Raw genomic sequence first — 288,358 nt, 5'->3', positions numbered from 1 at the left:
TCGTAAAATGAGTTAGATTTCATTTTCTCTGTTTTTATTCTCTGGGTGAATTTATGCGTGCTGATTTTTTTCCTTCTTAAGTGTACAGTGAAATTCACCAGTGAAGGCACATTGGCCTAGAGTTTTCTCTGGAGAGAAGTCTTTAAATTATGGCTCAATTCCATATATAGAATTTTTTAATAATTTTATTTCTTTTGCCCATTTTGATAGATTATAGTTTTCCCAGCATTTGTCCATTTAATCTAACTTTGCAAATGTCTTGACATCAAATTGTTCACAATATCATTTTTCCATTTTAATGTCTATGAGGTGTTCCCTTTTTTATTCCGTACATTGCTTTCTTGATGCCTTCTCCTCTTTTTTCTTTTCATTAGTCTCACCAGGGATTTGTCAATTTCACTAGTCTTTTAAAAGTACCAAATTTTTGGCCTTATTGGTGGTCTCTATTTTTTATTTATTTTTTGTTTCATCAATTACTATTATATTTCGTATTTTCTTCTGTACTCTTTGGGTTAATTTGTTCTTTTCCTGACTTCTTGACATGGATAATTCTTAGAGTGTCAACCACTCTCTTTTCTTTTTACCGTTTAAGTTTTCCTCTAAGAATTGCTTTAGCTTCATCCCATAAATTTTTATTTGCAGTGTTTTTATTTTACTTAGTTCAAACTGTTTTCCAATTTTCACTGTGCTTTTTTTTTTTTTTTTTTGACTCATGAGTTATGTAGAAGTATAATTCCTTATTTCCAAACATTTGAGAATTTTGTATTTATCTTTAAATTTTTGATTTCTGATTATATTGTGTTGTGGACACAGAACATACTATGTATTTTTTTATTTTAGTTCTTTGAAATTTGTTTAGACTTGCTTTATGGCCCAGAATTTGGTCGATATCGTCAAATGTTTTCTGTACATTTGAAAAGAACACGTATTATGCATTGTTGAGAACAGCATTCTATGTACATCTATTTGTTAATTATTTTATTTAACTCTTCTATATTCCTACTGATACTCTGTTTTCATTTGATTGAATTTTAATAATGTAATTTTTTCGTTCTCACCCTCTGTCATTACCTTCGAAGTCATATACTCGTTGTCTATGTTTTTAGTAATTACTGTAAAGATTTCAACCTGCATCCTTGATTTAGCTATTAATTTTTATTTATGTTGAGCCTGCATCTAGAAATCTTCCTAAACTCTCTCATTAGATTAAGGAGTTATTCTACAGACTTACTTGCTACACTGACTTTCTACACTGGTTAGGCTCTGCGGTATATTGTTAAATGGAAGCAGTGAACAGATGGCATTTTTGTTTAATTCCAGGCTTTAAAGAAAATGCTGTCAATATTATGTCATTAATTATGGTGTTCTTGGTAGGTATTTTGGTAGATTCTCTTTGTTGAGTTAAGGAGGTTTCCTAGTGTTTGTTAATTTTTAAAGTCACAGGTGCAGGTGAATTTTAGTGAATGCTTTTTCCTGCATTATTGAGATAATTGTAAGATATGTCTTCTTTAATCAATGAATATGATAAATTACATTAATACAGATTTCTGATATAGGATGATTCTTGTATTCTTTTACTATTTGTTTTTTAACGGGCAAAGGACTTTTTTTTTTTTCTTTTTGAGCTTAGTTTTTTGGTACAATTTAACTTTTATTTTAGATTCGGAAGTACATATGCAGGTTTATTGGTAATATTGTGTGATGCTGAGGTTTGGGGTATGATTGATTGCATCATCCAGGTACTGAGCATAGGACCCAATAGTTTTTCAACCTGTGCCGTTTTCTGCTGAGCCCCCTCTAGAACTCCCCAGTGTCCATTATTGCCACCTTGATGTCCATGAGCACCCATTGTTTAGCTTTCACTTATGAGTGAGAACATATGGTATTTGGTTTTTTGTTCCTGCATTAATTTGCTCAGGATAATGACTTCCAGCTGCATCCATGATGCTGCAAAGGACATGATTTCTTTTCTTTCTTTCTTTCTTTCTTTTTTTTTTTTGAGATGGAGTTTCACTCTTGTTGCCCAGGCTGGAGTGGAATGGTGCGATCTTGGCTCACTGCAACCTCTGCCTCCCATGTTCAAGCGATTCTCCTGCCTCAGCCTCCCAAGTAGCTGGGATTACAAGTGCCCGCCATCATGCCTGGGTAATTTTTGTATTTTTAGTAGAGATGGGGTTTCACCATGTTGGCCAAGCTGCTCTCGAACTCCTGACCTCAGGTGATCCACCCGCCTCAGCCTCCCAAAGTGCTGGGATTACAGTCGTGAACCACTGAGCCCAGCCATTATTTTATTTTATTTTTTATGAATGTGTAGTATTCCATGGTGTATATGTACCACATTTTCTTTATCCAGTCCACCATTGATGGGCACCTCAGTTGATTCTGTCTTTCCTATTGTCAGTGGTGCTGAGATGAGCATACAGTGCATGTGTCCTTTAGGTAGAACTTATTTTCCTTTGGATGTATACCCAGTAATGGGATTGCAATGTCAAACGGTAGTTCTATGTTCTCATATGTTTGTTGGCCACTGGTATGTCTTCTTTTGAGAAGTGTATGTTTATATCTTTTACCCTTTTTTTTTTTTTTTTTTTTTTTTTGAGACGGAGTCTCGCTCTGTCGCCCAGGCTGGAGTGCAGTGGCAGGATCTCAGCTCACTGCAAGCTCCGCCTCCCGGGTTTATGCCATTCTCCTGCCTCAGCCTCCCGCGTGGCTGGGACCACAGGCGCCGCAACCTTGCCCGGCGAGGTGTTTTTGTATTTTTTAGTAGAGACGGGGTTTCACCGTGTTAGCCAGGATGGTCTCGATCTCCTGACCTCGTGATCCGCCCGTCTCGGCCTCCCAAAGTGCTGGGATTACAGGCTTGAGCCACCTCGCCTGGCTCTTACCCATTTTTAATGGGGTTGTTTTTTTGTTTTGAAAATACAATCAATTTACGATCCTGGGAGAGCAAGAAGCAAGGAGCCAGCAAGTCTGGACACATTCCAGAGGCCACTGAGGGGTTTTATGCCCTGAGTCCTGGATTCCATCCAAGCCACGAGGGGCTTTATGCCCTGGGCTTAGGCTGTAGTGCAGCCTTCCACTCTTAAGCACAGAGCCTGGTATTCCATAGGCCACAAGAGGTTTTAAACTCTGGACTCATAACTTGTTCCAAGGCTCTTTTCATATGATACCAGACTAGAAGTCTTGCCTCAGCTTTTCTCCCAGCAATTGGACTGATGGGATGTTCCACTGTGCACAAGCATCATGGGTTCTTAAAACAAGGCCCTGCACAAGCACTAAATATGTTCCTGTCACCGCAGTCCACTAGCCCTTCAACTATAAACATGCACAGGAGTCGCCTGGGGGCCTTGCTAAATAAAAATGCAGCTTCTGGTTCAATAGCCTCGAATGGGACCAGAGATTCTGCCTGTCTTGATGAGCTCCCGAGTGAGGCAGACAATGCCAGTTCACAGACTCACACTTTGAGATACGGCCACCTGGGCCATTGTGTTCAAATGTGCTTGATAATCTGGAGCACTTATTAAATATCCAAGTTGCCAGGATTTTCTTCTGGAAATCTTGATTCAGTATGTTTTGGTTGGAGCATTGGACGTTTGGGAAAACTAGAATTTCTTTCTCTCCCTTTAGACAAAAGTCAACTACTGCTGAGGCATGGGCTTAAGAAATGTTGACTAAAATATCCAACTCAGCAACCAATCCTGTGTAATTTTCAAACTGTCAGTAACTTGCTGGGGGCGACCTACACACCCTGGCCATGTGATGGATGAAGAAATGCACTCAGACAGAGGTATCCCATGAAAGAGCAGGCTAGGGGACTGGGCAGCTCCCAGACACCGAGGAGGGTGCTATAAAGAGTCAGCAGCCATGGCCCTGACAGGCTGGGGCTCCAAGCATTTATTCAGTACAGATTTAATGACAAAGGTCTCAAGTAGACACCACTAGAGGGTAATTAACATTGCTGACCTTCTGAGTAGAGAGCAGTCATGCGCCCACAAATGATCAAAGGTCAGTCTTAGGAGCACATGAGTAAATAAGCTATTTAAACTCCTCTACATTGCTATGTATCCATGCCCTAAGCTTTTAAGAGAATTCAGCTGCCTTCAGCCAAATCTTTTACTGAAGCTATGCAAACCTCCTGACCCTCCAAGAAGGTTTGCGTCTATTTCCTACAACTTAATTTTTATAATTTCTCCCACCACCGTGACAGATCCCCTACGTAAGACCATGTTTCTTCTCAGCTTGCTCAGTCCAGCTGAGCCAGCTTTCCACTGGACTCCTGAATGTGAGGACACAGGCTCCCAGGGCCATCCAGAAGCAAGCATCTCTCAGCACCTTAAAGCTCTGAAACACGAGCTGGGTGCAGAGGCTCATGCCTGTAATCCCAGCACATTCAGAGGCTGAGGCGGGAGGATCGCTTGAGGCCAGTAGTTCAAGACCAGCCTAGGCAGCATAGCAAGACCCCATCTCTACAAAAAGTACACCCCAAAATTAGCTGGGTGGGACTACATGCCTGTAGTCTCAATTAATTGGGAGGCTGAGGCGGGACTATCCCTTGAACCCATGAGTTTGAGGCTGCAGTGAGCTATGATCGCACCACTGCACTCCAGCCTGGGAGACAGATTGAGACCATCTCTAAAACAACAACAACAGGCTGGCACAGTGGCTCATGCCTGTAATCCCAGCACTTTGGGATGCCAAAGTGGGTGGATCACCTGAGGTCAGGAGTTCGAGACCAGCCTGGGCAACCCGGTGAAATCCTGTCTCTACTAAAAATACAAAAAATTAGCAGGGTGTGGTGGCAGGCGCCTATAATCCCAGCTACTGGGGAGGCTGAGGCAGGAGAATTGCTTGCACCCAGGAGGAGGAGATTGCAGTGAGCTGATATCACGCCATTGCACTCCAGTCTGGGCAACAAGAGCAAAACTTTGTCTCAAAAAAATAAAAAATATTAAAAAAATAACAAAAAACAAGGAGACACAGAAAACTGAAATATTTTAAGTTTTATTTTATTATTGCTTGTTAGTTGATTAAAGTAATTCTGCTTCCACTTTATTTTTAAAGACAGTAATTGCTACACTGAATAAAACTTTAATGAAGTTTCATTATAAGCATCTATTATCATTTTATTATTTTCTACATAGAAGCATGCAAAAAGTTTAAAATTCAGTTTCATTTGATTTAGCCTTGACTGTAATGAAGGACTCTATGAAGAGGGGACACGGTGTTTATGGGCTGGAGTCCCAGCAACTGCTTGGTGGCAGAGTCCCAGTCTTTCCCCAGTTCAAGCCGTGGGCAGATAGATGGGTACTGTCCCTCAGTTCTTCTTACCCATTCACTTGCTTTCTTTATAGCCTCAAAAGCCCAGGGAATATTCCTAGATGTAAAAAAAAAAAATGTTTCAGATTTCAGAATATAACAACATGTGAAATGTAATATGGTACTAAACCCATCACATTGTATCAGACAAAATGATTCTGCCAAAAATTAAGATATTTAATAAAAGCAGTTTTCCTTGACATCTTACGGGACTTCTTCTACCCGTCTGACCTTGAGCTTATGCACTGCATTGTCAAGTGTCCCGTGCCCACCACTTCCCGGCTTCCACGTGCCTCCAGGCATCCCTGCTGCCTACAGGACAGCTCGAGTTCCAGCTTCTCTACAGTTGTTTATGGTTGTCCCCTTTCCATGCATCTCAATCTAAATCCTATCCATTCTTCACACACAAACTCAAGTACTGTTTTACAAATGAGGCTGCTGTTTCTCTCTCCTTCCCACTGAACCAACTTGATTAGGTACCTTCAGAATATCTGAGAGTCCGCCATGAAACTGGCATCTATTCAGTTGTGTCACGTAAACCAGGAATAACTTGGTAGAATAAGCATATCGAGTCAAGTCTGTGTCCACTAAATGGTGTCAAATATTTGAGACTGTTGAATATTCAGGTCTATTCAACACTCAGAAAAATTCTGAGATTGTTAATTAATATTAATTAGCTACTTCCTCACTTGTTCTATCATCTGCTAGAACTTGTTAGTGAACAAGTGGCAACATACGCCAAAGTTCTTCAGAAAATTCTATGGGGGAAACTTAATATTTTGAAAATTCTCTCCCTGTTCCCGATTTTTCCCTGTGAACTGGGAAAGGGCCGTCAGTATAGCGTGGTGGTTAAGAGCTGGGTTTGAGTCCTGACTCTGCAATCACATGATATTGGTCATGTGATACTGTGTGGCTTTCATTCAACACTGGGAATCTCAGTTTCCTCTATTACGAGAATAACATGAGGTCCTATGGGTTTGTGGTGGAAATTAACAAAGCTTATAAACTTAACATGCTTACTAGTCCCTGGTCCACAGTAGGCACTCAATAAATGTTCACTGAATGTCATGACGGAATGAACATACTAAATAAGAAGCATGCCAAAGTGGGTAAAAGACCAATGTTTCCTGGTAAGTATTCATCTACTTATAGTTACTAACTGCTGAAAACAACAAAACTGGCTTTGAATATTTTCACTAATTCAGCTGGCCTCCTTCAGTCCAGTGGCCTCTACACTTTTTGGTTCACCATTCCACTAGTAAGAAAATCTTGTGCCTACACCCCCATGTAATGTGCTCCTACATCAATGTTACGTACATCTTGAAATAGAAAATATAGAAAAAGCTTCAAATATGCAATAAACAGGGAGTAAAAAAAATCTATTTATTTATTTTAGATGATGGAGTCTCACTGTGTCACCCGGCTAGAGTGCAGTGGCACGATCTCAGTTCACTGCAACCTCTGACTCCCTGGTTCAAGCGATTCTCCTGCCTCAGCCTCCTGAGTGGCTGGGATTACAGGCACGTGCCACCATGCCTAGCTAATTTTTATATTTTTAGTAGAGACAGCGTTTCACTGTGTTGGCCAGGATGGTCTCAATCTTTTGATCTCGTGATCTGCCCGCCTCAGCCTCCCAAAGTGCTGGCATTGCAGGTATGAGTCACCATGCCCAGTCTAAAATCATTTTGTCTTACGTACTAAAGTGCCAACAAACCATTTTGCTGGCACAATAGCAGTAATGTGGTAAGAGCAATATGCTGGAATATACTTGATCAATTTTGAAAATCTTGCTTTAATACTTTGTGATATTACAGTTCAAAAGCAGGTTCAAAGTTTATACTTGTTCTAACAGCTATAATATTAATAATTGGCAATGATCTAAATAGAGTAAGTGCCTCTTTGGATGTGCCTATTAAGTCAAATACTAATTTGTTAGTCCCTTCTCCTAGCTGTTCAAAGTGTTTTTTCTTTGATATTTATTTAATTAATTCTCTTGGCGAGTGGCACTGGTTTATTTTAAAATAAAATACAAAAATTAGGCTGATGCAGTGGCTCACTTCTGTAATCCCAGAACTTTGAGAGGCCAATGCAGGCAGATCACTTGAGGCCAGGAGTTCGAGACCAGCTGGCCAACATGGCCCGAAACCTCATCTCTACTACAAGTATAAAAATTAGCTTGGCATGGTGGTGCACACCTGTAGTCCCAGCTACTCGGGAGGCTGAGGCATGAGAATTGCTTGAACCTGGGAGGTGGAGGTTGCAGTGAGCCAAGATCATGCCACTGCATGCCAGCCTGGGCGACAGAACGAGACCTGGCCTCAAAAAATAAATAAAAACAAAAAAAAGAAAACCCCTAAAATAGAAAAAAAAATAAAATAAAATGTTATCTTTCTTGGCAAACTAATGAAAAGGTATTGCTTTTTTAAAAATGGAAGTGTACATTACATATAGTAAATTATGATTTTCCTTTTTTTTAGACAGGGTCTCACTTTGTCGCACAGGCTGGAGTGCAGTGGCAGGATCACAACTCAGTGCAGCCTCGACCTCCTGGGCTCAAGCAATCCCCCCACCTCAGCTTCCTGAGTAGTCACACACTACCACACTTGGCTAATTTTTAATTTTTTTGTGGAGACAGGGTCTTTCTATGTGGTCAAGGCTGGTTTTGAACTCTTTGAAGCAAGCAATCCTCCTGCCTTGGCCTCCTAAAGTGCTGGGATTACAGGTGTGAGCCACTGTGCCCAGCAATGCCTGGGTAATTTTAAAAAGGTTTTTGTAGAGATGGGGGTCTCATTGGTTACCTAGGCTGGTCTTAAACTCCTGGGCTTGATCTTGCTGGGCTCAAGTGATCTTCCCGTCTCAGCCTCCCAAAGTGCTTGGATTACAGGCATGAGCCAATTTGCCTAGCCCAGAACTTCCTGAACACCTGTTTTGTGTTTGAGAACTTTTTCTTAATCATGACACTTAAAAATTGTTTTAATTTTTAATTAAACAATTAAATTTTATTTAATTAAATTTAATTAAATTTTATTTAATTATTATAAATTAATTTAATTTAATTTAATTTAATTTTCCCTGTCTCATTTTTTTAAATGCAGTGGGTTTTGTTCATATCAGGATCTAAACAAGGTCTGCCCTTGCTTTTGGTTGATATGTCTCTAAAGGTTTATTTACAAGTTCTGATCCTCAACCTTTTTTTTCCTATTGCTATTTATTTTTCTCTTGCCATTTATTTCCCCACATTTCAGACTTTGCTGACTGCATTTTCATGGTGTCATGTAACATGTTCCTCTATTCTCTAATTCAAGAAATCAAGAGGTTTCGTTTATTTGATTTTATACATATTAGTTTCTAACAATATTAATATCTACCTTCCAAAATAACAAATCAAAAGTATTATTAACACCATGGCTACTCCCAGTGAGATTTCTTCGTAATATTTTTAAATCCTTAGGTACTATCCCACTAGGGAGATACAGTCAAATTATGTACTAAGTCACCTTAAATTAATACCCAGACTGGGCACGGTGGCTCACATCTGTAATCCTAGCACTTCAGGAGGGTGAGGTAGGAGGATTGCTTGAGCTCAGGAGTTCAAGACCAGCCTGGGTAACATGGTGAAGCCCAGTCTTTACAAAAATTACAAAAACTAGCAGGGTATGGTGGTGCACACCTGTAGTCCCAGTTACTCAGGAGGCTGAGGTGGGAGGATGGCTTGAGCCCAGGGGGCGGAGGTTGCAGTGAGCTGAGATTGCACCACGGCACTCCAGCCTGGGCGACAGAGCCAGATGATCTCAATAAATAAATAAATAAATATCAATCTTATCCATTATTATGTAAAATATTTACATAGTTCCAAAGTCAAAACTGCAAAACAAAGCACACTAGGAGAAACTTAGCTTCCATCCTTGTCCCCTCTACCAAACCCCCCTTGCAATAATATTTTTATTAGTTTGATTAGTTTCCCCTTATCTTGCCTTTAAAAGAACATAAGCCAATTACATGTGTATGTATGTATATGTGTATATGTGTATGTATGTGCATATGTGTATGTATACACTTATATATATGTATGTCAGAGGGATCCTGCTCTGGTCTTGCCCCTCTCGCCATGGGGTGGGGGTCTGCAGGGACAAGAGAATGTGCCCACCCCAGAGCCCATATCCTCCTGTTTAGACCCTGCAACTCCAGCATCCCTGACCACATGGCCCTGAGTCCACTTCCAGGGTCTTCCCTGGGTCTGTCACCCTGAGTTTGAACAGTGCTGCTATCTCATTGGTGCTGCAAGGTGGCTGGGGTGAGGGGGCACTGGCATGGGGTCTGGATGGCATTTTGATGGGTAGGGTGGGGTATTCATGTGTGCATGCAAGGCCTCTTCGGGTCCTAGGGGTCAGCCAACGGCTGAATTTGAACCTGGCCTTCCAGGTGGTTATGAAGTTGTATTTGCCAAGGTAGGAGATTAGAACACATTTAATCTAATAGTTTGCTAGTTTGATTTATAACTTTTAAATACTTAGACATATAGTATGTGGGTTTCCATTTGTATTCTTTTTTTTTTTTGAGACGGAGTCTTGCTCTGTAGCCCGGGCTGGAGTGCAGTGGCCAGATCTCAGCTCACTGCAAGCTCCGCCTCCCGGGTTTACGCCATTCTCCTGCCTCAGCCTCCGGAGTAGCTGGGACTACAGGCGCCCGCCACCTCGCCCGGCTAGTTTTTGTATTTTTAGTAGAGACGGGGTTTCACCGTTAGCCAGGATGGTCTCGATCTCCTGACCTCGTGATCCGCCCGTCTCGGCCTCCCAAAGTGCTGGGATTACAGGCTTGAGCCACCGCGCCCGGCCTCCATTTGTATTCTTGTCTCAGGCCCTGCCATTGTTGGGAACAGGGCTGGGCCCAACAGTCATATTGTGGGTCCTCTGGAGGCGCCCAGGATCAGCGCACTGCAGCGAAGGGTACCACATCCAGAGCCAGAAGTGCCGGCCTCCAGCGGGAGCTGCACTAAAACTCTCTGAGCCTGTTTCCTGTGCAGCCCAAGGTACAAATACCACATCAGCCCTGCCCGCCACAGGAGACTGTGGGCAAGCTGTCACCTGCAAACAAATTCTCTTCCTACATACTTATACAGTAGTCTACACATGAAAGATAATTCCCTATAGCTATTTGTAAGGTTTATTAAATAAGTTACATAATACTATAGTTAAAGCCACCTGGAAGTAGAAGCGTCATCCAGCTTCATCAGTGATTTGAACACTATTCCCTCTTTTTCCAACCTGGTGCGAATAAACTGTAGTACCAGCATTGTGGCAATTAGGTCCAGGAGACGTTCTCTTCCTTTTACACCTAAAAGGAAACAAACTCCATTAAGTCTGTTGGGAATTCTGCATCTCAAACTGTGCCTGTTTATAAAATTCCCATTAAATAATTATAATATGGTTAAATCACAGTACATGAGCAGATCATGAAACTCTCTAATACTCTTCAAGGTCCTTAATTAGCCTGCTATTTAAATAAAAAATGAGGACGGTTGGAACCACGTGCCTATCATATTATCCTGATGGTCGTCAGGAAACTGGACTGTACCCAGAGTGCCCCTTGCTTGCCATCTTCACACAGAGAGCCATGAAATTCAATGAAAGAAATCCAGTTTTCAGGCTCCTGTTACAAATAGCTTAGAAGAGTAAACTTAAATATTCAACAGATAAACAACACATATGACCAGTTACACTGGTGTATCAAATTATTTCTAGTGGTTAGTACCTATAGGTATCCAAGATATGTTAGTATATTACAAAATATCAAAATTGAAAAATGAATGTTTACATGTGTTGAACTCAGAATTAACAACCCATTTTTATTTAAAAAATGCAAGCAGCTTTTTTTGTTTTTTTTTTTTTTTTTTTCAGGTTTTTTTTTTTGAGAGACCCATCAAAATGCCATTTGTTTTTCTTTGGGCTCGCTCTGTCATGCTGGAGTGCAGTCTGTGTGATCAGAGCTCACTGTAGCCTCCAACTCCTGGACTCAAATGATCCTCTTACTTTGGCCTCCCAAAGTGTTGAGATTATAGGCATGAGCCACAGCACACAGCCAAAAAACAGTTTTAGGGAAGGAAAAAAAAAACCAAATCTCTGTCTTATAATTAAGAATATACAATTACTTTGAGAAAAGACAAAAGGACCTTGCAGAGTATGCACATATCTGCATATACACCATTAATTTTTACATCGTTGAGGTAGCCAAAACTGCTCATAAGAGGGCTTTTATTAAGTAATATAATGTTCTTAGTAGAGAAAAAAGGAATTGAATAAATTTTTAAAAACAAAATAACAAGACCAAGCCATTGTCCCACAAAAGAAAAATCAATGGAGACAAAGCAGTTTAATTTGCTGGATTCTTTTGTGGCTTATTTTTTGGGTATTATTTACAAAATGTTAGACTAATTTTTAAGCAATATTCATAATAAGCAGCATACAACTCCAAGAATAATATAATAAATAGTAAACTGATGAAATGCCTAATGTGTATCAGCGTCACTTAAAAAACAAATTCAGAAGGAGAAGGGATGATAAAAGAGAAACGAAGAAGAGGACACAAGACAAAGTTGGGTACAGATATAAAAACAAGTCAGAGAAAAAAATCAGACAGCTTGAGGCTATGTAGAGGAAGAAAGGCAGAAAAGCACATGCTTACAGAAAAATAACACAGACAATACACAGCAATACAGAGAAACACAGGAAAAGCCCATGGAAAAGTTACATCCATGAAATCCCATCCCCTTGCATCTGTGACTCAATTTTCTCCAGTTTTCCTCTTGTTTCTCCGCTCCTTCTCAGCGTCTTTGCTGTTTCTCGTCCAGTCTGAACACTAAACACTGTCGTGTGGCAGGCTGGTCCTAGCACCTGCTCTGCTTAGACTACCTTCTTTCTTTGGGTGACCTCATCCAGAACCAGGCTTTAAATACTACTCACATTGAGAATTCTCCGTCTTTTCCAATTTTGACCTCTTCCCTGAGCTCCAGCCTCACGTGACAATATATTTATCTTGAATTTTTATCTCACTCTGTCACCTGGGCTGGAGTGCAGTGGCACAATCATGGCTCACTGCAGCCTCAACATCCCAGGGCTCAGGTGATCCTCCCACCTCTGCCTTCCCAGTAGCTGGAACCACAGGTACACGCCACCATGCCTGGCTAATTTTTGTAGAGATGGGGTTTCACCATGTTGGCCAGGCTGATCTCAAAATCCTGAGCTCAAGTGATCTGCCCGCTTTGGCCTCCCAAAGTGCAGGCATTACAGGTGTGAGCCACCATGCCTGGCTTATCTTTGGTTTTCAACAGTTTGACTCTGGCCTATCTAAATGTGGTCATTTTTTTATTTATTGTGCTTGGAGTTCTGCTGAGTTTCTTGGATCTGGAAGGTGCTGTTTTTGATCAATTTTACAAAGGTGTTCAAATATTTTTCTGTCTACCCTTTCACTTTCCGAAACCCTAGTTACACAAATGTGAAATCTTTTGATATCATTCCACAGTCTTGGCTCCTCTGTTCATTTTTCATTCTATTTTTTTCTTTCTGTATTTCAGTTAAGTTTATTGAGTACATTGTCAATTGAATTAAATGATTTTTTTTCCTGTTCTGTCCATTCTGTTGTTAAGCTCATTCAATGACCTTTTCATTGCAGATACTATATTTTCCAGTTCCAGGATTTTCATTTGGTTCTTCCTTATAGTTTCCATCTATTTGCTGAGATTCTGCCATTTATTCACCCATTCCATCCTTTTCTGGTAAGTCAATCCTTCACTATATTTTAAAAAGCAGTTTTAAAGTCTGTGTCTGCTAATTCTACCATCTGGGTCATCTGTGGGTCAGCATTTATAGCCCATTTTCCCCTTGATCACAAGTCATGTTGTCCTGCTTCTTCGTATGTTATTAAATTTTCATTCCATACTGAACATTAAAAATGACACCTCGTAGAGACGCTCAGCTATGCTATCTTACTCTAAAGAGTGTTCAGTTTTGTTCTGGTGGATCCTGTGTAGGCTTTGTTTTAGGCTTTATTAGGATGGGTCTATTTTGGCTTATCCCTTTGTCCTGGGGTATACTCCTTGATCATGAGATATGATCCTCATGACCCTTTTACGGTTTCAATGGAAAGATATTCATAAAGTCTGATTTGGTGCAACTTGAACTCTAAACTCTGGCCAGTACTAGGCAGCAGCTGCAATCTCTGGTTAGCTCTGTAGCTTCCCAGCTGTTGCTTTTTTCTGGATTCCTTGAGGTTGCACCCTGTATAAGTATAGGTTAGGAGAGAGCCAAGGATCTGAGGGGCATTGGGATGCAGATTTCAGAGCTCCCTGCTCTGTGGTTCCCTCCTTTATAGGATTTTAATCCTTAACTTCCAGCCACTTTGGCAACCTCAAACTCCAACCCCATGTCCTCATCCCAGAAAGACTTTCTGTTTTAGTTCAAACCTCCCACTGTGTCTCATGAGCTGAGAAATGCCTTTAGGTGACAAGCTGGATACACGTAGAGCCCACCTAGTTGGCTTGCTTTCTTTCAAAGATTATGTTCACTCTAGTTTCTGCCTGTTTTTGATTATTCTCCTGGCCTTCAAAGAATGGTTTTGAACATTTTATTCAAAGTTAATAACTGTTATTGGCAGGAGAGTTAGTCAGATACAGGCTCTTCTATTATTCTAGGAACAAACATTCACTCCTCAAGTAAATTGTCATCACTCCTTTTCGGCCCAGTGCAGGTCAGGTCAAACAGGTTATGCATTTGCCCACCCACCCAGCCTGGAATATGAAAACTCTGGCATTTTAGAGGTGATGGTGGGCCAGTGAGACACTGCTGTTCTGTCTATCCATGCATATTGGCTAGTTGTTTAATAATGTGTATTTTATTAAAAAAAAAAAAAATCTCCAGGCTGAGCACAGTGGCTCATGCCTGTAATCCCAACACTTTCGGAGGCCAAGGTGGGCAGATTGCTTGAGCTCACAAGTTCAAGGCCACACTGGACAACATGGCAAAACCCCATCTCTACCAAAAAAAAATACAAAAATTAGTCAGGCATGGTGGCAGGTGCCTGTAGTCCCAGCTACTCAGGAGGCTTAGGTGGGAAGATCCCTTGAGCCTGGGAGGTGGAGGTTGCAGTGAGCCAAGATAGTACCACTGCACTCCAACCTGGGCAACGGAGCCAGACCTTGTCTCAAAACAAACAAACAAACAGCTCCTGTCTTAGGGCTAGCATTTGACCTTTAAACTACTTGCTGGGTCAAGGATGCTCAGGACTTCCTCACCTATCCCCTGTGTTGTCATGACAGGAAACAGATCCAGAGGTTGAACAACTGCCTCTGGCAGAGGCTGGCTAGGTGCTCATCAGAGCTGTTTTCTCCTCCTGGACACACAGCTTAACTGTACATTTCTCAGGCCTTCGTACATGGTTGGGGCTATGTGACTAGTGTTCTTCCTCTTGTCTAGCAGGGGGACGATGCCAGGGTAATATTTGTTCTTCTTTCTTACCAGCATAATTTTAAAGACATATATTGAAGATGGCAGAGTCACAATATGGAAGGAGTCAAGGTCTCTAAATGACCACATCAGTGGAACTTTCTTCCTGACTGATATTTTACTGTGATAGGGACAAGAAAGTAATCTTTGATTATGTTAAGCTTCTGAGATTTTTTTTATAGCAGTTGGTGCTATTTATGCTAATAAATTTGCTCAGATAATACCCTAATTAGTGGCAAAAATATGACTAGAAACCCATCTCCCATTTCCTTTAATGGTTAAATATAATTCCATTCAAATATAACTTTCATAATTATTACATTAGTACACTAGTTTACAAAATAGTTTACAACAATTAGGAGCATGCTTATGAATGAGTGAAAATAATGACTTAATAAATGGGAAGATAGTGACTTACCCAGAGATTGAATGCCTTTTTGTTTAAGAAAGCTGTGCAAAGCATTTGTATCAAGATTTAATATAAGTCCCAGTTCTGGTGTAAGTTTCCAGAAGCCATCCTACAAAATTAAGAAAACGAATGCAAGTTATATTATTCACATTTTATCACATAAGTTATGTAGTGGGGGAAGGAGAGAGGCAAGGGTTGAAAAACGTATGTTCACTACTTGGGCAACAAGATAATTAGAAGCCCAAACCTCAGCACCACACAGTATGCCCATGTAATAAACCTGTACATGTACCTCTGCATCTAAAATAAAATTTTAACAAATTAAATGAAAAAAGAAGTTATGTGATAAATATAAGTTTCCATTAATTTTTCAGGCCGGGCGCGGTGGCTCAAGCCTGTAATCCCAGCACTTTGGGAGGCCGAGACGGGCGGATCACAAGGTCAGGAGATCGAGACCATCCTGGCTAACACAGTGAAACCCCATCTCTACTAAAAAATACAAAAAAACTAGCCAGGCGAGGTGGCGGGCGCCTGTAGTCCCAGCTACTCGGGAGGCTGAGGCAGGAGAATGGCGTAAACCCGGGAGGCAGAGCTTGCAGTGAGCTGAGATCCGGCCACTGCACTCCAGCCTGGGCGACAGAGCGAGACTCCGTCTCCAAAAAAAAAAAAAAAAAAATTTAATTTCAGTTAAAGCGTTTCTGATATTTTTATTACTGTAAAATAAAGTTCTTCATACACTAGTGACATAGTATTGGTTGGCACCTCATAAATGCTATGAATACTACATATCTGCTGGCATTTATAAAAAGTGTGGGAAGAGGCTCATGTGTGGAGATTGTTTTAACTGGTACTTTTTTTTCTTCTAGCAATGCTTTATTTCATTTTTTATTGATACATAATACTTGTACGTATTTTGGGGTACACATGAAATTTTAATACATGCATAGAATGTGAAATAGTCAGGTCAGGGTATTTAGGATTTCATCGCCTTGAACATTTATGATGTCTTTGTGTTGGCAACATTTCAAATATTTTCTTCTAGCTATTTTGACGTATTCAATGTATTGTTAGCTATAGTCACCCTACTGCGTTGTCAACTAGCAATGAGCATTGAACCAGTATTTCTCAAACTTTTAAATAGCATGATTCCCTCTTTAAAAAAATCCCACTTTATTGAAATATGATTGACCTACAAAAAGTCACCAATATTTAATGTATACAACTTGATGTGTTTGGAGATAAGTACACACCCGCGAAACCATCAAACCATCACTTATCAATGCCATAAACTCAGCCACCACTTCCAGAACTTTTCTTTCACCCCTTTTGTTTTGTTTTGTTCCCTTTTGTGGAAAGAGTACTTAACATAAGATAGACCTCTTAGCAAATGTTTAAGTATACCATATCGGATTGTCAGTCATAGGCCCTGTATTGTACAGGCCTATGACCTCCAGCATGATTCCTTTTGTTTAACCTAAAAATGTACCCTGATGTAGTCTGAAATAAGAAAATGACAGTTTTTTTCTAAGTATAAAATTGTTACATTAAACATGTACTTTAAAACTACCTTCCCTGCACCCCCCATCATCTGCCTGCCCCATTACATGCAGAGGAGGGTGTGCTAAGCCTGAACTTGGGAATATTAACCTCAAAGGAAACAGAATCCAGGCCCTAGGGAAACTAACACAGGGAGCAGAAAGCAGGGTGTGGCCCTAGGCAGGTGCACAGGTTGAAGAATCTATGGCAATACCTTGAAAAATGACAGCAGTAATAGCATGTACCAACCCATAGAGAACTGGTACCAAGTGCTGTTCTTTTATATGTTTAGCCACTTCCTGCGGAGTACTATTGTTGGGAAAAAGCTGAGTACTGGGAGGGAAACTGAGGCAGGGCTTGCATAATGTCCTCTGGAATGTGTCTAGACTTGCTGGCTCCTTGCTTCTAGCCTTCCTAGGCTCCTATTCCCATTATCTCAAGTAGCAGAACATGTTCCATATAAATGCTAAACCATCACAGCTGTAAATCATGTGCTTAATGCAACGTGTCCTTTCAACCTCCACATTCCCACCGCCTGTTTCTTTGTTGGATTACCAATAAATACTGTGGGCTCCCAGAGCTCGAGGCCTTCGCCGCCTCCATGATAGCGATGGCCCACTGGTGTCCCACCTTTCTCTCTCAAACTTTTTCTCAATCCTTTGACTCCACCAGACTTTGTCACCCCCATGACCTGGTGTTGGGTCTGATCACCCCAACGACTATTATCACACCCACACTGGAGATGAGAACATGGTGGCACAGAAAGGTGAAGCAATTTGTCTAAAGTCACATAGCTAACCAGCAGCAGAGCCAGGAGTGGCCATGGGATCCGCACTCTTGACCACCGGCAGTATGCTCGTGGCAGGCTTGTGCGTGCACTGTCTCAAGTAGGGAAACTGGGCAGCTGTCATTATCCTGTTTAAACCTCAAACCCACTCTGTGAAGTAGACACTATCATTATCTCCACTATATGGATGAGGAAACTGAGGCTCAGACAGGTTACCTGACTTGCCCCAAATCACAAAGTGGGCTGGGACTCACACTTACTTTTATGCTACATCAAGGCCTTTCCATTTCACTAAATGACTTTACATCAAAACAAATAATCGCAGGTGCAAGATTGGGTCTTAGTACCAGTGCAGAAGCCAAATCTACAGGGTGTTTATTAGCATAACAAACGGAATGATAAGCTCTAACACAATATACATGCTGAACAATAGCTGTATTCCTATGACCTTATGTGAAAATATTTAGAGTATATGTACAAGTGCTTGTGCTGTACTTCATAGTGGGAAATTTGAATGGATTACAATTCCATTAGTTCTAGAATCTAGGAAATTAAGATTTCACCCCATCATCTGTTCGGGGATGTTCATTTTCATGTGAGGAATAGTAACATTCACCAGCATGAGGTTCTGGTCTAATGTTGGTAGAGAAACACCAGCCAGCATCAAGCACACTGTTTCGTTCAGCTGTCTGTTCTGTTTTGTAGCAAGAGTTCCTCAATGAAAGAAGCAGTATGACTTATACCCCAGTGCACAAGCCCCTTACTTCACTACAGACTGACGATAGACAGTTCCTTGACCCGCTGCTTTGAGTAGCACTGTTCTAAACTATGAAGCCAGCTAATCACAGATTTAAGGAGAAATAAGACACATACCTCTGTCTGTAGACTGAAGAATTCTGTCCAAGGCACAGCATCCTGCCAGTGTTGTGTGCACACTATTTCATCCTCCTCTATTACTTCCGGAAAGCATGGGATACTGTCATCTGCTGTATCACATTTTATTTGTAAAAAGCAGCTGTCTAGAAGCACTTCTGATAGTTCATGACTTTCTGTTTCATAACTTTGAAAACCAAAGCCAGGCAAGTGACTTCCTTCGAGACTGCCTACTGATTCTTCTAGAAGACAGAGATCTACTGGGGTAGTCCAGGACTGACTGCAAAGAGTCTTAGGTAAGGCAGGGGCTATTGGCACCCTAAGGTTGGCAGTCAAAGAGGCTGCGGAAGGTTGAAAATGAAAAGGAGAGGAAACAGAGGGATGATAAGACCCAAAACCTCTGATGGGATCAGGATCTGTAGGAAGAGAGAAATGAGGCTGGGGAGAATCTAGTTCAGGGAAGGTGCCAGCAGAAGGCCTGGGGGTATAGCCTCCAGGAAGTGGGGGTGGAGCAGGCTGTGTGGAGCTCAATGAGCCCTCTGAAAAAGGAAAGCCACAGAAGGGTACACAAGGTACTTTCTGGAGAGGCCCTGTGGGATGAGATGCCGACTGTGGGATCCAGTCAGCACAACTGCCAGGCACAGGGCCTTGGCTGAATAGAGATGCAGCCAACTGTCTGGGAGGAGGAGCAAAACCAAAACCAGCTCCCTGACCATGGGAGGCAAAAGGCATGGAAGCAGGACTGTAAGAGCGGGCAGCCAGGGGAAAAGAGGAACCAAAAGCTGGAGCAGAAACACGAAAAAAGCTAGAAGTAGATGTTTCCAGTGGACTGACTTTCCTAAATAGTGGTTCAGTTGCTGTTGGTTTACATGACTCTGTCTGACTTAAATCCAACAGCTTTTCCACACCTTCACATTTCAAACTTGATGTAAAAGCTGATAGTACATCTAAGCCATCCTCTTCAACATCTTCAAAAACTTTTGGCTGAGATAATTTCATTTTTCTTTTAGCCCGTTTGGATGAACGTACTTCTTGCCACTCAGAGGATGCTAAAAGAGACTGCCCAGAAGAGAGAATTATTAATGTAAGGAGAAAACACAGAATAAAAAGCACAATCAAGCAAACATTCTTCCTAGCACTTGACTTCCCACCCACCAGGCAGTTGCTCATCCAGAATCAGGATCATCGATATGAGCTGGGATGTTGAAAATAACACCAGTGCTGGGTGCGGCGGCTCACGCCTGTAATCTCAGCACTTTGGGAGGCCAAGGAGGAAGGATCGCTTGAGGCTAGGAGTTTGAGGACAGCTTAGGCGACATAGCGAGGCTCCATCTTTACAAAAAATAAAAAATTAGCCAGGTGTCGTGGCTCACGCCTATAGTCCCAGCCATCTGGGAGGCTGAGGCAGGAGGAGTGCTTGAGCCTGGGAAGCTGAGGCAGCTATGAGGGCAGATTTGTACCACTGCTCTCCAGCCTGGGTGAGAGGGCAGCACTCTGTCTCAAAAAAGAGAGAGAGAGAAAATAATGCCATCAGAGACATTCAAGATCATTTTAGTACAAAGCCCTCTTTTTCTAGACGTGGAAGCTGAGACCTGGAGAGAATATCAGCAATCAATATATTGAAAGACCTTCTCTCGCAGTTCTTAGAATTGTGGAATTTTAAACACCCCTCGTTTTACACAGGAGCAAACTGCGGAGCACAGAAGTGGCTTGCCCAAGATTTTACAATGAGCAGTATCACAGTGTGTAAGTTAGGCCTCAAACGAGACAGTCATTTGAAGTAAATTATTCCGGTCTTTTATACTGCTTTACAGTAATATTAAGAAAATGAGAAAATGGAAGAACGTTCTCAAAAGCTTTATTTAGTTTTGAGACAGAGTCTTGCTCTGTTGCCTGGGGCTGGAGTGCAATGACGCAATCACAATCACTATAGCCTCGAACTCCTGGGTTCAAGCGATCCTCTTGCCTCAGCCTCCCCAGTAGCTGGGACTATGAGCATATGCCACCACGCCCGGCTAATTTTTAAATTATTATGTGGTCTCATTATGTTGACCAGGCTGGTTTTGAACTCCTGGGCTCAAGTGATCGTCTCAGCCTGGCCCCTCAAAGTGCTAGGATTACAGGCATGAGACACTGTGTCCAGCCAAAAGCTTTAAAGTAATTAAATGAACATATAATTATACCAGAATATGAACAGTATGTATGTAAAACAAATTTTGAGGGATGCTGTATTACTATTATTGTTTCAATCTAAATGTAAAGAGTGTTCCTTTAAAAGTTGCATGTATAAAATCCAGCTTTTTTTTTTTTTTTTTTTTGAGACGGAGTCTCACTCTGTCGCTCAGGCTGGAGTGCAGTGACCGGATCTCAGCTCACTGCAAGCTCCACCCCCCAGGTTTACGCCATTCTTTTGCCTCAGCCTCCCGAGTAGCTGGGACTACAGGCGCCCGCCACCTTGTCCAGCTAGTTTTTTGTATTTTTTAGTAGAAACAGGGTTTCACCGTGTTAGCCAGGATGGTCTCAGTCTCCTGACCTCGTGATCTGCCCGTCTCGGCCTCCCAAAGTGCTGGGATTACAGGCTTGAGCCACAATGCCCGGTCTTAAAATCCAGTTTTCTATGGATGACAAGTCCTTGATATTTTTGAAATAATTAGCCTGTAATTTTACCTGTGAATATGAACTATTTAAAAAAGGAATAGTCCTTTCCCAACTCAAATTTCAAGTATACATCTGAATAATTAATATTATAGAACATATGAAAAGATGTATTTAAAAATAATGCTAACCAGAGGTTAAATTTTTAAAACTTAGAGAAGCAAACTGGAAAAGACCAATAGTGATAGACTAGAACTATCAGATATTAAAGTCTCTTATAAAATTACAATAATTATAGTAGATGAATCAAGGAACAGAGTAGGCAAGTCCAGCAATAGCCCCTAAAACTGAGAATTACTACATTATGAAGGTGGCATTTCAAGTCAACAGGAGGAAAAGGAGTAGCCATCTGGAAAAGAAAAACGTTGGTTCCATATCTCTTATCCTATGCCAGGATAAATTTCAATCGGATGAAAAATTAAATGTAAACATGAAAACATAAAACTATTTAAAGAAATAGTGGGAAAAAATTTTAAAGTATAATCTCTGACTAGGAAAGGTATTTCTAAGCATGATGAAAAGCAAAACAACACTAAACAAAAAGAAGAAACACAAAAGATTAAAAATTTGACAGCATTAAAAAATCTGCATGACAAAAAGATAATAAGCAACATCAAAATAACACGTGGAAAACTGGGAAACACATTTTCACAACTCATAGCACAAAGGGCTAATTTCCCTTAACAGAGAAAGCTTTCCTAAGATAAATAAGAAAATGACTAAAATCTCAATACAAAGATAAAAGACATGAACAGATAACACACAGGAAGGGACACATAGGGCTGTAAGAATATAAAACATGCTCCTCTTCATTCATAAAGAAACAAAAACTTACAAGTCACCAACCAACATGCTTCACCTGTAAGATTTGCAAAGATCAGAAATCTGATTAAGTCAGGTATTGTGGAGCATCCCAGCTACTCAGAAGGCTGAGGTGAGAGGATCGCTGGAGGCCAGGAGTTCAAAGCTGTAGTGCTCTGTGATAAAGCCTGTGAATAGTCATTGCACCCCAGCCTGCGTGACAGAGCAAGACTCCATCTCAAAAAAAAAAAAAAAAAAAAAAAAAAAAAAAAAAAAAAAAAAAAGAATCATACTGAGAAATATGGGTTATTTTTGTTTAATTTTATAAAATTGCTTCTTGGATAGTATTTTGTATTTTTCAGTAGAGACAGGGTTTCACCATGTTGGCCAGGCTGGTCTTGAACTCCTGACCTTGGGTGATCCACCCACCTTGGCCTCCCAAAGTATAGGGATTACAGGTGTGAGCCACCGTGCCTGGCCTCATTATGATTCTTCTATTGGCCAAAATCACTCACTTGCTTCCTCTTTCCCTTCCCCACCTTGATCACCTAAGGTGTGGCCCCCAATCTTTATGGCAGCAGGGACTGGTTTCATGGAAGGCAATTTTTCCATGGACAGGGGTGGGGCAGATGGTTTTAGGATGAAATGATTCCACCTCAGATCATCAGGCATTAGATTCTCAGAAGGAGCACCTAGACCCCTCCATGCGCAGTTCACAGCAGGGTTCGAGGCTCCCATGAGAATCTACTGCCACTGCTGATGTGACAGGAGGCGGAGCTCAGGCGGTAATTCTCGCTCACCGTCCCTCACCTCCTTCTGTGCAGCCCGGTTCCTAACAGGCCACGGACTAGGGGTTGGAGACCCCTGATTTAAGGAACAGCATGGGCTCTGGACCCTCAGCTTCAGTGCCTTCAATTTCTTGCTAAGAGTTATAGCACTGAATTTTACAAATGATTTACTTTAAAAACTTGGATTAGGAGCTAGGTTTTAAAAATCTCTGCCTCTTGCATCTTCTCAATGTGCTTTCATGAGCGGGAGGGAACAAAGTGGACTCGGGGTTGGTGCAGAAGACACTGAGCCTAAGCCCAGGGGTAGCTGCGGGAGGACACAAGCACCCAGCACAGAGTGCTGTTCTTGCTGAGCATGTCCCAGCAGAAAAGGTGTTGCACTCCCTGGAAGGTCTCATTTCACAATGAAGACGTATCAAATAAGGAAATACCCCAAGTTTCAGTGAGTCGGGAAGGACCAAACAGACCCGGTTGTCCCGGGCTCTATCGTGGCTGGCTTCTGTTAGTGAATTCGGTGGAATGACTCCATGCGGAATGCTGCAGGTGCCACATTTTAGCAAAACAGATACTGAGGGAGAGTAACAGAGGCTTGACATTTTTGCTAAATTAGATGGTCCATTCAAAAAAATTATTGCAGCTAATATAAATATAAATTTTCAAGTCATCAAGCTAATGGATAATATTTTTCATCTGATATGTTTGGATCTGGAAGTATTAAGATCCAAAGTATTTGCAAATATACTATGAAATAATTTATCACCACACTGTATTAAAACGTAAATTAATGTAGAACCAAATAACTTCAAAAATTTCTATAAACAGTCCAGGCATGGTGGCTCACTCCTGTAATCCCAGCTACTTGGGAGTCTGAGGTAGGAGGATCTCTAGAGCCCAGGAGGTCGAGGCTGCAGTGAACTATGATTGTGCCGCTGCACTCCAGCCTGGGCAACAGAGTGAGACCCTGTCTCAAAAAAATATATATATATAAACAACACATGTGCACTATGAGAAAATTAGAAAATACAGGCAGACACAGGTAGACAGACACAAAGAGGAAAATAAACACCATACAGAATGTTATATCTGATCTCTGGCATATATCCCTCCAGACCTTTTCTGTGAACAAAGTACTTATGTGTGTAGCAGAGCGTAGCGGCATATCTCTTATTTTGTTAATTTAATTTTTATTGTGGGAAAAATGTATATAACAACGTTTGCTATTTTAGTCATTTTAGAGTTTAGTGGGACGAAGCACATTCACACTATTGTGCAACCATGACCATCTCCATTTTCAGAGCTTCTTCTGGATGTGTGTTTTTGAAACACATATAAGGTAAGTATATATTTTCCAGGGCCCATTTTAATAGCGAGTCTCTCTTGTTTCAAGGACAAACAGTTGATTCTTAATTATACATCATCAAACTGATTCTTAATTATATATCAGGTTTTTTTTTCCCAAAACAATGCACTCCAAGGGCCCCTTGTGCCATCACAGAGAGGCCACAGGTCACAGCCCCTCAGCTTGGTCCCTCGCTTTCCTTCAAGCAGCCCTGAGCCCCGTTCTCTGGCTGACCTGGAAGTCTGAACCAGCGTGGGAGCCCACGATATTGCCAACATCTGCCCTGCCTGTGGGTGAGCCTGCAGGGCTGCCTAAGCCTGGCTGAATGTACCTCCAACTTCTCCTGATTCCCCAAACTCTTTGCTTGTGTTGGCTTAAAGTATTATTTTTCTTTCATGGGCAATCCGTGCCCATGGTTCGAAATTCAAAATATACAAAAGGGTGCACTGTAAGAAAGCAAGGCCGGGGGCGGTGGCTCAAGCCTGAAGTCCCAGCACTTTGGGAGGCCAAGGCAGGTGGATCAGGAGTTCGAGACTAGCCTGGCCAACATGGTGAAACCCCATCTCTACTAAAAATACAAAAATAAGGTGAGTGTGGTGGCACGCACCTGTAATCTCAGCAACTCAGGAGACTCAGGTACGAGAATTGCTTGAACCCAGGAGGCGGAGGTTGCAGTGAGCCGAGATCATGCCACTGCACTCAAGCCTGGGTGACAGAGCAACACTCCATCTCAAAAAAAAAAAAATTAAAATAAAAAAAAAAAAGAAAGCAAGTATCCCTGCAAACCCAAGGCCACTTGTCAGCTTTCTGCCCCATCTGTTTGGGCAACAGTGCCCATTTCAGACGCCTTGGTGAATAATAAGTACAGCTAATATTTATCGAATATCTGCCACAAGCTAGACGTGTGTTGTAATGGTCTTAGAACTCTTCATAACCACCTAAGGTGGATTTTATCGCCCTCCCCACTAGCGCATTAGGACTGGAGCGCAGGGAAGGTCAAGTCCCACAGAGTGAAGTGCGGGCTGGGGTTCAGACCTGAACAGTTGGCCATAGTGCCTGTGATCTTAACCACTATATTTTACTGCCTTTCAATCATCTACCTTTTGTGATCTTTGCCAACCTGACACAGTTAAAAAATAAAAAGGAATCTCATGGCAGTTTACATTTTAACTTCTTTTAGCAACGAGATTGCACATCTTTCATGTATTATTTTCTTATTTATGATCAAATCCTTGCTCTGTCACCCAGGCTGGAGTGTAGGGGTGTCATTTTGGCTCACTGCAACCTCTGCCTCCTGGGTTCAAGCATCCTCCCGCCACAGCCTCTTGAGTAGCTGGGGTTACAGGCATGCACTACCAAGCCCAGCTAATTTTTGTTATTTTTTTTGTAGCGACAGGGTTTCACCATGTTGCCCAGGCTGGTCTTGAACTTCTGGGCTCAAGATATCTGCTGCCTTGGCCTCCCAAAGTGCTAGAATTAAAAGTGTGAGCCACTGCGCTTGCCCTAAGAAACTTTTTGTAGAGATGAGGTCTCCCTTTGTTGCCCAGGCTGGTCTCAAACTCCTGGGCTGAAGTGATTTTTCCCACCTCAGCTTCCCAAAGTGCTGGGATTACAGGCATGAACCACGGTGCCTGACCAGATTTTAAATTTTTAAATTTTGGAAATTTTAGTTTTTTTAACCTAGAGACCTAAGAGTGTTGTCAGCACTGCTTTGTTCCTTTGCTTTTGAATTTGTCTTCCAATTTTTATTTAAGCTACATTTTTCAATTTCTATTATATTTCTGGTTATAAGGGCCACAGTATAAAGCACTATAAACTTTAAGAAATATTGGTGGTGAATTTAGATTATTAGATAGCACTTTATGGATAATTTCATGACAAACCTATTACACTACCTAAATGACTTTAGCTTCCTGGCTGACAATCTATTTGCCCATGATAGAAGCGTAGCCACAGGTGTTCTCTTTTGGTACTACACAGCTCCATTCATACATTGTGAAGTCTCTGTCTACACAGCTCCATTCATACATTGTGAAGTCTGTCTACACAGTTCCATTCATACATTGTGAAGTCTCTGTCTACACAGTTCCATTCATACATTGTGAAGTCTCTGTCTACACAGTTCCATTCATACATTGTGAAGTCTCTGTCTACACAGTTCCATTCATACATTGTGAAGTCTCTGTCTACACAGTTCCATTCATACATTGTGAAGTCTCTGTCTACACAGCTCCATTCATACATTGTGAAGTCTCTGTCTACACAGCTCCATTCATACATTGTGAAGTCTCTGTCTACACAGCTCCATTCATACATTGTGAAGTCTGTCTACACAGCTCCATTCATACGCCGTGAAGTCTGTCTACACAGTTCCATTCATACATTGTGAAGTCTGTCTACACAGTTCCATTCATACATTGTGAAGTCTGTCTACACAGCTCCATTCATACATTGTGAAGTCTCTGTCTACACAGCTCCATTCATACATTGTGAAGTCTCTGTCTACACAGCTCCATTCATACATTGTGAAGTCTCTGTCTACACAGCTCCATTCATACATTGTGAAGTCTCTGTCTACACAGCTCCATTCATACATTGTGAAGTCTCTGTCTACACGGCTCCATTCATACATTGTGAAGTCTCTGTCTACACGGCTCCATTCATACATTGTGAAGTCTCTGTCTACACAGCTCCATTCATACATTGTGAAGTCTCTGTCTACACGGCTCCATTCATACATTGTGAAGTCTGTCTACACAGCTCCATTCATACGCCGTGAAGTCTCTGTCTACACAGCTCCATTCATACATTGTGAAGTCTCTGTCTACACAGCTCCATTCATACATTGTGAAGTCTCTGTCTACACAGCTCCATTCATACATTGTGAAGTCTCTGTCTACACAGTTCCATTCATACATTGTGAAGTCTCTGTCTACACAGTTCCATTCATACATTGTGAAGTCTCTGTCTACACGGCTCCATTCATACATTGTGAAGTCTCTGTCTACACAGTTCCATTCATACATTGTGAAGTCTCTGTCTACACAGTTCCATTCATACATTGTGAAGTCTCTGTCTACACAGTTCCATTCATACATTGTGAAGTCTCTGTCTACACAGCTCCATTCATACATTGTGAAGTCTCTGTCTACACAGTTCCATTCATACATTGTGAAGTCTCTGTCTACACAGCTCCATTCATACATTGTGAAGTCTGTCTACACAGTTCCATTCATACATTGTGAAGTCTCTGTCTACACGGCTCCATTCATACATTGTGAAGTCTCTGTAATGCAACATGATGTCATTCAACATTTTATAAATGCGTGAATATTTTCCATCATCAGGGATACAACAACTTCTTCATGTATAGGTATTAAGGGAACCATTTTAGCAAAGGGTTCCCTTCATCTTCGTGAACAAACAAAAGCACAATATCAACTTATTTGGTGATCAGCGTTTACCTGGTTCGTGACGGCTTCTTGGGGCTCCCCCTGCCAGCTCATGTAGGGCAGGAAGTCTACATCTTCTTTGGCAATAAGTTCAGAAACTTTTGGAATATCAGGAAAAGGCGACTCATTCTCATCCTATATTGAATCACAAATAGATTAAATCAAACAGACGTTAACCAATTAAATGATGATGACACACTCTAAAGCCTGTGGGTGTTGGTGTGGGATACGCTGGTGTGTGGGACTGGGGCGTGTGCCATGCGCCACAAGCGTGAGGGAAAGTGGGGAGCTGGAGTGGCTTTCCTCTTCACGGAGCGCTGGCAGGTGCTGGCCACTATGCTGGGCACGTTAGGTGAATTTTTCCTGAAACTTATGAAGGGGGAAGGGGCTCTTATGGAACCCAGGCCTTTTCTATTTTTTGAGGGTCTTGGATTAATAAAAGACGATCAGTGCCAAAACTGTAACAAAATTATAGTATATCTGAAAAATACACATTAGCTAACTATTAATGATTGTAACATTAAAAATGATAACATACTCAAGTCATTTAGAAAGATCACCCTAAGTCCCAACACCGAAGCCCCCCATGACTAGGAGGCTGGGACTTGTGGGGTCTGCTGGCCTGTCTGCACCCCACGCTTCACAGGCCCAGGGCGTGGGGGTCGTCATTCACCATCAAAGCAAGGGTAACTCTCTTAATGTGAAAATATAAATAAAATAATTTAATCTCGAATTAACAATAATACATACCCTTTTCTCAACTGCCACAAAGCTTGTAAATTGTGTTATGAGAGAGTTTTCTTTACTGAGTTTAATAATCAGAGATTTCAAGGTTTGTTTCTTCATCTAGGATAGAATAAAACATGTCATGTCCTGTTTTGTTTTTATTTAGCTATGTCAATAAATCATCTTAAGATTCATATATTTCAGACTGAAATATTGAATTGCAGGTCCCATCTCAATCGGTGGCTCAATATTTCCTTTAAAATGAGATGCACCGACTTAGTCATAGAAACTGTCACTCTCCATTATTCAGCTCCCCGTAGTTCACAGAGAGCTCTCGCAGGCCGTGGCCTTCCTCATTCTTTCACCATCTGTGGCTCCCAATTTAAAGCTGAGGAATTGGAAAGACGCAATGACTTGTTCAGGACAAAGGGGCCTTAAACAAAACAGCACACAGAGGCTGCCAAGCCAGGGGCATCTGAGGGGAATAGGGAGACCACCAGGTGACTGTCTGTCACTAGAACTGACTGTGGGGGTCTCTAAGGCCTGCTGTCACGCTGGCACCTTCTTGTGGGGATGGCGTTGAGGACTAACGCGTGCAGCCTTGTTGAAGGTCTCATCCCTGAGAGAACAGCGGGCAGTCCCGGAGGCCTGGCTGAGGGCCCCTCTGCTGAGGCTCTGGTCTGCACAGCACGGGGGGGTCGGGTGGACTTTGGCAGGTCACTCAGCATTTCACACGCAGGCCTCTCCTCAGTAAGACGGGAACACTAACGCTACCACACGAGAGATCTGAGGTGACGTCCACTACAGGCGCTCAGCGAGTGTTCTCTGAGCCCTCCTCGGACTTTTTCTGATGAGTAAAACATGACAGAATTTTCCGGAAACCACTGCCATCCACTATTCTGTTAATTCATTCAACAAACATTTACCACACACCCCACATCCCGGGCACAGTGTCACAGATACGGTGATGAATGCCCTGACGCCACAGTCTGCACGCAGCTGACCTCACTTTCCATTTCCACAGATAAATCAGTGTAAGAACGCTCAAGAAGAATGTCTAATCGTTTTTACAATGGAGAGAACAAACCTCATGACTGGTTTCATTTTCGTGAAGAATGCCATCTTCGTAATCTCTGATTAGAGCTCGGGCTGCCAGCTTGTGGATCATCTGTGTTTAAGCAGCAAAGGCAAAAAAAAAAAAAGATTCATATGGCTTCTAATAAAAGACGTGCAAAGAACATCATTTTAAAAATTGAGGTATAACCTGCATACAGTAAAATGCACTCCTTTTAAATATACAGTTTGATGAGTCTTAGGGGATGTATACAGTTGTGTGACCACTGCTGGAGTGAAGGCCCAGAACATTCTCTTTACCCTGAAAAGTTCCTGTGTGCCCCTGTGTAGCTTCCTCTAGCCCTGGCAGCTCCGCATCTCTTTTCTGTCCCTAGAGTTTTGCTTTTTCTATAAAAGGCCATTTTGCTGATTCATTTTATTTAAAAAATTCAAAACTTCTTTTCTACCATAGGAAGAACTGCCTTGGTGCTGGGATGCCCATTCATGAACATGGCCTGCACTCTGCAGGGTGAGGACTGCCCCACCAGGTGCTTCCTCTCCAACAACTGAGAGACGGAACTTTCCTTAATTCCAACTCTTGTAATTTTGTCATTGATAAGGCTGCTTCTCACAGAGGAAGAACAACTTGCTGTGCCTTTATGGAAAACGACCTCTTCCCAGGTAAAATTATTTTACCTTCTTTCCCCCTTAGATCTAACTTCTAAAAATACTCTTTTAATTTATTCTCCCTTATCGTTACCCACAAAGATCTAATTTTTAAAGCAATACTGAGCTTAAGTTCTATACATAAGTCACTGGCAACTAATAAGTCAGTGATACCGATTTAATGCTGAAAAGTAAGCAATACATTTTTGACAAAAAACCCAGCAATGTCTGGGAAATTATTTATCTGGTTACATTAACACTCCTTTGAAGAAAAAACTACATAGATAGCATATATAGGCTAGGAACTTTCAAGGCCAAACTATAGTGGATTCAGTACCAGGGCAAACATCGCAAACTTCTTAGTAATAATTTGTGATATTGTGATATGCAAAAAAAGCTAAAATAGGCCACCCCAAAAAGATACTTTCTTTTTTTTTTTTTTTTTTTGAGACGGAGTCTCGCTCTGTCGCCCAGGCTGGAGTGCAGTGGCGCGATCTCGGCTCACTGCAAGCTCCGCCTCCCGGGTTCACGCCATTCTCCTGCCTCAGCCTCCCGAGTAGCTGGGACTACAGGCGCCCACAACCGCGCCCGGCTAATTTTTTGTATTTTTAGTAGAGACGGGGTTTCACCGTGGTCTCGATCTCCTGACCTTGTGATCCGCCCGCCTCGGCCTCCCAAAGTGCTGGGATTACAGGCGTGAGCCACCGCGCCCGGCTTAAAGATACTTTCTTTGGCATATTTTGAGATGTTATTCAGAGGGACAGCAGACACAGGAGTAGCTCTGGAAAGCAGTCCTTTTGTAGGGAATATTTGCATCTGCAGAGGAATCCTATGTTAGTGAAGTAAACAGCAGATGCAAACAGGCTTTCTCTGAGACCCCCTTATCTGCCTTATCCAGATTTAGGAAAGATGAACTCCCAGGAATAAGAGGCTAAAGTCTGATACTTTAAAGGGATCATAGAGAAACTGTTACCAGAGGTGCTTCTATTCTCTCTGAGAGCTGCTGCCTGCCAGACTTCATCTGCATCACAAGGAAGCCTTTGCTCACCATGTGTTTCCTCCCCTATTCCTCCTACAACCTGTCCCCACCTACCCGCCTCTGTACAGTATAAAACTTCACTCATCTGGCCCTTCTTTGAGTCTCATGTGGCTCTTGCACATATAACGAAATCTGCATGTCTTTTCCCCTGTTCATCTATTGTTGGATTATTTTATAGACCAAACATGGAAACTTCAGAGGGAAAGTTTGAACTTCCCTACAGACATAAGAAATATATATATTTGTTATTCCTAACAGGACCCTTCAACCACACCTGAGTTTATGTTAATGAGGTGACCTTTTGAAAGGCCCTAGGATGAGGGCTGGTTGCTGGGGAACTAACCATATGATTAGAGGACTGGAACTTTCAGCCCCACTCCCCAACCTCCAGAGAAGGCACAGTTAATTACCAATGGCCAATGATTTAATCAACCAGGTCTTTGTAATGAAACCTGCCTTAAAAATCCCACCTAAAGGGGTTCAGGGAGCTTCTGGGTCGGCACTCATGTGCCAGGAGGATGGTGCACCCCAACTGTATGTTAGACAGAAGCTCCTGTGCTTGGACTATTCTGGGCCTCACCCTATATACCTCTTCGTCTGGCTATTAATTTGTATCCTTTATAATATTCTTTGTAATACATGAGTAATACTAAGGTAAACATTTCCTGAGTTCTGTGAGCTGTTACACAAATTAGTGAACCTGAGAAAGGGTTGTGGAAACACTGACTTGGAGCTGACCAGAAATGTGGGTAACCTGGGGACCCGCTACTTGCTACTGGTGTCTGGAGTGGGGACCAGTCTTGTGGGACTGAGCCCTCACCCCGTGAGACCTGTGAGGTCTGTGCCAACCCCAGGTGGCTAGTGTCAGAATTGAATTAAATTGTAGGACATGCAACTGGTGTCAGAGAATTGGTTGAGAAAAACACATATCTGGAAACCAGAAATGGTGTGAGTATTGGGGAAACAGGAATTTTTTCTTTCATAATTCAGTTGCTTTAATCAAAAAAGGAAAATAACCCACATCCTCAATATACAATATGATCTACCCTTAGTCCATTTATATATATATTATAATTTCTATTATATTATAGAATTATATCTATTCTATAATATAATAGAAATATTATAACCAATATTTCTAAATAGCATCAGTAGGCCAGTGGCATGTAACTTTTATTGAGTCATGAACATCTTTGCGAACCTCTCTAGCAAAATTTCCATGCATAAATGGCATATTTTATTGCAGTTACTGCCACCCACTGATGCCCATATAGACACACCTAGACCCAACTACCCCAGATGAAGAAGGGCTGTGTTAGAAACTGAAGGAAAGTATACTCATTTGTACATACAGCCCATCTCCATGTTGTGTAATGAAATTTCAACACAGGAAAACAACACAGGAAGTACAGACAGCAGGGGTATCCAATCTTTTGGCTTCCCTGGGCCACAATGGAAGAAGAAGAATTGTCTTGTGTGACACATAAAATACAATAATGATAGCTGATGAGCTGGAAAAAAAAACTTGCAAAAAAATTTCATAAAGTTTTAAGAAAGTTTATGGCAAGATGGCTGAATAGGAACAGCTCCAACCTCCAGATCCCGGCGTGAGCCACACAGAAGACGGGTGATTTCGGCATTTTCAACTGAGGTACCGGGTTCATCTCACTGGGGCGTGTTGGACAGTTGGTGCTGGTCCGCGGGTGCCGCCCAACTAGTGAGAGGTGAAGCAGGGCGAGGTATCGCCTCACCTGGCAAGCACAAGGGGGAAGGGAATTCCTTTTCCTAGCCAAAGGAAATTGAGACACACAACACCTGGAAAATTGGATAACTCTCACCCTAATACTGCGCTTTACCAAAGGTCTTAGCAAACGGCACACCAGGAGATTATATCCCACACCTGGCCCGGAGGGTCTCATGCCCACAGAGCCTCCCTCATTGCTAGCACAGCAGTCTGAGATCTAACTGCAAGGCGGCAGCGAGGCTGGGGGAGAGGTGCCTGCCATTGCTGAGGCTTAAGTAGGTAAACAAAGCTGCCTGGAAGCTCGAACTGGGTGGAGCCCACCACAGCTCAAGAAGGCCCGTCTGCCTCTGTAGACTCCAGGTCTGGGGACAGGGCAGAGCTAAACAAAAAGCAGCAGAAACCTCAGCAGAGGTAAATGTCCCTGTCTGACAGCTTTGAAAGAGAGCAGTGGATCTCCCAGCACAGAGGTTTAGATCTGAGAACAGACAGACTGCCTGCTCAAGTGGGTCCCTGACCCCTGAGTAGCTTAACTGGGGGACATCCCCCAGACCGACACCCCACACTTCACATGGCTGGGTGCACCTCTGAGACGAAGCTTCCAGAGCAAGAATCAGACAGCAACACTCACTGTTCAGCAATATTTTATCTTCTGCAGCCTCCGCTGCTGATACCCCAGCAAACAGGGTCTAGAGTGGACCTCAAGCAAACTCCAACAGACCTGCAGCTGAGGGTCCTGACTGTTAGAAGGAAAACTATCAAACAGAAAGGACACCCACACCAAAACCCCATCAGTAAGTCACCATCATCAAAGACCAAAGGCAGAGAAAACCACAAAGATATGGAAAAAGCAGTGCAGAAAAGATGGAAATTCAAAAAATCAGAGCGCATCTCCCCCTCAAAGGAACACAGCTCATCACCAGCAACCGAACAAAGCTGGACGGGCAATGACTTTGACGAGCTGAGAGAAGACGGCTTCAGTCGATCAAACTTCTCAGAGCTAAAGGAGGAACTACGTAACCAGCGCAAAGAAAATAAAAACCTTGAAAAAAGATGTGACGAATGGCTAACTAGAATAACCAATGTAGAGAAGTCCTTAGAAGAACTGATAGAGATGAAAACCATAACACGAGAACTACATGACAAATGCACAAGCTTCAGTAACTGACTCGATCAACTGGAAGAAAGAGTATCAGCAATTGAAGATCAAATGAATGAAATGAAGCGAGAAGAGAAGTGTAGAGAAAAAAGAGTAAAAAGAAATGAACAAAGCCTCCAAGAAATATGGGACTATGTGAAAAAACCAAATCTACGTCTGATTGGTGTGCCTGAAAGTGAGGGGGAAAATGGAACCAAGTTGGAAAACACTCTGCAGGATATCATCCAGGAGAACTTCCCCAACCTAGCAAGGCAGGTCAACATTCAAATTCAGGAAATACAGAGAACACCACAAAGATAATCCTCGAGAAGAGCAACTCCAAGACACATAATTGGCAGATTCACCAAAGTTGAAATGAAGGAAAAAATGTTAAGGGCAGCCAGAGAGAAAGGCTGGGTTACCCACAAAGGGAAGCCTATCAGACTAACAGCAGACCTCCCGGCAGAAACTCTACAAGCCAGAAGAGAGTGGGGGCCAATATTCAACATTCTTAAAGAAAAGAATTTTCAACCCAGAATTTCCTATCCAGCCAAACTAAGTTTCATAAGTGAAGGAGAAATAAAATCCTTTACAGACAAGCAAATGCTTAGAGATTTTGTCACCACCAGGCCTGCCCTACAAGAGATCCTGAAGGAAGCACTAAACATAGAAAGGAACAACCTGTACCGGCCACTGCAAAAACATGCCAAAATGTAAAGACCATCAATGCTAGGAAGAAACTCCATCAACTAACGAGCAAAATAACCAGCTAATATCACAATGACAGGATCAAGTTCACACATAACAATATTAACCTTAAATGTAAATGGACGAAATGGTCCAATTAAAAGACACAGACTGGCAAATTTGATAAAGAGTCAAGACCCATCAGTTTGCTTTATTCACGAGACTCATCTCACTTGCAGAGACACACATAGGCTCAAAATAAACGGATGGAGGAAGATCTACCAAGAAAATGGAAAACAAAAAAAAGCAGGGGTTGCAGTTCTAGTCTCTGATAAAACAGACTTTAAACCATCAAAGATCAAAAGAGACAAAGAAGGCCATTACATAATGGTAAAAGGATCAATTCATCAGGAAGAGCTAACTATCCTAAATATATATGCACCCAATACATGAGCACCCAGATTCATAAAGCAAGTCCTTAGAGACTTACAAAGAGACTTAGACTCCCATACAATAATAATGGGAGACTTTAACACCCCACTGTCAACATTAGACAGATCAACGAGACAGAAAGTTAACAAGGATATCCAGGAAATGAACTCAACTCTGCACCAAGTGGACCTAATAGACATCTACAGAACTCTCCACCCCAAATCAACAGAATATACATTCTTCTCAGCACCACATTGCATTTATTCCAAAATTGACCACATAGTTGGAAGTAAAGCACTCCTCAGCAAATGTACAAGAACAGAAATTATAACAAACTGTCTCTCAGACCACAGTGCCATCAAACTAGAACTCAGGACTAAGAAACTCAATCAAAACCGCTCAACTACATGGAAACTGAATAACCTGCTCCTGAATGACTACTGGGTACATAACGAAATGAAGGCAGAAATAAAGATGTTCTTTGAAACCAATGAGAACAAAGATACAACATACCAGAATCTCTGGGACACATTTAAAGCAGTGTGTAGAGGGAAATTTATAGCACTAAATGCCCACAAGAGAAAGCAGGAAAGATCTAAAATTGACACCCTAACATCACAATTAAAAAAACTAGAGAAGCAAGAGCAAACACATTCAAAAGCTAGCAGAAGGCAAGAAATAACTAAGATCAAAGCAGAACTGAAGGAGATAGAGATACAAAAAACCCTCCAAAAAATCAATGAATCCAGGAGCTGGTTTTTTGAAAAGATCAACAAAATTGATAGACTGCTAGCAAGACTAATAAAGAAGAAAAGAGAGAAGAATCAAATCGACACAATAAAAAAATGATAAAGGGGATATCTCCACCGACCCCACAGAAATACAAACTACCATCAGAGAATACTATAAACACCTCTACGCTAATAAACTAGAAAACCTAGAAGAAATGGACAATTACCTGGACACTTACACTCTCCCAAGACTAAACCAGGAAGAAGTTGAATCCCTGAATAGACCAATAGCAGGCTCTGAAATTGAGGCAATAATTAATAGCCAACCAGCCAAAAAAAGTCCAGGACCAGACAGATTCACAGCCGAATTCTACCGGAGGTACAAGGAGGAGTTGGTACCATTCCTTCTGAATCTATTCCAATCAATAGAAAAAGAGGGAATCCTCCCTAACTCATTTTACGAGGCCAACATCATCCTGATACCAAAGCCTGGCACAGACACAACAAACAAAGAGAATTTTAGACCAATATCCCTGATGAACATTGATGCAAAAATCCTCAATAAAATACTGGCAAACCGAATCCAGCAGCACATCAAAAAGCTTATCCACCATGATCAAGTGGGCTTCATCCCTGGGATGCAAGGCTAGTTCAACATACGCAAATCAACAAACATAATCCAGCACATAAACAGAACCAAACACAAAAACCACATGATTATCTCAATAGATGAAGAAAAGGCCTTTGACAAAATTCAACAGCCTTCATGCTAAAAACTCAATAAACTCGGTATTGATGAAACGTATCTCAAAATAATAAGAGCTATTTATGACAAACCCACAGCCAATATCATACTGAATGGGCAAAAACTGGAAGCATTCCCTTTGAAAACTGGCACAAGACAGGGATGCCCTCTCTCACCACTCCTATTCAACATAGTGTTGGAAGTTCTGGCTAGGGCAATCAGGCAAGAGAAAGAAAGAAAGGGTACTCAGGAAAAGAAGAAGTCAAATTGTCCCTGTTTGCAGATGACATGATTGTATATTTAGAAAACCCCATTGTCTCAGCCCAAAATCTCCTTAAGCTGATAAGCAACTTCAGCAAAGTCTCAGGATACAAAATCAATGTGCAAAAATCACAAGCATTCTTATACACCAGTAAGAGACAAATAGAGAGTCAAATCACAAATGAACTCCCATTCACAATAGCTCCAAAGATAATAAAATACCTAGGAATCCAACTTACAAGGGATGTGAAGGACCTCTTCAAGGAGAACTACAAACCACTGCTCAGTGAAATAAAAGAGGACACAAACAAATGGAAGAACATACCATGCTCATGGATAGGAAGAATCAATATTGTGAAAATGGCCATACTGCCCAAGGTAATTTATAGATTCAATGCCATCCCCATTAAGCTACCAATGAGTTTCTTCACAGAATTGGAAAAAACTGCTTTAAAGTTCATATGGAACCAAAAAAGAGCCCGCATTGCCAAGACAATCCTAAGCCAAAAGAACAAAGCTGGAGGCATCACGCTACCTGACTTCAAACTGTACTACAAGGCTACAGTAACCAAAACAGCATGGTACTGGTACCAAAACAGAGATATAGACCAATGGAACAGAACAGAGCCCTCAGGAATAATACCATACATCTACAGCCATCTGATCTTTGACAAACCTGACAAAAACAAGAAATGGGGAAAGGATTCCCTATTTAATAAATGGTGCTGGTAAAATTGGCTAGCCATAAGTAGAAAGCTGAAACTGAATCCTTTCCTTACTCCTCATACAAAAATTAATTCAAGATGGTTTAAAGACTTAAATGTTAGACCTAAAACCATAAAAATCCTAGAAGAAAACCTAGGCAATACTATTCAGGACACAGGCATGGGCAAGGACTTCATGTCTAAAACACCAAAAGCAACAGCAACAAAAGCCAAAATTGACAAATGGGATTTAATTAAACTAAAGAGCTTCTGCACAGCAAAAGAAACTACCATCAGAGTGAACAGGCAACCTACAGAATGGGAGAAAATTTTTGCAATCTACTCATCTGACAAAGGGCTAATATCCAGAACCTACAAAGAACTCAAACAAATTTACAAGAAAAAAAGACACAACCTCATCAAAAAGTGGGCAAAGGATATGAACAGACACTTCTCAGAAGAAGACATTCATACAGCCAACAGACACATGAAAAAATGCTCATCATCACTCGCCATCAGAGAAATGCAAATCTAAACCACAATGAGATACCATCTCACACCAGTTAGAATGGCAATCATTAAAAAATCAGGAAACAACAGGTGCTGGAGAGGATGTGGAGAAATAGTAACACTTTTACACCGTTGGTGGGACTGTAAACTAGTTCAACCATTGTGGAAGACAGTGTGGTAATTCTTCAAGGACCTGGAACTAGAAATACCATTTGACCCAGCCATCGCATTACTGGGGATATACCCAAAGGATTAGAAGTCATGCTGCTCTAAAGACACATGCACACGTATGTTTATTGTGGCACTATTCACAATAGCAAAGACTTGGAATCAACCCAAATGTCCAACAGTGACAGACTGGATTAAGAAAATGTGGCACATATACACCATGGAATACTATGCAGCCATAAAAAAGGATGAGTTTGTGTCCTTTGTAGGGACATGGATGCAGCTGGAAACCATCATTCTCAGCAAACTATCGCAAGAACAGAAAACCAAACCCCGCATGTTCTCACTCACAGGTGGGAATTGAACAATGAGATCACTTGGATACAGGAAGGGGAACATCACACACTGGGGCCTATTGTGGGGAGGGGGTAGTGGGGAGGGATAGCATTAGGAGATATACCTAATGTAAATGACGAGTTAATGGGTGCAGCACACCAACATGGCACATGTATACATATGTAACAAACCTGCACGTTGTGCACGTGTACCCTAGAACTTAAAATATAATTAAAAAAAAAAGAAAGTTTACGAATTTGTGTTGGACTGCATTCAAAGCTGCCCTGGGCCGTGGGTTGGACAAGCTTGACATAGAGCATCATATATGGAAATATAACATCATAACTTTCAAACAATGGGTCGATAGTTTAGGTTTTGAATCTTACAGTTCCAGTTGTCTTCTGAAGCTCAGTAGTCGACACCATTGTACAAAATTCTTTCTCTTGAATTAGTGCGCACAGAGTTGCCTGAAATGGGAAAAAAAATAAATTCCTCATTAGCCTTTCCACTCTGCAGTGTCTTGGTTTAACAGAAATTCTTTTGGTGATTTCCTCTCCCCTTTCAATGAAAGTTAGAAGCCTCCCCAAAGCCCTGGCTAACCACCAGCTATGTTCCCAGAAGAAGAAAATCTGCTGGTGAGAAGGGGAGGGAAGAAGACAGAAAAAATATAGCAAAATACATTGGTCTTCCCATAGAATAACAAACTCTGCGCCTTCTTACCTGTGTGCAGTGAGGAATGAATCCGTAGACAAGGAGTCGATCATTGCGAAACAAGGACGGCACCTGGGCTGGGGCCTGCAGGGCCTCAGGCGCATCTGGGTTGAGTTGCTGCCATTTGACCGAGACAGAGTGGCAGCTTGGAGAACATAGCCTAGTCATTTGGTCTTCTATCTATTTATAAAAGAGGAATTATTTCTCTTTCAATGCTCCATCCAGCAAATAGTTACTTCACATTAAAAACAAAGTATACCTTCTATTCTTTGGGAATTGTATAACTCTTCAGTACTTTCTCTCCCTCCTGCTACAGGGCACTTTCCCGAAAAGATTTTAAACATTATTTTATTTTATTTTAATTATTTTATTTTGAGATGGAGTCTTGCTCTGTCACCTAGACTGGAGTGCAGTAGCACAATCTTGGCTCACTGCAACCTCTGCCTCCCAGGTTCAAGTGATTTTCCTGCCCCCAGCATTAGTCGGTGCCACCACACCCAACTAATTTTTGTATTTTTAGTAGAGATGGCGTTTCACCATGTTGCCCAGGTTGGTCTCGAATTCCTTACCTCAGGTGATCCACCTTAGCCTCCCAAAGTGCTGGGGTTATAGGCATGAGCCACCATGCCCAGCTAGAATTTTAAATAATAGCATGATCACAACCTTTACATTTACAAAGCATCCTGAAATTATTCCATTAGCTAATTACTAATATGCAACCTTGGTAAGAGTAGATTCCAGTACTGGAATAGCTATTTCTCCAAAGAAGATACACAAAAGCCAACAAGTGCATGAAAAGATGCTTGCATCACTAGTCATAAGGGAAGTGCAAATCAGAACCACAGTGAGATTCCATTTCACACCCAGTGGGATAGCTGTTATTAAAGTGCTGGCTGGGCAGAGTGGCTCATGCCTGTAATCTCAGCACTTTGGGAGGCCAAGGCACACAAAACTGCTTGAGCTTGGGATTCGAGACCAGCCTGGGCCCATGGCGAAACCCTGTCTCTACAAAAAATACAAAAAATTAGCCAGGTGTGGTGGTGTGGGCCTGTAGTCCCACCTACTTCGGGGGTGAGGGAAGAAGATGGCTTGACACCAGGATGTCAGGGCTGCAGTGAGCCAAGGTTGCACCACTGCATTCCAGCCTGAGTGACAAAGTGATACCCTGTCTCAAAAAACACCAACGAACAAAAAACAAACAAACAAATAAAAAGCAATAGAAAAAAAGTGGTGGCATATGTCTGTAGTCCCAGTTACTCTGAAGGCTGAGGTGGGAGGATCACTTGAGCTCAGGAAGTCAAGGCTGTGGCGAGCTAGGATTGTATCACTGCACTCCAGCCTAGATGACCGAGCAACACTGTGTCTCAAAAACCAAAACAAACCAAAGAAAAGCTGATTGATTTCAGTCAATATGGAAAAGAAAGGAATGATGAGTGTTGGTGAGGATGTGGAAGAACTGGAATCCTGGTGCACTGGTGGTGGGAATGTAAAATGATGCAGCTGCTATGGAAGATAGCATGGCAATTCCCCAAAAAACGAAACACAGAACGACCATAGGATCCAGCAATCCCACACTACGCACGTATCCAGAATCGAAAGCAGACTCACACAGACACTTGTATACCCATGGTCATAGCAGCATTATTCACAATAGCCAAAGGACAGACACAACCCCAGTGGCCACTGATAGGTGAACGGATAAGCAAAATGTGGTCTCTCCATACAATGGAATATTATTCAGCTTGAAAAAGAAGGGAAATTCTGACACATGCTACAACATAGACAGACGTTAAAAACATCATGCTAAGTGAAATAAGCCAGACATAAAAGAACAATGTCCTATGACTCCACTTATATGAGATACTCAGAATAGGCAAAGTCATAGAGACAGAACATTCAGTCGTGGTTAGCAGGCGCTGGGTGTAGGAGGGAATGTGGAGTTACTGTTTAATGAGTATGTAGTTTCTGTTTGGGCTGATGAAATAGTTCGAAGACAGTGATGGTTGCACAGCATTGTGAATGTAGCTAATACCACTAAATTGTACACTTAAAAATGGTTAAAATGACTGGGCACGGTGGCTCACGCCTATAATCCCAGCACTTTGGGAGGTCGAGGTGGGCAGATCACGAGGTCAGGAGATCGAGACCATCCTGGCTAACACGGTGAAACCCCTTCTCTACTAAAAATACAAAAAAATTAGCCGGGGTTGGTGGCGGGCACCTGTAGTCCCAACTAGTCGGGAGGCTGAGGCAGGAGAATGGCGCGAACCTGGGAAGCGGAGCTTGCAGTGAGCCGAGATGGCGCCACTGCACTGCAGCCTGGGTGACAGAGCGAGACTCTGTCTCAAAAAAAAAAAAAAAAAAGTTTAAAATGCTAAATTTTATCATAAGGAAAATTAATTTCAGCAAAACATATTTAATAATTCACTTTAAAAAATCAGTCCATCATTTTTAAGGCAGAAATCAAACTATGAGCTGGGAGAATGACCTGCTGAGGAACTCCTGAGTTCCCGCTAGTGCCGTCCTGAGGCAGGGCTCACACCTGCGGCAGCACTTGCCTCTTTATGGCTCCCTTCTCACTCAAGGAAACACAGATGTTCCTATTTCTCAGCCTTGGAAGAATGTGAGATTTCCAAATGTAAATATAACACCAGATGTTTAAAAAACATACCTGTTTTCTCCAACTGTGCTTGGATTTTGCATTAAAATATTCAAATACTCCGGCACCACACTGGGACAAAATCCTTAGGATGTGACGATTTGCTGTAGGACTGATTACATTTCACATGTTTTAATTTTTAAGACATTGGAGAAATATTTTTGAAGTACATGTTAACAGTGTTGAGAAAGCTCACAGCTCAATAGGAGAGACGTGACGTGGGGAAGAAATGTACTCGTGTGTAGCTGAGGTTAAACAGAGAAAGAGGTAATAGGAGGAAACATCTGAAAGTCTGGCTAATTTAAGCTCCCATCTATCAGAGGACTGACTTGTCCTTCAAACAGAAAAAAAGTTGAAATTCTTCACTTCCAATTCACTGAGGGAGGGAGCAGATGACTCTAAAAACAACCCTATAAGATATCAGAATGTTGACAAAGATATCAACTTAATTTCCATCAATAACAATATTGCCTGAATCTGATCCCAAAGGCCTAGAGCTGGCAAAGAGTGAATAAAGTCTACCTCTTAAAATCTGATACACATCAACATAGCAAAAGGCATAAAGAAGCAACTCGCACTCCAGCAAAGGGCATCTCTGCCATTTAAATGACAAGTGCCCGATTACTTTTCTCTCTACAACAGTTCTACAACTGGCTGGGCGCGGTGGCTCACGCCTGTAATCCCAGCACTTTGGGAGGCCGAGACGGGCGGATCACGAGGTCAGGAGATCGAGACCATCCTGGCTAGCACAGTGAAACCCCGTCTCTACTAAAAAATACAAAAAAACTAGCCGGGCGAGGTGGCGGGCGCCTGTAGTCCCAGCTACTCGGGAGGCTGAGGCAGGAGAATGGCGTGAACCTGGGAGGCAGAGCTTGCAGTGAGCTGAGATCCGGCCACTGTACTCCAGCCTGGGCGACAGAGCGAGACTCCGTCTCAAAAAAAAAAAACAGTTCTACAACTATCAAGAACTCCTTGCTTAGAGGAGTTCCTCCTGAAATATTAAAGAAAAGATCAATTATTTTTCAGAAAAAGAGCTTATGAAAATAATTTCCAAGATGTTTTTCAACCTATGGATAAAGACTGGATTTGTCTTTACCCCCCATATTAACTGGTGATGATCATAACATTGACTAGAAGATCCTTAACGTGGGTTACTGGTAGCTACAGCTTCCGTCCGTTAGCAGCCCGGTGAGGTCTGCCTGGAGGTCATGTGCTCTCAGCACGAGTCCAGCACAGCCAGTGAGGAGGTGCGCCCAGGCCAGTGGGACAAGCTAGAGATACGGATTCTTTTTTTTTGAGACGGAGTCGGGCTCTGTCGCCCAGGCTGGAGTGCAGTGGCCGGATCTCAGCTCACTGAGTTCACGCCATTCTCCTGCCTCAGCCTCCCGAGTAGCTGGGACCACAGGCGCCCACCACCTCGCCCGGCTAATTTTTTGTATTTTTTTTAGTAGAGATGGGGTTTCACTGTGTTAGCCAGGATGGTCTCGATCTCCTGACCTCGTGATCCGCCCGTCTCGGCCTCCCAAAGTGCTGGGATTACAGGCTTGAGCCACTGCGCCCGGCCTAGATATGGATTCTTATGCTAAATAATAACATCTAATATCGATTTGGTGCTTTTTGGGTCAGTTCTGTTCTGAGTGCTTTCTATGTATGAGTTCATTTATTCCTCAGCAACCCTAGGACGTAGGTATTTTCATGATCATCTTGGTTTTACAGATGAGAGGTTAAGGAACTTGCCCCAGGTCACACAGCTAATGAGTGGCCAGCCCAGGTTCTGAGACTCAGGCAGTCTGGCCGGGAGCCCAGAGCCCCATCCCTCTGTGCTGTAAGGCTTCCGTATTCTAGTGTCAACTTCCAAGCTTGCAAAAGTTCTGTGCAGGCCAACAAGAAGACCTCCCCGTGGGTCTGGACTGTGTGACCAGCTCTGAGACTCACCCGATACCGCAGGCGAATAACCTGGTGTGGGGGCGGCTCCTCTTCACCAGCTGCAACGTCAGGTTCTCGTCCTGGAGGTGCCCATCAGATACCAGGAGAATGTTCCGTGACCCTCGAGCAGGGTACAATAAGCTAAGATATCGGAGCGTTTTCCAGAAGTCTGTGTTCCCCATGGTAGGTGTGGCCGACTGGAGGAAATGAAGTGAAAGATTATGTTCTCCTTGTTGGATACAGTCACCATTTGCTGTCATCACTGACACATCTAAGGACAGTGTAGAGAGATAGTGACACTGAAAATATTTTCTTTCCCTAATTATACACTTGTGAAACAACTAAACTTATGTCCTTTTAGTTTATTTGATGTCACGCAGTAACTTTTTTTTTTTTTTTTTTTTTTTTTGAGACGGAGTCTCGCTCTGTCGCCCAGGCTGGAGTGCAGTGGCCGGATCTCGGCTCACTACAAGCTCCGCCTCCCGGGTTTACGCCATTCTCCTGCCTCAGCCTCCCGAGTAGCTGGGACTACAGGCGCCCACCACCTCGCCCGGCTAGTTTTTTGTATTTTTTAGTAGAGACGGGGTTTCACCGTGTTAGCCAGGATGGTCTCGATCTCCTGACCTCGTGATCCACCCGTCTCGGCCTCCCAACTATAATATTATCACCTCATGCTTATTTGATTTTTTACAGTTTCCAGAGGACTATGACGTCTACGGGAAGAAATGTCCCATCCAATCAGCCCTGGATTTGCCAGCCTGGCTGAGGCAGCTGGTCAGTCTCAGTTTGCTTGATTTTATTATTATTTTATTTTCTTCCTTTTTTTTTTTTCTTTGAGATGGAGTCTCACTCCGTCATTGCCCAGGCTGGAGTGCAGTGGCGCAATCTTGGCTCACTGCAACCTCCACTTCCTGGGTTCACATGATTCTCCTGCCTCAGCCTCCCAAGTAGCTGGGATTACAGGTGTCTGCCACCACATCTGGCTAATTTTTTGTATTGTAAGTAGAAATGAGGTTTCACCATGTTGCCCAGGTTGGTCTCGAATTCCTGACCTCAGGTGATCCACCCACCTTGGCCTCCCAAAGTGCTGAGATTACAGGTGTGAGCCAACACACCCAGCATTTCTTTTCTCTTTCTTTCTTTTTTTTTTTTTAAACCTTAACTCATTTAGATGAAGCTGGCTGCATTTCAAGAGGAAAAAAAACAAAGGACAGAAGAAAACTTCTCAAAGCTGTTAATGCTAGTTGCATTAGGGTGGTAGGGCATGGGTGGATTTTTTCTTTCTGTTCTTTTTAATTTCCAATTTTTCCTTAATGAGTTTATTATCATTTTAATTAATGAAATAAAGACCCCACCAATATACAAAAAGCACAGGACTAGGGGTGCTCTGATGGTGGTCTGAGGGGCCTAAACCCTGGAGGTCCCCCTAAAGCGTGGTAGGAAAAGACCCAAGAGACACAGGAAGCCTCTTGCACTCACCATGATGAACTCTGTTGCCACGATATTGCTTGTGATATGCTTAGGATACGAAAATAACTCCTTGTAACCTGTGTAATAAGATCAGCATGAGGTGCTGCTTCCACACGTTCACTTGCTTGACCACTAACAAACAATCATGTTACTTCATACCATCACGGCTGTCGTAAAGGATGTTATATATTTATGTGTGCATCTTCCTTTTTAGAAAACTGTTTGATAATTTTAACATACAAAAGATTCACCACAGGCCAGGCATGGTGGCTCATGCCTGCAATCCCAGCACTTTGGGAGGCCGACGTGGGTGGATCACCTGAGGTCAGGAGTTCAAGACCAGCCCTGGTCAACATGGTGAAACTCTGTGTCTGCTAAAAATACAAAAATTAGCTGGGTGTGGTGGTGGGCACCTGTAATCCCAGCCAGTGGGGAGGCTAAGGCCAGGAGGCAGAGGTTGCAGTGAGCTGAGATTGCACCACCGCATTCCAGCCTGGGCAACAAAGCAAGACTCTGTCTCAAAAAAAAAAAAAATCGCCACACTGTTTTTCTAAATAATACATCATAGAGCATTCAAACTGTGGTGCTTTACTATGCAAAATGTTGAGTCGAATTCCATGTGTACATGCAGATCGCTTGTGCAAAGGTGCAGGGCATTGCGATGGCCTGAGCAGCTTGGCCCCTGGAAGGCCACAGTCTCTGCTCATGCCCTTTGCACTCCCCATGCTTATCCGACCTCGGTCCCAGCAGCAGCAGAAGACCGCACCTCTGGGGAAAAGGGGCTGGGCCTTCTGCTGGATAGCGCAGAGGATGAGAATCAATAGGACAGGACTGTCCCCTCAGTCCACTCTACGCACCTCTCATCCCCGAGGTGCTGCCTTCTGGTGGCTGAGATGTCCCTGGGCCCCACCTGGAGGGTGGCACTACCTCCCTTCTAGCGGTGCTGGCTGGATGCTTCCTGAGACCATTCCTTACAGATTTTCTATGACTGTGTTGATGGCAAATGTTTTGTCCTTAGACGTGGGACCTCCTACTCAACAGACCAAGGGTTTTGCATTTGGTTCAGTTGCTAATGCAATAGTAGCATTTATATCTCACTTACTGTGGAACAGGCACAGTTTAAAAATCCTTTACATATATTAGCTCAGTCCTCCTCACAGCAACACTGTGAGTTAGGGACAATTATCCTCAGATGGCAGATGAGGAAACGGAGGCACCAGAAGTTCAAGTAGCACACCCAAGGTGACACACAGAGCCTGTGAGTGGAACAGCTGGAATCTGGACCTAGGGGGTCCAGCTCCAGAGCTCTTGTTCTTCAGTTTCATACTAGGCTGCTCCTCACTGCACAGGCGGGGTCAGGCACCCACAGCTGTCAGTTCTACAGAGTGTGATTCACATGTGGGGGAAGCACACGCAGGACCAGGGCCAAAGCGCACTCACCTGTGCCGAACTGGATAATGTTTACTTTGTGCTTCTCACCCACCAAGGACAGCGCATGCAAGGCAATTTGCTTGGCTTGCAAAAATGTCGCACCCTCCATGGAACTGGAGCAGTCGAGACAAATAATCACTTCGCTCTCATTGGCTAGGTCAGGGAGGTGGACATCAAGATCGGGTTGAAAGACAAGCATGCAAGCCTGAAAGGAGAAAGAAGGTGCTGGACTGGAGCTTCTTGTCACTTCAACTGGAAAAGGTCTACTTAGAAAACTCCAAAACTTTCTAATGAGGTAAACTAATGCTATAAAAACAGAAAGAATGAGATGTAATTAACAACAAGATGGCCTACTAGGAGTTCCAGGCAAAAGTAGAATGTTAGAACTGGGAGTTTCCAATGGAGAAGACATAAACTTCTGAGAGGTCAAGAGTTAACATCTGAAAAATCATATAGCATCAACATTATAAAACAAATATATATATATTTATGTATATATCATACACACTATTCTAAGAGGAATATACATGCCATTGTGATTACTAAAATACACACACATAACTTTTGTTCCATTAATTAACCAGTACTTAAGTACTATCACATAAGTTTCCTTTTTTTTTTTTTGAGACAGGGTCTCCCTCTCTTGTCCAGGCTGGTGTGCAGTGGCACGATCACAGTTCACTTTAACCTCAACCTCCTGGACTCAAGTGATCGCCCTGCCTCAGCCTCCTGAGAAGCTGAAACCACAGGTGTGTGTGACCACACCTGGCTAATTTTTTTTCTTAATTTTTTATAGAGACAAGGTCTCACTATGTTTCCCAGCCTGGCTTCAAACTCCTGGGCTCAAGTGATCCACCTGCCTTGGCCTCCCAAAGTGCTGGGATTACAGGTGTGAGCCACTGCACCTGGCCTAAGTTTCTATTTTCATCTTAACTTAGGAAGAGACTCTGTCACAGCCACACAAAATGATCTTATTACCAACCACAAGTAATTGCTTATTTGTTTTTCCAGTATCGGTATTTTAAAAGTATACAGAATACCCAACGTAATGTCTGATAGAACATGTTCTTTTGGTGGAGCTTAAGGTAAAAATGCCAATATGTACAGGCAAATCATCCACATAAGGGTTTTGGATGAAACGTCAGAAGTTTGGAATACTTGATATCATAAATATTTTTAGTTGTAGAATCTTGGGGTGTGAGAGTTCATTTTGTAATGCTAGTTTTTCAAGACAATAATTTGCAAGTTTAACCAACTTATTCTGAAACGTTTTTTCAATAGCGTCTCCTATTTCTAAGTAAAAAGGAGTATACCTCGCTTTCTTTTTCTGGATGTTTTTCAACCCACATTCTTGGGAGATAGGCATCAGACAAACCGATGTGGAGAGAAAATCCACTGCTGTCTAACGAGCTGCCTTCCATGGTGCTGATGACAGCTTTGCAGTCTGTGCGCTGCAAAACAAACACCACCACAACAAGGTGAGTAATGGAGTAACACCATATTAGCAGTCTGCACTTACCTGTCACGGAGCAAACCCTTGCATAGCTTACATAACTCTATTAAGAATCAACAAAGTAGTGGTAAATTCCAAAATAATGAAATGTAGGCTGGGTGCGGTGGCTCATGCCTGTAATCTCAGTGTTTTGGGAGGCCGAGGCGGGTGGATCACCTGAGGTCAGGAGTTTGAGGCCAGCCTGGCGAAACCCTGTCTCTACTAAAAATACAAAAAATTAGCCGGGCGTGGTGGCGGGAGCCTGTAATTCCAGCTACTCAGGAGGCTGAGGTAGGAGAATCACTTGAACCCAGGAGGTGGAGGTTGCAATGAGCCAAGATCGCACCACTGCACTCCAGCCTGGGTAACAAGAGCAAAACTCCATCTAAAAAAAAAAAAACACACACATACAAAACAAAACAAAGAAACCAAAATAACAAAATGCAGGTTTTAGAAGACCATGAGCATATTAGTCACCCTTCTGCAATCCTAAGGTTGATTCACATAGTCAAATTTAGGTACGTGTGAAACAGTCTCAAACCCCGGATCCAAAGATTATAGATCTGCCCATTCAGTTAGACTTATCTGGGTATAGCAGATGGCACATCAGATGAGGATCCCTTGAGCCCAGGAGTTTTGAGATAAGCCTGGGCAACATGGTGAGACCCTGTCTCTACAATCTTTTTTTTCTTTTTGTTAGCCAGGTGTGGTGGCACAGGCCTGTAGCCCTAGCTACTCAGGAGCCTGAAGCAGGAGGACTGTTTGAGCCAAGGAGGTCAAGGATGAAGTGAGCCATGACTGCACCATTGTACTCTAGTCTGGGTGACAGATACAAGACCCTGTCTCAAAAAACAAAACAAACAAGAAAACTCATCATAATATTATACGTTTCTTGGCTCAGTGGTTAACATCATTTACATAATAAACACTGACTATTGTGAAACAGGTCTTTTGGAATAAAGGGGAGAGGAAAAGTAGGGAGTGAGGTGGGTGGAGGGGGCAAGAGCTACACATCCAACTTCCATAACAGGAAGTCAAAAGATAATTTCTGAAACAGGTGAATCAAGAAAAATCATTTAAAAATAATATTTAAAAATTGGAGGCAAAATCAAAGAAACACCTCAAATATTCCAAGTGATTCACTGTCTCTGGAAACTGGTCTGGGGAGAATCAGGGGCAGGACTGCTGCTTCTTGTTAGAAGCTTTTGTTAGCATTATTTCACTTTGAAACCACATGCATGCATTGCTTTGATAAGATAAAAGTAGTGTTAAAATAAGAGCTCTTAACAAATCAAAGATGCACTAACCTTTTGTTTCAGTTCATGTGTATCACTGAAAATGAATTCAATCACATACGGCATCTCAATAGACATAGTCAAAGAGAAGCTACCAAAAATGAAGAGAAAGTTGTCTCAGTCTACGATCTTAAATTTCTATCTGAAATTATTTCAAACAATTCTAAATGGAAATTTAAACCAGAAAACTAATATACATTGAATGATTAATTGACAGGTTTTATATTTTAGGTACTAACCTTTGCTTTGTTCCTATTTCTTTTATACAAATCTTCTCTACTGTATCCTGTTAAAAGAAAAACATATTTGTATAACTAAGCATATATTAAGTTTCACAATGAGACTCTAAACTGAATGTAATCTTGGCAAGGCCACAACTGTCAGCAAGACAGCTGGTTTCACTTTCAAGTAGAGAAACACAGAAAGTTTGCTCATGGAATGACAGGAACTTCTAAAATACAACTGACCATTTTGACAGAGATTTTAAACTCTACATATGTCTGTGTGTATATACACACACACACATTTTATACATGTGCTGTGCATACAAAGTAGGAAGTTTGGAGGGATATACCAAAGCATTAACTAGTAGCTATCTCTGGGCGATGGGATAAAGGATGGTTTATAATTTTCTTATTTTGGCTTATTTGTATTCTCTGTGCTTACCTAGTTCTTCATGATGAACATGCACTACAGATATAACATGTCTTGAGTGATTAAGCAGAATAACAATATGCTTACTGATCATATCTGTATCTTTTATTCTTTTCATTTTATACACATAATGTATCTAAATGCATAAATGTCAGTAAAATTGACTTTATGCCTAAAAGATTATTTTACATGTTTTTCTCCCCATGCATAAATTCCTCCACAGCCCTCCACCACTCCCCCTCCACTGCCGCCAAAATGCTTCTTCAAATCTTATGCGTACAAACCTGAAGGTTTTCATTCAAAGCCTTGTCCTGTTGCCAGGGCGCTACGGTGGCGGGCATGAAAAAGACACCAACAGTGCCCAGGATGCTGAGTTCTGTGATGTAGGTAATTTTTATAAGAACCTTAGCCTTAGGGGGTAAGTTTCCAACACTTACAGTAAAAACGTCCTGAAACAGAAACATATGACTTAGCGTGCAACTTGAAAGCCTACCCATTATATGCCAGCTGACTCCATGTACTTCTTAAGGAACTTGAACGACAACCTGCCAAATTCTTCCTCAGAAAAACAGTAATAAAACCTAAAAGACACATTGATGAGGCTAGCGGAGAATCCTGGAGCCATTCACCAGTGATGGGAACAGGGTGATGTCCGCGGCAGGCAGACGGAGAGGGGCCCCCTTGGCAGCTGAACTGGGAAGAGGCACTCACGGACTCTGCCCCGGGGGCTCCGACGTGTGAGCTCCCTGCACGGGTGGGCCCTGCTGCACAGACAGCCTCCACAAAGCCCTTTCTCGAAGACCCTCCCTGATCTCCATGGCACCCAACACCACTTTCGCCAGCAGCTGTAGAACAGGGCAGTTTTTTCTAAGCTTGGCCCTCGCTTAATTATTTTACCCTGTGGTAATTTCTCATGTTATTTTTATTTTTATTTATTTATTTTTTAGAGACAGGATCTTGCTCTGTCATCCAGGCTGGAGGGCAGTGGTGCAGTCATAGCTTAATGTAGCCTTGAAACCCCAGGTCTAAGCCATCCTCCTAAGTAGCTGGGACTACAGACACGCACCACCATGCCTGGCTGATTTTTAAATAGTTTTGTACAGATGGGGTTGCCCAGGCTGGTCTCAAACTCCAGGCCTCAAGTGACCCACCTTGTGCTCCCAAAGTGCTGGGATTACAGGTGTGAGCTACCACACCCAGACTATCATGTTATTTTTAAATAAAAAGTCTTCAGCTTTCTTTTATTGGGATGTTGATAATCACTATACAAGGCGGCAACCCCATGACTAGCTAGTGCAGAAAAAAGAGGCTAGATACATTTTTTTCGGATAACTACGCAGAGATCCTCTCAACATCCCCAACTATGTTCACCATTCTAATTGACCACACTATCATGAAAATTTTCTTTATTTAGATTAGGATTAATTTAGGCTTAAAGGTTAAATTGTTACTTTTGACATCAAAGACATCCATTTACAGGATGGAATTAAATAATAAAGAGGTGATTATTAAATACTTAATAGTGCTAGCCCTTAAAAGAAATGTATGTATAAACACCTGGGGTTCATTTGAGAGACTGCCACTTTAAATAGAGTGGAATTGCAGTTCTGTTTCTGGGTAGGATATAGATGGATGCAGATAATGTTACTTCTGTTGTAACACACCAGGCAATCTACACAATCATAACTTGTCTTGAACTCATCAACCAAGAGAACTGAATTCCAAAGAGGGGACAGATGGGACACAGGAACTGTGTGAACTCCTCCCGGCTGAGGGTGGGTGAGCTTGCTGGTTTAGAATAATTGGGAGCTCCTGACCCAAGGGGAGTTTGCATTCTCTCACAGGCATTTCCCCACATCCCCACAGCCTTCCACTGGGCCCACTGGAAAGGCTGGGCAGGACAGGAGACCAAGGTGGAGCACCTCTCAGTGGAGCAGGTGTGTGGGAGGTACTGGGGCCACTTCCCTGGATCCCTACCCCACATGAAACAAAAGCCTCCAGCTGCTGGAGGAGGGGCAGCAAACTCTCACTTCCAGAGCTGCGGGGAAGGGGCAGAAATAAACCAGGGATCGATCAGAAGCCTTCCTTACTAGCCCCGTGCCCAGGTGCTTGAAGAGTTTTCTTTATTTTCTTTTTCTGTTCCACTGCTTCAGAGAGGAACAGCCACCTCCCCATGGGGCAGGGGATGACACCCTCCTAGGCCCAGGACCCTGCGCTAGTACAAAGCAGGGGTTGCTACAACTGGAGGAAAGGCAGGAAACTGTCCCCCAAACAACTCTTAACAGACACAAGGCAGAATTTGGCTGCCACTAAGGTAGGACAACGAACAGGAGTGCTAAGAAGTTCCCACCCTAAGGTCCAGGACTGCAGGCCCTGCCTAAGACTGAGGCTGAACCAGAAGAATGCCCCTGCTCCACCAGGAGCCTAGTACAGCACATCAAGCAATGGCAGCCTAGCACTGGGGGAGGGGAAGGTGGCTGTAACCACCTCTGTCGGACAGTGTGCAGGGTCTGCTGAAAGCTGGGGGCAGAGAATGAGCCTCAATGAGAATAGTTCTGGATCCAGGACCCAAGAGGCACAAGGTAGTGGCAGTCCACCACTAGAGGAATTTGAGACCGAGAGGAATAATAACAACAGAGAGTACTGATAACAGCAGAACTCAAACTCAGCTCTTCAACCCCTTCAGCTCTTCAACCCCTACACTAGTCTGAAAGAATAGGAGTTGCCATTTCTGGGCATAAATGCCATTTATTTCAGTCTCTCTTCTTCTTTTACGCACAATGTCCAACATTCAATCACAAATTCCAAAATACACACTTTTTAAAAAGCAAGGAAAAAATGACAGGCAGATCCAGAGATAACCGTGACACTGCCACAGACAGGACTATGATTAATATATGAAAAAACATACAGAAAACGTGAGGAATACATATGAACAGATGGAACCTTTCATTAGAGAGACTGAATTATATTTTTAAATGTCAAAAATGCTAGAAACAAATACACTATCAAAGTTGAAGGATTTGACAAGCCTATCAGCTGACTGACAATAGCTGAGAAAAGAATGAATGAACTTGAAGCTAGGTCAATAGAAATTATCCAAAATAAAATGCAACAAGAAATAAAAGTGAAAACACAGAGCTCCAAAAGCTGTGGTGCAATATCAAATATGGTCTAACATATATGTATTGAAGTCTCAGAAGGAGAAAGAGACAGACAGAATGAGGGAGAAGAAATATTTCAATAGATAAGGGTCAAGACTGTCCCAAAATGAATGTGAGACAATCCAAACTCAGAGAAATCCAAGCAAAATAAGCAATACATTTTAAAAATAACATAAACACATCATAGTCAAACTACTGAAAACCAAAGATAAAGAGAATATTGAAGATAGCTTGAGAAAAAAGATACCTTCACATATAGAAGAACAACACAAGAATTAGAGCTGACTTCTGGTTAGAAACCATATAAGCCAGAAGAAAATAAAGCAACATATTTAAAATGCTGAAAGGAAAACAAATAAACTGTCACCTAGAATCCCATACTCAGCAAAAAATATTTTTCAAAAATGAAGGTGAAAGATTTTGTGAGATAAAAGAGGAGCGCACTCCTCGCTAGCACACTTGCATTAGAAAAAGAAAATAAAGAAAACTCTTCAAACGGAAGGAATATTTCTTTGTATCTGTACAAAGAAATGAAGAGCACCAGAAACGGTAAAAATGAGAATAAACGTAGAGACATTTCCCCTTATTTTTAATTGCTTTAAAATATAGTTGATCATCACATAAACAGAACTAAAGACAAAAGCCACATGATTACCTCACTAGACACAGAAAAGGTCTTTGTACAATTCAACATCCCTTTATGTTAAAAACTCTCAGTTAACTAGGTATTCATGGAACATATCTCAAAATAATAAGAGCCATTAATGACAAACCCACAGCCAATATCATAGTGACTGGTCAAAAGCTGGAAGCATTCCCCTTGAAAACCAGCATAACACAAGGATGCCTTCTCTCACCACTCCTATTCAATATAGTATTCACAGTTCTGGCCAGGGCAATCAGCCAAGATAAAGAAAATAAAGATTATTCAAATAGGAAGAGAGGAAGTCAAACTACCTCTGTTTGCAGATGACAAGATCGCATATCTAGAAAACCCCATTGTCTGAGCCCAAAAGCTTCTTAAGCTGATAAGCAACTTCAGCAAAATCTCAGGATACAAAATCAATGTGCAAAAGTCACAAGCATTCCTATACACCAACAACAGACAAGCAGAGAAGCAAATCATGAATGAACTCCCATTCACAATTGCTACAAAGAGAATAAAACACATAGTAATACAGCTAACAAGGGAAGTGAAGGACCTCTTCAAGGAGAACTACAAACCACTGCTCAAGACAATCAGAGAGGACACAAACAAATGGAAAAACATCCATGCTCATGGATAGGAAGAATAAACATCATAAAAATGCCCGTACTGCCCAAAGTAATGTATAGCTTCAATGCTACTCCCATTAAACTACCATTGACATTCTTCACAGAATTAGAAAACACTAGGTTAAAATTCATACAGAACCAAAAAAGAGCCTGTATAGCCAAGACAATCCTAAGCAAAAAGAACAAAGCTGGAGGCATCACACTACCAGACTTCACACTATACTCTAAGCCTACAGTAAACAAAACAGCATGGTACAAGTACAAAAATAGACACATAGACCAACGGAACAGAATAGAAATCTCAGAAGTAACACCACACATCTACAACTGTCTGATCTTCAACAAACCTGACAAAAACAAGCAATGGGGAAAGGATTCCCTATTTAATGAATGGTGCTGGGAAAACTGGCTAGCCATATGCAGAAAATTAAAACTGGACCCCTTCCTTAAACTTACACAAAAAATAATTCAACATGGATTAAAGACTTAAATATAAACCAAAAACTCTAAAAATTCTAGAAGAAAATCTAGGCAATACCATTCAGGACATAGGCAGCACGGTCAAAGATTTTATGAGGAAAACATCAAAAGCAATTGCAGCAAAAGCAAAAAACTGACAAATGGGATCTAATTAAAGAGCTTCTGCACAGCAAAACAAACTATCATCAGAGTGACAAGACAACCTACAGAATGAGAGAAAATCTTTGCAATCTATCCATCTGACAAAAGTCTAATATCCAGAATCTACAGGGAACTTAAACAAATTTACAAGAAAAAAAACAACCCCATTAAAAAGTAGGCAAAGGACATGAACAGACACTTCTCAAAAGAACACGTTTATGTGGCCAAAAAAACATAAGAAAAAAAACTCAACATCACTAATCATTAGAGAAATGCAAATCAAAACCACAATGAGATACCATCTCATGCCAGTCAGAATGGCAATTGTTAAAAAATTAAGAAATAACAGATGCTGGCAAGGCTGTGGAGAAATAGGAATGCTTTTAGTCTGTTGGTGGGAATGTAAATTAGTTCAACCATTGTGGAAGACAGCGCGGTCTTCCTCAAAGACCTAGAACCAGAAATACCATTTGACCCACCAATCCCATTACTAATGGGTATATACCCAGAGGAATATAAATCATTCCATTATAAAGATACATGCACGTGTATATTCGTTGCAGCACTATTCACAAAAGCAAAGACATGGAATCAACCCAAATGCCCATCAATGATAGACTGGATAAAGAAAATGTGGTACCTATGTACCATGGAATACCATGCAGCCATAAAAAGGAATGAGACCATGTCCTCTGCAGGAACATGGATGAAACTGGAAGCCATTATCCTCACAAACTAACACAGGAACAGAAAACTAAACGCAGGATGTTCTTACTTATAAGCGGGAGCTGAACAATGAGAACACATGGACACAGGGAGGGGAACAATACACACTGGGGCTTGTTGGGGGGCTGGGGGAGGGAGAGCATCAGGATAAACAGCTAATGCATGTGGGGCTTAATACCTGGGTGAGGGGTTGACAGGTGCAGCAAACCTCCATGGCACACGTTTACCTATGTAACAAACCTGCATGTCCTGCACATGTATCCCACAACTTAAAAAAAAAAGAATAGTTCATCCTGGCTAACACGGTGAAACCCCGTCTCTACTAAAAAATACAAAAAACTAGCCAGGCAAGGTGGCGGGCGCCTGTAGTCCCAGCTACTGGGGGGCTGAGGCAGGAGAATGGCATAAACCCAGGAGGTGGAGCTTGCAGTGAGCCGAGATCCGGCCACTGCACTCCAGCCTTGCCGACAGAGCAAGACCCGTCTCAAAAAAAAAAAAAAAAAAGATAGTTGAATATTTACAATATATTTACAATATATGAAGAAATAAAATACATGACAACAATATCGCAAAGGATATGGGAAAAAAGAAATGAACGTATACTGGTTGTAATGTATTCTGGTTGTAAGGTTCTTATGTATATAGTAGTATAATATTGTAGGCTATATGTGGTAAGTTAAAGATGTATATAGTAGTAAACCCTAAAGCAGTGCTGACCAATGTAACTTTCTATGATGATAAAAATATTCTCTCTATGCACTAAGTAATAAGATAGCCACTGGCCACATGAAACATTTTATTTTATACTTAAATGTAAATATCCACATATAATAAGTGGCTACCATATTTAACATATATTTAACATATGGCTTTGGAGCAACAATCAAAACTTTAATTTTTTTATTTTTTGGGACAGGGTCTCACTTTGTTTTCCAGGCTGTGCAGTGGCACCATTATGGCTCATTGCGGCCTCGACTTCTCGGGCTCAAGTAATCCTCCCACCTCAGCCCCTTAAGTAGCTGGGACTACAGGCATGCATCACCACACCCAGCTAATTTTTGTATTTTTTGTAGATTTGGGGTTTCACCATGTCGCCCAAGCTGGTCTTGAACTCCTGGGCTCAAGTGATCCATCTATCTCAGCCTCCCAAAGTGTTGGAATTATAGGCATGAGCAACCACACCTGGCCAACAATCAAAACTTTTTAAGAGAGATATAACTGGCCGGGCATGGTGGCTCATGTCTGTAATCCCAGCACTTTGGGAGGCAGAGGCAGGAGGATCACTTGAGGTTAGGGTTTTGAGACCAGCCTGGCCAACATGGTAAAACCCTATCTCTACTAAAAATACAAAAATTAGCTGGGTGTCATGGTATGTGCCTGTAGTCCCAGCTACTTGGGAGGCTGGGGCAGGAGAATCTCTCAAATTGGGAGGCAGAGGTTGCAGTGAGCCAAAATCACGCCACTGCACTCCAGCCTGGGTGAGAGTGAGACTCTGTCTCAAAAATAAATAAATAAATAAATAAAAGATGGAATTAATAAGCCAATCATGGAGATACAATGGAATCATTTAAAAAACAATACAAGAGAAAGTAGGAAGAGAGAGGGAAAGGAACAAAGAACAAATGGTACAAATAGAAAACAACTAGCAAGATCGTAGATATAAATCTGACCAGATTAGTAATTGTATTAAATAAAAATGACCTAAACAATACAAAGTGCAGAAACTATCAGATTGGATAAAGCAGCAAAATTCAATAGTATGCTATCTAGATAGTATAGGGTTATGGTGACAAGTCAGTCTAGATGTTTTGAAAAGGAGAAAATCATCAAATAGTCACATAAATTGAAGTCTTGGACACATTGCCATTTAATCTGGCAATGAGGAGGACACAAGTCGTCCTAGGCGGGCACTGTCTTCATCCTTGGTTTCAGCACCACAATTTTCTCTTTATTTTACCATTAAGTATCCTTTTCTGTTACTTCCACACTTAAATATTGGGGATTACAAGCTAGACCTCTATCTTTACAAACAGTATATTAAGAGTTATAAGACAAATATGTCCAGGTGGCCATGGGAAAATGAAACCACGGGTCTTTCCTGGGGGAAGGCAGGAAAAGCTTAGATGGAGGGATTCCTAAGCTAAGATTTGTTTGTTTGTTTAGAGACAGGATCTTGCTCTGTTGCCCAGGTTGGTGTGTAGTGTTGTTAACACAGCTCACTGCAGCCTCAAACTCCTGGGTTCAAGTGATCCTCCCGCCTTGGCCTCCCAAAGTGCTGGGATTACAGGTATTTATATAACAACACATGGTATTGTTATACACCTGGCATATATGGTATTTATATAACAACACATGAATACCATATGATATGAGAACATTATAGTCACAAGATGTCAAACACATTCTGGGAGACCTGAAGGCTTGGGTTAGCAATAGTTCTGATCAGACTTTACCCACAGGTAATATCTCTTGTGAAGACTGTTTTCTTGTGGACTATATTCCTAGGGAAATATGTAAGTATTTAGGAGGAAACATTTACCAACTCACATAGGAAGACACCCTGATATTAAGTGGCAGCCTCTCAAATGAACCCCGGGCTTCTATACACACAGTTTGGCCATATATAGAGCTAGCATTGTTAACTGTTCAATAATCACCTCTTCATTGCCTATTCCCATCCTGCAAGTGGATATCTTAGATGTCAAGACCAATAATTTACCCCTTAGATCTATATTAATCTTGAATGTGCCCCTAGCCCCAGCAAATGTTAAATTTTCAAAACACCATGGCCATGTGTCACCCTCAGAGGCGATACTCAAACATATGGCCCCATCTGCAAAAACAACTAAAATACCTGCAATAGAGTTAGACACTGACTACACGCAATCTAGCACCTGCCAGAGGCCTCGTGAAACACCTGATATTTAAGGAAAGTAGTCCAGTGTACCTGCCAGCTGTTCTCACTTCCACGCTGTCCAGGTCACGTCCCTGCTAAAGCGAATCACCTAAAAGCACAGGAACTGGGCCCAAGTAGGACCCGGCAGAAATGCCTCCCTGCTTTATGATTGGACCATCTGCTGGGTGAGCTTACTTCCAGGAAAACTGTAAATACATCACACTCTTCGTTTTTTTTGAGGTGGAGTTTCGCTCTTGTCGCCCAGGCTGGAGTGCAATGGCACAATTTTGGCTCACTGCAACCTCCGCCCCGCGGGTTCAAGCAATTCTCCTGCTGCAGCCTCTCCAGTAGCTGGGACTACAGGTGCCTGCCACCACGCCCAGCTAATTTTTATATTTTTAGTAAGATGGGGTTTCACCAAGTTGGCCAGGGTGGTCTCGAATTCCTGCCCTCAGGTGATCCGCCCACCTCAGCCTCTCTAAGTGCTAGGATTAAGGCGTGAGCCATTGCGCCCAGCCAATGTATCACACTCTTATCAGCAGATGAAAGTTATATACCTCAAATGTTATCGTTTTCTCCGTCATTCCTTCTGGAAAACTCGGTTCCCAATGACAGGCCTAGCTCTTCCTGTTTGTCTGGAATTGCTGACGCCATTTCCTCCTTGGTTCAGATAAGTCAAATGGGTCTGACTGGTGTGGCTTCCCCTTACTTAGAGCAAGTGAAACTCTGGGGCCTACAACAGTGTAAATTATCTCAGCCTCTAGCATGGATTTCATAGTTCAAATCCTGTTCTAACTCTCCTTCCCTTTCCTGTATGCACATGGCGCGCACACCAAGCCATACCGGAGCATCCTGACTCATCAGGTAAGCGCCATGGCCCTGGGTCACGGCTTCTCGGTACTCTCGCTGGGCTGCTTCCTTCTCTTTAATCTGGAAAAGATGATTTTTAAATCATTCCTTCAGACTTTAATGAAGAAAACAACATCAATGTTTATTAGAACTCAGGCAAAAACTAAAAACCGAGTCTAAGGTGAATGGAAACGTAAATAAAGTGATCATCGAAATGTACTTATCTGATAAGAACTTGAACCAGGAAAGGTCAACTAAAGAGAAGTCTCTTTCAGTTGTGATCAGAATAGTTCAGAATCAATAGTGAAAACATTTGTTTTTGGTTGGGAGTTTATGTGGAACAAAACATAATTACTTTAAATTTGGGAAATTGTAGTTTATAAGTGTAACTGTGCACTAATCCTTACAATAAACAAAGAATTAATCAACTGTTGTTTATTTTATTTATTTATTTTTTTTTTTTTGAGACGGAGTCTCGCTCTGTCACCCGGGCTGGAGTGCAGTGGCCAGGTCTCAGCTCACTGCAAGCTCCGCCTCCCGGGTTCACGCCATTCTCCTGCCTCAGCCTCCCGAGTAGCTGGGACCACAGGCGTCCGCCACCTCGCCCGGCTAGTTTTTTGTATTTTTTAGTAGAGACGGGGTTTCACCGGGTTAGCCAGGATGGTCTCGATCTCCTGACCTCGTGATCCGCCCGTCTCGGCCTCCCAAAGTGCTGGGATTACAGGCTTGAGCCACCGCGCCCGGCCTGTTGTTTATATTTTTTAGAAAGTTATAATAGCTTTCATTTCAGCTCGAACCCCTGACCTCAAGTGATCCACCTGCCTCAGCCTCCCGAAGTGCTGGGATTACAAGTATGAGCCACCGCACCCAGCCCTCTTCAACTTTTCATGCTGAAATCACTCTTACAGTGCCAAGGCAAAGAATGTGCAAGACACTGACGATGAAGATTGGACAGATAAGGGTAGAAACCCTTCATCAGGGAGGGATGTTTCAGGGAGGCTCACTGTGCAAGAATTGGTTCTTCAAAGAATATTCTTGTTTTATGACAAGGCTGCTACTCAACCTTATAGCCATGGGGACTCCGAAAACAAAGGTTCTGGGAAATGGAAGCTGACTTTGAAAGCAGACAGCGGGCACAATGCATCTTCTCGCCTTACCTCTCCAACTATGTGCTTCCCATTGATGAAGGCTTCGAAGCCACACACAGCGGCCTTGTCATCCAAAGGAAAGATGTATTTTGCCTCAATGGGCACATGACTTTTATTTGTGTATGTCTGAAAAACAATGACCTGAAGAAGAAAAAAAAGCCATACATCTGATGAGACCACATGGACTACATGTGCAGGAACAAGGACGAATGAAAATGATTTTGCATATTTATTTGAATTTCCTTGAATTTGTATCACGTCCCAACCCTGGCTTCACTTCTGCAATGGAGAGCCAGTGTCATGTGATAAAAGGTACCAGTCCCACGGTTAGGTGGTTCATACATGTCCGACTGGAACAGAAGCCACTTGAAGTGTGTCTTACCAACACTGACTTAGCACAGGTGATAGAGCTCTTGTTAAGACAGCTGGAAAATTGCCCCTTTTGAGTTGTGGGCTTTGATACCTCCTTAGTGCCATGTTGGCTGGAAACGATTCCAGAATAGTCCTTCTATCCTATCGGCTCTCAGGACTTGGCATTTCCTCCTGGGGACCTCTCTGTGGCTTTCCCCCTCTCCACACAGCCCTCATCTAGCTCCTCATCTCTCTGTGCCTTGGTTCTTCCAGAATCAAGTCTTCTCTACTCCTCTCTGTTGTCTGTATTATCTAATTAATCTTTCCAACAGACTGTTTTCATCACTCCTTCATTCAGGAAAAGGCGGGAGGGCAGAGCCAGTCAGATTTGCTGATGGGGACGGGACATGAGAGAAAGCTCTACCACTGCATCTGGCCACCTGGCATCCCTGGCACTGCCTTCCATCCTGTGACTGTGGATGATGAACCTGCTGCGAGCTCCTGGCTGTGGCCCCAGCACCTGCATTAAATAACCCTCCTGCGATGCTTGTCTTTTTGCTTTGACCAGTTCTTACTCACTTGGTATTTAATGCTCTTTGTGAGCTTTAGTGCAGATAATTTAATAAGGTAGGGTTTGTTCCTTCTCTTTCAACAACCTGTTTTTTTTGGTTGGTTGGTTGTTTTGAGACAGGGTCTCCCTCAGGCCTTGGCAGACTCCATCACTTCCTACACCCCCACTGCACACATTATTCTCCACATCACCAGGTCCCTTAACTGAATTCTGTCAATCATCTCCTCTACGTGATGTGACGTTGCGCCCACTGTGTCTCCTTCAGGACTGAGACTGCTAGGAGTGTCACTTGTGGGGCGTCTCCCCAGGAACCATCCTCAGCCAAAGACAAACTGCCTTAGCCAAGGTTCTGACCCATCCCTGGAGCAGCCTATATCCCAGGACTGGCCCCAGTGGGGCTACAAAGCCCGGCCCCCTTGCCTTGATTCAGACCTTCTCTCAAGGACCACTCTGGCCCAGAGCTTCCCCCAAGATCATCTGAGGAGTCTGTCGTCTCCTTGGCCATGTCCTGCCTCCCTCCCCGCCTCACAGGTGCAGCTCCCGCAGGCACAGTCCCACAGGCTTCCTGAAAACAAATTCCATCCAGAGTCTGCTTTACAGGGAACATGACCTAATATTTCTCCCACTGGTCCTCTTCCTACTGTTCCTAACATGGTGGCCGGAGTGAGCCAGTTAAAACAGGTCTGTTCATGTCATTCCTCTGCCAAACATCTAGAAGCTTCCATTTCACTCACAGTCAAGGACAGCATGACCTGTGTGCTGATGTGAGAGCCCCTCACCTCTCTGACTCAGTCCTCATGCACTCTCCCCTTTCCACCCCACTGCAGCCACAGTGCGTCTCCTTGGCGTGCCTGGACCAGATCCTCCTCCTTCCCACCTCAGAGCCTTGGCATGTGATGTTGCCGCTGCCTGGAATAAGCATCCTCCGATGTCCACACGGTTTAGCCGCCACTTCCTTCAGGTCTGTATGCAGGTGTCACCTTCTCAGGGAGGCCTCCTCAGCCATTCTGTTTACAGGTTCAAAGGCCCCGTCTTTCACAGCTCCTATCCCCTCCTGCTTTCATTTTTCTCTTCAGCACCCGTCACCATCTAACGTGTCATGTGTTTCACTCTTTCATCATGGTGACTGCCTATTCCCCCAAACAGTGTGTGCTCCACAAGGGCGGAGCTTTGGTACTGTGCATTGCTGGATGCTCAGAGCCTAGCTAGTCCCTGGCATGGAGTGCTCAGTGAATAGCTTTTGAATAAATGAATTTTAGAAATGTATCTATTCCCTTTAGCTCATGCAACTGCTATCAAATTCGCATGTATGGTTTATATCCATGTAGTTTAAGTGTCATAAAGCCACAGAAAACATACCTGGGCTACAGTGTCTATGATTCTCCCCTTGATGTTGACATCCTCCAGAGGAACCAAGTTCCCAGAGGCGTCCTGGAGGCCGGCCTTGGTGCTGCTGGAAGTTTTGGCATCTGGTAACTGGTAATCTAAACGTTAAAAATGTTACCATTAGCTTTCAAAACCATCCCTGTCTATGTTTGTTGTCTTGATCTTTATTCCTTTTCCATGCCTTCATGCATTATATTTTAGGGAAATTGGACAAATAGGATTTTATGATTTTCAATAGCCAATTCTGAAAAGCAAGTGAACCCACATTAGAAAAATGGGAAGTGCCTTCTTTTTTTTTTTTTTGAGACAGCGTCTCACTCTGTTACCCAGGTGGGAGTGCAGTGGCACAATCTCTGCTCACAGCAGACTCATCCTCTCCGGCTCTGGTGATCCTCCCATCTCAGCCTCCTGAGTAGCTGGGACTACGGGCATGCACCACCATGCCCAGCTAAATTTTTGGTATGTTTTATAGAGATGAGGTTTAGCCATGTTGCCCAGGCTGGTCTCTAACTCCCGGACTTAAGGGATCTGCCTGCCTTGACCTCCCAAAGTGCTGGGACTGTGGGTGTGAGCCACCATACATGGCCTGCCTTTTTTTTTTTTTTTTAAAGACCCTTCTGCTTAAATTTTTTTTTCTTCTTTTTTTTTTTTTTTTTTTTTTGATAGAGATGGGAGTCTCACTATGGTGCCCAGGCTGGTTCTGAACCCTTATGCTCAAGTAATCCTCCTGCCTCCACCTCTCAAGTATCTGGGACTACAGGCATGTGCTCTTCTGCCTTTTGAATGTAGAGACTTTGGGGTGTCCTATTGAAAACACAGCATTACTTGACATACATTTAAACATACACACAAATACACAGAGGTCTTCAGACTGTCTCAAGTGTGGCTGAAGCCTGAATCCAGGTGTCTGCATTCCCTGGCTTGTAGTGTGGAAGGGCTCAGTCACTATTATTTATGGTGCCACACGAGCATTTTGGGATGGCATGAAACAACGTAGACTTTCAATCCAAGGAAGACTGAATCAACTCCTACGGCGCATATTGAAAAACGTTCACATCCTATTCTAAAGTGGTGCAAACACACAGATAAGGTTAGGAAATAAAAATACATAGTGTCTTGCCAGATGTTTCACTTAATGACTCCCAGAGAAAAAACTGGAGCCACCTCTGAACACACACGCGTTTCTGACAACAAATAATTTGAGCACGGTCAAAAATGTTAATGTGTTCTTACAGTCCTACTAATTAACACTGTAATTGTTTGGGCTCATGATACTCTGAGAAGTGAATATCCTGTTTATGCCGGCACTACTACGGCTAACACGTACACCACACATGACAATTTACTCAGTGCCTCCAGTTTCCCCTTCCGCCCTTACAGCAATTCTGTCATGCGGGTACTGCTCTCATTCCCATCGGAGAGAAGGTGGACCGCAAAAGGTCATGCAGTTTCAAGACTGCAGGGCGGCAGGGCCACACTGAAACCCCGGGCTTCCTGACTCCACAGCGGCTCTGCTGTGTGTTCTACCCACCCCATCACACTTTCTGCACCTTGACATCTTAGCAAGGTTCCGCAGGTTTTAGCCTTGGCTATTCCTGAAGGGAATAAGCTCAACTTCAGTGTGTTAATGAAGTCACATGGAATTTTGAGATCGCTTAACCTTTCTCAAGCATCCTGGTTTTCATGTATACAAGATAAAAAAGGAAATGAGGCTGGCCATGGTGACTGATATCTGTAATCCCAGCACTTTGCGATACCAAGGCAGGAGGATCGCTTGAGGCCAGGAATTTCAGGCCAGCCCAGGCAACACAGTGAGACCTTGTCTAGGTTGAGTCAGGAGGATCATTTGAACTCAGGAGTTTGAGGCTGCAGTGCGCTTTGATCACACACTGTACTCCAGCCTGGGGGACAGAGTGAGACTTTGTCTCAGAAAAAAAAAGAAAAGGAAAGAAAAAAAAGAAATACATATATTTTAAAATTAAGTGCTTTATTTTTATATTAGGCAGAGGAGTTTGACTGATGTTAACACTGAGAGAAATTTGTGGGAAACTTATTTTGAGACTGAAAGGAAATGAAATACTTATGGATGAGGTCATAGATATAACAAATGCAAATATACATTCCATTGAAAATATAACATTTGAGGTCTATAAACATAATAACATAAAACAGCATTCAAGAAAATTGTCCTACCTTCATCCTTTGAAAAATCTGAAAACTCAGGTCTGTATTCCTCTAATTCAGTATGATTAGTAGGATGAAAGTCCTTTATTTGATCTCCAGGCATGGAAAATTTAATAATATATTTCATTTTAACCTGATTGGTTTTATAGACAACAAATTCATCATCCTAGAGCAAACAGAAATCAGTAGGTGATTAACAACAATCGTGACAAAAAACCTGTATTGGCAGATGTTTTCATAAAAGCATGTTTGCTAATTTAGAAAATGTTGAATTCATACAGTAAATATTTAACAATTATTTAAACTTAAGCATATTTAATGAAAACAGGAGCAAAAAACTGAGGCTCTTCTTAGAGCATTCAAGACCCTCTTTGCTTGTTCCTTAATATAAAAATACCTCAAAGTCTGTGGTGACAGAGGCTGTTTGTGAAACTCCATGCACACTGTCGTAGCCTGGTGGTGCTTCAGTTAAGGAAAAGTCCTTCTTGTGTAAGTCCATACACTTTCCGAGGGCTACGTCACAAATGAGCAGGAGTCTGGTGCCATCTGTCTCTCCCGGGTGTGAGTACTTGATACTTGTACTGAATGCGAAAGGAAATAAACACATATTTATAGCTTACAGTGACTTGTTAATAACATATTATTGCATAAACAGGAAATATTATTGAAAAGACTTTCCTGGTAAACTGTTCTAAATTTTCCTGTTATTGAAATATCTCCAACGACTCAATTTAGAACTTTATTATGCACTTATTTATTTAATATTTCTTCTATTTTTAGACAGAATCTTGCTCTGTTACTCAGGCTAGAGTGCAGCGGCACGATCATAGCTCACTGCAGTCTCAAACTCCTGGGCTCAACTCACAGCTCACCTTCTCTCCCACCCAGAGGTCATTTGATCACTATCTTGATTTTTGTGTATATTATTTTCTCTTTTTTTCCCATGTGGAATTTATTCCATAAGGAGCCACAGAGGGGATCCTGGGTAGGTTGGAGAGGTTTTACTGTGTTCCTTTTTATAACAGTTTTCTCCTTTGTGTGTGTGTGTTTTGAGACAGGGTCTTGCACTCTTTCAGCCAAGCTGCAGTGGTGCAATCATAGAGTGCAGTGGCACAATCACAGCTCTCTGCGGCCTCAGGCAATCCTCCCACCTCAGTCTCCTGAGGGTGGGCCTACTGGTGTGCACCACTGTGCCTGGCTAATTTTTAAAAACATTTTTGTAGCTATGGGGTCTCACTGTGTTGCCCAGGCTGGTCTTGAACTCTTGGCCCCAAGCAATTCTTCCACCTTGGTCTCCCAAAGGGTTAGGATTACTGGCTGGAGGCACTGTGCCTGGCCTATTTTCTTTCATAGTATTAATGCAAAGATTTATGTCTCTCAACAATGTAATGTATACTTCTGCTTGTTTTCGAGCCTTGCACATACAGGCATACCTCGTTTTATTGCACTTTGCAGATATTCCTTTTTTTTTTTTTTTTTTTACAAATTGAAGATTTGTGGCAACTCCATGTTGAGCAGGTCTACTGGTGCCATTTTTTTTTTTTTTAACAGCATGTGCTTCCTTTGTGTCTCTGTGTCTCATTTTGGTAATTCTCCCAATGTTTCAAACCTTTTCATTTTTATTATAGTTGTAATGGCGATATGTGATCAATGATCTGTGATGCTACTATTGAAATTGTTTTGGGTACAACGAACTGTACCCACATAAGGTGGCGAGCTTGGTAAACGTTTTGTGTGTTCTGACTACTCCACTGACCACTGGTTTCCTCATCTCTCTCCTTCTTCTCTGGCCTCCCTATTCCCTGAGACACAACAATATTGAAATTAGGCCAATTAATAATAACCCTACAGTGGCCTCTAAGTGTTCAAGTGAAAGAAAGGGTTGTACATCTTTCACTGTAAATAGAAAGCTAGAAATGATTAAGCTTGGTGAGGAAGGCATGTTGAAAACCAAGACAGGCTGAAAGCTAGGCCTCTTGTGGCAAACAGTTATCCAAGCGGTGAATGTAAAGAAACAATTTTTGAAGGAAATTAAAAGTGCTGCTCCAGTGAACATAGGAATGATAAGAAAGCAAAACAGCCTTATTGCTGATGTGAAGAAAATTCTAATGGTCTGCATAGAAGATCACACCAGCCACAGCATTCTCCTAAGCCAAAGCCTAATCCAGAGCAAGGCCCCAACTCTGTTCAATTCTATGAAGGCTCAGAGAGGCGAGGAAACCACAGAAGGAAGGCTTGAAGCTAGCAGAGGTTGTCTGAGGTGTAAGGAAAGAAGCCATCTCCATAACATAACAATGCAAGGTGAACCAGCCAAAGCCAATGTAGAAGCTGTAGCAAGTTCTCCAGAAGATCTAGCTAAGATCACTGATGCAGGTGACTTCACTAAACAACAGATTTTCCATGTAGACAAAATAGCCTTCTATTGGAAGAAAATGCCATCTAGGACTTCCACAGCTAGAGAAGTCAATGGCTGGCTTCAAGGCTTCAGACGACAGGATAACTCTTGTCAGGGGCTAATGCAGCTGGTGACTGTAAGCTGAAGCCAGTGCTCACCTACCATTCCAAAAACCTCAGGGCCCTTAAGAATTGTGCTGAATCTACTCTTTCGGTGCTCTATGAATGGAACAACAAAATCTGGATGACAGCACATCTGTTTACAGAACGGCTTACTGAATTTTAAGCCCAATATAGAGATCTACTGCTCAACAAAAAAGGTTCTTTTCAAAATACAACTGCTCACTGGCAAAGCGCCCAGTCATCCAAGAGCTCTGAGGGAGAGGTACAAGGAGCGTGTTGTTTTCGTGCCTGCTAACACAATTTCCATTCTGCAGCCATGGATCAAGGAGTAATTTCACCTTTCAAGTCTTATTATTTAAGAAATACATTTTGGGCTGGGCAGAGTGGCTCACGCCTATAATCCCAGCACTTTGGGAGGCCAAGGCAGGCAGATCACCTGAGCTCAGGAGTTCGAGACCAGCCTGCCCAATATGAGGAAACCCCGTCTCTACTAAAAATACAAAAATTAGCCGGGCGTGGTGGCATGCACCTGTAATCCCAGCTACTCAGGAGGCTGAGACAGGAGAATCACTTGAACCCAGGAGGCAGAGGTTGCAGTGAGCCGAGATCATGCCATTGCACTCCAGCCTGAGCAACAAGAGCAAACTCCATCTCAAAAAAAAGAGAAAAGAAATACATGTTGGCCACGTATGCCTGTAATCCCAGGAGTCTGAGGTGGGATGATCACTTGAGTTCAGCAGTTTGAGGTTCCAGGGAGCTATGTTTACATCTTACTGTACTCTCACCTGGGCAATGATGGAGCAAGACCCCAACTCTAAAAAGAAAAGAATACATTTTGTAAGGCCACAGCTGCCATAGACAGTGATTCTTTCGATGGATCTGGACAAAGTAAATTGAAAACCTTCGGCCGGGCGCGGTGGCTCACGCCTGTAATCCCAGCACTTTGGGAGGCCGAGGCGGGCGGATCACGAGGTCAGGAGATCGAGACCATCCTGGCTAACACGGTGAAACCCCGTCTCTACTAAAAATGCAAAAAATTATCCGGGCGAGGTGGTGGGCGCCTGTAGTCCCAGCTACTCGGGAGGCTGAGGCAGGAGAATGGCGTGAACCCGGGAGGCGGAGCTTGCAGTGAGCCGAGATCGCGCCACTGCACTCCAGCCTGGGCGACTAAGCGAGACTCTGTCTCAAAAAAAAAAGAAAACCTTCTCAAAAAGACTCGCTATTCTCCTTGCCCTTAAGACCATTTGATGAGTTATGAGAGGAGGTCAGCATATCAGTGTTAACAGGGATTTGGAAGAAGTTTACTCTAACTACCTTGGGTGACTTTGAGGGGTTCAAACTTCAGTGGAGGAAGTCACTATAGATGTGGCAGAAGCAGCAGGAGAACGGAAATTAGAATTGGAGCCTGAAGATGGGACTGAATTGCTGCAATCTCATGATCAAACTTGAATGAATGTGGGGTTGCTTCTTATGAATGAGTGAAGAAAGTGGTTTCTTAAGATGGAATCCATTCCTGGTAAAGATGTTGTGAACATTGTTGAACTGACAACAAAGAATTCTGAATATTATATAAACTTAGTGGATAAAGCAGCAGCAGTGTTTGAGATAATTGACTCCAATTTTCAAGGAAGCTCTATGGTAGGTAAATGCTATCAAATAGCATCTCATACTACAGAGAAAGCTTTCATGAAAGGAAGAGTCGATTGCTGAGGCAAACTTCATTGTTGTCTTGTTTTAAGAAATTGCCACAGCCACCTCAACTTTCAGCAACCGCCACCCTCATCAGTCAGCAGTCATCGACACTGAGACAAGACCGTCCACCAGCAAAAAGACAATGGCTCACTGAAGGCTCAGATGATCATTAGCATTTTTAGTAATAAAGTATGTTAGGCCGGGCGCGGTGGCTCAAGCCTGTAATCCCAGCACTTTGGGAGGCCGAGACGGGCGGATCACGAGGTCAGGAGATCGAGACCATCCTGGCGAACACGGTGAAACCCCGTCTCTACTAAAAAATACAAAAAACTAGCCGGGAGAGGTGGCGGGCGCCTGTAGTCCCAGCTACTCGGGAGGCTGAGGCAGGAGAATGGCGTAAACCCGGGAGGCGGAGCTTGCAGTGAGCTGAGATCCGGCCACTGCACTCCAGCCTGGGCGACAAAGCAAGACTCCATCTCCAAAAAAATAAAAAATAAAAAAAAATAAAGTATGTTAAAATTAAGGTATGTACATTTGTTTTTTTAAAACACAATGCTATTGCACACTTAATAGACTAAAGTGTAAACCTTTTATACTCATTGGGAAACCAAAACTGTGTGACTCACTTTACTGCAATATTTGCTATATTGCAGTAGTGTGGAATCAAACCCTCAATATCTCCAAGGTATGCCTGTATATAGAATCATCTAGTAACGTTTGCTCCACTAAGGTCTTAAGGCTCATCCATTTGACATGTGTAGCCACAGTCCACTTGTTTAAACTGCAGGATAGGACTTCATGTGGGACTCCACCAAAACGTACAGCTCCATTCCACTGTCGATGGACATCTGCATGATTTCCAGTGTTCTGTTATTACCGTGCTCTTTTTCTTTTCCTTTTTTTTTTTGTCTTGAGAGACTGGGTCTCACTTTGTCTCCCAAGCTGGTGGTAGTGGTTCAGTCATATCTCACTGTGGCCCTGGACTGCTGGACTCAAGCAATCCTCCTGCCTCAGCCTCCTGAGTAGTTTGGACTACAGGTGCATGACACAATGCCTGGCTAATTTTAAAAAGTTTTTTTAGAGATGAGTTCTTGCTGTGTTGCCCAGGCTAATCTCAATCTCCTGGAGTTGAGCAATCTTTCTGCCTCAAACTCCTCAGTAGCTGGCACTACAGGTGTGTGTCACTGCACTCAGCTCGTTTTTTGAGACACAGTCTTGCTCTGTCACCCAGGCTGGAGTGCAGTGGTGTGATCTTGGCTCACTGCAATCGCTGCTTCCTGGGTTCAAGCGATTCTCCTGTCTCACCCTCTTGAGTAGCTGGGACTACAGGTGCACGCCACCACGCCCAGCTAATTTGTGTATTTTTAGTAGAGATGGGGTTTCGCCACATCGGCCAGGCTGGTCTCAAACTCCTGGCCTCAAGTGATCTACCTGCCTTGGCCTCCCAAAGTGCTGGGATTATAGGCATGAACCACTGTACCTGGCCCCAGCTCGTTTTCTTTGCTATTAAGTTTCTATTCAAGTCTTTTGCACATCTGCTTACAGGGCTGCTTATCTTTTCCTTATTGATTTGTAGGAACTCTTTTAAATATCTTGGATCATTATCCTTTGTCCTGGGCCTGAACTCAGTCTCCACCCTTTAATTAGCTCTGCAACCTTAGGCAAGTTCCCTGACCTCCCTGAGTCTGTTTCCTCGCATGAAATGATGTCACAATACCAATTATGAGGTTGGCAGATGATGTACCTGGAGTTCTTCTCACTGTGTTGCCCACGCTGGACTGCAGTGGCATAATCATAGCTCATTCCAGCCTTCAACTCCTGGACTCAAGTGATCCTCCTGCCTCAGCCCCCTCCAGTAGCTAGAACTATAGGTTCTATTAGCGCCACCACGCACAGCTAATTTTTTAAATTTTTTGTAGAGATTGGGTCTCGCTATGTTGCCTAGACTGGTTTTAAACTCCTGGCCTCAAGCGATCCTCCTGCCCTGGCCTCCCAAAGAGCTGGGATTATAGGCGTGAGCCACCATGTCTGACCCAAAGGCAGATTTAAACATTATCAAGGATGTTGAAGGTGAAATAGTATTCCAGGCATATTGAGGTCATATATAATAGATAAATCTGTGTTTTGTTGAGAAACTCCCTCACCAAGGAGAGACAAAAGAAAACACACAGCAAGTAGTAACAATTCTGTGATTAAGGATCGAACATACCTGAGCGAATCACTGAAATAAATCCCACTTCCAAGGTTTCCGACATCTGTTCTTTGCACACCATGATCTTCCACTACTTTGGGTAAAAGCAACCCTCTGAAAAGAGAAGGGCAGGATAAGGTGTAAGCCCAACGCTGCCTGCATCTCTGCCTCGCTCAGAACTTTGGCAGGTTCCTACTGAACTTCTGGCATTCAGATAACTCTGCAATCAGGGTGAAACCATAGTTGTTTCTAGGAACACAAGTAAAGGGAGATTTCTGCCTTTTATTATATAAACATCTATTGTTTGAATTTCTTTTTTTTTTTTTTTGAGACGGAGTCTCGCTGTGTCGTCCAGACAGGAGTGCAGTGATGCGACCTCAGCTCACTGCAAGCTCCACCTCCCGGGTTCACAACATTCTCCTGCCTCAGCCTCCCGAGTAGTTGGGACTACAAGCGCCCGCCACCACGCCCGGCTAATTTGTGGTATTTTTAGTAGAGACAGGGTTTCACCGTGTTAGCCAGGATAGTCTCGATCTCCCAACCTTGTGATCCGCCCCACTCAGTCTCCCAAAGTGCTGGGATTACAGGCGTGAGCCACCGCGCCTGGCTTGTTTGAATTTCATATTAGGAGATTGAATGAATTTCGTAAAACAGCTTTTGGGTTTTGGTCCTACTTAAAAAGTTCATACCTATGTAAAGATTATTTTTAAAAGATTCTCCCATTTTTCATTTAGTATACTTTTATGGTTTAATTTTAAATATTTAAATATATGCTCTATCTGGAGTTTAAGTATGAGAAATGAGGTAAGGGTCCAACTTTATATTTTTTCCTTGTGGTTACCCATTCATCTCTATAGATAGTATTGAAGAACTTGTCTTTCTTCCACAGAGATAAGATCTACTTGTATCATATCCTAAATCTTCTGTGTTTTTGAGTTCACTTGTGTTTAATATTAATGTCACCCTCATTATGCTTCTTTTCCAGAATTATTCTGGTAATTTCAAAATTTAAAAAAATGTGTTGTAGAATCAGCTTTTCACTTCTTTAAAAAAATCTTTTTGGTAATTTTATCATGATAGCACTAAATCTATAGATTAATCCAAGAAAAACTGGCATCCTTCTGATTAACGTAAGTTGTCTTCTGGGTCCCTCAGTAGCAGTTTAATGGGTTTTTGTTTTTTCTTTTTTTTCCCCAGGTAGATCTTGTATGTTTCTTTTTAAGTTTCTTCTGAGTAATTAATGGATCTACATTTAATTATATTTTCTCCTGCTCCTGTGACTTGTTTCAGCCCTAATATTAAGTACTAATTCAAAGCAAACAGAATCTTAGAGTTAAGTTTCAAATAAACAGCTCATGTTGTCTGGTGAGCACTCTAATTTCTGGACTCTTCTCTTTAAATATTGGGCTATCCCTAGATGAGATACACACGGAAGAGTCATGAATATAGAATCACTTTTCTTCTTATGATACAGTCTGCAAGAAGCAATTCATACCTATGTACTACATTTTAAAAATGATAAATACATAATTTTTCAAAATAGAGATGAGGTCTTGCTGGTTTTCCAGGCTGGTCTTGAACCCCTGGCCTCAAGTGATTCTTTTGCCTCAGCCTCCCAAAGTGCTAGGATTACAGGTGTGACCCACCATGCCCAGCCATAAATATGTAATTTACATCACACACTTCACTATAAACTGTGCAATTCTCTCCAGAATGCAGTAAGCTAGCTGATTTTAACTGAAAAGACCCATGTAATATAGAAAAAAAGTAGGAAAAAAAAAAAAAGTAAAACACTTTACGTTTGTGAGGCTGAAATTTTTGAAAAATAAAGATGGCTACTCTTACCGACACAAGATTCCTACGATGTTTCGGACAGGAGAACCATGCAACAAGGGCCTCACATTGCCAAGTTTGCTCAGAAACTCTGTGGTTTCGATCACTCTGCCAACTCTAAATATCTGCAAGATATCCACTGGACTCTTACTGTAAAAATTAGAAGAAAAGCCTTTAGATTACATAATTGGAAACAAAACAAAAAGTCATTATAGCAGAAGAAATCCCAAGAGTCCAAATGTCCATTATCAGGAAACCGATTCAATGAGTCACAACACAACATATCTTAGAAGTATTATGCAGGTATTAAAAAAATCAAATTCTTTAAACAAATAAGGATATGTAGTAAAGCATACAGTAAAATATAAAATTTAAAAGTAGATTACAAAACTTTATACATAGTATGATCCCAATTTTGTCAAATATATAATAGTATATGGAATGTATAATTCCTGTTCTGGGCAACAGAGCCACACCATGTCTCTTTTTTTTTTTTTTTTGAGACAGTCTCGCTCTGTCGCCCAGGCTGGAGTGCAGTGGCCGGATCTCAGCTCACTACAAGCTCTGCCTCCCAGGTTTACGCCATTCTCCTGCCTCAGCCTCCCAAATAGCTGGGACTACAGGCGCCCGCCACCTCGCCCGGCTAGTTTTTTGTATTTTTAGTAGAGACGGGGTTTCACCGTGTTAGCCAGGCTGGTCTCGATCTCCTGACCTCGTGATCCGCCCGTCTCGGCCTCCCAAAGTGCTGGGATTACAGGCTTGAGCCACCGTGCCCGGCCCACACCATGTCTCTTAACAAAAAAAAAAAAAAAAGAATGCAACTTCTGGCTGGGCGTGGTGGCTCAGGTCTATAATCCCAACACTTTGGGAGGCCAAGACAGTTGGATCACTTGAGCCCGGAAGTTTAAGACCAGCCTGGGCAACATGGTGAAACCCCATCTCTCCTGAAAATACAAAAATTAGCAGGGCATGGTGGTGCACACCTGTAGTCTCAGCTACTCAGGAGGCTGAGAAAGGAGAATCACTTGAACCCGGGGCAGGGGGTGGTGTAGAGGTTGCAGTGAGCCGAGATCATGCCACCACACTCCAGCCTGGGTGACAGAACGAGACTCTGTCTCAAAGAAAACAAAGTTATCGGCCGGGTATGGTGGCTCACGCCTATAACCCCAGCACTTTGGGAGGCCGAGGCAGGCAGATCACAAGGTCAGGAGATCGAGACCATCCTGGCCAACATGGTGAAACCCCATTTCTACTAAAAATACAAAAATTAGTGGGGCGTGGTGGTGCACACCTGTAGTCCCAGCTACTGAGGAGGCTGAGGCAGGAGAACTGCTTGAAGCTGGGAGGCGGAGGTTGCAGTGAGCCAAAATCGCGCCATTGCGCACTCCAGCCTGGCGACAAAGCAAGACTCCGTCTCAGAAAAAGAAAAAAAAAAAAAGTTATCAAAGACCTTATTTTTAAGTGCTGTTTAGAAAACCAACCAGGTTTGGAGAGAGGGCTGTCAAGAAAGGCCTCTCTTGGGAGGTGACATGTGTTGGAATGTGGCGCCATAAAATGTCTATTTGAAGCCCTCACTGGTTGTTACGGGGTGGACGGGGCAGGAGTGGAGAGAACATCCGGAAGGACGTTGTAGACGGGATAACGTGACCCGGATTAAAGATGGCGGCGAGGTGAACGGAAGTGACCCGACGGATGAAGGACACTTTGAAGGCAGAATTGACAGAACACGGGTATGTGGGGATGAGGGACAGAGAGACCCCACACTGGCTCTGAGTGGGTAGCTAAGATGGGGCAGTGGTGGGGGGAGACTGGGGTACGGCTGAGGGCAGCTGTGGTGGGAGGAAGGGCACATCTCCCAACCCCATGTCCAGTGGCCTCAGGTCAGTACCTTGACATTAGCTATGGTGGGAGTATTTGCTTCCCAGAACTCAGCAAATATTCCAGACCAGGGCTCTTCCTTCACAGAGCTGGCTCAGCACACCCCCGGGGTGAGCAGCATCGGGGTGATTCAGGCTGGGTTATGTTCTACACCCAAATGTTAACAGTGGTTGGCCGGGCGCGGTGGCTCAAGCCTGTAATCCCAGCACTTTGGGAGGCTGAGACGGGCGGATCATGAGATCAGGGGATCGAGACCATCCTGGCGAACACGGTGAAACCCCGTCTCTACTAAAAAAATACAAAAAACTAGCCGGGCGCGGTGGCGGCGCCTGTAGTCCCAGCTACTCGGGAGGCTGAGGCAGGAGAATGGCGTAAACCCGGGAGGCGGAGCTTGCAGTGAGCTGAGATCCGGCCACTGCACTCCAGCCTGGGCGACAGAGCAAGACTCCGTCTCAAAAAAAAAAAAAAAGAAAAAAGAAAAAGGAACATCATCAGACAAATTAAGTTATTGCTGGTTATCTGCTCTCTGCAAAAAATAAAAATAAAAATGGCCGGGCGCGGTGGCTCAAGCCTGTAATCCCAGCACTTTGGGAGGTGGAGGCGGGTGGATCACGAGGTCAGGAGATCGAGACCATCCTAGCTAACACGGTGAAACCCCGTCTCTACTAAAAAATACAAAAAAAAAAAAGAAAACTAGCCGGGCGAGGTGGTGGCGCCTGTGGTCCCAGCTACCCGGGAGGCTGAGGCAGGAGAATGGCGTGAACCCGGGAGGCGGAGCTTGCAGTGAGCTGAGAGCCGGCCACTGCACTCCAGCCTGGGCGACAGAGCAAGACTCCGTCTCAAAAAAAAAAAAAAAAAAAAAAAAAACAGTGGTTATATTATCTCTGGGTTGTCTCTGGGTGGTGAGATGTTGAGTGCTTTTTAATCGTCTTCATATTTTTAGATATTTTCTAAGCTTTTATCAAAGACCATGAGTTTTATAACTAGAAAAAAAGTAATATAAAGAAATCATGATTAGTGAAATGAAATGAAGAAAATCTAACTTTTCACAGCAGCAGGATCTTTCCCTAGGAAGAAGCCCACTTTAGTCGTGTGACTGCTTTTGTACTTAGGGGGTGGGGTGGCTGGCCACGGGCTTGCTCAGGTAGCCCTGGAGGGATGAACTGCAGCTGCCACTCCCGCGGCTTGACGTGGCTCTTCCTGTCTTCCTGGAGAAAGTTTATTGCCCTCCCGATTCTACCTTCCATGTCAGGGGATTCTTAATTAGTATAGATCTCAGCAGACACCTAGGGGAGGGTCAAAAGTCAAACCAAAAGAATTTGATTACGTATAAAAACAAAATCTGGAGAAGGTCTGTAGGAATGAATGTTTTTGAGACAGTCTTTTTCTGTCTCCCAGGCTGGAGTGCAATGGCGCAATCCTGGCTCACTGCAACCTCCACCTCCCGGGTTCAAGCGATTCTTGTGCCTCAGCCCCTGGAGTAACTGGGACCACAAACGGGTGCCACCACGCCTGGCTGATTTTTGTATTTTTAGTAGAGACAGGGTTTCACCATGTTGCCCAGGCTGGTCTCACACTCTTGACCTCAAGTGATTTGCCCACCTCGACCTCCCAAAGTGCTGGAATTACAGGCATGAGCCACCAAGCCCAGTCCAGATTTTTAAAAAATTAAAGTGAAATTTAAAAAAGATAAAATTAACTATTAAGTGTACAATTCGGTAGTATTTAGTACAGAACATTCAAAATGTCATGTAATCAACACCTTCAGTTCCAAAATTTTTATTTGCCCCAAAGAAAACCCGTACCTTTCGGCTGTCAGTCCCCATCCCTCCCTCTCATGGTACTATGCAATTTGCTATCTCCGTGGATTTATCTATTCTAAATATTTCATATAAACAGAATCGTACAATATGTGGCTTCTTTCACTCAGCATAATATTTTTGAGGTTCACTCATTTGTAGTATGTGTCAGTACTTCATTCCTTTTTCATGGCTGAATAATATTCTATTACATATCGTATTTTGTTTATCCACTTCCCTGTTGATGAACATTTGGGTTATTTCCACCTTTTGGCTGTTATGAATAGTGTTGCTATGAATATTCATGTACAAGTACCTATTTAAGTACTTGCTTTCAAGTCCTTTGAGTATAGAACTAGAAGTGGAATTGCTGGGACTTATCATAATCATATGTTTAATTTGTTGAGGAATCATCAAACAGAGGCTGCATTATTTTTCCCTCTCATCATCAATGTGTGAGGCTTTCAGTCTCTCTCTATCCTCACCAACACTTACAATTTTCCATTAAAAAGAAATCATAGCCATCTTAGTAGATGTGAAGTGGTTTGGGGAATGGATTTCGAGGACGATCAAGGAAAGTAGAACATAATTGTAGACGGGTCTGAGTCAGGCCATAAGGTAAGGGTGGCTGGGTGTGGTTTTAGTGGGGCTCTGGAAAACCAGCCCTCTAAACAGCAGCAGCAACGCCCCACACAGCCCTGATTTGCAGCATTTGCTGATTTCCATGGTGCAAATCCTCCCCGTGTCCAATTTCAAGCTACCCATGGTTTAACAACCAGCTCACCACATCTCTTAAATGTTGACAACTGGCTCTCATAAGCTGGTATATGCGGCTACAACTCACCGCCATGCGTTGTAAGGGCTGTGCCAAGCTGATGAAGAGGAGCTGTTGCAATGAAATGAACCACCAGGTCAACAAGAGTCAGTCCCATGCTCGAGAGTAAGCACACAATGGAGTTTCCGAACCGAGCAGCTGGGCACAGACTCAGCCACAGTGACCCTCGGGTGCTGATACCCAGTGAGGGCTCGTCTGAGCAGGTGGTCCATCATGTTTGTGTTACTGGAGAATGCCCATCAGCACAGGACCCCGGGCATGCACAGTGAGTGAGGGCGCAAGTGTAACTGGTATTTAGGAACGTGTTTTCCAGGTTTTCAGGTGCAGTTTTTCATGCCACAGAGAGGCCACGTTAGAAGACGCCATACCCATATTCCTGCGCATTTAAATCTTAGTGTAAGTGGCTTTTTCTCTGTAATAACCTACAACATACAAACTCAGACACCTTTCGATTTAAAATTTTTAAATTTAACCCTCAACAAGATTAGGTAACCTTGAAATCAGAGTGGAATACAGAGAGTATTTTCAAGCACAGAAGACTGCCCCAGGCACCATTACGAACAGAGAAAAAAGTAATTTGTCATCATACCACTGCTACTGTGGCTTGTTGCTGAAGATTAAATTATGTAGGTAATTACTGTAATCAGCTCTTAACAGAGTCTCAAAGAGCATTATATCATAACAGATCCTGAGATATTTCCTTTATGCTTACCTGTGATGATTCTGCAAAACCTCTTTTCTAACCCTGAGAAATTCTTCAGTATTCTGTTCAACATGCTCAATTTTGCATCTTAAAGCTCGGTACTTGGCCAGGGATGGTGGGTTGGGTTTGGACAAATTCGTTTCACAGACATTAACCATGTCTCTTATTAGCTGTAGGTGGAAATAATAGACAGATGTCAGAATCACCACATATCAAAATTAATATTTATATTACATTAACACTTTCTCAAAAAGATGGGAAAAGTGGGTCTTGCTCTCACCCACACTGGAGTGTAGTGGCATGACCATAGCTCACTGCAGCCTCAACCTCCTGGGTTCAAGCGATCCTCCTACCTTAGCCTCCTGAATTGCATTTGAATGGGCACCATACGTTCACTCTTAGCAACACTGATGATTGAGTTTTTTTTTTTAAAGATGGAGTTTTGCTCTTGTTGCCTAGGCTGGAGTGCAGTGGCACGATCTTGACTCACTGCAACCTCTGCCTCCTGGGTTCAAGCAATTCTCCTGCCTCAGCCTCCTGAGTAACTGGGATTACAGGTGCATGCCACCACATCCAGCTAATTTTTTGTATTTTTAATAGAGATAGGGTTTCACCATGTTGGCCAGGCTGGTCTCGAACTCCTGACTGGTGATCCATCTGCCTTGGCCTCCCAAAGTGCTGGGCTTACAGGCGTGAGCCACCACGACTGGCCAACTGAGATTCTTTATGTTTGATATTAGGTAAATCATAGATTTTTAAATTTGGAAGGGTCTTATATTTTCTCATTGATCGGTTCTTTCCGTATTTTGGATTACTGATTCCTCTGGGAATCTGTTGAAAGTGATTATTTCCCAAACATGCAAAATTTCACATCTATAAACTCCTCTGAAGTCTAGGACACGAATCTCTGATCTTGGCCCAATCCCTGCATGCCCAGATGAGGCAACGTGGACCAAGAGAGTGACTTCGGCCTTGTCTAGGGCAGGGTTGGCTGCTGTGGCTGCCTTCCCCTACTCACTGAGCCTGCTTTCTCTCCTGGCAGCTCAGAGGAGGTGGCCCATTTCTGAGCAGCCACAGTGGCTCCAATCTCCTCGTCAGTGACTGGCTTGAGATTGTGCACACGACTCCATTCTGACCAGAGAACTATAAGTCTGCCAGGGGCTTCCTCTACGTGACACAAAAAGAACTGTTACAGATGGGATACTACGAACTACAGCAGCCATATGTGGATCATGAGGGAGCTGGGCTGAGAGCAGAGCCGTCATTCTACAGGAAGTACAGAGGGATGGAAGGAGGCTGAGACCCTGATGATGACACTGACACACTGAGTCTCGGGGTGACCTGGGCCAGGAGGCAGCCCACAGCTGGACTTCTAATTGTCCGAGGTCGTAAATGTCCTCATTGTTTCAGTCAATTGCAGTTTCCCATTTCTTCTGCAGAGAGGATCCGAACTCATACCAAGGTCTGAAAAGTTAGTTTACAAGATAGCAATTCTAAACCTATTTCTGCATTTATGTCACTGTGCCAACATATTCACATTTGAAAATATGGTTTAAGTAACTTTCATGAGGATCCAGGGCTTTCTAAAATGGTTCAACAATTTATTTTCTAGCACAACTCTGGAGACAATTTTATGATTTTTAAAGACCCCCACCCTCAACATATTTTATAATAAACTGAATTCTATATTTCAGAGGTTTACCTGGCAGAGGTCTGCTTTCTTAGCCAATAGTCCCAGGTTCACTTCTTTGGGCGTTGTGCCTTTGTGAGGTATCAGTCTGTAAAACTCTGTCATCATCTTTTGCAATTGCTCTGCCGTTTCTCCATTTTTCAGTGCTGCCTTTACTAGAAGGAGAATCCCCTCTGCCTTGCTCACCTTTCAAAAGAAGATCATACGTGCTTAATGAAATGAAATCTTCATACAGAAATTAAGGAGCACGCACAAAACTATACGAATAATTGTTGGACATGTCAAGACTCTCCATTTTCTACTGGACAGCCATCACAAAGCAAATGCTCATCTTTATTGGAGACGCCTCTAGTTGTGGTAATGATGCCATGAGGATTATTGCAAAACTGGGCTCGGTTTTACTAGAGAAAAGAACCAGAGTCCTATATTTCTATACATATGTGGATACATCTACATACATATACACAGAGAGAGAAACACTAACGCAACTGTGATAGACTAGCTTTTCACATGAGACATTTAGAAAGCTGTCAGAATCAGACCAGGGATACAAACCTCCTGAACATGTTTCTAATTACACAAGTACTTCATGGGCTTTACCCCAGTTAGCCATTTTCTCCTTGAGATAAATTAGTTTAATTCCACAGAGGAAAACTGACCGTATTATTTCAATACAACAATGCAGTTGCACAAGTTGTACCATTGGGAATATCTTATTTTGTCTGCTCTTTCCACGCAGTTATGCTTAATGAAGAAGGGAAGAACATTTTCTGGTGATCTGGAGGCATGCCTGCCTTTCCTCAGATGGTCAGAAGGTGGGAGACTGTGGAGTCACTAGGAAATGGGTTGGGGTCTGGGCATCTGACTGGGGACCAAGACCACCCATATCCCTTCAGCTTCCTGCAAACCTCTTGGCACAGAGGATCAGTCCTCCTAATTGGCCAGCACCAGAAGCCTGCCTTCGATCAGCTCTTGAGGCTGACATTTTACAGACAGCGATGTCTAGGTTTCTCAGAAGGTTTTCTCCTTAGTGCTGTTAGTGGTCCCTTTCATCAGGGTACAAGGAAAGAACATTTAGGAATGAATGCCAGAGCAGTCAGACCAGCATGCAAACACACGTGTTATTGCTGAAACCAATCAACCAGGAGGCAGATTTCTCACATTCTGTTTCAGCGACACACCGACTTACATCGTTGAGGCTAATCCTGTTCACTGGCTTGAGAAGCATGTGTTCCAGGTGGCCCAGCGCCTCTGCCCAAATCATCTCTACTAAATCGCTCACCTCTTGGCTCAGAGTGCTTGAAGTCATGACTTCCTCCAAAAGCAACTGCAACAAGAAAATAGAAACGCCACCAAAAAGTCATCATGTGTGAGTTTGTGTAGAACTCACATGGGCCAACGGACAGAGGTGTGAGGAGACATAATTAATCACAGCCCAGGAGAGTCATCCCCAGCCAGGTAACTAAATCCTCTCTCTACTGGATCCACCCTCTGTCTCCCTCCATTCTCTCTTCTCTGATTCCTTCCTACCCCCTTTTCTTCCTGTTCTATTTTTTCCTTCACCCTGTAAGCTCTAGGCCCGTCAGTGGTATTCAACACATGCAGTCGGGGTTAAGGACCCTTGACTCATGGCCTAGGTTGTAAAGAAGTCTCGCAAAAGCTGGGAGCGTCTGCTGCTGAAATAGGCAATAAGTCTCGTGGCTTGTCCTAAAACGCATTCGCCACTCAACTTCCATGCCTTTCTATGAGATCACATTTCCTTTTCTGAACTCCTCCTCTTCCCTCCTGCCAGTTATTTATTTATTTGAGACAGGGTCGTCTTGTATCGCCCAGGTTGGGGTGCAGTGGCATGATCATAGCTCGCTGTAACCTCAAACTGCTGGATTCAAGTGATCCTCCTGCTTCAGCCTCATGAGTAGCTAAGACTATAGGCACACCCCCATTCCTGGCTAATGTTCTTCAGTTTATGTAGAAATGGGTCTCTCCATGTTACCAAGGCTGGTCTTGAACTCCTGGCCTCAAGTGATCCTCCTGCCTTGGCCTGCCAAAGTGCTGGGATACAAGCGTGAGCCTCCAAGCCTGGCCCAGTTTTTTATTTGTAATAGAGAAAACATTTCTATTAAAAATATAATAATAAAAAAACTATAAATCAATCTTACTGCTTGCAATTGTTCAGATGCTAATTGGGTTGCTTCAGGTGTGAAATGTTCTCTTAGTAGAAATCCTTGTTTCTTCAGTTCTTCGATGTAATTTTCATAGTATTCACTTGCATCTTCAGAGGTTTTCTTTATAGCAAACTGTCTTCTAGTCTGTAAATTATGGTGTATAGCAAAAGTACAGTAATTATTTACATATCTAGTTTTATTGAACATAAATAAAGCATTAGGTCCTTGACATGAAGAAGCTTAGAAATTAGTTTTTTTCAAAGAATTACTTAAATTTTAAATTCTTTTTCTTTTCTTTTTTGAGACAGGGTCTCGCTCTGTTGCCCAGACTGGAGTGCAGTGGCACGACCTTGACTCACTGCAACCTCCACCTCCTGGGTTCAAGCAATTCTTCTGCCTCAGCCTCCTGAGTAGCTGGGACCACAGGCAGGCACCATCACGCCTGGCTAATTTGTTTTGTGTTTTTTTGGTAGAGACGGAGTTTCAACCACGTGGGCCTGAATAACTCCTGACCTCAAGCAATCTGCCCGCCTTGGCCTCCCGAAGTGCTAGGATTACAGGCGTAAGCCACCGTGCCTGGCCAGAATTACCAAAATTTTAAACTCTTAATAGCCTAAAACCTGGAGGTAATGGCAAAAAGCTTGAGAACGCACAGCAGACAGAAAAGATCATTTGTTTCACTGGAAAGTCACTCAAAACTTCCTTCCAAGTCTATAGACTCTTTACAAACATTCTGATTAGCTTTGAAATCTGGCTTTCCAGTTTTTTGGAAATGAGAAAAAAAAATCAGGGGAGGAGAGGAAAAGAAAAATACTTCAGAAAGGAAGAACTGTTAGAGACAGGCAACCAGCGAAAATGAAATCACAGTCAGTGGACAGGCAGGAAAGTTATTAAGTCGCGCATGTGTTAAAGGCTCCAGCTCCTCCCTCATCCCAAACTGCCCATGGAGGCGGCACTTTCTGCTTTTCTGGGAAACTCCTGCTCCTGTAGTGGGCAGTGATGCTAACATTAATCCCAGGAGAATCTGGGAGAACTTGCCCCAGCTCAAAGCCCTGGTGTCCTTGTAGGTGTTGGCTGAGCCCCTGGCTTGGGGGTGTGGCCCCCTGGGAAGCCACACTACTCAGGATACCCATAAGCCACCCTCCCAGATGGGGGGCTGCAGGACGCCTCTGAAACCTGGAAAAAAGAAGGGCCTGTTGAAGTCACTCCATTGAAGAAGGTAGAGTTTAACGTAATTTTGGAAGCTTCCCATCAAAATGGTTTTATTAAGCAGAAGGGCAAGCTGGAAAATCCTCTTCAGCAGAACGGCAGGCTAAGGCACACTGTTACCAAGGTGGACAGGCTTCTGTGCTCAGCAAACCAGGCTCTCCCAAGGGGTGCTCTACACAGACGTGGGCTTGCTAAGGGAGGAAGGCACCCTGAGGGATGTCCTGGCCTATACAATGCTGCAGTTTTCTTCTCAATGAAGAAAACAGTAACGCATTCTATCATGTTTTTCACCTTCATTTTTACTTACTTCTTACCCAAACAACTGAATCCTTCGCAAAATACAGTATACATTTCAGGGTGCGAGGTTAACAAAACCCCTTCTCCTTCTTGGACATATTTGACCATAGATTCGCTTTCTAGCTCTGTTCCCGTGGAAATCTGATAAAGACGGCATGTCAGCTATAATAGTAGGCAAAATTGTGTATGGAATTGTGGCCTCTCATTGATAAATTGCATTGAGACTGCGGGTTCCATGGTGGGAAACCCAAGCTTTGGGCATGTCAGAGAGCAGTGACTCGTATAACTGGGTATGTCCCTCAAGGGCATATGGAACCTATGACAATGTTACAAGAGCTCTGGGCTCTTGTGGGGTGGGGCTTCCAAGCCAAGTGGATCTCACATCCACCTGATGCGAGTCTCTTTCTCTTGTACCTGAGCTGACACTCAGAGTGGGAACAAAGGGAAAAGCTCCTGGAGACTGTGTGGACCTCTGTGAGGGCCACTCCCACGGAGAAGTGACTGTTTCCTGGCCCAAGACAGATCTGTAGGCAGGATGCTGTGGCTCATGCCTGTAATCCCAGCACTTTGGGAGGCCAAGGCAGGCGGATTGTGAGGTCAGGAGTTTGAGAACAGCCTGGCCAACATGGTGAAACCCTGTCTTTACTAAAAACACAAAAGTTAGCCGGGCATGGTGGCGCATGCCTGTAATCCCAGCTAGTTGGGAGGCTGAGGCATGAGAATCGCTTAAACCTAGGAGGCGGAGGTTGCAGTGAGCCGACACCACTGCACTCCAGCATGGGCACCAGAGCTAGACTCTGTCTCAGGGAAAAAGAAAATAAAAAGATAGATCTGTAACTCTGAATGTCTACTTGAGAAGGCATCCTGGTGGGTGTTGCAGCATTTTATTTGAACTTCAGGCATTAATTCTAAATTTATTTTTGTTTCATGATTGCTTTAGATTGGAACTGTGCTCTTGACCTGATACTGACCTAGGGCAAAGGTTATGGCCTCTGCTGGGCCTCCCTTGTTTTTCCCAGGGCTCTGTGACCTGGAGCCCTCAATACCTCATATATATATACATATTCAGGACTGGAATTGTCACAGTGGATTGTAACGATGAGTGTTTTTCTTTCTAGGCAGTGATTTCTGAGGGCCAGGCTGTGAAGCTATTTTTATCTTTGAGTGTCAGCCCTAGTCGATTGCTTGGTACATAGCAGGTGCTTAATGAAGTGTATCAGTGGAATGCTTTCAGAGGTGTAAATATCAGGAAAATATCCCAGAAGTGATGTGGAACAAGAACAAAAATGCTATACACCCTGCACCCAGTAAACATTCCCTTCTAGTGGGACCCTGTGCTGATCTACTCAGGGGGTGAGGTCCTCCCCTCCCACACTCCAAAAGAGAACACATTTCCCCTTCGCAAAATTACTTACCAGGTGTTATGGCTGAACTGTACCCCTACAAAATGCATATCCCGAAGTCCTAACTCCCAGGACCTCAACAATGGGACTAACCCCAGAAGAAATCAACCCTGCCGCACTTTGACCTTGGACTTTCAGCCTTCACCACTGTGAGAAATAAATGTCTGTTGTTTAAGCTCCCTAGCCTGTTGCATTTATTAACAGCAGCCTGAGCTAAGACACCAGGTAAGAAGAAAAAGGTTGGGAGGCGGGCTGGTTCATTGAAATGAGTTATGAACAGAGGTCAATAAACACATAGGAATCAACATAAACAGCATTACCTGCATGCCATCAGCCAGGAGGAAGTGTGAGGATATCAGGAAAGGACAGTCCCTGGAGTCCCGCGAACTCTGCAGTTCCACAACCACAGATTCCTGGCCTCCCTCCATTCCCACCTGGAAAATAGGATGTGCTTTCAGAAGCTGCACTCGGGAAACATCAAACTACATGTGCCATTTGAAAATGTTGATTATAATTATAAAATATGCTCATTTAGAGATATAATTTAGAAAATACAGAAAAGTATCAAGAAGCAAATTAAAATCTCCTAAAATCCTATGACAGCAATACAATCAGTATTAATATTTTGTTATGTTTCCCTCCTGTGTTTTTACCATCCCATAAATAGATCTGTATATGTTTACACCATACCATTTTTCATGTTTTCTTTATCAAAGAGGGAAATGTTATTTTCAAGTTACATTTTATTAACATATCTCAAAATACAAATGGAACATCACTTTGAAGGGTAGTGTCGATTTATATCTATACGTATATTTTAGAAACAAAGGTCTTGCCATGTTGCCCAGGGTAGCCTCAAACTCCTGGGCTCAAGAGATCCACCTGCCTCAGCCCTCTAAGTAGCTGGGACTGTAGGCAAGTGATGCCACACCAGACACTAGTGTTGATTTTCATTTGCATGACTTTGTGGGGGGAAAAAAAAAAGATTTTGTTTTTGTAACACAAAAGGGATGGAAATGCAACATAGTGTAAATACTTAGTGTCAAACCTTCCCTTTCCAGATACAAGAAACTGTTAATAACAGGGAAGAGGACTTTTATTTTAATGCTGTATTGATATTTTATACTGTTTAAAATTTTTGCTATGAACATGCATTACTTTTATAATACTAAAAATTTAAACATTAATTTATAAACATAAACATTTTCTTGACTATTAAAAATCAGGTCCAGATGCAGTGGCTCATGCCTGTATTCCTAGCACTTTGGGAGGCAAAAGAGGGAGGATGGCTTGAGCCCAGGAGTTCGAGACCAGCAACATAGTGAGACTTTGTCTCCACAAAAATAAATAAATAAATATATAAATAAATAAAATCAACTCATATTTTAAGGAATATATGATATTCAGGATATGCCTAATTTTTCAAAACGGAGAAAATGATTGAATAGGAAAAACAATCAGAAGACATTCAAACAGGTTTTTTTTTTTTTTTTTTTTTTTTTTTTGCTAACTGGAAACCAGATTCTTACTTTCTCCAAGGTGTTATATTTTGCAACTTCAAAATCTTGAGGAAGATGAGGAATTTCAACATTCTCTGTACCAAACCTGAAATTTGCACAGCATATAATTAAAATTTTAACATTAAATGGATTTTAGGTTAAACAGAATTTCATAAAATTTTTCTTGTACATCTTTACAAAATATATGATAGATTCCTTACAAAATACATGGTAAGTCCCTAAGGCCTCCTTAGCTGTTCCAGAAATTGTTAAAAGATCATTTGAAATGAGCTGGATGCCTCCTCTGCATAATTCTCCAGCTCAGATACCCAGTACTGTAGCGACTGCACGGGAAGACGGTGTCCACGCAGCACAGGCAGAGGCAGAAAGAAGTGGGCCACACACTCTGGGAATGGGCTACTTGTGTCTGCTTTGGATCTGACCCTTAGAAGCTATGTCACTCCTCTCCAGACCACAGTCCATTCCTCTCTAAAATGAAGGAGTCAGAACTTCTCATAATTTGTACTTTTCATTTTGTATTTTCTTCTCTTTAAACACTATTAATAACAAATACAACAAGATTGAATGCGATGCCTAGTTAACCCAATGTTTTGCGTGTGCTTTAAGAAGCCATATAGAACTTTAGACTCCCGTACTCCATTTGAGGAAGGCTGTTGCTATTTCCATTTTTGAAAATATCAGGCAAAAGTAACAAACTGTCTTTACTCTAAAGGCTGCTCAGGAAAGTAATAGGATGAAAATAGTTTTTTTTTTTTAATCTAATAATTGCACCCAATCTCATTTAATACTGAGAATTTAAAATAATGATCACTATACTAGTTGAAGAAAAAGACTCAAATAAAAAATCACTGAAGAGTTATATACACAAAATAAAATATGAAAAAGTCTACAAACAGAATTTTAATACTGTGCTTGAGGTTTACACAAGACTTTGCAAACTCTGTAGAGTCCCAGGAATCAGAAAGAAGAAAATTACTCAGTGAGCTCCACAGTGTCTTCCTCCTCTGTAGCACTGTCCGGGCACAGACCTTCTGTTTTCACTTCTAGAATTAAAGCAAACAGCACACTTGTTTACTGCCCAAAGGCTTATTCTATTTCCTTAACCTAAGTGCTGGAATTGTTAAGATTCATAAATATATCCTTAAATTCGTTACAATTTTGGTGATCTAAGGATAACCCGGTGGGAAAAGAGGAAGGTATACTATTATAAGAGGAAGGTATACATTGTAAGAGGAAAGTATAACATTACAAGATAGTGAGAACATCCTCTAATTCTATCTTAACAGGCATATCAGGAGAATTCTCATCTGTTATTATTTGAAACTCACAGAGAGCCGTACAATTTTCAATGGGCACTTTCCTCTTGAAGAGTACAAAGTGCACAGGATCAGAATGAGTTCCCGAGAGTCGGCACATCACGAGCGAAGGAGCTGGAGATGTTCTAGCTTAGAAGAGGGAAAGTCAGGGGCTCTACATGAGCTTTTGCTTCATACTTTTTGTACAGAGAAACAGTAACACCATCTAGAGCACTGTGATATATAGGAATAACTCTTCATGTGAGGACTTCTTTCCAGTTTTATTTATACTGTCAAGATTCCAAAGATCATCAGTGTACTTGTAGTAATTTGGAATCTGAGTAAATTATGCTGGCTGTCATACAATATGTTTTCAATGTGAAAGGAGTTTAGTATTTTGTCTATTTCTATTGTAACTATCATTTGCTGGGACATGTGCTGGGACTGCAGCAGCCCTTCTGGACGATTGTCTAAGGAGGCTCTACCCTGCCAAGTCCTTACGGTATCTAACACATACCATGTGCTTACTGTAAGTTAGTATTTATCAGAACTGTTCGATTTTTGATGTGACTAGGAAGAGTGCATTTCTCATGTCCAAAGGCTTTCTTCTTGGCCAGTTTCCAAAATAAAATCTGGGTTTATAAAGAAAATATGTTTCTGTTGGGGAAACAATCTTTTGTTTGGAAAGAATTTCTTTAGCAAAATGCTGGTCCTCACATTTCCAGTCATTAGGTTGTAGTAACCACTGTTTAACACCAAGGCTTTTCCCTCCCCTAGTTAAAATCACAATCAGGTTTTCTGAGATGATCAGTGTTTTGTGGCCATTTTGAATCTGACCGTACTAGGCTGGATATCAAGAAATCTGTTTCCATTGCTAAAGTAGTCTTTTGTCCTTTGTTATTTTTCTGTCCATTTGCTGAGGTAAGAGAAGTCTGTTTTTGTAGTATTTCTGGTCAATTCTCTGTCTATGATATCTTTGACAAACCCAAATGTGTCCTATAGTACCTATGATACATTAAACGCTTGCTATGAGATACCTACCAGGACCGCTCGCCTTCTGATCAGGAGGTGGTGTGATGTCCAGGGGCTTATTAGGATCATAATTCTTTACATCCAAGAGTTTCTTTTCTCTGATAGATTCCCATATAAAATCTGGGTTTGCAATATGAACGTGGTTCTTTTGGATAGAATTCAGCTGGTACTGACTCAGAACGTCAGCATTGTCTAAGATTACATGTGTGCACTAAGGAAAAAAAGAGTCAATCCATTATGCATCAGGAAAAACAACACTTCAGTAAGTTTTTTGTATCTGTAATCTTCACCCTTAAAAAGTCTTGTTTTAAGGTAGTTTGTGATAATTTTTCTCAAATTTCTAAAAACCTCTATAAATAACAAAGTTTCTAGTTACACAAACATTTTAAAACTCAACTGTTTTTAAAGAATATGGATACAAATGTACCATAATTGATTAACCCTGGAGGTTATTTCTAAATTTTCATTATTGTAAACAATGCTGTGATGACTATCCTCATGTACACATCTTTGTGCACTTGGTCAATTATTTTCTTAGTAGTGGAAACGGAGGTTCAGAGGTTACTCATTATTTTAATTTGTAATTTTAAAAAATCTTCTTTTTTTGTAGAGATGGGGTCTTGCTATGTTGACCAGGCTGGTCTTGAACTCTCAGCCTCAAGTGATTCTCCCATCTCAGCTGGGTTTACAGGCATGAGCCACTATGCCCAGCTTATACTATTATTTATTTTTTAATAAACAGTAAATTCACATTGTAGAATATCTAAAAAATAAAATAAAAATGATGACATGTTAACTTCATCCTCACTGTTGTTCCCAGTTCCTCTCTGCAGAGGCACCTGCTGTCACTTGCTCCTCACAAATCCTGTGGAGCTACACTGTGCATAGACACATGGCAGCGTGCTACTCAGCCTCTTCCGTGCTGGCTTTTCCACTGAATTTATCTTGGCAGTTGTTCCTCATCATTACATATAGAGCTGCCTCCTTCTCTACAGGAGCTGGGATGCACATTTCACATGTTTATGTACATTGACTTCCACAAGGTTGCACTCACAGTATGTGAGTTTCTAAAGGGGAGAGACCAGGTTGGCAGTTCTCCACACAGAAGACAAACTGAGAAGGGAGAGCAGGCATGAATTATTCATCTGTCCACAGAGATGGTGAGACAGCTCGGTGTGGGAAGCCGTATAAGCGAAGTATATACAATTCTACCTGAATTGGAAGTAAACAGGGACACTGCATTTCTGGTATTCAGCTGGAGTTGAACACGCTTCACAGAACAGATGAGGCTCACTATGGCCAAGCCCCAGAGCTGAGGCCCAGGGAGGGGCAGGCTGAGTCAGCTCATCAATCCGTCAGCAGAGGGAACAGCAGAGGACAGGGACAGGCCAGTCTGGCACCTAGAGCCTTTGGATTTCTATTTTTACTTCTTACAGTGAGGTGGTTTAAAAAAGAGGAGGTTAGACTGAATTATTTCCAAGATTTCATCCAGCTGTAAAATCCTATTATTCTGAACTGCCAGGCTTACAAGTTCAAGAGGCAGAAAGTAGATTCCTGCAGCCTTTAAATGAACAGAACAAACAGCAGAAGCTACACTGCGAAGATGAGTCTGCACTGCATGTCTTTCCTTCTGCCCCCAGGAACCTGGCTCACCAGTGGATCACTCCAGCGTTGACAGACTGGTGAGTGACGACAGTGCACTTTTTGCAAATCCTGTGCACTATGACTTTTCTCCTTCAAGAATAGATATGGCTGGTCTGAAATTCTATTTTCATATTTGGCTGTGCTCTAGTAATATCCTATTTCATAGGACATGTGGGACTGTCCTGCAGTTCAAGGAAGAGAGAGAGGACAGGGCTGGGCCTCCTCTGCCTCTCTGGGCCCAGCCTCCCAATGGGCCATGTCACAGCCTCTCCTGATGAACTTCGAGTAGCTCACTGTGTCCTGCTGCTAATCTCTGCTTCCTCTTCTAACCAAGACCCCGATCCCCAAATGCGCGATATTTTATCACACTGTAGTTTATGACATTTGGAAATACCTGAGGATTTAATGAAAAGGAAAACTTTCCACCGTTTTCCTTAATGTCAGTTTGTAGCTTTTTCTTCTGCTGCCGAGGTAAGTACTTCACTTTCAGACAGAAGATACAATTTGCAAAGATTCCCATCATCATCCTGTAGGAAAAAAGTTTTTAAGGACTCTCTCTTAAGTAAATATAATTGACAGTGAATTTAGATTATACAAGCAAACTGTGGGAAAATTGGGCATTATCTTAAGAAAGATATTGTAATCATGTTATCAATTGAACATTGCAAAAGCTGAATAATATCCTAGCTTGCAACATGTGTGTTGGTTTAAGAATCACTTCTAGCTTTTATGATTGATATTACAACACCAAAAATCCCTTTGTACAGGCTCATAATATACATCTGAATAAAAACATGACAGATTTCAGTTACAGATCAAGTGTGTGACTCCAGAACACGGAACCATTTACTTCTAAATTAAAAATTAACATTATTTGATAGTGAAACCCTGAGTTTTTTATACTTAATTCTAGGCATTCAAAAAGACTCTTTATGTGGGTTTCTGTTAGGCCATTCTGGGGAAAAACTGAACAACTGGTAATAAAAATATACAACTATGTTTAAATGGAATATGTATGTGTACGTATACACACATATATATTCTGCATTTGGGTTAATTTTTTTTTTTTTGGAGACAGAATCTCACTCTGTCACCCAGGCTGGAGCGCAGTGGTGTGACCTCAGCTCACTGCAACCTCCGCCTCCCTGGTTCAAGTGATTCCCCTGCCTCAGCCTCCTCCTGCCTCAGCCTCCCAAGTAGCTGGGACTACATGTGCGCACCACCACACGTGGCTAATTTGTGTATTTTTAGTAGAGAGGAGGTTTCACCATGTTGACCAGGCTGGGCTCAAACCCAGCCTCCCAAAGTGCTGGGATTACAAATGTGAGGCACCACACCCAGCCTGGATTAATTTAATTCATTTACTATGCCATGCATTCTCAATTTTGTATTGAAATGTGTATTTAACAATAAATTAATACATGGTGAAAAATTGGGTTTAATTTCCACTATTTGTAAATTTTTTTTTTTTTTTTTTGAGACAGAATCTCACTCTGTCACCCAGGCTGGAGTGCACTGGTGCAATTTTGGCTCACTGCAACCTCCACCCCCTGGATTCAATCAATTCTCCTGCCTCAGTCTCCCAAGTAGCTGACATTACAGGTGTCCACCAAGACACCTGGCTAATTTTCGTATTTTTAGTAGAGTCGGGGGTTTCACCATGTTGGCCAGGCTGGTCTTGAACTTCTGACCTCAAGCGATCTGCCCACCTTGGCCTCCCAAAAATCTGGGATTACAGGTGTGAGCCACCGCGCCTGGCTCTTTTTTTTTTTTTTTTAAAGACAGGGTATCACTCTGTTGCCCAGGCTGGAGTACAGTGGCAGATCTCAGCTCACTGCAATCTCTGCCCACTGCAATCTCTGCCTTCCGGGAAGGAAAGGTGAGGGTTAAAGAAAGACAGACAGACAGACACACACACACACACACGCATACACAGAGGGGTGAGAGAGAGAGAGCGAGAGAGCAAGAGAGAGAGATTGAGAGATTGAGAGACTGAGATTGCAAATGCAGGCTTTATGTCCAGCATAAAACCTACAGAAGTAGGGGAGCAGCCTAATGCCAGAGCCCACTGCTGCCTACAGGCTGACAGTACGTATAGGTATGGGCGGGAAGAGTCTGGGTAGTATGGCTTGTTGCCCCGCAGGATATCAATAAGATGTTCGCATGATTTGTATTGATTTGTAACCCGGAATGAGGGTTCTGGCCCTTATTCAGGCGGGATGTTATCGTGGTGTTCCTTGGACCTTTGCCCAGCAAGAGATGAGAGGGATGTTTCTTTAGATGAGTCTTTGTTGGCCTTGTGGTCAGGTGGCTGGGAAGGATGTTTCTCACCACCCCAACCCGGGAGAACTGTTTCACCTTGACCAAGGTCTGCAAAACAGCGGGGAGCTTACAAAATGTTACAGTTTGTGCTAACGCCGGGTTCAAGCAATTCTCCTGCCTCAGCCTCCCGAGTAGCTGGGACTACAGGCGCCCGCCACCACCATGCCCGGCTAATTTTTTCTATTTTTAGTAGAGACGGGGTTTCACCACGTTGCCCAGACCAGTATTTGTCAATTTTTAAAAGCAAGGAGTCACGTCTAACAGGCTCCCCCAAAGTAAGCTGCAGTTTGGCAAAGCGGTTCCCAAGTCCTGTGCTAGTTTGAGGATCGCGGTTGCAGGTCCTGTGTTAGTTTGGGTAGGCAGGGCAGGCTCTCTGCTGCGGCCCCGCGCGTCTTGGGACTAAGCTGAGTCGCTGCAAGGCCACAGCCCTGCACCGCGGTTGGGCTCCGCATTTCTCCTTTACTCTGCCTGCCCTTTTACCTCCTGCTCCCACAGGCCGGAGGCCCCGCCCTACCTAGGCCCTTTGCCCTGTGTGTGTTGGAGCCCATTCCCTGGGCTCCCAATTGAGGACACAATGCCAGTGCCTCCGTGACACCTCACTTCTGGGTCTCCTTGGTACCACAGAGGCGCCACATCCCCAGCCCAGGCCTCCTCCTCCCCTCTTGGCTGGAGACAACTACTGGGTGCTATTCTTGACTCCTTGCAGCCCCATCTCCTTCTGCCAGTTGTACCTCTTCCATCACAGCCCCCGATACAGCCCCAATCTATAGAACTTGTCCCTCCTGCTGCCACCCTGGCCCACGCCCTCTCATCCTGACCGGCTCCCACTCCTGTTGCGCCTGCGGTTCAATCTCTTCTCCACGCTGCAGCTTGAGGAATCTTGGTTTTTGGTTTTAAATTACATTTCAGATAAAATACAAATTGTTTATCATGGTTCAAGGCCAGCAGCTATCTCATTCCCTCCTGGCCACACTGGCCTTTTCTTCAGGAGGAAGAAACCCACAGCTTGGTCCTCCAAGTCTTGACACATGCTGTTATATCTTATAGTTCTTCTCCCTGGGACCCCCAGCCCTTCCTCACCCCATGCTGTCTCCCCCATCCAGGACACAATGAATGAACATATTAAGGATTCATATTTTTAAATCTTTCTTTTGAGGTCCAGTTAAACTGAAGTCTCTTGATGTAATTCTGCCTTTCCATAACATTAGTATGTAAAAGTTTCATTTGCTGACTGCCTCTTACATTCAATAATTAGCATCTGTGCAGAGATAGGAGGGATGAAATGAGGGGTACCGTAAAAGAGATTACACCGGGCCAGGCACGGTGGCTCACGCCTGTAATCCCAGCACTTTGGGAGGCCGAGACGGGCAGATCACAAGGTCCGGAGATCGAGACTATCCTGGCTAACACGGTGAAACCCCGTCTCTACTGAAAAAAATACAAAAAACTAGCCGGGCGAGGTGGCGGCGCCTGTAGTCCCAGCTACTCGGGAGGCTGAGGCAGGAGAATGGCGTAAACCCGGGAGGCGGAGCTTGCAGTGAGCTGTGATCACGCCACTGCACTCCAGCCTGGGTGACAGAGACCCTATCTCAAAAAAAAAAAAAAAAAAAAATTATCAAAAAATTATTGAATTGTACAATTAAAATGAGTAAATTTAATGGTATGTAAATTGTACCCCAATACATTTTTAAATAGTACTTTTTGGATATATAATAGTTGTACATATCAATAAAGTTGTTTTTAAAAAAGCACCTGATCCCTCCATCCAGAAATAACCCCACTGTTGATTTTGTTTTTTGAGCCAGTCTCGCTCTGTCACCCAGGCTGGAGTGCAGTGGCACGATCTCAGCTCACTGCAACCTCTGCCTCCCAGGTTCAAGTAATTCTTGTGCCTCAGCCTCCAAGTAGCTGGGACTACAGGCACGCGCCACCATGCCCACCTAATTGTTGTATTTTTAGTAGAGATGGGAGTTTCACCACGTTGGCCAAGCTGGTCTCAAACTCCTGGCTCAAGTGATCCACCCACCTCTGCCTCCCAAAGTGCTAGGATTACAGTCATGAGCCGCCGCACCTGGCCCCCACTGTTGATATTTTAATATTTTTTCTGGTATTATTCTTTCTTGTATCATTGTATTTTCTAAATTATTAATATTCTATATCCAATGTTATAGCCAGTTGCTCTTATTTTACTTTTTAAATAGGACTTTCACCTTCACAGCTTATTTAGCTTTCAGTGATATTCTCCCTATGTCAGTAAATATTCTTTGAAGGTGTTTTTAGTGGTTACATAAGCTTTGCATTTATTTCATCCTTCCCCAAGTCATCAGATACTTGGTTACTTAAGTGTTCACTATTTGAAATACACTTTAATTAAAATGTTTGTACATATATTTTTTGGCCACATCTCTGTCATAGTTTCCCTAGAGTTGATGGCCAGAAGTGGAATTAGTGAATCAAGGAGTATAAACATTTTTTAGCCTTTTAAACATTGTGGTAAAACATGCAGAAGATAAAATTTACCATCTTAACCATTTTAAGTGTACAGTTCAGTGGCATTAAGTACATACACACAGTTGTGAAATCAAAGTATAAACATTTTATTTTACTGGAGGCAGGGTGTGGCTGTGTATCCCAGGCTGGAGTGCAGTGGTGCAGTCACTGTCACAGCTCACTGCAACCTCAACCTCCCTTCCCAGCAATCCTTTCACCCCGGGCTCCTTAGTAGCTGGGACCCCAGGCCTGCACCACCATGCCCAGCTTATTTTTGGAGTCAGGTCTTACTATGTTGCCCAGGCTGGTCACAGAGTCCTGGGCTCAGGCGATCCTCCTGCCTCAGCCTCCCAGAGTGCTGGGGTTATAGGTGTGAGCTGTCGTGCCCGGCCCAGAGTAAAAACATACTAAACATAAATCTGCAGTGTGCTCTTAGCACCTGTGGCTGCATGGAAGGTATGGAAAGGCACACTTTGGGTTTCGTGAAATCTCAAGTCAGGCCTTGACTTCTCTCTTTCCACAGATTCATCTCTAGTCTCTCTAAAAAGCCAGGCCTCTTCTGGGTTAACAGCTCCTAACCGACATGCGCCACCAGTTCTTCCTTGTTTCAAAATGTTCTCTAAACACAGAGTTAGTTCATGTTTTCATCAGCGCTGATTATGCAGACATGAGATGTGGCAGACACCGAGCTAGGGGCTGGTTATTCTCTAAGGCAAATCTGCAGTCACTCCAGCCTGTCCCTCTTCCCAGCTTCTTAAATATAGCATTCACAGAGTGTCTTCCGTCCAAAGACAGCAGGGCAAAGCCCCGGTTCCTAAGAAACCCTCAGCACGCCTCCTCACAAACTCCTGGCTGCTCTATCCACAAACCATTGGTGTAGGTGGAATCAAGGGGCTTCCTGCTTCACAGGTCTTTGTCTTTAGCACTGGCAAAACCGCAAGGAGTCCCTTTCTGGGTAGCCTTGATTCTAGAGCTTCCGCCTTCCAAAGTGTGTGAGTCACCGCACGCTAAGATCACTTTTGATATACAGTGGGCATTCAATAAAAGCTTGCTTACTAAAAACTCTCACACGCATCCATTAAAGCCCAGGATTACAGAAAAGCCTTCTGACACTTTTCGCATTTTGGACCCAAATGGCATCAGTAATGCACCTTCCTAATGGGATTATTAAACCCTTAAACAACAAACGTACTACTTTTATTTCCACTCCTATGACTTACAGTAGCTCTACGCACACAGACAGGACCTAATGTTTACTCAACAAATGATCAAGTCAGATGTAATGAAATAATCTGCAACACGCACATACTCAGAGCGAATTTCCCCTTTATCAAAGCACTATGCTTGGACATTGTCATATAATTGTTGTCATGCAGCAGTCCAGAATCGAAAGTGCTTGGGCTTGAATATTTAGCAGCGCCTTGGTTTTCTAGAAGCTGAGATCTACCAACTCGACCCCTGGGTGAATCATTTGGCCCTCCCACCAATTACTTGACTGAGTTAGAGGTTTTCAACTTTGGACCTCAACAAACACATTGTTTCTACCACGGTGTTCCCAATACGGGGTCAGATGGTACTTCCTGATTACTCACCAAACCCCCTTACTTTTGCACAATTTGAAACCTAACTTTAGGAAAGAAGGCCATTTGGCATAAAGGAAACAAGAAACAGCACATTCTACTGCGAACCACACCGCCCGGGGTCCGGAGACTTGGTGTGAGTGCCGGCTCCGGTGGGCGCCCCCCACCGCACCCAGTTTCTCGTCACCCGGGCTGCACTGCGGGGCTGAGCGGAACGACCGCAACATCCCTCCCGAGCGCGCTGGCTGCACTAGCTCGTCCGCCCCGGGCCTCACAGCGCCATCAGGCCCCCAGCGCCGACGCCGCGCAGGACAAGGGCGCAGCCACTGGCGGAGAAGGCGCCGCGCAGAGCACACGGGCCACTTCCTGGCCAGGACTGCAGGGACCTTGGGCAGCCCCCGACCCCGCCGCGCCCACGCACCTGCCAGAGGATCCCGCCGGCTCCCGGCGCTCCGATTCCGCTCCTGGCACTCCGTGCTTCCGGATTCTAGGCTCTCCCTGCCCCGGGGCTGGGCGGGCGCCACTGCGCCGGAACCCCGCCCCGCACCAGGCCAGCGCAGCGTCCCACGCAGGGACAGTCACCAGAACGCGCCTGGAATCGGGTCCGCCCGGTGGGGAGCGGGACCCGGCCTCTGGCGGGGTTTCTCTTCCAAAATCAGCCGCAGGGTTCAGGGCTTTGTTTCAGTTTCCTATTTCAGGAGGGATTTGGCCAATGAGGATTAATACAGAGCTCGGCTTTGGGAGAGGTGGGTGGATGGTGCTGTCCTTTAACTGAGAAATGGAAGGGATTCACAAGGGTAGGAAAGAAAAAAATTTCGGGAAAGTTTGGGCAAACAGGAGAATAAGATAATACATTTAGTTTAAGCCTTCCTGAGTTTGAAATTCGTGATAGTGTTTGTAAGCAGTTGGAAATATATTTATCCGCCATTCAAGAGAGGCGGAGGCTGGAGATACAGATCTGAGATTCACTGAAATGGGAATAAAGCAATGCGGAAGATTCAGATTTTTAGGATACTGAATAAAATGAGAATAGAAAGGATAGCGTAGAGAATAGAGTGGAAAGGGTATGGCGTTGAATCCTGACTCCACAATTTATTACGGAGGGGCTTGGGGACAAGGTAATTTACCAAGTTTCATCATTACAACCTACTCTATAGGGTTGTCCAAGAAACCAGAGATTCTAGGGGAGGAGAGAGACTGATTCCTAGAGTTACCACATCATAATGTTCACAATGTCCAATCTTCAACAAAAAACTATGAGGCATGCAAAAAAATAAAGTTAAAAAATGGCCAATTCAAAGGAAAAAAGAAATGAACAGAAATTGTCCCTGAGCCAAGGAAGCACAGACATAGGAATTATTAGACAAATACTTTAAACTGTCTTAAACATTGACAAAAAGTGAAGGGAAACATAGAAAAATAACTGAAAGAACCAGGAGAACAAGGTCTCAATAAATAGAGAATATGCAATAGAAGACATGCAAATGGTCAACAAACATGAAAAAAAGCTCAACATCACTAATCATCAGAGAAGTGAAAAAACTACAATGAGATCCCATCTTACACCTGTCAGAATGGTTATTATTAAAAAGTCAAGGAACAACAGATGCTGGCAAGGCTGTACTGAAAAGGAAATGCTTATACACTATCAGTGGGAATGTAAATTAGTTGAACCACTGTGGAAAGCAGTTTGGAGATTTCTCGAAGTGCTGAAAACAGAACTGCCATTCGACCCAGCTATCCCATTACTGGGTACACATCCAAAAGAAAACTCATTCTGCCAAAAAGACACATGCACTAGTATGTTCATCACAGCACTATTCACAATACCAAAGACACGGAATCAACTCAGGTGCCCATCGACAATGGACTGGATAAAGAAAATGTGGTACATATGCACCATGGGATACTATGAAGTCATAAAAAGAATGAAATCATGTCCTTTGCAGCAACATGGACGCAACTGGAGGCCACTATCCTAAGTGAATTAATAAAGGAACAGAAAAACCAAATACCGCATGTTCAAATTTGTAAATGGGAGCTAAACACTGGGTACCCATGGATATAAGGATGGCAACAATAGACACTGCGGACTACTAGATGAGGAGGGAGGGAAAGGGGCAAGGGTTGAAAGAACTATTGGGTACAATGCTCAGTATCTGGGTGAGGGGCTCAATCATACCCCAAACCTCAGCACCACAAATTATACCTAAGTAACAAACCTGCACATGCACCCTCTGAATCTAAAGTAAAAGTTGAAATTATTTTAAAGATAAAGATTAATAAAGAGATAGAAATTATAAAAGGAACCAAACAGAAATTTTGGAACTGAAAAGAACCAACAAAATTGTATAGTTAAAAAGTACAATAGGATGAGGCATGGTGGCTCATGCCTGTAAACCTACCATCTTGGGAGGCCAAGGCAGGAGGAGCACTTGAGGCTTAGCGTTTGCCTTGGCAACATAGCAAGACCCCATCTCTACAAAAAAATTAAATTAACTGGGCATGGTGGCACATGCCTGTGACCCTAGCTACCCAGGAGGCTAAGGCAGGAGGATCACTTGAGGCCAGGAGTCCATGGCTGCAGTGAGCTATGATCACACTCGTGCACTCCAGCCTGGGTGACAGAGCAACACCTTGTCTCTTAAAAAAAAAAAAAAAAGAAAAGTTTAAAAAGTACAATAACTTAAATGAAAAATTCACAAGTGATGCACAACAGATTTGAGCAGGTGAAAGAAGGAATGAGCCAACTTGAAAACAATGGAAATTGGCCGGGCGCGGTGGCTCAAGCCTGTAATCCCAGCACTTTGGGAGGCCGAGACGGGTGGATCACGAGGTCAGAAGATCGAGACCATCCTGGATAAAACGGTGAAACCCCGTCTCTACTAAGGAATACAAAAAATTAGCCAGGCGAGGCGGCGGGCGCCTGTAGTCCCAGCTACTCGGGAGGCTGAGGCCGGAGAATGGCGTGAACCCGGGAGGCGGAGCTTGCAGTGAGCTGAGATCCGGCCACTGCACTCCAGCCTGGGCTACAGAGCGAGACTCCGTCTCAAAAAAAAAAAAAAAAAAAAAAAAAAAAAAAAAAAAACAATGGAAATTATTAAGTCTAAGGAGTAGAAAGTAAAAGAATGAAGAACAAAGTCCAAAAGAGTTATAGACACCATCAAGTGTACCAGCACATGGATAATGGGAGTCCCAGAAATAAGAGGGTAAAAAGAACGCAGAGTGTTTGCAGAGTGTTCAGAGTGACTGAATAAACAGTGGCCCCAAAGTCCCAATTTGATAAAAGACATAATGTAACATTTCCAATAAGCTCAATGAACTTTAAGTATGATATACTCAAGGAGTTCACAATAGCATTATATTAATATTCAAACTGTTGAAAGCCAAAGACAGAGAAGCTTAAAAGCAGCTAGACAGAAATGATCACTACATACAAAGGACCTTCTGTAAGATTAACAGCCAATTTATTACCACGGAAGCCAGAAGGCAGTGGGATGATATAAAGTGCTGAAAGAAAACAAGAGAACTGGCAACCATGAATTCTATATCTGTCAAAACTATCCTGCAGAAATGATGGAGATGCCAGGCACAGTGACTCATGCCTGTAATCCCAGCATTTTGGAAGGCTGAGGCAGGTGGATTGCTTGAGCTCAGGAGTTCAACAACAGCCTGGGCAACATGGCAAAACCCCATCTCTACAAAAAAAAAAAAAAAAACAAAAATTAGCTGGGTGTGGTGGCACACACCTGTGGTCCCAGGTTCCTGGGAGGCTGAGGCAGGAGGAACACTTGAGCCCTGGAAGTTGAGGCTACAGTGAGTTGTGATTGTGCCACTGCCCTCCAGCCTGGGTGATAGAGTCATCATATCTTAAAAAAAAAAGTGTAATAAAAACCTATAGAACGCTTGAAAAACCATCAAACTACTATGTAATTATTGCTGTTTTTAAAGAAACCAAAAATGCAAGTGTGAAAACTATTATGGTATTACTCCGCTGTTATCGCATCAAAGATTCAAGCTAGAAATCCTTTACTATCTATTCAACATCATTGGTCAGGCATTCTAGAATGTAGAAGATATGATAATCTCTTTGTTGTATAGACCCATTAGGTTTCCAGGATCTTTTGTTGTAAGTTCAATGCACCAGCAATAGATTTACCTACATCAAAATGCCAAGATTTTTTTTAAAAGTCTCTTTGCACCCAACATTGTTGTTAGAAACTTCTTTACTGGCCAGGGGTGGTGGCTCATGCCTGTAATCCCAGCACTTTGGGAGGCCGAGGTGGGCAGATCACACAAGGTCAGGAATTCAAGACCAGCCTGACCAACATGGAGAAACCCTATCTCTACTAAAAATACAAAATTAGCTGGGCATGGTGGTGGGCGCCTGTAGTCCCAGCTACTCGGGAGGCTCAGGCAGGAGAATCACTTGAACTCGGGAAGTAAAGTTTGCAATGAGCTGAGATCGCACCACTGGACTCCAGCCTGGGCAACAAGAGCGAAACTCCGTCTCAAAAATAAGAAACTTCTTTACTGAAGTCATTCTAGAAATCTGTTTCTGGCCTTGGTGAAGAATTCCTTCACTCTTCCTGCAGGTAAGCAGGGTGTAGGTTTTCTTGGGTTTGCCTAGAAGCCAGACACATGCATCTCCCCAACCTGCTGGAGTTCCCCTTTCTAGCCCGGATCACCTGGGCTTGGGGATCTGCCGGGGCTGTCCTGCAGACTCTGGCTGAGCAACAGCTGAAAGGAGTACTCAGGTATGCAGTGTTTAAGAGCAGCTAGGGGACCGCTGGGCACTAGTGGCCAAAGAGTGCGTGGTCTCAAACAGCTGGTGCTGCTTGTTTTTATTCAGTACAGACATCATGCTGAAAGCCTGGAGGAAACACAATCTGCAGGTAATTAACATTGTTCCCCCTTCAGGGAAGGGTCACCTGCGTGAATGATCAACAGTCAGCTCCTGGTCAACATAAGTAAACAAACCTGTGGTTATTATTCAGTTTAAACTGCTGAGGTCTTACTGACTGGGATGTTAGTACATATCCAAGATATTTCCAAGGAGAGGACAGCTGTACCTTTTCAAGTGCTATGATTAAGCCTCTTAACTGTGTATTCTTTTTGACAGAGGAATATAAATTCAAAAGTATTGGCTCTGTCGGGGCTGCCAGTAAGCTGTCATCCACATAATGGATGATCTTGCAGTTAGGAAATTCTTTTCTACTGGGGAGCAAAGCCTGATTTACATGATACTGACACATGGTAGGACTGTTCAGTATTCCTTGAGGAAGTACTTTCCAGTGAAATTGGGGAGCTGGCCTTTCATTTTTGATAGCTGGTATTGTAAACGTAAATTTTTATCTGTCCTGTTTTGCGAGAATAGCATAAAAGCAGTCTTTTAAGTCAATAATGACTACAGGCCAAACTCGAGGAATCACTGCGGGGAAGGGCGCCCCTGTTGAAGGGGCCCCACAGGTTGCAAATTAGCATTGATAGCATGTAAGTCATGCAAAAGTCTCCCTTTACCAGACTTTTTGGGAATGACGAAAATGGGTGAATTCCAAGGGCTGTTTGCTGGTTCTATATGGTCAGCTTTTAATTGTTCCTCAATTAATACATGGGTTTGTTGTAATTTCTCTCCCTTTGAAAGGTCACTGTTCTACCTGAATAGGATCTTGAGACAGTCATGTCAGGGGTAGGGCAGGAATTACAACAGTGGCCACTATTAGAGAGGGCTCTGCATAGTGACCCCCACCCCCCCCCTCCGATTGGGCTAATAGCCATTCCCAAAGATGAACAGGGATGGGCATGATTAGAGGTTGTATAGTTGCTTTTCTTCCCTCCAAATTGCGACATGTTAGAGGGCGTGCACTCTGCTTGGCTAGGTGCACTTCTCCAGTGCCAACAATTTTGTTTGAGTGACCCATGTGTTTTGCCCAGCCAATTGATTCTGGTTGGCTTGTTGTTCACAAAACTCATCATATTCTGCCCTCCAGAGGAGGTACTGACTGGCCTCTGTAGTTGTTTGAGCGAGCACTGACCAGACCCATGGGGTCATATGGACGTTGTCTGCTATGGCCTCAATTAACCCTTTTGTAAATAGGCTAGCAGCTGTTTCCTCTAATGGTTTTTCTTATCTCTTTATAGGTGTTGAAAGTGATGGGCTCGCCGGGCACGGTGGCTCAAGCCTGTAATCCCAGCACTTTGGGAGGCCGAGACGGGTGGATCACGAGGTCAGGAGATCGAGACCATCCTGGTGAACACCGTGAAACCCCGTCTCTACTAAAAAATACAAAAAACTAGCCGGGCGAGGTGGCGGGCGCCTGTAGTCCCAGCTACTCGGGAGGCTGAGGCAGGAGAATGGCGTAAACCTGGGAGGCGGAGCTTGCAGTGAGCTGAGATCCGGCCACTGCACTCCAGCCCGGGCTACAGAGCGAGACTCCGTCTCAAAAAAAAAAAAAAAAAGAAAGTGATGGGCTCATATACCTGATTGCCTTGTGGATCTTGCATCACAAGGCAGGCCAAGAGCTCCCCTTCTAATGCCGCTTGCCTAAGACAGGGTCCCATAACTGCCGTGTATCCCTTGTCTTTTATTCCAATGTATTGGGGGAGGGGGCTCAGGGAACCTCTGTCTCCTCTGTGGCACCTTTACCCAGTGACAGTGGGGCTGAGGGAGGAGGAGGTGGGAAGGTAGGTGATGGTTCCTCTTCCCTTTCCTTTTTAGGCTCTTCTGTGTAGAGTGGGGCCAAAGCAGCCCTGACTAAGGCCCATAACGTTACAGATGTTACTGGGACCCGTTGCCCTTGTGCGTGATGTCGTTTAAGATTTCCCCCCACTTGCTCCCAGAGCTCTTGGTCTAACATGCCTTCTTCCAGGAACCATGGGTTATTGAAAACAAGTTTGTATTAGGCCCCTTAATTGAGCCTCCAAGACCGAGGCTCCGCTAGCTTTAAGCAGCTGTTTCAATACTTACATTTAGTGTTGCTGTTGAGCTGATAACTGTTGTCGCAAGATGAAAGCCTAGGTTGAAAATTCCCTCAAACTTGGAAATCCTGAGCGGGAACCAATTACCACGCTATCTCTTCACCGTCGTGATCCGTGGCAGCATTCCTCACACAGGGCACCGGCTACCGGGTCTGTCCCACAGACCCTGGCCGAGCGATGGATGAAACGAGTCCTCAGACGCAGGTATGCAGTATAACAGCAGCTAGGGGACTGCTCCGCACTAGTGGCCAGAGAGCGACCAGGGGAACAGCTGGAGCTGCTTGCTTTTATTCAGTACAGATACAATGCTGAAAGCCTGGAGCAAACACAATCTGCAGGAAATTAACGTTATTGTTCCCCTAGATGATCAAAGGTCAGCTGCTGGTCAATGTAAGTAAACAAGCCTGTTTAGGATAAATTCCCCCGTGCTTCCTCGTACCAACTCCTTGCCTCTGCCTCAGGGTGGGAGAACAGCTGCCTTCAGCTTATTCTCCTCCGAACCTATGCAGTGCCTTCCGACTTCTCAGAAGGCCTGCTCCTTTCCCTATAGTTTCTCCCACCACTCTGACCAATCTCCTACAGGGATCATCCCTTGGCGAGGCTAGCCCTGATGTCCTCTGTCACGCGTGTCCGTGTGAAGAGACCACCAAACAGGTTTTGTGTGAGCAACATGGCTGTTTATTTCACCTGGGTGCAGGCGGGCTGAGTCCAAAAAGAGTCAGAGATGGGAGATAAGGGTGGGGCCGTTTTATAGGATTTGGGTAGGTAAAGGAAAATTACAGTCAAGGGGGGTTGTTCTCTGGCGGGCAGGAGTGGGGGGTCACAAGGTGCTCAGTGGGGGAGCTTTTTGAGCCAGGATGAGCCAGGAAAAGGAATTTCACAAGATAATATCATCACGTAAGGCAAGGACCAGCCATTTTCACTTCTTTTGTGGTGGAATGTCATCGGTTAAGGCGGGGCAGGGCATTTGCACTTCTCTTGTGATTCTTCAGTTACTTCAGGCCATTTGGGCATACACGTGCAAGTCACAGGGGATGCGATGGCTGGGCTTGGGCTCAGAGGCCTGACATTCCTGCCTTATATTAATAAGAAAAATAAAACAAAATAGTGTGAAGTGTTGGGGGGGCGAACATTTTTTGGGGGGTAGTATGGAGAAAGAATGGGCGATGTTTCTCAGGGCTGCTTCAAGCGGGATTAGGGGTGGCGTAGGAACCTAGAGTGGGAGAGATTACGCTGAAGGAAGATTTTGTGGTAAGGGATGATACTGTGGGGTCGTTAGAAGAAACATTTGTATTGGTGATGGCCTGGGTACGGTTTTGTATGAATTGAAAAACTAAATGGAAGACACAAGGTAAGAGAATGAGAAAAAACTGGTATTGAAGGAATTGGGAGGACCTAGGACATCTAATTAGAGAGTGCCCAAGGACTAGGAGATATCAGCTGTGATGGCTTGGAGAAACAGTGTAAACACGAGCAGGGCATTTATGAGTAGTTGAGAATGTGGTGAATAGGAGTATGACTAGACAGAAGACAGTAGGGATGACAAGTCTTTTGGGGTGCAGTCCAAGTTGGTCTGGTGTCTGGAATGAGACTGGGACTTAATAAAAAGGAGTGTCCACACAGGAGCTCAAATGGGCTGTAACCTGTAGCATTCCGAGGACAGGCCTGAGTTCTGAGAAGGGAAAGTGGTAAAAGTATTGTCTAGTCCTTTTTAAGCTGGTGACTGAGCTTGGTGAGGTGTGTTTTTAAAAGACCATTAGTCTGTTCTGCCTTTCCTGAAGACTGAGCACGGTAAAAGATATAAAGGTTTCACTGAATACCAAGAGCCTGAGAAACTGCTTGGGTGATTTGACTAGTAAAGGCTGGTCCGTTATCAGACTGTATAGAGGTGTGAAGGCCAAACTGAGGAATTATGTCTGAAATGACCGCGGTGGCCTTCTCAGACCCTGTGGGAAAGGCCTCTACCCATCCAGTGAAAGTGTCTACCCAGACTAAGAGATATTTTAGTTTTCTGACTCGGGGCATGTGAGTAAAGTCAATTTGCCAGTCCTGGGCAGGGGCAAATCCTCGAGCTTGATGTGCAGGGAAGGGAGGGGGCCTGCACAGTCCCTGAGGGGCAGTAGAACAGCAGATGGAACACTGAGAAGGGATCTCCTTGAGGATAGATTTCCATGATGGAAAGGACATGAGAGGTTCTAAGAGACGGGCTAGCGGCTTGTAACTTACATGGAAGAGGTTATGAAATGACCACAGAATAGAATGGGCCTGTGAGGCTGGAAGGAGACATTTTCCTTGGTCTAAGAACCATTTGCCTTGTGTGGGAAGAGATTGACAGGTGGAAGTTTCAGAGGGGGAGTAGGTGGGAGTGGCCGATGTGAAGGAGGAAAACTGCCGTGAGGGATAGAAGTTTGAATGCTAGCTGCTTTTTTAGCTAATTTATCAGCATAAGCATTGTCCTGAGCGATGGTTGGGGGAAGAAAATACATTTTGTAAGTTATGAGAACTGTAGAGAGTTGAGCATAGTTTGTGATTTTTAGGGCGTCTAACAGTATTAAAGCGGTGGCAGCCGCTGCGCGCAGACATGAAGGCTAGGCTAAAACAGTAAGGTCAAGTTGTTTGAACAGAAAGGCTACAGGACACGGTCCCAGCTCTTGTGTAAGAATTCCGACCACACTAACCATGCCTAGGAAGGAAAGGAGTTGTTGTTTTGTAGAAGGGATTGGGGTTTGGGAGATTAGCCGGACACGAGCAGCAGGGAGAGCACGTGTGTTTTTATGATAATTATGCCGAGATACGTAACAGATGGGGAGGAAATTTGGGCTTAACTGAAGTGATGGGAGCTGTCTGTGAAGCCTTGCAGCAGTACAGCCCAGGTAATTTGCTGAACCTGATGGGTGTCAGGGTCAGTCCAAGTGAAAGCGAAGAGGCTGGGATGAAGGGTGTAAAGGAATAGTAAAGAAAGTATGTTTGAGATCCAGAACAGAATACTGGGTTGTGGAGGGAGGTATTGAGGATAGAGTATGTGGGTTTGGCACCACGGGGTGGGTAAGTAAGGCAATTTGGTTGATAAGGTGTGGATCTTGTAAGGCTGTAAGGCTTGTCTGGTTTTAGGACAGGTAAAATGGGAGAATTCTAAGGGGAGTTTACAGGCTTTAAAAGGCCATGCTGTAGCAAGCAGGTGATAACAGGCTTTAATCCTTTTAAAGCGTGCTGCGGGATGGGATATTGGCGTTGAGTGGGGTAAGGGTGATTGGGTTTAATGAGATGGTAAGGGGTGCACGATCAGTCACCAAGGAGGGAGTAGAGGTATCCTATGCTTGTGGGTTAAGGTGGGGGAGTACAAGAGGAGGATGTGAAGGAGGCTTTGAACTGGGGGAAAAGGTGGCAATGAGGTGTGGCTGTAGCCTAGGAATAGTCAGGGAAGCAGATAATTTAGTTAAAATGTCTCGACCTAATAAGGGAGCTGGGCAGGTGGGGATAACTAAAAAGCAGTGCATAAAAGAATGTTGTCCAAGTTGGCACCAGAGTTGGGGAGTTTTAAGAAGTTTAGAAGCCTGACCATCAATACCCACAACAGTTATGGAGGCAAGGGAAATGGGCCCTTGAAAAGAAGGTAATGTGGATTGGGTAGCCTCCGTATTGATTAAGAAGGGGAAGGACTTAAGAGTTACTCAAAGCATCTGTGATGATCCAGGAGGCTTCCAAGGCGATGGGGCAGCGTCAGTCTTCAGCTGCTAAGCCGAGAAGATCTGGGAAGGAGTCAGTCAGAGAGCCTTGGGCCAGAGCTCCGGGGCTCTGAGAGTGGCTGCTGGGCGAGTTGGACAGTCCGATTTCCAGTGGGGTCCCGCTCAGATGGGACACGCTCAGATGGGACACGCTCAGATGGGACACGGCTTAGGAGGAATCCCGGGCTGCGGGCATTCCTTGGCCCAGTGGTCAGCTTTCCGGCACTTGTAGCAAGCTCCTGGGGGAGGAGGTTCTGGAGGAACCCGTGGCAGCTGCGGTTCAGGCATTCGGAGTTGTGTGCTGGAGATGTGGCTGGGGTTTGTCTCACAGTGGAGGCAAGGAATTGCAACTCAGAAATAAGCTGCTACTTGGCTGCCTCTACTCTATTATTGTACACCTTGAAGGTAAGGTTCATTATGTCCTGTTGTGGGGTTTGAGGGCTGGAATTTAATTTGGGGGGTTTATTTAATGTCGGGAGCAGATTGGGTAATAAAATAAAATGCATATTGAGAATAAGACGGCCTTCTGACCTTTCAGGGTCTAGGGCTGAAAAGCATCTCAGGGTTGCTGCTAAACAGGTCACGAACTGGGCTAAGTTTTTCATATTTGATGAAAAAGAGCCTCAACACTAACTGATGTGGGAGAGGTCGGATAAAGAAAAAGTAACATTAACCTTGACTAGGCCTTTAGCTCTAGCCACTTTTTAAGAGGAAATTTCTGGGCGGGTGGGGGAGGGCTAGTCGAGGAATGAAACTGTAAGCCAGACCAGGTGTGAGGAGGGGAGGTGGTAGGAGGATTATAGAGTGGGGGAGCAGAGACAGGAAAAAATGGCGAGGAGGACAGAGGTCAGAGGGGTCTGTAGAAAAGGAAGACTGGAAAGATTCAGCGACGCTTGGCGTTGGGACTGAGGGGACAGGCGGGAGGGAAAGAAGGAAGATTTGGGACGAGTTGCATTGGGAACAGAGACTAGGGAGGGACCGATGTGTAAAAGAATGCCTGGACGTCAGGCACCTCAGACCAGTTGCCCATTTTACGACAATTATTTAGATCTGGTAGGATGGAAAAATTGAAAGTGCCGTTTTCTGACTATTTGGAACTACTGTCGCGTTTGTATTGGGGTCAAGCGGCATTGTAGAAGAAAATAAGGCATTTAGGTTTTCGATCAGGTGTGAGTTGAAGAGGTTTTAAGTTCTTGAGAACACAGGCTATGGAGAAGGAAGAATGGAGGGTGGAAGGTTGCCCATGGTGAATGAAGGAGGGAAGCCCGGAGAAGAGAGAGTAGAGACACAGAAAGAGTTCGTGGGTTTTTGCCCTCCAGAAAAGCAAGAAAGGGGTCGGGGAGCAGAAATAAGGTATTGGGGCACAAAAATAGGAGGTTGGGTCACAAAAATAAGGTCAGGGAGCAAAAATAAGAGGTTGGGTCGCAAAAATAAGAGGTCGGGGTACTTGCCCCTCCCCCAGAAAAGCAGAGAAGGGGTAGAGACAGGGGGGGTAGGGGTTGGGGTGCTTGCCCCTCCCCCAGAAAAGCGGGACTTGCCACTTAGGGTGAAGGACCAAGGCAGGCGTCCCCGCAGTGTGGTCAGACACCCCTGAAATGTGGGTGAGTAATCAGAGGCGTCCCTGCAATGATTAAACACCAAGGGAAGGCTGCCTTCCCCAGTCCATGACCGGCGCCGGCGTTTTGGGTCCACGGATAAAACGTGTCTCCTTTGTCTCTACCACAAAATGAAAGGAATTGAAATTAAGAGAAGGGAGAGACTGAAGGGTGGCGCCAAGGCTGAAAGGAGAAAGAGGTCGAGGGATAGTGAGAGAGGTTGGAGAAGAGAGTAAAAAGAGGCCTCTTACCCCATTTAAAATTGGTGAGATGTTCCTTGGGCTGGTTGGTTTGAGGACTAGAGGTCGTAGGTGGATCTTTCTCACGGAGCAAAGAGCAGGAGGACAGGGGATTGATCTCCCAAGGGAGGTCCCCTGATCCGAGTCACGGCACCAAAATGTCATGCGCGTCCATGTGGAGAGACCACCAAACAGGCTTTGGGTGAGCAACATGGCTGTTTATTTCACCTGGGTGCAGGTGGGCTGAGTCCAAAGAGAGTCTGCGAAGGGAGATAAGGATCAGGCCGTTTTATAGGATTTGGGTAGGTAAAGGAAAATTACAGTCAAAGGGGGGTTCTCTGGTGGGCAGGAGTGGGGGTCACAAGGTGCTCAGTGGGGTAGCTTTTTGAGCCAGGATGAGGCAGGAAAGGGAATTTCACAAGATAATATCATCCCTTAAGGCGAGGCAGGGCATTTGCACTTCTTTTGTGATTCTTCAGTTACTTCAGGCCATCTGGGCGTATTAAGTGCAAGTCACAGGGGATGTGATGGCTTGGCTTGGGCTCAAGGCCTGACATCCTCCCACACTCTTTTTCTTTTGAAGAGTTGGGGGTTTCACTCTGTTGCCCAGGTTGTAGTCTAGTGGTGTGATCATAACCTTAAACTCCTGGGCTCAAGTGATTCTCCTGCCTCAGCCTCCCAAGTAGCTAGGGCTATATGTGTATGCCATTATGCCTGGCTAATGTTCAAATATTGGCTCAAATGATCCGCTTCAGTCTCCCAAAGTTCTGGGATTACAGGTGTGAGCCACTGCACTTGACATGACCTCTCTGGATACAGTGGACACTTGCTACCATCAGACCAGCAATGAAAAGCTGTCAACTCTTTGTCATTCAGATCAGCTTTGATTAAAATAATTACCAGCCAGGACAGTGACTCTTGCCTGTAATTTTAGCACTTTCAGAGGCCAAGGTGGGAAGACTGCTTGACCCCAGGAGTTAGAGACCAACCTGGGCAACAGAGTGAGACCCTGTCTCCACAAAAATAAATAATTAAAAAGAATTATTTCCTAATAATTTGGGAATACCGTATTACTCTATCTTGCACAGCATTTGACACGACCCACAGAGCTAGGCTTTGGTAGTCAAGCGTTCACCAACAGTTAAATTCACGTTAAAGATGACACCTCCTGTTCATTGACTTTTTACTACGTGGAGGTTTTATACTACGTTTTCATATATTCTTTCTTTTCATGTAATCTTCTTGACAGTCCTATGAAGGTCTTATTATTATCCACCTCTGTTTTGTAGATGAGAAGACTGGTTTCAGAAAAGTTGAGTGCTGAAGACTACAAAGCTGTTTGTAAGTTATCAAGCTAGGATTTGATCCCAGGTCTGCCTGACTCCAAATCCTGGTCTCTTAACCATGACACAGGAGTGCTCGCTTGACTCCTGTGATGTCATAAAGAACTGTCAGAATGGGTCATCTGGCATGAAAACCCCTGTGCCGCAACTGTTGGTCTAATTTTTCTCTACAGCACCATCTGAAGATGCAACAAAGATAGGAACCACTGATAAGGCAGAACTTTTTCTTGTCCGGCAGAGTAGAAGCTGGAAGTTCCTCCCCACTAGCCTTTCCACCTTGTAAGGGATTTGGACCCTTCAAGCTTAGTGGGCAGTCTTGAGAATTACATGGGCTACAGGTGAAAACTTACATATCAGAACCTTAATTTAACAACCAGTTAAGACTTGAGTGTGGTAAAAGATTCATTTATTTATTCAGTCAACAAACCATGTGGCATTACATACTATATTAAAATAAAAACATAAGAATAAAATACAGGCACAAAGAAGGCTATTGTGACTATCCTTAAAGAAACACATTTAGGAAGAATGATGAGCCTTTTGGGTACGCTTTCAAGCCAAAGAGCTATCCTAAATGAAAAGGAAGATGGGGGCCTTGTCTGGTATCTTAAGTAGTTGTGTGATCTTGGAAGTCTCCGGCTTTAGCTTCCTCACCCGCAATGAAAATTAAAAAGAAAAAATGGAAAAAAAGAAGCAAAACCAAAATCTTGATTTAGAGAAGTAGACTCTTTTTCAAGTAGAAAGCATAACAAATTTTGAAGGGCCAAATTTCTGTGAAATATTGTCTTTAACTCGCGGTCTTTGTTTCAGTTGTAACGGTTATAAATGGCACTTCATTTGATTTCTTTTTTTTTTTTTTGATTTCTTTAAACATTTTACTGGGCCCTGCTGGTTAATCAGACACAGAAGCCAGGTATGTAGAACTGCGGTAACTCACCGTGCTGTAACTTCCTAGATGAAAGGGCCGTGGCAGTTACAACAAAACAAATTTCTTTAATTCTGCACTGTCAGTATTCAAACTAGTTTCCGAATCTAAGGGACACACTCTGCCAAAGCACCGGTCAGGCATTTGAGGAGCGATGCCTATTTTGGAGTGAATTCTCACAGGGTTATCTTCGTCTTATGAAATGGTGTAGTGACTGCCCCTTTTCTCCTTTACTAAGTCACACTCAGCCAAAGTGGAAAACAAAGAAAAAAACCAAACCAAAAAAAACGACAAAATAGACCATACGCAAATAGAAAAAAACAAAACAAAACCCCAAAACACCTCCTAAAGCGTCGGGCTCTAGGTTACCGTTGAGCCTCTGTGCTCCCTGCTTTGCTGGGAACAGGCAGACCCATCGCTCCCTTAGGCGCTCCCTTTAGTTTTCTAAGCGTCGGCGCCCGGAGCGACGTCCACCACGGAAGGTGTTTCCCGGAAACGGTTTTCCGTCCCGCCGCGCCGCCCGCCTACGCCACCACTGGCCCGCTGCTAGTCGGAAGCCGGCAAGCCGTCCGTCCCCCGCCGGGCAACGCCCATCGCTGTGGCGTCACTGGGAGTTGTAGTTTCCCTGGGCTCAGCGGTGCCTGCGCTTTAGCGCAGAGACGCGGGTGAGAGCCTCACTTCCCACAGGCCCTCGGCACGGGGGCGGGGCTCCGACGGAGGCGGTGATTGTGGCGGCTGATTTGTAAATGCTGCGGAGATTCAGGCGTCGGTTCTTGCTACTGAGCGGCCCGGCCTTCACGGAGCGGTAATTTGTGGGCGAAAGGAGCGGAGGAGCTCTTTGTCCGTGGCCCCGCGCCGGGGAGGGACGGCGGTGGGCTGGCAGGGCTCCGCTCGGCCCTCGGGGTTGGCTCGGCGGGGCGTGGAGGGAGGGGGGCGCTGGGGCGCACTGTGGTTCACGGCAGTTCAGTGGCTTCGCCCGTTTGCGCTGCTTTGTTCGCAGAGCGGGGGAAGCCGACCTCTCTGGGGTGTCTGTCTGTCTGTCCTGGCTGTGGCGGGGCTTGAGTTCCTGTGGGCAGCGCGGCCGCCGCAGTCCCGTGGAGCAGGGCGGTGAAGTAGCGTTGCTGGCTGTCCTCAGGGCCGGTCTGGCCCGGCTTTGTCAAGGGCTTCTTTCTTGAAGCTTCGTGTGGATTCGTGGCCTTCGAGGACGTGTTGTATTTTAGGGGACTGCTAAATCGCTTCCCAAACGAACTAGCCAACTTTTTACGGTCTAAGAGTGGCTTTGAATTTGCTGTTTGTATCCACTCTCCTCCCTCACCGTGCAAAGATTTTTTTTTTTTTTTTTGCTTTAAAGAATGTTTACATAGCGCTCTCTGGAGGTTTCAAGGCTGTCAATTTGTTATGTTTTTAAAAAGTTTTATTTAGGTATAATTGCTATACAACAAAAATGGCACATGTTTAAATGCATTCCATTTAATGAGTTTGACATACATGTGCACCCGTGTCCTTTAGATTTTGGTATCTGTGAAGACTGAATCCACATACTAATCCTATCTCGGCATATTATCAATGCTTCGTTTACCGAGACCTCACTATCAGTAATAGCAGGTTCTGGTTAAACTGTTTTTATACTTCATGCTGACATTAAATATGTTTTTAAGATCACGGTCATGAAATTGAAGTGGAGGTATAAAGGGTGTTTTTGGTCGGAGTTGGAGGGGGAGATGCAGATGTCTGGGTGCTGCATCTCAAGACTCCTTGCACTTGTCAGTCTAGTAGGGAATTTTTCTAGTTTTCCATATTATGAAATGACCTTGTAGTCTGTGTCTCTTCTGAATTTGGCTTTCAAAAGATTTGCTAAGTCATTGAAATTAAGCAAAGTTACGTGGTTGATTTTGAGGAAAAAAAAGTCATTTTTTTTTAGTTTGGTGTCCTACTGAAAAACAATCAATTTGCTTAGAAAAAGTTTTTACAAATTATTCAGGAATAACAGATATCCAGTAAAGTGCGCTAATCTTAAGTGTACAGCCCAAATGTATCCACCCCCTGTATTAACCTTCCCAGTTGTTGAAGTCAAAATAAAAATTTGGAGATGAATCTCTAAATTTGCCAATTTATTTGGGAAGAATGGCAGTTCCAGGCGTACAGACCAGGTGGCCTTCTGTATGTCCAAAGAACAAAGAGAAAGCTGGAGGTTTTATAAAAAAAGAGAATTGTTATATGTTTCGCTCTTTGAGAAAGTTCGTTGGTTCTCCTAAGGTTCTGGGGAGGCAGCAGGTCCTACCTAGTGGGCCATGGTGACGGGCAAAATTAATCCTAGAATTGCAACAAGTTACCCCAGCATCTGTGGATCAGACTGGTCTCAGGTTACCACCGGCAGTTTCAGCATACCGACTGGCAGAGAATTCCATTCTAGGAGCAAACTTTTGTGTCCTGAGTGCCTTTCCCTCTTCCCTTCTTGATTGTTTAGTTGGATATGACAAGAGTGACCCAATTCGTATGATCAGCTTTCACACAGTCAGGACAGCCTCCATTTTCCTGGATAACGGGCAGTATGCCCTTTATAACTATGGGTATATTTTGCCTGTTCTTCAGCTTCATATCTATGGAAACAGGGGCCAGGCGCGGTGGCTCATGCCTGTAATCCCAGCAAATTGGGAGGCCGAGCTAGGTGGATCACTTGAGGTCAGGAGTTTGAGAACCACCTGACTAACATGGTAAAACCCCATCTCTACTAAAATATTTTATATGTATATATATTTAAAGTAATATATATATATAAGGTTATATATATATATAAAATAGCATATATATATAGCCAGGTATGGTGGTGCATGCCTGTAGTCCCAGCTACTCTGGAGGCTGAAGCGGGTGAATCGCTTGAATCCGGCAGGCTGAGGTTGCAGTGAGCCAAGATCACACTACTGCACTCCAACCTGGGCAACAGAGTGAGACTCCATCTCAAAAAATAAAAAGGAAACATACACATTTGTCTGATGTTTACACATCATTATTTATTTTTGTTACTGGCTGTGGCAGCAATTTTTGTTTTTGTTTTTATAAATGCCTGAATAGCTGTGGTTCTCAAAGTGTGATACGGTGAAAAAATGTACATCACATTGGCATTTTTGTTTTTGGTTATTAAATGGTTGGCAGGCAATCATCTTGTTCCAAGAAAATCTTCAGTTGCAATTAATAGTACAGTAAGCCTTTATACAACTCTTCTACAACTCAACCAGGGAGCAGTGGCAAAAACACAGCATCATTACGTTCACTGTCTTTGTTTCTTTTAACAGTTCTGTAAACTGGCAGTTGATAGCATTTGTACATACTGAACAATTTTAACAATTATATTCATGATACTATTCATGGATTATGCTTCAGAAAACCGAACACAAGAATTTTCAATGTGTATTATACAGGGGAATGAATCAGTGAGGGAAATAGCAGTCTCTTGTTGTAAAATCCCATTACATTCAGATTTTTTGCCTTATAAAATGACACCATCTGTCATGATAGAAACTGATTTTTAGGCTGGGCACAGTGACTCACACCTGTAATACCAGCAGTTTGGGAGGCCGAAGCAGGAGGACGGCTTGAGCCTAGGAGTTCAAGATCAGCCTGGGCAACGTAGGGGCACCCCGTTACTACAAAAAAAAAAAATTAGCTGGGCGTGGTGACACACACCTGTAGTCCCAGCTGCTCTGGAGGCTGAGATGGAAGAATCACCTAAGCACGGGAGGTTGAAGCTGCAGTGAGCCATGATTGTGCCACTGCACTTCAGCCTGGGCAACATTGTGAGACCCTGTCTCGGGGGGGGGGAAAAAAAAAACTAATGTTTTCATATCTAGCTGAAATTCTTCTGTCAGACATAAAATACTGGGGCGCAGGGGCTCACACCTGTAATCCCAGCAGTTTGGGAAGCCAAGGTGGGAGAATGGCTTGAGCCCGGGAGTTCGAGATCAGCATGGGCAACATATGGGGACCACTCTTAACAAAAAATTAGATTAACTGGGTGTGGTGGCATATGCCTGTTGGTCCCAGCTACTCCGGAGGCTTGCGGTGGGAGGATCACTGGGGCCTGGGTGGTAGAGGCTGCACTGAGCCGTGATCATGCCACTGCACTCCAGCCTAGGTGACAGAGACCCTATCTCAAAAAAAAAAAATAGTTAAAAAACATCCATGCCACAGGTTCAGTTTTAAGGCTTTGAATTGATATCTCTTTGTAAATTCGGGTAATCTTTGAGATAAAACACACCTAAATTGGTGATTGGTCAGTCTCTCATTGCATTACACAGATAAAGCTAAAGACAAGTGCTTGTAATTTTTTACAGCTTTGAACCTGGATACTAGTAGAAGGGTCTGTGGACAATGGTTGGTCACTTAGTTGAAAATTTTTCACTTTTTGGAAAACATCTATAACCTTTTAATTAAAATATCTTTTTAAATCGCACAATATTCTTAACAATTTCCTCAACTCACATAACCTGTTTACCTTCTCTTCATCTGAAAATAATTTTCTTTTTTCTTTTCATTTCTCTCTTTCTCTCTCCTCAGCCTCTTTCTTTCCAGGCTTTTTTATAACTGGCCAACGCTAAAGCCCAGATTCTGTTCAAAATCATAAAACATTTTTTTGTTGGATATTTAGTCCTGATACAGGTGACTAATTACAGTTGACTCTCGAACAACGTGAGTTTCAACTTTGTGGGTTCGCTTATGCCTGGATTTTCTTCCACTTCTGTCACCCTTGAGACAGCGAAACCAGCCCTTTCTCCTCCTCGTCCTAGTCCAATGTGAGGGCTAGTGACACGAAGACCTTTACTTTCAAGTGGAAGCGGATCATCATGAAGGTCTCCCTGCGTATCTTTTATATGTTTATGTTTTTTAGACACCAAGTATGAAGTCAACACCTTTATGATGATTCATTTCCACTTAACCAATAAATATGTATTTTTTATTATTTTCTTATCATTTTTTCTCCAGCTTACACTATTGTAAAAATACCGTATATAATATACATAACATACAAAATACGTTTTACCTGTTGTCGATAAGGCCTCCAGTCAACAGTAGGCTGTTGGTGGTTAAGTTTTGGAGAAGTCAGAGTTACACTTAGAACTCCGCACGCAACTGAAAATCTAAGTGTACCTTTGTTTTAAATTTTAAAAATTGTTCATACTTACTTTTCAAACTAGAAAAATAATTATGCTGTAATTAAAATACTAAATATTTCAAGTTAATTACTGCTATGACTTGAATGTCTGCCCCAAAACTCATGTTGGAATGTTAATTCCCAGTGCAACAGTGTTGAGAGGTGGGAAATGTAAAAGGTTATTAGGTCATGAGGGCTCCACCCTAATGAGTGGATTAATGCTGTTATCTCAGAAGTAGGTTACTGATTTCAGGGGTAGCTTTGTTATAAAAGACAGCCTCTCCCTCACAGGCTGTTTTTTTGCCTCTCTACTCTTCCCCCATGGGGATAACCCTTGCCAGTTGCCAATGCCATGCTCTTGTTCTTCGCAGCCCCAGAACTGTGAGAAATAAATTTCTTTATATATTACCTAGTCTCTTCTCTGGTATTCTGTTACAGCAGCAGACAATGGACCAAGATAATTACCAATTACAATTTAAACAGATCACCGTAACTTGCACTGTTTTCAGAAACTATTCAAATAAACACTTAACAGTGTTATGGCCGTGTGTTGAAAACAAATTATTCAAACAGAATCAGTCCATTGACACTGATGAGATTGCAGACATGTTTCTTTGCAATCTGGGGGGGTAATGCACACTGACACGGGCTTCAGTACAGCAGCATCTTATACCATGCAGTGGTTAAAGTGAAATGTAGTCCTACCAAGAGAATAAAGTGTTTAAGAGAAAAATATTTTGTACTTCACTTTTAAATTTAATTAACTTTAATTAAAATGGAAAATTCAGTTCTTCGGTCACATTAGCCACATTTCAAATGCTCAGTAGCCACGTGACTAACTGTACTAGATGCATAGGTCCATGTAATTGTATTTTTTTGTCTTTATTTCTTATAATATGCACTGCTGTGCACTTTGTAACTAGCAACGTATCTTGGATATATTCATTACTTCTGTATCAGTGAAGAGCTTACTTGTTCTTTTTAACAGTTGTGTAATATGATTACCATGATTATTTGATCTCCTGTTAATGGACATTTACTTTCAGTTTATTGCAAATGTGAGTTTATGCCAGTATAACTGTGGGACAAAATGCCTAGATGTGAAGTTGCTGAGTCAAAGTTCCTCTGAATTTACAGTTGGCTAGATATTGTCGTATTGTTCTTCAAAATGTTGTCCCAGTTCATTCGCTCAGTGAATCCTCAGCGTTTCTTCGAGTTAAATGATGAGAATCGCTCAGAGTTTCTTCAAGTTAAATGATGAGAAACAAACAAAAGCCAAAAAGAGTTTCTGTTTCTCATACTGGTATTACCAGTTTTCAGTCTTTGCCCACCGAGGGCAAGAAAAAATGGTAATGTAGTTACTGTTTTCATTTCCATGTCTTCAGTGGAGTGACAATGTGCCATTTTAATGTTTCAGCATCGGTATTTTTCTGTTTATACTTTTCATATGTTTCTGTTTTTTAGACACCAAGTATGAAATGACATACATGTTTGTTTGCCTCCACATTGCCCTTTTTATAAAGTCTAGAATTGTGTCTGGAAAGTAGTGTGAGATGTCATTCCACTTTGGGACTAGACTCTTCCCATCTCCTCCAGAACATGACTGTAGCAATTCTCCCCTTTCTCCATCTTCATCAGCCTACGAACATGCTTTTATTTCTCCTATGTATTTCCTTCTTTTTATAACAGAACTCCTGGTGTTAGCTGTCTACTGTCTTCAATTTCTTATTCTGTCATGCATCCTCTCCACTCAAGCTTTTGCTCTCCCTGTCCCCAACTGCTCTCACTGAAGTTCTCATGACCTTTGCTTTGCCAAATTCAGAGTTCAGTTCTCAGTTCTCCTTACCCTTCATGTGTGCACAGCATTTAGCATAGCTCTTTCCTTCTCAAAACACTTTCATCACTTAGCCTCGAGGACGCTACACTTTTTGCTTCTTAACTGTTTTTTTGTTTTTTTTTTTTTTTTTTTTTTGAGATGGAGTCTTGCACTTGTCACCCAGGCTGGAGTGAAATAGCGCAATCTCGGCTTATTGCAACCTCCGCCTCCTGGGTTCAAGCAATTCTCCTGTCTCAGCCACCTGAGTAGCTGGGATTAGAGGCTCCCGTCACCACACCTAGCTAATTTTTTGTATTTTTAGTAGAGATGGGGTTTCACCATGTTGGCCAGGCTAGTCTTGAACTCCTGACCTTAGGTAATCCACCAACCTCAGCTTCCCAAAGTGCTGGGATTACAGGCGTGAACCACTGCACCTGGCCGCCGCCTCTCTTTTTGACTACCCCCAATCCCTCAGTGATCTCATCCAGTGTCAAGGCTTTAAATACCATCTTTATGCTGAGGATGTCCAAATCTATGCTTCACAGCCTTGGCCTCTTTGATGAGTTGCATTCTGGTGCATCCAGCTGCTGCTGACATGGTGTCTCTACTTGCATGTCTCATAGGCATCTTAAAATGTCCTAAATTCAACTCTTGGTCTCTGATTCCCCCAAACCTGTTTCGTCCTCCATCTTCCCCCTTTCAGTAAATGGCAAATCTATTCTTCAGGTGCTCAGCCAGGAAATGTTAGGAAATGAGGGAGAAGATGGCATTGATCTCTGGAGGTTGGTAGACAATAAAGGAGGGGTAGTAGATTGTGTAGTTTGGTCATATGAGAGTCAGAATTGCTTGTTAATTTATTATTTCTTTATTGTTTTTTGAGATAGGGTCTCACTCTGTTGCCTAGGCTGGAGTGCACTGGTGTGACCTTGGTTCACTGCAGCCTTTGCCTCCCAGGTTCAAGCGATTCTCCCACCTCCGCCTCCTGAGTAGCTGGGATTACAGACATGCGCCCTGACACCCGGCTAATTTTTTTGTATTTTTGTTAGAAACGGGGTTTCACCATGTTGGCCAGGCTGGTCTCAAACTCCTAACTTCACGTGATTCGGTTGCCTCGGCCTCCCAAAATGCTGGGATTACAGGCGTGAGCCACCGCGCCCAGCCTATTTATTTTTTGAGATAAGGTTTTGCTCTCTTGCCCAGGTTGGAGTCCTGCTTACAGCAGCCTCGACCTCCTAGGCTCAGGCGATCCTGCCACCTCAGAACTCCCAAGTAAAATTGCTTTTTATGGTCTAGAAAAGGAGTGTAGTCTGGAAGGAGAAGAGGAATAAGAATATATGTTTTGTCTCAAGGCTCAGTGGTACTGGAGTATGGACTCCATAGAAACAGCTGTTCTCAGGAAGGTGAGGGAGTGCTCAGACAAGAGGTTGAGGATAATGAGGATTTTGCTGATGACGGACTGTGGGTGTTTGGGGCTCGGATGTTTGCGAGATGGAGCAGAGTGAGGTGGGGATTAGTGTGTAAGAAGTGAAGCCTGGCTCTGGGTCTCAGGGCTTCCAGTGGTGAGTGATGTAATAGGTTTAAATAGGTAGGTAATGGTTATGGGGGTTTCTGGAGGAATAGGGTATCAGCGGGAATGTCCTGCAGGTGAAGGTTAGGAAGGCCGGGTGGCGGGGTCTTACCCTGCCCCTGATAGCTGCACAACTTGCACCTTCTCCTTCCCTTGGTCCCTAATTTTCCCTTCTAAATGAGGACCCTGTCCACCCTGTCTAAACTTACAACCTCCTTTTCCCACATGGCTTTTATTTTTCCCCTTTGCACTTATTTCTGTTTAACATACTGTATAGTATGTGTGAGTGTGTGTGTGTCTTCCCCACTAGACTTTGATTTATGAACTGCTGTGTACCCAGGGGCAAAAACAGTATCTGGCACAGAATAAGAACCCAGTAAATGTTAGCTGAGTAAAATCAGACACACACAGAGGCAAGGCTTGTCTTCTCTGATGTCCTGGTTAAGTATATCTATCACATGGTGACAAAGTTACACTAGCAATTTGGTTAATTTTAAAGTCTGGTAACTCATACAGAGTTCTAGCATGAGCCAATGTAATTTTTATTGGCTCATGCCATAAGAATTACGTTTCTCCTACCTGGCAGACATGGTGCTTGGCAGTAGTGAATATGTAGATACCTTCAAGGAACTTCACGGATTGGTAATGAATGTGAAAGCAAAACACCACTAATGAGATAAGTGCTAGAAGAGTGACGTCACTATTTTACCTCTAGGAATACAGATGAGGGGCTATCTGGTGGGTGAGGTGTTAGTAGGGAGATGAGAGAGGAAGGGACAGGTGTAACAGTGCCAGGTAAAGCCACAGGTGCTGGTGGTAACTTTTGTTCTAGAACTAGGGAGAAAACAGGTTCACTAGTTGGGCAAAGAAACAATGTTAAACAAGGGCCAGAAGCAAGAAAGTGCTTAGTGTGGGTAATATCTGATAATGGCTTTTTTTTTTTTTTTTCTTAAGTGAATAACTTAAGGTATTTTATCTTCCATAGTTTAGTTCAACTAATCTAGCACTTGTATAAAATCATTAGTAATTGAATATTTAGGTCAAAAAGGATCTTAGGTTTTTGATCTCAATTTGGTTATTTTTAAGACTTAAAAAAAAATGTAGCTCAATGCCCGGTTGCTTCGCTAGTTCAGGTCTTTTGTATATGAAATATTGAGGACATTTTTATGCTGGGTTGAGATTTGGGCTTATTTTGGGTAGGACATCTAATGGCTTTACCTAATACATTTTGTTGGCTATCTTTGTCTACAGGTATTGGAAATCAGTAGCTCTTCTAGCCTTTGCATTGTTTAAATCTAGTGTCATTGGACTAAGATGTTCCTGATGCCAACCTCTTCAGAGTTAAACAGTGGGCAGAACTTCCTAACCCAGTGGATGACCAATCCTTCTCGGGCCGGGGTCATATTAAATCGTGGATTTCCTGTTTTGGAAGCAGACAAAGAGAAGCAAGCAGCTGTGGACACTTCTACCAGCTTTCCTGTTAAAGGCACACATTGTTCTGACAGCTTCAGCTTTATAAATGAAGAAGATTCACTTCATGAAGAACAGAAGTTGGAGTCAAACAGCCCTTACAGACCACAGTCAGATAAATCCGAAACCCACACAGGCTTTCCTCGCATTACAAAGGGACCACAGATGGTTCCATGTCACGACGCTCCTGGACACCAGGAAGAGAACAAAAATGACTTCATCCCAGATCTTGCGAGTGAATTCAAAGAAGGGGCTTATAAAGACCCACTTTTTAAAAAACTTGAACAGGTACAATAGGGTTTGGGCTACTGTGGGTTTATGTCATTGCAGGTTTCTGTTTATGTAATAAAGTCATCTGTTCCAGGTCTTCTTGTTTTTCCCCTTCACTCTGAAATCCTCAGAATACCAGATTTGGCCCTTTGTCTAATGTGAAACGTTAAAGTGTGTTTAATATGTAAAATATAATTATAGCACTTACGATAACTTTAAGTTGTTACCTCATTTGGCAAAAAGTAAGAAATGGTTGTTCAAGTATTGGGGAAAAAAACAGTACATCATTGGGATGATGTACTGAAGCCCATCCTATTTTAACAATCAAAGGATTTATATGACTGTTTCGGTCTCTTAGTTGAGATAGTTGATGTGATTTCCTTCGTAAGGATTCGAGTTTTAGATTTTTGGTGGCTGATTTAGTTACCTAGGGATCCCTGTCTAAAGCTTCTTACCAGGAAAGATAGGAGGAGGGAGATGGGAGGAATTAAGGGAACAAGGGGTCCACGAAGAAATGTAAAGTTGATTTAATAAAATTAATTTTGTATGAAAAAAGCTGAAAGAAGTACAACAGAAGAAGCAGGAGCAATTGAAGAGGCAACAGTTGGAGCAACTCCAGAGACTCATGGAAGAACAAGAGAAGCTGCTCACCATGGTGTCCGGGCAGCGCACACTTCCAGGTATGCTTTGCCTACACAGAGCCTCCGTACAGCGCACATTTCTGACCTGTGGTGGTTTGACAGGTTATTTCTGTTGTTCCCGTATCACGTGTTGTCAACTCCAGTTTTTTTTTTTTTTTTTTTTTTTTTTTTTTGAGACAGAGTCTCGCTTTGTTGCCCAGGCTGGAGTGCAGTGGCCGGATCTCAGCTCACTGCAAGCTCCGCCTCCCGGGTTCACGCCATTCTCCTGCCTCAGCCTCCCGAGTAGCTGGGATTACAGGCGCCCGCCACGTCGCCCGGCTAGTTTTTTTTGTATTTTGTAGTAGAGACGGGGTTTCACCGTGTTAGCCAGGATGGTCTCGATCTCCTGACCTCGTGATCCGCCCGTCTCGGCCTCCCAAAGTGCTGGGATTACAGGCTTGAGCCACCGCGCCCGGCCAACTCCAGTTTCTTTAAGGGCCAAGCAGATAAATGTGAAATGGTAGAGTTGTAATATAACTGGAACAAGAAGGAGCTGCGGCATTCTGGTGTGTGCCTGCCCTGCTTTCAGGCATTCATGTTTATTCATTAAAAAAAAAAAAGAGCTGGGTGTGGTGGTCCATGCCTGCAGTCCTAGCTGCTCTGGAGACTGAGGTGGGAGGATTGCTTAAGCCCAGGAATTTGAGGCTGCAGCAGTGAGCTATAATGGCACCACTGCATTCCAGTTGGGCAACAGAGTGAGACCCTGTCCCCCCAAAAACGGTCCAATGTAAGAAAAGTCAGATTTGGCCTAGAGCTACTACTGGTATCCAACCCCTGCCTGATGAATGAAAGCTGTTGGGTGTCGTAAAGGTAAACATATGTAGAAGCCACTCTGTTCACCTGAAGAACCACACCAAAGATATTTTCTGGGGTAGAGATGACAGTATCCCGTTGTGTGACCTGTCAGTTAACGGAAAGCATCATGTGCCAATCAGGAAAGAAAACTGGAAATGTGACCTGGAGCAGTGGTTTTAAAGTGTCTTGACCACACTCTGTAGTGGTAAAAATGTTTAAAACCATGACTCATAATGACAGCAATTTCATGTCATCAGTCCTTATTGGTGTTCCTGGTATGTAGTGAGGACATTTTCTGTCTTGTTTATTCTAATTCTACATCATTTTTTAAAATGCTACATCTGATGACAGAATTATAGATTGTGTCCCACAGTTTGAAAAAAACTGAGGTTGGAGCCATGTGTTTGCTTTGCTTCTTGGTGCTACTTTTAAGAAATATACTTATGCCGGGCGCAGTGGCTCAAGCCTGTAATCCAGCACTTTGGGAGGCTGAGACAGGCGGATCATGAGGTCAGGAGATCGAGACCATCCTGGCTATCACAGTGAAACCCCGTATCTACTAAAAAATACAAAAAATAGCCGGACGAAGTGGCGGGCACCTGTAGTCCCAGCTACTTGGGAGGCTGAGGCAGGAGAATGGCGCAAACCCGGGAGGTGGAGCTTGCAGTGAGCTGAGATCCGGCCACTGCACTCCAGCCTGGGCGACAGTGCGAGACTCCGTCTCAAAAGAAAAAAAAAAAAAGAAATATACTTTACTGGCCCAGGAAAGCACCTGTTCTGCTCAGAGATTGTGCTGGGCATTGAGAATACAAGAAAAAGAAGACTTGGCAAGTGAGTGAGGTAGGGTGCAGGGGTCGGGTGGGGCGTGGTTGTGAGAATTGTAGCACATGAACAATGGTTTAGGGAATTTGGATGTTTATCTCAGAGAATATAGAAAACACTGCCTTAAAATAGTTGAATGGCTTAGGGTTTCTTTATGGAATATATGCAAAGAATAATCAAGATCACGTAAATAACAGCTGTGATACTTCTAAAGGTAGAACCAGCACTATGACAGAATGACAGGAAAGCTGATTTCAAAGTTACTTATGTAAGAACTAGCCTCATTCAGTCACGGAGCGGTTTGCTTTGGGGCAGTGGTTTTCAAATATTTTGGTCTTGGGACCCCTTAGGATTCTTAAATTTTTGAGAGCCCCAAATAACTTTTGTTATATGGGCTGTATTTATCAATAACTTTTACTGTATTAGAGATTAAAACAGGCTAGACATGGTGGCTCACGCCTGTAATCCCAGCACTTTGGGAGGCCAAGGTCAGCGGATCACCTGAGGTCTGGAGTTCAAGACCAGCCTGGCCAACATGGTGAAACCCCCTCTGTACTAAAAATATAAAAAATTAGCTGGGTGTGGTAGCGCACGCCTATAATCCCAGCTACTCAGAAGGCTGAGGTGCGAGAATCACTTGAACCCAAGAGGTGGAGGTTGCAGTGAGCTGAGATCGCACCACTGCACTTCAGCCTGGGTGACAGAGCGAGACTGTCTCAATCAATCAATGGTTTTGTTAATCACCATCTCCTAATAAAGGGAAAAGATACTTTTATCACTGCGGAGAAGCCTTTGTGGGTGGGGTCACTACTGGGGAGAAAAGAAAATGTTGAAGGAAGTCATCAGCTTTGTTGCTGTTCTTAATTGCAAGGTTTGAGTGTACTGCCTGATGATCAGAGCCAGAAGCACAGATCTCCAGGAAATGTCACCACTGGAGAGAGAGCCACACGCTGCTTCCCATCGTATGTCTACCCAGACCCAACCCAGGAAGAAACATGCGCTTCCAACATTTTATCCCATGAGCAAAGCAACTTCTGTAGAACTGCTCGTGGAGATTTTGTCTTAACTTCAAAACGTGCTTCTCCTTATTTATTTTCTGAGGCACAGTGTCAAGAAGCACCTGTGGAAAAAAGTAATTTAAAAGAAGAAAACCGTAACCATCCTACAGGTGAGCTACTTGTGTTTCCCTCTTCTGTACTTACAGTGTTACTAAGTTGTCCTAAGATCAAGCCTTTCCGTGGGTTTTCTTTAAAAATTATTTTTTCAAAGATGGAGTCTTGCCGTGTTGCTCAGGCTGGACTCAGACTCCTAGGAACAAGTAATCCTCCCCTATCAGCCCCTGAGATAGCTGGGACTATAGGCACATGCTACCCTGATAGCTCTGCGTGGTTATTTTTTTCTTGTCCCCTGTGGCGTGTTTTTTTTTTTTTTTTTTTTTTGGATTCAGAGTCTCGCTCTGTCACCCAGGCTGGAGTGCAGTGGCACAATCTCGGCTCACTGCAACCTCTGCCTCTAGGGTTCAAGTGATTCTCGTGTCTCAGCCTCCCAAGTAGCTGGGATTACAAGTATGCACCACCATGCCCAGATAATTTTGTGTGTTTTTAGTAGAGATGGGGTTTCACTGTGTTGGCCAGGCTAGTCTCAAACTCTTGGCCTCAAGTGATCTGCCTGCCTTGGCCTCCCAAAGTGCTGGGATTACAGATCTGAGCTACTGCACCCAGCCTTCATGCCTTGTTCCTAATTTAGAGTTAATTCATCAGTGTGGAAAGCTCACATATGTTTTTCTTCTTTTTTACACAACATGCTTCCCTAGCCTTTTGTTTTGGAAAATTTCAAACATCTAAAAAAGTTGAAAGACCACTGCAGTGATTACTGATATACCCACCACCTGGATACAGTGGTTAATATTTTGCTGTATTTACTCTATCAATGTATATATGTGTGTGTATATATCTTCTATATGTATATCCTTATCTTTACCTCTATTTGTGTATAATTTGCTGAACCATTTCAGTGAAAATAATATGCAGGTATCTTGTTACTTCATTCCAAATATTTCAGTATGCATCAAGTAAAAATTAGGACATCTGTTTAACCACAGTGCTATTATTATATCTAAAGAAATTAATGATAATTCCTTAATATTCAAGTTCGTTTTGGAATTCCCGCAGTTATCCCAAAATGCCTTTTAAAGGTGCTTTTTTTTTTTAAAGGATCCAATCAGATTCATGCATATCTAGTCAAGTTCATGTATTATGCTTGATTCTTATAACTCTTTAGTCTTTTTTTTTTTTTTTGAGATGGAGTTTCGCTCTGTCGCCCAGGCTGGAGTGCAGTGGCCGGATCTCAGCTCACTGCAAGCTCCGCCTCCCGGGTTTACGCCATTCTCCTGCCTCAGCCTCCCGAGTAGCTGGGACTACAGGTGCCCGCCACCTCGCCTGGCTAGTTTTTTGTATTTTTTAGTAGAGACGGGGTTTCACCGTGTCAGCCAGGATGGTCTCGATCTCCTGACCTCGTGATCCGCCTGTCTCGGCCTCCCGAAGTGCTGGGATTACAGGCTTGAGCCACCGCGCCCGGCCTAGTCTTTTTAATCTCTAGAAAAGCCCACACTTTTTTCCTCGTGACATTAACCTTTTGAAGAATGTCAAGTGTCTTTATTTTATTTCTGAGACAAGGTCTTGCTGTGTCACCTCGGTTGGAGTACAGTGGCACCATCTTGGCTTATTGCAACCTCTGCTTGCTCTCAGCCTCCCAAGTAGCTGGGATTACAGGCATTTGCCACCACACCTGGCTAATTTTTTTTTTTTTTTTTTTTTTTGTAGAGGTGGGGTTTTGCTGTGTTGACCAGGCTGGTCTCAAATTCCTGGCCTCAAGCTATTCTCCCGCCTTGGCCAAAGTGCTAGGATTACAGGTGTGATCCACCACACCCGACCTCAGGTGTCTTAATTGCAGTTTTGTAGTTTCTTTTAATTATATTAAAGAATTCCTTGAGTGTTGTAAAATCTTTGACATACATCACTTTTAATTAAAAAATTTTTTATCATAGTAACTTGTAAAATTTTCATGTTTTAAGACATTAATATGCTTTTCTTGAGCTAAATTGTTCCTAATTTTTATCTCAGGAGAAAGTATTTTATGTTGGGAGAAAATGACAGAACAAATTCAGGAAGCTAATGTTAAGAACTTAAAAAAACATGATGATTCCTCAGAAGTGGCTAATATTGAAGAAAGGTATTGTTCATGTGGAAAGTGAGAAATGTGACTATTTAGTAAACAGCCTTTGTTATTGAACACTTGTTTGAAAGATCTGTACTTTTCTTGTTTCTGCTTGACGATGCTTTAAAGTATCAGGTTAAAGATACAACCTCTTATGTACTGTCAACAGCAAAGGAGGTTGGGAGATATGTCAGTTAAAGCTGCTTTGACATTGTGTTGTCAAAGCTTTTTCACTTAAGAGAAACATCTGGATAAAATCAATTTTCTCTCAAATAGTTAAATCCTATTTTTGGAGAAGGGAAAAATTAAGTATTGGCATCTCCCATTTGGTGTCACTTATTCATTATAATTGCATAATCAGTTTAGTTACAGAATTTTAAAATATGGCAAAGATAAAGTATTTTATCATTTAAGTAAGTTATTTAAAAAATTTATTTCAACATTTTTGAATATAATGATATGGACAAAATGACTTTTCTGATTATTACTCTACTCACATTAAGGGCCTTTCTTAATTAAAAAAATGCATGTTTAGTGATGTATTTTTGAAATACATTTTAAAGTTATTTGCTGAATGTGTTACTCCATGTGTTAATCTGTAGTGGATAGATGGACTTCAGAAGGGTTCTTAGGACTCCAGAGTCATGTGAAGAGTGTTGTGTGTTTCTGTATTTTAAGGGGTGGAGAGGGATTGTGGCTTTTGTTAGCTTCTCAAAGGGAGGCGCTGATTTTGGGAAAAGTTAGTTCTCCGTGTTGTCAAGGGTTTCTATACCAGGCACACTAAGTGTAAAATATTCACACATTATGATTTGCATGTTAAATAACTTTGTGTTTCTAACTAGGCCCATTAAAGCTGCTATTAGAGAAAGGAAACAGACCTTTGAAGACTACTTAGAAGAACAAATTCGGTTGGAAGAGCAAGAACTGAAGCAAAAACAGCTGAGGGTGAGCAATTGTGCTCTTCTGATTAAATCGTTCTAAGGCTTTAGAGATTTATCTATAATTTGCCTTAAAAATAACTTTGAGATGACTTGGATATACAAAATTAATTCAAATATTATTATTTTATATTTTAGGAAGCAGAAGGACCACTGCCAATCAAAGCAAAACCAAAAAAACCATTTTTAAAACGAGGAGAAGGTTTAGCCAGATTTACTAATGCTAAATCTAAGTTTCAAAAAGGGAAAGAAAGTAAACTAGTGACTAACCAGAGCACTTCCGAGGACCAGCCACTATTTAAAATGGATAGACAGCAACTCCAGCGGAAAACCGCTCTCATAAATAAGGAGCCGTGTGCAGACAACCCTGCCCTTAAAAAGGAGAGTAAAGCTGGAACCAAGAGTGGTTCTGTCACCCTCAGTCAGAAGCCGAAAGTGCTGAAGTGTAGTGACAGGAAAAGTCTTTCTCCATCAGGACTGAAAATACACACAGGGAAGAAATGCGATGGGCAATGTAGAGACCAGATCAAATTTGATAAAAGAGTCGCATCTAATAATAAAGAAAATGTGCCTGAGAGTCGAAAACCTTGTGATACTGGCTGCACAGGGTGGAATAAGACACCAGGTAAAGACGGACCTCCTCTTTCAGCGGGGCCGGCCAGCCGCCTGGCTTCCAAGAGCCCCATGAGGGAGACCGTGAAAGAGTCTGAATCTTCTCTTGATGTTTCTCTTCAGAAGACGTTAGAGACTTGGGAACGAGAAAAGGAAAAGGAAAATTTGGAATTAGATGAATTTTTGTTTTTAGAACAAGCTGCTGATGAAATATCATTTTCTAGTAATTCCTCATTTGTACTGAAAATCTTAGAAAGGGATCAACAGATCTGCAAAGGTCACCGGATGTCTTCCACCCCTGTCAAAGCTGCGCCACAGAAGACAAATCCGGCAGATCCCGTTAGTCAGTGTAGCCGCGGTGAGGGTTTGGACCACACTGCACATGAGAAGGACGGTGAGTGTGAAGTCACACCCAAACAACTCCGTTCACTGTCCTCAGCTGATGATGAATCGAGGGAACAGCCTTGTAAAATCAGTAGGAAAGCCGTCCAAAAGAGCACTTCTGAAAATCAAACGGAATGGAATGCAGGTGACGATGAAGGTGTTCCGAACAGTGACAGTAGCAGTGACTCTGAGGAACAGCTTGATATTACCATGAAACCCTCATCTGAGGATAGAGGAAGGGGCTTCAGCAGCAGAGAGGACAGCCCACACAGCTGTGATGGTAAGGGGCCTTTTAAGGACACCGGGGCCCAAGAAGATAAAAGGAGAGACGTCGATCTGGATTTGTCTGATAAAGATGACAGTAGCGATGAGTCTGTCATAGAAAGCGTAAAACACAAAGCGTCTGAGCCTGCAAGACCCTCATCCCTAAGTATGAGTAAAATGGACTTTGATGATGAGAGAACTTGGACTGACCTTGAAGAGAACATGTGTAATCATGACGTTACTCTTGGGAATGAATCCACTTACGGGACGCCGCAGACATGCTACCCTAATAATGAAACAGGTGTCCTGGACAAAACAATAAAAAGGAAGATTGCACCAGTCAAGAGGGGAGAAGACTTGAGCAAGTCCAGGAGGAGCGGAAGTCCTCCTCCTACATCGGAGCTGATGATGAAATTCTTTCCTGCTTTGAAACCAAAACCGAAGTCAGATTCACACTTGGGAACCGAACCCAAGTTAAACATAAGTCAAGACCAACCACCTGGTGAGTCAGAGCATTATAAAATATGTATCGGAATGTTAGAAAGTTAACATTTATCGGTATGCTGTCAGAATACTTAAAATCCTAACTTTCCTTATTGCTCAATAGAAGTCAAATTAATGGGTGATTGTAAAAATTTGATTTATTTTGTGGGTCGATATAATGCCTTAAAATTAATTACTTTTTAATAAAGTGAGATAACATCAAAGCTTCTACGTTTCCATTCTTCCCCAGACCTGGTTCAAGTTCCCCTTCTAGAGGTACCAGTATTACCATTTCTTGTGTGTATTCTAAAGAGTCCATGCATAAAAAAGCATATGTGTCAGTTTGTGTATAATTACCTTTCTATACAAATGAAAATATGCTTTTTGCGTACTGTCCTGCACCTTGCTTATGATAAATTTTTAAGATTGTTCTAACGCATATACACATCTTCCTCATTCCATTTAATAGATGTGTAGTGTTTCTGTTGATGTAACAAACTTTTTAAACTCACGCTGAAAGATTCCTTTCCATTATATTGTATTATAAACTCTGACTGCCTAGCAGAGCATAGGTGCTTTAAAATAGAAATTATAACGTTATTTTTCAAAAACTCTGATTTTAAAAGTAATTTTTTTTGTACAAAGTTTGGAAGCTTAAAAAATATAGAAGCAAAAATATTTACAACTTAACTACCCAAAAGTGACTGCTATGCCATTTTGGGATATTTCCTTCCAGTCATTTTTTCTATGTAGTTTTAATATGACGGAGTTTATGACTTGCCTCATTCCTTTAGCCTTGTGGATCACATTTCTTTTCTAAAAAAGTACTAACTGATGAAATGCTTCTTTGAATTGAAGGACAGAAGCACTGGCTATTTTACATTTTAAATAGCAAATTTGATAAAGGGAAAAAATTTTAATTTGCATTTATTTGATTAGTAGTAGGGGGTAAACTGATTTTGGTGTTGATTAGCTCTTTAGATCTTTTGTTGATTACTTATTCATGTTCTTAAGCTATTTATATATATCGGTCTTTTAAAAATGGATTTGAATGATTTCTTTTTGTGTATCATGTTGATTCCTTATCAGGTCAATACTCTTTTCAGGTAGATTAATTCATAAATACACACTGATTTCCTCAGGAAAGTTAGGTTTAATATTTTTCCTTTTCATATTTGAAGCATTGTTTCTAATGCATTTTAATGGCACAGATGTTTGCCATATTCTTGGTTCTTAGTGTTACTAGCTAGTTGGTGTTTTTGCTGCAGTAAGGCCTTTTGTGAAGTTCAGTATTTATGGCCTATTTCATAGGTGACAATGCTCGATCCCAGGTTTTGAGAGAGAAAATTATTGAATTGGAAACAGAAATAGAAAAGTTTAAAGCCGAGAACGCATCTTTAGCTAAACTTCGCATTGAACGAGAAAGTGCCTTGGAAAAACTCAGGTACGTTTGGGTCTGTAAGTTGGGAAAAAATACTCAGTGATTCAGTTATACCTTTAAGACCATCTGTAAACAGTCTGAAACATTTTAAATCAATCCAGCAAATGTAACTGAAAAGGAGGCGAAATCTGTTATCATATACGTTTTTTTACTGAATAAAATGACCCAGTGTAGTCAATGATGTGTATGAAGGGGAATTTTCTTAGTGGAGAGAGCATATATTAAAATTTGAAAAGCAGTTTGGAGCTGTGGTACCTTCCCTAGTTAGTGTGTTGGTTTCTCTGGGCTGCTGTAACAAAGTACTCCCACCTAGGTGGTTTTAAACAACAGAAATGTATTTTCCTGTGGTTCTGGAGGCTGTAAGTCCAAAGTCCATGCACCAGCCAGGCGGGCCATGCTGGCTCGTCCAGCTTCTGGTGGTTTGGGGCACTCCTTGGTATTTCTTGGATTGCAGCTACATCACGCCAGTCTCCGCCTCTGTGGTCACACAGCCATCTTCCCTCTGTCCGTGTCTTCACATGGCATTCCCGTCTGTGTGTGTGTCTGTCTTGGTGCCTCTTTTAAGGATAGGGTCATACTGGATTAAGGGCCCACCCTACTCCAGTATAACCTCATCTTAACTGGCATCTTACTTATATCTCCAAAGGCCCTATTTCGGCCGGGCGTGGTGGCTCAAGCCTGTAATCCCAGCACTTTGGGAGGCCGAGACGGGCGGATCACGAGGTCAGGAGTTCGAGACCATCCTGGCTAACACGGTGAAACCCCGTCTCTACTAAAAAAACATGAAAAAAACTAGCCGGGCGAGGTGGCGGGCGCCTGTAGTCCCGGCTACTCGGGAGGCTGAGGCAGGAGAATGGCGTAAAAACCCGGGAGGCGGAGCTTGCAGTGAGCCGAGATCCGGCCACTGCACTCCAGCCAGGGCGACACAGCGAGACTCCGTCTCTCAAAAAAAAAAAAAAAAAAAAAAAAAAAAAAAAAAGGCCCTATTTCCAATAAGGTCACCTTCACAGGGATTAGGACTTCAACATATTATTTTCGAGGACACAGCTCCACCTACAGCAGTCAATAGTAGGACATATCGTTTCCTACCCTAGGTCATGATCTCACCCGACCTTATTGGTTAGCGAAACTTGAACTGAACTTACATGAGACTATTTATATATATTTATTATTTCTATTACATATATACATTTTATGTAGGCATTTTTAAATTGTACTTGTGAATAGTACTAAGTTCTATTGCAGAAACACCAATACTTTTTATTCCAGATGTTGCTCTGGGTTTTGTTGGGGATATTATATGTCACATGCACACTGTATTTCTTTGTTTTTTGTTTTTGTTACTTTAACGTTTGAGGAGAAATTCATTCAACTGTAGTTCCCATGGCTGCCTGCTGCGGGATTGGATCTAGGAGATGGTAGCTGCTATGCAAATGCTGACATTTGCCCAGATTTCCCAGCCTCTCTCTTCTTTAGCACTCGCCAGGTCGCTGCAAGGCTTTCGTTAGTGTCCAGAGTTCCCAAGTGGTTGGTTCTGACAGGTGCTGCTAGTTCAATAGCGGCTTTGGTGGAGGGAGTGATTCTTGGAGCTTCCTACTCCACCGTCTTCCTTGACATCTCTTCCGTGTTTCTTCTCTAAAAACCTGAAAAATAGGAATTCTAAAGCACACCTGGCCCATAAGTTCCAGATAAAGGGTTATAGAGAGCTATTAATCCACTTAAAAAGGAAATTCAGTTACTATACTGTATTCTGCACTATGCTTAAAAATCAAATTCTGAAAATTTATTATTTTTTAATTGAAACATCTTTGTTTTTCTGCTGATACATACTGTAAATATATACTTATTATAGTAGTGATGGGTAAAACGTGGAACTTATTCCAATCCCTTCTCCACCCAAGATGACTTTTAAATAAATGTCTCTTCTTTGGGAGGCCGAGACGGGCGGATCACGAGGTCAGGAGATCGAGACCATCCTGGCTGACACGGTGAAACCCCGTCTCTACTAAAAAAATACAAAAAACTAGCCGGGTGAGGTGGCAGGCGCCTGTAGTCCCAGCTACTCGGGAGGCTGAGGCAGGAGAATGGTGTGAACCTGGGAGGCGGAGCTTGCAGTGAGCTGAGATCCGGCCACTGCACTCCAGCCTGGGCGACGGAGCGAGACTCTGTCTCAAAAAAAACAAAAAAAAAAAGTCTCTACTTCATTATTTCAAAATGGACCTTTTTCTTTTAAAGAACATTTAAATCATAAGATAATGGCTGGGTTTTTTTGTTTTTGTGTGTGTGTTTTTTTAAGCATTTTGCCTATGTCAGTTTTGCTTTGTTCCAAGAAAAATTCAGTCCTCAAATTTAGACATTGTGTTATTCTTCCCAACTTACAGACGAGGAAACTGATGCACTGAGAAGAAAGTTTTTTAAGTTTACCTCCTTAGTGACAGAGCCTCAGTGGCAGCCTAGGCAGTGCGGTTCAGCAGAGCCCTGGACTCTGCTGTATGGGGTCTTTAATCTGCTTTTTATTTTATTTTTATTTTTTTGAGACAGCATCTGGCTTTGTCACCCAAATTGGAGTGCAGTGGTACAATCTTGGCTCACTGCAACCTCTGCCTCCTGGGCTCAACCCATCCTCCACCTCAGCCTCCTGACAGGCATGCGCCACCACGCCTGGATAATTTTTGTATTTTTGGTAGGTACGGAGTTTTGCCATGTTCCCCAGGCTGGTCTTGAACTCCTGGGCTCAAGTGATCCTCCCGCCTTGGGCTCCTAAATTTCTGAGATTACAGGCATGAGCCACCATGTCCAGCCCTGCTTTTTATTTTAACAACGTAATAGACATCTTACCCTATTAGCACACCCTAGTCTTCTGTATCCTTGAAATGACTGTATTGTATTAATGCTACTGTGACTAATCTGTTAGTGGAAATTTAGCTTGTTTAGAATTTTTCACTATTACAAATCATTCTGTGGGGAATATCATCGTATGTATGAGGCACTTTCTATTTAAAAATATACTTCCTTGTGATAAATTTTTAGAATGTCTGTTGCCCCAGTCAGCATCTGAGGCTTCTTTTCACCCCTTTCCCCATCACTGGAGTTGAGCGTTAGCAGTCTCTCACATCTTGCCAACCTGGTAATTATACCATCTTTCACCTGCTGAAGTTTGCATTTCTTTAATTATTGATAAAGTTGAGCATGCTTTAATATTTAGCGGTCATTTGTGTTTATTTCGTAACTTTCTTTGTGACCTTTGCTCATTTTTCAGGATACTAAACTTTCTCGAATGTGCCACAAGTATTCCTCCCCCGGTGTTTGCTTTGACTGTATGATTGTGCGCACACTGTCGACCTTTTGCATATTCAGTCAGTAGGAGTATCTTGTACCTTATCTATCTGCTGCCCCTCCAGTGAGCAGGGAGGGACTTGTCCAGTGTTGAGGCTTTAAATGCTGTTATGCCCCAGATCCAGACCTCTCACCCACATCCCCTATCCCACTGCCTCGTTGTTGTCTCTACCTGGAGAGCTGATGAATGTTTAAATTGATCATTTAGAAAAAGTGAGCTCCTGACGTTCCCTCCTGAACTTTTCTCTTCTTCTTCCCTGTCTCGGCATGAAGTCTGCTCTTCATTTGGCCAGTGGAAAATCTTGGAGTCGTGCTTGAGTCTTCTCTTGCTCTCTCAGTCCGTTTCTAACCCGACTGCTTCACTGCCTCAGAGCTGCCACTCTCGACCAGGGCCCCATTGGCTTTCCCTGGTTATTAAAATCGTTTCCTAGTAGGTCTCTCTGCTGCCCATGTCTGTGCTCTTCACACACATCCATAGCCATCCTGTGTTTGGGTAGTTCATCTGATCAAGGCCACCTCCTTTTTTTTTTGGAGATGTAGTTTCACTCTTGTTGCCCAGGCTGGAGTGCAGTGGCGTGAGCTCGGCTCACTGCAACCTCCACCTCCCAGGTTCAAGCGATTCTCCTGCCTCAGCCTCTTGAGTAGCTGGGATTACAGGCGCGCACCACCACGCCCGGCTAATCTTGTATTTTCCGGAGAGACGGGGGTTTCTCCATGTTGGTCAGGCTGGTCTCAAACTGACCTCAGGTCCAGCTGCTGACCTGATCTGCCCGCCTCGGCCTCCCAAAGTGCTGGGATTACAGGAGTGAGCCACCGTGCCTGGGCTGTCTCCTTTTTTGACACCTTCTCCTGCTACCCATCCTTTGCTCACTCTGTTTTAGCCACACTGGCCTCCTGGCTGTTCTTTGAACACCTCAGCCACATTCCTGCCTCAGGGCTTTGGCACTTGCCGCACCCTCTGCCTGCACTGCTGTGTGTGGACACCCTTGTGACCGCCTCTCTCATTCCGCGCCCTCTGCCTGCACTGCTGTGTGTGGACACCCTTGTGACCGCCTCTCTCATTCCGCGCCCTCTGCCTGCGTGGACACCCTTGTGGCCGCCTCTCTCATTCCACACCCTCTGCCTGCACTGCTGTGTGTGGACACCCTTGTGACCGCCTCTCTCATTCTCTTCAGGTTTCCCTCATGTTATCTCAGCAGGAGAACCCTCACATGCAGTTTCACCCTCCCATTCTGATATTTCCTAAACTTCTGCCTTGCTTTATTTCTCTTTAATGCTTCTAATATTCCATGTACTTATTTACCTTCTTTATTATCATCTGTCTTCCTTTAGAATGTAAGAAGCTGCATGGGAATAATTTTTTTTTTTTTTTTTTGAGACAGAGTCTCTCTCTGTTGCCCAGGCGATCACAGCTCACTGCAACCTTGAATTCCTGGACTCAGGCCTGCCTCAGCCTCCCAGTTTTGGGATTACAGGCATAAACCACTGTGCCAGCTAGAATGTTTGTTTTTTTCCCTGTGGTTTCCTCACCACCTTGTAGAATGCCTGATTCATCGTAGGCACCCAGTGAATGCTTGTTGGACGAATGCTTTGGTGAGTGGATTGGCTGTTATTTCAGGCCTCTGGATTGAAGATGAATTCACCGGGACTAGCAGTTACTAGCCTGTCAGCAGGTCCTGCACATCACCGCACCAAGATGGTCTCCTTAGGTGATAACATAATTTGGTCATTTTAGGAAAGAAATTGCAGACTTTGAACAACAGAAAGCAAAAGAATTAGCTCGAATAGAAGAGTTTAAAAAGGAGGAAATGAGGAAGCTACAAAAGGAACGTAAAGTTTTTGAAAAGTATTCTACAGCTGCAAGAACTTTTCCAGATAAAAAGGAACGTGAAGAAATACAGGTATGCTAGCTCTTTGTTACATTCATGTAAGTTAGTAAAGGTGACAATCTTGTAAGAATCTCAGTTATTTCTTATGTCATAGCAAAATGTATCAATCCATCATTCATTCATTCAGCAAATAATCTGTCTGAGACAGTGCATCAGGAATGTCTTCTGTAGTCTTGAGTTTTAAAGAGTAGAAGATAACAGTTCTTTTCTTACTAGTAAAGGCTTCCTAGAAAAGACCGTGATAATATCATAGATGAATTAACAAGCCTGGAGCTGGAAATTCACCGGCATAATGTTGTGTTAATCTTTTTGACCTACCACACACCACCAAATACTGTTAGTTCTGTTCATTTATCATAATTTACGACCGTAAATAACCAGGTCTTTAATTCTAAAACTTATAAACTGATAGGCCAGATTATCAGTCCTGTTCATTTCATAGTTAGAAATGGACATGTTAAAACTATAAACCTTCTAGAAAAAAATAGGTGAATCTACTTACAACATTGGCATATGCGAAGATTTCTAAGAGAAGACACAACTATAAAAGAAAAAATGAATATATTGGACTTCATCAAAGTTAAGACTTATCAAAAGAGAAATTTTAAATGGCTATCCATTGCTTCTAGCATAAAATGGAAACTCCACTGTCTGTATTTTAATTACTAGCATTTCTGAGTTCCTTCCTTTGCTTTCTTCCTGTCTCGTGTAGCCATCCTGGTCTGCACACCTACACCTTGAGTTATTGAACAGCACGGTGCTCAGGGTCTTTAATTCTCTCTTAATTTTTGTGGGAAGAAACGTACTATTATGTTTTGGTTAATACTTAGTTTATTAACTCTAATATGTTAGATGTTGGCAATATTAAAACTTTTGTTTCAAAAGGTAATATAAGTATATTATCATTCAAAAGTTACAAAAAGATGTGTGGAGAAATTTCTCCCTCACCCTTGCCCTGGCCACCTGTTCAGTTGTTTTTTGAAAACAATTTTTTATTATGGAAAATTTCAAAAATACATAAAGGTATCATTTTGTCTTTCTAATTTCATCTCTCTCGCCTCGTACTCTTTTTTTTGCTTTTTAATCTGGAATTTAAAAAGTGAAATCCCAGACATCTGCTCATTTCACCTATACATAGTCTAGTATGTTTCTCTGAGAAAGACACCTTTAAAAAAATAAGACTATTGACTGGGGGCGGTGGCTCACTCCTATAATCCCAGCACTTTGGGAGCCGAGGCAGGCAGATGACTTGAGGTCAGGAGTTTGAGACCAGCCTGGCCAGCATGGCAAATCTCCATCTCTACGAAAAATACAAAAAAATTAGGTGTGGTGGTGCGCCTGTAGTCCCAGGTACATGGGAGGCTGAGGCAGGAGAACCACTTGAACCCAGGAGGAGGAGGTTGCAGTGAGCCAAGATCATGCTCCTGCACTCCAGCCTGGGTGACAGAGTGAGACTCCCTCCACTGAGCGGGGTGGGAGGAATTATACCTTTGTCACACCTATAACAAAATTTATAGTATCAATGAATTCTTAGTCCATATTCAGATTTTCCAGTTGCTTGGTATCTTTACAGTTGGTTTGTTTGCATTGTAATTCACCTTTCTTGAGGCAGCCAGTGTTATCAATCTCATATCTTTCCAGAGAAATTCTTAGAAAGTACATACATATATTCGTGGTGTTTTTTTTTTTTTTTTTTTTTTTTTGAGACGGAGTCTCGCTCTGTCGCCCAGGCTGGAGTGCAGTGGCGTGATCTCGGCTCACTGCAAGCTCCGCCTCCCGGGTTCACGCCATTCTCCTGCCTCAGCCTCCCGAGTAGCTGGGACTACAGGCGCCCACAACCGCGCCCGGCTAATTTTTTGTATTTTTATTAGAGACGGGGTTTCACCGTGGTCTCGATCTCCTGACCTTGTGATCCGCCCGCCTCGGCCTCCCAAAGTGCTGGGATTACAGGCGTGAGCCACCGCGCCCGGCCCGTGGTGTTTTTTTTAAAACATTAATGATAGTCTACTGAAATCATGATGTATCTTAACAGAACATCTTTATTTGTTTTATTATTGTATAGAATTGTAGTATGTGCCATAATTTACTCACCTAAGCACTATGTATTTCTGTTCTTTTTCTGTTTACAAGAATCCAAGAAGGGCTGTACTGAATAACTTTGTGCATATATGACCTCTCACAATCATTCTCCCACTTATTCATTCAGCACATGGCTACTGAGGACCTGCTGTGTAGCAGGCATGTACTGGGAATGCAGCAGTGAACAAAACCAATCAATCCCTGTCCTCATGTAGCTTATGTCCTGGAGTATATCTCTAGGATGGATTCCTACAAGTGAGATGTTGAGGTTAAAGGTATGTACATTGATACAAATTGCCAGATTATCCCTCCATAAACATCATGCCAAATTTTAGTTCAGTTTTATTTTTTATTTTTATTTTTTGAAACACTTCATAGCCCAGACTGGAGTGCAGGGGCTAAATTTCAGCTCACTGCAACTTCCATCTCCCAGGTTCAAGCGATTCTCCTGCCTCAGCCCCTCAAGTAGCTGGGATTATAGGTGCCCACCACCATGGCTGGCTAATTAATTTTTAGTTTTACTAGCAATTCTTAGAGGGTTTTTTGTTCTCTGCTTGATAGGTAAGAGGTTAAAAATTGATATTAAACTTAATTGAATTTCTTTTAAACAATCTGAATTATAGTTACAAATTTAATATGGCTGTTTTTGGTGAACAAGCCATATACTTAAACAGTAGTTATAACAAATTCTGCTCTCAGAAAACTTAACTGAATTAAAAACCATAGCCTATTCTAAAATACATAATGGGTTTGTCATTTCATTTTTCTTTCTGGATCTCCTAGAATTAGAGATATTTTAAATACCTTGCTGTGTTATGAAAATCTTACCAGATCCGAAGGGAAAAAATAAATAACCTCCTTAGATCACTGATCCAAGGTTATGAGATAGATTGTTTTCCTTCTCCTGTTTCTCATACCTCTGATCCTGACTGCTTCTTTCAAGGTGATTCAAACCAGAGCAAACACTTCTTTTTGTTGTTGTACTTTGTTAGGTGAATAACGTGGGTTTTCTCTTTTTTTTTTTTTTGAGACGGAGTCTCGCACTGTCACCCAGGCTGGAGTGCAGTGGCGCGATCTCAGCTCACTGCAAGCTCCGCCTCCCGGGTTCACGCCATTCTCCTGCCTCAGCCTCCCGAGTAGCTGGGACTACAGGTGCCCGCCCCCTCACCTGGCTAGTTTTTTTGTATTTTTTAGTAGAGACGGGGTTTCACCATGTTAGCCAGGATGGTCTCGATCTCCTGACCTCGTGATCCCCCCGTCTCGGCCTCCCAAAGTGCTGGGATTACAGGCTTGAGCCACCGCGCCCGGCCGTGAGTATTCTTTTCTTGCAACTTGGTGCCTTTCCCTCACACGACGTGTTCTCTGATTCTCAGGCTCTGCAGTCCAGGCTGCTAGCTCTTATCCCTGTGTGGCTATTTCCATTTAAATTAATTAGAGGTAAATTGAAAAGTCAGCTTCTCATTCCCATTAGCTACATTTCCAGGACTTAGTAGCCACCTGTGGCTGGCTGGTGGCTGCCACACCGCACCGTGCAGGACTGGGCACATCCTCACTGCTGGCAGCTCTGGGCTGTGCCCATCAGTGGGCTTGTTGGGTGATGAGGCGCTGGGCTGGTGAGTTGCCTTCCCTCTTCAGGAACTCATTCTTGAGCTCGCCTTTGTTGGTTTATATGATTCCTGGTGTTGATTGAAGTTTTGGAACCAGTTCATACTGGTTATCATGTGTGGTCCTGGGTATTCATTATTTCTTGCTGGTTTTGGTGCAGTTCCTTTTCTTCCTTACACGGTTTGGCTTATTCATAGCTCCCCATATTTACCTTTCTCTCTACTTCTGTGCAAAAATATACTTTAAAAACAGATATATACTTCATAGAAAAACAAACCTATGTTTTTTGATACTCTATTAAATCATCCCAAAATTAAGGGGAGGGCATATTTAACCTTCCTTTACATTACAGTTATGTTAAAAATTATTTTATTTTGGGTATTCTTTCAGTACATTTATTGAGAACCCCTTGTGTACTAGACACTTGTAATCATTGAGGAATTGATGATGAGTTAGCCATTTCTGCCCTCCTGGCATTTACATTCATCGTTCCTGAGTCATAGCTTTTCACACAGGTTATTTTAATTAATTATAAATTTTCCATTTTGATATTTAAGTGGTCCCAACTTGACCAGTGGGGGAGCCCCTTTAAATCCATGGCTCCCTTGCCACTTAGCGCTGCCCTTGGCGTTTTGAGAGCACTGCTTTCTGGAACAACGGGTTATTTAAGACTATTTGGTTTTGGCTTTCTTTCCTTTTTCTTCTTTTCTTTTCTTTTTTTTTTTTTTTTTGAAACAGTCTCGCTGTGTCACCCAGGGTGGAATGCAGCGGCGCTATCTCGGCTCACTGCAAGCTCTGCCACCTGGGTTCACGACATTCTCCTGCCTCAGCCTCTTGAGTAGTTGGGAATACCGGCGCGCGCGCACGTGTGCGTGTGTGTGTGTGTGTGTGTGTGTGTGTGTGTGCACCGCGCCCGGCTAATTGTGTGTGTGTGTGTGTTTAGTAGAGACAGGGTTTCATGTCAGCCAGGGTGTGTGTGTGTGTGTGTGTGTGTGCGCCGCACCCAGCTCTGTGCGTATGTGCGCCGCGCCCGGCTAATTGTGTGTGTGTGTGTGTGTGTTTAGTAGAGACAGGGTTTCATCATGTCAGCCAGGGTGTGTGTGTGTGTCGCACCCGGCTCTGTGTGTGTGTGTGTTTAGTAGAGACAGGGTTTCATCATGTCAGCCAGGGTGTGTGTGTGTGTCGCACCCGGCTGTGTGTGTGTGTGTTTAGTAGAGACAGGGTTTCATCATGTCAGCCAGGGTGTGTGTGTGTGTCGCACCCGGCTGTGTGTGTGTGTTTGTGTGTTTAGTAGAGACAGGGTTTCATCATGTCAGCCAGGGTGTGTGTGTGTGTCGCACCCCCCGGCTGTGTGTGTGTGTGTGTTTAGTAGAGACAGGGTTTCATCATGTCAGCCAGGGTGTGTGTGTGTGTGTGTCGCACCCGGCTGTGTGTGTGTTTAGTAGAGACAGGGTTTCATCATGTCAGCCAGGATGGTCTCCATCTCCTGACCTCGTGATCCGCCCATCTTGGCCTCCCGAAGTGCTGGGATTACAGGCTTGAGCCACCGCGCCCGGCCTTGGCTTTCTTTTTTAAACCTGCTCTGGTCTGGCATCCGCTGCGCTGCAGGAGCCGGGCCGCTCTGCGTGTAGAGCCTGTGGAGGCTGACAGCCTTCTGCAGGTCCGGAGTCCCCTGGGTCTTCCCTGCCTTGGCTCCTGCCCTTTCTTCCCGTTTTCACAGCGCAGGCTCTCAGCTGTGCTCACCGGGGCCTGGCCAGCAGGACGTGGAGCCGCTGCAGGGTGTGATGACGCTGGGGGACCTCGAGATTTCCCGGCCACGCCTCGGAGCTTTCGCGCTGTGCCGGAAGTCTGCTCCCCAGCCGCGGATCCCCCCTGCCAGCCAGGCCTACTGGCTTCACCCCACAGGTCGTTTCCTGCTGCCCCTTTCTCCTCCCGCTCGTCTCCCATCTGTCTGGGTCTGGACCCTCACCAGTCCCCCAGCCTAGGGGCTCCCTTCTCTTCCTCTCCCCCCTCCCCAGGGTCTCCGCCCGCTGGCTGCGGCCTCTCCCTCCCTCTGCACCCCGAGGGCGTCTCATCCTCCACCCAGTCCATCCCCGTGTCCAGCCCACGGAGCCCACTCTCCGCCTCCACCTTCTGTCTCCACCACGCGTTCTCCCCAGCCCTTCCTGTCTTTACTGCCTGCTGGCGTTTCTTCAAACAAGTCACCCAACCCCGCAGCCCTCTCTGTGTTTTCCTTCGCAGCAAAACTTAAAAGCCTTGCCCGTATTCACTGTGCCTGGATCTCCAGACGTCACCAGCTGTTTTGCCACACGCCCTGCGGCATGGCCTCTGGTCATTCTATGGCACTGACACGGCCCCTGGCGAGTCCTTGTGCCCACCCGGACCACGAACCCCAGGCCTCGTCGGCAGCCGTCTGCCGGTGTCCATCCTGCTGCCATCCTCCCCTGTGCTTGGGCCAGAGGCCTCGAATCATTCTCGAGGCTTCTCTTGCTCTTCCACTCCATGCTGTTCTGACACAAAGTCCACTCAGATTCCAGTTGCCACCTCTGGGTTAATGACTTGGCCTCTGCTCTCACCCAGTCCCTGTGGCGTCGCTCCAGGTGACAGCGGATCCCCTCTGCTCAGACACCTCCGTGTGCCTCTGCCTGCCTTCCTCTAAGACCCTCAGTCCCTATGTGATTGGGCCTCTTTTCCCCTTCCTGTCCCTGGCCAGTCCTCCTGCCATTTACTTGTCACCTGTGCTGGTCCCTTGCAGTGCTGGCATAGTGCCAGGCACCCTCCTGTTGCTTCCCACACGCGCTGCCTCCCCCAGCTATGTTCAGTGACACCCAGCTTATGTCATGCTGCCTCCCCGCACAGCTCTGTCACTTCACCTTCTCTGGCTACTCTCCCGTCACCCCCTCACCTGCCCCGGCCACTCTCCCACTCTCTCCCATCACCCCCTGACCTGCCCCAGCCACCTTCCCACTCTCCCGTCACCCCCTCACCTGCCCCGGCCACCCTCCCACTCTCCCGTCACCCCCTCACCTGCCCCGGCCACCTTCCCACACTCTCCCGTCACCCCCTCACCTGCCCCAGCCACCCTCCCACTCTCTCCCGTCACCCCCTCACCTGCCCCGGCCACCTTCCCACACTCTCCCGTCACCCCCTGACCTGCCCCGGCCACCCTCCCACTCTCCCGTCACCCCGTCACCTGCCCCGGCCACCCTCCCACTCTCCCGTCACCCCCTCACCTGCCCCGGCCACCTTCCCACACTCTCCCGTCACCCCCTCACCTGCCCCGGCCACCCTCCCACTCTCCCATCACCCCCTCACCTGCCCCGGCCACCTTCCCACACTCCTGTCACCCCCTGACCTGCCCCGGCCACCCTCCCACTCTCCCGTCACCCCCTCACCTGCCCCAGCCACCTTCCCACACTCTCCCGTCACCCCCTCACCTGCCCCGGCCACCCTCACACTCTCCCATCACCCCTCACCTGCCCCAGCCACCCTCCCACTCTCCCGTCACCCCCTCACCTGCCCCAGCCACCCTCCCACACTCTCCCGTCACCCCCTCACCTGCCCCGGCCACCTTCCCACACTCTCCCGTCACCCCCTCACCTGCCCCGGCCACCCTCCCACTCTCCCGTCACCCCTCACCTGCCCCGGCCACCCTCCCACTCTCCCATCACCCCCTCACCTGCCCCGGCCACCTTCCCACACTCCTGTCACCCCCCCTGACCTGCCCCGGCCACCTTCCCACTCTCCCGTCACCCCCTCACCTGCCCCGGCCACCTTCCCACACTCTCCCGTCACCCCCTCACCTGCCCCAGCCACCTTCCCACACTCTCCCGTCACCCCCTCACCTGCCCCGGCCACCCTCCCACTCTCCCGTCACCCCTCACCTGCCCCGGCCACCCTCCCACTCTCCCATCACCCCCTCACCTGCCCCGGCCACCGTCCCACACTCCTGTCACCCCCTGACCTGCCCCGGCCACCCTCCTACTCTCCCATCACCCCCTGACCTGCCCTGGCCACCCTCCCACTCTCCCGTCACCCCTCACCTGCCCCGGCCACCCTCCCACTCTCCCGTCACCCCTCACCTGCCCCGGCCACCCTCCCACTCTCCCGTCACCCCTCACCTGCCCCAGCCACCTTCCCACACTCTCCTGTCACCCCCTCACCTGCCCCGGCCACCCTCCCACTCTCTCCCATCACCCCTCACCTGCCCCAGCCACCCTCCCACTCTCCCGTCACCCCCTCACCTGCCCCGGCCACCCTCCCACTCTCCTGTCACCCCCTCACCTGCCCCGGCCACCCTCCCACTCTCCTGTCACCCCCCTCACCTGCCCCGGCCACCCTCCCACTCTCCCGTCACCCCCTCACCTGCCCCAGCCACCCTCCCACTCTCCCGTCACCCCCTCACCTGCCCCGGCCACCTTCCCACACTCCTGTCACCCCCTCACCTGCCCCGGCCACCCTCCTACTCTCCCGTCACCCCTCACCTGCCCCGGCCACCCTCCCACTCTCCCGTCACCCCCTCACCTGCCCCGGCCACCCTCCCACTCTCCCGTCACCCCCTCACCTGCCCCGGCCACCCTCCCACTCTCCTGTCACCCCCTCACCTGCCCCGGCCACCCTCCCATCACCCCCCACTGTCTCTGGCAGAGTGAGCCTCATCAGATAGAGCTTTGTTCTTAGTATTGCAAGGGCCTGTGACACTGCCTGATAACAGATATTTTGTAAATATTAATTGCTCTTGAATTCTGCATCCATTTAGATTTATATTTTACCATTTTAGTATGAAATCCATCTTCCTGCATGATAAAAATGCTTACCAGAAAGTTTTCATTTATTGGTCATAATCCGTCTCACAAATGGGAAACCTGATGTTCATGGAGGTTGTGGACCTTGTTTTAAGCTTTCAAGTCAGAAAACTCGGACGTGAACCTTGATGTCACCCAATCCAAAGTCCATGCCCTCTATGGTGGGGCCCGGATGTCCTCCCTATCCTCACCAGGCCGCCGGGTGGCTGCCGCAGGGGTTACTGGGTGCAGGTCATGGGCCGGGCCACGCCCGCTGCCTCGCCACTCGTGGGCTTCGGTGCCCTACTCCTTCCTTGGCTTGCAGTCAGTGGCTTTCACTTGCAGCTGCACGTGATCTCGAATTGCTTTTAGACATTTCCCCTTATTTTAGTCTCTCTAAAACAACCAATTTTTTGGAAATTTATTTCTTCTCATGAATTTCAGATAGTTTTCAGGGCAGGTAGTTTTGACTTTGGAATCTTTTATTCTTTAGCTCTACTCTTCCTTCACTTATTCATGAGTTCCTGTTGCATTTCTTCCTTTCCGGATCTCCCCCATGGATCCCTTTCGGTTAATAGCTCAGGTGAGGTCTTTCCTAGGTCATGGCAGTTTTCTGCTGTTAGCTCCCATATGCTGTCTGCCTTCCTTTCTCCTGGCTTCTGGAATTAGGTTTGCTGATGGTCTGTGGTGAGACTCTGATCCCCTCCTCTCGCTGCTGAAAACCGCAGTGGTCTTAGAATGTCGTCTGCTGACTAAGCCTTCCCTTTCTGGCCGGCTATTCTGTTTCATTGCTGGGTGTCTATTCTGTTGTCTTAATTCTGGTAATGTAGTAATGTTTTTTGTTTTTTGTTTTTTGTTTTTTTTTTTTTTTTTTGAGAGACTTTAAAACAGCAAATAGCAGACTTACGGGAAGATTTGAAAAGAAAGGAAACCAAATGGTCAAGTACACACGGCCGTCTCAGAAGCCAGATAGAAATGTTAGTCAGAGAGAACACAGACCTCAGGGAAGAAATGAAAGTGATGGAAAGATTCCGACTGGATGCCTGGAAAAGAGCAGAAGCCGTAGAGCGCAGCCTTGAGGTGGAGAAGAAGGACAAGCTCGCGGTAGGCGGGGAGGCCAGTGGGTTGTCAGGCCGGGGGAGCTTCAGTATCTGAGCGTTCAAATTCATGGAGTCAGAAAGTAGAATGGGGCTGCCAGGGGCTGGGGGGCAGTGGGGAGGGACTGTGAACATGGATAGTTTCCGTCTTGTAAGATGAAAAGTGTCCTGGAGCTGGAGGGCGGGCGATGGTTGCAGTATACCCCAGAGATCCTTAATGCCACTGAAGTGTGCACCTAAACATGCCAAAGACGGTGAATTTTATGTGATACCTATTTTACCACAACTAAAAAGATTGTCCAAGCGTTGCCATACACGGGTACTTGGCAGACTCATTTCTCTAATTCCTGTGGAGGAGGTTTGCTACAGTAGGCAGATCATCTCTGTTAAAACAAACCAGGGGAGATTTTGGCCGAGAGTTGCACGCATATGACCCTTTTTAATCAAGTAATTGGTCTTTCATTCATCTTTGTGAACAACCAGGGTGTGCCAGGCACTGCGTTAGGCGCTTGGGGTACAGCAGTGAACAGACAAAATTCCTTACCCTTATGAAGCTTACATTCCAGTGGTGGAAGAAAGACTGTAATAAGTCAAATAATAAAACGTGTGGTGTGTGAGATGGTGATGAGACCAGGAGAAGCAGGGCGGTGGAGTGGCGTCACCATCTGGGTGGGACGGCCTGGGAAGCGCATGTGAGGAGTGGCTGGGTGGCCGCCTGAGCCTGCAGAGGAGCCCCAGGCTGTAGCCGCGCCTGAGTGGGCCTGGGACGGGGCAATCGGAGTATGGGCGAGGAGCGGTGGGCCAGCCCTTGGGGTGGGATGGGACAGTGGGCGGTGGATGGGAGTCCTAACAGATGGCAGCATGCACCTGGGCATTTTTTGAGTGAGGGGGAGTCTGGAGGGCTCTGAATAAACGGTGGCCAGGCCTCTTTACCTCTGACTGCTGTAGACCAGGAACAGGTGGAAGGGAGCGTGGGCAACACCAGGCACGCGGTAGGGCTCGGGGGACCGGGTGGCGGTGGCGGGTGGAGAGAAGCAGTCGTGTTTGTCGTTGAGCTGTGTGTGTGGTTGGTGGTGACATCAAGGAAGGAGTCAGGAATGGCCTCAACTTAGTTTTGTGTGTTGGTCTCACGAAGGGGCCACTGACTAGGAGCAACTGCAAGAAGGGAGCACATGGCCACCAGGAACTCAGGCTTGGACAGGGACATTGAAATGCCTACAAGACACACGGGAGATCCAACTAGGCAGCTGCACACGGCAGCACAGGCTCCGGTTGGGGACAGACACCCGGGGTCATCCGATGTGTGATACAGCACGGGGCAGGGAGAGGCAGCAGGGCTGTGAGTAGGCAGGGAGGCGTGGGTGAGCAGCCAGAGAGCAGGAGCCAGGAGGCCGTGTGGTGTCCTGAGAACAAGTGAAGAAAAGGCTGCAAGGAGGAGAGTGGCCGCCTGTGTCGGGTGTGGCAGCAGCTCAGAGGACTGAAACCGGCCGTGGGGTTTACCAGGTGGGAGGAACTGTGGGCCTTGAGAAGGTCTGTTTCCCTGGAGTGTTGAAGAGGAAAGCCTGATTGGCTGGGAGCAGATAACAGCTTTGTAGTTTTGCAGTAAATTAAGGACATGAGGGTAGTGGCCATAGGGAAAATGTTTTGTTTTTAAGATGGTAAAATTAACAGGTGTTTGTGTAGTGGTTGGACTGATTCAGTGGAGAGGAAGATATCGATGCAGGAGGAAGTGGAAGAATTGCAGAAGCACCACAGTTGGCGAAGTGAGAGGAGCTGGGTCCAGGCAGGGAGTGGAGGGCAGGCTGTGGCCAGGCAATGGCCTTCATGCCCAGAGGCGGGAGGTGCAGGCACAGCCCGGGCTTCTGTGAGGGCGGAGGTGGCAGGAGGGGAGGAGATACAGAAAGCCAGAGGTCATCTGTGTGAACAAAAGCAGAGGCTGGGGTAATAGAGTGATTCGTGGCTGTACCTGGGCCCACCTGGGTCAGAGACTGAAATTTTAAAACGAGAATTGCACGTATGTTGTTCTTAGCTTGTGGTCATCCAAGTGAATGCCACCAAGTGAGCAGAGGGAGGGAAGCTAACAGTGTGTGTGACAAGAGTGCCTGCGGCGGAGCATACTTTAGCTGCAAGAGGACAGTGTGGGCCCGGAGGCTTTCAGGACATGGCAAGCACTGGGGGTCGAGGACCCGCAGGGCCATGTCTGTCGGCTGTGAGCGTGGTCAGGGCCAGGAAATTAACAGAACGAGCTGCAAAGACGGTAGAGTAGTGAGAAAGTAGCGTTCTGCTCCTCGCCGCCCCCTACCTTTTAGTGTGAAAGCTTCCCAAAATAGAGAATAGGGGAAAGAATGTACAGTTAACACCTGGGTACCCACTTGGATTCAACCACTAGGAACATTTTGCCATAGTTCTGCCTGTTTCACTGAACCATTTGAAGGTAGTTGTAGGAATCATGGCATCTCACCCCTAAATGCTTTAGCATTTTATTAAATTGCATTAACTTTTGAAGAGACCAGGCTGATTATTTTCTAGAATGCCCCACCTTCTGGATTTTTGTAAGTAGAATGCCTTGAAATTAGTAATTTTGTGGTTATTGATAATTGCAGACGTTGATAGTATTGATAATAACAAGTTCTAGGGTTGACCACTGAGGTAGGACACCAAGAAGGACAGCACTGGAAGCATCATCTGGCAGGCAGGGACCTGGTGGGGGCTGGGGCAAGTAGTATTGGGGCTTGATTTGGCCAGAAATGGAGGTGGGATGCAGAGAGGACTCACCCCACCTCATCCTCACAGGGAGTGCTCGTGGTGGTCTCGGGGAGAGCTGGGCTCAGCTGGACTGTCCTGGGGGGAGTGTGAGTGGGGAGCACCCTGCTCTGTAATGGTGAGAGGAGATGGTTCAGGTTACCTTGCCTGCTGTGTCCTCACTTGAATGTTTGTCAAAAGGAGCGTGCGTGCGTGTAGGGATTCCTAAATAACAGCTTGTTTTGGTCTATTGTATAAATGAAAATAATATGAATAAACAAAACCCACGGCGTTCTCATCACTAGCTGAGTTTTATTAGTTTCACTTAGTGTATTAATAGACTAACACTCATTTTAAATAAAAAATTCTCTTATGCTATAGAACACATCTGTTCGATTTCAAAACAATCAGATTTCTTCAGGAACCCAGGTAGAAAAATACAAGAAAAATTATCTTCCAATGCAAGGTAAGAGGCTGCATGATCTTTTTACAAAACATTTCAGAATGTAAAGAATAAAGAGTTTATACCCAACTTAATAAAACATTGTAAATGTAATTGAAGCTCCTCTGCATCATCTTATTCCCCCAGTTAATTTCTGCCCTGATAATGGCCCATGCTTATTTTTTTAAATTCTTTTACCATGTTGTGTTCATAAATTGATATACTGGTTTAGCATCCCAAATCTGAAACTTTCTGAAGGCAAGAATGATGCTCAAAGGAAACATTCATTGTAGCATTCTGAATGTGGATTAGGGATGCTCAACCAGTAAGTATTTGCAAATATTTCAAAACTTGGAAAAAAAAATGGAGATCTGCAACACTGTTCGCAAGCATTTTGGGTAAGGGACACTCAAGCTTGTGGTATTGTTTCATATTCTGTGTGTCCTTCTGCAATTTTTCTCTCAATACCGTATGACTTACCCATCTTCACACACAAACCCTCCAGTGGATTGATTTTAGTAGCCATAGAGATGGCGTCAGCATTCCTGCTGAGGGGCAGGTAGGTTTGATGCTAATGAGGAGGGCTGCAGAGCGTGTCTTGATCCTGTGGCTTCTCTAGGATACATGTGAAGAGGAAGATGCCGGGCCGTGTCAGCTGGTTTTCCCTTTGCTCTGCACCGTGGTGGTACCAGTTTTTTACTGTCAGCAGAGTATGCTCTTCATACTTGCAAACACTTGATCTGGCCAGACTTCAAAATTCTGGCCAGTTGATATAAAATGATGGTTCATTCCGTGAGCTGGTAAGGCCCTGTGAGCATTTTTTACATTCAGTCAGCATTTGAGGTTCCCCTTTTGTGAACTGCCTGTGCCTTTGTCCATTTAAAATTTTGGATGTGTGTGTGTGTGTGTGTTTTCTCCTTATAATTATTCTGCATACTAATCCTTTGTCAGTTACAAGGACTGCTAATATTTTCTCCTAATCTGGGTTCAGTTTTTCAGTTTGTGTTTTTTAACGTTTTTCCTTGTAATGTTGACTTTACCAGTCTTTTAAAATAGGTTTTGGTTTTCATGACTTTAATTCTTCTCAATCCTCAGGCCGTAAGTACACCATTTTCTTCTGTGCGCTTTTGCATTCACATCTGAGTTTTTAATCTGGAATTTTAAAAAAATTATTTTCATGAAATAAATTTAGAAAAGATATATGCAATTTGACAATTACAAAGCAAATACTTGGGTTACCACCACCTGCTTAAAGACATAGATTAGTGGCAGCCCAGAGCTGCCCTCCGTGGAGTCCATGGCTTCTCTTCATGGCATACTCATGTTCTCATGCTCTGCTTCATTGCGCCCTCAGATACTGTGGTTTTTTACAAATGGAAGATTTGTAGCAACTCTGCACTGAGCAAGTCTGTTGGTGCCATTTTCCAATAGCATGCGCTCACTTTGGTAGTATACATTAGCAGTCCCCAGCCTTTTTGGCATCAGGGACCAGTTTTGTGGAAGACAATTTTTGCATGGACTGGGGGAAGGGGGATGGTTTTGGGATGATTCAGCATATTAAATTTATTGTGCACTTTAATTCTAATATTATTACATTGTAACATATAATGAAATAATTTTGACTCACCATAACGTAGAATCAGGGGGAGCCCTGAGCCTGTTTTCCTGCAGTTAGATGGTCCCATCTGGGGGTGATGGGAGACAGTGACAGATCATCAGGCATTAATTAGATTCTCACAAGGAGCCCCCAACCTAGATCCCGCGCACATGCAGTTCACAATAGGGCTCTTGCTCCTGCGAGAATCTAATGCCGCTGCTGATCTGACAGGAGGCGGCGCTCAGGTGGTAATGCGAGTGATGGGGCGCTGCTGTAAATACCGGTGAAGCTTTGCTGGCTCGCCCACCCGCTGCTCGTCTCCTGCTGTGTGGCCCAGTTCCTACAGGCCCCAGACCAGTATATGGCGGGGCTTGGGGCCCCCTGGTATAAGTGGTATATTTTTAACCTACATATATTGCAAATAAGTATCTTCTCCTGGTTCATGGCTTGTCTTTTTGCTCTTTATAGTATCTTTTGATGAACCTACATTCTTAAAGTAGTTCACTTTCAGCTTTTCCCTTTGGGCTGTGCTTCTTAGTTCTTTCCCTCTCTTGGGGTCATCAACATCCCTCCCCTAGTACCCACCCAGCTATTCCGGCACTGTATACCCCCTAGCTTCCTCTGTCCCCACTTTCCAAGGTGGGTTCACACAGTCCTCTGGACAGTGTGCTTGCACCTGGAGCCTGTCCATGCCCACGGTCACCTCTCCTTATCCTGCCTAGTTGGTGGATACTTGGGGTTCAAGTTAAAGTTAGTTCATAATCAGCCTGAGAAGAATTAAATTTGATATACAGTGGCTTTGCAGCCTGGTTCTGCCTTTTATTAGTTGACAACCTTGGCAGGTTATTTAACCACTTAGCCTTGGTTTTCTTGCCTATAAAATGGGAATATTATTCTAGTCTTTTCTGTAGAGGTGGTTATGAGAAATGATGTCACACAGCTTTAGTCATAGTTAACTTTGCACAGATAACCTCTGGGGGTGAAGCTTGACATTCTTGTGTCATCCCAAACAGAGCACTCCTGCTGTCCCCCAGAGCCTTGTCTGCCATCTGCCCCTTGGCTCAAGCCCAGACGCCTGTGTACTCTGAGTACTTTTTCTGTTATCCTTCACCATCCACTCCCAGCAGTCCCTAGACTGATCCTTCGGATGTTATTTTCTGGATCTGTTAGTTACACTGAATCATGAAATTGCTGATGTGTGGCAGTTTGGGACCTACAAATCAGTCGTTTCCCGTGGTGTAATGGAACCATTCCTGTCTCACAGGCACAGCACAGCCGCCTCACACGCCCGGCAGCTTGTTGGCTGACCGCCTGCCTTCGCTCTCCTCCTTCAGGCCATTCTCCTGTAACATCCAGCTCCGTTACACTTTTTAACATGTAGGTCAGATTCTGGCACTTGCTCGAGACCCTTCCAAGTTGAGTGTTTACAATATGAATTGGCACATAGGATGAAAATACTGGCACTTCAGTGTATTTTGAGAGATTCACCTCACTTTGTTGTTGGTGGAGGTGTGTTTATTTTGTAATGTATGTGTTGCTGGTACAGTATGTGATTGGTGTGCTGGTCATATTATAGAAAGTTTACACCACAGCCACAAGGGCATTTATGTTTTAACTAAATATCCCATTATTTGGTGAAGCCAAATTCCACAGGTGTTAGATGCCTTTTATCTGCACCTTACACCTTGTGATTGTCTCTGAAATACATTTGGGTCTGTCTGTCAGGCTGTTTGATCACCTGTCTCTTCCCCAGGATTGTAAACTCTGAGAACAGATATTGTCTTGGACATCTAGGACTTGAGTACCTGTGTCAGAGAACTACAAATTAGTAAAGAAAAACATTAAGACATCCTTAACTAATGGATAAAGAACAGCAGTTCACAGGATATGAACTAAGGAAATGTTTGATCATACTAGTAAAATTTTCAATTAACTGTTAAATCTAACTCTGACAATTTTATTCTAATAGGCAATCCACCTCGAAGATCCAAGTCTGCACCTCCTCGTGATTTAGGCAATTCGGATAAGGGACAAGTAAATCTGTTTTTATATATTCAAACATACATTACTCAGGCTTGAAATCAATGTGTGAATAGACTTAAGTTTCTAAGCCATAAGTAAAAGAGTTTTTACTTAACATTATGAATGTTATATTTTGTAAACACTAGTATCAGAATCTGGCTTCGGAAGTAAGAGGAGGTTTTAGCTGCTAAAATGTCTTGTGCTTACAGGCTGCCTCTCCCAGGGAGCCACCTGAACCACTGAACTTCCCAGATCCTGAATATAAAGAGGAAGAGGAAGAGCACAACACACAGGGAGAAATCAGTCATCCTGATGGAAAGGTTAAAATTTTTTTGAAATAATGAATTCTAAAAAAAATAAACATTGGTTAAAATAGTTGAAACACATAGAATCTAAAATAAGGGCTCTTTGGATAACTTGCCTTTAGATGCCATTTCTCGTTCAGAGATTCAGCAAAAGGAGGCATACAATCGCTGTATGATTTTTATTCTTACTCCAAAGCCTTTGTAATCCTTGGCACTTCTTAAAAGCTTCAGTTCATTCTAGGTCTTCCTTTCTTGCAGCCTTTCTTACACTGATCCTGAATCGGGGGCCTCTCTCCCCGTCTCCAGCCAACACAGTTTTATTCTTATGCTTAGGAAAGTTTCTTAGTGGGAAAACTGCCTGGGGGTTCCAGCTAAAGGGAATGAGGAGGAAAGGGATATATACAGGTTAGAGGTGATGAGGGAATTTTTCCCTCAGGTTTATGGAAAATTTACTTTTCAAATACCCTAAACTGGTCCATTTCTATTGAAATTATAGGGTTAGAGTTCACTGCTATCCTTGAGGAGTGACAGAAGGACAAAGAGCAACAGTCAAAAGTAGTAGTTAGACTTTCCTGTACGTCTACTTTAGGGTAACAAATCATTGATAAGGGAAGGTTTTCTTTTTTAGATGAATTCCAGCTAATACATGGAAAAGGAATGAGAACATTAGAAAATCACGAGTTTGCTACTTCTGATGAAATAAAGGATCTTTTGAGGGAATGTTTTACATTTTATTACAAAAAAATTCAAAATCGGCAGTTGGGAGGAGAATTAGGCATATCTTGGTCAGGAGAAAATCTTCCTTAGGTGACAATCTTGTGTTTTTTTAGGTGGAAAAGGTTTATAAGAATGGGTGTCGTGTTATACTGTTTCCCAATGGAACTCGGAAGGAAGTGAGTGCAGATGGGAAGACCATCACCGTCACTTTCTTTAATGGTGATGTGAAGCAGGTCATGCCAGACCAGAGAGTGGTATGTGTCCAGAGGCGTTCTCCTCCACAGCTTAACCATCTCGGGAGAAAAGGCAGACTGACTGTGTGTCTTTACAGATCTACTACTACGCAGCTGCCCAGACCACTCACACAACGTACCCGGAGGGACTGGAAGTCTTACATTTCTCAAGTGGACAAATAGGTACAAACTTGTTTCACCCTCTCATTAAATTCTTCCCTTCCTTCAAAAAATATTTATTGTAACTTTTTAAACAGAAAAACATTTCCCAGATGGAAGAAAAGAAATCACGTTTCCTGACCAGACTGTTAAAAACTTATTTCCTGATGGACAAGAAGAAAGCATTTTCCCAGATGGTACAATTGTCAGAGTACAACGGTATGACAGCATTATGTTCAATTGTCAGAGCACAACGGTATGACACCATTATGTTCACAGAAAAACCACTCGGTGTGACAGCTGTTCACTGTGCTCAGAAGGTGCCCCAGCCTTGCATTTCTGATGACACACAACATCCATATTAGGGGGTTCAGTTTGAATGAATGTCCCATAGGCATGTCAAGCAGTCAACTTGATGCTTTTTCGTTCCATTCTTTCAAAACAGATTTTAAGTTTGATCATGCCCCTTCCCAGGAATGGCTGTCTTCCCCACCTGATACAGAGCAAGCACTCAGATGGTTTTTAAATGTGTGAAAGAAGGGCCCATTTTCATATAACAAACAAGAGGAAGAACACAAGTTTAAAAAAATCCCTAAGCATTTTGTGGTGAAAATATAAATGATTAAAACAAGCTTTTAACAGGTACATGTAAATGCTAATCTGATAATTGGAACTAGCACCATGATGAAGCAGAACCACTGAAGAAAATCACAATTGTACAGGGGAAAGAACCAAGGGATGTCTCCAGAAGTAGCTGCCAGAATCAAAAGGCTACTTTTCAATAGTTTTCCTGTTGCCTATTTTCTATTTTTTTAAAGAAATTCTATTTTAAATTTTACAGTGATGGCAACAAACTCATAGAGTTTAATAATGGCCAAAGAGAACTACATACTGCCCAGTTCAAGAGACGGGAATACCCAGATGGCACTGTTAAAACCGTATATGCAAACGGTCATCAAGAAACGAAGTACAGATCTGGTCGGATAAGAGTTAAGGACAAGGAGGGTAATGTGCTAATGGACACGGAGCTGTGACGATCCCTGTGTGATCATGAAGTAACAGTAACTGATTTTTCTTGTTAAAAAATGTACATTTATTGTGGATTCTGTTTAATTTATTGTGTATGTGTGGGGAAAAGATTGGATTCTAAAATAAATGTTTATCCTGTGGCATCTTCATTTTTATATTCTTTGAAATGCAATGATAGCTGTCATTTATAATTCACCTACCCTGCCTTTCAACAGAGTAAGGAAAGCATTTTTACTCTTTAGAAACTGTGTACAGGTTTTTACAATAAGTGGGTGTGTTTATTGGTTAGAAATGGCTATAAAAACCAAGAAGTACAGGAAGTACATTACATACATGTCCCACAGGCACATCAGCCATAGAGCACTGGACTTGCACAGAAAGTGTACTCAAGGAGTAAACACGTCTCTGTAGCCAAAATATTACTATGTTCAGTTAGTACCAAAATTAAAGCATTTGATCTACTACACAGGTTCATTAGTTATAATAGAATGGGGAGTTACAACAGTGGATGAATATAAATAGGTCACATACAACCAGTAGTAATCATAGTGGGGAGAAAAGTTATAACAAGGCAGACACTGTAATGTCTCAAAATGGGACACCTGAGAGGAGAAGGGGCATGAACGATGAGTAGCCGGTGTTAACCCATGGACCTCCACTACCTTCATCTTATCACAGTGAGATTACTGTAGCCTCATGGAGGCAAGATGTCCCTGAAGGATGGGCAAGTCACCTACTTGTAAATTTATATAATTACAGATTGGTCTAGATAGACCTTACCTGTCACATATACCATGAATCAGGTTTTGTTAATGAAATCTATCAATTCCAGGTGACTTAACAATATGAAAAATAAAACTTTTCAAAGAAAGTACATATATGTATATAATCTATCTCAGAAGAGGTAAGGGTTTTTAAATGAGACAAAAAGCACAAACCTTAAAGGAAAACATTGATAGGCCAGGCATGGTGGCTTATGCCTGTAATCCCAGCACTTTGGGAGGCGAAAGTTGGCAGATCACTTGAGGTCAGGAGTTCGAGACCAGCCTGGCCAACATGGTGAAACCCTGTCTCTACTAAAAATACAAAAATTAACTGGGTGTGGTGGTGCATGCCTGTAATCTCAGCTACTTGGGAGGCAGGACAATCGCTTGAACCCAGGAGGCGGAGATTGCAATGAGCTGAGACCATGCCACTGCACTCCAGTCTAGGTGAGAGTGAGACTCTTACCTCAAAGGGGGAAAAAAAAAAAAAGAGGAAAAAATGTTGCTAAATGAGTGAACATTTCTGTCAAATGATATTACAAAACGGGAAAGGCAAGCCCCAGACTCGAAGACATACAACGGATCAGGGATGATTAGAATGCATCGTTTCTACAAATCAGTAAGAAAATTGCAAATAATTCAATAGAAAAATAGACAAAATATGAACAAGCAATAAACAAGTGACAGAATGGTCACCAGCTAATAAACCAGTGAATGCATATTCAACGAGATAACGCAGTGAGATACCTTTTCTTACTAATACCACTGGCAAAAGTCTGGCGACACCAAGTGCTGACACGGAGCTCAGACAACCAGTGGTGGGATAAATTGGCAGAATATACTGTTCAGAAAGCAAAAAAGTAGTTGGAAAGTAATTGTAAAAGTAAAGTAACCCCATGACCCAGCAAATTCCATCACTATGTATATGTACTAGAAAACTGCTCATGTATACAAGGCTCCTAAAGGAATATTTATGAGAAAAAAACTGGTAAAGGAGTATCAGGATAAATTATGTGCACGGATGGATACAGCAGTAAAAGTGAATTGAGTTACACATACCAACATGGATAAATAGCAAACAAAATAGAAAATAAAAGATGATTGTGTGACAGCAGATACATTAAAAAATACACAGAGCAATACTGTATCATTTATGGATGCATTCATATGTAATAAAATTATATAGACCTTTATATGAATGATAAACACCAAATCATAACAGTAGTATTTACCTCTTAATATGGTTGGCTGTGGTCCCACCCAAAATCTCCAATTGTTCTCATGATAATGAGTTCTGACAAGATCTGATGGTTTTATAAGGGGTGTCTCCCCCGCTTTGCTTTGCATTTCTCCCTGCTGCCACCTTGTGAAGAAGGTGATTTGCTTCCCCTTCACCTTCTGCCATGTTTGTTAAGTTTCCTGAGGCCTCCCCAGCCATGTGTATCTGAGAGTCAATTAAACCTCTTTCCTTTCTAAATTACCCAGTCGCAGGCAGTTCTATCAGTGTAAGAACATACTAATACACTTCTACAGAATGCAGGGAGAATGTGCTTGGGAGCAGCTTTTTCATACTAATGTCTTACTTCTTAAGCTGAATCATTAGGTATAAAATGAATAAATTTTTTTCATGTGTCTTAGCTATTTCATTTTGAAATTATGGTAAAATAAAACAAGCAAATGTTTGGAAGCAAACATTTATTAACTTTTTTTTTCCACACAATTCCTAACAGCTCGATATGTAAAAATGAGGAGAGGTAAAGCACTATTGCTGAACAAGTTAAGAAGATTAAGCCTGAAATAGTCTAAATGTAAGACATAGTCTAAACATAACAGAAAACTTTCTTCTAAGCTTCTATAGATGCTCTGCACTGTATACCTGAAAAACAAAATGTGTTATTTTAAACCTTTACTTAATGTAAATGTGCAAGTCTAGCTGAATCATTCCTTATGGACAAGATTAAAAAGTTAGCTGGCTACCCACGTACTTCAGTAACTTGGTATGAGGATGGTGGCTGCTCAGTAGTTCTGTGTGCTTAGCGGGTATTTATGTGCTTTACTTACAGTGCCCACTCTCTCCTGCTGTCCCCATGTACCCTGGTACTGTGAGAGTCATGACAGCCCATCCAAACGTCCTTACAGATAGGGGCCTCTTTGATACTAGTGCTGACTAGGTGAGAAGGCCTATGAAGAAATCTGGAAGAGATTCTTGGGGAGCGTTGCTGTCATTCCTTTGAGAAATCAAGGAAAATCCATGGATGCTTTTCTGATCAATCTAGCATTAATCTCCACTAATCCCATGCCTTATGCTATGAATAGAACAAGAACTTACACTTAGGCGTTATTCATCTTTATCTGCAAGCCCCATTTCTACTAATGGCATATGAACTGGATGCTGCTCTTCGTCATATAATGTCACTATCTGTTCTGGTGCTGGAGCCTAAAATTAAAAGATACAGTTGTCAAGAAAACAGTAATGACTTGGCTGCCTTTTCCCTCTCACATCTGGCCATTCACACAGGTGGAAAAAGGCGTTCTCTCAGGGGCCTATTGATAATTTTATACTCTATGCTTCCAAAAGGCATCTGTGGTGGTTTCTTGCAAAACCCCATTCTTTCCATTCTTCTGCTCTATTTAAATTCCTTCTCACAAGGTTTTCCTAAATGAAGCCAGGGGGCTTTGCCACCACCATCCCTTGTTACAGGTCATTTGCATTCCACACAAAGCATTATACCTTTATGCATAAACTGACAGTGATGGTTAATATTAGTTGTTAACTTCGCTGGATTGAGGGATGCCTCGATGGCTGGTGAAGCATTTCTAGGTGTGTCTGTGAGGGTGTTTTCAGAGGAGACTGGTGCTAAATCAGTGGACAGAGGAAGACCCACTCTCCATGTGGGCAAGGGACATCCAGTTGGCTGGGAGACAAACAGGCAGAAAGGGGGTTCTCTGCTCTCCTTCCTGAGTAGGGGACACCTTTTCTCCTCCTCCCCTCGGACATCAGCCTCCAGATTCTTTGGCTTTTGGGCTGTAGGACTTGCACCAGTGACCTCCCAGGGGCTCTTTGGCCTCGGACTAGCAACTGCATTGTCAGCTTCCCTAGTTCTGAGGCCTCCAGACTGACCCAGGCTACCAGCTTCTCTGGTTCTCCAGCTTGCATACAGCCTATCATAGGACTTCACCTGTGATTGTGTGAGCCAGTTCCCTTAATAAATCCTCTCATATATCTATGGTTCTGATTATCCTCATATACTCACAAGATTTTGAATATTAGAGAAGTGAAAAAATACATATCTATAAGAAATACTTGCCCTGTCTGTATTTTCACTAGGTTGAGAGAAAGCCTGGATGAGCTAGTCATACCACTCTGCACATGCAATAGCATATATACAGGGATTTTCAAAAAGCACTTTCCAGGAACCATGCTGACTGATTATGAGCTCATCTGTGTCATAGCCAGTGTGTCAGGAATCCCCAAATCGTGGCACCAGGCAGGAATCACAAAGGAGGGAAGCAGGTTGAGCTGCACACCAGCAGTGAGGACTAGGTGAACTGAACGTCACGTTACACGTTCCCGTCTAAGGGGCTGTTGCTACGCTTTCAGCTGACTGCCATTTCAGGGGGATGGGAAGACCCAGGATTCCTAGTTTTTAGAATATCTAATCAGGGCCAGAAATACAGACTTCTTGGGTAAGATTTCCAATTTTAAAACACTATGCTAAATAAAACAAGGTACAGGCCAGATTCTGTCTGTGGGCTACTGTGACATGCTGAGCCTCAGAACAAGAAAACATTTACATGAAACAGTCTGGAGTTTTTTAGTTGACCTTTTGATGCAGGTTCTACTATATCAAATAATTCAAAAGTAGTACAATTATGAGACTAGTACAATTAGTATAATTCAAGCCTTTCTATAATGACCAGAACTACCATTCTTTCCCACGCTTCTTTTAGAATGCAGGTGAAATGCCACGTTCCTGTTTTACTTATTCAGTTAAATACTTGAGTGGCTTCTAAGCAGCAGCTCAAACACCCTCTCCTGACCTCTCCAGATGCAAATAATCATTTCTTCTCACACTTCCCCCACCCACAAAGTTAGCTATAGCTCTGTTATAGTACTTATTTCATTCAACCTCACACTAATTGTTTGCATATTTGTTTCCCTATTATAAATTAATTATGGGATAGTCATCTTGAGCATTTTATTAATTACATAAATGATATTTTATATCACCATAGGGGTAAGCAGTTTGTTAAACATAAACTAAGACATTTTAACAAGCCTTAAAATTAAGCTTTATATGTATATGTAAAGCTATACATATAAACTATATCCTATATAGCTTTATATGCTTTAGTATACTCTTGCATGTAGACATTGCATAGAAACACTTGACAAAGTGTGGACACAGAAATAGCTTTACAATAATTGTGGCTAGTTGAGACACTTACCATGGACACAGCATAAAGTTGTTTTCCTTGAAGACAGTCTATCATAGCCCACAGTGCCTCCATACTCCATTTGGGACAATATGGTATTCTTGTCTCCCCTAGATCCCTTAAGGGAGGTTTAAACCCTGCCAAGAGAACCTTTATGGCTCGAGCTGGATACCGCATAAGATGAGGAGGAATTTGGCACAGTCTGTCACAAAAGAAATTCTTAAATTAAAATTCTCTTCCAGCTGAAACTATACAATTCTTAGAAAGAAAGCATAAGGGAAAAGCTTTGTAACATTGGATTTTACAGCGATTTTTTTGGATACGACCCCAAAAGCACAGGAAATGAGAAAAATCAGATAAAATGGATTTCTTAAAAAAATAAACTTCTGTGTATCAAAGGATACAACAGAGCAAAAAGGCAACCTACAGAATGGGAGAAAACATACATAAACATGGACATTAAAGATCTACAAATGACCAACGAGCACATGACAGGATGTTCAACATCACTAATCATGAGGGAAATGCAAATCAAATCCAAAGTGAGATTCCACCTCACACCTACTAGATGACTACTATAAAACAACAAAACCACAAGTGCTGGTGAGGATGTGCAGGAACTGGAACCTTTGTGCTCTTAGTGAGAATGTAAAATAGTGCAGCCACTGTGGGAAAGAGCATGGAGGTTCCTCAAAAATTAGGATAGACCATATGATCCAGCAGTTCCATTTCTGGGTATATACCCAAAATAACTGAGAGAAGGTACTCAAAGATATAAATGTACACCCACGTTCATAGAAGCATTATCCACAAAAGCCAAAAGTGGGCAGCAACCCAAGTTCCACCTTCCAGGGAAGGGATAAATGAGATGTAGTATACACTGTATGAGGGGGCTTCAAAAAGTTCATGGAAAGATGAAATTAAGATGAAAATAAAAAATGTAAACTTTATTTCTCAACATAAGTTCCATCAAGACCATGACACATTTGTAAGCTATGATAACAGCCCTTTAGTCCATCCCTTAAGAACTGAGGGTCCTGGGAATATAACCATGTCAATGTGATCTTTCTTACATTATTAACTGGAGAAAAATGGGTGCCCTTTAAATACTTTTTAAGATTAGGAAACAAAAAACAATCTAGAAAGGGCCACATCAGGACTGTAAAGTGGATGCCTAATGATTTAGGTAAAACTCTTGCAAAATCGCCCTTGTTTGATGAGAGGAATGAGCAGGAGCACTGTGGTGGGGAAGGACTCTGGTGAAGCTTTCCCAGGCGTTTTCCTGCTAAAGCTTTGACCAACTTTCTCAAACACTCCTAAGAAGAAGATGTTGTCATTCTTTGCCTTTCCAGAAAGCCGGCAAGCAAAATGCCTTCGGCATCCAAAAAAGAAAAAACAAATGGTTGCCATGACCTTTGCTCTTGACCAGTCCATTTCTGACCGGACCACTTCCGCCTCTTGTTTTCACTGTGCCCTGCCTTCAGGATCACACTGGTAAAGTCACGTTTCATCTGCAATTGCAGTTCTTTGAAGAAATGCTTCAGGGTCCTCATCCTGCTTGTCTACAGTTTCCACTGAAAGCTCTGCTCCTCTCTGCAGCTGACCTGGGTCCGACAGGTTTGGCATCCACTGAGTGGAGAGTTTCCTCAGCTCTTTCAGTCCGCATTGTATAAGCTGAACCAACTGAAACGTCTTTGCTGTTGGCTAGTATTTCTGCTGTTGTCAGTCCTCTTCAATTAGGGCATGAACAAGATTAATTTTTTTTTCCTCACAAATTGATGTGGAAGGACTACTGCTACGGGCTTCATCTTCAACATCATCTTATCCCTTCAGAAAACAAGTTATCCATTTGTAAACTGCTTTCTTTGGGGCACTGTTTCCATAAAGTTTTTATAAAGCAAAAATGGTATCACCATTCCTCCACCCAAGCTTCACCATAAATTTGATGTTTGTTGTTGTTTCAATATGAGCAGAATTCATGTTGCACTTACCCTTTTTAGTGTCTCAAATAAGATCCTGTTCAGACATGTTAGAACAAGTTAGCACAATTTTGGTGAAAAATTTTTGAAATCCATGCAGTTTTTTCATAGTATGCATTTTCCATGAACTTTTTGAAGACCCCCTCATATATATAATGGAATATTATTCAGCCTTAAGAAGTAAATTCTGACACATGCTACAACATGGATGAATCTTTAAAAATTATGCTATTGAAATAAGCCAAAACAAAAGGACAAATGCTGTATGAATTTACTTATATGAGGTACCAAGAACAGGCAAGTTCAGAGACAGGAGACCATGGGTTACTAGGGATTAGGTGAGAATGGACTATGATCTTATTATTTAATAGGTACAGGGTTTCTGTTTGGAATAACAAAATTGTTCTGGAAATGGAAAGTGGTGGTAGTTGTATAACCTTGTGAATGTATTTAATGCCAGTTATTATACTTAAAAATAGCTAAAATGGGCCAGGTGTGGTGGCTCACGCCTGTAATCCCAGCACTTAGGGAGGCTGAGGTGGGGGGATAACCGGAGGTCAGGAGTTCGAGACCAGCCTGGCCAACATGGCGAAATCCCGTCTCTATTAAAAATATAAAAACATCAGCTGGGATGGTGGCAGGCACCTGTAATTCCAGCTACTAGGGAGGCTGAGGCAGGAGAATCGCTTGAACCTGGGAGGCGGAGGTTGCAGGGAGCCGAGATTGCATCACTATACTCCAGCCTGAGCGACAGAGCAAGACTCCATCTCAGGAAAATAAAAAAGCTAAAATGGTAAATTTTATGTATACTTTAACTCGATAAAAATTCCCAATTTATAAACAGCCTTAGATTAACCCTTTTCTTTTAAAAGAGACAAAATATTCTCAATAAGAAAATTATTTTTTAAAAAAAGAAACCTAATTCAACACCCCGACATTTATTTTCAACCTGTTTAATGTCAGCTTTGCAGTTGATCCATAATCAACAAATTGTACTAGGATAGATAAAGGATTAAATTCTTTAATGGAAACAATCTTCGCTCTATACCATAAGCCATCATCATATTCTGCAAGGCAAGGCATTTCTGGAAAGACAGAAAAAGGGAAAAAGTCATATGGTCTTTTATTAAATATTTTTAATCCAAAGGAAATCAGCATATCAAAGGGCTACCTGCACCCCATGTTTGTTGCAGCACTACTCACAATAGCCAATATATGGAATCAACCCAGGTGTCCATCAACAGATGAATGAATAAAGAAAATGTGCTGATTATATACACAATGGAATACTATTTGGCCATAAAAAAGAATGGAATCCTGTTATTTGCAGTAACATGGATGGATCATTATATTAACTAAGACAAGCACAGAAAAACAAGTATCGCATGTTCTCACTCATATGAGAGCTAAAAAAGTGCATCTCATGAGGATAACAAGTAGATTAATGGTCACACGAGGCCATAAAAGGCAAATATACATGTGTTTGGGGTTGGGGGATGAAGAAGGTTGGTTGATAGGTACAAACATATAGTTGGAAGGAATAAGTTCCAATATTTGATAGCAGAGTAAGGTACCTAGTTCACAACAATGGATTGTATATTTCAGATTAACCAGAAGTCTTGAAATGTTCCCAACACATAGAAGTAACTGCTCGAGGTGATGAATACCCTATTGTCTTGATAATTACGCACTCTATGCATGTAATATCACATGTACCCCATAAATATATACAATTATGTATCAAAAATGTTTAATACAGAAAAGTACAAAGAAGAAAATGTAACAAATATATGCTCACCATCCAGAATTAAACACTAAACAGTTGGCCTTATGTTGGCTTCTCTTTCTCTGTTCGTATTTTGTAAGTCTTTGTTCACTAAATAAAGGCACTTCTCCCATTCTCAGTTGCTAGTTCTTGTATTCTTATTATGAGCTTATTAGCTCATATTGCCACTGCCCCAACTTCTGATACTCCCCTAGTCTCTTCTAGCGTGGGCCATCATCTTTGGCAAAGGATGATAACTATTTGCTGTTCCTGCCTTCCATTCTGTCCTCCCGTTCATTTGCTGTGGGACCACCAGAATTAAATTTTTAAAAATGCAATTACATTGCTCTTATTTAAAATTCTTTAATGGTACACCTTAACTGCCTGTAATATCAAGTCCTTATTACAATTTACAGGCGTCTTCAGTTGTTTGTTCTCCCAAACAACTTCTACCACATTTCCTCAATGAGTTACCTAAACAGGATTACTTAAAATTTTGATCCTTCTATTTAGCTTATGACTATCCCCCTCATCTAGAGTGTTTTCCTGAGCCCTTCTTTTTTATGATGTTTATCATAAACATCAAGAAAACATTCTGACAGTTTTTAGGGTATTCATTGCCTTGAGCAGTTATCATTCTTCTTTCAAAGCCCAGCTCCAACATGACCAACAAAGCCCTAACAACTGATCACTGCTTTCCCTGATTCTACAGCATTACACACACTCCTTTAAGAGAAGCTATTCTTTTCATACTCTACTTGGTTTATCTGTCTCTTCTCTGCTTAGAGCACTTGTTCTTGAGTGCAGAACTGTTGTTTGTATTCCTAACATGGTACCTGACACAAGCTCAGTAAAAAAAAAAAAAAGTGTACTAATGAGTGCTAGGCTTGAGTTAAACTGTGGAAAAATTAGTACAGTATACACTTCCCTTTGTACATCCTTAGATTTCAGAGTGATGGCATGTGCCTCAGTTTCCTATCTTGTTCTACTTCCTTATGTCATACGCTTTTTATGTAATTTCACAGAGAATTCTATTTGTGGGCAAGTGACATTGAAATACATGACTAATGAATAAAGATTTTTATTTCAAGTGATTTTAATTAAAGAGTTATAGACAATTTCTTTCATATATAAATTCATCAGGGCCAGGAACGGAGGCTCATGCCTTTAATCCCAGCACTTTGGGAGGCCGAGGTGGGCAGATCACCAGAGGTCAGGAGTTCGAGACCAGTCTGACCAACATGGAGAAACCCCATCTCTACTAAAAATACAAAATTAGCCAGGCGAGGTGGTACGTGCCTGTAATCCCAGCTACTTGGGAGGCTGAGGCAGGAGAATCGCTGAACGTGGGAGGCACAAGTTGCAGTGAGCCGACACTGAGCCACTGCACTCCAGCAGCCTGGGCAACAAGAGTGAAACTCTGTCTCAAAAAAAAAAAAAAAAAAAAAAGTCATCAGTGAAACAATAAAGAATCTCATCTGGGCCAGGTGCAGTGGCTCACGCCTGTAATCCCAGCACTTTGGGAGGCCGAGGCAGGTGGATCACAAAGTCAGGAATTTGAGACCAGACAGGCCAAGATGGTGAAACCCCGTCTCTACGAAAAATACAAAAATTAGCTGGGCATAGTGGTACATGCCTGTAATCCTAGCTACTCAGGAGGCTGAGGTAGGAGGACTGCTTGAGCCCAGGAGGCGGAGGTTGCAGTGAGCACCACTGCACTCCAGCCTGGGTGACAGAGCAAGACTCATCTTTAAAAAAAAAAGGCTGGGCAAGTTGGCTCATGCCTATAATCCTAGCATTTTGGGAGACCAAGGTGGGCAGTTCACTTGAGTTCAGGAGCTTGACACCAGCCTGGTTAACATGGGGAAATCCCATCTCTACTAAAAATACAAAAATTGGCTGGGCATGGTGGCATGCACCTGTAATCCCAACTACTTGGGAGGCTGAGGCAGGAGAATCGCTTGAACCCGGGAGCAGGAGGTTGCAGTGAGCCGAGATCACATCACTGCACTCCAGCTCGGGCAACAAAACAAGACTCTGTCTCAAAAACCAAACACAAAACTCACGGAATACTGGTAAGACATTAAGATGATGGTTTTCCCTTTGCTAGAATATCAAGAATACATCCCTATCACATACTGCAGTAACCAGACACATTTTCCTCAGAGGAGAGCCACACACATTTAATAAAGATGGGAGGAATGGACTGAAAAGATGAAAGAGTAGAAATGTGACCTGACAGAACAGGTCATACTTTGAGCCTCCACCTCACGATTATCGTAGGTGGCTTGTAATTAAAATGATGACCATTAAGGTCTGAATGACAACTCTTCCAACTTCAGCTACTGATAACCTCAAACTCAGAAAATAATCTTTATGCACTTTTCCAACACCGTCTCATTTGTGCAACGTGAACGTGCCCCCCAAGGGAGTTTACTAATGTCTCTTAGTTCACCTTCCTTATCTAGAAAATGAGAAAGAGGTCATCTTCTGGGTATCTCGAGGATTCCAGGAAATCATGCATGTAAAGTGAATACAAGACAAATATCAACATTAGAGATATCCCAAGGTCATCAGCCCATTAAAACAAAATCCAAGTTTTATTAAGTATCCTGTTTCATTCAAATGTACTAAGTATACCTGTTCTAAAATCCGTCAGAGGAGGAAGTGCCTCTACCTTCTTATTAACCCTCTGCAGTGCTTCATCAAGGCTCTCGGATTCTGATTCCCCGCTGACTCCACTATCATCTGTGTCACTATGCTGGTTAGAGTGGTTACAAGTTTCTATAGAATCAAGGCAAATATACACCTAAGTGGGGAGAAGGAAAGGAAAACTTTCAGATTCTGGAATTTCAAGCATTTATGTGGACAAAATTACTGTGGCAGACAGCCTCCAGGGATGCCCCCAGAGACCTCTACACCTCCTGATATTCACCTCCTATTCCTTCCCACATCCTACCACACTTATCTTGTGATCAAGACAACACGATTAGGCTGGGCATGGAGGTTCATGCCTATAATCCCAGCACTTTGGAAGGCTGAGGTGGGAAGATCACTTGAGCTCATGAGTTCAAGACCAGCCTGAGTAACACAGTGAGACCGCATCTCTACTAAGAATCAAAATCATGAGGCTGGGCGCGGTGGCTCACGCCTGTAATCCCAGCACTTTGGGAGGCCGAGGGGGGGGGTGAATCACGAGGTCAGGAGATCGAGACCATCCTGGCTAACATGGTGAAACCTCGTCTCCACTAAAAATGCAAAACAAAAATTAGCCGCACGTGGTGGCGGCCGCCTGTAGTCTCGATACTCTGGAGGCTGAGGCAGGAGAATGGCATGAACCCGGGAGGTGGAGCTTGCAGTGAACTGAGATCGCACCACTGCACCCCAGCCTGGGAGACAGAGCAAGACTCTGTTTAATAATAACAACAGTAGTAGTAATCATAATTAGCTGGGCATGGTAGTACACACCTGTAGTCCCAGCTGCTCGGGAGCCCAAGGCAGGAGGAATGCTTGAGCCTGGGAAATTAAGGCTTCAGTGAGCTATGTTTATGTCACTGCACTCTCCAGCCTGTATGACAAAACGTGTCCTCTATCTCAAAACAAACAAACAAATAGAAAAAACCACACAACTATAGTGACAGTGTGTGACTCCTGAGACTGGCATATAAGGACATGTAGCTTCTGTCTTGGTAGAGCTGTCCCAGGGATTTCATGTGCCAGGAAGCCACAGCCATGCTGCAAGCAGACAATCGGAGAGGCCACAGGCAGGAAACAGAGCCTTCCAGGTGGTGCCATGTGAGTGAGTCTTTTCGAAAGTGGTTTCTGCAGCCCCTGCCAACATCATGGCTGCAACCTCCTGAGAGCCTGAGCTAGAGTGTGCCTAACTCAGCATCTCCCAGACTCCTGACCCTCATGTGTGTTTGTATTAAGCTGCTAAGTTGAGGGGTAAATTGTGATGCAGCAATAAATAAGCAAAATTACCAAAACCAGCAATAGTTGTTTAGCAACTACATACAGCATAACATGCTACTTACTCTGCTCTCTGATGAAATTAGAAAGCAAATCCTTCCCCTGCCTGTGAGAGAATGGCCTATGAAGGAGCTGCTGAAGCTACTTATTTCTTCCTCTCTCTGTTAGCCAAGGACAAGTAATTGAACTTTCAGTGCCTTTATTCATCATTCAATCAATATTCACCAGGTGCCTAGTATTACCAGGCGCTACTCTAGGTTCTGGGGATACCTCAATGAACAACATGGAGCTATACCCTAAGGGGAGGCAGACCAACCTAGTTAAGTGGGACACAGCGTCAGCCAGGTGGTTAAGTGGAAGAGTTCAATGCGGGAAGAGGAAGGAAAGCAAGATGTTTAAGATTTCATAGATAGGCCGGGCGTGGTGGCTCACGCCTGTAATCCCAGCACTTTGGGAGGCCAAGGTGGGCGGATCACAAGGTCAGGAGATCGAGACCATGGTGAAACCCCGTCTCTACTAAAAATACAAAAAATTAGCCGGGCGCGGTTGTGGGCGCCTGTAGTCCCAGCTACTCGGGAGGCTGAGGCAGGAGAATGGCGGGAACCCGGGAGGCGGAGCTTGCAGTGAGCCGAGATCGCGCCACTGCACTCCAGCCTGGGCGACAGAGCGAGACTCCGTCTCAAAAAAAAAAAAAAAAAAAAAAAAAAAGATTTCATAGATAGAAACGGTTCCACCTTAAAAATCTAAATATCGGATATAAGCATAACATTGAATAAAGCAGCATAACACTGGGAACCCAGTAGGTCCTTAAAAAACACTTGCCTTAAATATTAACAAATATCTGAAGAGGGTATTATAGGGTGGGGCAAACTAGAGATCACGAATTTGCAACATTTGAAATCAGGAAGATAGAGAAGTGAAGAGTCACTTCTGGTGTTTAAGACCAAGATAGATTGTTATGTTTTTAATCACCAACTAATCATTTAGATCACATACTTCATTAGGTGAGACAACGTGCTTGACTTGAACAGCACAGAGTTCTCCTGGGGAAGGCAGAGATGAAGACAAATATGGTGGTAAAAGAGGAGTGTCTGTTTCAGACGAAAGCAATTCCTAAAACACCACAGAAAAATTCAAATTTCAGAATGAGGATGAAAATCTATTACATTATAAAAATTCATGACGGTGCCAATTTAGTTTTCAATTAGCAGAAAGCAAGCTCTCTTAAATACTGAACACCATAAAATGATTTTGTTACAGTAGGACCAAAATGTGATGACAATCAAAGATCTTTAGTATTCTTTTGTCCTCTAATTCTAAAGCGTTTTGTGCAAAAAAATGCATGTATGTTTATTGATATGCATATTATCTACACATACACATACAATTCTAGAAGAATAGTTAATAGTAACTGCCACCAATGAGGGCTGCGGTGTTTGAGGTGCAGAATGAGGAACAGATCCCTCTTCCTTTTATACATTTTTGCAGTATTTAAGTACTTTCTAATAAAAACTAAAATAATACATGAAATGCTAAAAGAAAATTTAAGTTAAAATCATCAGAATGGTGGGCTTTCTCTTAAGCCCCATGAAAGCATAAGGAATACTACAGTTATGTGATTCCCAAGACGACCATGGCACCTAGTAACTGTTAAAAGCAAATGTGTATAAAAATGTGGTGCATGTTTTTCTGCAAATACAAGCAATATATTTATTTATTTATTTATTTATTGAGACTGAATCTCACTCTGTCACCCAGGCTGGAGTGCAACGGTGCGATCTCAGCTTACTGCAAGCTCTGCCTCCTGGGTTCACGCCATTCTCCTGCCTCAGCCTCCTGAGTAGCTGGGACTACACGTGCCTGCCACCACGCCCAGCTAATTTTTTTGTATTTTTTTTTTTTTTTAGTAGAGACAGGGTTTTACCATGTTAGCCAGGATAGTCTTGATCTCTGGACCTTGTGATCCACCTGCCTCAGCTTCCCAAAGTGCTGGGATTACAGGCGTGAGCCACCGCGCCCGGCACAATATCTTCATAAAAAGTTCTTATTCTTCAAGAATAAGGTAATTATCTTAAGTAAAACCATCATATTCAAATTTGTAGGTTAATTTATTACTATTTAATGTTTTCAAACTGGTAGACAAAACAAAAAAAAGTTTGAACCTAGGAAAATTCAGCAAAAAGTGATCAGCCACTGTTGAAATTTGTTGAACTTTTTAAGTAAGTAATAGGCAATTTACAATAAGGTTATGTTATTTTCATAAATTACAAAGGTTTACTTAAGTAAACTCTTCCTGCACAAAAAAAGTCCAAGTGATAAAAGAAAACAAACAGATAAACTGGACTTCATCAAAATTAAAAACTTTGGTACTTGAAAGGACACTATCAAAAAAGTGAAAAGAAAGCTGGGTGTGGGGGTCCATGCCTTTAGTTCCAGCTACTCTGCAAAAAGGCAGGAGGGCTGCTTGAGGCCCGGAGTTCAACACCAGCCTGGGCAATGGAGCAAGACTCTCTCAAATCCGTTAATGTGAAAAGACAACCCACAGAATAAAAGAAAATATTTGCAATCATATATTTGATAAGGTACTTGCATGCATAATTATAAAGAACTGTTAGAGCTCAACAATGAAAAGATAAATAACCCAAATAAAAATGGGGAACTGATTTGAAGGGATTTCTCAAAAAAAAAAAAATATATATATATATATATTTATAAATGGCCAATAGGTACATGAAAAGACGCTCAACAATACTAATCACCAGGACAAGCATATCAAGTCGACAATGATATGCCACTTCACGCCTATCCTAAAATGGCTAGAAAAACAGATTACAAGTAGTAATTTGGTGAGGAAGTGGAAAAAAGGGGGTCCTTACACACACCCTACTGGCATGCATGTAAAATGATGCTGCCACTTTGGAAAACAGTCTTGGAGATCTTTAGAATGTTAAACATAGTTACCATAGACTCAGTAATTCCACTACTAGGTGTATACCCTAATGAAGGGAAAACAAATGTCTACATAAAAACTTGTACCTGATCAGACAGTAGCATTACTCGCAATCACCATAAGGCGGAAACAATCCAGTGTCCACCCACAGATGAAGGGTAAACAAAACATATCCATCCAGTGGAATGTGATTCAGCAATAAGGAGTGAAGCACTGTTACACACAACATGGATGAACCTTGAAAACGTTATGCTAAGTGAAAAGCCAGTGACAAAGGACCACATATTATACGATTCCATTTATATGAAATGTACAGGATAAGCAAATCCATAGGGACAGAAGTCGTGAAGTTAGGGAAGGAAGAATGCAGAATGACTGCAGCTGGTACAGGGCTTCTTTTGGGGGGTGTAAAATGTTCTGGAAATAGATAGCGGTGATGGTTACAAAACAGTGAACAATATTGAACACCACTGAACTGTATATTCAATAGGTAAATTCTATGATACATCAATAATATTTCAATAAAACGTTATAAAAGAAAGCTCTTTCTGTCCTGTATCAGATCCTTTGTATTAATGAAGTGTCCAAAGTTTCCAAAATACTTGGATTGTTACTTACCTCAAACCTTATTTCCCACTGTTCCTCTTCATACTTTCTATCATGATCTGATCTTGGTTTCTGAAATAATATAGTATTGAGTAAAATCACCTTTAGCTGTATTGTTTTAAGGTACTTTCCGTATTTCATCCCCACAAAAACTGGGTGCATTTTCTTGTTGGTATTCATTTGTTAATTTCAGATCAATTACAGGAAAATCTAATGTTCTGAATAATCTCACCATCTTAAGTTTTCAACAATCAGAAACTTCAAATGTATGTTAACACATGTATGTCAATGCTAATTCATTTATTGTAAGAGTGGGAGGTCTTACCTTTCCCTTTAAAATGTTCACAGTGAATAGTACAACTAGAACAGAAAGACTAAGTAATCTTTATAAAACTTGTTTAATAACGGACGGAACCTCTTTTACACACACACACACACACACACCCCCACTCACCCACAACCACACCTCTGCTTTAAAGAAAAAGCTGGCAGTGAGGATTACAGGTACAAAGTTATAGCACAATTTCTATTTGAGAGAAGAAAGTAGTTTTCTTTATCCATGGAACAATGTTTGGTTGTGTACTATCACCAAAATGAATATTAAAAAGTCTAAAAAGTAGACTGCAACTCTAGAAATAAAAATATCTTGTGATATAAAATATAATGATGCATAATCTATTCCTATAAAAGATTTATAGCAGCTTGAAATGTGAAACCATATCTTGTAACAGGCTATAGTTTTTAAAGCACTAAACCACAGAAGCACCAGGCAAGGAATGAGCCAGTAATGGAAGCTAAGTTCAAAATGTGCCTCTGGGTTTCCTGTGAGAAGGCAAATGAGAGAAATTTTGTAATACATGGCTTTTGTGTCAAGTAAAAGGAAAAAATATTTGACCTGGAGCAAGAGCCCTCTTCTGGTATTGAATTCTATAGAGATTTTAGAACGTGCATCCCTACATTCAAACAACACTTAATAGCATGGGCATCACGCTAGGTTTGAAGGTACAGAAACACTGATTGAATCTTAATGTAATTAAAGTCTTTTACAGGACACTTATAAAGCATGACACAGTCTTATTTATCTTTCTCAGCAAAAATGTGTAAGTCCTCTAGACTCTCTTAATAGATCAGATATGTAGAATCATATTTAAGACATAGTGTAAGACAAAATGTGACATTTTAACTAGTCTGTTCTACACTTTAGATTTTTATAGAAAAATAGTTCACTTACTTCTTTCAACATCTCCTCAGTATGTTCAGAAGTACAGTATTTATAGTATGCCATAAAATAAGAAAGTGACATTCCATCAAAATAGAGGTGAATAGACAATTTCTCCCACGGATTTTTAGGTAATTCCTATTTAAAGTTCAATAAAGGTTATTATTATAAAAATAAACTCCATTTGATGACATTTTTATAGTCAGCAAATATTAAATTTAGCTTCTGACAATATAACAGTATTAACTAGACAGTTTGGCTAGTGACTCATTTCATAGAATTTTCTTCCTGGTATTTTGACATGCTATAAGGGAGTAATACTACTACTTTGGTTTATGTGACATACACTTACAAGTCCATAGAGTTTTCTAGTTATTCACCACAAAATAACTAAGTTATATATAATCCCAATTCCCAAATACATCGCCTTTAGATGATACTAACAAATTACACTACGTAGAAAGAGAAAGAAAAGGTTACGTTCAGAGGTGGAGAAATAAAGTTTCATTTAAAAATCCAAAATTGGCGGGACTCGGAACAGTCTACTGGGTACTGAATGTGTCCCTAACTGATAAGCTGACCCACAGCAATTCTCTTCATTTCCACTGATACCACCTTTGTCCAAACTCACTGCTCCTCACTGTTTTACTGCTCCTCACTGAATTATGGTTGCTGCCTCCCAGCAGATCTTGTCCTATCTCTTCTTATCATTCAGTCTTCTGCCAATGCAGTCCCCTCCTGCCTAGCCCTGCTCCTGCCTCAGCACTCTTCTCCCTGCACCCATGTGGTCTGTCCTCTAACCATTTTAGGGTCTTGACTCAAATGTTACCTTTGCAGTGACATCTTCCCAGATGCATGTTTAAAGTGGAACCTCCTCCCTAGCCACGCCATTCCTATCAGCCTTTCCTGCTTTGTTTTTTTTCTCTTAGCACCCATCACTATCTAATATTCCTCATAGTTTATTTTCTCTTTCCCACCACTGAAATGGAAGCTTTAGAAAGGCACAGATTTCTTACTGCTGAGCCCCCCAGCTGTGTGTCCAGACCTACAGCAGAGGCTAGCACCTAAGAGGCCCTCGGTCAGCATCTCCCTTTGTGTACAAGTGAGAGGAGTGAGTCTGGGCAAGGCCTGCTGTCAGTTGGGTTGTGTAGAATGCACATTCATGGTCTCTGAGACACCTGGCAGCCTTTGCTATACCACAAGCTGTTCTTCTGTGTCAAGCGAAACAGCAATGAAAGCTGTCTAGACAAACTAAAAATTTCAATCTCTACCATATTTCAGCGACTTGCCATGGAGACTAAGTAACCAGGGAGGGACTCTCAGTACTAACAAAAGCTACTTTCTTATTTAAGTGAGTCTGTGCCTCCTTTAGGTTTTTATCACTCTGTCATCATCCTTTAATACAGAAATACTTTCCTTACCATATATCTTCCCACTCGGGTCCTGCAAACATAGCAGCTGCAGGTTGATCTCATTACCTCACTGCTCAGAAACCTCCACTGAGGCTGTCCCTACCAACCTCGCCAACTGGCCCCTACCTCTCCTGAATGCTCTTCACTACCACTACTCCTCACAAAACCTCCACTATTCGAGTCAAACAGTTATACCCTTTCCCTAAAACGTCTCTCTGTACCTTTGTGCATTTCATTTCCCCAGTCAGGAGAACATTACTATCTTTAAGGGCTACCTCAATTCTCACAATCTCTAAATTCCTATTACATTTACCAATTTTTTTTTTTTTTAACCAATCACTTGGCTCTTGGCATGTTACTTTGTAGTGCAAATGTTCTAGGTTTTTGTCTTGTTGCACTAACCAGATATGTGCTTTGAGGACACAGATCGTGATAGACTCCCTGAACTGCCTGTACCTAAGACAGTGCTGAGTGTTCCGCACCATCTTGGAAACTGCTACATATAAACATGCCCAACAATTTAATACTGCTCCCTGTAACAAAACAAGCTGTTAACAAAGAATCTTTCATATTAGTGACTTTAATGGTTATGAAAGTTCTCAGGAGCTTGTTCAAAATCAGGCTTATTTAAAGCAAGCCTAGGAACCAAACTGGTAGTTTCTTTTATGCTAACAAGTAATTCACCATAAGAAGGTATATACCATTGCTTATCAAAAATATCCCTCAAATTATGTTAATTATAATATTTTATGGCAAATAATTTATACCACCTATATATACTTTAAATTACCATGATGTGAATGTCCACCTCTCTCTTTGAAAGCAGTTGTTGAAGAACTTCTATTGCATCTGGTTGCCAGACATTCCCAACCTATTTGGGATTAATAAACTCAGATTCTTTTATGCTTTCATAAAATAAGATCAGGAAGCAAATTAAGATATACAAAAGTAGCCATAAACAAATAATATCGGAGAGTAGTACAAAATACACAAGCAGTTCTCAGAGAATATCATAGGTACATGATAAAAACATTTAAAAATGAATAATTTGAGTACTCATTTTATGCTTTAAAAATATAAACCTGTTCAGCCAGAGGTGAGAAAACACACACACATCCTACATTTAAAAATATTACATGTAAAACTTTTTTAAAAGACCAATATGCCAATGCAGTGCTTATACAAGACCTGCAGTGTGTATTCATTAAGGAATAGTGATTGTTACGTTTTTATGCGCTGAGAGGTTCACATGGAAAGGAAGTGAGGCTTCCTGCCAAAGCAATGTGCATCAACCATCTCAAGTGGACCCTCTGTCCCCAGCTGATCCTTCAGGTGACTACACTTATGGTGGACATCTTGATGGCAGTATCAGAAGGGACCATGATACGGTTTGGCTGTGTCCCCACCCAAATCTTATCTTGAACTGTGATCCCCATGTGTTGAGAGAGGAACCTGGTGGGAGGGGACTGGATCATGAGGCAGTTTCCCCCATGCTGACTGAGTTCTCACAGAGCTACGGTTTTGAAAGAGTTTGGCAGTTTCCCCTTCAATCTCTTTTTCTCCTGCAACCTTGTGAAGAAGGTATGTGCTTCTCCTTCACCTTCCACAACAACTGTCTAAGTTTCCTAATGCCTCATCAACCACGGAGAACTGTGAGTCAATTAACCCTCTTTTCTTCATAAATTACCCAGGTTTAGCTACGTAGTATCTTTACAGCAGTGTGAAAATGGACTAATACAGATCCTCTGTCAAAAAAACCCAGCTAAGCCACTCCTAATCCCTGAACCACAGAAACGGTATGAGATAATGAAAGTTTATTGTTGTTTTAGACCACTATGTCTCAGCTTAATTTGTTACGCAGCAAAACAGAATAAGGCACTCTTTTATCTGATCTCCAGCTTCAAGTTTGTTGTAATTTCATTTGATAAAAAAATAAACTTTTGCAATCTTATACCTTCCCACTTACGAACATATCTCTTCATTTATTCACATGTTTTACAGCCTTCAGTTTAATTTTGTAACTGTCTTCATAAAGGCTGTTTAGCTGTCTTAGCAATTTACTTGTTGGTGTTGTATTACTTTTTTGTTACAACTGAAATTTCATTTTACATTCTAAATATTTCTAAAAAAAATTAGTAAAAACTAATATTTAAAATTAATCATCCCACAAATTATTATGTACTCACAGGTGTGGTATTATGGAGCTGACAAGGAATACAGAACTGGGGTATATCAGGATACAGCAAAATAGGGTAAAGATGGCACTGTGGAATCTTTTCAGTGAATCCATGATCTAAATATTGTACCTGAAACAGGCCAAATAAAATTCACAGTTAAAATTTATTGTTAAAAGCTAGGGGACAAAGGGAATTTCCTGTTATTTGAAAAAAAAGTAAAAAGATAGGCCAGGCTTGGTGGCTCATGCCTGTAATCCCAGCACTTTGGGAGCCAGAGGTAGGTGGATTGCTTGAGCCCAAGAGTTTGAGACTAGCCTTGGGAACATGGCAAGACCCCATCTCTACCAAAAATACCAAAATCAGCTGGCTGTGGTGGTGTGGGCCTGTAGTCCCGGCTACTCAGGATGCTGAGGTGGGAGGATTGCCTAAGCCCGGGAGGTCAAGGCTACAATGAGCTGTGACTGTGCCACTGCACTCTAAGCCTGGTGACAGAGAAAGAACTTGTTTCAAAAAAAATAAAAGACATCATGAGAAGTTCAAAATATGGATTTTTAAAATTCCCAGGAAAAAAAAGCAATACTGTATTTACTCCCTCTTCCGATAGTGCATCAAACCTCATGGTAAAAAAGGTTTTCTTATACATAACCCATCAGACTTTTTTTGAAAAAAACTGGGTTTTATTGGATTTACAAATTCCTCAAGAACAATCCCTTTTTGAAATGCTTTAATTTTGATAATTCAATTTCTAAAATGTCTTAGGAATAAGGAATGCCAATAAACTATTTCTTCTGTCCCAACATAAGGAAATGAACATATGACTGTTTAATTGGATTTGCTTGGCAATTACCATTAAAAAATAAAATAGAATTAAACAAAAATGTCTGAATACCTCACAGATAATTAAGGTATGGTTTCATGAGATGTTTATTTCTTAATGTGAATTACAGGATAAACTTTAAAAGATACCAGGTTAAGAAATGAAAAATCCATTGTGCATACTAAAAATGTAAAGTGACCACATGAAAAAAATAAAAGGTGATGATTAAACTATCAAAGTTCTTTTAAGTAAGTTAAAATAAACAGGTATTTGGACAGCAGGAGAGTTTTTATAAAAGTTCACCATCTTATTTATTTTGATTCTACAAATGTAAAGTTCATGAAGTATGATAACTTGATGAATACTGAATTTCATTTTACCTTTGTAAAGAAAAAAAGGTCAGGGGTTATGTGAGCAACTCAAATGTATGTATAGGTGAATGTATGTCACTTGGCACATACATTCAAGTTGCTCGGATAACCCCTGTAACTATCCAGATGTTTAAGTACTCACCCCAAATTTGAAACTATTTTACTTCTATGAAAACCATTAAAAGTTTGTAGTTCAATAGAAAAAGCGTAAGACTTAGAATCAGAAGTTCAGGAATCAGATGCTTGGATATTAACTCTAGCATTACTACCCAGTGACCCTGGCAGGTCACTGAACCTAAATTTCAATTTTCTTTTTAGTAAAATGGGAATAATAATCTATGTCTAGGATAAGTGTAAACAAATTATAAAATACAAATGCATATAGGTGAAGGAAGCTAAAAAACCTGAAGTGCTATGTAATCATTAGGTATCATCATCAAACAGAAAATAAACTCCTGTCCAGGTGGAAACAAAACACTTTTTCACTTAAGCTTTTCCTCCCCTCACTCCAATTGAAACTAAAGTTTTCCACACACACACACACACACACGTGTATATATACACACACACACACGCACACATATCTTTCAAAGGATATAGCTATTTTTGAAGATTTTGAATGAAACCTGAGTGTTAGTTATCTCATTATTCTGGAAAGGTAAATTAGTCGTTATTCTGAAAAACTAACTGGGCCATAAACAAATTTGCTAGTGAGATATTTAACATACTGGAAAACACTCTTTCACTTAACACTATGTGTGGAAACAGGGCTACCAATTGTAACTCAGTGGTCCATCCATTAACCAATGATCAAATCCCTCCCTATTTTTTGCTTATTCAGGTTACTAAATATATTTGCAAATAACACAAAAAATTATTACAAACAAAAGTATAACATAACTGATGTTCCTACATGATTTTCATCAAAAGATGTTTTAATCCAATTTTCTTGTGTTCAAATGCAAAAGACTATTTAATGCTACAGCATTTAACCTTAGAATAGTCATGAAAGAACATGAGACTCACTCGGACGGCGCCACCTACAACCTCCATCACCTTGCCACGATACCACAGAGTATCGGATCCTCTTACTGCACATGCTTCTCCTTTTTTCCAGAAATAAGGCTCCAAAAGACCAAGGCATTTTAAATTACTTTGAATTTCATTTGTCATTTTGATTAGCTCAAATTCTGAAAAAAAGTATTAAGGATAGAAAGCATTAAGGAAAATTCCCTATCATTTGTCAATTTAATGACTTCATCTCTTCAGTAGTACAGTTAAAAATCAGTCTCCAAAACAGAACTTTGGTAAAAATCTGTATGCGTTTTAAAACATACTAGTAATAGCATATAAACAATATTATGATCTTTGCTTATATTTTGAGAGTACAAACATCATAAGGAGCTCTAAATACATACCAGCTAGCCTAATACGAAAGTACTACCAATTCAAAATAGGGTCAGTTTGACAGCCCTAAGTAAAACAGAACACAGGTTATATATTACTTGATGCTCAGATACAGTATAATGATGGGGATACAAATTAAAATTCCAATTTTGCTTTTATTGCTAATTGGCCCATGATTTCCACATATATCCATAACGGATACCACAGAAGGCAAGCTCTGGAGTCAGTCAGCATTCCAATCTTACGGCTTCAGTTGTGTGATCTTGGGTGGTTAGTTCCCTTACCTCCAATAAGCCTCAGTTTATCCTTCCAAAATAACACCACCTATTCTGGGCGTAACAGCATCTTCCGGGAATAACAGTACCTGTCAGCATCATCAAGCACTGCAGGAAGATTAGATGTAAAGCATCCAGCACACTGCCTGGCAGATAACAGGCTACTAGTTTGAACAATGACTATTTATACATGTCAAGCAAAGTTCCTGGGTTAAGTACTATTACTACAGGTCTCAAACGTTATTTTTTCTAGAACAGCCAATTGTACCCATTTTATTCTGTCTTTCAAATTTAAAAATGTATTTAGGAGATCAACAAATGAGAGAAAATTTTCAGTAAATTCACAGCTACCATACCCTTATCCACAGGTACTAACTAGGAGCTAATGACACTAAGCCCTACGAGTGCTATAGTTATCAACTACTCCGATGGGCCCAGGTTATAGTCAGGAAGCATTTGCACACAAGCCTAAAAATCTCAGGAGGGACCTGAATATTCTCAAAGGTTCCTAAAGTTCCAGTCATTTGTTGTGATTTCTTTTCTCATTCTCAAGAAATATAAACTTCTGTATTTATTTTATTTTTAGAAAATGAGACAAGGTGTCACTCTGCTGCCCGGGCTGGAGTTCAGTGGCATGAACGCAGCTCACTACAGCCTTGACCTCCTGGGCTCAAGCAATCCTCCTACCTCGGTTTCCTGAGTAGCTGAGACCCAAGGCATGCACCACCATGCCCAACTCATTTTTGCATGTTTTGTAGTGATGGGGTCTCACCATGTTGCCCAGCCTGGTCGCGAACTCCTGGGCTTAGGCAATCTTCCCGCCTTGACCTAAAGTGCTGAGATTACAGGTGTGAGCCACCGCACCCAGCCTGCATTCTGTTTTCATAGAGAGCCTCCAAACTTGTCTAAGTGACAGGTCTTACAAATCTGGAAACCCTCTACCCACATCTCCAGCATCTTAGTCCCAAGGTGAGGAAAATAAGGGAGACACAATGGTGGAAAGCAGGTTAATTTATGCTAGTCCTGATCTAACAGTCATTTTAGCAGCCTATAAAGCTGGTTTCATGTTGCTTCTCTTCCATGATGGGAGAGTACTGAGGATGTCTATATCATCACTGGTGGCCTAAGTTCTAAATTCTGCCAACCACATGTGCCATTGCCACTCTCAGGTATACAAAAAAATGGGGCTCCAGGATTTTTATATTCTCAAGGATCCCAAGGTTTACAGATGCACAAAAATACTGAAATCATGGAGGAAAGAGTAAAATACTGAGTGGCAGCCCTCATATATCATGATGCTAAAAACACAACTACTTCATCATATACCTAACTCCCTTATTCTTACCAAACTTCATTACTTCTATTCTTCCAGCCAGGCTGAACCCCTTTGTCTTATCTATGCCTACCTCTGTACAAGTTCTTTCCCTAAAGCTCCTAACTCTAAAAACGTCTTCCAGTGTTTTTTTCCTGTCCATATCTATCTATATTTCCAAAGCCATGGGGTTTGCAGCGTTTCTCAAAAAAGTTACCCTTCCTCATCTCTAGCCTAACTTTGCCTTTGCTTTGTGACCTTGCAACACTCTGCACACAGTGTGTCCCACAGAAACAACAGGGTATAGTGAAGAAAACACACGATTTAAGGAGCCAAGATGCACCTAAAGAAGAACAAGAAATCCAGTGGATTTCAAGCGTTACAGGATATACAACAAAGTAACTTGTATACATAGTAAAAGTAGTATAGGCTATATTCAGGAAAAAACTGGTGTTGGTGTAGGGATAAATAGCATTAACACAGAACAGAAAATTCAGAAACAACTCACACACATATGGAATCTTAATCTTTGACCAAGTTGGCACTGCAGATCAGTGGGGAATGTGTGGAGTATTAAGCAGATGAGCTGGGACTAACTAAACCTATTAAAAAAACTGGATCTCTTTTTCGTATCTACCAAAAACTCAATTCCAGGATAGCTCATACATTATGTAAAAACTAAAACCGTAAACATTTTTTACAAGATCATATAATGAAACAGCTTTCTGATATCACAGTAAGAAAGGATTTTTTTTTTTTTGAGATGGACTATTGATCTGTCACCCAGGCTGGAGTGCAGTGGCGGAATCTCGGCTCACAGCTGCAACCTCCACTTCCCGGGTTCAAGCGATTCTTCTGCCTCAGCCTCCTGAGCAGCTGGGACTACAGGTGCCCGCCACCACGCCCAGCCAATTTTTGTATTTTTAGTAGAGACCGGGTTTCATCATATTGGCCAGGCTGGTTTGAAACTCCTGACCTTGTGATCCACCCACCTAGGCCTCTCAAAAGTGCTGGGATTATAGGCATGAACCACTGTGCCTGGCCCAAGAAAGGATTTAAAATGAGATACAAGGCCGGGCGCGGTGGCTCAAGCCTGTAATCCCAGCACTTTGGGAGGCCGAGACGGGCGGATCACTAGGTCAGGAGATCGAGACCATCCTGGCGAACACGGTGAAACCCCATCTCTACTAAAAAATACAAAAAAAACCTAGCCGGGCATGGTGGCGGCGCCTGTAGTCCCAGCTACTCGGGAGGCTGAGGCAGGAGAATGGCGTAAACCCGGGGGGCGGAGCTTGCAGTGAGCTGAGATCCGGCCACTGCACTCCAGCCCGGGCAACAGAGCCAGACTCCGTCTCAAAAAAAAAAAAAAAAAAAAAATGAGATACAAAACCAAAAAACAAAGAAGATTGATAAAATTACATTAAGACCTTCTGTTCATCCAGAAACTCCCAAAAGACACTGAAAAGACAAGTAAGAAACTGAGAGAAAATATCTGGAACACATAAAAACCAAGAAGGGTAAGTATTCAGGATATATTAAGAACTATGAATCAGAAAGCAATGACTTAATGGAAAGTAAGCGAAGACATGGACAGGCATTCCAAAACCACAGAAATACAAATGACTCAAATACAAGAAATGATGTCTACCCCATAAGAAGGAAATATTTATTAAAGCCATAGTGAGAGACAATTTCACATCCACTAGGATTGGTAGAACTTAATCTGACCTTACTAAGTGTTAGCAAGGATGTGGGGTAATGAGACTCTTCATGCACTGGCGGTGATGAGTGTAAACTGTTACAAACAACTTTGAAAAACAATTTGACATTACCTAGAAATGATCCACCATTTTTTTAAAATGGAGTCTCACTCACTCTATTGCCTAGGCTGGAAAGCAGTGGCATGATCTGGGCTCACTGCAACCTCTGCCTCCCGGGTTCAAGTGATTCTCCTGCCTCAGCCTCCTGAGTAGCTGGGATTACAGGTGTGTGCCACCACGCCCAGCTAATTTTTGTATTTTTAGTAGAGATGGGGTTTCATCATGTTGGCCAGGCTGGTCTCAAACTCCTGACCTCGTGATCCACCCACCTTGGCCTCCCAAAGTGCTGGGATGACAGACATGAGCCACCGTGCCAGGCCAATGATCAACAATTCTGTTCACTAGATTATGTGCCCGAGAAAAATTTTGCCTCTGTGTAACAAGACACAGGTACAAGAATGTTCACAGTAGGATTTTTTGTAATCACAGAAAATCTAGAAACATACGTGTCCATCAATAGAACAGATACTGAGATATAATCATTCATGGAAATGCTGTTAATTCATTTAAAAAAGGAATTAATTCATTAAAAAATGAATGAAATATAGTGAGATGCACCAAGGTGGACAAATCTCAAACAATTTGATGAAAAGTCACAAAAGAATATGTACATTTTGGTTCTGGTTACATAAAGTTTGAAAGATGGAAAACCTAAAAAATTTGTTTAGTGATGCACACAGGAAATGATAATTAGCAAATTCAGATAAGTGGCTATATCGTGGGTGGCAAAACAGGAGACATGACCAAGTGGGGCCACACAAGTCTGCTTAGGTTCTGGTGATGCTGCTTCTTATCATGGGCAATGTGTATATGGCTACTCATCTTAATGTTGTTATTTAAATAATACATTTTATACTCTTTCACATTAATAACATTTTATAGTAACTTTAAAAAATTCATTTGAACTCTTTTAGTCATTTTTAATGTGATCAGCACATTGACCCACTGTGGGCATCATCCTTTGGGATCCCATCTCCATGTGAGGAATTCCTACTACATTTCCCACTGTGAGTAAAAGGGCCTGGACCTTTATTTCCTTTTTCTTTAACTTCGTGTAGTTATCAAAGTTGCTCAAGGTTCTACAGTTATGAAGCAACTCTAGAGTGATTGCCTTCTTTGGCACATGCTTACCTCCCAGTGTGTGATTTCACTTTGTTTTGGAGCTTGGTATGTTCTTTACTTTCATGCCAACTCAGTAAATGTTAATTTTTAAAAAATTGGCATCTGATCTGACTTATTTGGGAGAGTTGTTCAATCTGCCATAATAGTGGGAAATGAAAATTCCAAATTCCTTTCTTCTTATACTGAGAATAGCACTCACATAATTATAATTAAACAACACTGCTATGTTAGAATAATGAAAAACTGCACTAAATGATTTTTATGTGTTAAAAGCATTTTGCATGCATTGTGTGAAATCACTTAGTTCTCCTAACAACCTTGTGAAAATAACGTTCAAAGAGGCTGCCCACAGTATTTCAATCCCTGTCGTTCTAGAGCCTACATAACATACAAAGTCTCACCTGATAGTTTAGGTACCACAAATATAGTTCCATCATCACCAACACAGCTGACTGTTGCCTCAAATACTTTCATGTTAGGAATAGCTGGTGGTTTATACCCTCTAGCGGTTCTTGGTTCTAGAATTTCCTCCTGAAATTCAGATACTTTCTGTTCACTGATTATGTCAGCAGTTTTCTTGTCAGGGTCAAAGTTAGTTTTAATACAGTTAGTAACTACTGAATCTTCTTGTTCCAGGGGGACTTCCAGAGACTTCTCAGATAATGAATGGCTGTTATCTAATTTATTAATTCTGTAACATCCAAAAAAGAACACATCTAAACATGAGCAAATATAAAATTCTGGGTAAAACAACATAAAAAGAATCCTTCAGATATACATGAAATTGAAAGAAAATATTTGCTCTAATTTGTTACATAAAAACTAGCATAACTTAAGTTAAAATTAAAACTACTTTAAATTATGAGACTGATGAGAAAAAGCAATAAAAATTTAAGTAAATGTTTTAAATTTCTATATTTACAGACTATGCTCTCTTAAAATTTCGTGTGTATATCTCAAGTATTGTACAATGAATTCAATATTACTAGAAGATACAACACCTTTAAGATGATTTCAATTTATCAATTTAGTCCACACATAGAACAGACATCTGGTAAGCTATTAGCATCCATAAATACAAAGAAAACATGAGTCTCTTAAAAAACAATAAAGTACTATTCATATATTAGGTGTTAGTGGTAATATGCTATATTTACTCAGTTTTTCTACTTTATATTATTCTCTTCCAATTAAAAAAAAATAGGTACCCCTATTGTACAAAAAAATAAAACCTTAGAAGGAAATATTAATATTGACTGTGTTTTAGGGGAATTATGGCAAGTTTCTATTTCTTCTCATCTCCCGTACTTTTAAAAGGAAATAAAGGCCGGGCATGGTGGCTTGCGCCTATAATCCCAGCACTTTGGGAGGCTGAGGCGGGAAGACCACCTGAGGTCAGGAGTTCGAGACCAGCCTGGCCAACATGGTGAAACCCTGTCTTTACTACAAATACAAAAATTAGCCAGGCATGGTGGCACATGCCTGTAATCCCAGCTACTTGGGAGGCTGAGGTGTGAGAATCGCTTGAACCCAGGAGGCAGAGGTTGCAGTAAGCTGACATCACAGCACTGCACTCAGGCCTTGGCAATAGAGCGAGACTCTGTCTCAATCAATCAACAAATCAATCAATAAAGGGAAACAAAGTATTGACGAAACAGCCACATAATTCCTCAAATACCCCGCCAGTCCCCCAACCCACCGCCGCCTTAAGATAGCTAGTAGTTTAAGTCTACAAAAACAGTAAAGAATGTAACAACTGGTAGCAGACAATGTCAGCAGTATTAACTTGCCTAGCATTTTCCATTCTAACATTTCTTCTATCAAGGAATTGCTTTGGCCTAAAGTCAAAGCAATTAGTTGTATGCCAAAGCCCGGGCAACCCAGGCCGCATCTCCCATATCTAGCCTCATGTCCCACTTTCTTTCTGACTTCAAATTCTCTTTCCATTTCATCAGGACTGGGGTCCTTGTTCTGAATAAGGTAAGATATAAGTTAAGGCAAACACATCTATGGTGATCTGGCCACGTATGGTACAAAGTGGCTACTTGGGACTTGTGTCTCCAATTCCAACATACCTCTATGTCTCTGGAAAGAGAGAGAATAGAGGCTTGGCGTGGTGGCTCAAGCCTGTAATCCCAGCACTTTGGGAGGCTGAGGTGGGCGGATCACGAGGTCAAGAGATCAAGACCATCCTGGCTAACACAGTGAAACCCTGTCTCTACTAAAAATACAAAAAATCAGCCAGGCGTGGTGGCAAGCACCTGTAGACCCAGCTATTTGGGAGGCTGAGGCAGGAGAATGGTGTGAACCCAGGAGGCAGAGCTTGCAGTGAGCCGAAATCACGCCACTGCACTCTAGCCTGGGCAACAGAGCAAGACTCTGTCTCAAAAAAAGAAAAAAAGGAAAGAAAGAAATAGAGAGACAAGATTAAGCTAGGGTCACAACCATATCCTGATCCTGTCCCTGGACCAAAGGTACTTAAACTCCAAACACTGAACCGGAAAGGATCTTTAAATATAAATACTGTTCAATTACTTATTTGTTACTCATCCTGTTTCATATAAATACATTTACATTTCATACAAATACATCCAGTAGGTATATACCTACCAGAATTTCTAAAATAAAGCCTACACATTTATGTTTAAGCAAAGGATACCAAAGGGCTCAGATCTGGTATCCACTACATTGTTCTTTTTCTTTGGTTTACAGTGTAAATGTCAAAGGTGAGGGGAAATAATAAAAGTATGTCAGTAAAGGGGCTTAAGTGTGCAAGAACTGATGTGCCTGAATAATGAAATGAGCAATACTGAAGGAATCTATTTCTGAGCTGGCTCCTCAGGGTCAGTTTATAAATCCTTAAGAGCAAACAAGATGCAATTCAGACTTGAAAGCACAAGTAAGGAGATTTGCACATGCAACTCAGAGGCATCCATCACAAACTGATGTCAAAATTTTTTTAAAAAGTCTATACCTCCTTTCTCTCAAAGCCAAACCCTTTTTAATCAAATATTTAGAAACATCGACACGCTCTCCTTTTTCATCTCTGCAGAAAATTTTCACAGGTAATGGCCATGTTGTGTTGTTTTCCTGCAGTGATTTAAGAGCAGAGTAAATATGAAACACCAAAATGAAATCTTCATGTAAACAATGTACATTTCACAGGCATTTCTTCTACATTTATTTAAGCAAGAAATATTCCCAACTGAGTAATTTTGATATCCAAACACATCAAAAAATAGCACTGGGCCGAGTGCGGTGGCTCATGCCTGTAATCCCAGCACTTCGAGAGGCCAAGGCAGGCGGATCAGTTGAGGTCGGGAGTTTGAGACCAGCCTGACCAACATGGAGAAACCCCGTCTTTACAGAAAATATGGAATTACCCAGGCGTGGTGGCACATGCCTGTAGTCTCAGCTACTCAGGAAGCTGAGGCAGGAGAATCCCCTGAACCCGGGAGGCGGAGATTGCGGTGAGCCGAGATTGCGCCATTGCACTCCAGCCTGGGCCACAAGAGTGAAACTCCATCTCAATAAAAGCAAACAGCATGGAAGAGAGTGGCACAGAGAGTTATTCTGTGAAACGCATCAGGAAGACCTCAATGTCAAGGTGAAATTAAAGAAAAAACATCAAACTGGAAACTTTTTTCCAGTCACAGAATGGGGAGTTGGGAAGTGAGGAATACAACATCAGTTAACAAGTTTCTTTATTCTCTTGTATTCTCTGTAGAGAATCAAAATATATTTTCCAAGGTGTGCCTTTTTTCTCCTACAAAAAGCGAAAGAACTACAAAACATATATTCTGCTTCATACGGAAAAAGGTATAAAACTGGAGAAAGCACATAAATAGTAAAAATAAAATGAATTAAAGAAAATTCTACTCATTAACGTAATAAAACATTTAAATTAGAAAAAAGAAAGCAAAGAATATTGTTGAAGTGGTCTGAAAAGATATATGCCTCTTATACTTAGAAATAAAAGCAACAAAATTTGTAACAAAATCCAAATAGTTGGCTGCTATTTTCTCTACAAGAAAGAAAACAAATGGAATTGATGGAAACACTAATGAGATCATCAGCACATATCTCTTGTAACTTGTTACCTCACTATCCACCTGTAAGATTATAGTTGCTACAGCTCCAGTCAGGTACAATGAAAGACAGTCACAAGCTGTTGCTGTCCACTTGTCACTCCCACCAGCTGGTCTACAACAGAAAACAGTGGCAACTTGTTTTATAAAAATAGCATACAATAGTGAAATATACAAAAAAACACTATATTTACACATATATACACTCATAGCTTGAGCCAACTATATGTAGTAAAAACACAATTTAAACATGGATTCACATTATTTTTACAATTTTCCCCTCATTTTCATAGCCTTTTTTCATCCCTCTATTTTACTGAGGGCCCATATTACATGTTAACTTATTTATGTGTATCTTTTCTGCAGCTACATTGAGGACCTGTAAAAAACAGGTGTATTTTAAATACTTTTTAAGTCATCATATATATTTCATACATGTCAACTAGACTGTAAACTCCAAGAGAACAGGAGTGATGATGTATTATGTGCATCATCATATTCCCTAATGACTAGCATAGTGCCTGGCACATAGGAGCCATTCCAGAAATATTTAATAGAAAGAAAAAAGTCTCTTTGTAATGATGATCCCGCTGCCCATTTTTGGAAGTTCTTTGGATTTCAAATCTAACTTGAATTGCTACCCATAAATATCAGAAATACCAGAAATTTTAATTACTGATTGAACAAAATTTTTTACATTATCTGATAGATGTGGTAATAGTTTTAAATGACCAAAATTTAGCAGCATCATAGCCTAAGCTTTCAGCAAATACTGTCAAGACAGTAATGCACAGTTTTAAAAAATGCTCAAAAAATATTTGACAGATAAATGAAATGCAGAGTATCCGATTTCATCATCCATTTTAGTCTGCAGAGTTGGAACTGAGTGATTGCAGAGGTGTCCAATCTTTTGGCTTCCCTGGGCCACACTGGAAGAATTGTTTTGGGCCACACATAAAATTCACTAATATAGCTGATGAGCTTAAAAAAAAAAAAAAAAAAAAAAAATCAAAAAAATTTCATACTGTTTAAGAAAGTGTACAAATGTGTGTTGGGCTGCATTCAAAGCTGTCCTGGGCTGCATGTGGCCCGTGGGCTGTAGGCTGGACAAGCTTTTGCCTTAGATATCTCGAACCAGCAAATCTATCCCCACGAATAAGGAATTAGTAACACAGAAGAGATTACAGATAACATACTGCAGGCTCTACAGGCTCTCCTATGGTTTCTAGTTCCAGAGTTTCATTGAGCTAACCCATTAACTGAATAAACAATTAATTCTGGTCATTTTTTTTTTTTTTTTTTTTTTTTTTAAAGAAACAAGACCTCACTATGTTGCCCAGGCTGGCCTTAAACTCATAGGCTCAACAGATCCTCCCATCTTGGTCTCCTGAGTAGCTGGGGCTAAAGATGTATGCCACCACACTCAGCTTTGCCTGGTCAATCTCTTCACAGTAACATGGCTTATATGAGTGAACTAACCAAATCAACTGGGCACGTAACTTGGCCACAAAGATTTCGTGAACGTGCTATACTACTTATTGTAAAGCCCAGGGAGAGTTCTTATGTGCTAAGAAGCTTAAATTGTTAGGAACTCTTGGAACCAGTTACGGTTTATTTATTATGATGGTATATAAGTATAAATCAATGTAACATCAAGGTTGTCCATTGATCTATTGTGGATATAAATAATAATTTAACATTTAAAAAATGTATGAATACAGAATTGCAGTTAGGGAAGATGAAAAAGTTCTTAAGATGAAATGGTGGTAAATGCTATACATCAATGTGATTTTTTTTGTTTTGTTATTTATTTTTTTTGAGACAGTCTGTCGCCCAGGCTGGAGTACAGTGGCACAATCTAGGCTCACTGCAACTTCTGCCTCCTGGGTTCAAACAATTCTCCCTACCTCAGCCTCCCGAGTAGCTGGGATGACAGGTGCCCACCACCATGCCCAGCTAATTTTTACATTTTTAGTAGAGAGGAGGTTTCATCATGTTGGCCAAGCTGGTCTTGAACTCCTGACCTCAAATGATCTGCCTGCCTCAGCCTCCCAAGTGCTGGGTTTACAGCCATGAGCCACCGCACCCAGCCGTGAATGTTCTTAATGTCATAGAACTGTACACTTAGGAATGGTAAAAGGGTGAACTGAGTGTAATATCTATTTTATCACCCTAAGAACAATCTATTTAAAGGGATTTCTTAAAATGACAGGAAAACAGAGCGGTTAGAGTTCCGCTTCTGGGCTCAGACCTTGTTTATAACCCAACTCAACAGTCAGCAGATGATTTTATCTGGATAATAAAATGCTTAACCTCTTGAAGATTCAATTTCCTTACCTATAAATAGTATCTATATCTTTAAGATTTGTTGTCAGGATTAAGTGAAATAGTGTATTTAAGACCATTAATGCAGGTCCCAGAAGTTCTTAAAGGTTAGCTATTATTAGGCTTTTAAAATGACAATGGTGTTCCATTCCAGTCCATAAGATACCATTTGAAGTATGTACAGAAACACATTCTCTGTATTGTTAGGCACAATTAAGGGACTGATATAATTCTGTTCAATTATTCTGATTGAACTATTTAATGTCAAAGTGAAAACTAAGATAGGATTTATATAGTATATGAGCTGAGATTTCTATTCCAGGGCACTGGAAAGATTTACAGTGTCCCATTGTCACCATCAGTGATCACAGACAATAGAAGAGGTGCCTGTAAGATTACAGAAATGGGTCATTAAGAAGAAGGTATCCTATTAGAACAAGGATCTCTAAGGAATAAAACAAATAAAAAAAAAGCTACCCTATTATAATACCAATTTTTAGGCCGGGCATGGTGATTCACGTCATAATCCCAGCACTTTGGGAGGCCGAGGCAGGTGGAACACTTGAGGTCAGGAATTTGAGACCAGACTGGCCAACATGGTGAAACCCCATCTCTACTAAAATTATAAAAATTAGCCAGGCATGGTGGCGCACGCCTGTAATTCCAGCTACTCAGGAGGCTGCGGTGTGAGAATCGCTCGAATCTGGGAGACAGAGGTTGCAGTGAGCCAAGATGACGCCACTGCACTCCAGCCTGGGCAACAGAGGGAGACTCTGTCTCAAAAAGTAAATAAATAATTAAACAAACAAACAAAATAAAAAGATCAGGTTTCAAAACAGATAAATCAAACCAATGCTAGATTTATATAAATAACTTTGGATAAGGTACTTAATTTCTCATCATGAAGTTTCTTCAATTGTAATATGGAGATGATAATAGTTCCACGTCGGTACTATTGTGAGAACTAAACTAACACACGTAAAGCACATCATACAATGCCTATCCTAGTAGACAATAAATGTTAAGGTATATTGTATAGTGTATCTGGAGTTCTCTCATGAGATCCTTGCAGATAAGATATAAGTAAGCTAGATAAACCAGTATTTTAATTTCTTAAAGGTTCATTAAAGTTTTTATAATAATGTTGAAAGGGTCTTTGGGATCTTTTGGCTTTATTGGTAAACAGATTTTTAATATTCCTATTTATAATCCATGTCTGAAAAGCCTGCACATATATGTATATCTAAGTGTGTGTATGTGTATATGTCTTTTAGCCAAATAACATGCAATTGGCTTCAAGTCAGTGATCAAATTTGAGACAATCTAAAACAAGCTTGTCCAGCCTGCACGTGGCCCAGGACAGCTTTGAATGCAGCCCAACACAAATTCATAAACTTTTTAAAAACATTATGACATTTTTTCGCAATTTTTTTTAGCTCATCAGCTATTATTACTGTCAGTGTATTTTATGTGTGGCCCAAGACAATAATTCTTCTTCCAACGTGGCCCAGAGAAACCAAAAGATTGGACACCCTGGTCTAGAACTACAAGCTACCCCAAGTGATTTGGGTAACTGTGGTATCAAAGCAATAGCAAACAATCTGCCAGTAGACTTAATGATAGAGCTGTTTCCAATATGTACAATTTTATCTAGTATTCTATCGTGAATAGCAGCCAGGATTTATTTAACAAAAGTTAACAACTGTTCTGAACCTCTGGGGGAAGGCCAGTTATTTTTGGTAATATTATTACCTTAGAGGCTAGATATCCAATTTTTGCCAATAAAAGAAACTCAAATTTTTATGTGAAATTTACTAGTTTTTTAAACAGTTAATATGTCAAAGTTCAAAAAACATTCTGCAGGCCAAGTGCATATTAGTTGGAGTTAGCTCATAAACTGTAGACTACAACTCTGACAGAGGTACGCTTTCAAATTTACAGATAATACAACATTAGACGGGGCAGCCTAGACATGGAATAACAAAATCAAATATCTGAGCTTCAAAACCAATTAGAAGAAATGTGGCAGGAATAACTGTAAAATTCTGTATTTAGGTTAAAAAACAGGTTAAAAAACCACTGTGTCAGGCTGGAATGTAGTAGCACAATCATAGCTCACTGCAGCCTTGAACTCTGGCCTCAAGTGATCTTCCTGCCTTGGTGTTCCAAAGTGCTGGGATTACAGGTGTGAGCCACCTCACCTGGCCTTTCCCCTCCTTTCTTCTAGATTGTTTCTTTTCTTTGCTTCACTGCTTATCTTGCTCAAATTGAACTCTATTACCAGCAATTTCTTCTCAGTGTGGGGTCATGGAAAGGAGTTTCAGTTTACTTTTAAGAGGTTATGTGGCTAAAAAGACTCCAGTATCATGGGATAGAAAGGTCTGCACATTTACAGACCTCTTTCTTGCATTCAGATAAGAACTGCGTCCTGCCTTATTCATTAGTTTTGGCTGCTGTTCTCAGATCGGCCTGCATGCACTAGTGAAATACCATTGCCGATTCCTATTCTCAGAGCTGTTGGAATCCTAGTCTGCCTTGCTTCCAAATCCTCCCATGCAAATGTTGATACTGTAAAGGTCCTGGTTCATGGTGTACCCCACCTGCTAATATTTGAGGGCTCACAGAAGTAACTTGTCATCTGATTTTGCTGTAGATATTGACTCTGTAGTCTTCTGTTTCACTATCCAAGTTGCTGTTTTTATAGTGGGATTCCAGCAGACTAAAACTGTTCTGTCATTTTCCCAGAATCCTTTACAAATTGACTTTTTGGTAATTTACATATTTTTAGCTTTCTATGCAATTTTAAACTTATACAATTTATTTTTGTGTTTGTTGTTCCTCAAAGTAAAATTTTTTAATATTCAACAGTTTGATTTCTATCTCGATACTTTCACACTCACCAATCTCTATTTCTTAATGCCACTAAATTTATGTGCTCCCAACTTTTCTCTTCCCCTCTTAAAGTCCAAAATTAACTAGATTTTAGGAAAATTCCAGAATATCTTAGCAAAATTAAAACTGACAAGAACCCATCTAAAAATAATATTTAAAATAATGAGAAAATTACTGAGCTAAAAACTACCTTATGTCTACCAGAGAACATTCCAAAGAGAGTCTTCCCATTGTCTTTAGATTTTCTTGAAGTTTTCTTAAACAGTCAACATTCACTACTAGTTCAACACCCACGTCATACAGCAAGACCTAAGAAAATAATAACTTTTTAAGTCTACAGACAAACAACACTTGGAAATATTTTTTTGGCAAACTGAAACACTCAATGAAAACTGTTTTAACTCTGGGGGAAAAAATAAAAAATGCATTCACCTTCACAATTATACTTTTAACTCTGCAATTTACCTCTACCAATGTGTCTGTAACCATTCTGATGATCTGGCCTCTTCGCCACTGATTTTTATCTTGGATCTTAACAGCACAGTGCATATCATTTTCCCATTTAACAGGTTCCCATTTTGAGTTTTCATAGGCAGCTATCATCTTTTCTTCTAAACTACAGAGATAAAAAATATTTAACTTTCCAAACCTTTTCGTATATAATTCTCTGGCTACATGTTTTCTACTATCCCCACTTGCTCATTCCACTCCAGCCAAGCTGGACACCTTGCTTTTCCTTGAATGTACAAGTGTATTTCTTCCTCAGGTTTTTGAACTAGCTTTTCCTTCTGCCTGAGAGAAACTTCCCTCAGACACTCATGTGGCTTACCTCCCTCCCTCCTTCTTTGAGGCCCGTTTCAAATGTCGCTGTCTCTGAGGTCTTCTTTGACCATCCTAAAAGTGCCTTCCTCCCCAAATATTTCATTTTTTCTATTTCCCTTATCACCATCTGCCACACTAAAAATTTTATTTGTTCACTCTCTCTCCCTCTACTAGAGTTGAAGTTACATGACAATAAAGATTTGTCTATGTTTTATACCAGGGTATCCCTAACACTTACAATACTGGTTGTCATAAAGTAGGTCCTCAGTAAGTATTTGTAGAATGAATAAATTCTAATACAGGGGAAACAGCCAACAGATATCCTATTTTCATACTTCTAACTAGCTGAGAGACAACTTAAAATAATTTTGCTTGTAAAATCTATATTTATGACTTCTAGATATTTGAAACAGTATAAAGGATAAAATCATTTGCAATATTTTCCTTATATATAATATATATACCTATTAAGTAAGTTTTCAGTTAACAACCACTGAACATAAATCTTCTCAGGAGATACTACATTACAGATATGCACAGGCAATTCCTTATTATAAAGTGACTGAAAATTCTCATTAGGGAGAGATTTTGCAGACACAGGGTTTAAATTGTGTACTTCATTTGAAATAATTTCTTCTGGAGAAGGATCCCAAACTTCGATATGCTTTTGAGAATTATCTTTCAGGATGTACCTGAAAAACAACAAAAGTTAATGAAAAGAATTGTATGCAAAATATTTGTTTGCATTTGCTCAGGTCTGTATCTCGACTGTGATGATGCTTACATGACTATTTTTGTCAAAATTCATTTAACTGTGGACCTAAAACGGGTGACTTTTTACTGTACATAAGTTATACTTCAATAACCCTGACTTTAAAAAGAAAGGAGAAGATTCAGTCCAAAAAAAAAATTTTTTTTTAAATGGAGTCTTACTCTGTCACCCAGGCTGAAGTGCAGTGAGATGATCTTGGCTCACTGCAGCCTCCACCTCCCGGGTTCAAGCAGTTCTCCTGCCTCAGCCTCCCAAGTAGCTGGGATTATAGGCACCCGCCACCATGCCCCATTAATTTTTTGCATTTTTAGTAGAGGCAGAGTTTCACCATATTGGCCAGGATGGTCTCAAACTCCTGACCTCATGATCTGCCTGCCTCAGCCTCCCAAAGTGATGGGATTTCAGGCGTGAGCCACTGTGCCCAGCCCAGACCAACATTAATTTGAATGTTTATTCTCATTTCTTTTCCGCTCTCATTTGAGACCTATAGTGGAAAAGCTCCTGATTCTAGCTCCTCCAGCATGAGAGTGAGCAGGAAAGCATGGCCACAGATCATTAACACTAGTATGAGTCACGGCAGGCCCCTATGGGGTGTCACTACTTCTTTGGCTTATGCTGACAGGCATCACGTGTGGGTGCTATCTGAATACTGGCTTTCTTTTTTCTGTTTAAGACAGAGTCTCGCTCTGTCACCCAGGCTGGAGTGCAGTGGCACAATCTCAGCTCACTGCAACCTCCGCCTCCCAGGTTCAAGTGATTTTTCTGCCTCAGCCTCCCAAGTAGCTGGGACTATAGGTGCACGCCACCATGCCCAGCTAATCTTTGTATTTTCAGTAGAGACGGTTACAACATATTGGACAGGTTGGTCTCAAACTCTTCTTAAGTGATCTGCCCACCTCAGCCTCCTCCAGGGCCACTCCCACTACACAAGTCCCTACTGTGGAAGAATTCTTTGTCTTGACCTCAAAACCCTCCCACCTGTCCTTGCTACCACTCTACTCTTCTGCTTCTGGGGTCACCCTAACCACGAGCCTGTCTGGGGTAAGTATTAGCACAATGGCCCAAGCCTGGTTATCATTCCAAGTATCCACTTGAATCCCGGAAAATTAACATTTCTACAAATGGAAATGTAAGCTACTCTACCACTATGCTTATTCTCCATCCTGCCATTTCTCTTCCGAATTCCTTTCTCAATCAGTCACAAGGGGCTTCCTAAGCAGAAATAAGACACCAGTCTCCTTTCCTTAGAAGCATTCTCAAGGAGCCTTTCTCTTGGTTTCTGAGTTTCTTAGTAATGGAGGGAAAAGTCACTCTAGTCCTCATTAGATTAATGACTTCAATTATTTTCTATTTTTTCTGGTCCAGGACAGGGAAAATTCCCAGGTCTACAGTCTAAGCACATCTCCAATGGGGAACGATATGCCAGTTTCCCTTCTTGCAATTACAATGTTACATATGAACATGAACTAACAATGAAAGTTTACATATCTACTTACCCTATTTCATAAGATGCTAGGCCCTCTTTGACTAGCTGGTCATTAATACTGGTAGTTGTCATTTCAGGAACACCAAGAGAATCAAAAAGCTCAACTAAGAGCACATTATCTTCCAGAATTTCTGTGAAACCATTAAGAAAATTTGGGGAAAGAAAGATGTCACAAAATATACAAAATGAGGCTTTTTTTTTTTTTTTTTTTTTTGGAGACAGAGTCTTAGTCTGTCGCCCAGGCTGGAGTGCAGTGGTGCAATCTCGGCTCACTGCAACCTCGGCCTCCTGGATTCAAGTGATTCTCCTATCTCAGCCTCCCGAGTTGCTGGGACTACAGACATGCGCCACCACGCCCAGCTCATTTTTTTTTGTATTTTTAGTAGAGACGGGGTTTCACCATGTTGGCCAGGCTGGTCTCGAACTCCTGACCTCCAATGATCTACCCACCTTGGCCTCCCAAAGTGCTGGGATTACAGGCCTGAGCCACTGCACCCGGCCTAAATGAGGCAATTTTTTAAAAATTGGAAACTTAATTTCTTTCATTTGCATACATGACATTTCTTGTAGAATAACGTCATAGTAGCTAGGAGTTAAAGTAGCATTTTGCAGATATAAATGAATTGTCAGTGTTATCTGTAACATATACAAATTAGTGAATATTTTATTTTAGGTTACTGTGTGCCATTATATAAAGAAATCAGTTCAAAGCTTTTAGATTCAGAAAAATATAAATATATTCATTTGAAGAAGTGTTCTGTTGTATTCTTAATTGTTTTATGGAACTCAACCAAGTTCCAGGAGGACCAAGGTGAATGAAAGTTAACTCAGGCCAGTGATCATCTGCAAAGGTTTACAGCTTTTATAAAAATGGCGCAAAGTTTAAAACAACAAAAACTCAATCTAGAGCCCTCAATTAACTAGAACTTTTTGCTATCCCTGTGTTTTTTAGGACAAACTATCTAACTTTTAATTCTTTTTGTTTATCAGATCTATTTCTTAAACTAGACTGGGAGTTAAATGACTGTAAGGCTTGCGTCTCATGTGTGTTTACTTATTTATGGTACACTGCACAGGGACATTGGTCAATAAGTATCTGAAATATGATAGAAATTTCTTTAGAAAACATATCTAAAAAATGCACTGAGATCCGTATATGCCTATGCCTTTCCAGCTGGTAGCTGCTAGTCAGAATGATTCTAAATAAAAAGATAACCATTACCAACAGCAACATTCTATATTAACCAAGTTATAAGAGTTATAACAGTATACATTTAAAAGGTTTTTAATTTTTTTTTCCATTAAGTTATAGGGGTACAGGTGGTATTTCGCTAAATGAATAAGTTCTTTAGTGGTGATTTGTGAGACTCTGGTGCACCCATCACCCAAACAGTATATACTGCACCATATTTGTAGTCTTTTATCCTTCACACCCCTCCCACTTTACCCTCAAGTCCCCAAAGTCCATTCCTTTGCCTCCTCATAGCTTAGCTCCCACATATCAGTGAGAATGTATGATTATTGGTTTTGCATTCCTGAGTTATTTCACTTAAAATAACAGTCTCCAAGGCCGGGCGCAGTGGCTCAAGCCTGTAATCCCAGCACTTTGGGAGGCCGAGACGGGCGGATCACGAGGTCAGGAGATCGAGACCATCCTGGTTAACATGGTGAAACCCCGTCTCTACTAAAAAAAAAAAAAATACAAAAAACTAGCCGGGCGAGGTAGCGGACGCCTGTAGTCCCAGCTACTCGGGAGGCTGAGGCAGGAGAATGGCGTGAACCCGGGAGGCAGAGCTTGCAGTGAGCTGAGATCCGGCCACTGCACTCCAGCCTGGGTGACAGCGCGAGACTCCGTCTCAAAATAAATAAATAAATAAATAACAGTCTCCAATCTCATCCAAGTCACTGCAAATGCTGTTAATTCATTCCTTTTTATGGCTGTGCAGTAGTATTCCATCATTCATATTCGTGTGTGTGTGTGTGTGTGTGTGTATATATATATATCACAGTTTCTTTATCCACTCATTGATTGATGGGCATTTGGGTTGGTTCCACGATTTTGCAATTGTGAATTGTGCTGCTATAAACATGCGTGTGCAAGTGTCTTTTTTGAATAATGACTTCTTTTCCTCTGGGTAGATACCTAGCAGTGGGAAGGCTGGATCAAATGGTAGTTCTACTTTTAGTTCTTTAAGGAATCTCCACACTGTTTTCCATAGCAGCTGTACTAGTTTACAATCCCACCAGCAGTGTAGAAGTGTTCCCTGTTCACCCCACCCACATATCAACTGTTTTCTGATTTTTTGATTATGGCCATTTTTGCAGGAGTGAGGGGGCATCGCATTGTAGTTTTGATTTGCATTTCCCTGATCATTAGCGATGTTGAGCATTTTTTCGTACCTTTTTGGTCATTTGTATATCTTCTTTGGAGAATTGTCTATCCATGTCCTTAGCCCACTTTTTGATGAGATTGTCTTTTTCTTACTGATTTGTTTGAGGTCATTGTAGATTCTGGATATTAGTCCTTTGTCAGATGCATAGATTGTGAAGATTTTCTCCCACTCTGTGGGTTGTCTGTTTACTCTGCTGACTATTCCTTTTGCCGTGCAAAAGCTCTTTAGTTCAATTAGGTCCCAGCTATGTATGTTTGCTTTTATTGCATTTGCTTTCGGGTTCTTGGTCATGAAATCCTTGCCTAACCCAATGTCTAGAAGGGTTTTTCCAATGGTATCTTCTAGAATTTTTATATTTCCATTCTTAGATTTCAGTCTTTAATCAGTCTTGAGTTGATTTTCATATAAGGTGAGAGATGAGGATCCAGTTTCATTCTCTTACTGAGGCTAGCCAATTATCCTAGCATCATTTGTTGAAAAGGGTGTCCTTTCCCCACTTTATGTTTTTGTTTGCCTTGTCAAAGATCAGTGGCTGTAAGTATTCGGGTTTATTTCTGGGTTCTCTATTCTGTTTCATTGGTCTATGTGCCTATTTCTGCACCAGTACCACACTGTTTTGGTGACTATGGCCTTATAGCATAGTTTGAAATCAGGTATTGTAATGCCTCCAAATTTGTTCTTTTTGCTTAGTCTTGCTTTGGTTATGTGGGCTCTTTTTTGGTTCCATATGAATTTTAGAATTGTTTTTCTAATTCTGTGAAGAATGATGGTGGTATTTTGATGGAGATTGCATTGAATTTGTAGATTGCTTTTGACAGTATGTTCATTTTCACAATATTGATTCTACCCATTAATATGGGTACCATTGGAATATGGTAGAATCAGATGGATTCTACCCATCCAATATTGATTCTACACATCCATGGGATGTGTTTCCATTTGTTTGTGTCCTCTATGAGTTCTTTCAGCAGTATTTTGTAGTTTTCCAGTCTTGACTTCTTGGTTCGTTATATTCCTAAGTTTTTTATTTTTTTGCAGCTATTGTAAAACGGGTTGAGTTCTTGATTTGATTCTCCGTTTGGTTGCTGTTGGGGTACAGAAGAGCTACTGATTTGTGTACATTTATTTTGTATCCGGAAACTTCGATGAATTATTTTATCAGTTCTAGGAGCTTTCTTGAGGAGTCCTTAGAGTTTTCAAGGTAAACGATCATATCATCAGCAAACAGTGACAGTTTAACTTTTACTTTACCGATTTGGATGCCCTTTATTTCTTTCTCTTGTCTGACTGCTGTGGCTAGGACTTCCAATACTATGTTGAAGAGGAGAGGTAAGAGTGGGCATCCTTGTCTAGTTCCACTTCTCAGAGGGAATGGTTTCAACTTTTCCCCATTCAATATTACGTCGGCTGTAGGTTTGTCATAGATGGCTTTTAATACATTAAGGTATGTCCCTTGTACGCCGAATTCCTGAGAGTTTTAAGCATAAAGGGATGCTGGATTTTGTTGAATGCTTTTTCTGCATCTATTGAGATCATGTGATTTTTGTTTTTAATTCTGTTTACATGGTGTATCACATTTATTGACTTGCATATGTTACATCCCTGCATCCCTGGTATGAAACTCACTGGATCATGGATTACTTTATTGATATGTTGTTGGATTCGGTTAGCTACTATTTTGTTAAGGATTTTAACACCTATGTTCATGAAGGATATCAGTCTATAGTTTTCTTTCTTGGTTGTGCCCTTCCCAGCTTTGGTATTAGGGTAATGCTGGCTTCATAGAATGAATTACGGAAGGTTCCTTCTTTCTCTATCTTGTGGAATAGTGTCAAAAGGATTAGTACCAATTCTTTGATTGTCTGGTAGAATTCTGCTGTGAATCCATCTGGTCCTGAACTTTTTTTTGTTGGTAATTTTTAAATTACCATTTCAATCTTGCTGCTTGGGGTTGGTCTGTTCAGGATATCTAATTCCTCCTGATTTAAGCTAGGAGGGTTGTATTTTTCCAGAATTTATCCATCTCTTCTAGGTTTTCTAGTTTAGGTGCATAAAAGTGTTCATAGTAGCCTTGAATGATCTTTTGTATTTCAGTGGTGTCCGTTGTAATATCTCCTGCTTCGTTTGTTAGTGAGGTTATTTGGATTTTCTCTCGTCTTCTTGGTTAATCTTGCTAATGGTCTATCAATTTTATTTACCTTTTGAAATAACCAGTTTTTTGTTTATCTTTTGTATTTTTGTTTGTTTCAATTTCATTTAGTTCTGCTCTGACCTTAGTTATTTCTTCTGACAGGTTTAGGTTTGGTTTATTCTTGTTTCTCTAGTCCTTGAGATGTGACCTTAGAGTGTCAGTTTATGCTCTTTCAGTCTTTTTGATGTATGTATTTAGGGCTAGGAACGTTCCTCTCAGCACCCGCCTTTGCTGTAACCCAGAGGTTTTGATAGGTTGTGTCATTATGTCATTCAGTTTGAAGAAATTTTTAATTTCCATCTTGATTTTGTTTTTGATCCAATGCTCATTCAGGAGCAGGTTAATTTCCATGTATTTGCATGGTTTCGAAGGTTCCTTTTGATTTCCAGTTTTCTTCCACTGTGGTCTGAGACAGTGCTTGATATAATTTCAATTTTCTTAAATTTATTGAGGTCATATGGTCTTAGAAATTTCCATACGCTGTTGAATAGAATGGGTACTTTATGGTTGTTAGATGAAATGTTCTGTATGTATCTGTTAAGTCCATTTGTTCCAAGGTATAGTTTTAATCCATTCTTTGTTGACTGTCTTGATGACCTGTCTAATAATGTCAGTGGAATACTGAAGTCCCCTACTATTATTGTGTTGCTGTCTATCTCATTTCTTAGGTCTATTAGTAATTGTCTTATAAATTTGGAAGCTCCAGTGTTAGGTGCATATATATTTAAAAGTATGATATTTTCCTGTTGGACAAGGCCGTTTACCATTATACAATGTTCCTCTCTGTCTCCTTCAACTGCCATTGCTTTGTTTTGTCTGATATAAGAATAACTACCCTTGCTTGTTTTTGGTGTCTATTTGCATGAAATGCCTTTTCCCATCCCTTTAGTTCAAGTTTATGTGAGTCCTTATGTGTTATGTGAGTCTCCTGAAGGCAGGAGATGGTTGATTGGTGAGTTCTTATCCATTCTGTGGTTCTGTGTCTCTTATGTGAGCATGAGCATTTAGGTCATTCACATTCAATGTTAACATTGAAATGTGAGTACCATTGCATTCATGGTGATCTTTGTTGCCTGTGTACTTTGGTTTTTTTTGTTTTTGCCTTTTAACTTGTATTTCTGTTTTACAGGTCTGGTGTGATTTATGCTCTCAAGAGATTCAGTTTTGATGTGTTTCCAGGATTTGTTTCAAGATTTAGAGCTCCAAAATTTTAGCAGTTCTTGCAGTGGTGGCTTCGTAATGGCGAATAGTCTCAGCCTTTATTTGTCTGAAAAAGACTGTATCTTTCCTTCATATATGATGCTTAGTTTCACTGGAAAGAAAATTTTTGGCTGATAAATTGTTTTGTTTGAGGAGGTTGAAGATAGGGACCCAATCCCTTCCAGCTTGTAGGGTTTCTGCTGATAAATCTGCTGGTAATCTGATAGGTTTTCCTTTATAGGTTACCTAGTGCTTCTCACAGCTCTTCAGATCCTTAACTTTGGATAACCTGATGACAATGTGTCTAGGCAAAGATCTTTTTGTGATGAATTTCCCAGGTCTTCATGCTTCTTGTATTTGGATGTCTAGGTCTCTAGCAAGGCCTGGGAAGTTTTCCTTGATTATTCCCCCAAATATGTTTTCCAAGCTTTGCACTTCTTGCATTTGGATGTCTAGGTCTCTAGCAAGGCTGGGGAAGTTTTCCTCAATTCTTTCCCTAAATATGTTTTCCTGAGGAAGAAGAGAATTCTATGGTTTGGTCGTTTAACATAATCCCAGACTTCTTGAAGGCTTTGCTCGTATTTTCTTATTCTTTTTTCCTTGTCTCTGTTGGATTGGGTTAATTCGAAGACCTTGTTTTCAAGCTCTGAATTTCTTTCTTCTACTTGTTCCATTGCTGAGACTTTCCAGAACATTTCGCATTTCTAAAAGTGTGTCCAAAGCTTCCTGAATTTTTTATTGTTTTAAGCTATTTCCCTGAATATTTCTCCTTTCACTTCTTACATTGTTTTTTGGATTTCCTTGCATTGGGTTTCGCCTTCTCTCCTGATTAGCTTAATAACCTTCTGAATTATTTTTCAGGTAAATCAGCGACTATTTCTTGGTTTGGATCCACTGCTGCTGAACTAATGTGATTTTGAGGGGCTGTTGAAGAGCCTTGTCATATTACCAGGGTTGGTTTTCTGGTTCTTTCTCATTTGGATAGGTTCTCTCAGAGGGAAAGTCTAAGGCTGAAGATTGTTGTTCAGATTTTTTTGTCTCACAGGGTGTTCCCTTGATGCAGTACTCTTCCCCTTTTCCTATGGATGTGGCTTCCTGTGAGCTGAACTACAGGGATTGTTGTCTCTTTCTAGATCTAGCCACCCAGAGAGTCTACCTGGTCCTGGACCGGTACTGGGGGTTGTCTGCACAGAGTCCTGTGATGTGAACCACCTATGGGTCTCTCAGGTTAAAGTTACTTCAAAATCAGTAGGGACTGTTCAAGGACTAATTCATTTGTTCATTTCAGAGAAGCTAGATAGAAAACTTCTATAGCCTAAGATACAGTCTGTATAATCACATTCCTCTTAAATGACACTATTTCTTTAGAACAATTTCTTGCTCTGAAGTAAATAAATTATCAGAGATATACTATCATTTCTAGGTTATGACTTTCTAAACTCCAGTTTCCTCACAGTGAATAGTCCAATAGTCTTACGATAAAAGAAAGACATGAATACAGTAAAAACTACCCCTGAAAGTCCTACACATCTATGCTAAGTAAACATGGTCTCATACATCCTGCACTACTATTCATTAAGCCCAACCCAGCCAGTGTGTGTTACAGCTTTGGAACTGATCAAAATATCAGATGAAAAACAGATTCCTGGTCAGGCAGAGTGGCTCACACCTGTAATCCCAGCACTTTGGGAGGCCAAGAAGGGAGGATTGCTTGAGCCCACAAGTTTGAGACTGGCCTGAGCAACGAAGTAAGATCTCATCTCTACAAAAAATATTTAAAACTTAGCTGGCCATAGTGGCGTGTGCCTGTGGTCCCAGCTACATGGGAGGCTAAGGCAGGAGGATCACTTGAGCCCTGGAGGTTGAGGCTGCAGTGAGGCATTGTTCACATCATTGTACTCCAGCTTGGGTGACAAAATGAAACCCTGTCTCAAAAAACAAAAAAACCAAACCAGATTCCCAATCCCCCTATCTAAAACCCTTGGGGCCAGGGATGTTTCAGAATTCAAAATTCTTCTAACAAGAAAAGCTACTTGGCACCTATCCTGTATGTGTATCTAATACCCCCAGCAGAGTCTGGGGCAGCAGCCCATAAACAAACATTACCTTGAAGTAAAATATGAATATTCACTACAAACAAGATAAAGACTATATATAGCCTCATGCCAATTCAGAACCAATTTTGCTACTGAACTGTTGATTTTCACAACTTGTTATGTTAGAAAATTGTGGGCTAGGGGTCAGACTCTATTTTGGGCCCAACTGCTCCAAAAAAGGAATAACTTTTTTCAAATTATGCTGAGAACCCACAGTCGAATTCGCTTAAGCCAGCGAGGCAAAGAAAAGCTATTTGTCAATCATGTCCCACCTCCCCTCACTTTCCTGGATATTAAACGTTAGCATCCACTATGTCAAGGACACGGACAGAGTCCTAACAAAAATGCAAACAAATAAAAGAAGCTAATTCCTGGCTTTAGGGCCTTCAAGGGGCCATGTCAAGGGTGACTTGATCTTTTATGGTGATTTTTGTCCTGATGACTTTAGAGTCCACAAAAGATATAATTCCATTGTACCTAATACTCAACAAATCTTATCTCTCACCACTACTACTGATGGCACACTGAATTTATTCTAAGATTTGACAAATGTTATTCATGTTATTTAAAATCATATGTGATTACATAGCAAGTAAAAATGGAACTTACTGATAATTGAACATGTCATAAATTTATCTTGAGCCTTGTCTTCAAATTTTTCTTTAGCTTCTTTGGACCACTGCATTGTCCTTTTATATGGTTCAATGTAGGCCAACTTACATTTAATTGCCTGGGTCAGACAAAGTTTCACCATTAAGAAAAAAATTTAATTTCTACCTACTTTAGAATTCAAGTTTTATTTAAGTGTGTACAAAACTAATCTTTACGTCTGAATTTAATACATATTAGAAATAATCAAATCATGTGTGAAGATGTCTGTAAAAGTACTTTATAAACACAAATCACTGAAAGCAGAGTGGCTGAATGAACTGTTGCACATTCACATACTGGAATAACAAGCATTCATTACAGACACTTATGATACATTAATTACTTGTAAAAGGAAGGTTACAGGATAATTTATAGTCTGATTTTATAACTGCTGAAAGCACAAAAGATGCATCTGAAAGTATAGATAACAAAAATATTGAACAATGATTCTGAGTGATTCTCCCTTTTGCTCATTTGTAATTTTTTTTTTTTTTTTTTGAGACCGAGTCTCGCCCTGTCACCCAAGCTGGAGTGCAAAGGCGTGATCTCGGCTTACTGTAACCTCCGCCTCCCGGGTTCAAGCAATTCTCCTGCCTCAGCCTCCCAAGTAACTGGGATTACAGGCACACGCCACCACACCCGGCTAATTTTTTGTATCTTTTTAGTAGAGACGGGGTTTCATCATGTTGGCCAGGCTAGTCTCGAATTCCTGAGCTCATGATCTCCCCGCCCTCAGCCTCCCAAAGTGCTGGGATTACAGGCATGAGCCACTGTGCCCGGCCTGCTCATTTGCATTTTAAAATGTTTTTCTGTAATACTACACATTTCCTAAAATGAAAAACACGGCTTAAAAACAACTCACGCAACAGACAGTATATAAATTAGAAAATAAGGCCCCTTCTCATCCTTCTTTCAGAATACTACTACTCCCCAGAGATAAACAAGGTTCAGTTTTTTACATATTCTCCCAGGCTTCTCTATTGTATACACATATATACTTAGGCATAAATGTGATCACAGTAGAAGTACTTCTGAGATAAGCATTTTTAACTTGATATATCATGAACATGACTCTTACCACAATATATGATCTCAAAATGATATATTAAAAGCTGCCAACAAGTATTTAAGACACAAATACACCGAATTAATGTTTAATATGCTTATTTGCCATGATATACATACTATTTCTTCAGTAGTAACCATAGCAACATTTATCTACAGTCCCTGTATCAGAAACTAGACAAAAATGGTAGTTAACATTTCTATGGTGACAACAGCTTCTAAAAAGACTTCCATATTTGTGCTGATATTCTGGCCCTAGAAATAATAGATTACCTTCTCTGGGGCAGTCAGAAACTCATCCTTTATTTTACGCACGTCTTTAATTGTTATTTTTGCAGTATTACCAAAGTCCACATATTTAACTTCAACTTCCTGATGTCCAGGCAATCCTTGAAAAATTATGAAATTAGAAATTACAAACTTGGAAAGGAAACAGAATTATCTAGAAAAATTTCGACTGGTTTATAGCCAACGGGATTAGAATACTTTTAGCTTCAATATACAAACTTAATACTTTTTAAAATGTAAAAAAATTTCAAATATGTGAACCTTGAAATCATCCATAATGCAGACTTGTAAGAATGAAAAACTACTATGTTTTAAATATACAAAGGATAGCCAAAATCAGGATAACAAAATCATATGGCAGGTGGTATGACTTAAAAGTTAAGAATTAGGCTTTGAGTCAGTCTGACCAGTTTAGAACACTAGCTCCATCACTAAAATTCTATGTGACCTAAAGCAAGCTAATTAATATCTCTAAGATATTACCCTGAGCAAGTTATTTTTTCTCTCTAAGCCTCATTACTTCATCTGCAAAATGGGTATACCAATATAATCTAATTTCATGAGATGTTTTTGAAGGATTTAAAAAGCACAAGGTACAAGGTAAACACTTAATACATGTTTATTGTCAGTCAAAATAGGTGATCAAACAAGGCAAAAGATTCAACAAACTAAAGATTCATTCATATAACAATATCTGTGAAATTTTGAGAAAATATTGTACTTGGGGCATATTGCAAAAAAACAAGTAGAGAGAGACCTCTATATCAGTCTACTCTCTATACTTTAAAGTCGTCTCTGGAAGTTTCAAACACAGAGAAGTTTTTAAAAAGACATCACACACTAACCTTTTTGAAAATACTCAAAATACATGGTTTTCGAAGTTAAAGACTAACACAGTATATATCATTTCAATATGGAAAAAAGTCCAGTATTCTCTGCTCCTTGGCAGAAGTAGAAGCAAGTGACACAGCACTGGCACTCACTCAAGATGACACTTCAAACACAGGCCCTATGGTAGGGGATATCCATGATAATTGAGAAGATACATGTTATTATAAAGCCAAAAGAGAGGGTAATCTCTCCCCACTTCCACTGGAATCCCCTTGCTAGAAGGATGTTCTCAATTCTACCAATGCTATTAGATTCTTACTCTTCCTAAAGTCTCTGAATGGAAATGTAGTTTTAAACAAATAGATGGATATGGAAAGTAATTTAAAGAATGTTATTGTTTTATCTAAATTATCAAATAAGAACAGAGTCAGGCATGGAAGGTCTCAAATTTCCCCATTTATGTTCTCTGAAGAAACTATGGGAAGATGGCTCCATGCGAAAAAGGGAATTAAACTGAAGAGGTAAACATGGCATCCAGAAAACAAGGGATCCAATACTGGAGAACAATGAAGTATATGGCCTATGGCCAACTGAAATAAATATCAAGAATAAAAAATGTGTAGTAAGCCTAGGGGGTAAGCAGCCCAACTGGAGAAGATACAGGATGTTTCTGGCTACATGTGATGGCTCACACCTGTAATCTCAGTGCTTTGGGAGGCAGAGGCAGAAGGATCACTTGAGCCTAGGAGTTTGACCCCATCTCTACAAAAATATATATATAAATTAGCCAGGCGTGGTGGCAAGTGCCTGTAGCCCCGGTTAACCTGGGGGTTGAGGTGGGAGGATTGCTTGAGCCCAGGAAGCAGAGGTTGCAGTGAGCCATGATCATGTTCCACTGCACTCTGGCCTGGATGACAGAGTAAGACCGTCTCAAAAAGGATGTTTTCATGCTTTAAGAAAAAAAAAAAAAAATCATACTAACATTCATCTGAAGAGTCTAATCATATGGAAAATAGTTTTGAACTACTAAAAATACACTTACAAATTAAAAGAAAATAAAGTGAAATATGAACTCACAATAGAATTAAACGAAGTATACTTTATGGCTTTATTTACACAGAGTACGAATTTAATGAAAAATTGTAATATAACTATAGAAAAGAGAAAAAGGAGGACAAAAGGGCTATGGAGATCCAAAACTTGTCTGACAGAATAACAGGTAATATCTAAAATTGAAGTGTCAAGTGAAGTATTACATATTAGTAAAAGAAGGAACACAAGTAAACAACAAAATAGCTGAAAGAATGAAAAGTAATTGCCTTCAAGGAGGGAAGTGGAGTGTGTCTTTTAGCATTAACTTTTAAATTAGGCAGATAAAAAGCAAAAGAGCTACTATTCACCAAAACAAGTATCATCTTCAAGGTGGAGTTCAACAGGGCCACAGAAGATACAGGAAAATGGACCACACAAATCACACATACATTTCTATTAGTATCCCCAAAAGTGGTGCTAACAGAAATGAAGAAGCAGCAGAATGAGCACCATGGACACTCCATCTTCCCCAAATGTTACTACTCAAAGAGTTCAGAGGCCTTATTGTTCACCAAATAGTTAACATTTTCAAGCCAATAATCCTAATTTGAAAAGCAGTTGCGAAGTCCTTAGTGTCATGAAAAATGCCTTTGTCTGCTCCAAAGATATTTACCAAACTATACAGTGGTATCTTCATTGCAATCGTTGGAACGTTTTTGTCTCCAAAATTCATGTTGAAACTTGATCCCTAATGCAGCAGTACCTGGGAGGTGACTGAGTCATGAGGGCTCTGCCCTCATAAATAGGATTAGGTGCCCTTATAAAAGGGCGTGGTGAAGGGAGCTTGCCTTCCTTTTTCGAACCTCTGGCATCAGAGGACACAGCATCCGTCCGCTCTGGAGGATGCAGCAACAAGGCATCATCTCGGAAACAGAGACTAAGCCCTCAACAAAACAGTGCCTTGATCTTAGACTTTTTAGACTCTAGAACTGAGAAGTAAATTTCTATTGTTTATAAACTACCCAGTCTGTAGTATTTTATTACAGCAGCACAAAACAGACTAAGACATTCATAAGAACCACATTTGAAAATTTTTAGTTCAAGTCCCTAACCACTAACAAAATTAAAATCAATGGTGACAAATGAAGGATAGAAAATTCAGGTTGCAAGAATAGTTTTGACACAAACAGAACTGATTATATATTAGGAGAAACTTGTAAAGATCTTAGATTACCTTAACAATGGAAAAATCATTTTAAACAGTATCAAATTAAATTTAAAAAAAATTGTCGAGCACAGTGGCTCACGCCTGTAATCCCAATCCTTTGGGAGTGGGAGACTGAGGCGGGCAGATCACTTGAAGTCAGGAGTTTGAGACCAGCCCAACTAACGTGGCAAAATCCTGTCTCTACTGAAAACACAAAAAAATTAGCTGGGCGACTTCTCTTTTTTTTTTTTCCTTGAGACGGAGTTTCGTTCTTGTTGCCCAGGCTGGAGTACAATGGCACAATCTTGGCTCACTGCAACCTCTGCCTCCTGGGTTCAAGTGATTCTCCTGCCTCAGCCTCCTAAGCAGCTGGGATTACAGGCATGCACCACCACGCCCAGCTAATTTTGTATTTTTAGTAGACACGAGGTTTCTCCATGTTGGTCAGGCTGGTCTTGAACTCCCAACCTCAGGTGATCCGCCCGCCTTGGCCTCCCAAAGTGCTGGGATTATAAGCGTGAGCCATCGCACCCGGCCTTTTTTTTGAGACAGAGTCTTGCTCTGTCACCCAGGCTGGAGTACAGTGGCGCAATGGCGCAATCCTGGCTCACTGCAACCTCCGCCTCCCGGGACCAAGTGATTCTCGTGTCTCAGTCTCCTGAGTAGCTGGGCTTACAAGCACACACCACCACGCCTGGCTAACTTTTTATTTTTAGTACAGACGGGGTTTTGCCATGTTGGCCAGGCTAGTCTCGAACGCTTGACCTCAAGCGATCTGCCCACCTCAGCCTCCCAAAGTACTGGGATTTACAGGTATGAGCCACCACACCCAGCCTTTCACCCTTTCAATAATAAAAAGACATATTTACAAACTAGAAAGAATGTAAAATAAACAACACAATGGGTTAAACTGCCTATGGTATATCTAATTTAATAACCCACAAAAGCTTAGTCTGTAATGTTCTGTCTTAGTCAATGCGGGGGAATAATTAACTTTACTATTTTTGTTGCTAATACCTCCATTTTCATAAATCTTCTGTCTTCAATCCCACTTTTTATTCTTCCCATTATTTCATAAGTTGAATCAATTACTTAAGGAGGATGTATAAAAAGTAGAAAAAATACACCAAGAAAACTAGTAGTTCGGTCAATAATTCCCAGGAAAGAAGAATATATTAAAATTGAAGGGAAGCAGAAAGGACACAAAGGACTTACCTTTAATTTGTACCTTGACAATCAAAATAGCATGGGACAGACAAACAGTCAACATGAAGCTAGAGTTCACCGGTTTTTGAATAATTAATTTCTGTTGCTTTGTTCTATCTATACTACTTTTCCAGCAAGATTCCCAATGGTTAAGTTCTAGTCAAGTCAAACAAAATCTCAGGAGATAAATTCACCTTTCAACATTATCACTACCTTTCTAAAGAGAGATGACAGAGCAAATGGTAAGATCAAATAATATTACTTCCAAGACTGAACTGGTACCAACTCAAATGATATTAGTTTTGAAGTATAACATTTCCCTGTAGAAACAGCATGCATTCTCCTACCGATAACTTTTGCTCGGTACCAAATTCCATCTTCGAATTTAGCTACACAGACTTGATCTTGAACTGGACAGAGGATTTCCAGATTTTCTCCAGCTTCATTTTTATAGAATTCCTCAATTGTCTTTAACAGAAATAAAAAATCCAGGCCCTCTATCTAGCAAATAAAGGGATAAAGCACTGTCATTTCACAGAAACTTAAAATGTTAAGTGTTGAATGAATTACAAGCACTGTCATTGAAATTATAAAACATTAAAACTTGAATTGAATGTAAATCTATCAATTATGTTATGTAATTTATTTTACAAAATTGTATTGCAGAACCAGTATAGAAAATTAGTACAGACATAAAAATAAAGTCACATTCTGCCAGATAACTTAGTGTATATATTCTTCAAGACATTTTTCTATACATACACACACACACTCCCTGTATATTTGTTTTTACCAAAACTAGACTTTACCACATACACAATCACTTACATTTTTCTATCATTTCTCACGTTTTCTGTTTCAGTAACTAGTATTTCTAGGTCACATTTAGTTTTCCTTAACTGATCCAAACCCATTACAAACTAAGATTATATACTGCTTCTGACTGTTATCTCCATAACTCTTTTATAATCTAGCACAGTCCTCTACTTTTAATGAACATGTCTTGTTGAAGACAGTCAGCTAATTTTTCTGCAGAATGCCCCATACCTTACAGATTTATGTGGTTATATCCTCATGCTGCTATTTAGCTTATTCCTCCATGGAGTAAGGTCTATCTGCTGAATTTTCAAAAGGCTGAAAGTTACTACTAAGGGTTTGATGGATCCAAGGCAAATCTTTTTGGCTAGACTGTGTCATAGGTGGCTTTTTCTCACTCAGGTTGCAACACATCAAGGCCTAATACTTAATGACTACTAATATGCTAAAATTCATTTACTGATTGCACTGATGATCTTGACCCCTCTCGATGTGTAGTTCTGTTTACGCCCTTGTAATAACCAAGTCTTAAGAATTTATGTGGAGCTACTTTGGCATTATATGAATATCCAGTTTATTATCAACCATCCATCTTAATGTGAATTGATAATTCTTCCTTAAATCAACAATAATTCAGTAGGGTTTGTGGAATGATTGCATTCTTTAGTAATACAGACTTTTCTCTTATTAAATGGTGCTATCTGGTATAATCAAAAAATAGTTTCTAAAGTTTCCTATACTACCAAAAAAATCAAGGATTATAAGTTTATTTCTTCGAATACCAATTATTAATGTTAAAAATATTCTGAAATCCATTTCAATGGAAAAAATGAATTTTTTCTTGTGAGTATAATGATGAAAGTGAAAATTTTCTGAATCCCTATCTTATTTCATTTAAATTACTTTAAAACTACTTTTCTTTTAACTTTCATTTCTAAATAGCTATTATACAAATTCTTCCAGTAACAGGTAGGCCAGAGTGAACACTTAAAAATTCAGCAGAGGAATGACGCCAACAAAATAGCAGATTAGGAAGCTTTAAGTTCTTGTTCCAATACAGAAACATTGAAAAAATGAGAAAGTGTCTTAACCAACTTTATTAGATCAGATCTCTAGAAAGCAATCCAAAGTTTATAGTAACCAAGAAGCCTAATGAAGTAAAAGCAATTTTCTAAACGGCAGGAAAGTTTTGTGGTATTTTTACTCGCCCTCACCCTACCCTCTTCCCAGAATGACAATGGTCCTGGTCTTAAGCAGTGGCAATCTAGTTCTCAGTTCCCTCCCTTGAATCAGAAGGAACAGACCAGAACTTATATGCAAATTACTGGGTATATGTATCCTAAGTCTGGGAGATACCTACATGACTGATGCAAACAGTTAGTTTTTGTTTCACATAACTTAGAACACAGGCAGGAAGAACTGTAGGGACCACTTGTAAAACTGGCAAAGGGGAGCATAAGTGCAGCTGCTTGGAAGGGGAGTTTATTAATAGAAACATACAATAGACCATCTAAGGCCAGGAGGAGAATCTGGGGTGAGAATCTTTACAAAATTAGGACATTCAAAAGCAGTCATATATATGGTAGAGTTTACAAAGCCACATGTCTGCCCTGACAAGATGCATGCCCAGAAAAGAAATGAAAAGACTTTAACTTTGACCTCAGGCTGACTCCTAGGCTCAGCCTATCTAAATGGCGAAGAAATGCCCACCAAAGAGCTAGTCTGCAAAGTCTAGGAAAGAGGCACCTTCCTCTTTCTCTGTCTCTTGTTTGTTTCAGCTCCTGACATTCAAGAAACTCTGTCAATCATTAGCTGAACACAAGCCAAAGAAACAATGGACTTCAGTGATCACACATGACAAGGAACAACGGTCTTTGAAACAGTTTGGAAAAGTACCAAAACAAATTAACTACTACAGCTTTTAAAACAACTCTCTTGGCCGGGCGTGGTGGCTCACACCTGTAATCCCAGCACTTTGGGAGGCCGAGGTGGGCAGATCACGAGGTCAGGAGTTCAAGACCAGCAACATGGTAAGACTCCGTCTTCATTAAAAATACAAAAATTACCCTGGTGTGGTGGCAGATACCTATAATCCCAGCTACTTGGGAGGCTGAGGCAGGAGAATTGCTTGAACCTGGGAGGTGGAGGTTGCAGTGAGCTGAGATCATGCCACTGCACTCCAGAGTGGGCGACAGAGCCAGACTCCATTTTTTTGTTTTCTGTTTGTTTTTTTTTTTTTTTTAAAAAGCACAACTCTTTTAATCCCAAACAAGAGCTATGGGAGTTCATCACCACTATACCTGCCTTACAAGAAATTCTATAAGTTCTTAAAGTTGAAATGAAAGGACATTAACATGAAAACATATGAAAGCATGAAACTAACTGTAAAGATAAGACACAAAGTGTCAAGAATTCCTGACCTCACTGAAAACCAGAAGTAAGCAGTAATCCTGAAAGGGGACTGAATAGGGCTTGCAGGTACTGACTGATATCAGGAGTTTCTGTGTCACTGCATCAGGGACCTCTGTCACTTCATTTTACATTCATGATCCTTTAGGTTTCATTTCATATTGATATAGGAGTTAAAAAGAAATTACTGAGGCTAGGTGCAGTAGCTGATGCCTAAAATCCCAGCACTTTGGGAGGCCCAGGCGGGTGGATCACCTGAGGTCAGAAGTTTGAGACCAGCCTGGCCAACATGGCGAAACCCCATCTCTACTAAAAATACAACATTAGTCAGGTGTGGTGGTGCACGCATGTAATCCCAGCTACTCGGGAGGCTGAGGCAGGAGAATTGCTTGAACCTGGGAGGTGAAGGTTGCAGTGAGCCAAGATCGTGCCACTGCACTCAGCCAGGGTGACACAGCAAGACTCCATCTCAAAACAAAAACAAAAACAAAAACAGAAACAACAACAACAAAAAAGAAATTGCTTAGGCAGATAGTGAAAATACAGGAAGGAGTCCTCAGCAAGGTTTTCCTGTTTAGTGAAAAGCAGCCCCCAAATCATTTTCTAAGAAACAGCAGCCTGTAAAATTGAGCTGCAGACACAGATACCAGCAGTTGTGCCAAACCTGTTTAAAATGGTGGCTCCATCCTCCCTTCTCTCCTTGTCAGCCACATGTACAGTAAGGAGCACGCAAGATGGTGCCAGTCGAGTGGTAAGTCCATTTGCATTATAAGATTAGGGTAGGGTGGCCAGTCTTTCTGGCATGCTAGGTAAACATCAAACCTGACTGAACCAATCTGTGGGCCCTATGTAATCAGACATGACCTCCTTAAACCTGCCTATAAAATCCGGCACATCCACCGACAGCCAGTCTTTCCCTTTCAGAAGCCCCTCTCTCTCTCACTAGAGACAGAGCTGTTCTCCCTTCTTTTTCTTCTGCATATTAAACCTCCACTCCTAAACTCCACATGTGTGTCCATGTCCTTAACTTTCTTGGCACGAGATGACAAGGAAGCTGCTTCAATATTTTCTGAAATATCTTTTAATAAAGAAGATGCAGACATGTGCAACCAGAAAAAAAAAAAGGCAAATCAAAACTACTCAACTGTCTTAAATATGTTAAAAGGGCTAAGGGAAAACAAAGAACTAAAGAAATTTGGGGAAATGATATATGAATAAAATGAGAATATCAACAAGTGATACAAATTATAAAAAGGAAATTCTGGAGCTCAAAAGTATAATAACTAAGGAGAAAAAATTCAGTAGAGGGGTTCAAAAGCAGCATTGAGTGAAAAGAAGAAAAATAATCAGTGAACTTGAAGACAGGAAAATTTACATATCGAGTCTGAGAAGCAGAAAGAAAAAGAATGGAGAGAAGTGAACAAAGCCTAAGGGACTCAAGTGAACCAACACAGACATTATGGAAGTCACAGAAGGAAGAGAGAGACAAACAGGCAAAAAATTATTTTTTAAAATGGCATTAAATGTCCCCAATTTAAAGAAAGACATGAATCTACCAACCCAAGAAGTCTAATGTTAGGAGTTGATTTGTATCTTCCCTCAAAGATATGCCGGAGAGCTATAAGCTCCAGTGTCTCAAATATGACCTTATTTAGATATAGGGTCCTTATAATCATGTTAAAATGAGGTCATTAAGATAGGCCCCAATTCAATATGATTAATATCTTTATAAAAATGGCAAAATTCAGGTACAGAGACAAATATACAAGAAGAACTCCATGTGAAGATGAAGGGAGAGATCAGGGTGATACAGCAAAGGCCAAGGTGCACAAAAGATTGCCAGCAAACCACCAAAATCTGAAGCACAGAGATGAAATGGATTTTCCCTCACACCCCTCAAAAGAAATCAACTCTTCTGACAAACTGATCTCATACTTCTAGACTCCAAAACTGTTGACAATAAATTCTGTTGTTTAAGCTACCCAATTAATAGTAATTTGTTATAGCAGCTCCAGGGAACTAAGACACTATTAGACTCCAAATAGGATAAACCCAAAGAGTCATACACCAAGACACATAATCAAACTCTAAAAAGGCAAAGCCAAAAAGAAAATCTGGAACGCAGCAAAAGAGATGCAACATGTCTTATACAAAGAGACTCAAGAAGATTATAAGTCAATCTCTCATATTAGAAATCTTGGAGGCCAGGCCGGGAGCGGGGGCTCATGATTGTAATCCCAGCACTTTGGGAGGCCGAGGTGGGTGATCACTTGAGGTCAGGAGCTTGAGATCAGCTTGGCCAACATAGCCAAACCCTATCTCCACTGAAAATACAAAAATTAACCGGGCATGGTGGTGGGCACCTGTAGTCCCAGCTACTCAGGAGGCTTACACATGAGAATTGCTTGAACCTGGGAGGCAGAGGTTGCAGTGAGCCAAGATCACACCACTGTACTCTAGCCTGGGTGACAGAGCAAAACTCCATCTCCAAAAAAAAAAAAAGGCCAGGTGCAGTGGCTTATGCCTATAATCTCAGCACTTTGGGAGGCCAAGGCAGGCAGATCATCTGAGGTCAGGAGTTCTAGACCAGCCTGGCTAACATGGTGAAACCCTGTCTATACTAAAAATATAAAAATTAGCCAGGCATGGTGGTACGCACCTGTAATCCCAGCTACTAGGGAGGCTGGGGCAGGAGAATCAATTGAACCCAGGAGGCAGAGACTGCAGTGAGCAGAGATCGTGCTAGTGCCTCCAGTCTGGGCAAGACAGCAAGACTCTGTCTCAAAAAAAAAAAAAAAAAAAAAGACAAAAAAGAAATCTTGGAAGCCAGCCAGAAGGAAATGGGAAGAGAGAGAGATATATGATGTACTAAAGAAAAAAACAACCTGTCAACTGAAAATTATACATTTGGCAAAACTAGCCTTCAAAAATATGAGAAAAATTAAGACAGTCCCAGAGAAACAAGGGTTGAGGGACTCTATTACCACTAGACCTGCCCTGTAAGAAACGGTAATGGAAGTCCTTCAGGTTACAATGAGAGGACACTAGACAGTACCTCAAAGTCACATGAGGATATTAAGATCTCTGGTTAAGGTAAATACATGGGTAAATGGGAAAGTCAGTATTATTGCAATTTTGGTTTATAATTCTACTTTATTTTCTACAGGATTTAAAAGACAAATGTATAAATTACAAATCTATGTTATTGAGCACACAGAGTATAGAGATTAATTTGTGACATCAAAAATACTGGAAAAACAGCTGTAGAGAAGTACAGTTTTTCGTGAAGTTAAAATTATGTTCGTATTAACTCACATTGGATTGTTATAACTTTAGGATGTTATATGTAATCTCCATGTTAACGATAAAAAATAGTCTACAAGATAAACACAAAAAGGAAACAAGAAGGGAAGCAAAACCTAATACTATAACATTTGCAATATCCATGTTCATTACAGCAGACAATCCAAATGTTCACTGACAAATGAAGGGATTTTTAACATGTAGTATATACATAAAAAAAGTATTATGCAGCCTTAAAACAGGAAATTCTATCAATGCTTATAACATGGATGAATCTTTTTTTTTTTTTTTTTTGGAGACGGAGTCTCACTTTGTCGCCCAGGCGGGAGTGCAGTGGCCAGATCTCAGCTCACTGCAAGCTCCGCCTCCCGGGTTTACGCCATTCTCCTGCCTCAGCCTCCCGAGTAGCTGGGACTACAGGTGCCCGCTGCCTCGCCCGGCTAGTTTTTTGTATTTTTTAGTAGAGACGGGGTTTCACCGGGTTAGCCAGGATAGTCTCGATCTCCTGACCTCGTGATCCGCCCGTCTCGGCCTCCCAAAGTGCTGGGATTACAGGCTTGAGCCACCGCGCCCGGCCAACATGGATGAATCTTTAGGACATTATTATAAGTAAAATAAGCCAGTCACAGAAAAACAAATGCTGCCTGAGTCCACTTATACAAGGTATCTAACACAGTAAAATTCATAAAAACGCAGAAGTAATATTGTGCTGGCCAGAGGTTGGAAGCAGGAAGAAATATGTTGTTGTTCAATGAGTATAGCTTTAGTTTGCAAGATGGAAGTGCTCTAGAAATCTATTGCATGGTAATATGAATATGGTTAACACTACTGAAGTTACACTAAAAAATGGTTACAATAATAAATTTTATGTTTTTTTAACACAACTACAAACGAGATTTTAAAAAATACATCATACTAAAAAGAAAAAAGCAACTAAACACAAAAGAGGGCTCTAATGGGGGAAAGAGGAATAAAAGAGTGATAAGATACAGAAAACAGCAAATGGCAGAAGTCTTTCCTCATCAATAATTACTTTAAATGTAAATTGATTAAACTCTCCAATTAAAAGACAAAGATTGGCAGAATGAATTAAAAAAAAAAAAAAACATGATCCAACTACATGCTGTTCACGAGAGACACACTTTATACCTTATGCCATACACAGGTTGAAAGTCAAAGGATGGAAGAAAATACTCCATGCAAATAGTAATCAAGAGAGATCTGAGATGGCTCTACTGGTATCCGGCAAAACAGACTTTAAATAAAAAATTCTTACAAGAGAGAAAGGACATTATAAATTGACAAAAAGGCCAATTCACCAGTAAGATATAACAATTATAAGCAATTATGCAGTACACATCGAAGACCCAAATATATGAAGCAAACATTGACAGAACTGAAGGAAAAAATAGTCCAATAGTAATAATAGAAGACTTTAATATTCCACTTTCAACATTGGATAAAACATCCAGACAGAGTATCAATAAGGAAACAGAAGACTTGAACAACACCGTAAACTAACGGATCCTAACAGACATACACAAAACACTCTAGCCAACAGTAAAATATACCTTTTTTTTTTTCATACAAGGCCACTTAGAACATTCTCAGAATAGACCATATGTTAGGCCACAAAAAAGTCTTAATAAATTTCAAAAAATTACAATCATAAAATGTATTTGTCTCTATGACAATGAAAGGAAACTGGAAATCAAAAACAACAAACTGCAAAATTCAAACATGTACAAATTAAACACCACAAACTACCAACAGGTCAAAGAATAAATGCTTCAAGACAAATGAAAATGAAAACACAACATACCAAACTCATGAGATGCAATAAAACAGTGCTAACAGGGAAACTTACAGCTACACACACAATTTTAAAATATTGCAAATTAACAACCTAACTATATACCATAAGACAATGGAAAAAGAGAAAATTACCCAAAAGTAGCATAAGAAATAATAAAGATTAGAGCAAAATTAAATAAGACAGGATAAAGAAACAACATCAATAAAGCCAAAAGTCGATTATTTGAAAAGATCAGCAAAACTGACAAATCTGTAGCTAGAATAACTAGAAAAGAGAAGTCTCAAGTTAATAAAATGAGAAATAAAAGTGGAGACAGTACTATCAATTTTAAGGAAAAAAAATTATTATTATTTTTTTGAGATGAAGTCTTGCTGTCACCCAGGCTGGAGTGCAGTGGCACAATCTCATCTCACTGCAACTTCCACCTCCCGGGTTCAAGCGATTCTCCTGCCTCGGCCTCCCAAGTAGCTGGGACTACAGGTGCCTACTACCACACCTGACTAATTTTTGTATTTTTAGTAGAGACAGGGTTTCGACATGTTGACCAGGCTGGTCTCAAACTACTGACCTCAAGTGATCCACCCAGCTTGGCCTTCAAACGTACTGGGATTACAGGTGTGAGCCACCACGTCCAGCCAAGAAGTAAAAAATTATGAGAGATTATTGTAAACAATTGTATGCCAACAAACTGGATAATCTACATGAAATGGACAGACTCCTAGAAACACACAACCTTCCAAGACTGACTCATGAATTAGAAAATCCGAGTAGACTTATAATTAGTAAAGAGGTTCAAAAAGGATTCAAAAACCTCCTACACATGAAAAGCTCTGGACCAGATAAGTTTCACTGCTGAATTCTACCAAACATTTACGGAAGAATTAACACCATTCCATCTCAAATTCTTCCAAAAAACTAAAAGATGGAGGAATACTAACTCTAAGAGGCTGCATTACCCTGATAACCAAGCCATATTAAGACACTATAAGAAAATTACAGATCAATATCCCTTGTCAATACGGATGCAAATATCCTCAACAAAATACTAATAAACCAAATTCAGCATATTAAGAGATTTTGTTTTCTTCTAACGTGGTCTTCGGGTCTCTCTCTGGAGAGTGGCCATGAACTCTACCCTGCCCTGACAAGGTTCTAGAGGAGGTGGTCACTGATGTTTACAGTAAATCCAAAGAGGATACTTCTTTACCTTGGTGAATGGGCCAATGCCTTGTTGCCTGACCTGTGACCAAGTGTACGTCTCACAGGAAACCTGTTTATACTAGCAGATGCCCTCGTGGTTCTTGTCTGACCTGTGTCTGGTTTATTCCTACCAAGATAGCCACTCTCTAAGACAGTGGGAGGAAAGTTAGGTACGTGTATGTCAGTCAGGTGAGACACAGAGACAGCAAAACAAAACACATGAAATAAAAGAAGCATTTTGCTAATCACAGGTAAGAGTGAATCTATGGAATTCTGTTATTATTAAGGTCCACAGGCATTATCTCTTAAGGCTTTCCAGCAGGGGTTGTGAATTGGCTAATTTAAAGAAAATATGCATAAAGGGGGGAAATTATTTGCATGATTCTGGTGTTGACTCTGGTTTTATTGTGGTAAGCAGCTATGGGGTATGAACAAGTGACCCACACTGCAAACAGCCACATGGGGAGGGAAAGTTTTAAGTAAGCCAAAGGTGAGGTGGTATGACTCGGTTTCAAACAACTTATGTTAGGCCTAAAAATGGATGCCAAAGCAACAATGATGTTAAACAAATTTGTGATAAAAAGACTATACATCTTTATCTAGTGGGATTTATTTCTAAAACACAAGGATAATGACATATGAAAATCAACGCAGCAGGCCCATGCCTATACTCCCAGCACTTTGGGTGGCTGATGTGAAAGGATCACTTCAGCTCAGGAGTTTGAGACCAGCCTGTGTAACATAGTGAGATCTCAAATATACAAAACAAAAAAATTTTAAAAATTAGCCTGGTGTGGTGGTGTGCGCCTTTGGTCTCAGCAACTCAGAGGGCTGAGGCGGGAGGACTGCTTGAGTCCAGGAGGCAAAGGTTGCTGTGAGCTGAGATCACACCACAGCATTCCAGCCTGGGCAACTGAGGGAGACCCTGTCTCAAAACAAACAAACAAGAAAATAAAACAAAATCCAAAATCAACGTAATATACCACATTGACAGGATGAAGGAGGAAAGACCGAAACATGATCATCTCAATTGTTGCAAAAAAGAATCTGAAAAATTGAAGACCCTTTCATGATAAAAACACTCAATAAACAAGAGACAGAAGGAAACTTACTTCACATAGTAAAGGTCATTTGGGAAAAACCCACAGATAATATCAAACTCAATGGTCAAAGACAAATGCTTTTCCCCTAAGACAGGAATAAAACGAGGAAGCCTGCTTTTTCATCTTGTATTCAACATGATATCGGAAATCTTAGCCAGAGGCATTAGGTAAGAAAAAGACAAAAGGCATCCTGAAAGGAAAAAGTATAAATATCTGTTCATGGATGACATGATCTTCTATGTAAGAAACCTCCCCCAAATTACACACACACACACACACACCCCCCCCGTTAGGGCTACCAAATTAATTCCGCAGTTGCCAGACACAAAATTCACATGTAAAAATCAGTTGTTTTAATACATTAGCAAATGAGCAAATTGAAGAGGAAATTTAAAAAGCAGTTCCACTTACAACAGCATCTAAAAGAAGAATTAGGAATAAACTTGACCAAAGAGGCCAAAAATTGATACGCTGAAAGCCACACAAAACTTTGAAAGATATTAAATAAAATCTAAATAAATGATAAAAATCCAGTGTTCATGGATAAGAAGAGTTAAAATTGTTAAGATGTCCATGCTATCCAAAATGATTTACAATTCAATGTAATCCCTATTAAAATCCCAATGACATTTCTCTGTTCATAGATGACACGATCTTATACATGAGAAAATGACCCCAAATTACATACACACACACCCTCTCTCTCACTTGTCAGAACAAATTAATTCAGCAAAGCTGCTGGACACAAAATTAACATGTAAAAATCAGTTGTGTTTCAATACATTAGCAAATGATAATATCATACTCAATATCATACTGTATTTCTTGGAGAAATAGAAAAATCCATCCTAAAAGTCACATGGAATCTTAAGAAACACTGAGTAACCAAAACAATCTTGAAAAAGAACAAAGTTGGAAGACTCACACGTTGTGATTTCAAAAGTTACAACACAACTACAGTAATCAAAACAGTACTGACCTAAGGACAGACACACAGACACATGGAATAAAATAGAAAGCTCAGAAATAAACTTTCACTTTTAACAAGGGTGCCAATACCACTCAATGGCGAAAGGACAGTCTTTTCAACGAATAGTGCTGGGAAAACTGGATATCCAATTCAAAATAATGAAGCTGGGCCCTTACCTTATACTTTGTACAAAAATTAACTCAAAATGAATCAAAGATCTAAACCTATAAAACTCTTAGAAGTACAGGGAAGAAACATGATGTCAGATTTGGTAATGACATCTTGGATATGACACCAAAAGCACAAGAAACAAAAGAAATAATAATTAAATTGGTCTTCATAACATTAAAAACTTGTGGAACAAAGGACACTATCAAGAAAGTGAAAAGACAACCCACAAAATGGGAGAAAATACGGCCAGTCTTGGAACACGGGTGTGAACTGTACAGTTCCAATTATGTGCGAATTTTTTCCACCTCTGCCAGCCCTGAGACAGCAAGAGCAACTCCTGCTCTTCCTCAGTCTATTCAACACAAAGATGATGGGCATGAAGACTTGTATAATGATCCACATTCAGTTAATGAATAGTAAATATATTTTCTCTTTATGATTTTTAATCTCTTTTCTCTAGCTTACTTTAAGAATACAGTATCAAATACATATACAAAATATATGTTAGCTGTTTAAATATTATTAAGGCTTCTAATCAACAGTAGGCTATTAGTAAAGTTTTGTGGAAATCAAAAGTTATAAGCAGACTGAGTGTTGAGGCTCATGCCTGTAATCTCAGCACTTTGGGAGGCTGAGGCAGGAGGACTGTTTGAGACCAGGAGTTCAAAACCAACCTGGACAACATAGCAAGACCCTGTCTCTAAAAAAAAAAAAAAAAAAAAAAATTTGAGGTGTGGTGCATGCCTGTAGTCCTAGCTACTTGGGAGGCTGAGACAGAAGACTACTTCAGTCCAGGAGTTACAGGCTGTAGTTAGCTACGATCTTGCCACTGCACTCCATCCTAAGCAACAGTGCTGGACCTTGTCTCAAGAAAGGAAAAAAAAATTAAGTTACACACAGATTTTTGACTGCACAGGTGTTGGTATCCACCACCACCACTTGTTCAAGGATCAACTGCATTTGTAAGTCATATATCTCATAAGAATTTAGTATCTAGAATACATAAAACTCCTACAATCCAGCAGCAAAATAAACAACCCAATTTAAAAAATGGACAAAGGGTTGGGCATGGTGAATCATGCTTGTAATCTCGGCACTTTGGGAGGCCAAAGTGGGAGGATCACTCTGGCCCAGGAGTTCAAGGTCAGCCTGGGTTACCTAGCGAGACCCTGTGTCTACAAAATAATAATTAGCCAAGTGTGGTGGTGTGTGCCTGTAGTACTAGCAATATGGGAGGCTGAGGCTAGAGGATCCCTTGAGCCTAGGAGATTGAGGCTGCAGTGAGCTTACGATCATGCCACTGCATTCTAGCCTGGGCGACAGAGTGAAGCCCTGTGTTTAAAAAATAAAAAAACAACAACAAGTTTTAAAAATTTAAAAAAATAAATGGATAAATGACTAGAATGGCTATTTCTTCAAAGATACACAAATGGTCAATAAATAAGGACATGTAAAGATGTTCAGTATCGCCGGCCATTAGGGAAATGCAGATCAAAATCACAAAGTGACACCACTTCACACTTACTAAGAATGCTATTATTCAAAAGAAGACACTGATGCGACCAACAAACATACGAAAAAAAGCTCATCATCACTGGTCACTAGAGAAATGCAAATCAAAAGCACGATGAAATACCATCTCACACCAGTTAGAATGGTGATCATTAAAAAGTCAGGAAACAACAGATAATGGAGAGGATGTGGAGAAACAGAAACACTTTTATACTGTTGGTGGGACTGTAAATTAGTTCAACCAGTGTGGCGATTCCTCAAGGATCTAGAACCAGAAATCCATTTGACCCAGCAATCCCAATACTAGGTATATACCGAAAGGATTAGAAATCATTCTACTATAAAAACACATACGGCCGGGCACGGTGGCTCAAGCCTGTAATCCCAGCACTTTGGATCACAAGGTCAGGAGATCGAGACCATCTTGGCTAACACGGAGAAACCCCGTCTCTACTAAAAAAAAATACAAAAAAACTAGCTGGGCGAGGTGGCGGGCGCCTGTAGTCCCAGCTACTCGGGAGGCTGAGGCAGGAGAATGGCGTGAACCCAGGAGGCGGAGCTTGCAGTGAGCCGAGATCCAGCCGCTGCACTCCAGCCTGGGCGACAGAGCGAGACTCCGTCTCAAAAAATAAAAATAAAAATAAAAAAGACACATACACATGTATGTTTATTGCAGCACTATTCACAATAGCAAAGACTTGGAACCAACCCAAATGTCCATCAATGATAGACTGGATAAAGAAAATATGGCACATATACACCATGGAATACCACGCAGACTTTAAAGGGTAAGTCACATCCTTTGCAGGGACCTTCTCAGCAAGCTAACACAGGAACAGAAAACCAAACACCACATGTTCAGTCGTAAGTGGGAGTTAAACAATGAGAACACCTGGACACGGGGAGGGAACATCACACACCGGGGCCTGTTGTGGGGTAGAGACAAGGGGAGGGAGAGCATTAGGAGAAATACCTAATGTAGATGACGGGGATGGGTGCAGCAAACCACCATGGCACATATATACCTATGTAACAAACCTGCATGTTCTGCACATGTATCCCAGACCTTAAAGTATAACAATAATAAAAAAAGAAAAAAACCAAGTGTTCATGAGGGTGTGGAGAAATCGGAACCTTGTGGATTGCTGGTAAGAATGTAAAACTGCAGCTGCTATGGAAAATAGTTTGGCAGTTCCCCAAAAAGTTAAACATAAAATTACCATAGAATCCAGCAAACATTCCTAGATATTATACATACCAGACGAACTAAAAGCAGAGACCCAAATGGATACTTTTATGCCAGTGTCCATAGCAGCATTATTCACGTAGGCCAAAAGGTGGAAACAATCCAAATGGCCATCAACAGATCAATGGATAAACAAAATGTAGTATATCCATACATAGAATATCATGCAGCCATATAAATGAATGAAATTCTGATACATCCTACATAATAGGAACCTTGAAAACATTAAGTTGAAGTGAAAGAAGCCAGATCCAAAAGGAAACACTGTATATGATTTCACTTAGAAGGTACCTAGAATAGGCAATTTCAAAGAGACAGAAAGTAGAACAGAAGTTCCTCAGGGACTAGGGGAGAACAAATGGTGATTGTTTCATAGGTGCAGGGCTTTTGTTTGAGATAAATAAAAAGCTCTGGAAATGGAGGCACAACACTTCATGTCCTTAATGGCACTGGAATCGTATACTGAACAATTATTAAAAACTATAAAATTATGTTAGGTATATTTTACCATAAAAGACACTGTAAAAAATCAACAAAAGGAATAAATGCAAACCCTAACTTAGATAAGCCGACTCCACAACTCATCTGAGGAGCCACTACGGTGTGATGCGGTGCTGACATGCTTGAGATGACAGGTTCTGAGGCTGCACAGCCTAGGTCAATCCTGGCTCTACCCTTTCAGAGCTGTGTAGCCTTCACACAGTTGCAAGATGCTTCATCTCTGTGGTTAGGGTCCCCACATTCCCATGGAGACAACAGTGTCTTTCTCACAGGATTGTGCAAAGATTGATTAATTAATTCACTTAAAGTCTTAAGGGCCTTATGATGAGAGAAATCATATAAAGCACCCAGAAATCAATAAGGATGAACTATTATTGTTACTATCTACATGTATCAGTCACACATCCAAAGTTCAATACAAAATGCCTTTAATCTGTGTCTATTTTGTGTTCAAATTCAGAAAACACCTAATAATAATCAGCAAATTTTCAGATGTACAGGTTAGAAAAACTTTATCATTATATTTCTATTTGCTAACTCTATATGCTTTCCTAGTCTCCAGATTTCAGAAGGTAGCAAGAAACATTTATACATTAATTATCCTTCACTGTTCTTTCAACTTATGATAATCATGTGAACTTGTTTGAAGTTGCAACGACTAAGAAATTTAAATGTATGGAAGATTAACAGTGGTATGTTTGCTCTAACTAAAATTAACAGTAGACACTCATTCTTGTTATACACGTCTAATTAAAATTTAAAAACTTCATTTAAAAACACATTATATACTTACCAACTGAAGATAGAAATCTCCAGGACTATTTATATGACAAACCGTTACTGAAACATCTGTCATTTCTTTAGGCAAAATAGGTGGATGATAGTGTAAAGTAGTATTTTTTTCAAAATGACTTCTTAGTGATTGTGACTTAAACCTAATTAAAAGCATAATGAAAAGCGTAAGCAGGGTCTCACCTTGTCACCCAGCCTGGAGTGCAGTGGTGTGATCATGGCTCACTGCAGCCTCTACCCTTCTAGGCTCAAGCAATCCTCCCACCTCAGCCTCCCAAGTAGCTGGAACCACAGGGGCATGCCACCACACCTGGCTAATTTTTGTAGGGACAGGGTCTCCCTACATTGCCCAGGTTGACCCTGAACTCCTGGGCTCAGGCGATCTTACTGTCTTGGCCTCCCGAAGTGCTGGGATACAGGTGTAAGCCACCATACCTGGCCAAGCCATTTTCTTAATCTCTCTTCTCTCAGTGACTTGATCTAAAGGAAGGAGTTGCACATGTACTGACTTATTTACCAAAAGCATTCATCTTCTAATTTCTTTCTTCTAATATTTCTCGGTATTGTCTTCAATTATCAAACCAGGTTAAAAAGGTATCAAGTCTCAAAACTTTAGAGCTGGGCTTTCACATCACACTTAGATTCAAAGCTGCTTCTGTTCTTTGTGTTACATTGATATCTGTGGTCTGTGGTAGCAATTGGTGATGTCAGCTGAAGGGTCTCTGTGGCCCCCTCCAGCTCCAAGATGACTTTTATTTTTCTAGAATGGAACCTGCTTGGGTTCCATTCCCAACCATCCAGGGTAAAAATTAGAATCTTTGACTACCTCTATGGTTACTTAAGTCATCAGAAATGATGGACAGGCAGGGCACTGTGTCTCACGCCTGTAATCCCAGCACTTTGGAAGGCCAAGGTGGGCAGGAGTTCAAGACCAGCCTGGACATCACGGTGAAACCCTGTCTCTACCAAAAACACAAAAATTAGCCAGGAGTGGTGATGTGTGCCCGTAATTCCAGTTACTTGGAAGGCTGAGGCATGAGAATCACCTGAACCTGGGAGGCAGAGGTTTCAGTGAGCTGAGGCTGTGCTACTACACTCCAGCCTGGGTGACTCTGTCTCAAACAAACAAAAAGAAATGATGGACAAATAAACTTTAAACATCTGTTCTAGATTCATACATTAAATATAGGGTAGTGATCAGGAACTCATTACAAAGGCTAGAAAATTTAGGAAAATTTAGGAAAAGTTAAGCTATAATTCTTGAAACCGTCATACAGCTGCTTATAAAGTTATCAAGAGTTCAAAAGATGTTAGTTATTTACACATACTTTATATTTTGAGCTACCTTAATTTCTCTAATTTTTCTAATTTTCTTTTTTCTTTACAGACAGGGTCTTACTCTGTCACCCAACCTGGAGTACAGTGACAAGAGCACAGCTCAAACTCCTGGGATCAACAAACCTCCCACCTCACTCCTGACCGGAGAAGCTGGACTACAGGTGCAGGCCCCCAGGCCTGGTTAATTTCTTTCCGTATGTCTTTGTAGAGATGAGGTCTAGCTATGTTGCCCAGGCTGGTCTCAAACTCATGACCCCAAGGAATCCTCCCTCCTCGGCCTCCCACAGAGCTAGAATTACAGTTAGGAGCCGCCCTGTCCAGCCTATTTTCTTAAATCCAATGATCTGAATCCAGTTTTCACAGACAACAACTGTACTTAGAAAAGTTTAAAAGCAGTATTTTTAACTTCAGGTATGTTAAGGTTTACTTTAGAGACATGGTTTTTAAAGGCAAAGTCTGCTACTTATTTATAGCTATAATCTCAAAGAATATTTAAGTTTTAATAAGTTACTTACTTTGCTAGTTCCATAAAAACTAGTGCATCTCTAAGAGACACAGGCATATCACTGCTTATTTTATTTGGTGGTGGTTTTTGCAGATCTACAATAAGCACACCATCTTCTTCTCTAAAAACTTTCATTGAAACAGCCTTGTTATTAACCATTTTCAAAAATTCCACTTTAGCTTCCTCTTCCCAGCCTTCATTCTGGGCAAAAAAGTAAAATTCCATAGTAATTAGTAATTATAAGTGTCTCTAATGTTACAATGTTCTGGATTTAGGTTTGTACCAACCACAGACGCAACTGTGAGCAAAATGAACCAACCACAGACATTAAGAAACAGCCAGGGAAGGCCGGGTGTGGTGGCTCACGTCTGTAATCCCGGTACTTTGCAAGGCCGAGGTGGGCAGGAGTTCAAGACCAGCCTGGCCAAGATGGTGAAACCCTGTCTCTACAAAAAATACAAAAATTAGCCGGGCATGGTGGCGGGTGCCTTTAATCCCAGCTATTCGGGAGGCTGAGGCAGGGGATTGCTTGAACCCGAGAGGCAGAGGTTGCAGTGAGCCCAGACCGTGCCACTGCACTCCAGTCTGGGTGACAGAACAAGACCCCATGTCAAAAAAAGAAAAAAAGAAAAGAAAGAAAAAAAGAAACAGCCAGGGCCACAAACTTAGGGGCAGTCTTTATGAATGTACAATGTGCATATACCTTCACTTTTTTTTTTTTTTTTTGAGACGGAGTCTCGCTGTGTCTCTCAGGCTGGAGTGCAGTGGCGTGATCTCGGCTCACTGCAAGCTCCGCCTCCCGGGTTTACGCCATTCTCCCGCCTCAGCCTCCCAACCTTCACTTTATAAATATATTCTCGAGGTTTTACTTTAGAATTTAGTTTTACTTTTGGATAGGAATATGAAGGTTATAAACAAAGATCTCAAAATGAAAGAAATAAGTATTCTGTTTTCCACTTAGATGAAAATTCAAAAGGTAATTTTGAAAATATAGGTATGGCTAAAAAAAATTTAAAAATTTACAATCATCATCAGTTAATCCAGTTTCCATTACTAGCAATACATAAGATTTATGCTACTTAAGTGATTTAAAAAAAAAAAAATCCACCCACTGGGCAAAAAAATTTTCTTTTGAGACAGGGTCTTACTCTGTCACCCAGACCGGTACGCAGTGGCATAATCTCAGCTCATGCAATCTCTGCCTCCCAAGCTCAAGCGATCCTTCCACATCAGCCTCCATGGTGTATCACCATGCCTGGCTAATTTTTGTATTTTTGGTAGACAGGGTCTCGCCATGTTGCCCAGGCTGGTCTCAAACTCCTGAACCCAAGCAATCCTCCCACTTCAGCCTCCTAAAGTGCTGGAATTACAGCCTTGGGCCACCACACCCAGCCAAAAAAGTTTTTATCTTGATCTTTGAACATTTAAGTACCATATCGAAAGTAAATTCATGATCAAAACCAGAAATTCCTTAAAAACAAAAAAGAGAATAGCTTTCTGAACTTTTTATGATTATAAATGTAAAATCCACTCAGTGTAAAAAATGCAAGAAGTTAAAAAAGAGAAAATTAAAAACAAAACACCATTTTAAAGAAAACACCAGTGCTATTACTTCTGTGTTTCCTTTTTTTATTAACTTATTTGTTATTTCAAATATGTGTTGAATGCCTTCTATGTGGCAGGTGATCTGCTAAATGCTGGGAATACAACGATGAGCAAAGACAGACTCCTGCTCTCACAGACCTTGTAAGAATAGAACTGCTTAACATGTATTGTTACAATTTCTGTCTCTTAAGAGTTTACAGTCTTGCTGGAGAACAGATTTTCATAAATAATACAAAACGCAGAATGCAATATGGCCATTAAATAGAGTAATAAAGGGCAATGGAAATAAGAAAATACTGTAGAGAAACACACACCACACCACAAACTTATTTCTCTGGACAGTTGACTCCAAAATTACTGGTTTGCTTGGATTCTTAACCAATCATTATGTTAATATATGCTTATTCAACTCAATTTCCCATTAAAAATATTTTCAATTGTGGAAACTGAAGTTCATTTCCTTTTCTATTAGAAATAATAGTTTAATATGCACTATGTATTTACCAAGATTAGTGGTTCCCTGAGGCTATACTTAGCAATCTAATTGGCAACACATAGCTACAATTGTAATAGCCTCTGAAGGAAAAAATAAAGTCTCACTTACTGAATTCTGTGGAACAATGTCTTTCAATGAGCATGGTTGTGCTAACGGCTGGATGTCTTTTAGCAGCCCTTCAATATATGGTTCAGATTTCCTTAGAATCAGACATAAATCATTTAGTGCAATATGTTGTTTAGCAGAGTGTTCCGGTCTCACATGGGTATCAACAACTCTAGGAGAAATTCAAGTAATATTTATTAAAAGTAAAGTTTCAAACTTAAATGTGTTTTCCCCCACAGAAGGTATGCATTTCTAAGTATAATTTTTCTTAAGTTACACTTTTTAGAAAGTTATATTCCAAATTCACACTTTCTTACTATATAGATTTAGTTTAGCTTCTATAAGCACAGATACTGTTTTCCTCCACAGAATGAAATCTCAGCCACATTTGTACTTTCATATATTCATTCAATCTGAGCTTACAGGAGATAATGACACTTCCCCCCATATAAATCTATTTATTTATAAAGCTATAACCACTAAGCGATCATGCTATGGTTAATACTGGTCCTTACTACAGAAACATAGCAGTTTGTATTATTTTCCTAGAAGACAGAGAAAACCATTTAAAATACTGACACTGAGTTAGACAGCATGACACTTTAAAAAACATTAATGAAATTACAGAAGTCTGATTAAAAATTTAACTCAATCATCTGTAGCTAACTGTAACATTTTATTTGAAAGAATTAGTTTGTGTATTATTCCCCGCTTAGAAGTGACATAAGAAGAGTACTTAAGTTTGGAATTCCTTTTCTAAGCTCTCCATCTAGTAATACTGGTAAAAGATAAAATTTTACGTATCAAGACAACTGTGGAGCAAAATAATAAAATGTGTCTTGGAAGTTAAGAATGACAAATTACTCTCTCTACCTCTAATTTCCTTTATCCTTTGACTCCACCTTCCTCCAAAATGTTTCTAAGCAGGCCAAGAATACATATTATAAAATATCATACCCTGTGACAATCAGGACTTCAGAATTTCCAAAATCTACCATGAATATTTGTATTAGTGCAACTTCATGGACAAATAATCTGGTTGGGCTACAAGGTTTTCTGGTATTTTTACCCTCTATTGGAATTAATTCTGTGATAGTTCCTCGACACCACATTCCATTTTTAATACTGTTGACAAATATTCTTGCACCTAAATGAGGGAAACAAATCATTATCAACATTTATCAAGAAAGACATTTAGTAAGTTTACAGACACGTTAGTTCTACCACGAAAGTCTTAATTCATTTATTTACTGATGATATACCACTGTGTTCAAGTGCTATGAAGATATAATACAGCATATTATGATAGTTTCTGTTATACAGAAACAAGCTAAATAGGGAGATAAACATCCAAATACTAAGTTAGCAGTCACTTAATGAGGACCTGCTTCATCAGCAATAAGAACAAAGATGAATGAGACTGTCTTGCCATCAAGAAGCTCAAGAAAGGAATAGAGACAAGCAAATTACCACAATTACACTGTACTTACAAGCAATACCATCTGTCCTTGTGCATGTACACATGTACACTTACTGACAAACACATACTGAAGTTCGTAATGAGAGAAGAAACAATTGTCTTCTCTTTGTAAAGGAGAGTGAGAGTAAAACAATGAAAGGCAGCTTGTGAAATGCCAAAATTAATTGGCACCCAGTGGTGTTCAGAGAAGAGGGAAGATGAATTAAGGACTCAGCAGTAGAGGAAGACCTTTGCAGGGACCAGTTGGATTACAAATTAATAACCAGGAAAAAAGAAGATCAAACAAACAAAAAAAGGCCCACAGGTGAATGCTTACTATGAGCTCAGAAATGTTCTGTTTTGTCTGAATTCACTTACTCCCCACAACAGCCCTACGAAGGTAGTGTTTCCATCATATAAGTGAGGAAACTGAGGAAGAAAAACGAATCTGGCCCAACTCACATGGCTACTTAGAAGAAGTAGCAGGAGAACTCAGGTAGTCTTAGAGCCCATTTAAACTACATATTTTGGAAATAATCTGGTAAACTCTGATCACTGATTATATACAGAGAGATGCTGTGTAATCTCCTCTGTATACACTAATAACAACAGGAATAGTTGAAAAGCACATTATAGGCAGCCTTTTAAGTCCTACCAAAACGTTTGGTCGTCAGTTTGTCAGTGACCCTTCTCTTATTTTGCTACACTACTGTACCAACATTCTTAGTTTTAAAAAAAAGTAAATCCCCACTTAATGTCATTGATACATTCTTAGAAACTGTGACTTTAAGCAAAATGGCATAACAAAACCAATCTTACCACACAGGCTTATTAATATAAACAAGAGTTAAGTTTCCACATGTATTTCTGGTCACAAAAATATCGTCAAACTTATAAAGACCCCAAACACTTTTAATATTAAATACTGAAACAAGTGTGAGCTACACGTACATTTAAGAAAGATGAACAAGAAAGATATTTATTCAATTTTTGGTGAATCAGTGAGTGATGGCAGTCATAGTGGTAGTGGGTTAACTCAAAGAATTACAGCTTGCAAAGTGAGAATTGTGAGGAGTACCTCCTGGCGTCACAGTTCAAAAACAATCATAAATAAGGTGGAGTCACAGAGCGCTTTTGTACTGCATGATTTATTGTCATGCATTTGTATAGTTATCAAGTACTTTATGAATTTTATGATAATATATATGTATTTATTCATTCTCCAACTCGCTTATTCTAGAGTCGAGGGTGGCTAAAGCCTATTCAGGCAGTTCAGGGCACAAGGTAGGAACCCATTCTGGTCAGAACACCATTCCATCGCAGGGTAAACACACACACACTCTCTCTCTCTCCCTCCTCCCCTCCACCCCCCCCCACCCGCCACTCAGACTGGAACAATGTAGACACATCAATTAACCTAATGTGTGCATCTTTAGGATGTGCAAGGAAACCAGAGTACCTGAAAAAACCCACACAGACACGGGCAGAATGTGCAAACTCAACACAGACATTTGCCCAAACCAGGAATTGATTTTTTCTCATCAAAATTATAATGAGATGTTATTTGAAGACCTGCTGTATATATTTATAAAACTATTCTTTCTTTCAATGGATAAAAGTCTGCTGAAGCCATTTATTGTTCTTCATAATGAAGTACAGAGGCAGGAAAAGGGAACAAGAGGATACTCTCCTTTCCTAAATCAACAATTCACGTTTCTTTCCTTATCACTAATTTCTCAAAATATGAGTGTTTTAATCAGCTATATTTACCTTGCCAACATAATTAGCATTAACAACTTAAAGCACAGCCTTTTGGCTTTCTTAGAACATTTTCTGAAAATAAGCTGAGTTATTTTTGGCATGTATTACATTTTAGACATATTATCTGCAACCACAAAAATTAAATTCAGTACTACACTTTCCTCCACTTAGATACTAACAACCTAATATTCCTAGCTCACATGGCATAAAATAAATGTTATTTTTTAAGTTTTAGAATTACTATTCATTTTTGTCAAAGTATATGATGATCCTACTCTTCTGATATCCTGAAAGGCTATACAGATGAGCTGAGAGTGAATCACACTTTTAAACAACTTATCAATCAAGACTAGACAGATAAAACACTTTCAGTATTAGTTACACATAGGTATTGACTGCTATTAACATAATGAGAAAAATACTCTATTAATACAAACGAATCATAGCTTCATCATATTTTAAGGTACAATCAAATTCAGTCAACAACGTTATAAGAAAAATACTCGTAACAAAAGCCTGAAGCATGGCAAATTCACATGTCCTCACAATTAAAAGACTGACTGAATTTGCTATTAGTCTCTGTAGGGCACTGGGAATGGGTGCCACGGGTCTCCTGAATCTCAGGTGCTCAATGCTAGCCCCAACACTCACAACGGCGAGCAAGAGACTGGAGTTACACAAAAAGAATCATCTTAGAGGCACAGTTCTTCATGGAGACAAGGGGACAGGCTACATAACCTGTTACAGGTTTTGTAGTTTTAAAAGCAATTCGCCCTAATATATAATGGAGTTTCTGTACATATTTCACTCTAAAAATATGCCAACATTCCATCTTAATCCTTAGCTAATTTGCCTAAATAATTTATGTTAAATAATCCTAAAACTTTTATGCTTACTAACAAATGAACTTAAGAGTAAAAATCTATATTACAACAAGTCTTATGTGGGTTGGCCAAGTTATTATAATATTTAAATAAATTTGATATTTTAACTTGGACTAATATTTCATTACCTAGTTCCAAAATGTCTGAAGGATCAAGGTGTGAACTCCTATTGCAAAATTCATTCACCTTCTTCTCCAGTACTTTTGCATCTTTGATTTGTGAATACTTCCGAATGTAGAAATGGCAAGGATCTATCACATGGCTTACAAAAACTAGCTCTGCGGAACCTGGATAAAAATGTTTAAACCACGTTAATAAATCATGAGTTAGAAAATAATTCACAAAAGCTGAACAACTGCTAATAGCCTCTAAAAGAGTGTCTTATGGCATTGTGAACTCTGGGAATACTGCACGTAGGCCCCAGGAAGTAGTCCAAGCACTAAATGATTGATAAAACAAATGGATCACTTTCAACAATGAATTCTTTAGTAACCTGAACTATAAATACTTCATATTACTTGCAAAATATGCTAAATAAGTGGAATCATAGTCCATGTAATAGTTAAGATTCTAAAGTCTGCGTATATGCTGTAACTCTACTGTATTACAAAAGTTCAGTTTATTTATGAACATATTTGGAACTCAGAACCCCTACTGATAATGATTAGGTTTCTAGGATAGCCTATAAAAGCCACTTCCATCTATACCCTACCTATAGAACCAATACAGCTCATAGCCACTCTGACTCCCAAGTCTTATAAATCAGGTTAGTCTTATAAATCAGATGTGAAAAAATGTTTAGGCAAAGCCGAAGCACTAAGCAGCATTTAGGGGAACGTGCGGGCTTTTCGGTGGGGCAAGTAGAGGTAAAGACAGTCAGAAAATTTTCTTAAGCCAAGTGTCTTCACTAATATGAAAAGATCTCCAAAGTATAATGTTAAGGAAGGAATGCAAAAAACAAAACAGTGGTATGCTGCATTTTGTGTATAAAAAAGAACCCCCGCGGTCCACATAGAGAGAGAGAGGGAGAGAGAAGGTTGGAAAAATAATTTGTGTGTGTTTATTTGTAAATGCATAAGGAAAATCTGGAAGAGATGGAGACACTGAATAGAATGGGAGTAGGATGGGGGGAAGTTTCACATAATATTTTAATATATATTTAATTTTTGAATGAGGTAAATGTTTACATGGTAAAACTGTTTAAAAAACAAAGACTAGGAGGAGTAGAAATGAATACAGCCAAGTATAGACAGATGACAGAAACTGAACAAATGCATCATTTTAACTATCCAATAGAAAATATAAAGAATAATGCCCATATTTAGGGTGAGGTAAAAAGACAGTTGTATGTACAACTGGGGTGATATCTGAGAGAAGCATAAATTTTGGAAATATTCCTAGCTGGGCACGATGGCTCACGCTTATAATCCTAGCACTTTGGAAGGCCAAGGAGGGAGGATCGTTTGAGGACAGGACTTTGAGACCAGCCTAGCCGACATGGTGAAACTCCATCTCTACTAAAAATACAAAAATTAGCTGAGCGTGGTGGTGCGTGCCTATAATCCCAGCTACTCCGGAGGCTGAGGCACGAGAATCATTTGAGCCTGAGGAGGTTGCAGTGAGCCAAGATCATGCCACTGCATTCCAGCCTGGGAAACAGAATAAGACTCTGTCTCAAAAAATATTTTTTTGTTGGGGGGAATATTTCTGCCAGAGTCAAAACATTCATTTATTCATTCATTCGAGATGAGGTCTCACTCTGTTACCCAGGGTGGAGTGCAGTGGTGTGACCTCAGCTCATTGCAACCTCCGCCTCCCAGGCTCAAGTGATCCTCCTACCTCAGCCTCCTGAATAGCTGAGACCACAGCTGCGCACCACCACACCCACTTATGTTTTTGTATTTCTTTGTAGAGACAGGGTTCACCATGTTGTCCAGGCTGGTTTCGAACTCCTAAGCTCAAATCATCCACCCGCCTCGGCCTCCCAAAGTGCTGCGATTACAGGTGTGAGCCATGGTGTCTGGCCCCAGAATTAAAACTTTTAACATTAGAAAGTAATATGTTTTAGTTATCAGTGAAATTCACTTTACTTACTACCTCACACGAGGTAAGAGTTACTACACATACAGTAAACTCCACTACATCAAGCTCAGACAGTTGTTACAGTACCTGCTTTTGATCCAAAAGGAACAGATGAGTTTTTCTGAAGCGGCTTTTTTGGATATCTAGGTGTCTCCCCAAGATCATCGGTGCTGCATGCTTCATCAAAATAAGAAATAAAGACAACTTGTACTAACTATGTTAATGTTAACAATGACATGCTAGTTTTTAAAAACCTGTACTGAAACTGGCAAAATACTGGAATGGCAACACCCATTGTATCAGTGAATAAAGTTATTACAGGTATCTTAAGTAATTGAGACAACAATGATAATACAGTGGAAAGAAGTGTGTTTTTAAAAATGTAATTCTGGAGAGTCAACCAATAAAATACACAACAGGTAGGGGAAAATAAAAGCTGATCTTGAAAAATGGTCTTAAAGGAGACTATCAGTATAAAACTACATAGTAGAGTATCTCACTCCATGTTAATGGAAAGAATACTGACATGGGAAATGTAATTAAATACAACTGTGATATATTTAAATGTTATAAAATAGACAACATTACAATCATGATAGTTTATATTAAATCTCATAACAAAGATTGAAGATGTTCTTAATTCAAAGAAAGTAATAAGATTATGTCCACAAATCACATCTCTCTCATTTATTTATATCTTTTATACAAGGCTTGTATGTGAGAACACTAAAAAATCTCAAAATACCCTAATTAAACCAGATATTAATTTATACCTCAGAGGTTAGCTATATTACTGCATCAAAAATAAAAATTATCCAGCTCTGGAAAATGTGAGGGGAGGGGCATGGAATGAACAGGTTTTAACTCATAATGAGGAATAAGATTATAACAGGCCGGGCGCGGTGGCTCAAGCCTGTAATCCCAGCACTTTGGGAGGCCGAGACGGGCAGATCACGAGGTCAGGAGATCGAGACCATCCTGGCTAACACAGTGAAACCCCATCTCTACTAAAAAAATACAAAAAAACTAGCCGGGCGAGGTGGCGGGCGCCTGTAATCCCAGCTACTCGGGAGGCTGAGGCAGGAGAATGGTGTAAACTTGGGACGCGGAGCTTGCAGTGAGCCGAGATCCAGTCACTGTACTCCAGCCTGGGCAACAGAGTGAGACTCCATTTCAAAAAAAAAAAAAAAAAAAAAGAGAAAAAAAAGATTATAACAGCAATTATGTTTCGTTAAATGCATGGTCGAAAAAGGTACCAACTGTGTCTAATTACAGATACAAGATGTTTCCCTCCTGCTTTTGCATTTTTACTTACTTTCCATGTTATCTTCAATAATTTCTTCAATTATCACATCAGGGCTAGATCCCATCTGAGGTAACACAGCAATGGTTTTAGAGGATGCTGTTGCAACAACGTCTTTCTGTGGCTGGAAGATTTTTGCTTCTAAATGTACATCATTTGTCTCAGGTTGCAAAGGAGGTGGTGGTGCTTCATTGGTTACGACAGACATGTCAACCTTTTTCCTTTCTAGTGGTGGGTATGTATCATAACAAGAAAGTCCCTTTTTGTTATTATATTTCTTTTGAATATTCTGTCTAATTTCATTTTCTTGGGGATAACATCTGTTTAAAAATGCAGAGACATAAGCTTATGAATACAGAGGTATATGGTACAACCATAAGTCACTAGAAACTTCCACCATGGCCATTAATCTGAATCTTTTGGGCATGATTATTCAATAGCCACTAACCCACTGCCAGTTATTTATCCATTCTACTCCATATTTTTCTATTTTCTCCACATACCCAGGTGGTTTTTAGGCTATCAAATCTACAAGTATAGAAATTTTACAATGAGATAAGATTGGGTTTCATGAAGTTTATATTTTAGCTATTCCATGATGGATTTAGCTTATTCACAGATCACTGTTTAACAAGGCACTGTGGAAATAACAACCAACAAAGCCAGTTGGGCTTAGCAATGATACATGTTTATCTGCCTCTTCCAACAGAGGACATACATTTAACTAAGTAAAATTGATATATGTTGAAGTCCAAATACCTGAGAGTCATATATATGTACACAACCTTGCAATCTAAATATCTCTTTTCATAACTTTTATTAGACCTGAGACATTCAACATTATTAATCAGCTCCAGTGTCATAAACCTCTGCTTTGACTTGTACGACACCACGTCTGTTCCCCTTCAACTTCTGTCTGCTCTGTCTCAAGTTCTTTTACAGATTACCCTTTCCCTGCTTTAAATTTTAGTATCTTTCCAGGGTACTGTCCTTGACCTGTTTGAATACCTGCTCTTACTGTGCAAACCCATAGTTTAACTATCATTTGTAATCAGTACATGCAGGTTACAGTAATACTTTCCCTAAAAACTAAGGAAGAATTTAAAAGGCAGCTCTCAGAGTTAAATGTAAAGCAGAAGATCAGTACAGATTCTTAAAGAGGCAGAGTAGTTTTTAGTGTCTTAGAAATGCTTGATTGTAACCATATTCAAGTTGTAAAAATGTCAAGAAGAACATATTGATTGCAAAGGTTGTTGATTATCCATGTAAGCATAAAGTCAAGTTATAAAAGTAAATCTGGGGCAGGGCTCTCCCAAGCATGGAGAAATATGACTGAGCCGAAGGACTGGTATTCCACTTCCTCTGGCAAAGTCTTCCCTCTGATGGAGAGGAATCTCATCAGCTATCTCAGCCTAATTCTCTTAAGCTATTTGATTAATTTTATTCCCTTTAATCAAAAATGATTACAAAAGAAGTAACTTCTGACAAGTTAGCTCCTCAGTTCTAGTCCCTGTTTACAATTGTATTTACCCATTAAGTTAACGAACTGGCATTTTGACTACACATCAGTTCTGTGACCTCGGCTTGTATGAATTTACCTGGCTTAGAGTATACATCATCCTATGTGCTTCTGAAATGGTAATACTGTGAGCCAGACTAATTTGTTCCCTAAGGTAACAAATGTGACGCTTCTCTCGGGAGACCATTTCCATTGGAAACAATCCACCTACAATGAACCAACTTACTTCTTTATGGGGGGTTTCTACATCTATATTCTGATTACCCCTAAACCCAGACAGAATCAAGTCCAAGTTCTCCTAAGTTTCAGCATTCATATACAATTAAGCTGTACATATTTCTCCCCAGAAAGCTGGTAAACAGTAAGTACTCAACATACTATCTTCCCCCTCCCAACTTACTTTTCTTCCTGTATTCCTAATCTTGATGAATAATACCACAATCCACCGACTTAGTCACCAAAGCGAGCCCTGTAAACAAACCATCGATGATGCTTCCCTTTTCCTCATGCCTCACATTCAAACATTACTAAGTTTTATTAATTTTCCCTATTTTGCATTTGTCATATCTATTCTCAGTCCCTATCCAGTACTATTAGCTAAGTTTTAGTTCTCATGATTTGCTGAGTCTACCGATATGATGGCCTAAGTGATCCTTCAGCCTTCACTAACATCCTCTTACCCCAAATAATCCCCCAAATGGCCACCAGAATTATCCTTAAAAAATGTAATCTAATTATTTTTACTTTCATGCTTAAAACCTTTTAGTGGCTTTCTACTGCCTAGAACTCTACTGTACAACAGAACTTTTAGTGATAATGGAAAGAGGCCGCATTGTCTAACATAGCAGTGCTTTGGTCCAAATGTTTCAAAATTCATGTTGAAACTTAATTCCCATTGTGGTGATATTAAGAGGTGGGGCCTTTGGGGAAATTAATAATCAAGTAATGAGGGCTGTGCCCTCAGGAATGGATTTGTGCTTTACAACAAGTCTGGACAGAACTAGCTTAGGCTCTTCTTCGCTCTTCTGCTCTTCCACCGTGGGAGGACAGTTATTTGTCCCTTTTCCCTCTTCCATGCTTTCTGCCACGTGCGGGCACAGCATTCAAGGTGCTATCTTAAAGCAGAGATCAGAGCCCTCACCAAAACCAAAGCTGCCAGCACTCTGATCTTGGGCTTCTCAGCCGCCAGGACTGCAAGCAAATAAACACCTGTTCTTTATAAATTACAGAATAATAAACAACATCTGTTCTTTTTAAACTTTGTTATAGTAGCACAAATAGAATAAGACAGGTAGTCACTAACGATATGTGGCTACTGAGCACTTGAAATGTGGGCTAATGGAACTGAGGAACTGGATTTTAATTCTATTTCGTTTTAATTAATTTATGTTTAAATTTAAATAGCCACCACATTGGACAGCATGGATCATAAGGTTCAAACATCATTAGACAGCATACAAAGTCTTTAGGACTTAGAATCTATGTATCCTTGGGGACACAGAGAATGGAATTATATACACCATTCCCTGAACCTAGCATGCTATTTCACTGCCCATATATTCACTGCCCATAAGATGCCTACTTCCTTTTTCTCCTCCTTTCTACTTGCTACTTAATTTTAACAGATATGGGAAAAGAAAATACCTTTCCAAGTCCTGTTACCCCAGGAAGAACTGATCATTCCTTTGCTTTGCACCTCAAGTAAATTCTGCATACACTACCCTAGCAATTATGCATTTTATTGTTTACATGTCCTTCTTCCTCTACTTATTGTAATTTCTTTGACATTTATCTCAGTATCTAGGGTGTTAGTTAGTGCCTAGCAGTGTTCAGTGCTTGCTGACTAAATCAATCTCAAAGATAACTTTGACATGTATATTGCTGAATACTGATACCTTCTTGGCCTTTTAAAAAATATTATACATAGAATTTAACTATAGGAACTATTTTGTCCTTTATTTTTCAGCTTTTGAATTACACTAAACATCAATTTTTCTGTCTCTTAGATAATGTAGGTACTATCAGACATTAATGGCATGTTACCATGCTTATACTTACTTTGCCGAGTCCCCAAATTCAATCTTTCCCATATTGTTGAACATACAGATGATCTCACTGCAATTCACACTCAACCTATAATAAAACATTAACATATACATAAATGTCCTAATACAAATTTACTAAGTTCTCTAAACAAAAATCAGTTGCTGACATTAATGAATTGAAAAGGAAACATTTAAATAACTTTCTAAATTAGCACAGACTATACTTAATTTGGTTGCTAACTTGGTAAACATTTGTGACCCAAAATTTCAATTTATTATTACTTGCTATTTTAATACATTTAAGTTCTAGCACATCTTTATACTTGTTATTGTCTCCTGAACCATGACTTACTCACCTGGGAGGGTTCCTTAGTTTTGGAGAACTAACTTGTGCTAATTCACTATCTGATGTTAACTTCAAAGTCCGGATAATCTAGAATTAAAAAAAAAAAAATCATTCATGTGTGAATCTTGTCACAAATATTGCTGAACAGTAAGATTTTAGAAGTAAAATTGTATCTTTTAGGTATTTCATTAATTATGCATTCAGGCCCAATTTGGGACACTCAAAGGGATACAAATAAGTGTTTATGCATTTTGGAGATATGTATAAAAGGTAACAATAGACACTAAGAAATAAGTCAGAGTTACATGATCAGAGAAAACTGATCAGATTCATTTTGCAACTGCATTGCTATCTTCAAGTGTTTTCTCCTTTTTTGCCCTATTTTCTTAACTAGATTAACTAGGATAAAGACCAAATGTTATCACTTTTTTCTAGTGTCACACGTGTAATTCACAGTAAATGACTACTATTGTTTTGGAACTAAAGCCTGGGACACCTAGCCAAGTAGGGTCATGGCAAATCCTTTCATTTAACGTTAGAGACTTTGGAGGCGGGTAAACTAATGGCGTCTCTTCTATACATCTAGTTATCCATGGGGAGTGAGATTCTGAAGAGTCAAAGGTGACTACAGCCAAGATCTGTGCCCTTATGGAGTGAGGCAGAACTCAGCAAATACCTGTGATTACTCTTGTCCTGTCAAACTATCAGAAACATTTTTTGGTTTTTTGCCCAATTTTGCCCCTTAGGCACATGATTAGATGATAGGAGATGGCTGAAGCTGTCTCTTGACTTGCACATTTTGGGATGGAATGGGAAGAGAAAGTTGACTAGGATTCTGAATTAAATTTTAAAGTTAAGAGTTGACAGCCATACCTAAATTGTTAATGTGAACAAAACAGAGTCCCATTCAGTTTGCTACCCTTATTTGTCCTCATTTTTTTATTCAGGTGTCCTCGAAACCTAAACTTTAACCTCAATGTCACCTTACTTGCTCTCAGATCAAGTGTTACAAAGACTTAACTGCACTATTTCCCTAACTAGTCAAAAATAACAAAAGGCCATATAAATTTTACAATGTTTGTCTTAGATTTCAAACATTATCTTATTATAACTTAGATTATCCTAACCTATATTGTCATCAATTTAGAATTCTAAACAATAATATAGGTTAGGATAATCTGAAAAACAAATTCTTGTCTTAAATATATTCCAAAGCATGTAAAATAAGCTACCACAGACATAACTCACATTGTAAACTATTAAATTACCTGCTTCAGGTCACAGTACGTTCTCAGAGAAGGTGATAATTGTAATGCTCTTGCTATGTTCATAGCTGCATTCAAATTATTTTTTTTCTCTTCAATGTAGCTTTTAGCCTTTATTAAATTTGATAGATAATCATCAGTAGTTCTTGCAAATTCTTCACACAGGTTCTTTTTCCTTCATTTAAGATTCCAGAGTTATTTTGCAGTATTTCATAAATATTTACAGAAAAGCAGATCTACAGTATCTTGAAGAGTAAGTTCAGTAGTTGATGAATTTTACATAATATGGTTAAATGAGGCACACAGTAACTGAACTGTATCTGAAAGGGTACTTCTACTTGTTGATAAAATTAACACATAACATGGTAAGTGAGGTATTAAATTGAACTGAAATGTATTACAGCTAAAATGTATTACAGCTAATTAGAGAAAAGCAAATTTTGTAGAAGGCAGGAGATCATAAGTAGAGACATACAATAGACCATCTAAGGCCAGGAGGAGAATCTGAGCTCAGACTCTTTAGGACATTAAGACATATAAAAGCAGTTGTACATACAGGAGAATTGAAAAAGCCACGCCACACTGAGGCCCAGGCAAGATGCATGCTCAGAAAACATCTGAGAAGATCTTAAGCCTGACCTCAGGCTGATCTCAAGGCTCAGGGCACACACAACCACTCAGTGAAGGACTGTTACATTAAGAGCCAGCTGCAAAGACTGGGGAAGGTGGCTATTTTCTCAAATGCCCAGTTTCAACAAAAATACCACAAGGCACACAAAGGAACAGAAAAACATGCTCATTCAAAGGAAGAAAACAGAATAGTAAAAACAGTTCTCAAAGCAGCGCAGGCACTGGACTCAATAGACAGGCTTAAAACAACTGTCTTCAATATGCCTAAAGAGCTAAAGGAAAACATAGATAAAGAACTACAGGGCCGGGCGTGGTGGCTCAAGCCTGTAATCCCAGCACTTTTGGGAGGCCGAGACGGGCAGATCACGAGGTCAGGAGATCGAGACTATCCTGGCTAACACGGTGAAACCCCATCTCTACTAAAAAAAATACAAAAAACTAGCCGGGTGAGGTAGCAGGCGCCTGTAGTCCCAGCTACTCGGGAGGCTGAGGCAGGAGAATGGCGTAAACCCAGGAGGCGGAGCTTGCAGTGAGCTGAGATTGCGCCACTGCACTCCAGCCTGGGGGACAGAGCAAGACTCCGTCTCACAAAAAAACAAAACAAAACAAAACAAAACAAAACTACAGAATAATCAGAAAAATGATCTAGGGGACAAAATGATAATATCAACATAGAGAAATTATATAAAATAGCCAAACAGAAATTCTACAGATTGTATTGAAAACCCTGCAGTAATTGTAACTTTAAAAATCCACCAAAGGTTCTACTGCAGATTTGGACAGGCAGAAGGAAAGCATGAGCCAACTTGAATATAGGACAATTAAGATAATGAAGCCTGAAAAAAATAAAAACAACAATGAAGAGAAGTGAACAAAGTCTAAGGTACTTGTGGGTCACTATCAAGCAGACTAATGTATATATTATAGGAATCACAGTAAAAGAGAGAGACAGAAATTATTTGAAGAAATAATGGCAAAAAACCTTCCAAAATTTGATGAGACATGAATCTATAAATCTATAAGCTCAAGGAACACCAACTGCTGAAGGACAAAGAGAATCCTGCAAGCAGCAAGAACAATGCAATTTGTCCAGTACAAGGGATCCTCAATAAGATTATCAGCCAACTTCTCAGCAGAAACCTTGGAGGTCCAAAGGCAATGTATATTAAAAGCACCAAAAGAAAAAAAGCTGTCAAAGTATTCTTCAAAAGTGAAGGAGAAATTAAAACATCCCCAGATAAACGAAAGCTGAAGGAGTTCATTACCAGTAGACTTTCCGTATAAGAAATACTAATGAAAGTCCTTCACGTTAATGTGAAAGAAGGCTACACAGTAACTCAAAGCCCATACAATGATAAAAACATCTCTGGTAAAGGTAAATACATGGGCAAACATAAAAACCAATATTAGTGTAATTTTTATTTATAATTCTACTTTTTATTTTCTACAGAATTTAAAGGACAAATATGCAAAATATCAATCTATCTTAATGGGTATACAATATAGAGGAATGTAATTTGTGACATCGAAAAAATAAAGGGGAGCAGATACGTAAAGCAGTAGAGGTTTTACATGCAACTAAAGTTAAGCTGTCTACTCAAAACAGATTGTTATAACTTCAGGATGTCATATGTAATCCTGATGGGTAACCACAGAAACTATTTACAGAATATGGACAAAAAGAATTGAGAAGGGAATCAAAATTTGTGACTACAAAAGAAAAAATTAAGTAAACACAAAGAAAGGCAGCAATGAAGGAAATAAGCAACAACAAATAAAGCCATAAAACATACAGAAAACAAACCAAATGGCAAAAATCCTTCCTTATCAGTATTTTAAGTATAAATAAATTAAACTCCAATCCAAAGGCACAAATCTGAAGAATGGATAAAAAATATGACCCAACTATATGCAGCCACAAAAATTTCACTTTAGGTCTAAAGACAGAGAGAGGTTGAAAATGAAAGGATGGAAAAAGATAATACATGTCGATAATTTAAAAAGCTGGGGTGGCTCTACTAATTTTAGACAAAACAGACTTTAATGTAACAATTTTAAGCATATATGTACCAACACTAGAACCCCAAAACATATAAAGCAAATACCTGCAGAATTAAAGGGAAAAACAGACATGTCTACAATAATCATTAGAGACTCCAATATCCCCCTTTCAATAATGGATAAAACAACCAGTGCAGAATCAATAAAGCAATAAATTACTTGGGCAACACTATAGACTGATGGGACCCAACAGACATATTTAGAACACTATACCCAACAACATGAGGATAAACATTTTCCTCCAGTGTGCATGTAACATTTTGAGACAGAACATATGTTAGACCATGCTGACTAATGTTTAATGTTCATTAACATTTATTAGTAAGTCTTAATAAACTTAAAGACTGAAATCCTTCAAGGTATCTTTTCTGACTACAATGGAATGACCTAGAAATACCAGAAAAAAAAAAACCCAGAAGATTAATGAACATGTAAAAATTAAACAATATACTCCTAAATCCCAACAGGTCAAAGAATAAATCACAAGGGAAATTAGGAAATTATCTGGGACAAATGCAGCAAGAACACAAAATTTATGGGATGCGATGAAAGCAATGCTGAGGGAAATTTATAGCTGTAAATACATTTAAAAAGGAGCTTGCAAATGAACAACCTAACTATATACCATAAGTAACTAGAAAAAGACCAAACTAAACTCAAAGCAGAAGGAAGGAAATAAAGATGAGAGAGGAGATAAATACACAACAGAGAAAAACGAAAGCCAAAGTTTGTCTTCAAGATTAGAATTAACAAACGTATAGTCACACTAAGAAAAGAGAATCAGGGGAGGGGTGAGGGGGGAGGGATAGCATTAGGAGATATACCTAATGTAAATGATGAGTTAATGGGTGCACACACCAATATGGCACATGTATACATATGTAACAAACCTGCATGTTGTGCACATGAACCCTAGAACTTAAAGTATAATAATAATAAAAAAAGAAAAAGAAAAGAGAATCAGGTCATGTGTGATGGCTCACACCTGTAATCCCAGCACTTTGGGAAGCCGAGGCAGACGGATGACAAGGTCAGGAGATCGAGACCATCCTGGCTAACACAGTGAAACCCCGTCTCTACTAAAAATACCAAAAAAAAAAAAAAAAAAAAAAAAAAAAAAGCTGGGCATGGTGGCAGGTGCCTGTAGTCCCAGTTACTCAGGAGGCTAAGGCAGGAGAATCACCTGAACCCGGGAGACAGAGGTTCCAGTGAGCCGAGATCGTGCCACTGCACTCCAGCCTGGGTGACAGAGCGAGACTCCACCTCAAAAAAAAAAAAGAAAGAAAAGAAAAAACAAATTACTATAATCAGAAATAAATTGGGTACATTACTATCAATTTTACAGAAATAAAGAAGATTAAAAGACTATTATGAACAACTGTACATAAACTATATAACCTAGGTGAAATGGACAAATTCCCAGAAACACATAACCTATCACAACTGACTCATAAAAGTATTAAAAAATCTGTACAGACTTAAGACTAACGAGATAGAATCAGTAATCAAAAAATCTCCCAACAAAATTTAGCCTTGGACCAGATAGCTTTACTGGTAAATTGTACCAAACATGTAATAATCAACACCAATCCTCCTCAAACTCTTCCAAAATACTTGAAGAGGCACGAATGTGAGGCCAAAACTACCAATGCCAAAATCACACAAAGACACCAAAGAAAACTATAGACCAGTATCATTTATAACTATTGATAGAAAGTCCTCAGATGAACTAACAAACCAAATTCAACAGTATAGTAAGAGAATTATACACCATGACCGAGGGGGATTTATTCCTGGAAAGCAAGAATAGTTCAACATACAAACATCAACATGTGATTGATGTAACACACCACATTAACAGAAAAAAAGCAAAAAACGCAAGTGGTTGTCTCAATTGATGCAGAAAAAGGACCTGACATAATTCAACACATTTTCATGATAAAACCACTTAAACTAGAAGACAACTACCTCACCATAATAAAGACCCCATATGGAAAAACCCATAGAGAACATGATACTCAATGGTGAAGACTGAAAGCTTTTCTTGTAACATTAGGAACAAGACATACCTGCTTTTGCTACTTCTGTGCAACACAGTAATCAAAGTTCTAGCCAAAGCAATTAGACAAGAAAAAGAAATAAGGCATTCAAATTGGAAAGGAAGAAGTAAAATCATCTTTTGGTAGGAAATAAAATATTTTATTTGCAGATGACATGACCTTACATGTAGAAAACCCTAAAGATGCCATAAAATAATAGTAAAGCTAATAAATGCATTCAACAAAAAAGGATACAAAAATCAACATATAAAAATAAGGTGTGTTTCTACACAGTAATAATGAATCCCAAAATAAAATTAAGGAAACAATCCCTTTTACAATAGCATCAAAAGAAATAAAATAAGAATAAACAAAGGAAGCGAAAGACTTGTATATGAAATTACTGAAAGAAATTAAAGACATGAATAAACGAGAAGACATCCTATGGGCATAGATTGGAAAACTTATTATTGTTAATATTTCAATACTACACAAAGTGATCTACAACTCAATGCAATCCCTAACAAAATCTCAATGACATTTTTTTGTGAAAATTGAAAGTCCATCCTGAAAGTCACATGAAATCTTAAGAGACCCTGAGAGACAATCTTGAAAAGAAACAAAGTTGTAGGACTCACACATTCTGATTTTAAAACTTACTACAAAACAACAGTAATCAAAACAGCATGGTACTAGCATCAGGAAAGACATACAGAACAATAGAATAAAACAAAAATCCCAGAAATAATCCTTCACATATACGGTGAACTCATTTTGGACAAGGGTGCCAAGAACATTCAGTGGGGGAAAGGACAATCTTTTCAACAAATAGTGCCTGGAAAACAGGATATCCAATTCAAAAGGATGAAGCTGGATCCTTACCTTATACCATAAACAAAAATTAACTAAAAAGATGGACCAAAGACCTAAATGTAAGAACTATAAAACTCTTAAAAGAAAACAGGCCGGGCACGGTGGCTCATGCCTATAATCCCAGCACTTTGGGAGCCCAAGGCAGGCGGATCACAAGGTCAAGAGATCGAGACCATCCTGGCTAACACAGCGAAACCCCATCTCTACTAAAAATACAAAAAATTAGCCGGGTGTGGTGGCGGGCACCTGTAGTCCCAGCTACGAAGGAGGCTGAGGCAGGAGAATGGCATAAACCCGAGAGGCGGAGCTTGCAGTGAGTCGAGATCACACCACCGCACTGCAGCCTGGGCAGCACAGCAAGACTCCGTCTCAAAAAAAATAAATTAAATAAATAAATAAATAAATACATAAAAAAGAAAACATAGGGAAAAGGCATCGTGATGTTAGATTTGGCAATCATATCTTGAATTATGACACCAAAAGCACAAGCAACAAAATAAACAATAAACTGGACTTCATAAAATTAAAAATTTTTGTGGATCAAAGGACATTATCAAGAGAGTGAAAAGACAACCTACAAATGGGAGAAAATAATTTTAAGTCATATAGACAAAAATTTAATATCCAAAATATACAAAGAATTGCTACAACCCAATAGCAACAAAGTAAACGATTCAATTCAGAAATGAACAAAAAACTTGACTACTTCATCAAAGACACATAAATGGCTGATAAGCACATAAATGACGCACATTATCAGTCATTAGGAAAATACAGACCACACCATAATGATATTCCATTTCACACTCATTAGAATGGCTACCATAAAAAAAAGAACAACAAAAAATAAGTGTTGGTAAGGGTGTACAGAAATGAGAACTGTAGTATATTGCTGGTGGGAAAGTAAAATGGTATATACAACCATTGTGGAAATCAGTTTGGCAGTTCCTTAAAAAGTTAAACACAGGCCAGGCACAGTGGTTGACGCCTATAATCCCAGTGCTTTGGAAGGCCGAGGTGGGAAGATGGCTTGAGCCCAAGAGTTTGAGACCAGTCCTGGCAACATAGCAAGACCTCACATCACTACAAAACAAAAATTAGACGGGTGTGGTGGTATACGCCTATAGTCCCAGGTACTCTGGAGTCTAAGGTGGGAGGATCTCTTGAGCCTGGGAGTCTGAGGTTGCGCCACCGTACTCCAGCCTGGGTGACAAGAGTTAGAGTTTGTATTTAAAAAAAAAAAAAAAAAAGGGGGCCGGGTGTAGTGGCTCAAGCCTGTAATCCCAGCATTTTGGGAGGCCAAGGCAGGTGCATCACAAGGTCAGGAAATCGAGACTATCCTGGCTAACATGGTGAAATCTCATCTGTACTGAAAATACAAAAAATTAGTCAGCGTGGTGGCACACGCCTGTAGTCCCAGCTACTCGGGAGGCTGAAGCAGGAGAATCCCTTGAACCTGGGAGGCGGAGGTTGCAGTGAGCCGAGATCATGTCACTGCACTCCAGTCTGGGTGACAGAGTGCGACTCTGTCTCAAAAAAAAAAAAAAAAAAAAGTTAAACAGAATTATCACATACCACTAAACTGACTAAACTGTATGCTTAAGAACACTTAAAAGGAAAAAAATATAATTACCTTTCCAAGAAAAAAAAATGGTTAAAAGGTAATTTGCGTAATGTGTATTTGACTACTGTAACAAAATAAACTCACGCACATGACCTATTACTTGAATGTTATAACTAAAGACCAAATGTGAGATTGCACCAACATGGAGAATAGAGTATCAACAAATTCATTCATAGATTGAGCCTATGTTCTAGGCATCCTTAGGAATTTTTTTTTTTTTTTTTTGAGACAGAGTTTTGTTCTTGTCACCCAGGCTGGAGCGCAGTGGTGCAATCACGGCTCACTGCAACCTTCTCCTCCCGAGTTCAAGCAATTCTACTGCCTCAGCCTCCCAAGTAGCTAGAATTACAGGTGCCCGCCACCACACCTGGCTAATTTTTTGTATTTTTAGTAGAGACAGGGTTTTGCCATGCTGGGCAGGGGCTGCTCTTGAACTCCTGACCTCAGGTGAACTGCTAGCCTCAACCTCCCAAAAGTGCTGGGATTACAGGTGTAAGCCACTATGCCTGGCTAGGAAATTTTTTTTAAAACCACTGATTTAAGAGTCAAATGGACAAATAGCATTACTAAATATATTACCTTGAGCATGTTACAATTTTTTTTATCTTATTTATTTATTTTTGAGACAGAGTCTCGCTCTGTCACCCAGGCTGGAGTGCAGTGGCGCGATCTCGGCTCACTGCAAGCTCCACCTCCCAGGTTCACGCCGTTCTCCTGCCTCAGCCTCCCGAGTAGCTGGGACTATAGGCGCCCACCACCACGCCCAGCTAATTTTTTGTATTTTTAGTAGACACGAGGTTTCACTGTGTTAGCCGGGATGGTCTCGATCTCCTGACCTTGTGATCCGCCCGCCTCGCCCTCCCAAAGTCCTGGAATTACAGGCGTGAGCCACTGCGCCTGGCCGAGCATGTTACAATTTTTAAGAGCTTGTTTCTTGAAATGCATAATGGAGGGAATATCTACTGTACCTCCGTCATGTGAGCAAAGATAATATATGTCAAATGGCTTTCTAAATAGGTGATGAATATATAATAGTTTAAGGTATTTAGCAATGCCTATTAGGGTTCTGCTCTGTTGCAAAAAAGCACATGACTAAATGACAGAACTATGTATAAAAAATTATGTATTTTCCCAAGTATACAGAATTCCACAACATAATTTAGGTTATGAAAATCTTTTTCTGTGCTAACTGCTTTAAGTCAGAAGCTTATTTACTTTTTTGAGGTGGGGGTCTTGCTTTGTCATTCAGGCTGGAGTGTATTGCAGGATCCCCACTCACTGCAGCCTTGATCTCTTGGGCTCAAGCAATCCTCCCACCTCAGCTTCCCACGTAGCTGGGACTACAGTAATGTGCACAATGCCCGGCTGATTTTTTTTTTTTTTGTACAGATAGAGTCTTACTGTGTTGCCCAGACTGGTCTCAAACTCCTGAGCTCAAGGATCCTCCCATCTCAGCCTCTCAAAGTAGCTTAGACAGGATGATCACTGTGTAATCCTACATGTGTAAGCCACCACACCTGGCCCAAGCTTCTTTTCTTTAACAGTTAACAGCTTCAGCTGGGCACGGCGCTGTACACCTGTAATCTCAGCACTTCAGGAGGCTGAGGCAGGATGACCTCTTGAGGCCAGGAGTTTGGGACCAGCCTGGACAATGTAGTGAGAGCCTTGTCTCGGAAAACAAAAAACAACAACAACAAAACCACAAAAGTAGCTGGATGTGGTGGTGTGGGCCTGTAGTTCCAACTACTTTGAAGGCTGAGGTGGGAGGTTCACTTCAGCCCAGGAGTTTGAGGTTACCGTGAGCTATTATCACACCATTGCACCCCAGCCTCGGCAACAGAGCAAGATCATCTCAAACAAACAACCATTAGCTTCAGCACCAGAAGGTAAATAGCCAAAGTTTTTAAAAGCTTACACATTATTTTTCATTTTGAAGTTGTAAAGATCAGTCTGTAAGGACTACCAACTTCCAAACTTGTTTAAAAGTTACCCATTACTTCATTCTAAACAAAGGAATACAATGACAAGTTAGTGTTAGAAACTTCAGTTTCAGTGAGTCTAGATTCTTAAGTTACTACCTGGAATCAAAAAAAGCCAAAAGCTGGTCAAACTGTTTCTCCACAACTTCTGTAACTCTCTCTCTCTCCTCTATCGTTTGCTTCTGCATGTGTTCAAGCGCCTGGAAAAAAAACAAGACGAAGACTTACTTTTGGAATTATTTTGTAGAACTCACAGAATTTTGAAAGTAAAAGGTACTTTTTAGACTCTTCAAAACAACATGAGGTAATTAGATAATAATATAAATAGAGTAAGTCACAGGGTTCAACTTTAAATTTTACTATTTGTAAGTAAGATCATATCCTTTTGTTTGTTTTACTGAGACAGGGTCTCACTTGGTTACCCAGGTTGGAGTGCAGTAGGCTGAGCATAGCTCACTGTAACCTTGAACTCCTGGGCTCAAGGGATCCTCCTGCCTTGGCCTTCTGAGTAGCAATGACTACAGGCACACAGCTCCGTGTCCAACTAATTTTTTTTGGCAGGGCGGAGGAACAAGGTCTCATTATGTTGCCCAGGCTGGTTCTGAACTCCTGGCTTCAAGTGATCCTCCTGTCTTGGCCTCCCAAAGCACTGGGATTACAGGTGTGAGCCACCCCACCTGGCCTTGCTGACATTTTCTACTGATAATACAGCAACAAGACCCAAAAAAAATCCACTGATGAGTGTCCTAAGTTTTTTTCTTATTCCTTTTTATCATTACAGGAAACAAGTCATTTTAAGTAGCTGAATTCCTCTTTGATAGGACTCCCTGGATTAAAAAAAACCTTAGAAACCATACTTGAATTAAAATGTTAAGTATTACACAATCTTAGTATTTTTTGAAGTTTTAAGTACTGTTGTTTACATCCATGACCTCCTCTTTCCTTCTGATTCTTCCAATTTAGAATGGGAATGTGGAATGTCTATCTTATTCCTGTTTCACCAATGTATTTTAGAAGCAAGTAAGTTCTTGTCTCATTTCACAGGCTCATAGTTGGAGAGGAATTTCGCCTTAGGAAGAATTGGATATCATGTCTTCACCCATATGTGACTTAGAAGGTGAGATTTCAATTTTTATTAATTTTTAATTTTTTTTTTTTTTCTGAGACAGAGTTTTACTCCATCTACCAGGCTGAAATGCGATGGCATGATCTTGGCTCACAGCAACCTCCATCTCCCAGCTTCAAGCAATTCTCGTGCCTCACCCTCCCCAGTACCTGGAACTACAGGTGTGTGCCACCACGCTTAGCTAATTTTTGAATTTGTAATAGAGATGGGGTTTAGCCATGTTGACCAGACTGGTTTTGAACTCCTGCCTTGGCTTCCAAAGTGCTGGGATCACAGGCGTGACCAAGTGAGCCAGCCCAGGTGAGATTTTTATACTTACAATTGATGCTAGAATGGGTTAAACTTTTGGGGATGTCAGGATGGGGTGAATGTATCTTGCATTGAGAAGGACATGAATACTGAGGGCTAGAGAATACTCTGTTTTCAGTTGGATTGTGTCCCCACTCTCCCAAATTCAGATACTGAAGTCCTAACCTCCAGTTAATTTACCACTGATTTGCTCTTCTCCACTATATCTGGTACTAATTATTGCTTATCACAGGTGACATTATTTTTCCCCTTTTCTCTCAATGTTGTTTTTTTCTCTCACAACTCTTCTATCTTAATACTTTTATCGTATATCTCATTCCTCTTGAGAAACGACTTTTGATAGTGACTCTTAGCCAATCGAAAATGTCTTGTCCTTCTATGCAAAAAAACAGCCACAACATAATCAGCTATGACCTTTTGAACTCCTTAATTGTAAATTTTGTTGCTAGGTGCTGAAGAACTTGTTTTGTGTCACCAAATGAGAGAGTCTCTTTTGGAAGGTGGAGTAGGAAGAGAGAAAGAGACTTTCTCACAAAAGGGGGATATAGCCAAACAACGAGCAAATGTTGAAAAGATAATCTGCAATGCTTCTGAGACAAAATTCAGCTCACAGCAAGTAGAAGTTATAGTTCCTTATTAAAGCTTGAATTTTATTAAGTTCCTAGCACAACAATGCTGCAAGACCAATTCTGGCAGGCCATGGGAAAAGTTTTCCATTCTTTTTTAAATTATCATGCTTAATAACTCAGTGCTAAGCTCTAACCTCAGTGGTAACATATCCAAATGTACACACTTAAAGAGGACGTGCTTCACTTCATGATAGAATTTAATCCTGCAAAGTGCTTACTTTTCCAGCAATGCTTAATTGTTCAAAATTATGATGTGCTGTAGTCAATGCTTCATCAATTTCTTCTGCAGTGTTAGTGTCCTAAGAAGGGAGGGGAATCATATACAAATATAAAACTAAAAAACAGATGCCTATATATATATATATATTACAGTTGCAAAAAACTCAGGCTACCATTTTGGTTACAAAAGCAACATAGACTCACTACAGAAAAGTGAAAACAAGCAACAAAAATGATATTCAATCCTGCTAACCTGGAGATAAAAACCATTCATATTTTAGAGCTTTAGTTAGACCATTCCAGATTTTTTTCCTAAAGATTTTTTTTAATGGGATAATGCCTTGTAATCATCTTTTTAACTTAAAACTACCTTGAACAATTTATCATAGCAATACATGTATACATATAAAAATTATAGTTAAGGAAAAAATATTATAATTTGACTCCATTAAGATTTATACTTGAAAGAAAAGTTAGCAAGATTAAAGTGCTTTCTCCCCTTCCCCAGCCCATTAATGATTATTATGATTATTATTTTTTGAGACAGAGTCTCACTGTCGCACAGGCTGGAGTGCAGTGGTGCTATCTCGACTTATTGCAACTTCTGCCTCCTAGGTTCAAGCGATTCTCATGCCTCAGCCTTGCAAGTAACTGGAATTACAGGTGTGTGCCACCACATCACCACATCCAGCTAATTTTTGTACTTTTAGTTGAGATGGGGTTTCGCCATGTCGGCCAGGTTGGTCTTGAATTCCTGGCCTCAAGTGATCTGCCTGTCTTGGTCTCCCAAAGTGCTGGGATTACAGGCATGAGCCTCTGCGCTTGGCCTCCATTAATGATCTTAACACAAAAACTTAATACTTCACTCAACATCATTTTGGAGTTTGTTCTATTTCTAATCTTAATACATTAAAGTTATTAGGAGTAGATAAAAGGTAAAATTCAATCTTCGGCAATAACATTAACAACAACAAATGTAATTAGGCCTTTTGGTTGCCACTAAAATAAGTGAAAAATCACATTTAAAATTTAAAAACTTGTGCTCTATATGTTTCACAGAACCTGGATTCAATAACTAGTTTCAAAGAAAAGAAGCTACACACAGTAAATATCAAGAACATTGAAACAGAGTCAGTCAAAGGTAGAAATGACTGCCTTGGAAGAAAAGAGAACTGTCTAAGCATGGAACAAAAGAGATTCAAGTAGGAGGGTGGGTTTACTTCTGTTACCTATAAACTTCCAAAAGAATCTATAATTATAGGAGAAGAAAGTTGAGCTACTAGAGACAAAGTCAAATGTCTGCCTTCATCATACTTCATGACCAACATTTTTCATACCAACATTACAGATGATGAGTTCAAAACAGTCCTGTGTGTGGAGGCTGAACGTTCTAAACCAGTAGTTAGCTGATCAGCAGTCTTCTTAAAGTCCTGAGAACAATTCTTTATCCTGAAAAGTATCAAGTATATTATTTCATTTTTTGAGACAGGATCTTTCTCTGTCACCCTGGCTGGAGGGCAGTGGCACCATCATGGCTCATGGCAGCCTCGACTTTCCAGGCTCCAGCGATCATTCCACCTCAGCCTCCCAAGTAGCTGGGATCACAGGCATGTGCCACCACACTCAGCTAACTTCTATATTTTTTGTAGAGATGAGATTTCAAAATGTTGCCCAGGCTGGTCTCAAAATCCTAAGCTCAAGCGATCCAACCGCTTTGGCCTCCCAAAGTGCTGGGATTACAGGCGTGAGCCACTGTGCCTGGCCCAAGTACATTATTTTAAATACCAACATTAATGTAATGGTTTTAATCTTCTATTCAATTTTTACCATGAAAAATAACTCGTATGATTTATAAGAACATGTCTAGTGAATTAATTCCAAAAATAATGGCTTAAAGTATATATTGCATTTCAATTTCTTAATTACTGGTCCTTTCATGGTATTTTTTGGTACAAACGTTGATAATCACTGAAATGTGATAAGCTTATCAATTAAAGTAAGTGTTTATACATTCAAATGCCAGCTATTAAAAAGAAGGTACTTAACAAGTCTGGAGAATTAAAAAAAGGTAATGAATTTAACTAAGCAAGTTAATCGCAAAGAAAAAGTTTGGTGCATTCTCTAGTCTGTAGAAGCCAGAGTTTTATTTATTAATTTATCTATTTTAGAGATGGGGTTTCACTGTATTGGCCAGGCTGGTCTCAAACTCCTGGACTCAAGTGATCCTCCCACCTCAACCTCTCAGAGTGCTGCAATTAAAGGCATGAGCCATCATGTCCAGCTATTTTTATCTTTACATCACCATATTGGCTAGCACACAGTAACTAGTGTTTGCCGAGCTAATCATCAGCTTATAGCTTATGGAAGAAACTATGATGTTTAAATGTTATTCTTACAGAGAAAAAATACTATGCCATATAATTTTTAAACATTCTATTCTCTGAAAAGTGAATATTCATGTTCTTAAAAACATGAGTGCATTAGCCCTAAGGATTCCATTATTGAATTTCTGTTTCAAAATACTAAAAACAAATCAGTAAAGAAATGAGTAAAGGATTACTATAATTCAAAAATATACAACCATTTAAAACCAAACTGTATCTTAGAGAACAGCAGTTTCTAAAATAGGTATAATTGACATAAATTTAATTTTTTAAATGGTTATTTGGAACAAATTTGGGTACTTTCTGGTTAAGATGGATTCATATACCTCTGAAAGTAAAATTTCACTTTGCAACTCTAACAGACATTATACATATCTAGAAAAGAGTACAACTTGGTTTGACTCGCATCATGTATCAGAAAATTTCACACAGAAGTGCAGATCTCGGGTTTGTCTTGAGAAAAAAAAGATGTGGCAACATTGGGTTGGTCTTAACACATAATAATAATTGGCTACAGCTGAGTAGGAACTGCCTCCTTTGGAGGGGGTGAGCCCTTGTCATCTACCGCAATCCTCACCACTCATTGTTTAAACTCAGTCGACCTCACCCAATAAAAGTTATCTGCTTAATTCGTGTAGGTGTTCAAATTTGGGAACCCTAAATTTGATAAAATGGCTACTCCATGGGGACTCATATGATGAGCCAGAACGATTCTACAAAATTTATTCTAATAACTCTACACAGATTTCATGGAGGAAGTGACCAGTGGTATAGGAGTTGGGAGCAGTACCGGTATTCAATAAACCTAGGTTTACATTCTGGTTCTGTGAATGATCAGCTGTCAGACTTTAGCTAAGTGGTTTTACCACCCAAGAAAATGGCTACAACAATTCTTTTGTTTTTTTCTAAGTACTCATTTAAGTCTGGAAAGAGAAGCTACAGTGGTAATGGGAAGTGCCAGGGATTCTAGACTGAATAATTTTGAACTTTAATTGAATACTTAATGAACAACTATAGTGTTAAGGAAGAGTCTGACAAGGAGCTACACAAAAGAACATGAGAATTAAATAAGGCAGCAGAAATGAAGATAGGTTATGGATACAGGAGATACTATGGAAGTCAGAATCTGCAGGAAGTAAAACGAATGCAATAGAAGGAACTGGGCTAATCTATAAATACTTGGTGCCACTAACAAAATTGGAAAGTTCCACATGAGATTCTTCCTTGAAAGAATCCTATTTTTTATTTCTTGCATTGTCTACTTACCACATTAAATATGCTTTAAAAAGTTAAGTTATATACAAATTACCATCGGAGTACAGTTCCAGGAAATTGATCTGAAGATCCTTTAACACTTAAAAAGCTGCAAAAATCAAACATGTACTGTAATAAACATTACATGTTTACTCTGTGTCCCAAACCAGAGATATAAAGAGGAATAAAATGTGGTCCATTCTTTTAAAGGGGCTTACAGACTAGCAGGGAAAGACATACAGAAGCATTAATAATTAGGTGAAATAATCAGTAACATAGGTACTCATCTCTAGCTGGGTGTATTTTTTAAAAATTACTAATTCAAAAAGAGAATCTATTAATGCATACATATGTAAAGGTTTATACAAGAATGGGAAAATGAATGAAAGAACCCCAAAGGTATTATTTTTCCTTCCATAAATCACTTCTCAAACCAACCCTTCACAAAGTCTTCCATTGTACTATACTTGCACTACTTTCAAGAATCAAGACAAGCTGGGTGCAGTGGCTCACGGCTGTAATCCCAGCACTTTGAGAGGCTGAGGCAGAAGGATCCCTTAAAGCCAGGAGTTTGAGACTAGGTTGGGCAACACAATGAGACTCCACATCTACAAAAAAATTTAAAAACTGGCTGTATGGTGGTGCATGCCTGCAGTCCTAGATACTCCAGAGGCTGAGGTGAGAGGCTAGCCTGAGCCCAGGAGTCTGAGGCTGCAGTGAGCCATGATCAAAACCACTGCACTCCAGCCTGGGTGACAAAGTGAGACCCTGTCTCTAAAAAAACTTAGAATTCTAAAAATTTTTTTTTTTTTTTTGAGACAGAGTCTTGCTCTGTTGCCCAGGCTGGGGTGCAGTGGCCGGATCTCAGCTCACTGCAAGCTCCGCCTCCCGGGTTTAGACCATTCTCCTGCCTCAGCCTCCCGAGTAGCTGGGACTACAGGCGCCCGCCACCTCGCCCGGCTAGTTTTTTGTATTTTTTTTAGTAGAGACGGGGTTTCACCGTGTTAGCCAGGATGGTCTCGATCTCCTGACCTCGTGATCCGCCCGTCTCGGCCTCCCAAAGTGCTGGGATTACAGGCTTGAGCCACCGCGCCCGGCCGAATTCTAAAAATTTTTAAAAAGAATCAAGAGAGAACTAAGTTACTTTTTTTTTTCTCTATAACTTCCTTTCATCCAGCACAAGTAACTTTAGCCAGTATACTCTCAGCCTTTCTTGATGTGGTAATCATTAACATTCTTTCTTTCTTTAAGTAAGGACAAACAAATGCTTCTTCTTTAAAGAGCTGGAGTCTCCATTCCACTGACAGCTAAGATGAAGTATGAACTTAAAGAGCATTCCATAAACAGTAGGTTAGAAATGCAGATTTAAGAATGACATTTTATCAATAATTCCAAAACTATTTCAGTAACACATTTACTTTAAATAAATAAGTACACATGGAACATACGTCTTAGGCTGCCGTTTTTCCATTACGGAGTCTTCTTTAACATATCCAGCCATTGCATAGCAGCCTTGTCTAGTATTTACAGCTGTAGCAACCTTAGGACAAAATAAGGGTTTAAAAAAAACAAAGAAAGTCATCCAATAAATTCTGTTTATCCAGAACCTAAATAACTATTTAAGTGTGCTGTTCATAAAGTTAATGATAACTTTAAGATCCTGAAATCCCCCGTAAATTAAGGAGAAAACTGTGCTTTTATGAGGTTTTGACCCATTTTAATTTTTGGAAGCAATCAGGAATTAGTTAACTAAGCTTGGTCAATTAATTATTAATAATCAATTATTAATTTTTAGTTAATTGACCAAAACACTTCATTCTACCATAACTCTAAAGCAAATACTAGCTATACTTTCAATTTTACTTTAAAAATTTTAGGCCAGGCATGAGGGCTCACGCCTGTAATCCTGGGACTTTGGGAGGCTGAGGCGGGTGGATCACCGGAGATCAGGAGTTCAACACCAGCCTGGCCAACATGGCAAAACCCCCTCTCCACAAAAAATACAAAAATTAAGCAGGCATGGTGGCGGGTGCCTGTAATCCCAGCTACTCGGGAGACTGAGGGAGGAGAATCACTTGAACCTGGAGGGGCAGGGTGCGGAGGTTGCAGTGAGCTAAGATTGCACCACTGCACCCCAGCCTGGGTGAAAGAGCTAGACCCTACTTCAAAAAAAAGGAATAAAAATTAGTAATATATGTTCAAAACTCTAAAATATTTAATTTAAAACTTTTTTTTTTTTTTTTTTTTTGGAGATGGAGTCTCGCTCTGTCACCCAGGCTGGAGTGCAGTGGCATGATCTCGGCTCACTGCAAGCTCCGCCTCCCAGGTTCATGCCATTCTCCTGCCTCAGCCTCCCGAGTAGCTGGGACTACAGGCACCCGCCACTATGCCCGGCTAATTTTTTTGTATTTTTAGTAGAGACGGGGTTTCACCGTGTTAGCCAGGATAGCCTTGATCTCCTGACTTCGTGATTCGCCCGTCTCAGCCTCCCAAAGTGCTGGAATTACAGGCTTGAGCGCCCGGCCAATTTAAAACTTTTTTAATCATGTGGTTCAATAGAATTCCTAAAGTCCACTGTGGCCCACAGACACTAGATGAAGAAAAATCCCTGCTCGAGAGAGTGTTCAAGTAAAATGCAGTTAGAAATGGAAGAAAATTGGATAGTTCATGGTTGACTTTTTTCTGAGAACAGTTTTGTTATGTTCATTTATTTGAGGTCCTGTGGTCTCTGATTTTTTTCCACATATTTTAAAAGCCACTCAAGATCATGAACTGATACCTGAAAGAAAAATGAAGTAGGCAGGAGGAAATGCAACATCATTCTTTGGGTGTCTAAGTCCTATATACTGGGCAAACTATCTCATTGAAACCTCACAATACAATACAAGAAAGAAAGGAAAGGAAATTAAGTAAAGCTGAAGTATGTCCTTTATCTTCACTCAATAAATTAAAGGATAAGCCACGATGTTAAACTATCTTTTTCTTTCTTTAAAATTTTAGATTCGGGGGTACGTGTACAGGTTTGTGGCAAGGGTGTAGGGCATGATGCTAAGGTCTGGGCTTCTGTTGATCCCATGACCCAAACAGTGAGCACAGAACCCAACAAAGTTTTTCTGCCCTTGCCTCCCTCTCTCTAGCAGTCCCCAGTGTCTATTGTTTCCATGTTTATGTCCATGTATGGCCAATGTTTAGCTCCCACTTGTAAGTGAAAATGTGGTACTTGATTTTCTGTTTCTGCATTAATTTGCTTAGGATAATGGCCTTCAGCTGCATTCATGTTGCTGTAAACGACATTATTTCATTCTTTTTAATGGCTGCATAGTATTCTGTGGTGTATATGTACAACATTTTCTTTATTCAACCCACCAACGATGGGACACGTAGGCTGATTCCATGTATTTGCTATTGTGAATGATACTGTGATAACCATATGAGTACAGGTATCTTTTTGGTAGAATAATTTATTTTCCTTTGTGTATATACCCAGTAATAGAAGGGCTGAGTCAAATGATCGTTCTATTAGTTCTTTGAGAAATCTCCAAACTGCTTTCCACAGGGGCTGATATGCATTCCCATCAACAGTCTATAAGCATTCTCTTTTCTCCACAACCTTGACAACATCTGTTAGTTTTCGACTTTTTAATAATAGCCATTCTGCTGTGAGATGGTATCTCATTGTGGTTTTGATTTGCGTTTCTCTGATAAGTGATGTGAGCATTTTTTCATATTTGTTGTCTGCTTGTATGTCTTTTAAGAAGTGTCTGTTCATGTCCTTTAGCCCACTTTTTAATGGGGTTATCTGTTTCTTTTCCTGTTATTTAGGAAAATTTAACAAGAAAACTATAAGCTCTAAGTAAAGAAAACCTTAAAAAAAAAAAATCACACCTGGCTAGAGGTCATAAAACAAGAACAAAAAAAATGGAGAATCATACCAGGTTCCTGGAGACAAAGACTGAATCATCTAATATGAAATTAATACAATTCTAAAATACATATGGAAAAATATATTGTACAAAAACTGCAAAAACTTTAACATATAATTCAGCATAAATTTATTCCACCAATTAATAAGACTATTATAATACTACTGTAATAATTAAAACACTGGATGCTAGCACAATAAATCAGTAGAACAAAGCCTTGAAACAGACCCACCTCTCTATGAGAACTTAATATAGAATACAAGTGGGATTTCAATTAAATGGAAGAAGGATTACTCAATAAAAGGTATGACAAAATCAGCCAATCATTCTGAAGAATAAAGGTATACCTGCACCTTACATCACATAAAATATAAAATAATTAAACATATACCTCCCTCCCTTTTTTTTTCTTCAGATGGAGTTTCGCTCTTGTTGCCCAGGCTGGAGTGCAATAGTGTGATCTCGGCTCACTGCAACCTCCGCCTCCTGGGTTCAAGCGATTCTCCTGCCTCAGCCTCCCAAGTATCTGGGATTACAGGCATGCACGACCATGTCTGGCTAATTTGGTATTTTTAGTAGAGATGGGGTTTCTCCATGTTATTCAGGCTGTTCTCGACTCCTGACCTCATGTGATCCACCCACCTCAGCCTCCCGAAGTGCTGGGATTACAGGCATGAGCTTGGCCAACATACACTTTTTTAAAAAAACATAAGTATTGAAGATATATATATAACTTTGAGTTAGGAAGGTCTGCCTAGTCAGAAAAAAAAAACAAAACAAAACAAAAAAGAAAACCCACCTAGAATTCATGAAGCAGGGGTAAAAATGACTAGTTAAGAAACATTTCTGAATGGCTAAATGCAACAAAATCAAAAGTGAGAGGCTGGGAGAAAATCGTTACACAGGATGAAATGTTAATATTGCTATCACATAAAGTACTCTCACAACTTAGGAAAAAGACAGGCTGGATACAGTGGTTAATACCTGTAATCTCAGCACTTTGGGAGGCTGAAGCGGGACCAGCCTAGGCAACATAGCAAGGATCCACCTCTTCAAAAAAAAAAAAAATTATCTGGGTGCAGTGGTTACTCCCCCGTAGTCCCAGCTACTACTGGGCTGGTTGAGGTCGGAGGACTGCTTCAGCTGGAGAGGTTAAGGTTGCAGTGAGCTGTGATCACATCACTGCACTCCAGTCTGGGCAACAGAGCAAGACCCTGTCTCCAGAAAAAGCAAACAACAAACAAGTCAGGAAAAAGACAATTCAAAAGGAAAAGATCCAAAGGATCTGAAAAGATCTGTTAAAGATCCACACAGAAAAGGCACTGATAAGTCAAACATACGAAAAGTTGCTCAACTTCATTGGTCATGAGGGAATTACAATTTACAACAAGGAAACAGCCATTTTTTCACATCAAATTGCCAAAACACTAAAACAAATATAACAAGCCCAAAATATGAATTTATTTTGGAGTTAGAAATTATAGAATCTACTGATGGAGGTGAGGCTGAGGAATTGTACACAATTATAGTGAAAAATTTTTTAAACTAAATGTTTATCAATAAAGAGATTAGTTAAGAAAATTATAGTGCTTATTTTCATGAGAATAGATGAATGTTGCTAAAAGAAACAAAGTAGACTACCAATTGTTATAGTCTCCCATTTTTGTGAAATATACATCTTTGGTGGGGAAGAGGATGTTCTTTCAAGGTTTCAAGTATCATGTACTTAAAACCATCGACTTGTGGCCATGTATTATTAATTTGGTTACTTTTAACAAATCTCACTGAACTGAATGGTATTTTAAGTCCCTTTTCCCAAAAAAATTGGGGTTTAAAAACTTAATTTCTATATACCTCCTAGTTCATTACACTTTGGCTTAGCATTTCATAATAAGAGGTTAATGCTATCATCAGCAGATTTGATGCAGGACATTTCTTCCAGATAGTTTAGGGAAGTATTGAATACACTGATTTAAAAGATTTTAAGTAAAAACTGCAGAAAGACTCTTAACTTGTAACATATATAATAAAGGTTTTCTTTTGCCCCTACAGCTTGTCATTTAAATTTTATTTATGATGGTGTTTTGCCTGCTTTTGTTGCTTGTAAATGAAAAACTGTGGTCACATTTAACAAGCATTTATTCTACAGTTTCTGATTTATATTTGATATGCTTAGCAATGCTTTCCTATCCAAGATTATACAATTATCTGTATTTCTTTCTAGTTTATATTTCTAATTTTTATATTATTAATATTTCCAATCATGGGATTTTAGCATATGTTAATTATCTATTGATTGGATGATTTATCCTTTCTTCATGGCCCAATGTATTTTAGACTCAGGTCCAAAAGTTAATAAAATGCCAGTATTTCTAAAACAGCACCTAGGTATGATCCTACCCTTGAATAAAAATCTGTCATTTTGCTGTGCAAAATTATAAAAAGATTAACCATTAACATCAATCAATAGCAGAGAAGGGATGTTATCAAAAACCATTCAACTATCAAAAATAAAGACTGTCAAATAAAAGGACATTCGCCCAAACTCAGAAATAAGAACAAAAGGATACCTATTAATCTTGAATGGATTTTAGGCTTACGTTTGAAATAAACAGCATTACCTAGGCGTTCGAAGTTAAAGATGAATTATAAGTCTAACGTGAATACAGGAACCTAAATCTTACTTTTTTGGGGAAGCTACCTCATTCAAATGTAATAAACTACCTCATTCAAATGTAATAAACTACATTCCTCAAATATTCCATAAATTCAGACTTCACTAAATTTAAACTAGATTCTTCCATTCTCTGAATATCTTATTCCAAATAAATATTAGGTAATAATACAAATCTAAAGTTTAAAAAGAGTGGTAACAATTTCAGGAAGGTTTCTTGAATGACTTCTTTTAATAGGGCCCAGCTCACCAGTGTGTCTGAAGAATGCGAATATAGTCACTTGTCAATTACCTGGGCTAATAGTAGGTGGGTGAGGGGATGAGGGAATAAGAATGGAAGATGGGACAGGTCACTTATCTCTAAAAGTAAAAGGTTCTTAGAACAAAACTAGTCAATGATACAAAATAGATTTATCACAACTTTAAAATCAAAATTAGTATTTGTAAACACACTATTAACACTCCCACACATTATCCAAAATCCCAAAAATAATACAAGTATAATGATTTAAGAATATTAAATGTGAAATCATTTGCCAAGTTTTTTTTTTTTTTTTTTAATATTAGAACAGGACGGATATGGACACAGACAGTTCCAGCTGCCTCCTCCTTTCCTTTCCCTTCACTTATTCTTCACCCACAAGACTGAGTCCATCAGGGATCTACCACCACAACCACAGGAGGGGGGTTCACTTCGTCTTAACCACACAGCCAGCCATGTTTAAGGAGCCCCACGTCAAAAAAAAAGGGAAGAGGTTAAGAATTTCCCACAAAATAGGCAGCTTCTAATATGTAATTTTTGGTTACAATTTAAACTTTCATTAATTACAATATATGGTTTGGGTTTTTTTAAACCATATTTAAGCTGCAAGCCAGTTCATTCAAACCTAAACAATGAAGGGTTATTTTAGTAGTCTGGAAGCTTAGAGAGAACTTTTACATAATTCAGATTTGATTCTTAGCAATCCTAGGAGATAAGACAGAGCAGGTATTATATCCATCTCACAAATGAGGAAACCCAGCCTAGACTGACAGAATGAGAACTGCATTCTAGGTCTTGTGCCTCCATAGGGTCTGCCACACTTCCACAGAAAACAAATGATACAAAGCCTTATCATCTGATTTATCCAGTAAAACATTAAGAATTTACAGCTTGGCTGGGCGCGGTGGCTCATGCCTGTAATCCCAGCACTTTGGGAGGCCAAGGTGGGCTGATCACGAGGTCAGGAGATCGAGACCATCCTGGCTAATACGGTGAAACCCCCTCTCTACTAAAATACTAAAAATTAGCCAGGCGTGGTGGCACACACCTGTAGTCCCAGCTACTCGGGAGGCTGAGGCAGGAGAATCACTTGAACCTGGGAGGTGGAGGTTGCAGTGAGCCAAGACTGGGTCACTGCACTCCAGCCTGGAGGACAGTGAGACTCCAACTCAAAACAAACAAAAAAAAGAATTAACAGCTTGAGTCAACGTGGCATGAACATACTATATAAACTGAACTACACTTACAAGTGTATTAAATGAATAGGATATCAAGTAAATTGTATTTTACATCCTTAATTTGATCTCATTCTTATGGACAGATTTCAGTCTTAATGGAATTGGTTTTTAGTGCTTCTGAAGTAAAAATTTTAGGCAGTAGTTTTGCTTCTCTACCTTGTTATAGAATGGCATCTCCACAAATGTATATTTGATGACATACAAAGGTTGACGGGCAGGCAGAGTTCAAAATTTGCTGCATGGATTGGTGGGCAAAACAGGGGCTAGGGTTTTTAAAGGAATATACACCATTAAAATAAACAAAAGATGTAATTTTCCACAGAAGTCACCAAAGAATCAAAATATGTAGGCCAATAAGTGCATGACTTTAGCCTTTTATTTTTCCTGGTCACTTTAAACAATTATAAAATGGATAGAAAAAGTTTCATCTTTTGTTAGGTTTGCTTAAAGATTCAGCAGCAAAATGCAAGTTTTTAGTTTTTTGTTTTGTTTTTTTTTGAGACGGAGTCTTGCTCTGTTGCCAGACTGGAGTGCAGTGGTGCAATCCTGGCTCACTGCAGCCTCCAACTCCCAGGTTCAAACAATTCTCCTGCTTCAGGCTACCAAGAAGCTGGGACTACAGGTGTGCGCCACCAGGCCCAGCTAATTTTTGTATTTTTAGTAGAGACGGGTTTCCCCATGTTGGCCAGGATGGTCTCAATCTCTTGATCTCTTGATCTGCCCACCTCACTCTCCAAAAGTGCTGGGGTTACAGGCGTCAGCCACCATGCCCAGCCAAGTTTTTAATTTCTAACTAGCAGCATTTTTTACTACTGTAGTATCTTTACCATTAACATTAGGTTGTGATATGTTTCATCTGAAAAATTATAAAACTTACCTCACAATCAGGGCATACAATTGTGGTGCATTCTTCAGTCATTAACAAGCATAGTTCACAAAAAGCATGTCCACATTGAAGTTCACAGTGGTGACCTATTCATGAAATTCTTAATTATTATTTTGATGACTATTATTATTGCAACAGGGTCTTGCTCTGTTGCCCAGGCTGGAGTGCAGTGGCACCAGCTCACTGCGGCCTCCACCTCTGGGGCTCAAGGGATCCTCCTACTTCAGCTTCCCAAGTAGCTGGGACTACAGGTGTGTTCCAATACACCCGGCTAATTTTACTGATGAAATTCTATTGTGATTAAACTGCCCACGGTGTGTTAATGTTGAATGGGCAATACTGATCAAAGGGAAATTCAAAGAGGATCCTACTGTACAGGAAAAGATACCTACTAGAGTTTGAAATGGTTGACTTATTGAATATAAATCAGGAGTAACCAACTATTCAGGTCAGGAGGAAGAAAAATCAAGAAGAAAAACCAAGAAGAGCTATGTAATAGCAACTGCATTAATTCAGATAGCTATTTTGTACCTAGAATACTTTGAATCTGCCATATCTTATAATTATACAAAGTGCTCTGACACATTTTATTTTGTTATTTGTAAATATTACAGTTAAATGGGCTAGAAATGAAATAGCATTTTGGAGATTTGGTTAACTAAATGGTATAATCCAGACTCCAATCTAGTTCTGTTTCCAAGTCTAACATTCTACCTGACTGACCATACTGCCATCTACTACTTTATATTTCCCATCCTGTGAAGTGGTCAAGAAGGGCCAAAACGGTGGCCAAAATGAGACACTGGCAAGACCGTGCTCTTAGAATTACTTAAGACATTGGAAAGGCCAGAAGCCAGATGCTACTATTATCACACACCCACAACTCACAAACTTAGCATTTATGAAAGGAAATATCATAACTTGATTGAAAACCTAATATCATGATTAAATGCTCTAAGAATTTGAAGTTTAAGGCCGGGCGCGGTGGCTCAAGCCTGTAATCCCAGCACTTTGGGAGGCCGAGGCGGGTGGATCACGAGGTCAGGAGATCGAGACCATCCTGGCTAACATGGTGAAACCCCGTCTCTACTAAAAATACAAAAAACTAGCCGGGCGTGGTGGCGGGCGCCTGTAGTCCCAGCTACTCGGAGGCTGAGGCGGGAGAATGGCGTGAACCCGGGAGGCGGAGCTTGCAGTGAGCCGAGATCGCGCCACTGCACTCCAGCCTGGGCGACACAGCGAAACTCCGTCTCAAAAAAAAAAAAAAAAAAAAAAAAGAATTTGAAGTTTATAATAAACAACATTTGTTTTAGCTACATAATTTCAAAAGGCAGTCATTTTTTAAGTTTTGCAAGAAAACAAAAAGGGAAAAAAGCTAGATAAAAATCAGTCATCTTTTACTAGCAAAATAATTACAGAGTTCTTGCTGAATTATAATAATTGCATTAATTTTATTTATTCATTCATTCATTCTGAGATGGACCACGATCTCGGTTCACTGTCAATTCCGCCTCCTGAGTTCACGCGATTCTCCTGCCTCGGCCTCCGGAGTAGCTGAGATTACAGGTGTGCGCCAGCATGCCTGGCTAATTTTTTTTTAATTTTTAGTAAAGATAGGGTTTCCCCATGTTACCCAGGCTGGTCTTGATCTCCTGACCTCAAGTGATCCACCCACCTAGGCCTCCCAAAGTGCTGGAACTACAGGCGTGAGCCACTGTGCCCGGCCTTGCATTTATTTTATTTTTTAAAAAACTTTACAAGTTTCCCAGCCAACTGAAATACCTGAAACTTGCTTACAACCATGGTAAATTTTAAAGCCCTATTTAACTTCCAGAGATAACATCGCCAAAGAAATAAAAACACTTATCTGTTACTATAAAATTTCTGATACTGAATAACTCAAAATAACTTGTGGTATATTACACCTTAAAAAGCACTTTCAGGATTCTATACACATAACCACTACTTCTCCAACTTAGTTTTTCTAAGCATAATACTAATGTATGAAAGAAGTACTCATTTTAAAAGGTTGTGTTCTAGAACTTTATTCCATAATTCTAATTTCATTCAAAAATGGAGATTTTCTACGTAACGGTAGCAGTGATCAAACCCCAAGTAGGAGAAACTTGGTTCTCCACTGAAATCACAACTTTTTCTGCAGAGGCTCACATCTCAGAGTCCATCTTGACAAGAATGAGAAAACTGATCGAATGACCCTAACTTTTAAAGTATAAACAATTACACCAGGTAATATGAATTTTCAGTAGCTCCAGGTATTTTAAGTTACATTAAAATAACTTGAATCAGCTGGGCGCGGTGGCTCACGCCTGTAATCCCAGCACTTTGGGAGGCCAAGATTGGCGGATCACCAGGTCAGGAAATCGAGACCATCCTGGCTAACACGGTGAAACCCTGTCTCTACTAAATATACAAAAAATTAGCTGGGCGTGGTGGCGGGAGCCTGTACTCCCAGCTATTCGGGAGGCTGAGGGCAGGAGAATGGCGTGAACCCGGGAGGTGCAGCTTTCAGTGAGCAGAGATCGCGCCACTGCACTCCAGCCTGGGTGACAAAGCAAGACTCCATCTCAAAGAAAAAAAAAAACTAATAAAAAAATAAATAACTTGAACCTGTGATCACTTGAGTAGATTATAGATGAACAGACCAATAGTAATGCAGTGTTATTTTTCCCTTCACGTATAAAGACCAACACACACACACACACACACACACACACACAAAACACAAGGTGCACAAAAGAAACTATCATTTTCCAAACAGTGCTTTAGGCCAATGTGAGCCATAATGTAAAAACAAACAAACAAACAAAACCCCACAGAAACAAAAAAACGCTAACAACAAAATCCAAAACCATTTCACAGTGGTCTACTTGTTACTCCTACAACAAAAACTACACAAGAAAATCAACTTTCGTTCCTTCTTCATGACAAAACAATGGGCTACAACTTACGTCTACTTTTGCATGAACCCGCTAACCTGCCATGTGAGGGGTAGATTAAAGTCACCCAGGCCCCCATCCTCCCGGCTGGAGGGTCGATGAGGCCTGGATGGGGAAGTGGAGAAAGCCGTGAAAGGTGCCAGGTGCCGCCCTAACCAACCCAAACACGACCCTTTTGGGGCAGCTGCAGGAGGCCTGTGACGCAGTTTCCGGGACACCAGGATTGGATGCAGCTGAGCAAGCCTCACGCGCCCACCAGCTCACCTGGCCCCCAGCCCTCCCTCCAGGCTGCCTCCCCGCTAGGTGGGCCCTTGGGTTCCTCACCGGATGCTCTGGATACCCTCCTTCCACACCTGGTGCACTGGATGTCAGCGGCACCCCAGTGCTGACTCTTCCTCCCCATCCGCTGGTAGGCAGACCGGGAAGGCCCAGTCTTCGAAGGCTCTGCCGCCATCGCTGTCTTCTTCTTCTGGAACAACCGCCGAGTGCTAGTCCCGGCAGCCCTCGCGGCAGCAACCAATCATTGGAGGCCAGCACCTGCAGCTAGCCAAACAGTGGGCCGGGAGGTTAAAGCCCGCCCCCAAGCTTGCTCCTGATAGGGCTGGGGCTGTTTTCCGTTATCCTGGGAGGTACCACTCCTAGAAGGGGCGCCTTGTGGCCGTTAAGGGCAGTTCACTTTTACATTCTACCCAAAGAGTCACCACTTTAGCGCCTTTAATCATCACAAATTAAAATGTCGCATATTATTACTTACATTGTGAGTGACTTTATAAATAATAATCATCTGTATTGAAGCAGTCCCCTTTCCCTATTATGTGTCAGGGCCAGAAGCCCTAAACCTGTGTGCTGGGGGCATCCAGGGCTTGGCTAATAGGAGCTGGAGTGGAGAAGCTCATCAGTAGCCATTGTTGGGGTAGATGCAGTGAACGCTTTCAAATTAAGGAGTGCTCATCATTACTAACTGCTGTTGAGCCTAGTAACATACAAGGCAGAGGGCCGAGAGTGGTTGGGGATGTTAAGAATGTATGAACTAACAGGATTCTGCTTGAGAGGTATATAACTCCATTTAAAAAAAACCCAGTAACTTCCGCCAAAATAGCTAAGTGTTATATGCCTGACGTGTGTTAGAGATAATAAGAATTACTGCCTTCTGGGCCGGGCACGGTGGCTCACGCCTGTAATCCCAGCCCTTTGGGAGGCCCAGGCAGGCGGATCACGAGCTCAGTAGATCAAGACCATCCTGGCTAACATGGTGAAACCCCATCTCTACTAAAAATAAAAATAAAAATTAGCCAGGAGTGGCGGTGGGCGCCTGTAGTCCCAGCTCCTCAGGAAGCTGAGGCAGGAGAATGGCGTGAACCTGGGAGGCGGAGCTTGCAGTGAGCTGAGATCGCGCCACTGCACTCCAGCCTGGGCGACAGAGCGAGACTCCATCTCAAAAACAAACAAACAAAAGAATTACTGCCTTCTGAAGAAATGAAGTCAGTATGGTCTACGGTGGTATGAAAAGTCTTCCTAGAGGATATAGGGTTTGCACTAGACCTTACAACGTAGGTAGTACTTACAGGAGTAAACAAGAAATAAGGGATTTGAAGAATAAAGACCACGTCAGCGAGGGAAGGTAGACGGAAGACACAGTGGCTTCTTGAGAATTTAAAGACCATTTAGCCAGAGTATGAGTTTCCTTAAAGTAAGCTTCTTTGGAGAGGTATGTCAGGGAAGAATTTCAGAGAATCTCGAGTGTCAGGCTGAGGAGTTTGAACTAGCAGTAGAGTGCATGACACGTTTTGTGAGCAAGGAATGAAGTAATCTGGTAGAAAGGTGGCAGGTGTATTTCAAACAAAACACCTGGAGGTGGCACAGTTGCCTTTTGCTGCTAAGAATAAAGCCTGCCCATATTCCTCATTTTCTTTTCTTTTTTTCTTTTTTTAAGATGTCGCCCAGACTGGAGTGCAGTGGTGCAATCTCAGTGCACTGCAACCTCTACTGCCCAGGTTCGAGTGATTCCCCTGGCTCAGCCTCCCACGTTAGTAGCTGGGACATCAGGTGCGCACCACCACACCCGGCTAATTTTTTGTATTTTAGTAGAGACGGGGCTTCACCATGTTGGCCAGGATGGTCTTGGATCTCCTGACCTCTTGATCCGCCCACCTCAGCCTCCCAAAGTGCTGGGATTACAGGCGTGAGCCACCATGCCCAGCCAAATGTAAGTTGTTTTTGATAGTGGACATCTATCAACTCTAACTTCTATTTCTTTTTTATTTTGCCTAGTCATGGTAAAGATGCTTGCTCCAAAAATCAATCTTTTCTTCTTTGGCTCACAGAACTCAGAGATACAATATACAAATACCATATGCAATGGTACTATAATTTAGTGGTTAATCCCTGGTAGCTCACTAAAAGGGCTATCACTTCTTCAACCTTTGTGCTTTGTATTGGGTGAGGTTCAGGTTACTAAGTGCTCTGAGACAAACTGATCTCCTGTATCAGCTTCCAATTAGAACCTTCTTCTTACACCAGCCATTGATGTCATATCTATGGTGTATCTGTTTTTAAAATATGTTTTTCAGATATCCTCATTATTATAACAGAAGTTATTAGTCATGATGTCTATTATCATAAAAAGTGTTTATATTATAGCATGATAACGCATGGAACAATTGATTATAAAATAAATATGGTAAAAACTTGAGGTGGGTGGTCAGAGACCAGGGGAATCAATAAAGAATAAAGGGCAGATGGAAAGAGGCAAAGAGTGGGGAATGAAATGATCTTCCTGGAAAGTTTTATTAATCCATTCTCACACTGCTATAAAGAAATACCTGGAACTGGGTAATTTACAAATAAGGGAGTTTTAATCGGCTCATGGTTATGCAGGCTTTACATGCAGCATAGTGTCTTCTTCCGGGGAGGCCCCAGGCAACTTACAATCATGGTGGAAAGTGAGGGGAAGCTGCTGTGTCTTACATGGTGGCAGCAGGAGGAAGACCTCATGAGAACACTATCAGGAGACAGCACCAAAGGGGTGGTGCTAAACCTTTCATGAAGAATCCACCCCCATGATCCAATCACCTGCACCAGGCCCCAACTCCAAGGTTGGGGATTACAATTCCACATGAGATTTGGGTGGGGACACTAATCCAAACTATATAAAAAGCGAAACATCAGAGCAGGAGGGGATGTTTTATGTTCACAGAACTGCCCAACTAGAGAAGAGGAAATACAGAAAGCATTGTCATTCAAAATTTCATTTTGAGAACATTTATAGAAATACTATATAACAAAATATCCTCTAAAATATTTCTGCTCATAAATTTTTCCAACTATTATATGTTCTTTAAACTTAAGAATATTGTTGGCCAGGCACAGTGACTCATGCCTGTAATCTCAGCACTTTGGGAGGGGAGGCCGATGGATTGCCTGAGGTCAGGAGTTTGAGACCAGCCTGGCTAACATGGTGAAATCCTGTCTGTATTAAAAATACAAAAATTAACCAGGCATGGTGGCACACACCTGTAGTCCCACCTACTCGGGAGGCTGAGGCAGGAGACTTGCTTCAACCTGGGAGGCAGAGGTTGCAGTGAGCCAAAATCACACCACTGCACTGCAGCCTGGGTGACAGAGTGAAACTCCGTCTCAAGAAAAAAAAAAAAAAAAAAGAATAATATTGTCTTGGCAGAGTCCTGAATATGATTATATGCTTATTGAGTACAGTAGAATTTCAGCATGGGATTTATAGTTAGGAAGAATAAAGCGCAGATGGGGAGGGATGAAAGGTGTGAATCAAGGACCTTTCTGTATTTCTTTTACTTCCTTTTTTCCTAGAATCTAACACAGAAGATATGAATTCGCCATTTCATTGTGGAATACGGCTTTCATTCTTGTTCTGGAACATGGCAGCAATCATTCTTCAATTAGATCTAAATGATTGAATTGATTTTTTGGCTTTACTATGACTTCCACAGACACAGAAAACAAGGAAGAATTATAATCAATTTATTTGATCAGCTCAGAAAATCTTCCCTATTTTTATGACATAATATTATAAAAAGTAAAATTTAGTTTCATATATTCATATAGTTATGTGTGACATTATATTATAAAAAGTAAAATAGTTAGTTATGTGTGACTTTACCAATCAAAAGCATGATATCAAATGGGTAGATTCAGGAAATGAGTTAAGCTACTGAAGAGAGAAGATACTTATTTAATGCCAGTACACAGAAAATGACTAAATTTCAATACACAGAATGACTAAAAATTCAATACACAGAAAATGACTAAATTCCACAACTATTTACAACATTAAAATAATGTAAATTGTTACTTGTAAGTAATAGCAAAACATGTTGAATAATGGTGATTTCAAATGTTTGCTTTGCATACTATTTTAACTAGGAATGACTTTACCTATAACCAAAATATGACTACTGAAGGTAAAACAACATAATTATCTAAACCTATATAGCAATACTATAAAGCAATATTAGACCCATGAATAAAGTAATTTGGCTCCTTGTGGGCATTTTTTTATGACCTGTAGGAACACCTTATAAAGTAACCTAGAAAGGAAAATGTGATTAAATTCTATTGCATCTGACAATTAATAGAACACCTTGTCCAAAGTCTAGGCAGAAAATTTCAGAGACAAAACTTTTCAGAAAAACAAAACTTAATCCTTTGCAAAAACTTTCAGAAGTAAAAAGCAAGTATTTTCCAAAACTCTATCAGGGTGAATTCAACATAAAAGAGCTTAACTAGGTTTCAAGATGCAGAGCTAGAAGGATCACTGATGTAACAGTATATCAATCTGAGAAACATAGCAGTCAAGTGGAAAAGGACAAATAGAGATGTTATATATCTATATAGGGAAATGTAGGTGATATACAAGTGAAAACAGCATAATTCTAAATTATATGTAGTTCTCAGTATATGCAAATACTAGAATGTAATTATGTAACTATATAAATTATATATGGGAAAAAAGATTGAATAATGCAATCTTTTTTTTTTTTTTTTTTGACAGGGTCTCACTCTGTCACCCAATTTGGAGTGCAGTGCCGCCATCATGGCTCACTGTTGCCTGGACCTCCAGGGCTCAAGCTATTCTCCTGCCTCAGCCTCCCAAGTAGCTGAGGCTATAGGCACAGGCCACCACACCTGGCTAATTTTATTTTATTTTATTTCTGCAGAGATGGGGGCTCACCATGTTGTCCAGGCTAGTCTTAAATCCTGGTCTCAAGCGATCTGCCCGGCCTCGGCCTCCCAAAATGCTAGGACTACAGGTATGAGCCACCATGTCTGGCAGCAATCTTTATTGAATAATACAATTGTAGGTAGGAACAGGGATGACTGTTTTTACTCCAAGCATCATATAATGTTGTGGTGGGAGACGCATACTTGTCTCCTCAGACATCTTCTGATTGCATACCACCTTCGTGCACAGCACAAGGTCCTGAAAGAAAATGAAACAAAAGCACAGAGAGATGCAGAGGCAAGAAACAGAGAGGCGCTGCTTGCCTTTCTAAAGGTGTTCTGATTCTTTACATGTGAGACCTGGCCTGCATGTCTAATCTTGGGGTCTGTGAAAAAAACAAAAGCAAAACCAAAACTCTTACGTCCTTATTATGAATTCCTTTAGTTTGTCTTAGACCAGTTTGAACTGGATTAAACCAAGAACCAAAACTAAGACAGGTTTAATAATTTCTTTTTTCTTTTCTTCTTTTTTTTTTTTTTTTGAGACAGTCTCGCTCTGTCGCCCAGGCTGGAGTGCAATGGTGCAACCTCGGCTCACTGCAAACTCCACCTCCCAGGTTCAAGTGATTCTCCTGCCTCAGCCTCCTGAGTACCTGAGATTACAGATGCCTGCCACCGAGCCCAGCTAATTTTTGTATTTTTAGTAGAGACGGGGTTTCACCAGATTGGCCAGGCTGGTCTCAAACTCCTGACCCCAGATGATCCACCCGCCTCAGGCTCCCAAAGTGCTGGGATTACAAGCATGAGCCACCATGCCCGGCTAGTTTTCATATTTCTGTCACAATCTTTAACTTGTATTTTTTAAAAGAATCTGTACTCCATTGTACTCCAGCCTGGGCAACAGAGCAAGACTCCATCTCAAAAAAACAAAACAAAACATTTTTAATGGGGGACAAGATCCTCTATATTGATTTCATTATCTACTAAAAAGCCACAGTGGCCTAAGAAATTCCATGTATAACACAATCCACAATCTTTTGCTCCACAAATGACCCTTCTACTCTAGCTTAATTGGTCTTATTACCCACAGATATCCTCAGACCCATCTCAGGCCTAGAATTGCCTCCATCTCCTCTCCCTCAACTCCTTGTATTTCTCCCAGGCAAGCACAGTTCATGGACTGACTCAGTCCCAACGTCCCTGGCCATCAGGTAGGGTTTCCCCCTCTGCCTCTCCAAGCACTAACTGGCTCTCCTGCCCTTTGAGCACCAAACTATTCAGCACTGAAGTGTCTCTTTTAATACAGGTCATGTGTGATTAAGTACCAGGAGGTAAATTGTTTATTAAGTACCAGGAGGCCACGTGTTTCCAGAGCCAAACACAGCATCCCACACTTAGGTTCTCAATACAGAGAAGAACTTTTAGTTCATTTCTTCGGTTACATCCCCTATTCTTCTTCACGTGAAAATTTAAAAAGGGATCACAAATATTAGTCATCTGATTTATGATGCTTCAGAAGTTCTATTTTGCCAGAATCTTCTTTTTTAGCATCAACATTGTAATTATTATCTTCTTGGTTAGACTGGAAAGTCTGATTGGAGGGCCCCTTATATCATCAGTCACATCCCCAATCCCTGACACTCGTTAAGGAAAGAAATGTCCCTTTCAGATTTGACCTGCATGCACAGTACTTCTTGCCCAAGGAGAAGAACATATCCGGGCAGTGCCTGGGCGAGGGGGAGTAGCATGAGATGATGGGGGCTAAGGAGGGAGAGTGAGAGGGCAGAAGCCAGATTAAGTAGGGCCAGGCAGGCCACACCGAAGATTCTGGAAATGGGAAATGGCTAAAGGTCTAAGCAGGGAACCAACAATCCAACTTACATTTAAGACTACTCTGGCTGTCATCTGGAGCAGGGGTCCCCCACCCCTGGACCAGTATCTTCCCGGGCCTGTCAGGAACCTGGTTGCACAGCAGTAGCAAGCATTACCACCTAAGCTCAGCCTCTTGTCAGAACAGTGGCTTCCATCCACAGTGCAGGACAAGGCAGCTGCAGCCTCGGCGGGCCGTCTGTGTTCCTCCAGATGACATCCTTTAATTATCTTGATGGCCAAAGACTATCTCTTTGTGAATATATATTAGAGTTTCTTGATCCCTTCATCTGTGGACGGGCAGTAGATAAAGCTTTTAGGAGTCCACATGCCTGAGATCATGCAGTGTGGGACTTTCTCCACCAGGCTCATTTTCTTGGACCTAACGTCCTCTGGGTTTCTCCATGTGGCTGTGGATGACAGGATTTCCTAAAGCTTTATGACTGAAGCATATTCTGTGTGTATCTGTATGGCAGTTTCTTTATCCCTTCAGCTGTGGATGGACAGGGCTGCTGTACATTTGGCCTGTGCCAATGGCCATGTGGAAGTGGGGACTCTCCTGGTGAACTGAAAATACCACATTGACATTGGTGACAAACAAAATGGGACGCCTTTGAGAAGGTTGTACATCGCCAGGAAGAGATTTGTGGCATCATTCTGCCGGAACGTGGATATCTACGGCAACACTGCTCTCCACTGTGCTGTCCTATAATGAGAGTACATTCCTGGTAGAAAAACTACTTTCCCGTGATATGGATATTGAAGTGCTGAACAATGATGGAAACACACCACGTTTACTTGCTGCAGTTTGCAAAAGACAGCAAATGCTGGAATTTTTGGTGACAAGCAAATGTACATGCTGTTGATAGGTTGGGAGGAACAGTCCTCATGCCTGCTGTACATTATGGCTCATTAGGTATAGTCGGCATTCTTCAACAAAATATTACTGTCTTTATTCAAAATATGTATGTACAGACAGCAAACAATTATGCAATTTCTGGTGCTTTGACTAGCATTCAACAACAAATTTTGCAACATAAAAAAAGATACTTGAAAATGGTCTTCAAAATGACGATCCAGAAGCATCTAAGAATGCAAGTTTGAAAAAAGGAGGAGCAAGTGTAGAAGATTCAGAGAGTTCTGACGAATCTGCATTAAGTATTTCAAAGAACTGTGTGTTGATTCATGCCGTAAACTAGATAATGAAGACTTGACTTTTACTACCAAGTAGTATAACCCTGAGACTGCTTCAGAGTCTTTACTTGAACCTTTATATAAAAAAGAAGAAAAAATATGGTAAAAGGAGAAGGGCCTCCTGTAAAACATCTTTCCTTGAAGCCTACCACTGAAATGGAAAAGTCTGCTGTGAGGAATGCAGTAAAAAGAAAGGATGTACAAACATCTAGAGCAGAACAAGACTTAGAAGTGACTTCAGAGGAAGAACAAGAAAGGCCTGAGAAAAGTGAAAATAAATAACCACAGGTTGAAGGAGGAAGAAGCACAAAAGTAAAAAAAAAAAGAATAGAGGTATCAGAAAACCTATATAATAGTACATCTGCTGACGATGATGGATCAATGCAACAAAGACAAGATGCGAAAACCTACCATCAGCAATTTCCTAGGAAGGAGAAAGTATGACAGGCCTGCAAAGAAAGCATCAAAAGAAAAAGGTCAAAAAGCGAACACATTTTAGGGATGGCCTTGATGACTTAATTTGGCCGTCTGAACAATACAAAATTATCTGTGAGAACTTCTTGTCTCATGGAGTTTACTTTTTAGGGTATTGAATTTAATTCCAGCTTTAGAAAGTTGTTCAGTAACTAATTGTTATCTTTTAACTCAAAAAAAAAAAAAAAAAAAAGTGTGCCAAAGGACCTAAGCCAAACACAGCATCAAATAAAGGAAAGCGAGACTATTAGAGGAGCGGATATCTCAACTACAACATGAAAATCTGTTGCTTGAACAGCAACTAGATGGTGCTCATAAGAAAGGGGATAATGAACAAATAGTAATTAATATCCAAAGCTGCTGTTTCGAGAGTGAAAAAGAAGGTCTTCTAGAAGAGAAAAATAAGGAATTAATCAATGAATGCAATCATTTAAAAGACTGTTTCAGTATAGAAAACAGAAATCAGAAGGAGAAGTAAGTATCAAGAAAAATAAATATTTTCAAGCTTCCAGAGAGAAAATTTAAATATTTGGTTATGGCTACATGTTGAACCTAGTTGAATATAAAAATAAGTAGATGAAAAATATGTTTACCATACTGTATAATTCCATTTACATGAAACATCTGGAATACACAAATGTATAGAGACAGAAAGTAGATTAATGTTTGCATAGGGCTGGGGCTGGAAATGTGTAGTGACTGCTAATGGGCATGACGCATCTTCTTGGAGTGATGAAAATGTTCTAAAGTTGGACTGTAGTGATGGTTGCATGACTCAGTAAATTTACTAATAATCTTTGAACTGTATGTTAAAAGATAAATTCTATAGTATACAAATCATGTTTCAACAAACTCTTTAAACCAAAAGCCAAAACTAAACAAACAAAAAGGAATGTTAAAGAAATCTCTGACAGGCCACAGTATGCCATCAAAATTATGTCACATGAATTATAAATTATATTTTATAATTTTATTTTTTCTGAACTAGAGATAATCTGAAGAAAAAAATTAATGAGAATTTTCACACCAGAGCAAAACCAGAAATGATAGGTCAATGAAAATGAGCTTAAGGCAGAGTCCCTTATGAAAAACAGAGCAATTGGCCAGGCACGGTGACTTCGGGAGGCCAAGGCAGGTGGATCACCTAAGGTAAGGAGTTTGAGACCAGCCTGACCAACATGGTGAAACCCCGTCTCTACCAAAAATAGAAAAAAACTACCTGGGCGTGGTGTCACACGCCTGTAGTCCTAGCTACTCGGGAGGCTGAGGCACAAGAATCATTTGAACCTGGACAGCAGAGGTTGCAGTGAGCCAACATTGCACCACTGCACTCCAGCCTAGGTGAAAGAGAGAGACTCCACCTCAATAAAAAAACAAAACAAAAAAGAGCAATTAATAACAAACTGGAGGTCCAGCATTTCCTCTCATCCTTTTGTCTGGCCATCAGCTTTTGGGTTCTCGATAATGGAAGTTTTCTCTGAGTTCAGTTTCTCTGGGTCCAACTCAATGATCTCATATTCCTTTTGAAATGAGGTATATAGTCAAAAGCTCATTGCGTGGGTTAGACATTGTTTTTTAACTGCAAAGAGAAAAAGAATAAGGGAAATTGATTCTAAAATCTTAAGCAATTGTTTTACTCAGAAAGTTCTAGACCAGCTGTGTTTGGTGGTACACACCTGTAGTCCCAGCTACTTGGGAAGCTGAGGTAGGAGAATTGCTTGAACCCGGGAGGGGAGGTTGCAGTGAGCCGAGATCACACCACAGCCCTCCAGCCTGAATGACAGAGTGAGACCCAGTCTCAAAAAAAAAAAAAAAAAAAAAAAAAAAAAAAAAACGATTTTAAAAGTAATCTTGGCTGGGCGCAGTGGCTCATACCCATAATCCCAGCACTTTGGGAGGCTGAGGCGGGTGGATCACTTGAGGTCAGGAGTTCAAGACCAGCCTGGCCAACATGGTGAAACCCTGTTTCTATTTAAAAAGAACAAAAAAATTAGCTGGGCATGGTGGCACACTACCTAGTGTGTACCTCCCAGCTACTCAGGAGGCTGAGGCAGGAGAATTGCTTGGACCTGGAAGGCAGAGGTTGCAGTGGGCCAAGATCACGCCATTCGTTGCGCTCCAGCCTGGGCGACAGAGTGAGACTCTGTCTCAAAAAAAAATAAATAAATAAATAAATAAAATAAAATAAAAAATAAAAACCTTTTAGTTCTTATTACACTTGTGAGGAACAAACCCTTGGCACAGATTGTTGCAAAACACTTATCCCTTGATATGTTTTGTCCTGTATCTCCACGTAGACATTTCAGTCTCACTGCAAGTCACCTTACCATTTTACTCGTGAGTTAAAACCAAATGAAAACACAAAAGGATGCAAATTAAATCTGCAAAATAAGAGATTACCAAAATAATTAAATTACGTGTGAAAAGGCTACACTAAATCCTTTTTGTTGTTGTTTTTGTCTTGAACAAGCTTCTGCCACCACCGGCAGTTACAGCTAACACACTTTTGTAGATTTTCTATTCAAACCCATTTCTAAGTCACCGGCTATCTGGGCTACGAGCCGCATGTGCCCCAGATGTAAATCAAACGAAGCCTTAATTACTGCCACTTTTGATCAGTATCTAATTCCACCTTCTACCCTCGTTAGCCGAGGGCTGTGGCTCCACTTGGTTGTGGAGAGGTTTCCCAAAGCCACAGGGTGTCATGATAATTCCATTCGGGGTGAATAATTCAAGGACAGGGGTGCTTTCTTTCGGGACCCTGACCCTCGCTTCCTGCCTGGAATCCAGAGCTGCGTGGTTCGCGGGCTGGAAAGAAAATGTTAAAGCCCAGATCAGTGCGGACGCGAGAGGCAGGAGACATCAGGTCTAGCCCGGAGCGGGAGGGAGGCCCAGCAGACCCGCCCCGGCAGCAGGGCCAGGTCCGACAGTGGCTCCGACGCCGGTACCCGGCCGAGGCTTCCCTCCTTTCACCTGAATCAGGCTGGGTAGGGCCCTGGGGCCTCGGTTTCCGTACCAAGAACAGCTTTAGTCAGCCGGGGGCTGCCTTTAGAGTCGCTGCGGCTTCCACCTTCTCTCCCGAGGTTTGTGCGTCCCGGCTGGAAACGCTGCGTTGGGCCGCCAGGCAGGCAGTTTGCGCGCAAACCGAAACTCAGCTAAGGGCCGGTCCATGGCGCGCGCCTCGCACCTGCTCGCCCAGAAGGGAGCGCGCCTGTCTGCCGCAGGGCGCCTCGCCCCGCCTCGCCCCGCCTCGCCCCGCCGTAGCTAAGGCCCCTGCTGTGCGTGCGCGCCGGTGTGACCCGCGTCAGCGGAGTTTGTGAGGTCCCGGGGACCGCATGTACCTTCAGCCGTCCTCCCTTCACCCGCACGTCGACACAGTGTCACCTCCTCAAGCCACAGGGTACTGAGTCTAAAGCACAGGGCCGCCCCATGCCCCTCTCCCGAGGGTCGCTCTGCCTTGCTCCATCTCACTTCAGGGCCCCAGTCGCCCCTGATCCAGGCCTGCCTTCGGGAGCTCTATTGTGGGCACCAAGGAAGAGCAGCACAGTGAGAGGATGGTTCCAGGGCATGGGAGAGGCCCCTGATCTCTAGGATGTTCTGGCGCCAAAAGGAAGGCAGGACGCGAAGATAACAGATTGTCTAAGCCCCTGTGTTCTCTGGAAACAGGATCGGAATTGGGCAAAGCACACCCCAGCTGGCGTACCGAAAATCAGTTCAAAACCCTATGAGATAAGCTGTGCGTTCCTTCAGTGCGTTTACCGCAGCATAAACGCGCACTGCGAGCTGGCGGGGCCCAGCGAGAGGCGCAGACTGCGCTGAAGAGGGGCGGGAGCGGCGCCGCGGGCGCTGTCCCAGCAGTAGAGCCCTGGGGCGGGGTCGCCGGCCTGCGCGGCTCCGTGCTGGGGAAAAACTCCGGTCTCCGCAGCTCGCCCAGAGCCCAGGGCTGGCGGATGGACCCCCTCCATAACCACCGCACGACCCCCACCGCTACCCCGCCGCGCTCCGCCGCAGCCAGTGCCCCCACGCCCGTCCCCTCCTCCGGGCGAAAGCCAACGGCACCCATTGGTCGCCTGCGGGCTGCGAAGGCGGCTTTCACCGCTGCGCGGCGCACCCGGCCTGGGAACGAGGCCTCTCTCTGCGAGGAACCTGAAGAGGTCCAGTGTTGGGACTGGGGGACACGTGGGAGAGGCGCCCAGGGGCTCAGGTCTCCTGTCCCCGCCTCCCTGCTCTCCCCACGCGCAGGAGGGAGCGCAGCTCTCTGGGAGAGAACGAGGGCCTTGGCCTGGCTTTCCAAATTCAGGAAGGAGAAGACCCTTCCCTGCCCATGATGACCCTCACGCCAGTCTCCACCAGCTTCACCAACGCCCGCCGGCACCTCAAGGAGAACGCAGTGACGTGGGACCCGCACAGCAAGGACCAGGAGGACGGAGGCCTCTTCAGCAGCGACACTGAGGGCAACCCCCAGAAGGCAGAGATTGACCCGGAGGAGCATCCATCTCCACAAGACCAACAGGCACCATGGCGACCACAGCCCATGCTCCCTGCGCACCCCCGCACCTCTCCAGGCTTCTCTAATCTCAGTCGGGGTCCAGGTGGACTTGGCATCCGGAGCTGTGCCTGGAAGTGCCCGGGCTGTGGGCCATGGCCTGGTCTCCCGGGAGAACTGGATCAAGTTCACACATAACAATATTAACCTTAAATGTAAATGGGCTAAATGGTCCAATTAAAAGACACTAACTGGCAAATTGGATAAACAGTCAAGACCCATCAGTATACTGTATTCAGGAGACCCATCTCATTTGCAGAGACCCACATAGGCTCAAAATAAAGGGATGGAGGAAGATCTACCAAGCAAATGGAAAACAAGAAAAGGCAGGGGTTGGCCGGGCGCGGTGGCTCAAGCCTGTAATCCCAGCACTTTGGGAGGCCGAGACGGGCGGATCACGAGGTCAGGAGATCGAGACCATCCTGGCTAACAAGGTGAAACCCCATCTCAACTAAAAAATACAAAAAAATAACTAGCCGGGCGAGGTGGCGGGCGCCTGTAGTCCCAGCTACTCGGGAGGCTGAGGCAGGAGAATGGCGTAAACCCGGGAGGCGGAGCTTGCAGTGAGCTGAGATCCCGCCACTGCATCCCAGCCTGGGCGACAGAGCGAGACTCCCTCTCAAAAAAAAAAAAAAAGAAAGAAAAGGCAGGGGTTGCAATCCTAGTCTCTGATAAAACAGACTTTAAACCAACAGAGATCAAAAGAGACAAAGAAGGCCATTATGTAATGGTAAAAGGATTGATTCAATAAAAAGAGCTAACTATCCTAAATATATATGCACCCAATACAGGAGCACCCAGAGTCATAAAGCAAGTCCTTAGAGACTTACAAAGAGACTTAGACTCCCACACAATAATAATGGGAGACTTTAACACCCCACTGTCAACATTAGACAGATCAACGAAACAGAAAGTTAACAAGGATATCCAGGAAATGAACTCAACTCCGCACCAATCGGACCTAATGTACATCTACAGAACTCTCCACCCCAAATCAACAGAATATACATTCTTCTCAGCACTACATCACACTTATTCCAAAACTGACCACACAGTTGGAAGTAAAGCACTCCCCAGCAAATGTAAAAGAACAGAAATTATAACAAACTGTCTCTCAGACCACAGTGCCATCAAACTAGAACTCAGGACTAAGAAAGTCAATCAAAACCGCTCAACTACATGGAAACTGAACAAGCTGCTCCAGAATGACTACTGGGTACATAATGAAATGAAGGCGGAAATAAAGATGTTCTTTGAAACCAATGAGAACAAAGATACAACATACCAGAATCTCTGGGACACATTTAAAGCAGTGTGTAGAGGGAAATTTATAGCACCAAATGCCCACAAAAGAAAGCAGGAAAGATCTAAAATTGACACCCTAACATCACAATTAAAAGAACTAGAGAAGCAAGAGCAAACACATTCAAAAGCTAGCAGAAGGCAAGAAATAACTAAGATCAGAGCAGAACTGAAGGAGACAGAGACACAAAAAACCCTCCAAAAAATCAATGAATCCAGGAGCTGGTTTTTTGAAAAGATCAACAAAATTGATAGACCACTAGAAGACTAATAAAGAAGAAAAGAGAGAAGAATCAGATAGATGCAATAAAAAATGATAAAGGCAATATCACCACCGACCCTACAGAAATACAAACTACCATCAGAGAATACTATAAACACCTCTACGCAAATAAACTAGAAAATCTAGAAGAAACTGATAAATTCCTGGACACATACACTCTCCCAAAACTAAACCAGGAAGAAGTTGAATCCCTGAATAGACCAATAACAGGCTCTGAAATTGAGGCAATAATTAATGTGTATCAACCAAAAATAGTCCAGGACCAGACGGATTCCAGCCGAATTCTACCAGAGGTACAAGGAGGAGCTGGTACCGTTCCTTCTGAAACTATTCCAATCAATAGAAAAAGAGGAAATCCTCCCTAACTCATTTTAGGAGGCCAACATCATCCTGATACCAAAGCCTGGCAAAGACACAACAAAAAAAGAGAATTTCAGACCAGTATCCCTGATAAACATCAATGCAAAAATCCTCAATAAAATACTGGCAAACTGAATGCAGCAGCACATCAAAAAGCTTATCCACCATGATCAAGTGGGCTTCATCCATGGGATGCAAGGCTGGTTCAACATATGCAAGGCTGGTTCAACATATGCAAATCAATAAACGTAATCCAGCATATAAACAGAACCAAAGACAAAAACCACATGATTGTCTCAATAGATGCAGAAAAGGCCTTTGACAAAATTCAACAGCCCTTCATGCTAAAATCTCTCAATAAACTAGGTATTGATGGGACGTATCTCAAAATAATAAGAGCTATTTATGACAAACCCACAACCAATGTCATACTGAATGGGCAAAAAGTGGAAGCATTCCGTTTGAAAACTGGCACAAGACAGGGATGCCCTCTCTCACCACTCCTATTCAACATAGTATTGGAAGTTCTGGCCAGGGCAATCAGGCAAGAGAAAGAAATAAAGGGTATTCAATTAGTAAAAGAAGTCAAATTGTCCCTGTTTGCAGATGACATGATTGTATATTAAAAAACCCCATCATCTCAGCCCAAAATTTCCTTAAGCTGATAAGCAACTTCAGCAAAGTCTCAGGATACAAAATCAATGTGTAAAAATCACAAGCATTCTTATATACCAATAATAGACAAACACAGAGCCAAATCATGAATGAACTCCCATTCATGATTGCTTCGAAGAGAATAAAATACCTAGGAATCCAACTAACAGGGATGTGAAGGACCTCTTCAAGGAGAACTACAAACTACTGCTCAATGAAATAAAAGAGGACACAAACAAATGGAAGAACATTCCATGCTCATGGATAAGAAGAATCAATATTGTGAAAACGGCCATACTGCCCAAGGTAATTTATAGATTCAATGCCATTCCCATCAAGCTACCAATGACTTTCTTCACAGAATTGGAAAAAACTGCTTTAAAGTTCATATGGAACCAAAAAAGAGCCCGTATTGCCAAGACAATCCTAAGTCAAAAGAACAAAGCTGGAGGCATCATGCTGCTTGACTTCAAACTATACTACAAGGCTACAGTAACCAAAACAGCATGGTACTGGTACCAAAACAGAGATATAGACGAATGGAACAGAATAGAGCCCTCAGGAATAATACCACAGATCTACAACCATCTGATCTTTGACAAACCCGACAAAAACATGAAATGGGGAAAGGATTCCCTATTTAATAAAAGTTGCTGGGGAAATTGGCTAGCCATATGTAGAAAGCTGAAACTGGATCCCTTCCTCACACCTTATACAAAAATTAATTCAAGATGGATTAGAGACTTAAATGTTAGACCTAAAACATAGAAACCCTAGAAGAAAACCTAGGCAATACCATTCAGGACATAGGCATGGGCAAGGACTTCGTGTCTAAAACGCCAAAAGCAATGGCAACAAAAGCCAAAATTGACAAATGGTATCTAATTAAACTAAAGAGCTTCTGCACAGCAAAAGAAACTACCATCAGAGTGAACAGGCAACCTACAGAATGGGAGAAAATTTTTGCAGTCTACTCATCTGACAAATGGCTAATATCCAGATCCTACAAAGAACTCAAACAAATTTACAAGAAAAAATCAAACAACCCCATCAAAAAGTGAGCAAAGGATATGAACAGACACTTCTTGAAAGAAGACATTTATGCAGCCAACAAACACATGAAAAAATGCTCATCATCACTCGCCATCAGAGAAATGCAAATCTAAACCACAATGAGATACCATCGCACACCAGTTAGAATGGCAATCATTAAAAAATCAGGAAACAACAGGTACTGGAGAGGATGTGGAGAAATAGTAACACTTTTACACTGTTGGTGGGACTATAAACTAATTCAACCTTGTGGAAGACAGTGTGGCAATTCTTCAAGGATCTAGAACTAGAAATACCATTTGACCCAGCCATCCCATTACTGGGGATATACCCAAAGGATTATATAAATCATGCTGCTATAAAGACACATGCACACATATGTTTATTGCGGCACTATTCACAATAGCAAAGACTTGGAACCAACCCAAATGTCCATCAGTGACTGACTGGATTAAGAAAATGTGGTACATATATACCATGGAATACTATGCAGCCATAAAAAAGGATTAGTTCATATACTTTGTAGGGACATGGATGAAGCTGGAAACCATCATTCTCAGCAAACTATGGCAAGAACAGAAAACCAAACACCACAGGTTCTCACTCATAAGTGGGAATTGAACAATGAGAACACTTGGACACAGGGTGGGGAACATCACACACCGGGGCCTGTTGTGGGGAGGGGGAAGGGATAGCATTAGGAGATATACCTAATGTAAATGACGAGTTAATGGGTGCATCACACCAATATGGCACATGTATACCTATGTAACAAACTTGCAAGTTGTGAACATGTACCCTAGAACATAAAGTAGAATA

General features: G+C 41.5%; 3 protein-coding genes across 8 annotated transcripts; 1 reads left to right on the top strand and 2 right to left on the bottom strand.

Moving 5' to 3' along the window:
• Positions 1–4,990: 4,990 nt before the first annotated feature.
• On the bottom strand, positions 4,991–97,808 carry PARP4 (poly(ADP-ribose) polymerase family member 4). The gene is made up of 34 exons (XM_050766806.1): positions 97,716–97,808; positions 91,297–91,429; positions 89,268–89,469; positions 87,908–87,974; positions 86,941–87,016; positions 85,732–85,845; positions 82,497–82,646; positions 81,527–81,664; positions 80,350–80,523; positions 78,657–78,817; positions 73,445–73,582; positions 71,618–71,713; positions 65,597–65,780; positions 65,209–65,365; positions 62,989–63,113; positions 60,717–60,848; positions 59,554–59,640; positions 50,313–50,477; positions 49,614–49,660; positions 49,387–49,465; positions 47,901–48,038; positions 46,597–46,792; positions 45,166–45,233; positions 43,696–43,883; positions 41,773–41,872; positions 39,111–39,281; positions 38,777–38,857; positions 29,267–29,347; positions 28,204–28,299; positions 27,466–27,588; positions 18,419–19,477; positions 15,232–15,331; positions 10,518–10,650; positions 4,991–5,374 (listed from the first exon to the last, which is right to left on the bottom strand). The coding sequence occupies exons 2-34, from the start codon at positions 91,426–91,428 to the stop codon at positions 5,179–5,181; spliced, it is 5,154 nt and encodes a 1,717-aa protein (XP_050622763.1). The 5' UTR covers position 91,429; positions 97,716–97,808; the 3' UTR covers positions 4,991–5,178.
• Positions 97,809–112,717: 14,909 nt separating this feature from the next.
• CENPJ (centromere protein J) lies at positions 112,718–156,185 on the top strand. Of its 2 annotated transcripts, XM_050766798.1 has the most exons (17): positions 112,718–112,904; positions 121,883–122,389; positions 122,928–123,051; positions 125,540–125,836; positions 127,791–127,899; positions 128,727–128,829; positions 128,961–130,584; positions 131,877–132,009; positions 137,078–137,243; positions 146,579–146,803; positions 149,920–150,004; positions 153,547–153,611; positions 153,809–153,919; positions 154,735–154,875; positions 154,953–155,037; positions 155,112–155,232; positions 155,855–156,185. In XM_050766798.1, exons 2-17 carry the CDS (start codon positions 121,946–121,948, stop codon positions 156,045–156,047), a joined length of 4,026 nt encoding a protein of 1,341 aa, XP_050622755.1. In that variant the 5' UTR covers positions 112,718–112,904; positions 121,883–121,945; the 3' UTR covers positions 156,048–156,185. The 2 variants fall into 2 exon arrangements, with proteins under 2 accessions (XP_050622755.1, XP_050622756.1); XM_050766799.1 differs by lacking the exons at positions 153,809–153,919; positions 154,735–154,875; positions 154,953–155,037; positions 155,112–155,232; positions 155,855–156,185 and adding an exon at positions 152,842–152,954 and having other exon boundaries at positions 112,769–112,904.
• Positions 156,186–158,486: 2,301 nt separating this feature from the next.
• On the bottom strand, positions 158,487–271,122 carry RNF17 (ring finger protein 17). Of its 5 annotated transcripts, none has more exons than XM_050765914.1 (37): positions 270,933–271,122; positions 267,643–267,737; positions 260,117–260,208; positions 256,368–256,479; positions 255,030–255,110; positions 252,847–252,947; positions 243,545–243,716; positions 242,287–242,363; positions 241,944–242,018; positions 238,379–238,686; positions 237,151–237,240; positions 235,110–235,268; positions 231,835–232,024; positions 230,881–231,049; positions 228,682–228,872; positions 226,830–226,971; positions 211,337–211,490; positions 206,699–206,814; positions 205,319–205,439; positions 196,840–196,960; positions 195,036–195,263; positions 194,215–194,365; positions 193,940–194,058; positions 188,545–188,647; positions 187,419–187,534; positions 184,846–185,135; positions 179,535–179,698; positions 177,330–177,449; positions 175,934–176,014; positions 173,744–173,869; positions 172,525–172,584; positions 169,953–170,069; positions 167,628–167,796; positions 164,172–164,307; positions 161,256–161,445; positions 159,136–159,243; positions 158,487–158,682 (listed from the first exon to the last, which is right to left on the bottom strand). In XM_050765914.1, exons 1-36 carry the CDS (start codon positions 271,060–271,062, stop codon positions 159,145–159,147), a joined length of 4,965 nt encoding a protein of 1,654 aa, XP_050621871.1. In that variant the 5' UTR covers positions 271,063–271,122; the 3' UTR covers positions 158,487–158,682; positions 159,136–159,144. The 5 variants fall into 5 exon arrangements, with proteins under 5 accessions (XP_050621871.1, XP_050621872.1, XP_050621873.1 ...); XM_050765915.1 differs by having other exon boundaries at positions 188,557–188,647; XM_050765916.1 differs by having other exon boundaries at positions 270,962–271,105.
• Positions 271,123–288,358: the final 17,236 nt, after the last annotated feature.

The sequence above is a fragment of the Macaca thibetana genome, chromosome 17 (assembly GCF_024542745.1).
Source record: "Macaca thibetana thibetana isolate TM-01 chromosome 17, ASM2454274v1, whole genome shotgun sequence".
Classification (NCBI taxonomy): Eukaryota; Metazoa; Chordata; class Mammalia; order Primates; family Cercopithecidae; genus Macaca; species Macaca thibetana.
The sequence above is the reverse complement of the archived record's forward strand: the minus strand, read 5'-3'. Positions and strand labels throughout refer to the sequence as shown.

Excerpts from the sequence above, each read along its gene's own strand:
- PARP4 (XM_050766806.1), bottom strand. The coding sequence starts at position 91,428 with ATGATGATGGGAATCTTTGCAAATTGTATCTTCTGTCTGAAAGTGAAG. Across the intron at positions 82,647-85,731 it reads TCCTGGCTGATGGCATGCAG|ACTAGAAGACAGTTTGCTAT; the intron begins GTAATGCTGTTT and ends CATAATTTACAG. Across the intron at positions 73,583-78,656 it reads GTTTTGCAGAATCATCACAG|TAAGAGTCCAGTGGATATCT; the intron begins GTAAGCATAAAG and ends TAATTTTTACAG.
- CENPJ (XM_050766798.1), top strand. The coding sequence starts at position 121,946 with ATGTTCCTGATGCCAACCTCTTCAGAGTTAAACAGTGGGCAGAACTTC. Across the intron at positions 150,005-153,546 it reads AAATTATCTTCCAATGCAAG|GCAATCCACCTCGAAGATCC; the intron begins GTAAGAGGCTGC and ends TTATTCTAATAG. Across the intron at positions 153,920-154,734 it reads TCAGTCATCCTGATGGAAAG|GTGGAAAAGGTTTATAAGAA; the intron begins GTTAAAATTTTT and ends GTGTTTTTTTAG.
- RNF17 (XM_050765914.1), bottom strand. The coding sequence starts at position 271,062 with ATGGCGGCAGAGCCTTCGAAGACTGGGCCTTCCCGGTCTGCCTACCAG. Across the intron at positions 194,059-194,214 it reads TTACAGACACATTGGTAGAG|GTCTTGCTGTATGACGTGGG; the intron begins GTAAATTGCAGA and ends TTATTTTCTTAG. Across the intron at positions 170,070-172,524 it reads AGTGGGAAATAAGGTTTGAG|GAATTGCTTTCGTCTGAAAC; the intron begins GTAAGTAACAAT and ends GTGGTGTTTTAG.